The sequence below is a fragment of the Pholcus phalangioides genome, unplaced genomic scaffold, assembly GCF_987345545.1.
Source record: "Pholcus phalangioides strain wild (caught in Gottingen) unplaced genomic scaffold, Ppha-v1.0 ptg000015l_1, whole genome shotgun sequence".
NCBI lineage: Eukaryota > Metazoa > Arthropoda > Arachnida > Araneae > Pholcidae > Pholcus > Pholcus phalangioides.
The window spans coordinates 26,083,760-26,372,117 of record NW_028301608.1 but is presented as its reverse complement, the minus strand read 5'-3'; the positions used below and the strand labels follow the sequence as shown (position 1 = coordinate 26,372,117).

The following is a 288,358-nucleotide window of genomic DNA, read 5'->3' as shown; positions in this document are numbered from 1 at the left end:
GTGCCGTGTAATTCGACTTTAATCCGTCGCAGGATCAATGTAGAATTCGAGACATCTAATCGCAATCAACTTAACTAGTAACTCATACAAGTACAATTCTACATCCAGTGCAGTTCGACAGGCTGCATTTTTGGAAAGATGCACCATCAAAGACTTAAAAGATTTTTCCTTGTTCGATGTCTAGACGAAAATTCAATCAGTTTTTATTATACATTTTATGTACGATGGAGAACATATTTGCATTGTTGAAAATGTCTAGTGGCACGTTCGAATGAAATTTGTCTAGACATTGAAAGTACGATTTTTTATCTTTAAAATTGCATCTTATTGGGATTTGTGTGCTAGCTGTAATCGGTCTTGTTTTAGTTTTTCAACAGGAAAACTTGCTTGTCAGACGCTCACACATCAATCAGCACAACATTTAGAAGAGTGATGAATTCATAAGATGGGGCACTACCTGTCTAGTGACTAATCCCATTTTCTACTCAAGGCTTTTTAAACCAGTGTTTCCCAAAAGCGGCGATGGCATAGTCCTGGGAGGCGGTAGATGCTATGGGTTTAGTATGGGATCCTATGGGTTGACCGAGTTTGAGGGACGATGAGGACAAACAAATTTTCGAAGAAGGAGAGTTTGGAACAAAAATTTTGGGAAACTCTAGTCTAAATATACTTAAGTCTATTTGGTTCAGTGGATAGCACACTAGCATGGAGTCTAAATATACGGTATATATTACCGGAATCACATTAATTAGCCGAAACCCGAATTAGTACTGCCATTTAAGGGCAGGTTTTTTAAAACACCCAGAGCGCTATACTTCAAAATTGGATAAATGAGAATATTTTACAGAAATAATGGAGTTCCTGTATGGAGATACGGGGGAGGGGGCAGCGTCAAAAGCAATGCCGACTGATTCAATTATTTTTCTTTATTGGACTGAACGCAACACATAAAACATACATTTTTTACAATTTATACAATCTGAACTGAGAAAAACACAAAACAATAAACTCCACAAAAAATAACATTACGATGATACAGACACTCTGTGACCCCAAGGAACTGATATTCCCTCCAGTGGGTCAATATAACTTAAATTAGAGAGTTAATTGAATTACGCAGCAGCCTTGTTACAGCACTAATCGGTTAATATTTATATATGTATATATGAATTGACATCATCACATTATCGTGCCCCCGCCATGACTTTCAAGACCCGCTCGGCTTATGCTGAAGATATTTTTATTTTACTTTTGCACTATATGTACACGAATGACTAACACCAGCTATAGCTCTTGAAGATCCGGGTATTCATTTTTTTTATAATTCATTTTTATTTTTAAGTTTTAAGTTTACATTTTTTTAATGCAAGATGTTCTTGCATTTGTGATACTCAAAAACTGCATTAAAAATATTAATGTAAACAATTTTGTTTTCAAATTTTCCCTTTTTTGTGAAGCAATTCACATTTTTTACCCAAGATGATGCAGGATATCTTCGCATACAGTTTTTTTTTCAGAATATTATTTCTAAATTTTATGTCATAAACCACATTTTTCTGGAGGCACTTCCTCCAGGAAGCCATCTTCAAAAACCCCTGAAAGATCAATTTCAAGTGTTGCCCTCTGATGAAAGCCTCTCAAAAAGTTCATATTCACTATATCATGAATATCAATTCAAAACTTCCGAAATCCTTCAAGTCAGGGCTTAATTCCCTGAAGTAAAAAAACAATTCTGCAGTGAGAAAAGAAACCGCCGCATTTGTGACTGATTCATTCAGATGGAAAAGTTAAGCTCCTAGAATGTGTCCAGACTGTTCAGTGTCGTGCACTGAAAGAACGCATGCTCTGAAAAAAATATAGGCTCCTCTTTTTTTTAATGCATTCTCTATTTTAGATCAATATTTCATTTCACTTGAATGGGTTCACAAACTTTCAGAAAGAGAAATAGAGGTATATCTGGAAAATATTATTACATGGTGCTCATGAATCGGTCTCAAATGGTACAATTCCGATTATGATTGGCATGAAAATTCAGCTCAAAACGTGCAAGTGTTATGCAAGTGCGTGCATCCGAACCAACAAAAATGTCCGTTAGCCGAAGCAGCAAAATCAAGGAAAAAGTCTTCGTTAGTCGAAGTATCACTGTACAGGGTGATTTAGAAAAGAAAGAATAAACCGATTTCAAAATTATGTATGCTCATTTCGTTGAAATTAAAAGAACAGAATGGCGAGTAATACGTGGATATATGATAGAGGAAGTATCCAAGTTTTAGATCATAAACAATTAGCAATACTACTGTGACATTTATGAATCTCTTTTGGTTAAGAAGTAAAATAGGACGTCGAGTCAGCGGAAAACTTGCAATGTCATTTCATAACCAACAAGAACTGAAGTGTTGTGATAAAAAAACTGAGATTTTGCCCTAGTATGCAAGAGGTTTTTTTTTATGGGGGGGGGGCATTTTTTGCATCTGACATCCATTATAGCGTGTTTTGCAATAATTTTTATGCTACGGGGTTAAACTAAGTTTCCTACTTCCAAGACTTCGCTTTGGAGTGCGTTCTACTGCTCCAAATGAGGCAGTTTGTACTACATATAATCTTGATAATGCGCTTACCATTTATTTCTTAAATAAAAAATAGTACGCAAATTCGTCGATAGGTGGCACTTGAGAAAGCACATAAAAACATTAAAATGCTCACACACATGAATGTTTTCGACGCAACGTTCTGGAAAATTCGGCAAACGCACAACGTTCAGGTGTGGCAAATATTCTTTGTGATTAAAGCACATTGTTTAAAATAAAGGGGAGGGGCATATTGAGCAGTTTTAGTGCTACATATTAAACATTTATGTGCGTGTAAGCATTTAAAAATTTATACACGTGTGCTTTAGTGCTACCTATCGGCAAAATTTTGCACTATATTTATTTCATAAATGACAAACGCTTCATTTGAATAATTTACAAATGTCTCATTTGAAGCAGTAGAACGCACTCCAATGCTCTCCGAAGTGAGAAACTTATTTCTCGCTAACCCTATACTTTGGCATCATACTTGTGACTAAAGGAAATCACATAATGAACATTTGTACAAAAAAAACTTGGTGACGCTTTGATCAAGTATAGCGGTCACTAAATAATTCGTTATTCCCCAGTAGTTTTTTCATGAAAAAGACCGAAACTTCTCACATATAATTTTCACATCCAAGTTTCACTGCTTTGAGAAAAAAACGCTATCCGATTATCCGTACATACGAATTCGGAAATGTTGCTTGTATAACGATAATGGTAATGAAATGAAAATGAAATAATGAAACCAATAATAATATTATCATTAAATCTCTCCGCTCTTTCGATTGTTTTACTGACCTCTATACAATAAGTTGTTTCCAAATTATTATTTTTAATTATTTTTTTTAATGTTTGTTTTACTCTAATAACTCAAACAAAAATCAGCATATATATATATATATATACGTTACGATAAATTTGATAGACCTGCTACTATGTGTACTTACCAATCATCCTGGTAAGTTCGATAAATTTATGACTTTTACCGACGAATATGTATAACACCTAAGCGTCGTTGGTAAATTTGACAAATGCTTGATATTTATTGCCTTTATCTGTAATTATGTATAATGCCCTAGTGTACTTGGTGAATTCGATAATTATGAAAAAATTTCAAATTAAATTAATACCTGCATTCAATATGAATTATAGTCGTACCCCGATGTAATGATAATAAATTTTACGATCGTATCGCGATAAAATGATGCACTACATGCATGAATTATCATGTATAGTATATCATATACATAGTACGATTTATCATGTTTACCAATGACACAATGACAATGATTATAGTTTTTGTTAATTGCATTTTTCATTGGGTTGCTATATTTTTGAAATATATGACATCCATATTTTTATGGGCAACTTTTTCTCAGCCACCTCGTTGGGCATTTTGACTGTTGTGGCGTTGTATTTGTATTTGTGTATTAGGCATAATCGTTGATAAAAGTGATAATTTAGGTAAATTAAAGCTTACCAAAATGCTCGGCGATTATTCATAATAACCGGTTACTATGTGTAATAACCGGCTTTATCACCGGATTTATCATATTTACCCCAACGTACACACACACATCTTTAAAAAACAATAATCTTCAATCATTTGCATCGATCAAAAATACGATCCAAGAAAAAATTTATTTTATTAATACGAAAATAATTACATCTTTTTTTCCCCAATATTATTTATTTTTCGATGCAATGAATTTAATATTACAATAATTATTTTTCTCTTTAGAATAACAAAAAATAGTTCATTATCTTTCCTGAGCGATACAATTTTTTGTTTCAAGTTTTCTGCCATAATTAACTCTTCACTTGAAAATTCGCTTCTTAATTGTTCGGGAGAACTTACAACACACACAAGGGCGAATAATTTCGAAAGATATACGATGAGAAAAGCTCGTGAATGAATATTTGGACGAAAATGATTGATGAGGAAACACAGAGAGAGAGCTTTTCTTTCTTGTCATCCGTTTATAAATCCTGTGGGCAGCGCCAGGAATTACAACATCAAATTGACGGATCAAGCACTAAGCTCTGATGGATTATGATTTATTAGGAACGAAGATTCTTCTCGTCCAAACAAAGGCGGGCAAAAAATAAATGGGCTCTTTTTTTGATAGATATTATATAAGGTGCTTTTCCATTGTTTTTGTGACTATTATTGTTATTACACGTATAACAAAGTATTCCGTTTAATTTTTGTAAACGGAGCAGTGTGCACTTCTAGTTCCAATGAATATATATTTTTAATATATTTACGTCACGTCAACTGGGATGAATGAAATTTTTTCATTCTACCCGTTGATTAAAAGTTGGAAATAAAATTTTAATGTTTGGTTCATGTGTGTGTGGTTCTCAGATATTATTTATGGAGTTTTTATTCTGATGGGCCGCCACTCTTTTTTTATGAAAAAATAAAAACAGGGTGAGCAAAATCACCCGGCACATAATGAGGTGACTTTGCCCACCACCTGATTTGTGTATATAACAACGCCGTGATTGGAGTTAGGGTAATGTGACCAATACGGGGTGCAAAGAAAATCACTAATGACAGCAAAAGTAAAGCAAAACAATGCAATGAAATTTTAATTTTTTAAATATACGGCTCTTTCTTAGAGCGGCCCGCGAAACATTGCGATAAATTTAAAAAGTACACGTTAAAAGTTAAAATCGGGTGAATTATTTACATTAAAAATGTATGCGTTAATATAAGGATGTAAGCTTTCCTAGAAAAGTAAACTTCCATTTCGAATTTCGTAGAGAACGAAGGAAAATGAAGGAAAGAACGAACGGAACGATGGTTTCACTGCAATATAAATCAACATACACAGAAAACACCTTTACATAGTTAAATGCTCCCCAAACACGTATTATCTTTGAAAAATAAGTTAAATCTTATATTAAAAGAGTTGAAAGAAAATCCGGAATCTCTAAAGGAAAACATACAAGTTAAGACACACACTAAAAGATACAGTTTGAATAGTTCCCTTAGAAATTGTTTGAATCCTCGCTAGAACTACTTATGAATAAAGTCAACCTATTTTCTGTGTATATATATTAGTTCCCATAAGAGAGAATTTCGTGTTTAAAAAAAAAAACTTTTTTCAAGCTGTTGAATAGTTTCAATGCATATTCATGTTACAAAATTGCATCCATTCATACCTTTCAAGTCGGCACTCTGATACAAAATGACAATTAGAAAGTGGGCAAAGTGATCCCAAATTTCCTATGATACCTGGGGTGACATTGCCCACTGAACTGAAAATCTTCCGGTGAGCAGCAAAACCAAAACTCCAATTTGCTTTAGAATCTTTATTATATTTACTACTAATAATAATAACTGATAGAACTTATTTGGTTATCAAAAAAGATGCACAAATGAAAGTTTGGTGTCTCTCTCTGCAATTTTTTCCCATCCCCGTCCTTACAAGATGCCCTAGCTTCAGAGTAGTCTAATTAAAATTATTATGGCTGTAGGCAAATCTGAATGGGCGAATTCCCATTGTATAAACCTCGTATAATAACCTAAAAAAGCAAAGTTTTATTTTGTGACAGATTCCGCTGTATTTGAGACTTATTGGACTGCACTTACTGTCCTGCGGTGTTGAAGCAGTGTAACTAAAAATCTGAATTCGTATTTGTAACCATAAGTTGAGAAACATTTCAAGTGAAAGACACTTCAGTAGCTGGGATAAGTCAAGCCATTCGGTATACCAAGCCATGACGATACCTTCAGGGCAGCGCAGTGCCGCCGTTACACGTTTACCAAAAATCCAATCAATATACAAGGAGCATCAATACTTTATTCATTCGAAGTATGTATGTACAAGGTTTTTTTTTTCATTAATTTATTATATTCACATCGTGGATAATAATCAATTCCTATTCATTTTTGGCGCCGCGACATTCATGAATAGTGATTTATCCAAAACGCCATCAAAATGGAACATTTTTACAACCCACTTTCACCATAAAACGACAGCCACAAGTCGTAAATAACTGGTCGTAACCCGATAACGTCGATAGAAAAAATAATAAGTATGTGAATGTCGCTTTGAAATAATGTAATTAATCCACGATTTATATATTCTACAATATCAATGGAATGCATGAGAGACATCTTATCTTGATCGACTTTCCCGCCCGATCGTAAATGAAGTATATTTACGACTTGACGTGAGAAGTTCATAAAAAGGAGCTTCTTTTTTTCGAATGAAACATTATGACTGCACTGCACGATAAACAAACGCATAACACATTCTGGTACAATGTTAACACAATTTATGAAAGAATTTCATGGTCTCTATGCATGTAATGATTGTTTATAAATAATTACAAAAAATGTTCTTTCAGGGATGAAAAAATGAAAAAAGATCTAAATATCTACTCATATTTGGATTTCCATGATCAGGATTAATAAAAACGATTAAAAATTCAATTTTTCCATGGTGGGTATTGGAAAAATGCTATAAAAAATTCAAGTACACATGCATATTATAAGCTTGATATTCATTTGTTTTAGGAGAATCCTTGATGTCGAAATATACTCTCTAAGAAAACACTAGATTAATCATTTGAAAAATAAAATTAAATTAAAGGGAGTCAGTGAGTGTGACGTACCCCTGACCGTTGAAGTGAATAAACGTTCAACAATAGGAATCAACAGCAGCAAATGGCTCGGCTTCTGATGGCACGTAAGCCTGTTTGATTTGATCAACAGTGGAATTTTACAAGACTCATATGGTTTGTTCAAAAGTAGCCAAGCATAATTTTTCGTGCGTGCAGCCAATAAAATTAGGGAAGCGTGGTTTGATGTAGCAAATTTTAGTGTGCATGCTTGAAGTTTTTCCTGCCTCCAGAAGCTGTCAGTTTCCAACAGATCGCCGATGAGTGAGGAAGTGCAAGTGAGCACCGTGTGTCGCATTTTTGTTTTCCACAAAATGGCTGAAAAATCTACGCTACTGCATTAATTATGATGGATCTGTCAATTGTTACAAAACATTTCGTGATAGAGTCCTTGGTGATGGTTACGACTTGTGGGGTGTACTCGTGATGAATCACGCGACTGGAGTCATAGAAGACGGTCAGCACGATGACTTTTTGAGATTGCACCTCCTGAACACCAAATCGTCAGTCAAAATGGAATAAATGGATCCGATGCTGTGTTTCTCGCTTTCTCTGATCGAAATTCGATGATCATCTTCCATGAATTAATCTCTAAACATATAACCAGTCTCGGAGGAATCTTGTATTAACAAATGAAGAGGATATTTCTACATGCATGTCGCCATCTGGTGGCCCGTGTCATTCACGGGATATTAGTTGATTACTGCTGTAGGCCATGTGCGGAGCGTTCCAACATATATACGCTTCAACGGAGAAGTATTCTGTCTCTTTCCATAGATTAGTTGGTAGAGCACTCGTCAACGAGACACCGGGTTCGGGTCCCCGTGGGAGCAGAGATGAATTTTCTTCCTTGTAATCATCATCTCCAAAAATATAACCAGTCTTTCGACAAATCTTGCATCAATGATCCTGTATCGCCAATGTCCCGCATTGGTCAATAACGATCTCATTTCTGTATGTTGAGGGCCTATCAGAACGTGCTTCACTTTTTATTGGTGCTCGGCGATCTTTGAAGCGGTTGTTCCACGCTTTCATCGGTGTTATCTTCGAAGGTCTGTTGACTCGGGGAGGGAGGGTGCGGGTTCTACTCTTGAATCATCAATCTTCACAAAAAATTTAATGCAATAGCGTTGTTCAATTTTTTGTCTTTCTTTCAAAAAGATACTGCGACGGCGTACACACACTTCCACATTCATCGGCGGTCTGCCAACAACAGGCAGCTTCTGCGGGCAGGAAAACATTCAAACATGCGCACTATAGAATTGATTGCCTACATACATGTATTAAACCACACCTCTCTAGCTGCATTGGTTTTATGCACGAAAAATTATATGGTCGGATACTTTTTTAACAAATATTTTGCACATACCTAATATGGAGATGAACGTGGAAAATTTTCTCTTTTCAATGATATACAATCTATTCATGCAGGGTTTCCTCTAAGTCCTGAGGTGGTCGTCTTATCTCATGAACCGTCCGTCGTAGAGGTGTAGTTTCAATTTATAAAAATTGTTTAAAATATATTCGAAAACACTCTGCATCAGATCTGATACTGGAAATACATATACATGTCGCAAAATAAAAAAAAATTAAATTTTTATGCGGTCTCCTTGTCCTGTAACTTCCAATCAGGAAGTTTCTAAGTGTAATATTCGTTGAGCTATTTTTGAGTGCAAAATAGGAGAAAAATTGGGAAAGGACAGCATAAATGAGGAAAAGGAGCGTTGTCCGTTAGTTTTTGCTGTTCTTTCATAACTTTTCTTCGATTTTTGAACTAAAATACTGTATCTTAGCGAGTACTGAATTTAAAGACATGGAATTTCTTTCAGGGCAAAAACCTTTTTAATTGGAAGTTAGCAAACAGAGGGTACCGTATAAAAATTTAGATTTTTTTGAATTGCTACAATGATACTCGATATAACGATCAATCCCATTAAAACTATATTTTTGTCTTGTATGGAAATGTATATACTGTAATGTTTTGCTGCCTCTCGATATAACAACAATCCTTCTACGATGATTTTTTTAGTCTACAGAATATCTTTATATCGAGGTTTCACTGTACAAATGTAATTCGTTTTATACACTTTGTATCAAAACTGGGCATATCAATTGCCGAGAATCGTAAACATTTTGTCCAGGTATGTATTTTTTTTTTCAACTGCAAGCTCGACGGTAGCACATAAAGTATATGAGACTGGCAAAGCCCGAAATTGGCCAGTTCGCGAATTGGTCGGTCTAGTTGGACTGCAAATGTCTGTATTTCAGACTTTAACCTGGTTTTGGCCGGTCCCTTTTTATCGATCCCTAAGATATCGATATTCCTTCCGATTCTTTTGGTGATTAGAGTTACCTACCGTAATTATAAATGGCCATAATTATATATTACAAAAAATTATATTAATTATGTTATTAATTATACATGAATATTTTTAAATTATATTAATTATGTTATTAATTATGCATGAATATTTTTAAATTATATTAATTATACATGAATATTTTTAAATTATATTAATTATACATGAATATTTTTAAATTATATTAATTATACATGAATATTTTTAAATTATATTAATTATACATGAATATTTTTAAATTATATTAATTATACATGAATATTTTTAAGTTATATTAACTATATTATTATTTATATTATATATACGCCACCGTGGTGATGATCCCGAATTATAGAGATCGATATTTAGGGGCCGACAAAAACCGAGAAATTCTGATATTGTTCAGGTCACCTGGGAAGACCAGTTCACGAACTGGCTGATTTCGGGTTTTTCCAGTAACATATATAAGCTGTACAAAGCAAGGCTTTGTAGAGGCATTTGTTTGCCTTTAGATGGTGAAGGTATGATTTTTCCCCAAAATTCATTTTGTGATATTTTCTTTTTATATTTGAAAATAATTAATTTCAAATTTATTCTAAAACATGTGCATGTCTGTGTTCGTAATGTAATTGTGCACTTGCGGAGAGTCCGTTCTCCAAAATGCAAGGAAAGTCAGTCCTTCGTATTATAGTGATTTTTACTTTTAATGTCACTGCGAATTAATATATAGAGTTTTTTCTTGAGGTGTTGACCCAGAATGATTAGTAAATACAGTGGAATTTCCCTATATAACGGACACACACACTCACTCACTCACACTCTCTCTCTTTCTCTCTCTCTCCCTCCCTCTCCCTCCCTCTCCCTCTCTCTCCCTCTCCCTCTCCGTTATCGGACACTTTTCTGATCCCCGGCTCCGTGGAATAGGGCTTCAATGCATTCCACTCCCCATTAGCGGACACTCTCGATAGCGGACAGCAAAATCAAGCAAACTAATTGTTTCTCCAAACTCTAATTTATTTATGTTTGGTCTTAAACAAAGTATTCATCATATTTAACTGAGATTTTGTTTCCAAGCTCGTGTTGGTAAATATAAGTCGTCACTTGATTACTCAATTAACTGAACATGACTATGAATTAGGTTGATAAATTCGAAAGGTAACGTTGTGTTGGTTTTGTTTGTTGGTGAGTGTCAGGAAAGCAAACATCGTAATACTGACAAAGTTATTATGAATGTTTTTATCATCTTCACAATTACTTTAATTTGATTTAATTTTTGTTGCAAAATACGTGTAGAGCACGTACCTCATGTGTACAGGTAAAAATAATCAATTTGTTTAAAGAAGAGGAAGAAAGTTTATAAAAATGTTTCCATATTTATCAGAATTTCTAACTTTATGTGGGAATTATACATAATCGCCGGTAAAAGTGAGAAATGTATAGTGAAATTTAATCAAAGTTTCTTTATCGAGACGATTGGTAATTATGCATAACCACCTGTGTATCACTTCTACAGTGTAACACATATACATTTTTAAATTGAAATGTATACGAACCGATAGCGCTACAATGCGTCGTATAAATGTGACAGTCGTATAAACGAAGTTCCCCTCCATATCGGACCTCTATTAGCGAGCAAAATCTTTGGACCCATGGGTGTCCGTTATCGAGAGGTTCTACTGCATTAAGTCACCCCTAATTAAATTAATTTAATTTGATCCCACGGGAGGATTACATTATACCGAGATCTGACTAATAACGAGAAGAACTAAATCATGTCACGTAAAGCTTTATTATCATTGCAAAAATGTCAACTAGTGAAATATACTCAAAAAAAGTAAATCAATTCAGAAAGACTACACTTGTGGTAAGTATAGCTTCGTAAATGATGATGAATCCAAGACTGGATTTATTTCGTCTTCGGGAATTTCCCGTTCATTTGCCAGGAAAGAAAAAAGGGCAAAGGCAATCAACTTGGACAGATTCCTTATCTGGTGCGAGCACCTGCATTCGGGACAATTGTCATTGCCATATCTCGAAGCGGAAGTAATATGATTTTGTTCTATTGATTCTATCTGGAGAGGCATTAGTCAGTCCAACGGAAACTTTGACGTTATAAATGAAAGAAAAATTGTCTGTAGCCAAAGACTTATGAGATCATTACTAATAATAACCTTTCTTTGTCTCGTTCAATCCTCTCTATATGACTCTAATCAAAAAAAAAAATACTCGAAAAGAAACAATTTGTTGTACTCCATAAATAAACAATTACGAAATACTCGAAACATGTCAAGTATTTCCCGATGTCGGTCAATATCAGCTTTTTTGCACAGACATGAGTGATGTTATTTTTCTGATAATCAGTAATAAAGTTGCTGTCTATGAAAATTCCGAATTATTTATAAAATAGTTAGAATAGACAAAAATAGATCATGAATATCCGAACACCCCTGAAATTTAGTTGATCTGAGCAGTAACTATGTTGTTCGTGAGGATCTAGTTTCGAACCCCCGTTGACGCGCAGTGATTCTCGGCTGAAGTTTGTTTTCTGCGGTTTTTCTCCCCCCTTCGAGACAGTTTACGGAAAATTCACTGCCGTGCATTGGCGTACGCAAGGGAGGGGGTTCCAACCCTCTCCCTTGAGCTAAGATTATAGTGTTATTTTGCGGGGAAAAAAAGTAACCCCCCTCCCCCAGAAGGAAAAACAATCTGAAAACCCCCCTCGAGAAAATTCTGCGTACGTCTATGCTGCCGTGTATAATTCACCCTAGGAAAATTCACCAAACAACAATTTATTCAGACAGAATATTCACCGAGTAACAATTCACCGTCAACAGTTCGACACGAGTCAGTGAGTGGGCCAGTAAGTTAGTGAGGAATGGCCGAGCTAAAGAGTCAGTAAATGATACCAAAATTAGTGAGTGCCTAGAGATAAAGAAAGTGGTGATCTGGTGACTGGGGGAGTATGTGCCAGAGTGAGTTAATGATGAAATAAACAACTTAGGGAGTAACAGATTGAACGACCCAGTTAGTGAGTAAGCGGGTGACAGAGTGAGCAACCTAGTGAGCAAGTAAGTGACCAGGTTTCGTTCATATTGTGTTCATATTCATTCATATCCAGGTTGGGTTCATATTGTGTCGTTGAACACGAGACTTTCACACCCAGACACGATTTTTTGTGTCGAACCCAGAGGAACAGTCATCTATAAATTTCGACAAATTTCGAAAGCAGGTTGGTGGCATTCCACGTTGAAGGAGACTAACACTTGCTCAAACCAAAATACCGGAAGAAATTACTCAGGGAATAAGAATACATGTGACACAAATCTGGTTCCCATGGACATACAGGAGCACCAGGTAATGGTTCGTGTGCGCCTCCTTCCACACCTACAGGTAGTCTGCCTACCTGCCATCCCATGCGAAGCTAGACCATTTCATCTTGGTACCATTACAGGTTTGCCCATGATAGTCAATGCTATTCATACGGCCAGCTTTTGACTCTCTTTCCATCCCAATAATAAAACACCTCTCGAAATCTACCGGTGTGTGAGGGGAATCAATTCCTTGAGCATCTATTCAAGCCGTGCGGCCTCACCGATATGAATAAGGGATAAAAATGATTGCATAAAAACGTAGAAAAAAATGCTTTGTCTGTAAAATTTCAAACTATGGGTGTAATTGAATGGACTAATTTTCAAAAGAAACTACTAACTGGGAACAACACAAACAATGGATCTGTATCAGTTTATGAAGAAGTGTGTTTAATGACGCCCAGTTTAAGAAGTTCAGGGGTAATATTTGAAAGACTAAATTGCCCGTTTTTCACCATATGAATTTCACCATTTGCCGGTGACAAATCTACAAATTTTCAGGGTCTTGCTACTGGTGCGGCGATACGAAGGTTTTTAACAGCCGGCTGATGCGAAGATGAATTTAGGAAAGACAGAAAATTTCTAGATTCACATTCCTAAGTCATACACTATTATTACTAAGCCACACATGCACCTCGTCCATATTCCTATGGGGAACTTCTAACGAATTGGTACATGTAGGAATGTGTGTGTACGTGTTGGGAAGCAATTTTTTCGTTTTTTTCTGTGTAATGCTTGTTATGTGTAGTGCAACCATCTGACATCAATTTTTCTAATTATGAGTGAAGTGTAATGATTAAATGTGTACCGCTGTAGGCCTGTTGATCTGAGTGGCGAGACTTTTTAAGGGCTAAATTGGCTCGTATTCACGCCTCGAATTTGGAAACCCGTAGGAAAACTACTTCAGCCCACCACCACTGCGGCGGCGGTGGGTTTCGAACCCGCGTCCTGATGATTGAAAGTTATACTGCTGAATCTCAAATAATCATGAGACCCTCCTATGCATCCAAGACCTCTGGGTGAGGACTATGCGTTAAAAAAAGCACGTAGATTCCCCGATTATCTTTTTACAGAATGTCAAAAATCCCTAATTTTCAAGATAATGGAAAGAATATCTTAAATAGTTCATTTCAAGTCCTGCAGATGGCAGAACACTGCCCCCCTGTAAATGTCTTAAGCGTGAAAACGTCCAATTAAAACACACACTCGCATTCGTTTCTTCATGAAATTAAAACTTTTGGAACAGTTCATAACTGTCATTTTCCGATTCGTCAAGATACAATCAGTTGTAAAAAGGATGTTTTTTGGAATTTTTTTTTTTATCCACTAGAAGTGAGGATTCTTGGATTGCAGATTTTCCTTGTTCTTTCTGGGACACCCAAATCCATCTAAACACGGGTTCCATCCGGGAACGGCACGGGACACATGGCCTCCCCAATCTTGCAGTAGGGACCCTATGTATGAGTACAGAGAGGCAGAAGGTGGAGCAGACGCAACAAGAATCGACACCACTAAGGAGATTGACGAGACTATCCATCAAGCGCCCATACAGAGAGATATCCACCTCGTTGGAACAACGAACAGTCTGCAGCCGGCAGCGAATCCGCAGTTGGCAACCAACGAGTAAAGAAAAATGGCAAAAGAAGCAAATACCCACTAAACTGTACCACAGGGGAAATAGGCGCGGTGCCCATCAGTTAGCCCAATATAAGAGGCGACGAGCGCTCACGACATAACAGCAAAAGAAAAAAGGAAAAGAGGCTGAAAGACCGCTAACTGTGCAAGAGCCCAAAGTTAGCCCTAAAATTATTATTTTTCAATTATTTATTGTTATTATTTTCTTATTATTAATTATTTTTTCATGGTTTTCTATTATTATTTCCTCCCTATTTTTTTCTTTTTCGCGCGCGTTCTTCTCTTCCTCTTCCCTTCCTTACCCGGCCGGACCACAAACAGGGATTTTAACGGCACGACCGCGTTCTTAGGTCAGTTCAGTTCAGTTCAGTTCAGTTTAGTTTATTATGGTCCCTAGGCTGGGAACTTTAACGGGTCTTCGGGTCAGTTAACGGGTTAATGTGCCCATCTACTTCGAATTTGTAGTGTGGAAAACAAAAAATGATAGAGAGGGAAAATCATCTCGTGTCTCGTGCTGGAGCACTGTCAGTTCCTTCCCCTTGTGAAGGCCATGTAGAGACCTTATTGAATAGGGAGCTTCTCCACGATAAGATCTGATACAATGATTTATGCCAATAAATATGTTTTTAGAGGTGGTTCCTATGCCATCTTTCATTTTGCCCTGGGGCTATGAGGATTTTGTAGACAGAATTTTTTTTTTTTACCGTAAGTTCTGAATTTCCATCAATCATGCGATTATTTCACTCAGTTATTTTTAAATCAAGTCGAAAATTCCAAAATTTCGATTAGCTTCGGTGGGTATTTTTTCTTCTCATTAGTTTAAAATTGCCTTCAGTGCTGAATTTTCGTGAGTTTCTTGTGTTAATTCACATTCAATTTTGTGTTTAGAATTTTTTTGTATGGATATTTCTCAGCATTACTGCATATCCTGAAATAATAGATGCTGATTCCCCTCGCCCCTACAAAATATATAAAATCGGGGAGAAGGGGGGCTCCTAACAACTGATGTCCCCCGTAATCATTGAGACGCACCTGGCTCCTCATATTATTTTGACATCTGGCCCGTGTCTTGTAAGGGCGGCCCTGAATCAATTTATCTCTTTTTTTCACGCAAGAAAATTTAAAACAAAAACCAACAATTTTTAAACAGCAAAACGATAAAAAACCACAAAAGTCAACTAATGACTGAGACAAAATAATTGAAAGCGCAGTGACACAATGGTCTAAAAAGAGAATCCTGTAAATTAACGCTTGATGAAACAAACGTTCATAAATACAATAAATTAAATAACTGAACATTCCAACACCCATAAAAAAAAATAATGAGTAAAAACTGGTACTTTTACGACCGATATACGAACTTAATCAGTTACAACAAAATAGAGCTATTCTTTTGTGTCAACATTTTCCAAACAAAAAAACACAGAAAAGAGTTTCCATGAATAGAAAAGAATAAAAATATGTGTATGTATATATATGTGAAGTACTACATAAAACATAGAATATTTGTTCTTATCTGTTTTTCCCCCCGCGATTCCAACAATAAAACGAAATGAGCATTCATTTTCCACGAGCAAAACTTCTGCCACTTACAGAAGTTCTGAAAAGTTAAATTAGTTTTGTTAAGTAGCTTTAATTATCAGGAAAACCTCATTTTATGGTCTGCTGGAAAATATTCATCCCACACTAATTATACCATCTTTGTCTCTTTTTTGGACCCGTTTTTTATTTCAAATGGCAAAAAAAAAATATGTCCTGATCTCGAAAAATGTCGAGAGGGTTGCGTGAACCTTTTTTTTTTTTTTTTATGATTATTCAAGTCACAAAACTACGGTTTTTCAAGTAAAATATCATTTCAGTATTTTCATTTTAAAAAACCTCTCGTTTTCATTTTTTAAAGAGAAAAAATACATACGTATAAAAGAATATGTCGATAAATTTTTCTTTCACTGATCCGTTCAAAAGAATTTTATTTGTTCTGCTCAAAGATCGCAAACTGCGTAATTATTGGGTGTAAACACGTTGATGGGCTATCGTTTGTTTTGATTCGGAATTCGTTTAATGGCATTATTGTGTACTGACAAAACCATTGTGATGTTATTTCTTTGAGATTTTACGGTTTTATACATATAAATTATGTCTTTTAAAATGTTTGGTGGGGACTGTGTATTGATAATTTGTGTCGTGAGGTTTGTTTAGTGATAAGACGGGCTGTTCCAAATTGTTTGCACAGCAGATATCTCTTCAACCGTTGACTTTAGTACTTTAGTATGTGCGGATCAAGAGGGGGAGATGGGAGCGATCGTCCCTCCCAAGAGCCGAATAATAGGGGGGATTTGCCTGTCCGTAAAATAAGAGATGACCTGATGCATCTACACACACGGGACCGATACGCATTGGTACACAACGGACCGATATCTTTTCACAGCTCATTTGCAGCTGAAGATGGCTGCTTCCACTCTCCATTCACAGTTCAAGATGCCTACTTTGACTTCATTCGAAGCTGTAGATGCCGGTCTCGGTTCATTCGCAGTGGAAGGTGCCTGCATCCGCTCTATTCGCAGTGGAAGATGCTTGCTTCCGCTCTATTCGCAGTGGAAGATGCCTGCATCCATTTTATAAGGAGCTGAAGACGTCTACTTTTCGCTGTTGAAGATTTCTGCCTCGGCTCATTTGCAGCTAAAGTTGTCTGCCTTGGTTGATTTGGAGCTGAGAATATGTGACTCGGTTCATTCACAGCTGAAGATGTCTGCCTACGCTCAGTGCCTTCTGAACGCATGGGCCCACCCGGGCACGGCCCCGGGGCCTCACAATAATGAGATCAGGTTGAAATTTTTCAGAATTTGCCAGGTAGAGAGCCTCTTGATGGCCGATAGCAGCGCTGCAACAAGCGTTACATAGAAACAAAGTAGGTTCGCAACACATACACGCACATTTCCCAGCATGACACATTTCATCGTCCGCCTGCTAAAACCTTTTGCTTGAGACGAAGCGGTGAGCCATGATCTGGTTAGGGGGGTAGGGCCTCAGAGAAATCACTTTTCCTGGGGGCCCATGATGCTCTTAAAACAGCCCCCTGCCCTCTGCTCTATTCGCAATTGAAGATATCCGCCAGCGCTTCATTCGCAGCTGAAGATGTCCGCCTTCACTCACGTGCGGATGCAGTTGGGACGATGGAAACGATCACCCCTTTCCATGTAGTAGGGCGATGTAGGTGTCCTTCCTTCTCAAGGGCGATGGGAACAATCGCCCTTGAGAAGCCAAATAAAATGTGAAAATTTGGCTGTCCCATAAAGTATGAAACGATGTAGAGTGAAAGACAGTCTCTTTTTTTTCCATTAATTTATGCTAACTCTGTTCTTCAAACTACACAAATTTTTCAAATGGCATGCAGTTGCTTACGATCTCAAAATTTGTGTGAAAGATCGTATACATAAAAAAACAAAGTAATTCACTTTTTACACAATCCCGTGTGCTAAAACTTCCAGCTAATGAAAAGTGAATCCCGCTTGGAAAGACATTCGCAAAAAATGTCATATTTTTAAATGCAATATTTATCGAGATGCATGAAACCATAATGTTTCGGCAACTTATGACTGTGTTAACAAGTTTTCATTGGCTCGATAATTGCTCTCCAGGCAGAGGGTGGGCCCAGAATTCATCGGTTATTATTGGTTTAACTAGAGAACTATAAGCACTCATTAACAGATTATTAGTGGCATATTTAATATTAATTTAACATCAGACGATGATGTATTTGATTACATTTTGAAATTTTTTGATGCAACGCTAAAACTTGGAATATAAATTTGTTTCATTGTTTTTGAGCGATACAAACCCATAAGTACACCCATGGTGAGGGTGCTTACCCTCTATCACTTTCTGATGTGTTCTTTGAAGAAAAAGTAGACTTTTTTCTGGGCTGGCCACGGCCGTTCAAATAAGTGCACGACATAAATCGGTGGCTGTCATTGTGCCAACAGAAACATGGTTGTTATTTATTTGCCCTAATAGCGGGGAACCGATGTCGCCAATAAAACTATATATATTAGTTTCGCGGAAGTACTTCCGCTGATCCCATCAGCAATCATCGCTCACGTGACCACCGATCAAACAAAAAAATATAGGTAGGTAGGTAGGTACTGTGCAAAAGGAAATGAAGATATATATTCCGTCGGGGGGCCATTCGGAACGATACTGTAACCGAAATCTTAACAGTTAGTCATTTCCAAAGTGTACCGATATTTTACCTACTTATAATCTGCTGCACTTACATACCTCCTAGTTGTTGAACGACTTTTCAATTTCTATGAACACGAATCATGTACAGGGATAAGTAAGTATTCTGTCCGTGAAAATTTATGGACTTAAATTACGGGAGTATGGTGTGGATAGCGTTTGCACAAGATGTACGAGGATCGTTGGATAAGTAAAAAACATTGTTTAATTTTTTTTTTTTTTTTGGACAAATTCTATTTTGTTTTTGAATATTGTCTGCTTGAGAAGCTCCCACATATTCCTCCGGTAATTTTTAAATTTATTTATCCCGTCAAAAAATTACGCTTACGCTAAGGCTGGGTGCACACCGGTTAGACTCGTCAATACAAACTAGCTTTAGACAAGCTGTCATTTTTGTTCGCATTGATTTGTATGGCGCAACGTTTCATTTTGTCAGCCTAAGCGGTGTGCTTTGCACCACACAAATCAACATGAACAAAATGACTAAGCTTGTCTGAAGCTTTCTTGTCTAGTCGTGTTTAACCGATGTGCGCCCAGCCTTAGATACGACTAGACTCGACAGAAAACTGAGTATTCAATGACTAAGCTTTAGGCAACCTTCCTCATTGTTGTTTACGTTGATTTGTAAGGCGCAACACACACACCGGTTAGTCAGACAAATTGAAACGTTGCGTCATGCAAATCAATGTGAACAAAAATGACTAAGCTTGTCCCAAGCTGTCTTGTCTTGTCATGTCTAACCGGTGTGCGCTCAGTCTTAGACAACACCGAGCTTTGCGGTTTATTCTTTGGCGTTGTTCCAAGTTCAATGGTATCAGTTATTTTAGAAATGTATAATGAAATGACATGGAGTAAACAATGCATTTTTATCTGAAATAGTTTCAAACTATCCAAATAAGCTGAACTGATATAAGTTTGCAGGGACTCTGCACCATCATTAAAGACCATTTATTTTTGGATAAATGAATTGGAACGGACTGCATGTCCACCGAAGAAGAAGAGCATCATGGGCACCTAGCTTAGGCCACCACCACCCTGAAAATCATTAAAAAAAATCCGTGATACCGTCATGTAAGATCACAGATTGCTTGAGATAACTGATGTTATGGGTATTTTAATTTTTTTATATAATAACGTGATCAACACGTATTCCCAAGAGATCGTTACGATCTGTCCAGGGAATTTGTTAGTATTAGTAGACATCCATGCCCGATCCGGGATGCGAACCCAGACCTGTACAGTCAGAAGCTAGCTCCTTAACCACTGGACTGCCAGGCGACCAGGCGGTATCTCAAGCAACTTCAATCTGTGATGTTGCGTGATGATACCACGGATCTTTTCAATGATTTCCAGGGTGGTGGTGGACTAAAGTAGGTGTCCAGAATGCTATTCTTCTTCGGTACACATGCAGTCCGTTCCAATTCATTTATCCAAAAATAAATTGTCTTTAATGATGGTGCAGAGTTCCTGCAAACTTATATCAGTTCAGTTCTGGTCTGGACAGTTTGAAAATATTTCAGATAAAAAAAAAATGTATTCTTTACTCCATGTCATTGCATTATACATTTCTAAAATAACTGATACCATTGAACTTGGAACAACGGTTAACTAGAACTGGTTAACAGCATCCCCCCCCCATGAAAAATTGGAAATGAAAACGCTTTTTCCAAGATGGGTAATGGCATTTGCCACAATTGATCAAAAATTAACGCAAAAGGCATTTCGAAAGAACATTGTTCAAAATATTGGCTTATAACACTGCAGACTTTCGGCATCGATTTTTGGCTGTGAGTGAAACAAGATTCACCACTATACACTACAGTCCAAATAACAGAGTCACTATACTAGAGTCAAAGCAGTGAATGGCTGAAAGTGGCGACTCAGCACCAAACAAGGCATAGGTTGTCTGAGAGGACATCGTCGCTATAAATAATTACAGGCGTTGTCGTTAAGTGTCGAACTGGTGTGCGCTGGGCGCACAAGACGAGACAGCTTTAGACAAGCTTAGTCATTTTTGTTCTCATTGATTTGTATGACGCAGCATTTCAATTTGTCTGACTGACCTGAACTGCGTTGCGCCATACAAATCAACGTGAATAATAATGAATAAGCCCTTCTAAACCTGCCTCGTCAAGTCTTGCCTAACCGGTGTGCACACAGTTTAACTTGTTATGACAGGTTTTGAAGTGTGATACTTACAATATTGTAATAAATTTTAAAGTGATCGTGTGCTGTTATCTCATTGAGATTGACCTCACTTATCAGAAGCGATCTACGTAAATTAAGTTCCATGCGCACCCTTTAACGTTTTCACTGTTGATCATGGAAACATGCTTTATTATTATTGTCGTAAACAAATACACACACATACTCATTACACAAATACTGGACAATAACAAACGAAAAGGAATACAAAAGAAAAAAAAACACATACACTTATAACGAATATACACTAAGTGGCCCCAAGGGACACTGAGTCCTTCCAGGAAGCCAAAAAGAAATTGTATTACATTGTTTCGGCGCCAAGTACGCAGTATAATTATAGAAAAAGAACATATAAAAAATTTAAGACATGTATATGTATCATAACAGATGCATAACAGTTCAATGTATATGGAAAACAACAGTGTCACTCTAAAAGTTACGGTTACAGTGAGAAAATTTCGAAAATATCAAATGGCAACACCAAGTTTTTTGTATTGGAATGTGATCTCCATTGTGAAAAACCCTAAATAGCGTTCGAACGGCAACTGTAGCATGAAAATCACCGGCGGTAGATAGGCTAAAAGTGAGGACAACCAATAAGGACAGAGAAGCAGCATAAAATAAAGCATTTTATTGTGTTTCACAAATTTTCCACATGACCTTGTGCAGGACTAATCAGGCTGGGATCTCAGCCGAAGAAACGGTGTAATGAATGAAACGAACATTAATGCTCTGGTGCACGGCAAAGTCCTTTTTCCTTGCCTAGCTCCGGGGATTTTCGTGCTACAGGTGCCATTCCAAAGCTAATTAGTGTTTTTCAGTATGGAGATCGCATTCCAATATAAAAAACTTGGTGTTGCCATTTGTAATTGTCGAAATTTTCTCACTGTAACCGTAACTGTTAGAGTGACACTGTTGTTTTCCATATCATTCTTGAGCGCATACCTCAAAATACCTTATGCCAAAATTTCATTCAGTTTCTGTGAATGGTATGATAGTTAGGGGCCCATATGTCGGGATAGTTTTTTTATAATCACCCTGTATATTCTGGGTACAACATTAGTCCATGTTACTGTATAGGTATGAGATTTGTCATCACACATACATGTACCGTAACGAGATATGAGGGGTTGACAACCATAGTAGACCAAGTCCATTTATCTTCATTATGGATAATAGCAATTTGAAGTCTTTGATAGATAATTGATGGATAGATAATTCAGTTCAAGTGATGTAAAGCACTTAAATATGTCATAGTTCAATAAAAACTCATTTTTTTTAGTGTCCTGGTTTTACAAAAAATTTAAGAGAGGTGTTATTATCTATAATAAAGATAAATATGGACTTGGTCTACTATAGTTGTGAACCGCTCATATAGAATGTGTATTCACGTACAATTTCAGGGTCGTGTCGGTAGAAAAGCAAAAATTCTAATTTTTCATTTCAAATATGAATTTTCGTGTTTAAAGACAAATGTCAGAATTATTATATTAAATATTATTTTCAAAAAATCTTACTACAGCAAAGTTTATAATTTCTTCCGAGTTCAGTGTATAAAACAGCACCCCATTCTCAAGAGATTATTAATGGACAATGTGAAAAGAAAATTTCATCATTATTTTGAATAAATATCGACGACTTTTGTCAGTGTAGTTGTACCAATTCTCAGAAATATGAAATATTTCATCCCACGCATTTTCACAAATAACTTATTTATAAAACGGTATATATGTATACATTCCTTGTGTGGGAAACATAATTTACGATAGAAAGTATCATCTTTAAACGTATCAGTCACGGATTCCAGAAAACTATAATTCATCACATGTTATACTGTAACTGTACTAAGAAAAATGAATACCGAACGGGAATTCTCTTCGACAGTATGAAAGTAGTTTCCATATTTATTGAAGATAGTTTCCGTTTGTATGTGTTTTTATTCTTTCCTCGAATCAGAATGATAAACGAATATAGCAACGATATATTCTACCCCGTCTGGTATTCTTAGTACCACGCACTACTTATATAATACGTCCATATACTATCTATAATTCATCTAGTGTTCACGTATAGCTTGGATCATAAAGAGTTTTACGAAACCCCATCAAAGAGGGTTTTACATATTTTTAAAAAGAATTCTACATCAAAGAATGCATGAAGTGTGAGTTTAACCACTATATGTATATACAGTAACGTCTGAATGATGAGAAAATCACAACATTTCGAAACATTCTACCAATAAGTTATTCAGATTTGCGTCGTACTCTTCACGATGTGTAAGCGTTCAAAACGTGCCCTTATTTGGCTGTGGTCCAATTTTCAAATACGCAACCTGAACTTTAAAGATGCATACATAATAATGATACGAACAAGTGAGATTTTGACATTCACTTCCGTTCCTGTCAACCTTTTTATGCTACATTTAAGTTGGTCTAGAGCATCTCTCTATCACTTGGATTACGACCCCACATATTAGTTTCACGTTATTTGGGAATTAGCTGCAAGTTTCATCAATAATTTGAAGTTATCAATGAAAATAAAAAAAAATGTATGTACTGCGTTGAGAAACATCACTTGTGATACCTGTTCAGTGAGAAAATTCCTCGTTTACCACGCCTCTCTGTAACCTCTATCCGCAATCACGAATCAATCCCAAATACATCCAGCATCTCAACGTCTTTCTCATGTAAACGCTCTGCCATGTTGGACCCGAATGAATGCTTTTTGAAAATTCAAGTTCAAAACGTTCGCATCTTTGCCCAGCCCAATATATTTGGTCCCGTGATCGTAAAAGCAGAGAGGGTTAGTTACACAAGTTTCTTTTCCTATACACACATGCTGATTTTCCCACAGTGTAGATAGATAGATGGAACCGCTCACAATCTCGGACTAATGCAAAGCATCTTACTTCCGTTTACCTCAAACGAGGCAGAGTTGTGGGTAAGTAAGAAGTTGGCATGTTGAAGTAAGGGAGATTTGGGAATGGTCTAAATACACAATGTATACAATATATATACATTGTGTATTTAGTATACAATACATACAATTTTTAGTATACAATACATACAATTTTTAGTATACAATACATACAATTTTTAGTATACAATACATACAATTTTTAGTATACAATACATACAATTTTTAGTATACAATACATACAATTTTTAGTATACAATACATACAATTTTTAGTATACAATACATACAATACAATATTTAGTATACATATATATACAATATGTACAGCGCATCCACTGTGACGAGAAACGAAGAAACAAAGCCTCCGTCGACAGTGCTGGGCAGTTTTGTTTCTCTTTCCTTTTACAGAATATGCAATATATACACAGACAGAGGAAACACGTAGAGCCTCCGCTGCGACGGGAATAATCAAACAAAGCCTCCGTTGACAGTGCTAACTAACTAACCGTGTGATGGCTCGGTCCATATCCTACGGGACTTATAACCGAAAAGCCATCACCGGGAAACAAATTTTCAGTATGGTTAATATGTAAAATGAAAAATACATATGCTCGTCCTATACACATTCCACAATTTCCAAACATTCCAGAAACAGTCATACATACAAGCACAGTAAAATAGCAAGCAAATAAAATTGTACATATGTGTATCTCATACACATTCCACAATTTCTAAACATTTCAGAGATAATAATTATACATACATGCAAAATAAAATAGTACGCATATGTGCATTCCATTAACATTCCACAATTTCCAAACATTTCAGAGACAGAAATACAAACAAAAATGTGTACATTAAATAACCCAATCACATATGGCTACCGTTGACACCGACATTCACATTTGAATTACAATTTCACATTTGAATTTATTCCGACAGTGTATTATTCTCACCCGTCCATTTCACCAATTGACTTGTAACAATTTTTTTCCAGAATTTTCGAGGAGGAGGAGCTCGTTACATTTCCTGCACAGACTACTACTATTACTAAACCGTATACGAACCTCGTGCACATTCCTCTGGTGAATTTCTAAAGTATTAATGCATGCCGTGTCATATGAAGAGGTTCAAAACAGATTCGTGTAAGTCACATTTTCAAAAATCCTGACTCCAGAAATAAAATATATAAGTTCTAAACTATTGAAAGAAAAATATGACTAAGTCTCAGCTTCAATATTCTCCTCTGGATTGTGAAATTACAAAATTTTTTACATGGGAACCTGCTACAACACAACTCTAGTAAAATCTTCTTTTTCTCAAAATGAAGATTATAATTGAATTAAACCACTATGAGATTTTAATCCTCTTATACATACGTGGCCCTAACGTATTTATCTTGTTAAAGATATGAATGTTTCGTATTCCATCGGTGCTGCCATCTGTCTTTCATATTTTGAAATGAAACGCTGGACATAGTCTCGATTTCTCTAAGTTCTCGACTGACACACGCTTTTAAAAAAAAGTTTTGAAGAATAAATTTATAATGGAGAAGTTTTTTCTTTTCATTACGTGATATTATTTTCCAAAAAAAATTACTCAAACAATTCGCATGATAATAAATCCTAAAACCGAACAATAAATGAAATCAAACTATAATTAATTAAGCAGTCGAAAATGTCTCACTAACAAAACAATAAAATAACAACTTTAATTTTCTAGAGAAAACATTAATTATATTTAATTAAAATAAATACGTAATTCCATTACAACCATTTTATTTTTCAATGTATGATCATACTTATATTTTGCATCACGCGAGAATTGTAAATCTACTAATACGAGTAATTACCTGAATGAATTGTTTTATACATTAAAATTATTAACCAGTTTACTAATTATCTCAATTTTGTAATCCATTTAATATATTTTGCCAACGTATTATTTTATACTATTTTTAGATGTTTAAGAGATGATTGATGTGCAAGTTGATATTAAAACAATTTTAATGACCTCTTAGCATGTTATTAATTCAATTCACCTCCCTCAAACTCTCCTAATGGATCATCCGGTCTTACTTTGCGTCGCTAAACATAGAAACTGGAAAATTTACCCTTTGGTAACCTTAAGGAAGTTTTAAAGCTGCTACAAGGTAAAGAAGATGCCTCCTCTACCATTCCTAACGTTGCAAAATGTTCCATCCCAGAGAAACAGACAGAATGATACGATTTCGTAAGATATATTAACAATGCAATGCAGACCCTTCGCCGTGAGTAATTCATGAATCTTGCTGAAATGATTAATGATGGGAAAACTCTCTCTCTTTACACTTTCACTACGTGGCACGAACTCGTGGGAAAACGAACTTGAGAGAGAGGATCTCGAAACGTCTTGAGATACAGATTGCTTCCATTCAGTTTATTTTGAAGGCGGAAAACTTGGAATCTGAATCGTGAACTTGTCACAGAGCAACACTTTCTACCGTAATCTGTGCGAATGCAAGTTATGATTCTGAAAAGCATTTATGTATATCAGCAGGTAAATAGGTATACGTTACAGGAATTTCACGTTGAAAGCTCTTTCGTATAGCAACAGCACGGGGAGAAGTATTTTGCATAATATCTTTTGGGGTCTTCTGTCGACACTCCCTTTTATCGCGTCGTTTTGAACACGCAAGTTTTTAGATGTGTCGTGTTTGGTGCGGATGTTGCGTCAAAAACTTTTGGCGAGATTAAATTCTTTGATTCTATTTACTCTATAGGAAAGTCTCAAGGAAAATAAAACCCACGATTGCCTGAAATCAATGTGAAATGTTCCATTGATATTCATGGTTTTATGATAGCAAGTGCGGTATTGATATTTAACATGCGAGATTTGTAGAAGCTTTTAATTTGAGACTGTATGTTCTCCCAAAACAAATAGCTAACCATACACACGCTTCTGTTTGCTTTTCTAATGAAATTTTAAATCCAAACTCATGACTCTGAATGTTTTGGAGGATGAATACGGCACCCCTTTCATGGGAGCAAACAAGTCCTTCCCCTCCCCCCACCATCCTATCTACCAGTGTGATTAAGTACTCAGTCCCGGATAGCCCCAGTATATCAGAATTCAGAATTTAATTCAATTTGGTAGAGCCAATTCAAAAGGTGGAAATATGCAATAGCATTTTGAAGCAAAAAACCAAAAAATTATTGGGACAGCATATATATAAAGACAAGCATACAGGCTATTATATACTTGGGTGAAAACACGCAGCGAATAATTGTACAAAAAAATTAATAATAATAATAAACTACATTTACACAAAGGCGGGATTATTCAGAGCTCTGATAATTCAATTTTCAGATGGATCACATAGAGAAGACGTGTCTGCAGTTAAGCAGTTAAGAAAAAATAAATAAATATGCTTGATTTTGGAGGTATTCGCACTTAGTACTTGGTAAAAATTGGAAATACCATTCCTAAGCAAATAGTTATCCCGAAATAAAGTTCTGTAAGTTGGGCATTCGAAAAATACATGTTCCCAAGTTTCAGTTTCTCAATCTAATAGCTGGAAAACAAAAGCCAATCTCTCTCCATACAGGAAAGTGTTTTTTTGAAGAAGTTGATATTGAAGTTTTTTTTAAAAAAACTGAATATCTTTTTATTCACCTTGCCAAATCAATGAGTTCATACTACTTCCACATGGTAATTTTCTGCACACGCGGGCTAATTAGACAGAGACCTACAATTTATCGCCGATTCCGAACGGCAGCGTTAAAAATTATGCCTTTTTTTCTATGCTTGCCGAGAGGTTGGCGCGCTAAACCCTCGATGTGGGACTCCCTGTGGTAGCAACCATTTTCTGTGTTCATATCGTCGTTTCTGTTACACCCCTGTGTCAGTAAAGTTTCTGACAAGGACAAACCGGGTATCGAACTCGCGATACCCCTAAGCATCCTTTGGTACTTTAGGTGAGTATTTTATCGACCTGGGTTATAGCTCCCTTCAGCTTGTTGCCCATATAGAACCAACAATCATGTTTTGTTAATCGTTCACTGCGTCTACAAACCATAATCTTCATTTTGCATAAGTTAATTTATACGAAGAAGTCCAAACATATTAGGTGTTCAAAATATAAATTTTGTTTTGCAATTTCACGGGGGAATCTGCAAATATAACCAAATCATCAGCAAGCAGTAATGTATGTACGGATGTGTCTTGGGAGTTGGATAGTGGGGATAGACGATTTATTTAGTTGGTCAATAAGTTCAATAACGTACAATGAAAACAAATCTGGACTCAACGTTTGTCCCTGCAAAAGATCTCTTTGAACATCAATGTGATCCGTCCCACAGGTTCCCTTTCTCACAAGCAGCTGGGCTTTATTATAAATATATTTAATTAGATTGACAAAGCAGATACTCAGAGCAAATACTCGGAAGCACATAAACTAAGACATCATGTTTTAATCTACCAAAATCGTTTTCAAAATCTACGTAAATTAAAAATAAACGACCTTTTGAGTTTTTGAAAAGTTTCTTCTGGATCAAATAGTTATGAACGAAAAATTTGATCATTACAACTATATTTTTTACTAAAGCCTGCCTGTTCTTCGGGTAAAATATTTTGTTTGTGTAGCTAATTTATTATAATTGAAGAGAATAACTTCAAAACACAAGAAACTGAAGAAATTGGCCTAAAATTAATAAGCAGGGATGGATCAAATAGGAAGAATTATCACCGTGACCCATTATTTCGGAATAATCGAATTTATCAAGAAATAATGAAAAATTGAAATTTGAAGATCTTTACCAAACAAAGGCATATTTTTCAACAACTCATTTATGATCAAATCGTTACCATTCACCCATGGAGATCCGACCATCGAGTTTGATAACCATATATCACGAGGATCGCCAAGTGAAACAGAACAAACTATGGCAACACGGGGCTCCCGAATCTTGTCCAAGACAAAAAAGAAAAGATTTAACAGGGAAACTCAATAAATTATTTGCCGTTACACCGGGACAAGTGACTTGCCGATTTAATCCAATTTATCAATTTTATACCGATTCATCAATATCGCGTTGGTTTAGTCCAATTTATCGATTTGATACATATTTAATCAAATTTATCAATTTAATACATATTTAATCAAATTCATCAATTTAATACATATTTAATCAAATTCATCAATTTAATACATATTTAATCAAATTCATCGATTTAATACATATTTAATCACATTTATTAATTTTATGCAGATTTAATCAAATTTATCGATTTAATGCCAATCAGTCTGATCCGGTTCATGAACTTTACACCGATTAAATCGAACTTATCCACATCGACGGAATCTAATTTGCCGATTTCACATCGATTTAATTTTATTGTTATCGACGATTTCATATCGATGTGATCCATTACCACTGATTTCACATCAATTTAACCTATTATTATCGATGACTTCACTTGAATTTACCATGTTTATACCGATTTGATCAGGTCCCTCGATTTCATCTGATTTATCAATTAAGTACCGATGTAATCAGATTTCTCGATTCAAAACCTTGCGAATGGAATTTATTGAATCCGATTCATCGATTCTACACTTTTCTGGAATCCGGTTCATCGATTCTACACTTTCCCGGAATCCGATTCATCGATTCTACACTTTCCCTATAACCCGATTTATCGATTCTACACTTCCAAAATCCGATTCCTCGATACTACACTTTTGGAGCCTTACTCACCGATTCTGTGCTTTCAGAATCCGATTCATCGATTCTGCGCTTTTACACATCGATTCTGCGCTTTTAGATATCGATTCTGCGCTTTTAGACATCGATTCCACACTTTTTGAATCCGATTTATTCATTTCCCATCTTTTAAATCGAGAAACTATCCATACTTGATTTAGACAATGTTAGTTAGAGAGTGCACTTTTTTTATTGCTATTGCTAGTTCTTTTTAGTTTTACTTTCGTGTGTACTTGTTTTTTCGTGATAATTGTTCTCATTTGTGATTGCTGTATTTTACTTATATGTGGCATCGATGTTTTGAATAGACATCATTTTTCAGCAATCTCGTTGGACATTTTGCTGTGTATTCGCATTTGTATATGAATAGGATTTACCTATTCAACATCTTCTGAATACGATTAATCGATTTGAAACCAATTTAACCCAATTAATCGATTTGAAAAATTTAACTCGATTGATCGATAGAATATTGATACAATCTATCGATTTTAACTCGGTATGTCTGTTCTCCGCAACCTTTGCTACCGGAGCGATGAACATTTAGATCTCATGAAAAATACCATCTTGACAAATTATTCATGAATTTTCTTCTGCTTTTCTTACTGTCACTTTCTTTTCGAAAGGAATTTTTTTTCATGGACTTCCTAATTGACTGCATGAATAATTAATATTGCCTTTGCAATCTTTTAATGCACCCTTCGAATGTATGCGCCAATTCTAAATGAATGATGGCATGAACTCGGACATACATCTCTTTATAATTATTACCATTAAAGACATCTTTCTCACTAAAGTACGTGCTATCATGAAACTTTTACATAGCTCTGTCGATTAATATGTAAATTACCGGAAAAACGTAATAGTTTAGTGCAAACTAATATAAATTAACTAACTGTGTTTTTATTAAGAAGACAATTTCTTTTCGTGCATCACGTTAGTTTGAGATTATTTGGGGATATAAGAGTCGTAATTTCAATCGTTGGGTTTCTCTTGTATTTCTAAATTTCTAATTATACCACCCTTTTATAATTTATCTGTCAATACACTTTTATAAGAATTATGGTGATAACCGGCTTATATAATCGCTGCACTTGATATATACATAAAATTTGAATATCACGTCAATTATATTGTCTTATAAACATACACTGATGTGCTACTGAATTACGAAGAAAAACCTCGCCACGAGTGATGTCACCCTTGGTTTTGATAGCTTCACTGAGCACGACTCCAACCAGAGAAAAATGAAACATACCTATGATATTTCTTACCTAAACATCTGTTGCAGGCATCAGGTACCCGAACTATGGACATGAACTCGGACATGAACCGCCGGTTTTGCGGGATTCCTGCATCGCGGAGCAATCATCCTTTGCTTAATGCTAGGACACTTGCATTAAATCCTATTTGCTAAGAGGAAAAACTGCGTCCGTTCGAATCAGATGTTGTTTGTGGTCAGGATGAAGCTGAGCGCATCTAAGTCTGGAGCATCGTTCTGATTGGTTATTCTTTTTATTTGCCTGCATTGCGGAAGTTTCCGAACAGTTTCCCAAACGTATGAATAGTCTTCAAGTTCAGGCTACATATATCAGATATTCACATAATGCTTCACTAACAGGACAGTTGCCAACCAGGACATGGGACAGAAGTAGCCTTGCTGGTACATTCCAAGTCATTCGATACGGATGACACATAGTTTGTGTAGAAATGCATTGAAAGATGTTGGTATATAAATACCTAAAATCCCAAAAATGAAAAAATATATATTCTTCAAGCCATTATGTAGCCGACAGGGTCTTATACCATGATATTCATTTTATATAGATATAGAAATATATATTCCCAACTTTTTTTGTAAAATACCTAGTTTTTTCAACAACTCTCACTTGAATTTTTGAAATCAGGAGCTAAGATTATTTTCATGACTTACACTGTGATAATTATCACTGTATCTCTATTTTTGTCATATAAATATATTCATTTCACATATTTGGCAAAGATATACTTTGAATGACTGTTTTTTGAATGAATCACATTTTTACCCATTGTGACTTGCCACTCTCTACTTTCCTACCATTGGTAATTTTTTTCTGTACTTTTTCTGTACCTTTTCGTCAACTTACTTGCCTTTGACAATTTTTTTGTCTGTAATTTACCACTTTACTTTCACTTTGATAATTTTTGGCTGCGATTAGCAGTCATTTTTACTTGGCTGTGACAGTTTTGGCTGCAATTGGCTACTTTACCTGCCCCCGGGCAATTTCCGAACAAAGCAATGTTCGGCATTACCCCAGTCTTCCCTACAACAGACGCGAGCATATACGTATATACAAACATATAAATGTAAAAAACATACACTCTTTGTGACTTCATGGGACTTGAAAATCCTTCCAGCAGTTCTACAAGGTTAGAATTTCAAATATGTTTTAAAAAGCAACAGCTTATATAAAAACTAGACAAGTCATATTGCATATTTGTTTATATATTCACGATCCCACTATACTGTATATAGTTAAATTACTCATTGTGATTATCATAGTTATATATTTAATTTGCCTATTGTGAATATCAGTACAGTGTAATAGCCAACGTATAAACATTACACATATAATTCAAAAACACGCATAACTGAACGTATCCTACATAATTCACACAAATGCGAATACAAAGGCTACAACAGGCAAATTTATCTACGAGGTGGCTGAATAAATTGTGCCCATAAAAAATATGGCTGCCAAATAGAACCAAAATACAACAACCACAAAAGCATATACCTTTATATACATCACCACACACATATACATCCATTAAACACTGTATGATTTTTTTTTTCTGTACTTTTTTTACATCTAATTACAATGCATTTGTCATAATCGTTTTGTAATCACTGTTTTTAACAAATTTAATTTTTCCCCCAATTGTTTGATTTCCAATGTAGGATATATAAGTATAGTACTTTAGGTGCAATGTAGGAGAAGCTATTTGTATACAGCAGCGGTTCTCAACCGGTGCTCCGCGGAGCCGCTTGAGACCACTTGAGGAAAATATAAAAAAAACAGTAAATTTAAAAATATATATATAAATATTGTTAAATAGTAAAAATAAATCAGTAACTGATGAATAATTAAGAAATGGGCCTATACGGGGCTCCGCCATAGAATTTTTTTTACTAAAAAGGGCTCCGCGAGTCAAAAAAGATTGAGAACCACTGGTATACAGCGTTTTATTTGGTTTTGAAAAAATTGTTATAATATTGCACATGCAATTTTTGAGCTAAAACGCGTGAAAAGTTGCAAATATTATTATTTTCCTATCAATGAAAGTATTTGAAGCAAAATGGAAATTATAAAAATAGGACAGAGAGAGATGCAAATATAAAAAGAAGAAAAAAAATATCGAAAGCTGTTATCAGAAGCCACTATTTGGAACCTCACTAATACTTGACTTGGTAGCAGATGTTGCCCAGCGATAACGCCATTCCGGGAGGTTATTTGCATAAATCAAGGAAACGGTATTTGCAGTAAGACTCGCGATTGTTAGCGTCGTATTAAACTGTTATTGCTTCGAGGCTGTTGCTCCGTTCTTAGATTCAGTCGGTTCTCCTGGATATTAAGAAACCGAAATTCGGGAAACCCGGAAAGAATACGTCTTTCATTGAAACGGGGAAAAAAGTCCTGTGGATATTTCTTGTGCATTTCTTTCCTTTATCCTTTCTTACAAGTTTATCTAAGATGTGAAATTTTCTTAAATTTTCATCTATAAAAATATTTTTACTGATGACCGCTTTGTTTTTCTAGTAATTTCCATACAGAAAGTATTAAATTTATTTCAATTTGTTTTTAATCTTGAAAATTTCAAAATGTATATCTATTATGGTAAATGTGGTTGGTAAATCCGGTTACATTATACATAATAAACCGGTTATTATACACGATAGCAAAAAATTTAATAAGTTAATAAAATTTCCCTAAATTTATCATTTTTACCTGCGATTATGCACAGTAATCAAGCATCGAAGGTAAGATTAATATGTACGAAAAAATTATCACTCTTATATCGGTGATTATATATAATACCCATGCGTCGTGTCATTGGTAAGCATGATAAAGCATACTACATGATCTACTATACATGATAATTTATACAGTACTGTATCATTATATCGGGGTAGAACCCGTAAAATTTGCTATCATTGTATCGGGATCTGACTATATTCATCACACATGCTAGACTCATTTGGAATTAATTGTGTTCATATTTCTCATTATTGTCATAAATAATAATTACGAACAGTTTTTGTTGCAGTCTATGATACGTCGGTATTTCATTTTATAGTGCCACGTGTGTGTAAAATTCGAATTTCTTTAAATTAAAAAAATAAACTCCAGGTCAAGATAAGTATTTTAGTGCAAACCGCACCTTTTTATGTCAATTTTGGTTGATTCGTTATTAATTTCTAAAATGTGCCCGTGAATTCCCGTCCACCCTGTATATTCACTTTATTCTGCTGTTCTCCACAATAAATAAGCATTTTCTGACAATCGCGATCATTCATAAATGCCAACATGACAGTTACATATGCCAAGTTTCATCATTCGATTCCGTCTTCTCTCTTTCCCGATGCGTTATTTTTCTTTGAAAAAAAAAAAAATTGTAAAAATTGTTATTTCATATTGACGTTTTTTGAACAGTCATTTTAAGACAGAATTTTCTAAATCTGTAATGCAAGTGGCAACATCATGCGAGTTTCGAAATATTACTCAAAGAAATAGAAGAAAAGAGAAGTGAAAGAATTTAGAAAGTTCTGAAAAAAAAGGAAGACAATGAGGAAATGTATCGCTATGAGATCGTTGAGGTTTGATAGAAATATTGAAAAATTTCCTGCCACCGAATCCATGATGCCAAAAATAAGAATTTCATCAAAGAAAGTGTTTCCCCGACCATGCAGTGCTATTTACTTTCTTTGAAATTTCACCCGAGTGCTCTTCCTATCTCGGCAGATAGTATTTCGAACACTGAATATCTGCGGTAAAACTCGAATGTGGGGATGTGTGTGTCTGTATACACATATATCTGGAATGTTTCAGCGCGGTGGTACATTCGTGTGTACTTATCTCAGACGGAGAACATAAAAAACAGTGATATATTCTTGTAAAATACACACTTACTGCTCTTTCATATCTACAGCTTTCCTTTTATCATTTCGTTTATATGTTCTCCCGACCACCGATCTATCCTTATGGATTCCAATCTGGAAGAACGGGAGATACACCTCAATCAAAGAACGCAACAACTCCATTACAAAATTTATTCTGTGATTTCCCGCAAATAACTTTGTTTTCACGTTAATGTTTTTAATGTAATTTCGGAACTCAATTTTGTTTTGAAATAAATTGGCAATATCCATATCGTCATGTTTTATTCGATTCCTTCAAGAACGTCTTTCATAGATTTAAACAGTCATTGATTTTTGTTCATTCGTTTTGTCTTCGGAGAAAGGCCTGCAGTGCCGATATATCAAGTCTTTCGGAATGTTCCAAAAGTTTAGAGCATATTTAGGAAAAATACGCCAAGAACAGTATGGTTTGGTGGTGCATTGTGATGATTTTCTGCCTCTCGATACAACGATAACCCCAGTATAGATTATATTTATTCTGAAAAATATCATTATATATATAGACTTCACTCTTTACTAGTTCTACAAATTAAAAGAAAAAACCCCGAACATTTAAATTATAATAAAATCGCAGTTTACCATTCTTTACATACCGATCTACACCTTACAACATTGGTGCACAAACTCCGGCCCGCGAAGACGATTATACCGGTCTACCAAAGTTTCTCCGGTAGAATGTTATAAATGCACACAACACGGTAGAATCCTTATGCTGACTATATTTTCTTTATAAAAATACGGAGAAGTCGATATATGTATATGGGATATCACCAATCATCGTAAAAACAAATTGTCAAAAGGAAGTAAAGATGTCAATTACGATAACAAAAACTGTGTAATAACTGTCAAAAAAACCAATTACAGACAGAAAAAATTCTAAGCTAAGTAAATTTGCCAATTACACCCAAAATAAAATTTTCAAAGGGAATTCAATTTGCGATTGCAGCCCGAAATAATTGTCAATTAGAACCAAAAATATTTTCAAAGGTGTGTCACATATCATGAAAAAAATCTCCACTCTAGATTTTTTTTTGAAACCAAGGCCTTGTTGAAATGGGTGGGGAGGACATTTTATGAGTCTTGAAAGAAAAAAATTACGAGAATATCCGTAAAATACGGGTCATATGGTCACTCTATATTTTCAAGTTACTGGCCCGTTAGCGGAAGAATTATATCTACTACCCCCTGGTTAACCGTACATGGACCTCGTACACATTCCTCCACGCAATTTATAACGAATTGGTACGTGCCGGATTGTGTGTTCAGAGTGTATGTGTGGCTCTAACGAATTTATGTTGTCAGAATTGTGCTTATTTTATGTTCTTGATAATGTTGCCATCTGACTTCCGGACCTTGAAATAAAGATGGTAAATGCTTAAATATATCGTCAGCAGTATCGCATATCCGGCCAGCGGATTGAAAATGTTGTACCCCCACAATGCACTGACGGTACTTACAAGTATCAACCAACAATTCGCTTGGTATTTGAAACACATAAATAATATTTTGCAAAAATGCAGACATAAACTGAAATTTGAATCACTAGTCAGTGAAAAAAAAAAATTATTTGCATTTACCTGGAGCGACAAAGTACTTCCAAGTGACGGACCTACACAAGGACTTAGGGATTGCCCCCATGCATTGAAAAAACTACATACGAAATATTTTGCAAGACAAGATGACTCACATGCGGAAATACTGAGGAACATCTCTGATTACTTGCCAGACGCCAAGAAGAAGTATCTCGGACCAACAAATATTCTGCGAATCAATTTTTCAAAAAAAACAATTCTAAGAACTGTTGTACTAAGGAAATATTTGAGGTATACGCAGGTCCTTTTCACTTGTATATCACTGTATATCGTTTACGAACAAAAATTTACCGATTGAATTACGAAAACGCCCGATTAAGGTATACGTGTGATCCACCGCACTATACGGATTAGACACATACATGAATGATAAACAAGAGAGACGCGAAACGCTGGAGATGTTCTGGAGGCGCGTGGAGCTGGACATTCAAAGGTCAAATTCACAAGTACTTACACAGGTTGGAGAGAGAGTCACCAAATCCTGTAAAGGATTAAATACAGACGCCTAAACTGGTTCGGACATGTTTTCCGTCACGGCGGATTGCTACGAGATGTGATGGAAGGCAGGATTGAAGGGAAAAAAGGCTCAGGCAAATTCACAGGATCACCTGGATCTCAACGCTACTACATAAATGCAGAATATACCAATTAAAGAACAAAGCCCAAGACAGAGGAGAGTGGCGACTGCTCAACATGGGGAGCAAACCAGTCTTAGGACTGATGTTCCATTGATGATGATGATGATTACTGTAGATAAAATCATATCAACTTGTACCTTGAATAGTATTAAAGGATTAATATAAAAACATTTATTTTTGTTTGCATGTGTTTATCTGTTATTAAATGCAGGGATTTTTCCATTTGGATCAATTTTTTTTGTGTCTGTGATAGTAATTTTTTTCAAAGGTATTATAGAAACCTGATTACAATAATTTGAACTTTTCTTGAACCTTCATGTTTTTTTGAATATATATTATCAAACAATTTAGTCAATTATATCCTTCCGCAATATGTAACCAGAATTAAAAAAGCGCATAAAGTATTTTTTACCGGCCTAATTGAACTTGTACAATGTATCACAAAAATTAGCAATGTATATAAAGAACAGACAGTCCTGATTACTGTTTTGTATTGTATTAATTTAGCTGCTCAAAGCAGGGAACAACAGCAGCAAAATTGTTATTTAGCGTAGTATTGATTTTGTATCAATGTTTCTTATAAATACTGAATTAGGTGCTATAAAAAATTAATATCGGAGGGGTTAATTTTTAATTGCTCGGGAAGCTGCAATTTAATTTAAGTAACACACTGTGGAATACAACACAAACCGCCAATTATGGGTGAGATGAAAGATTTTTTGAAGGAAAATATGATGTGAATAAAAGTGAACACAATAGTGAACGAGATTAAAGAATTAAAGAAATAGGAAAAATATGGAAGAGAGAAAAACTACTATACAAGTAACATTGACAGTAATTTTTTTTTTTCATCCAATAAGACGATAACTGCTTAATGTAGAATGTCCTGACACACAGTCAACTCTGGTGAATCTAATCATCAAGACTAGGAATTTTATGACCGAAAAACCGACAGAATAGGCTCTATAAAATAATGCATTCGTTTCTTTGAAAAAAACTTAAAGTATGCTGCTAAAATCTGAAAATATGTCCTTATAAATTGGCTGACCATATTTCTACGAGAAAATCATGGGAAATCGCCTATCATTGCCCAAAATAATGCCAATGGCACAAAAAATAAAATTGCCAGTTGTTGCTCATATCGCCGAAAAATTTCCAGTCATTGCCAAAAACGATGACAAAGGAAAATGAAATTCTCAAATATTGTTAACATCGTCGAAAAATTTTCCAATGTTCAGAATGAAGCTTACGAAAGGTAAGCTTAGAGAAAACGATCCTTAATCATTGTCCTGCTGAAATATGCAAAATAACGCTAAAAATTTGGAAATATGCTTTAAATTATGAAAAATGTCTTAAAATGACTGAAAAATCATAAAAACATGCGTTAACATTACTGAAAATCATGAAAAAAATAGTTCTATGACTTAAAAATAGCGAAATATGCAAAGTCATAGAAACCCGAGCCCTACTAATCATATAATAAAGCGAAAAATTGAAATTATAATTTAAAATGAACTATGAACTGGCTCTGATGAGAAAAATGTATTAAATTCATCGTAGGAATTGTCAAAATCGTCACAACATTGAAAAATACATAAAGCACCGGATAAACGACGCACATCATGAGAAAGACGCATTTACAGGATAATAAAAAAAATTGTCCTCTTCTTTTAAGTAGTTTCATGCATATGTATTTTATGCGAACATTTAATATCCCATAAAAACGGACGGATACATACTTTTCAGGGCTTCGTTCTTCAGAGATTTAGCACTAAAAACCCCCCGGATTTACTGTCCATTTTTATGGCAGGAGTTTTGAAGTGTTTTCTATTTACTCGCGCAGCTGTTCAAAGTCTTGAATAATTCTCTCCCCTTTTTCACGAACACAACGCATGTATCCATTACTCAAAATATTTACGTATAAATTTTAAATACACGGGAATGTTTCGGATTCTCCCGCGTATTTTATGCTCATGATTTTTCATATGCCATTCAAAGACGGAATAAAGATGCAAATCGGACGTTTTCCAAAGTTGGAGTTTTCATACCGCGCTACTGGAACGAGAGTTCAGCTCATCCTGACGTCGCATTCGTCGAAGTTTCATGTCATGGAACATGAAAATCCGAAAAGCGTTTCTGCTAAATTCTACGGTTTTTATAAGTATTTTCAATTCTTTATTCTCTCGTGTCATGAAGAACCAGGTTCGAACCTCATTGACGTCACAGCGGCTTTCTTAACGCTTAATTTTTGTTATCACATTGTATTTGTTTTTGTTATCTGGTTGAATATATATATATATATACATATATATTCAACCCTAACACACGGACACTTTTCAGATACCTAGTGCCGTAGAATAGGGGGTTTAATGTATTTCACTCCCCGCTAGCGGACACTAAAATCAGACAAACTCTTTTTTTTCTAAACTATAATTTATTAAATTTCGGTCATAAACCGAAAATTTATCATATTCAAAAAAGATTATGTTTATCCCAAGCTCGTTATTAAATATGATAAATCGGCAATTAATTACTTAACCAACTGAACTATTATCATCCGAGTGGCTATGTTGATTTTCTTTCCTAATACGTGTGAAGACTGATGTTGTGAATATATATGTCAAGACTGACGCGGTTATGAATGTTTCCATCTTCTTCACACTCATTTTGATTTAATTTTTATTGAAAAAACGTAGTGCACGTATCATGTGCGGGTAAAAATAATTAATTCGTGTGACGAAGAGAAGAAAGGTTTTAAATTTTTCCATATTTACCAAACTTTCTAACCTTATATGGGGAAATTAAGCATAACCCCACCACTGCATTTTACATTCTCAGTAACGTATGCATTTCAACATAAAAATAAATAGAAAACAATTTCGACACAAGTTCAACGTCGTATAAATGGGAATCAATCAATCAATCAATCATATATATTGCTGTCCCGCCCCTAGAGGCATACAGCGGACGTATAAATGTGAAAGTCGTATAAACGAAGTTCCACTCTATATCACATCTCCCCATTACCGGACACTCCCCGTTAGCGGACAAAATTTTTAGTCCCATGGATGCCCTTTATCGAGAAGCTCTGTATATATTTTGCATTATATTTACATAATTTCTTTGTTTTTTAAGCAAAAGACTCCATCGATAGCTTTGCTTTTAATTTTCCCCCTAGTTTACTACCATTTATACAGAGGCTCATTATCTTATATATAAATGTGAAAGTATGTATGTATGTATGTATGCTCTTTATACAAATCTACAGTTTTGGACCGATCGTCGCCAGATTTTGCATATATACCAAACAGGTCCGGGATTGAACCGTAGGCTACTTTAAAAGTTTGTCAGAGCTAGGCAAATGCCCGAAATGGGCGAAAAACTGCCGGGCAACAATGGTTTTGGGGCCTCAACAATTACTTTCGGAACGTTTACTTTGGTTACCGTGGTTCCCAACAATGCATTTCAGACGTGTATATGTCTTTACAATGGTTTGTCACATCTTTAACGCTACCATCATTACAGTTTATTCCTTTATAATGGTTTGGCTCTTTTCCAATACTCCCAGTAATTGAAGAAAACCCTGGAAGCGCCAGATATTTTTGCTTGCATGTATACAGGGTGTCCTGTAAGTGCTAATGTGGCCTTTATCTTATCAACCACCCATCGTTGAGGTATAGTTTCAATTTAAAAAGTGCTTAAAAGGAGTTTGAATAATATTCGCTGCAGAAGCTGTACATATGGCGTCACTAACAACAGAGAACAACAACTACGGCGATAAAACTGGGAATAAAAATGTTCAACGCCAACTGATGAACTCAATGCTTGCCTCAAATCATCAGCACTCTACTTCACCAAACACCAACTCTGGCCATATCGTTACATTGCAATTTACTGCCATTAGTGAGATGGGTTGGAAGTGAAGGTTCTGTCTATCGGTGGTCGCCTCGAGTTTGTTAGGACATCAACACTCTGGCACGAAGCTAAAAAATTATCATTATCCACCAACATGCGAGTTCAACTGCAAAATGACTCAGCACTGCTATCATTTTCACATCAGTTGATCAAACTTGGCAATGGAAGAATTCCCGTAGACCCAAGCACTGGACTGATAACGTTCCCAAATGGATTTTGCCAGTTATTATATATATAAACTCAGTTCAAGAACTTGCAGACAAAGTCTTCCCAAACATTCAACAAAATCACCGAAACCATGAGTGGCTTTGTGAGAGTGCGATTCTGGCACCGAAAAATGACAGTGTGAACAAGATCAACGAAAAAATTCTAAAAATTATTCCGGGAGACTCCACATCTTACAAATCGGTTGACACTGTCACAGACTCAGACGCAGACAGTTCTATATCTTGCAGAATTTCTGAACTCTTTGGATATTCCGGGTGTGCCACCTCACAACTTGACCCTCAAAGTCGGAGTACCTATAATGCTTTCTAGAAATTTGGAGACACCGAGACTCTGCAATGGCACCAGACTCTGCGTGAAAAAATTGCACAATTACATCCTTGAAGCAACGATTCTAACTGTATGTGCCAAAGGAGAGAAGACGTCTTCATTCCACGCATCCCAATTATCACTGAAGAAATACCATTCACTTTCAAGCGATTAGTTCCCGATTCTTTTAGCTTTTGCTATGGCAGTCAACAAAGCGCGAGGCCAGTCGTTAGCCTACTTGAGCCCTGCATTTCTCACGGAAAGCTTTTCGTCGCCTGTTCGCGTGTTGGAAATCCCAAAAATTTGTACATCTACACACCAGATGGAAAAACCAAAGATATTGTGTATCCACAAGCGATTGCCTGAAGTTTTTAATTAAAATATTTAGAAATGAAAGAAATTTTTTTTACTTAATGCAGAAATATTTTGATTAAGAAATAATTAATAAGCTATATATATGCAAATTTTTTTCAGGGCGGGCAACGTCACCGGGTATCAGCTAGTCTATCTATATATATAAAATTGATTTTCTGTGTGTGTGTGTGTGTGTGTTCTCTATACAAATCTACAATTTTAGATCGATCGTCGCCAAATTTTGCATATATACCAAATGGGACCCGACTTGAACGATAGGCTACTTTAAAATTTCGTCAGACCAGGGCAAATGCCCCAAATGGGCAAAAAACTGTCCGGCCACAATGGTTTTTGGGCCTCAACAATCACTTTCCGAACGTTTACTTTGATTACCATGATTCCCTAGGAATGCGTTTAAGACGTGTATATGCCTTTACAATGGTTTGTCATTTCTTCAACGCTCTCAGTATATGTATAATATTTATGTCTTTATAATGGTTTGCCACATTTTCAATACTCTCAGTAATGAGGCTTTTTGAATAGACGTCATAATCATCACCATCATCGCTTTGGGGGTCAGGGAAAGGGTGATCCTCATAGAAATCACTATTAAAATTGCCGATTTAACTGCATAAATACGGAAATTTAGTGTGGGGGGGGGGGTTTCCTGCCACATCGATAATTTTAAAAATTAAATTGAATTCTCGATTTTTGAAATATGGAATTCACTTGGAGATACGAAGCCCAGAAAATTAAAAATATGAATAATTTGCCGGATCTACTTTTGAGTTGGATATTCATGCAATAACATTGATTTCAACTTTTTATTTATATCTTCTCAATCATGAAAATTAATGTCTCCGTATTATCTTTTGATATTTATTTGCATAAATTCATATAGTTTAGGATGTTCTTAAAATTAGTTTTGGGCCCCGTAAAGTGCATCGAAAAAATTCCACAGCTTTAATTAAGCATTTTTGGAAGCTCAAACAGGCAGAAATAGATAACTTGAAGTTCAGGGGGAGGGAATCGAAATACCTAACACCCATAAAAAAAAGGGGGGGGGACTATTCATTTCTACGTTTCTTTAAATTTAGATTTATTTCTTTGATGAGTCGCGCAGGACGTCGCCATATTGGTTAACTTAGACACGGTTTGCATGTCCCTCAAAGAAAGAGGGAGATATCGCATGATCCAAAAAGCCTCATTGAAGAAAACCCGGGCAGCGCCGGGTATTATAGCTAGTTTGCGTATATTATAGATCGGCGTACTTTGATTCACATTTTGACTTTTATATTTTTTATATTTAGTATAATATTATATGATTTTTGATGTGCGCGTGGACGTCCCTGACTGTCTCTCGCTGTGGGTTTCTATTCCATCTATGTATGTATTATTTCTTAGCTCTATATAGGGTGTACTGTTAATGTACCGACAAACTCGCAGGGTTGTTAGTAGGCATCAGGAGGAACAAAAATTTCGATGGGACATGGTGTCGCAAACTGCGTTGAGAGGGTGGAAAATCGCACAAAACTGCATGCAGGTTCTGACGTCACGCTGGAACGACAAAAAGTACAATAATAACTACAATAAGATTTATTTGATTAATTATTACAAGAGTCGTTGAATGTGTCGGCCATCGCCAACTGCTCGAACCGTAAATCAGATGGATATCAGCGTATTCCTCGCTCGTGTGGTCAGCCATCACGACACTCATTGAAACAGAACATTACACGTGATTACTAACTAACTAACTTACTTACTAACTAACTGCTACGCGTGCTTACTACAGCGATAGCGCTAATTTGCGTCGTCCGCAGCGCGTGATCCTACCCCAGCGCATGCGTTTCGCGACGTTGCTTATTAATTAATAATGAATATAATAATAATGAATATCTTAATAATGAAATTAATCACTTGTCAAAAAGCGTTCGTTAAAACTAGATTTTCGCTATAACGATATTCAATCACTTCAGATATGGTGAGCAAACCCACGAACGCATTCCGCGATCCACTGACATCCACCTTTCGCCACTGGACTCATAGCCTGCATGCGTTTTTCGCGATTTTCACCCTCTCAACGTGGTTTGCGAGACCTTACTTACTTACTAACCGAAAAACAACACCCAGTATTTTCCGTGTACGTGTTTTGTGTTTTTCTATGATTTTCCTGAGCTATCGGAATATGATGTCTAATTTATTAAATGTATGTCTTGAGGAGTTGTGCGACATTGTACATTTATTTGGATTATGCCATTCTGAAAGGCAACATATATATATACTTAATAAAGATATATTTAATGGGTTTTTTTGCTGTTTTCAATTTTCGTGGCTTGAATGCGAGCCAGTCTACCATTCGAAAAAATCTCTCCGCAGTGATCGGGGAGACTTACATAACATGAAAATTCAAGCATTTACCATTATCACTTCAAAATATAGATACATAAACTACACATTTTTCAAATTTGTCGCAAGGTATCCATCAGGAAAGAATTAAATTTTTCTTCAATTATGTAAGCAGAGCAAAATTAGACCAATCAAAAGCACCAACTGGGGACTAGAATTATTAATACAAAGTCAGTCTCCCCCCCCCCCCACAAGTAAACTCAATCTTCCCTTGTTTTGATTTTCTTGTATACAATGTTGTAATTTTAACATTACGATTTCACAAATCGATCGATTCCTATGAATTTCTTAAAAATACATAAATTTATTTTGTTTCTTATGTAAAGACATAGATCACACACTCTATCACCTTTGTTCTAGAAACTTGTCGGAAACATACCCAGTCACTAAAGCAATTTCGAAAAACTATTTAAATTTTTCACTTTTTATATATATATATTTTATCATACTTTTCATCTCATAAATTGCGTAAATTTCTATACCTTTTGTTTTGTTGGGAACTGGTATCACTTTTTTCTTATATTAATCCAAGTATTTTAGACTTAGAAAACAAACTCAGCTTAATGAGTAGCCATAAACTATACTGCAGGCTAAATATGTGTATAAGGCATTGAAATAAATTCACTCGTATTAATTTATACTAGAATGGCAAAGCTGTTGATATTTAAATATCAAAAAAACAAGAGTTGGAACATAAAAAATTCTGACACTATAAACCATTATTATTCAGAAAAATAAAATTTTCTCCACTACAAGAGACAAACACTCTCTCTCTCTTGCATCTCATTAAACACTTTATCCACATTTATATTAATATTTATGAGGTATTATTTCCAAAATATACACTTTTTTTCTTCAGAAATAAATTTTTGCTTTCGATATTTTCACTCTTTTGTTAGTATATTTCTTTGGTGTTAGTTTTTCTTCAGTTTCTTTTTGTGGTTACTCTCATGTCCTAAAGACCAAGTAATTATTGACACATAATTATATTACTAATATTTGATCTGAAATATCTCTATTACGAAATTCTTCTGGAGTGCATTGAAAATCTTATTTTCATGAATATCATCTATAGTGTTTTATGAGTAGGTTTTATTATCAGAGTCAGAAATATAATTTTTATTCATTTCATTTATTTTTCATTTATTTATTTATTTTTATTTTTTTTTGTTCGTTTTCATGCGAAAATGTACGTGGATTATTCAGCAAATTTAAGTAATAGATAGCTGCTGCCATCTGTTGGTGAGAGGAAGAAACATCCATGTCTATAAATAATTATCTTCATCACGAAATGTGCCATAGATCTTCGCGATGGAGTTATAACTCTTGTTACTTAAAATATGAAAAAATGAAAAAGGAACTTCAAGAAAAGGAATCGAAACTTTTCATGACGCTTAGAATTTATAACTTCATAATTACTTTACGACAAGGACATTTGCGTTAAAAGTAATTTTTGGACTTCTTGGTTATATAATAATTATATGTTAAAAAAAGAGAGAAAAAAAAGTGATTGTAACGATACCCCATATTTTATCTGCACCTACTGCCATCGATGTGTCTTTCTATAACTGTTTGACAATGTAAAACGTAGACACACACAACATAATCAAGAACATTAGTCTTGTTCAAGTATTAATTTTTACATATATATATATACATACATACATATTATATACATATATATATAACCTTTCCCTTCATTAAACCCATTAACTATTTTTATCCGTACATGACGTGCATTACTCATATTTTGCATTAAAAATTAAATTAAAATAAGTGTGAAAGAGATAAAAACAGCATTATCAGCCTTGTAATGTTGGCTTTCTTCACCCGTTTTAACGAACAAAACCAACATAACCATTCGGTTTCACCATCCTGAATCATAATAGCTCAGTTAATTAACTAATTTATTGACGATTTATCATATTTACCAACGCGAGCTTGGGATTAGACATAATCTTAGTTGAATATGATAAATTCTCGTGGTTTATGACCAAAAATTATTAGAGTTTCAGGAAAAAATAAAGTTTCCCTGATTTTACTATCCGCTTTCCAAAGTGTCCGCTAGCAGGGAGTGAAATACACATTAAAGCTCTATTTCATGGAACTGGCGTTCAGAAAGCTGTCCGTTAATGGGGGAGTGTCCATTAGAGGACGAAGGGCTTCACTATATCATGCATTTGGCACTAGGCACACATAATAACATTTGGGTTTTTCAATGCTACGTCAGTGTAATGCGTAATGCAATCGATGCACGATGCTCGTGGACATAGTGCTGGACTCACAAAGTGAAGATTCAAGTTCGGCCACTGTTGACGCACAGTGTTGTTCAGCTGAAGTTAATTTTCTGCGGTTTTTCCAACTGCCAGACGTGAATATACAAGCCGGTGTCTCATTTAAAAAAAAGGCACAACAGCAGGCAAACCTACCGCACGCTACTCACATAACGTGGAAATTCTTGCATTTACCATATTTACTTCAAAATATGGAAGACAGGTGGCAACAGCAGCGAGGACACGAAACAAGCACAATTGTGTCAACATAAATACGTTAGGGCCACACATACACCACATATCCCGACATGTACCAATTCGATAGAATTTCCGTAGATGAATGTGTAGGGTTAAGTATTTGTTGTCTTAAGTGTTGTTATTTACGATGGACTCGGTAAATATCTAAATCTACCTCTTTTCTGAAATATCCACATCCAAGAATCCACCACAAGAAAGCTTTCCATCACGAAATGTATACCTGAGTCACCAAATGTAACCGACTGACAGAAGGATCTGGTCTAGGTGAGTGATCTGGTCTAATCAAGTGAGTGAACTTGTGAATTCTTTAGTCAGCGAGTGACTAATTGGGTGGATGAGTGACCAAGACGGCGAGTAATCTGAGTTGGTCACTGTCTTTGTGTCTGCAATGACTTGAAGCGTCTGCAGTCAAATATGAGATAAACGAAGAACATTAAAGTGATATCAGAATTATAATTAAAATTGACGAACAAACAAATAAAATTATAAAAAATCAATGATTCAAATTAATTGTTTTTTTACTTCCGTGGGAAAAAAAATTATTAATTCTTACTTCGTTGTTTCATATTTGAATTCAAATCATTTCAATTATATTCATCACCTATTCTTTTTTTAAAATTCAATTTGTTTTTAATTTGAAGTGAAAATTAATTTTTAGGTATTTTATTGTACTATTTCAGTCACTCTCCAGTTTTTTTCTCCACCAGAGAGGCTCCGTTAATCCGTGGTAATTGGAATCGAAACTGAGCTCAGGTTAGATGAAACTTCACAAGATTCGTTTGATGTTAATTGTTTTTAATAACGAATCTAATTTTGGTTTAAAAAATAATAATTATCGATAAAGACATACAAAAATTCAATTAAAAATGAACTGAATCTCGAAATATATCAACTTTGATCTACTTAGAGAGAGAAAAAAAAATTGGGAATTTGAATTATTTCCTGATTTGAATTTCTCCATAATTATTTTTTTTATAATAGTAATGATGGCGTATTCAATTAATTTTATAATTCAGATATTCGGAATTTTCACTCTCGGGTATAAATTAATTATATGGATTACACCTTGTATATTCTAAAATATATCGCAGAACTTATGGCGTGTTGAAGTACGTCCTCCCACATTTGTGAATTACCAAATGATGATATCCGAGCAAATAGTCTACATCATTTATATGTATTAGGAAATAGATTACAATTTTATATGTTTGCATTGCACCATTCAGATTAGCACTACCTTTATGTTGTAGGAATTTAATTACCTCAAATTTAATATTGAGTAACGAAAGGACTCGCAGAGAGCGCAAATTCAATGCTTTCAACATAATTACTATCGGTGATGATGTACATTAAATTCATTTCGTTGAGTTTTCACTGGTGAATCTTCATGAGTTACTAATGATTAGCCTGATACAATATATTTACTTAGATGTGAGTAATGGTTTAGAAACGTTGTGTTTCTTAAATTATAAATTTTTAACTATTATATAGGATAGTCATTCAAATCTTTAGATTGCTCAATAGTTATATATAAGTTTTTTTTTAGCTAAATACCACGTTAGATTCTTCCAAAAACCTAACAAATATTTTATGTTCGCTGCGCCGTTGTTAATGCTATATCATTTTGCATCGCCCAGGGGCGTACGCGAGATCAGCGTTTGCGTGGGGGCATACCATTATACAAGGGCTGTATAATGGCTATTAATTATATAAGGGTTATTAATTACTAGCTATAATACCCGGCGTTGCCAGGGTTTTCTTCAATGGGGCTTTTTTGGATCACGTGATATCTCCCTCTTTATTTGAGGGACATACAAACTGTGCCCATATATTAACCAATACGGTGACTTCCTCCGTGACTCATGAAAGAAACAAAACTAGATTTAAAGAAACGTATAATAAATATATATATTTTTCTTTTTTTAAAGGGTGCTAGGTATTTCGATCCCCCCCCCCCTGCCTATCCATCTCTTTATCCATCTCTGCCTGTTTCTGCTTCAAAAAATGCTTAATTAAAGCTGTGGAATTTTTTCGATGTACTTTTTACGGGACTGTAATTAATTTTAAAACATCCTAAACTATATGAATTTATGCAGTTGAATATTAAAAGACAATACGGAGACATTAATTTTCCTGCCTGAGAAGATATAAATAAAAAGTTGAAATCAATGTTATTGCATGAATATCCAACTCAAAAGTAGGTCCGGCTAATTACTTCATATTTAATTTTTTGGACTTCGTATCTCGAAGTGAACTCAATACTTGAAAAATCGAGAATTCAATACAATTTTTAAAATTATTGATGTGACAGAAAACCCCACCAAATTTCCGCATTTCTACATTAAAATCGGCAATTTTAACACTGATTTATATGAGGATCATCCTTTCCCTCACCCTCAAAGCGATGCTGATGATGATTACGACGTCATTCAAAAAACCTCATTACTGGGAGTATTGAAAATGTGGCAAACCATTATAAAGACATAAATACACTGCTGGCCACCCAAATTGCAACACCAAGAAAGACAAGAGATATCGCAAAAATATTTATTTTGTAGATAAAATGTTGACCAAGCATCAAATGATTAAATTTATAGACTTCTGTGAAGTGTGGTTCCTGCCAAAATCAGTAGCCAGAGTAGCCGCCATTGTTGGAGATCACCGCTGCCACACGCCTCGGCATTGATTCAAAGAGACTTTGGATGTGTTCTTGGGGTACAGCAGACCAAGCAGCTTCCACGCGTTGCCAAAGTTGATCTGGTGTGACAGCTGGGGATGTAATCTGGGTCAATCGTTAAGCAACCATGGACCACATGTTTTCTATCGGCGAAAGATCCGGAGAGCGAGCTGGCCAGGGAAGCAATTCAATCTGGCGATTGACGAAGAACCTTTGGACAATGCGTGCCACGTGTGGTCACGCATTATCCTGTTGAAATATGGCTGTGGACAAGCCCTGAAGGTAAGGAAGGACAACTGGCTCCAACACCTCGGAGATGTAGCGCTGGCTTTTTAAAGTACCGGCAATGCGTACTAGAGGAGTGCGAAAGTGATATCCAATACCGCCCCATACCATAATACCCGGTGCAGGACCAGTGTGGCGGTGCATAACGCAGCTGTTCAGCATCCTCTCTCCACGGTGTCTGACCATCGTGGTGTTGCAGACAGAAGCGTGACTCGTCAGTAAAGACAATTTCATTCCATTGTGCCGTCCACATCCTTCTTTCATCGCACCATTGGCGGTGGAGACGTCTGTGGTTCTGCGTCAAGGGTAGACGAAGCAATGGACGTCTTGCGGACAGACCACTCTGCTGTAAACGGCGTCGAATGGTACGCGCAGACACTGGATGATGCGGTACAGACTGAATGTGCTGTGCTATGGTTCGTGATGTGGCTGAGCGATCCGTCACTGCCATACGCACAATACGCCTGTCATCACGTGAAGTGGTGCACTGAGGTGGATGCGATCGAACACGTCGGTCCGTCGTACCCTCCTGCATCCAACGATCACATATTCGCATTACAGTTGCTTGGTTTCGTCCAACACGACTACCGATTTCCCTGAAAGATAATCCACAATCTCGGTAGGCCACTATTCTTCCTCTGTCGAACTCGGATACTTGATCAAAAGATGATCGCTGTTTTCTACGAGGCATAATTGATCGTTTTTTTGAAAAAACCACAAGAAAAACACAATTGCCGTACTTCAAATCGTCGAAATCTCCAAACCTAAAATAGCGCTTTGAAGTGGCGCCACAGGCGCGCGTGATGTGCGTCTGCGCTGAAATTCTAATCATTTGCATATCTCACCTTCGCTAATGCATGTTGTAAATTTCATATTATTTGCATGCTTCCTTCAGGGTGTTGCATTTACGGTGGCCAGCAGTGTATTATACATATACTGAGAGCGTTGAAGAAATGACAAACCATTGTAAAGGCATATACACATCTTAAACGCATTCCTAGGGAATCATGGTAATCAAAGTAAACGTTCGGAAAGTGATTGTTGAGGCCCAAAAACCATTGTTGCCCTACGATTTTTTTTGCCCATTTGGAGAATTTTCCCTGCTCTGACGAAATTTTAAAGTAGCCTATCGTTTAAGTCGGGTCCCATTTAGTATATATGCAAAATTTGGCGACAATCGATCTAAAATTGTAGATTTGTATAGAGAACATACACACACAGACAAACACACAGACAGAAAATCAATTTTATATAAATAGATAGATATAAGGGCTGTATAATGGTTATTAACTATATAAGGGCTGTATAATGGCTATTAATTATATAAAGGCTGTATAATGGTTAGTAATTATATAAGGGCTGTATATAACAAGGACTGTCTCGTAATGCACTGGAATTGGTACCAGCTGACATCAGGTGTGACGTCAAGACAAAAAAAGCGCGGCACACAGCAGCTCCGCGACCCAGCACATTGAGTTTAGGTGGAAAGCGCAACGTCAAAGAGATGAAACAGCCCTTACTATATAGCCCTGATTATAGGTATAATGTATCGCTGTTTTGTGGTTTAATAATTTCCTACCGGAGCACTATTCGTGCACTGGACGCCATGCATCCCTACGCTCGAGACTAAACGAGTTATTGGCACCTATGCATTTCGGAACAAAAATATCGTTCCTAAATTGTTTTTAGAATGTTCTACCGCCTTCAAAGTTGTTACTGTCATTCATTCTGTATATAGAAAATCATTCATTTTCCTAACGATGGGTCCAGTAAAGTTAGAGTCCATAAGAAATTAAAAATAAATATGGTATTTCATAACGGATACAATATTTCACATTTTTAATCACACATCCATGTGGCAGGTACATTTCAATGTATCTGCGAAATATTAACATTCTAGATTGTTTACACACACAAAAAAAAAAATATCACTCAGAAGATTTAATTCTTCTATTACTTTAACAACCAAGGGAAAAGATGGCAGAGAAGAAATGCTTGCTCGAGGAAATCGTACACAAGTCATTTGAAGACATGGAGACTTAATTCCATGATCCCAAGATACGTATCCCGGCAAAAATGGGAAAAAGAATTCCGTTGTTTTTAATGCTCTTCTCTTTTTTTTCCATTTTCGCTTTTTAAATGGTTTCGAAATGCTGAAGCAAGCGCAAAAATTTCTCTTCTCCCGCCATTCCATTTTTATTCAAGTAATTACTAAGCTACGCCACTGCCGCCAGCTTCGTTTTACCCTGTCCCGTTGCTAAAGTTCATTCAAATATATGCATTCATTTTTTTTTTCTCTCTCTCTCTCTCTCTCTCTCTTTCTATTTTCTGTTCTTGCATTTTTCTGTTTTTTCATGCTTTATCTCGATTTTCTTTCCCGTGCTATCCCGTTATTGCAAACCTCTGAGAAAAATCTCTATGTTCCCTTAAAAACAACTTTTGACATCGTCTTGCTATGTGAGGTAGATTTATGGTCCCGCGAACAGTACAAGACAATATTCTGCTCTTTTTTTCTTACTTTTATATACATTATTTCTTGTCCTGCCTTAATCTGTTCTTCCAACAGCAAACATTTCCCCCCTCATTCAGAATTTTCTCTGTCCTTGCTTTACCATTTTCTTTTTCTCCGTTTCGAGTTACTTCTTTCTTCATTTCGAGTCTTTTTCCACCATTTGTTTTTCTTTGTCTTTGAATTTTCTTTTAAAACTAAAAACGACTTGGAAAAAGTCAGTTTTTAAGAGTATTTTCGTTTCTTTTTATGCCGTACTCTCGGCGTATATGCATGTTTACAGTATATCCAACCATCATCCTCTTCTGGAACGCTCGCAATGGGTATGGGCTTTTCCCTCTGCGCGTGCATCTCTTGAAATTAGAATAGACCATGAAAAGTCACGAGAACTCAGCTATGCAAACATATTTTTTGAAAGCACTTTTTTTTTATAATTTAGTACAGCAAAACCTCAATACAACGGCACTCTTCGAACAACAATAGGAAAGATATTGTTGTACAGGGATTATCGTCATAGCGAAAGACGGCATTATCGTCGGACGCCAACAAATCTATGCTGTTGTTGGGATCTCTTCTGAATTTGCGTTGTTAGTACCAAGACAAAATGCATTTATAAGTATTTATTCGCAGCAAAAAATTTCAATTCATTTGTTTTTGAAGATTCAATTACGAGGGTTTTCAAGAGGTTTGCTGATGCGAAGATGAATTTAGGAAAAAAAGAACATCAACTGTCTCTGTTGGGAATCGAACCCACATCCTCTCACTTGCATGGGAGGTGCCTGGCGCACTTGAGACTAGACTACAAATGCAACTAGCATCAATCTTTCCTTAGAGATCGTGTATGCTAATGTACATGGACGGTCGGACCTAACTAAAGAAATAACGCCTACAGCTACGGGTGGGCTCATCAAGCGATAATTCTGACGTCACAGTGCTCGGTTGGATAGACCGGGGTCACGTTTACATACGGCTTATAGTTCACATACCATTTGTCAGGGCACGCCACCAGTGGGGTAAGAGATAATAACTCAGATGATGTGTGAAGGCAGAGCCAAGGCCTTCGTTGCGACAACGAAGACTGAGGAGGATCCGCAGTTGGAACCAACACCTGATGTCGTCTCTTGCGGAACTGTGTCAAGACGAGAGGACTGTTTAGTGATGCGATGCTACATCGATTACGAACGAGAACATAACTAAACTTTTAATAATCATCCAGCCGAGACATATGTTGCTATAACAAGTAAGCTGACATTCGAATGCCATACTGTTGCCATTCCGCGACTCGTTATAATAATAATGATGATAATAAATTAATAACATCTTCAACATCTTCTCCCTTTAGGGGAAAACCATAAGTTTCTTATAATTTGTGAGAGTAAGTCAGCCTGGATGGAATCTTTATCAGGTGACCCGATCTGGTGATGTAGAACCGCACTCGGTGCCGCTTAAGTGCTCTAAAATTGTGCCGCATGCCACTCAAGGGATCTCTAATTGTGCCACGAGTCGTTAAAGTGTTCTGGAACTGTGTCGCAGGTTACTTAAGTGATCTTTGAATGTGAAAGTGATCTTTGGGGCCTATTTCAGTGATCTGAAAATGTGTACGAACCACGTAAATGATCTGGAATTGTGCCACGGGTCATTTAAGCGATTTGTAAATGTGCCGCTTAGGTCATTTTCACAAAATTAGGTTTGAGGGTCAAGCCACATCAGATAACCTTCAGGGCTACATTTAGTCTGCTGGTCAAGGGTTTACCCTATATGGCTAAAAGGGTGGCTCGCAATGGATTTCTTAAAGAGAAATTTGAGTTCTTACCCTTCAAATAGCATTGAAATTAACAGAAATTGATTATAATAACATATATAAAAGGATTTTCTTTCGAAATTTTAATTTTTTTTCCAAAAATATTTTGCAATAAAAAAATTGTTCTTTTCGTCTGCGGGGTAGGTGCACGAGCCCCTTATGGCGCCCCCTCCCTCCCGAGACCGTATCTGATCTCACGAAAATGAATTAGGAGGTAGATGGCAGTGCTGACGAAATTTTGCTGACAAGGGGGGGGGGTGAAAAATGGCAAAAAACTTGCTGACGTAATACTTGAACGGTCCCAAACCACAATTTTTATTGAAAAAATCTAAATTAGAATGAAATGAAAAAGATTTTTTTTTTAGTTTAAAAAAATTCTGTCATATTCCTCTAAAACTTTGGATAAAATTCATCATAAAACACGAACCTTATCCACAATTCCTCGTACCGTGTCGATTCCTAGAATTGTTAATAGCATCTCAAACAAAAAGTACCTTTAGTATTTTTTAATTACAAAATAAATGGTTATAAAGAATTTATTGGAAAGAAATAGTCAAAAGAATTAGGAATGAAAACGTGAAAAAATATTTGAATCACTTCCCCTCGAAACTGTGAATTCTTTTCTTTGTCTTTACCGCATTCATTTAAAAAGTTCAAAGCAAACATTGCAGAAAAGCCAATAGAAGACACAGAAATTTAAAATAATCGCGATCATAAATATTTATATGCGGTTAAGCAAACACCTCGGATCATGAATATATACTGAGAAACGCAAATACAGTAAGGCATATTTTTTTAATCAGTAAAACTCAAAATAGGAAAAATACAGGGTCTTTATAATTGAAGTTCCACTTTGAAATGGCCATAAAAGGAAAACTACTGGACAAAATTTTATCAAACTTGGTAATAGTTTACAGGAGGTCATGGGATTCAATTTTCCGTAATTCAAAAAGTTCAAAAACTCACCACCAGCGGGGAATGGTGCTGTATGTAATATTGTTAAACGAAATAAGTCATGAAGACATCGGTTTAAAATGTTTTTAATCGTTTCTAAAACGTGTTACAAAGCATGTTCAATGTGGCGTCCGCCATTTTCTGAAAGCAAGTTAAATCGCATTACTGCGTTCTCAATAGTAGCTCTTATATATACGCATATATATTAGCATCGAGCACTCTAGGTGCTTCAGGGAGCATCGTGATGCTCGCGAGCAACGGGTTGAAGATGTTTGCTTTATGCCCGATATGGGAGTAATCAAGGGTGCTCATACTCAACCTTTTGGAGAGTGTGGGCCACTTCATTCGTTTTGAAACGTGACGAGTGCCACTTAAGTTATCAAGGAATGTGCCGCAAGTCACTCAGATGATCTGATCATGTGCCGTCAGCCACTTGAGTTATCTGGAAATATGCCTCGAGCCACTCAGATAATCTAAAAATGTGTCACGTGCAACTTCAGTTAAGATATACTAACTCCCCGCCTGGCAAATATAATTCGTCATGCGAAGTTTCCCGGAGAGCATTTATTTTCTCCAGGAGAAAAACAAGTCAACTTTAAATCCTATCCCAGGGAGCACCACTAACTAGTCGCGAGCAGCAATTTAGTTCCCCTGGGGTTTATAATAATTATAATTATTATGTAAATAATGTAATAAGAATGTAAAATAATTATTTTACGTTCTTTCATTAAATGAAAGCATTTATATGTATATACAAATATTTATACCAGAGCCATTCCGATTCACGGTTCTCAAGCAGGTATCCGGAGACGGTAACTTAGTAATAAAATATTTCAATGCCCTATTCACTACACACATCACGCTGTAAGTATACATTCTCAAAATGTAACAAGTTTTACAATGTAACAATTTCCAACAACTTAAGTTTTCTGGAAATGTTCCGCGATTCATCGGTGATCTGGGAATGTGTCGCGCAGAATTCAAGTGATCTGGAAATCTTCTGGAAATGTTCGCCTCTTAAATCATCCATAAAAATGCCGCAGCCCACTTAAGCGAAGTGTAAACGTGTCGCGATCCGCTTTTGTGATGTGTTGGCCGCTTTTAGTGTCCTGTGAGCTACTCAAGTTATGTCGAAGTGTGCCGTTGGCCACCCGAGTGAACTGGTAGTGCACTACGTGCCATTTTAGTGAACTGGAGGTGAAAACATCACTCAAGTGATTTGGAAATGTGCTTGTGTGGGGTCACTTAAATGACCTGGATATGAGCCGTTGGCAGCTCAAATTGTTTGGAAATATGCCGCGAGCCACTGCAGAGATATGATAATCCTGATAATCTATTGTGGACCTGATAATTTATGTGGTTTGTTTATTTGTCACTGATTTAGCCCGCGAGGTCATTGGTTGATCAGATACGCTTTAGATATCTATCGATGCACGCAATTTTTTACTTTAATTGATTCCACTTTAAATAACATCAATAGAACCAAGTAAAAGAGGCATTAGCATTATCGAGCGAGGAGTGGCGTTAATGATCGGCATTATGCTGTCTCCAGTGGTGGTTGTCGCAACGATCCTCAAATGAGAAATGGTTTATATTACAAGCTTTCCATACACGAGTTGGGAATAGTTTCCGGAATAGTTAACGTCCCTGGAATGTCAATAACTGCTCAGGCGATCATTTAATAGTCATGAATATGCCCTACCTACCTTCTCTCGAGTAAGAGCCATACCATCAAGAACCACTTTGTAGTCCGCGGCGAATGCACCATTAGCGTGAATTAACTTCCGTTGGGTTTGGTTGGATGACGTTATGAAATGGACAATGGCGTTTTGACATATCGGTCGCGATGGTAAGAGAAGACGGCCTATTAGGAGACGGTGATATATATGCCTTCAGAATACCACGAAATATCATTCCTTTGTTAAAATACCAAAACTAATTGCATTTATAAGGTGGGGAAAAAGAATTATGTATATTGAGTCGAATCCCGTTATAACGAACTCCAAAATCACTTTGTTGTATCGAAAGTTCGTTATAAAGGGATTCCAAGTTTTTGCATTGTTCGTACGTAAACTTATCTGGGGATTAAAAAAGCGTTCGTTAAAACTAGATTTTCGCTATAACGATATTCGTTAAAACGGGATTCGACTGCATAACATCATATGGTCGCATTTATTTCTAAAGCCACAAGAAACCACAGAGCCTCGTAACTTTTAACCGGCATTTCGTGAGCACCGCGTCGCTACATGAACCCGTCGAAAGTGCTCTCTCCCAATTCCGTTCTCGTGGGTACAAAAGCACCGCAATGAAACATTTTGTTAAAATAACAATCAATGATTAAAGAAAGACTTTTTTCTGGATTTTATTTTATGCCGAGGTGAACTCGAGAAGAAAGGTCTACTAGTCCCCTTCGGGAATCGAACCCAATCCTCTCGCAATCCGGGAAAGCGAGATACACATCGCAAGAAGCATGGCTATCCCTGCCTTATTTACGCTCATTAGCGTGACGCGATGAAGTAGAGGCAGTCCCCCCCCCCCACCAACTTCAGCAAATGGCCGCCAGATAGCGCCAGTAGCGGAAAACCCCCTACTGCCGCCACCTATGGTCCATTTGCTGAAGTTATGGGGGGGGGGGAGAGTAGAGGCAGCTACTAAGCCTCTACTTCACCGCGTCATGCAACAAAGCGTAAATAACGAAAGAATGGTCATGTCTCCTGCGGTATACATGGATATCGCGCTTGCACGGATTGTGAGAGGACTGGGTTTGATTTCCGGTGGAGAGACTAGTAGACTTTTCTTTTCGAGCTCACCTCGTCATAAAACAAAATCTAGTCAAATCGAACGAAAGAATTAAATAAAAAGTCTTTCCTTCATACATTGGGATGAAAAAAATACATTAAAAAAAGTCAAAATGATTTCAATCAAGGATTATCTTTATGTGGGTATAATTTTGAATATCCGTTAGAGTTATCAAACAGGTGCTTCTCTTTTGATGAGGATGAGCATAAGTACTCGTGATTGAGAAAAGGTTGACGACCTTGTTGGTACAGGTTGAAAAATCATCGTCATTATAGACCATCCTGTACAAATAAAGATAACTGAAACCATGAGATATCATTTGATTTGCCCGATAGTGGAAGAACCATTTGAATTAAGAGAGATGACCACATAACAGCAGTTAGCAGTTATGCAGCCATTCTATCCCATCATGCATTCTGAAGAGTTAAAAAAAAAAACACGTCTTCACTGACCACCCATTTTCCGGTCTATGACAATACAGGCAGTTTACTATCATTTTGACTCTGAAAGGGTTAGCCAGTGTCGGAATTGTGTTGTATTTGCGGAGCCTACCAGTTATGCATGTTTGTGAAGAGTATGCACGTTTCCAGGTAGTGTTGCCTTCTACCTACCTTCTGCACAGTTAATAAAACCTGGGATTTTTAATATTCATTTGCGTGTAATTAAATGCTGCAGGTGAGCTGCTCGCTGAAGGTGACATTTTTTTGAGGATGAAGGACACTTGAAGAAGCTTCAGTACAGTGAGCAACATATCCACATCACCATAGACGTACGCAGAATATTTTCTCGAGGAGGGAGTTTTCAATTTTTTTTTTTCCTTCTGAAGGGAAGGCAGGTTTACGTTCTGTCCTGAAAAATAACATTATAATCTCAGCTTGAGGGGGAAGGGGGTTAGTACCCCGAACCCTCCTTTGCGTATGCCAATGTACATCACTGTATTTAATAGTATAACACCTGCGTGTACTGATTTTACATAGGTGCATATCCTAAAATATATCAAATTTTCTGCTACTAATTAAAACTGTTTGTGGCTCATGGAGCATATTATTATCCCGAACTGGAGGTTAAGCTTATTCAGCTGAGCTTGTAGCTCTCCCGCCCCCAGCTCGCATTTGATAGTCTCTCCTGCAGAGAGCAGACAGATCTACAACACGCTACTGACATAACATGAAAAGCATTTCTATCTTTACTTCAAAAACTGGAAGATGGAAGACAGATGCTGCACGAACACGAAACAAGCGCAACTCGACAACATAAATACGTTAGGGCCACACATATACTTAGAACACACTATAATGCGTCCCTAGTCTGTACCACGTGGCAAACGTCATGAAAGGCCGAAAAATTTGTTTGCCACGAAAAAATCATTTTCTTTGTTTCTTATTCATCAGCCAACACCCGTGCTGCCATCTGTTCGGCTTTGACTTAATCGTAGACTCCGCAGTGCTTACCCCCACCCCCTTCCCCCTTCCCAGTGACTTCAGTCTCGATTGATATCGATCGGGGAATCGAAATTTCCTCCAACTGCGAGTTGTAGTTTCACTGATCGTCGTCACTGGTTTAGGGTTTTCTTCTTCTTGCAGCAAAAATGCTCTGGCTTCAGTCTATCTACAAACACCGTTTCGTGTTTGCCTTTCATTAGGAGACCGAAGTATTTGGGCGTCTGCTGCATCATCTGAAACGGGCCATCATAGGTGCACTGGAGCGGAAGCTTTACGGCATCTCTGCGTATAAACACGTGAGTCGATGTCTGTAGTCGATGAATGAAGACCTTCAGTTCATTGTGGTTAGCAGTAGGAACGGACGCAATATTTTACGCATTGTGTTCGCTAGTAGGACTACGAAAATTGGTGGATCCACGGGTTGTTTCGGTACCCGGAACCAAGAACCCCGCGGGCGACCGCAATGTGCTAAAAATGGAGCAGTTCTACACACGTAGCTTTGAGGTCGAGTCGATAGGTTAAACGGAGGCCAAGAAAACCATTGGTAAGGCGTCGACCCATCGGTTAGTGAAGTGGCACTCCAGAGCTGCCTTTAGTGGCCGATGGAAGTTTCCGACTAGGCTGTTGCCTTGAGGATGAAACGATGTCATTCGAAATTTCTATAATTATCCCTAGCAAATGCGCCAGTTCTTGAAATAACTGTGCCTCGCATTGTTGACCTCTGTCTGTGGTGATTCTGCTAGATACGCCGAAGCGGGAAACACAACTTGACACAAAAGATCTTGCAACGGTTTCGGCTACACCCGATTTCGGCTACACACACTTTCCGGATACACCCACCCTTCGGGAACGCTTCGATATCTCTATGAGATGGGAAGCGGGGTGTGTCCAGTCTTCAAAGGTCAAAGTACCGATTCGTTAGAAATTCCGTAGAGGAATGTGTACAAGGTGCATGAACGGTTGAGTATTAGACCTCCCCACTCCACTCCGAACCTCGAAACTAGGAACATTCGCCCGTTGCAACCGTGTAATTACGGCGCTCGATAACAAGAAAGAAACACAATTTTATTTTCATCAAGTCATAAAATAAATTACATACAATGGATTCTCAATGTTGGACTCCAGAAATTCGTAAGAACTCCAGGTACACACAATTGGAAATTCTTGAAAATTTTTGAATTATGTTCACCTTTTCTTGAAACCTGCGCTGATGAATTATGATTACATTCAAAATACACAGTGCATTTAAAAAAAAATGAACGAATGCATTCCAACTTATTTCTAAATTACGAAAAAGAAGTCAACATTTATTAATAAAACGCTTTCAAGCCATTCGTAATTTACTTTATACAGTAACGATAATCACAAAGCCTCACAAGAAAAATGAAATTCTTAAGCTCTCAATGCATATGTTTTCACTCAGCTTCAACCATATAAATATATATTTAAATTTATGCCTAGAGAAAGGTTGTATGTAAAATAGAAGTGTCCAAAAAAAAGGGGCTTTTAAAACGTCACAAGGTGTTAAATTAAAACCATTGCAAGGACGAAACAAAGAAACCGTTTCGCACAAAAGCTAAGTATTAAAAAAAAACCTCAGCTTGTGCGAAAGCTGAATCAATTTTCGCGCTCACACGAGGTTATAATTTACCAATTAGAAGAATGAAATTAATTGCATTTTATATAATATGAAGGACAATAGACTTTTCCTAGAGAGAAAGAGAGAAAAATTTTCAGATAGCGAGGTCTTTTGTTACAGAATTACAAAAGGCAAGGTCCAGTATTCTTTTTTTTTTTTTTGGAATTCTTTTTATTATTATTATTCTAAGACAGTACATATTCAACTTACCCTCTTAATTACTTTCGGAGTTTGTTGAAGAGAAAAATGCTGCATTTTTCACATCCTCCGGGAACTTTAATTGGATGGCTCATTCATCACACAAACTCGCCCTAATTGCAAATCTCTGATGATGCCGATGAAAAATTGCTTCAAAATGCGTAGAAAATTCCTCTTTTTTTTTTCTTTTCCTAACGTCTTAAGACGTTTTATACTGAACGAGTCTTTTGTTCTAGCCCATTCGGTGTCATATTTCATGAAACTCAAAATGATGTAAAGTAAAATCAACACGAGTGCCTACTTCTATTTCGAATATTTTTTGGGGAAATTTTCACAATTTTGGTACTTGAAATCTTAAACGATAAACAGGAAATACTAATTTCAATGACAGTTTCATAATAATTTTTTTTTTCCATTAGGGGAAAAAAGTATCGGGAATATATTTGAGATTGTTGTTGAATGTTTCCTGTTGCTTGCTGATGACAGATGCAGGAGTTTCTTGACTTCTCATAAACTTATCAATTGAAATGAATTTCTGTGTTGTGTCATTAACTTGATTCTTTGATTGTATTTGAATTACAGACAAAATAAAATTGATGGGAACTTATAAATTAATGACATTCCGTCTAACGAGAAATGTTTTCTGTCCTGTTGAGTGTTAAATGGGTTTTTTTTTCTTTAAATGAATAGTATTTACCATTATGTGAAGTTAAGTTTTTCTTGATCAACTTCAATAGAATAGAGTGGAATCGATGACAAAATTTTGATAATTTTGAGGGACGTTCTTAAGGATTTTGTTCTTGTTATTGAGTTTGTTTGAAAATGCCAAATCAAATAATGAGATAAAAACGAGTGATGAGTAGAAAAATTTACGGAGGCTGAATATTTGTGAATTTCAATTACTTTTCATGGTATCGAGTGCATGCTCTTTCATAGTGATAATTAAAAAATGTTTTATTTCATATTGATAATGATAAGAATGATTCGATAGTTCATAACATGTCAGGAATAAAACTCGTTTTTATAGTTGCAAATAAGGAATTTGAGTAACCTGGTATCATTATAACAGTGGAAAGAAACGGTTAAAAAAACAGTGGGGAGAAAAATCAATAATATAGCAAAAACCAAATTTTATAAGTACAGTATATTCATTTAAGGATACAAGAACGTAAATGAGGAAATAAAAGTAATATGACAAGTTTTATGAGAAAAGTCTTAGTTAGGGGCTATTTAAATATTACGTAAGCAGATTTTCAGCCACTTTTGACACCGCCCCTTGTCAACAAAAGTCAGCAAAACACTGACCCCCCCCCCCTTCCCCCACCAGCAAAATTTCGTCAGCAGCTTAGAATATTCCATATTTTCAAAAAGGGGTGGTTGATGACGTAAGCAACCTTCAAACCCCCCTCCCCCCCTTGTCATCAAAAGTCAGTAAATCCGAGACCCCCTCCCCCTCGATGCTGACGTAATACTTGAATGACCCCTTAACGATGTGTTCTTAATTTCGGACCTATGGCTGAGACAAAAATGATGATGAAAGAGCATCGCTCTGCATTTTCTTCATAATTTTAAAATAAATTACCGTATTTTCTGGAGAAAATGCCACAGTATTAAATGTTTAAGATTTTTTAAATTATGGGAATCATTACGCCAAAAGAAAACCTTACAAACTTTTTCTAAAATGTTTCGCAGTGTAAACTCCATTTGAAAAGTCTCACCGCAGAGAGCAGTCAGACTTTGAACACGATACTTACATAACACGAAAATTCAGTAATTTTTCATTTTTACTTCAAAATGTGGAAGGGAGATGGCAGCACCAGTATAACGCGAAAAAACAAATCTAACTCCAACAACATCAATACGTTAGGGCCACACATACATACACACATATGACAAGTTCCTGCATTGCCAATGCGTTAGAATTTCCCGAGGTATGCTTACAAAAATGCATAGGCTGTACGGTATACGGTTAAGTAGTAATAGTAGCAGTACAAGTTCTACGTTCACGCTGTCTCACGGGGTGTTCCCTCTAGCGATCGCATTGTTCAAATAATGCAGCAGTCGCCTGGTTAATAGCGATTACTAGTATTACTACTACTGTACTTAACCTTAAACATACAACTCGTATACATTTCTATTGTGGATGAGGTACGCATTCCTCTGCGGAATTTCTAATATTCCACACACCGGAACGTGTTTTGTGTATGTATATACGTAACTGCAACGTATTTATGCTGGCAGAGTTGTGTTTTTTTTCCATGTTCTTGCTGGTGCTGTCATCTACCTTTCGTATTTTGAAATGAAGATTGTGTATGCCTGAATTTTCATGTTATGAATGTATCATGTTGAAGGTCTGTCTTCTTTCTGAGATAGACTTTTTCCAAATGGCAAAGGTAGTCGAGACTTGTTAAACGCTATCTCGATACGTAGGCTATACTAGGGGCCAAAAAATTTCACGTTTCTGACCAATTTAAGATTTCATCAGGATATCTCTCAAACGTGCGATGGGGGGTTTTTGAACAATTTCAGATTTTATTAGATATTTTTTGTGTGTGTGTGTGTGTCACCTACGGTGATGACGAATTTCTTCTAGACACCTCTTTGAAAGGAATGGCTTACAATATACAAACTAAAAATTAAGAGTATTTTTTTATTTACACACGCACATGAAAGTATGCAAATAAAACAAGACAAAAATAATGCAAATTGAACACACAAAAATAAACTGTACCTATATAGCTTCAAGGGACACTTGTTCTTCGAGGAAGCTACAAGAGATCAATATTTTCCACACTGTATGGGCAATTCCATTTTTATTATCAGTATTTTTTTTATTTCATTTAGTGCCACCTCGACGAAATATAGTATTATTATTATTAATTTTCTATTTCCATGAAAATAAAAAATTAATGAAAGAAATTCAATTATGAATTCATAAGTCAATTGATTTAAATTTACGATTTCAAAAATTTCGCAATAGAAATATGTATTTTGTATATTAAGTGTGATTAAGTATGTATATGTGTTACTGGCAAAGTCCGAAGTGCGGCCAATTCGTGAAGTGGCCAAGAGTTTTGGCCAAACTCCGAATTTCAGAATTGATTCGACTTTTGGCTGGCCAATTCGTGAAGTGGCCTTGCCAAAGTTCGATGTCCTGATGTAAGATGGTCCAGTAGGCAACGAAATCCATTTTTTTTTTTCACCGCCAACGTGATATATATATATATATATTACATGGCTATATAGTAGCTGCATTACATTATCTCCATGTGACGAGAGTGAGAGAAAAAAGAAATTCAAGGAAGAAAACTACAAAAATAATGATATAAACATATATCATATAATATTATCTCTACTGTTCTCATAAACTCTTTCTGACAAATTCTGAAACAAAATAAAAATGATTACCGCATCGTGACAGCGATATGATAGATGGCCATAGCTAACGTGACCATAATTGTCACGAAAAAATACGTGAACTTGGCGATGTATCCCAATCACGTCTTTTGTTATCGAACATAATATGTAAGCTGGGATCTCCGGCCACTTCACGAAGTGGCTGGCCAAAGCCCGAAATTCAGACATTGGCCAAGTCAATTTACAACGAAATTGGCTAATTCGCGATCTGACCGGACACTTTGCGAACTCGCCAATTTCGGGGGCTTTGGCAGTAACATATATGGAACATAGGATTTAGAACTAACGGCAATTTCGAAAGTGGTTTTTTTCAACAGGAAAGGTAAATATTCCAATTAAGACTACATAATTACTAATCTATATATATATGTATAATGACATGTCCTGACTGACTGATTCATAGTCGCCGAGCCGAAACCACTGGAGTTATGAATATGAAATTCGGTCAGTAGTTTCATTTTATAAAGTAAAGACCCACTAAGAAAGGGTTTATACAAAATTCGACCCCTGAGGAGGTCATTAGGGGGTTCAAAGGTGATACAGAGAAATCACGCCGAGCTATATTTATGAAATTTGGTCAGTAGTTTGATTTTGTCACGTAAAAACCGACTCAGAAGGGGTTTTACAAAATTTGACCCCTGGGGGGTCATAGGAGGGTTAAATGGTTACAGAGAAATCACGCCTAACCGAAACCAGAGAAGCTATATTTATGAAATTCGGTCAGTAATTTTATTTAATGACAAAGATTCACTCTTCAGAATTCTACCCTTAAGGGGGTATACCTACCTCACAAGTGGGTTTAAATGCTGTGTAGAGAAATCATGTCGAGTGAAAACCGCCGAAACCATAAATTTGAAATTTGGTCAGTTTGCCACCTGGCAGTCCAGTGGTTAGGGAGCTAGCTTCTGACTGTGCAGGTCTGGGTTCGGGTATGGATGTTTACTAACACACTAATAAATACCATGGACGGATCGTAAAGATCTCTTGGGAATACGTGGTGATCACATTTAAAAAAAAAAAAATCTTACATTTTATGATGCAAGAAAACTCGCTAACAAGAGGTTTCTGAAATTTCACTCCCTAAAGCGGTCTCAAGGAAGAATTTTAGTATTACCACATTCATGCGAGCGAAACCGCGGTAAACAGCTAGTAAAAAATATAGACTATGTACTATCTCATATATGATAGTGGAGCATGAAACTACGAAGACTTTCATGAGCTAAATAGATTTAAAAAAGGTCATTTAAAATGTTTTAGTTAATATCAACTTTATTACTTTGTATATAACAATTGTTAACAACAACAATAATTAATTCGATCACGCAGTTTCAGAATAAGGTTCATCTAACAAAAAGCTGGAGATCATCTTAAAAGCTGGGCCTGGCTTGTCTTCGGGTACCATATGGCCTGAACCCTGGAAAGGAAAAAAAATGAGGGTATAGAATTGGTAATGAATAGATTTACTCATTCTCAATGTATTTAAAATTAAGTAGGTGATTAGTATTAATAAAGTAAGCTATTTGAAATTAATTCGTGTACAAGGTTATTTCAGTATGGACCCTCTAACTTTGATATAACATGACTTTGAAACAGCGATGTCGATAGAAAGTTGAAAGAAGTAGTTCGTTCAATGGGCGGGCGTGAAACATTAAGTACGCCGGTTTTCAAAATTAGTTATTACCTTCACTAGTAGATGACGCTACTTCATTCACGTAGTTACAAAAACTGACGAAAGATGGGGAACTACACTTAACAAGCATTTTTTTTTAATGTGATCAGCACGTATTCCCAAGAGATCTTTACGATCTTCCAGGGAATTTGTTAGTGTTAGTAAACATCCATGTCCGAACCGGGATTCGAACCCAGACCTGCGCAGTCAGAAGCTAGCTCCCTAAATACTGGACTACCAGGCGGAAATTCGCAGGAAAATTTCACGTCAGGTTCACAACACATTCTCACACATTCCAACATGTACCAATTCGTTAGAAATTCCGCAGAGGAATACGAGGCGCATTTGGGGTTTAGCAGCAGCAGTAGATGACGCCACAATCTCGATGTGATGTGCTTTATACCAGAGGGGTAGCCAATATTTTTCCACCACAAGCCGTGCTGCAATCGAGACTTTTTTCGATGTGCGTGCCACCTTACGGTTTTTAATGCAGGGACTGTAATACTCGTTTTCACAGGATACATTCTCTCCGTTTTTGCAAAATATTATTCGACGACTGTCCTCTTATTCTCATAAAAACGTTCAGTTTGTCACTCGTAAGTTCTAAATTGTTTTCATTTTTCAGACATAAATTCGATTATCATACCGATATGCGTACATACAGATTGTCTATGTACGTATATCGGTGGAAGTTCATCTTACCTATAAATAACATGTGGGCGTCGAAACCACAATATGAGGGCTTAAGGTGCTTGACCCTTCCAATAAATATCGTAAGGGGACTTACCCCCCCCCCATAAAGTATCCATGGGGGGGGGGGGTAATTACTATATGGAATGTAATTACTTATGGGGGATACTTTATGGAATTTAATTATTAATTAAATTCATATCCCCCATGCAGACGATCGTGAGTTTCGTACACATGGGACGTCTAGCAACTATGCCCAAAGATGAGAAATCGAACAGGAACGCACTGAGCAGAAAGTCATCATATAGCCCCATTATTTCAAGAGAGTAAACCTATTTATACTATACTAAATATAGGTTTGGCATTCTACATACAAGACCATAATTCATAAGAAAAGGATTGTTTAAAAGTTGGAGAGAATTTCTTGATTTTAAATTAGAATAAAAGTTCTTTAATTTTTGAAAAGCATTTTTGTGCCACTCCTGATACCATTACTGGCTAAAGGACATTATACCACTGAATGCCGTTGCTAGTTGGTGCGAACTACCGAGCACTGAGCTCTCTCCGTCTTGGGTTCTTCTCTACTTAGGTAGAGATATTGATCGGTCAATGGCAAAATGGTTGCTTAAAAATAGCCATCGGTGATTTTTTTTAAATTATATATAACCCTTTATACATAAAACATTCTCACTACTACAAAACAATATCAAAATACTGATTTACATTGTCAACAGTTTTCATGGGTTGAAACATCTTTTATCGCATCAGATTACACATACTTTCAAAAGCAAATCTCAAAGATTGCAAATATAAACAATATCTACAATATTAAACAATTCAATTTCACTCAAGTGACCCACGTCATCACTTGGACCCACGTCACACAAAAGAATTCAGTTCTTTCGCATTGCGGAGTCTCGTTCGTTAATTTTTAAAAGGCGGCAAAATGTTGTAACCTCTATCAGTTTATAAGGAAACAACTGAGATTGTAGGTAGCGAAAAAAGAACCACAGAATCACATGTTAGCAAAATATTATTAATAATTTGCCACATATTGAAATTTTTTAAAAAGTAATTATAACATTTTGTCATCTGAGCACAAATTTCAAGACTAGGGAAGTGTTTATTCCTTTTCTGAAACGTCCCGTATATCCAAAATAGGCGCATTTGAGGAAGATTTTCCCCCACCAAACACTAACAACTTATTAGGCATACAACCCAGGCTATTCCTATTACAAGAAATAAGGTAAACAAAAATATGTCACCCAAAATCAGGCAATGACTAATTTTTACAAGCAAAAACCATTGACAAATTGATACGAACCTTTACAGTCAAAAACACCAAATTTTCATATCTTTTAAGAAATCCAGCTATTTGTCCACCAAATGTCCATTCTTGATAACCTGTCAAGACCTTCGAACAAAAATTGAATGTACATGTATTGTATTTGTTGGATAAATAAGAAAATCTTGGAGACATGCGATGCTGATAAATATCGCGCAAATAAATATTTTTCTTTTCCATTCGCAGAGACACATTTTTACACCTCACTTGATTTTGACAATTTTTATCAGCTACAATTGGTGACTGCTTGTATTTGACAATTTTTTTTAGTGAAAATTGTAGATACCTCGTATATGGATCTCGATTTCCCTCATTTTTATGAAGGGTATATGGTCAACTTAGGTATTTAACTTGTCGTAGGAATTAATAGTTTTCTACCGAAACACCTTTGGTGTGTGCATCCCGGTAAACAGTGTATACACGACCACTTCGAACCTCAAATGTGCGCCGATCTCCCCATTAAAATATCTCACCACAGAGACCAACAGTCCAACAACGGTATAACTATTCAATCATCACACTTCACTCATAGTTAGGAAAAATAGATGGCAGTACTGTAACAAGCATTACGTCAGATTCACTACATTTACACGCACATTCGAACATGTACCGATTCGTTAGACGTTCCGCAGAGGAATATGAATGAAGTGCACATGTGGTTCAGTAGCAGTGTATACAAGATCCATATCCGAAACCTAGCGTGTTCTCAAAGGGGTGAGTGTTGAAAGTCTAGGCAATTTTCGAAGACATCAGAACTCCGCGAAGTCGCTAGACTTCAAGCGCGGACCGTAGCATATTTTTATACGGATAGGTAAGGAAGATTCTGAATTTGTTGAGCAAACTTTATCAATTGATAGATAAGTGTTACCTAGAGCAGTGCCCAGCTAGTCTGCGGACCGGTGCCTATCCATAGGAATTTTTTATGCACTCAATGTTCCTTATGCAAGATAGAAGTGTAGCGAGTTGTGTGGTCTTTGATTTTCGTATACAGGGTGATTAAGAAAGAATTATCTGATTCGAAAATGATTCTACACTCAAAATCGACCATTAGCAAAAATCGTTCAAACAATGTAGACACATTTTTTTTTCTTATATTCACATATATTACTTATCACAAGAGTCCGGTAAATTAGGCACGAAAAACGATAAAAATAGGCAGGATAAAAAGACCCTAAAATTATTTAAAATACTCACTAATAGAAAAAAAAGGAAAAATAACTAAAAGCTGTTATATTAAGGGTCCGAAAACTTTCTAAAAATTGACTGCACCCATTGAATCTGGTTTTTAAAAATGGATTATATAATAATTGGTGTGGAAATAGAAAAAAAGGGATAGAAAATGTATATAGAAGATGTCCATGCCGATGAAAATGATACAAGAAATCTACAATTCGGAAGTGGTCCATAATTACGAGCCGGAAGATACAGTTCGGTACATCGGTACACATAATACAGTCGATGCAGTTTGTAATGTTTACAATATGAATAATATCCCCCCCCATAACATAGTTTTTAAGTGCATTAGATTAATAACTGATCGATTAATCGGTTCGGTTAATCGATCAGTTGTTAATCGCAATTAAAAAGTTTAGTTGAATTCATCGACAAGATCAACTTGATCAAAATTCGATTACAATTTTTGATAAAAGTTTGTAATTTTACTTGATTTATTTGACTAAACCGATTTTATGCCTTAAATTAAGTTCCTGTACATAAAAAATTTCAGTTAATTGACCATATTTAAAAATATTTAAATTAAATTTTCAACCAACTAATCGATTAATCGGGCCAGCCCTAAATTTTTTAAGCAATGTCAGTTTACACTTAAAATATCTCATTTTCAAAGTAATGTTGCTCAGGCAACTCTGACACTGAACCACTCATATAGTATCGGAAACACCAAATTCAGATTACATTTGATATACACTTACTTTAAGTCCTAAATCTTCAGCAAACCATTCGATGCCAAGGAAGTTACAAGCCATATCAACATCGCCATTGTATAGCAGACCTTTAATATCACCACTTCCAATAAGCTGCATCACATGATCTTTCATATGCTCATACTTCTTCTCATAGGAATAGATAACATCTTCACTGAAGAAAAGTTGAACAATATAGAGTTATTAGCCAACAGTAAACTTCAGAAGACCATTCAGCACATCAACAATAATTATTTGATGCGAATCAACAATTTTATTGTTTGAATAATTCTTCTGATAATATAATATTATATTGTGTTCTAATCTGTATTATATGGATTTCATTAATGATTTACGTATTCACCTACAACACACATGCTCAACCGCGGTCCCAATGTGGTCCGTGGCCTCAATCCTAATTCTGTAATAATGAACTAAACAGCAGAGTTCCAGAGCACTTGAGTGTCCCACGACGCATATTCAAATAAGTTACAGTATCTGTAACTATGCAGCAGGACGCCCAAGTTATCTGAAAATGTGTCGCGGGCCACTTAAGTGATGTGGAACTGTGTCGCTCAGTTCGTTATTGCTCAAGCCCACATTGCTCACCATAATAGGGTTAGGGTGAGACGACTCGACATATATGTATATAAATGTGTGTATATGTGTGTATTTCTTTTTCCTCTATTCAAGTTCATGCATTTCATGTCCACAACACACATGCGTACTCATATTGTCGCATTCACGTTGCTCACCGAATAAGGTGCTAAGCGAGATGGCACGGGTGATCCCGAATTGTATACATTCCCCCCCCCCCACATACACACACAATACTTCTATTTTGTATATTTTCATTAAATCCACCGGAGCGAGTGAACTCAACCCAATAAAACTGATGCTGGCAAGTTATCAAACCCATTTGCTCACCAATAAGGTGTTAAGCGAGAGAGATCACTCGCTCCGATGGATATATATATACATATATATATATTATTTCACAATAAGATTCTCATTTCTCTTTCTTTTTGTATCCTGTGTATATACTAATATGGCAAGTGTAAGATAACAGATGAGATGGCATGGGGGGGGGGGGGAGAGCTCAATTGCCTTTAAAACATACCTCCATCCTAATATGTGTACATTGATCTTAACTAAACCCCGAAACTTCTCCAACTCCTAATCCCATCTCGTCTGTAATCACCACAAAATTTGTTAATCGCGACAGTACCCAATTGTCCGGGGAAAATATGTTGTAAAAAAAGTTAGTATGTTTTTTTTTTTTTTTTGACACAAAATAAAGTGTTCCAGAGTCTGCCACGAAGCTGGGCTGGAAGAGATCTCGGCAACGGGATAAGTCCGGTGGCAATGTTCTGGCGTTCATTAATTTATTCAGTTCGTTATTGCACTCCCCAGCTTGACCCAACCCATATGGGTAAAGGGCTTACATCCCGGAAGGGATAGAGCCGGGGTCTTATCTGGTCTGACAGTTCGTTATTGCTCTAGTACTTTGCTGTGGGCACTCGGGTGATGTAAATGCGTGCCATGGGTCACTTAAATTACCTGTAAATGTGTCGCAGGACGCCTACACTAAGTGACCCACGGCACACATATAGATCATTTGAGTGCCCACGTGCTGGAGCAAAAACGAACTGAGCGACACAGATCCACAGCACTTAACTGGCCCACTACACATTTTCAAATAACTTAAGTGACCTGCAGTACAGTTCCAGATCACTCAAGCGGCCAGCGGTACATTCAAAATCACTGACGTGACCTGCAGCACTGTTCACCTGCAGCACCGTAGATCACCCAGATCGCTTAAGTATATAACCCGCGGCACATTTACAGATCACTTGAATGAACCACCCCTTAGTTCCAGATTACTCAAGAAGCTCGCAGCACATTTGCAGATTATTCAAGTGGTCCGCAGCACATTTACAGATCACTCAAACGGCCCGCAGATCATGCATCTACAAATCACTTAAATAACCAGCAGTGCTATTCCAGAACGCGGGCCACTTCATTGAGTGGCCCGCGACACGTTTTCACATAAATGAAGTTGCCAGCACACTTCTTAAGGTTGAGCACCGTTTATCTACGGCATAGTTTCGCAACCTTTTTTGTCCCACATCGCCCCCTTCTTCAGAAAATTTTTTCTCCAATCCCCCCCCCCCCAAACGCAATCTAACCCATAGGATCCTATGTTAAACCCGTAGCTTCTACCGCCTCCGTGAAACATTCCATCGCACCCCAGGGGGCGTTAACGCCCACGTTGGGAATCAATACAGCTACAAAAATTCTGTCCTTTCACCCTTTCATACCCTTGTGCCACAAATGTGGTGGTTGCTTTTTCTCACTAGAGTTTTTCGAGTTAAGTCTTGATTTGAAGGATTGTGTAAGTTGTGAGTTAGAAATATGATGAATATGAATCCGAGGGCAGCACTTGAAGTTGAACTTTCAGGGAATTTTCAAGATGGCGTCCAGAAGAAAAATTGCCTCCGGGAAAAGTGTGATCACATAACATTTAGCAATAAAATTCTGGTAAAAAATTGCATGTAAAGATGATTATATTCCGCATCATCTTGGGTGAAAAAAAATGAACGACATGAAATATTTTTTCACAAAAAAGTGAAATAATTGAAAATTTGAAAAAAAAAATAACGATTTTTGCTGATATTTGTTTTCAATGGGGTTTTTTTGTGCCAAAAATGCAAAAAAATCTTAAAAATTCCAAAAAAATGAATGTTCAGATCTGAAAGGGGGTTCAAATGAAAGTATGAAAGTCAGTACGCGTGCACCAGTTTTCTCCAGAATGAATGAAAAAACAAATACAGGGTGGGCAAAAAGTCCACAGAAACTTTGAAAATGGAGAAAAACCGGAAAAATAACCGAAATAAAAAACGGTTCGCAGGGTTAGCATCGCTAGGTCACGTGAATGTTTCTAAGACAAGGGGAAAAAAACTCAAAAACAGCCGATAGGTGGCACTGACGAACACAATTCAAAGAAAAGGTACGCAAATTACGAACAGAATGCCTCCAAAGCGTTTATTAAAGCAGTATGTGTTCCACATGCCGAACACCACAGGGGATAACACATTGCAGGCGAGTCTCAAATCTAGCAGCGGGTGAGTGTAACAGGTCCACATACACGGTTTACAATGGTGAACTGGTTGTGGATTAGGAGCGCAAGTTCTTATAACCGTCCCGAAGTCGCTCGTACCAGCGCTACCCATCGGATGTTTTTTCCTGTCTTAAAAAAATTCCTGTGACCTTAACGATGCTAACCCTGCAAACCGTTTTTTATTTCGGTTTTTTTCCGGTTTTTATTCATTTTTAAAGTTTCTACAGACTTTTCGCCCACCCTGTGTAACATAAATTTCCGTGAGAACAGGTGACAATGAGCGAGTAAGTGAGGGAGTCAGTGAGTGTGTGAGTCAAGTGCGTAGGTAAATGAGCAAGTTACTGAAGAGATGAACAAGTGAGGAGCGGCTGAGCAGGCGAGCATTTGAGTAAGCAGGTGAGCGAGTAAGCGAGCAGGCGAGCATTTTAGTAAGAAGGTGAGTGAGTGAGTGAACAGGCGAGCATTTGAGTAAACATGTGAGCGAGTAAGTCAGTCATACGTTCATTTCCTCAATTGCTCACTCGATCATTCATACTGTCACTTCCCCCATTCGCTCATCACCCATACGGTTACTCACTAGGTCATTCACGCAAATTCTTTCAGCGAGTACCAGCAAGAGACAGAGCGTGGATCATATTTGGTGCTTTTGATCATCCATACCGTCATTCATACGGTCATTTATACAGTCACTTACTTCCTGAGTCGGTCACTCATGCGGTTATACGCCGCGTTATTCGTTAGCTCATGCAACAACTCATATTTGATCACTCACTCGTTCACACATTCACTCACTTAATGAACTGTTGAATATTCCCAACGGTGATTTTTCCCTTGGTGAATTGTTTGAAGGTGAATTTTCTGTAAACCAATGAATCTCAGGGTTGACAACTTCAGCAAAACTCAAAGAAATAACCATAATTTCAATTTCGTTGAAATAACTAGATATTTAATACTGAATTTAAAAGTAACATTGAAAAAAAGAACTCACCTGCATATGTCCCACTTGTGAACTGAAGGAGGAATGTGAAGGGCATTTCTGACTTCTTCCTGATGAAAATATTTATGTATTCTGGAGTCATCAAGGCATGTAACAACACCGGTTCCTGATTTTCCAAGTCCCTATTTTGAAGAACAAAAAATAGTTGTGATTTTTTTAGTCCCTGTACAACCGATGAACACACTTCTATCAGTTGTGGAACATGTCATCTTGTGATTTCACATGGTATCCGAAAATATGATGGCTATCATGTGGAACATAATTTGTTGCAGTAACAATTGTAAAAGTGTTAAACAATTGTTAAAATTATAAACGTTTGCCTAAATGTGTCTCATTTCTTAATAAAACGCCTTATGGTGGCGACATGTGCAACTAATCCCCCCACTGAAACAAAGTCCCATCATTCCACCAAGAGTCCTCCACAAAATTTCGCCTGTAGGCTACTTTAAAATAGGGTCTTTTAATTATGGACGCCCTGTATTTTATCTATATCCTCCCTCGGGTTCGAACCCGGGACCGTGACAGCAACCTTCACGGTGGTAGACGAGCATCTTACCACCACGCCGCTCGGGCGTATATGTTCAGCCCACCACTGGGTCGCTCACCCACTAGCTCACGACGTTTGGCTTCGGTCGCAATTGGTTCCTATAAATTTTAATATTAAAATGTGTCACTTTAAAAGTGATACACCGGTGGTTACATGCATAATCACCAATCGTTTCGATATATATTGATGGCTTAATTAAATTTCACTACATTTGTCACTTTTACCGGCGATTATGCATAATTCTCAAATAAAGTTGGAAACTGATAAATAAGAAAAAAATTAATAATCTCTCTTCTCTTCATTATAAATCAATTAATTATTTTTACCCGTACATTATTTGCATATTTCAGTCACATCTTTTGCAATAAAAATTAAAATAAGGGTGAAGAAAATAAAAACATCAATTTCAACATTATTAGTTGGTTTTCTTCACAAGTATCAGTAGACAAAACCAACATTACCATAGGAATTCACCCATCCTGGGCCATAGTTATATCAGTTAATTAAATAATTAACCGAAGGTTAATTCTCTGTTTATGACCAAAAATTAACAAATTAGGGTTTGGAAAGAAAAATTACTGTTAGCCTGATTTTACTGTCCGCTAACGGCGGGAGAATATATCCACAGGACCGATGATCAGAAAAATGTCCGTCAACTGGGAATGTCCATTACGGAAGGTTGCACTGTACTAAAATTTTCATTGATACATTTTATGCACAGTCACTAACAAATGGCTGGTTAAAATATTGTATATATGTGTCTATATATATATATATATATAAAATATGTCGCCCTTTAAATTTCACCATTCTGGGTCATAGTCATGTTCAGTTAATTAAGTAATTAACTGACGTTTTATCATATTTACCAACACGAGCGTGGGAACAGAATCTCAGTTAAACATGATAATTTCTTGGTTTATGGCGAAAAATTAATAAATGAGTTTGTGGAAAAAATTAGAATTCTCCCGATTTTACTGTCCGCTATCGAGAGTGTCCGCAAACGGGGATTGAAATACATAAAAGCTCTGTACCAGGAGACGGAGGATCAGAAATATGTCCGTAAATGGGGAATGTCCACTGTAATCGTAATTCTCATTATTCAGGCCGAGTGAACACAGAAATAACTTTTACCCAAGAACGAGAAAAAAGTTTTTCTTTGTTACACATAAAGTGGTAATTATTATTTAGAATTGAAAATGCGTCCGTACATTAGTTAAATGTAAGTGAACTTGCCATTCTATCATCAACATGAGATGAATATTCAAATAAATTCATCGTATCCACAATATCTCTTCCTACGCTTTTTTTATTCCTCAAACTGCTTCTTTCTCCGTTTTCGGAATTGGCACATTCTGCATAAAGATTGTACACATTCAAACCAGACTTGTATATTAAGTTGGTAGTACTCTGCACCTGAAATATGGAAGACCATAGATATAATCAAAGTATTATCAAAAATGGCATAAACAAACAAACAATGTAAGTGCAAAGTAACACACTACATTTTTATCTTGATTTCTCTGAAATTATCTCCAATCTACATATATAAAATAGCATGTCCTGACTGACGGATTCATCATTACCGAGCCGAAATCGCTGAAACTATAATTATGTAATTTTGTCAGTGGGTGCATTCCATGATGTAAAAAGTCAATAAGAAGGGGTTTTTCAAAATTCGATCCCTAAGGATGTCATAATGGGGTTCAAAGGTAACATTGAGCCGAAACCACTGAAACCATAATTATAAAATTTGATCAGTCGTTTTATTTTAAAATATCAAGATAAGATAGGGATTTGCGAAGTTTAACCCCTAAGAAGGTCATAATGGGGTTCAAAGATAATATAGAGCAATCACTCCAAGCCGAAACTGCTGAAGCTACAAATATGAAATTTAGTTAGTAATTTTATTTTATGTTCTAAAGACTCACTAAAGAGGGACTTTTAGAATTTCATCCTCTAAGGAGGTTCAAAGGTTATATGGGGCAATCATGGCAGAGCAGAAACCACCGAAACTATAAATATGAAATTCGGTCAATATTATATTTTACAATGTGGATATCCACTAAGGTGGGATTTATGAAAATCAACCTCGAAAGTAGGAAATCATGAGGCGTTCAAATGTTATATAGGGGGAATCATCGTCTGGTAATATTCAGTTTACCAAATCCACGCGAGCGAAAACACGGCAAACATCTAGTTGAAATATCTATTTTCATCTTCCTGCACTATTCAGTCGCATTACTGTGACCACCAGCTTATATCTGTGTTTCCAAAAGTGGGCAATATCGTCCCCTGAAGGCAATGGAATAGTCTAGGGGTGGTACAAGCTTTGGGATTCACCGACGTCAGTCCGACATGAGTGAATGAATGATCGAGTCGAGTGAGCAAGTTAACGAGTGAGTGAATGAATGAGAGAAACCGGCCTGTCACCAGAGTTAGCTCGCTCTCGCTCACTCACTCATCAGATCACTGAGTCAATCGCTAGATAGCTCATTCTATCACTCACTCACTGAGTCACTCTCTCTCTGTCACTCAATCTCTGGAGCTTGAGTGCTCGGGATCTGTCCTCTCGTCACTTGAGTGATCTGTGCTGCGGGCCACTTATGTGATCTTCAAATTCACCGAGGGCCGCTGGAAGTGCTCTGGAACTGTGCCGTGTTTCGCTCAAGTGATCTGATAATGTGCCATGGCAGCTTGAGTGATCGGGATTTGTGCCACGGGTCACTTAGTGGTGTTACAGTGTTGCCATTTATTTTCCAAAGTGTAAATGAAGTGTGATGATTGAAGATTTGTGCCATTGCAGGCCTGTTGCTCTCTGTGGCGTGACTTTTAACGGGTAGATCGGCTCGCATTCGCGCTTCAATGTTGGGAACCATAGAAAACCAACTTCAGCCGACCCCCACTGGGGCGACGGTGGAGTTTGAACCCGGTTATTCGCGATGCGATTCCGTCATTATGACCGCTCGACCACCACAGTGGTCACGAAGATAGGTTGGAAGAGATTTCAGCAACGGGATAAGTCCGGCGGCACACACAGAGTCCTGGTATTCATTCATTCATAGACAACATCTATGGACGATGTAGTGACAGCATTTACTCCATACTTAGCACAAATACAGTGGATGAGCCGGCTTGGGATTTCCCGAAGCTCTAAATGAAACGCGCGATGATGAGGGACAGAATAAAGAAAGAGCTCAAAAGTATATATATTGCACGGGAAGATGTGTGTGTATGTGTGTGTGTGTGTGTGTGTTAAAAATAAAAATTGCCAAATAATAATCGACTCAACCGAATAATAATTATGATTTTTTTACCTGTACATCACATTCATAACTGCATGGTTCTGAAAAGTTACAATTTTGTCTTGATGGAACGCCTACACAACAAGATGAGGTTACTCTATTCCACTGCCTGCAAATGTTATATGATACGGATTTATGTCAATTACCTCAGATTCATTCGAATTTCTGTTTGGCAGAATAAGAAACGAGAAATCAGATATAATACTCTAATATGTTCGTGTGCATAAAAGTTCTCTTTAGATGGAAAAATCAATGAAAATAATGCATGAGTATGTTGTAATTACTTCTCGATAGTAAATATTCATTTACGCAATGAGTAAACAAACCAAAAATTTATCAATAGAAATTCACCAACTAAAAACAAATCCGTTACCTTTAAATCAGTTTCAATATTATCAAATTTAGAGTTGAAGCAATTTTTATAAATCACAGTTGCATGTTTATAGCACAGAAATTGCTTGTTGAAATAACAGAAGTATTTTTCCTCCAGCATAAATGGCGTAGCCCATTGATGTAATTTATATGCATCTGTAGCATCTGTATGAATAATTTATGCAAATGTCAATAATTACATACATGTCAATTATTGTCATCATCATGCCCTTCCCCCCCCCCCCAGCCATCATCATCGTGCTCTCCCCATTCTTTCAATTCTATCTCCGCCTATGATCAAAGCTCTGCAACTGCTTTATTTTATTGGCAGGACGAGTGTACAGATTGTAGTCATCATCTTCAACTTGACTACTGATGTGTTAAAATATTATCCTTTGTGCTAGAGAATTAAAAAAATCCTAAGGAAAAATCACCATTGCAAACATCAAGTTCATAATTTCTACGCATGAAAAATTATTTAACATTTAATTATATATAACATGTTAGAATTTTCATGTTAGATAATTTCATAAACTATGAAATGGCCACGAAGACTTTCGAGAATAAACTACATAAAATGATTACAACATTGCACACAACTGTTCAACATTTTAAGAAAGCGAGATAACAAATATAGAGTATGGGGATCATACATACTCATCATCTATAAGACCATGTTGATATGCGAAAAATAAAAGAGAGGTGAAAATTTTGGGTCCGTCAAGAAAACCATTGCCAATAGCAAATCCCTGAAAAATAATGAATATACATACAGTGTATATGTGTAATGTATACGCGAACAGCACATCAATTAGGTAAATTTTTGAAAACTATATATTGTATTCAAGGTACTCCAGTGTTTGGTGAAACCGCTAATTGTATTTGTGACTAACCGATGGATAATTCAACAAAATGTTTTGAAAACTAGGATTAATGTTTCAAGCTTATTTTCTCTCTTCAATATCTCCCTTTTTAAATATTATTACGTTTTTTTTTTTAATTCGGTTGATACTGGGTTTCACTTGCTTTGATCAGTGGCACAAGTGGAACCTGTAGCTGATTGTTCTTTTAAATCATTCATAAAATAATGTTTATAAATGAAATTTAAAAAAACGCAAACAGAAGAAAATGTGCTGTGACCATAAAAATCCCAAATATTTTATTATTCTTGATATCCAAAGCTAATTAGCCATCTTAGTATTTAGAAAACTCACAATTAATCCCCCCCCCTCCTCTATTCTTTTAACATAAGGGGACATTATATGAAGCACATATAGTAACAGGCAAATGTGTGAATTTTCCAGATATAAAACTAAGTTAGCGACTAAAATGCGAGGATTTCATCACCTGTATTGATTATTTTAGCTTTAATGGTGGGCCATTGAAATGTGGATTTAGTAGCAATTCCCCCCTCCCCCCCAATTTTGATTGTAGCCGAGTCTTAATTTCGATTAGTTGTCCGACGATCATTCTTTGCTGACTTTTTATTAGTGAGCTTGACAAATTCAATCACCAAAATTTGCTTCAGAGAAATGTTGGTTTTTTTCCTTATATACATTATTTCTATGAAACTTCGTTCTTACTCCATTTCCCGCTCTCTTCTCATTTTTTTAATTAAATATATACTACTACGTTCAAAATCTTCCGACACTTATTTTATTACGGAAGAATGAATACAGATAGAACCTGTTTATTTTTGGTGTTTCCTTCGAAGTAACTACCCTGTGTAATTATGCACTTTTTGCCATTGTTCACGCAAAGACGTATATAAATGCGGATTGCAAGTTTCTTCTTTTTTTTTCCGCTGCAGTTTTTCGGAAACTGAGAATCGTTGCCTCTTAAGCAAATTTTCTATCCGAGGAAAAAGAAGAAAGTCACAAGGAGCAAGATTGGGGAATAAGCTGGTTGTGAAAATATCGGAATGTGGTGTTTTGACTAGTAATCTGACACTAGGAGGGACCTGTGAGTCCTTAAACGTCTGCATGGTTCGGTGAAACACAGATCTTTTGAAAAGCCAAGTCGTGAGTACTCCATCATGACAATGCGCCCGCCTTTCAGGTTCCTCCTGGTGTCAGGATTATTTGTCAAAACATCACATTCCGATAATTTCACAACCAGCTAATTCTCCTGGTCTTGCCTCGTGAGACGTTGTTTCTTGTCATGTTAATGTGGTGAAAAGTCTTGAAAACTTACGTTTTTCTTTATTCCTCGGATAAAGAATTTGCTTAAGGGGCAACGATTCTCAGGTTCCGAAGAAATGCAGACGAAGGTCTTAGAGAATGCGACAGAAATGATTTGCAATCCGCATTTACATCTTTGTATGAACAGTATCAAAAATGCATAATAGCACAGGGTACTTCGAAGAAAACACCAAATAAACAACACGTTCTATCCGTATTCATTCTATAATAAAACAGGTCTTGGAATGTTTTGAATGTAGTAGTAGACCTTTTTTAAATCTATAGTAGTAGCTAGCTCATTCGTGGGCATTATCCTTTTCTTCAGTTTTGTATCGCAATTGATGAAGCCAATGCAAGTAGGTTTATTTGTTTGAAATCAAATACAACTTTTGGTCGGACTTCATGAGCAATTTACTACCGAGTGTGTTGCACCGGAAGTGTGTTTCTGTATCTAACAGTCTCAGTGCGTATTTACAGGGGTTGGACAAAATAATATGAAAACCTGTGAAATGAGACAAAAAATCTTTATTAATTTTTTTTTCACATTTTTTTATTTTTGTTTTTTGTTTTCAAATTATTTAAATTTTAAATTTAGAAAAATTGAAAAATTAAAAAATAATTTAAATTTTAAAATAAATAAAACATTTTATCGTTTTTTTTCACAGGTGTTCATATTATTTTGCCCAACCCCTGTATTAGTGAGATTAGTGATTAGAAAGATGTGCTATTTTTATTTGTACTTATAGCTATAATTTATTAAATCATTCTTCGATAATATACACGGTACAAAACTAAGACCTTTTACACCCTTAAACTTTTGAACTGGTGATCATAGAGTAATATTTCTTATTATTTTAAGCATTTAAATATCGTATGTGTTATTTTAGTACTCAATCTCCGATATGTCATTCATTTTTCAAGTGGGCTGTACAGGGTGCCCTGTAAGTGCTAATTTTATCTGCGGCCTTATTTAAATGCGGCCTTTATCTCATGAACCGTTCGTCGTAGAGGTATGATTTCAATCTTAAAAATGCTCAAAATGAGTTCAAAAATTACCCTATACCAGTTTTGAGAGTTTGTCACAAAATAAAAAAAATTACATTTTTACATGGTCCCCCTGTCCTCTAACTTCCAAGTATAAAGTTGTTGCCCTGTCTTTTCTGAGCCCCAAAGATACATTCCATAGTTTAAATTATGTTTTAATTGCAATATTCACTAAGATATTTGAACTCAAAAACTGCAAAAAAAGTTGAGACAAAACAGTAAAAACTTACTCACAACGCTTCTCTTCACGCACCCATTTATGTTTTCTTTCCCAAGTTTCCTCCGCTTTTTCAATTTGAATATCTGATCAAATATTGCGCTTAAAAACATTGAATTTTTATTGTTGGACTCAGAGGAGAGACAGGGCAACAACTTTCTAATTGGAAGTTAGAGAACACAGAGGGACCGTATAAAGATTCTGATTTTTTTACTTTCTTGCACACTGTAGCTGATACAGGGTAATTTTTGAACACCTTTTGAACATTTTTTGAATTGGAATCATATCTCTACGGCGGATGGTTGATAAGATAGAGGCCACATTAGCACTTCCAGGACACCCTGTATATAATGGTTAATTCACAATTTTCATCATTTATTTAAAAAATATATATGCGCTTAATTTGGTGATTCCTCACTTGATGTTTTGTTTGTTACCTTCGGTGGGTTAGTCATATAGCACACGATTGACTTCAGGCGACCACCGATAGATGTCGTCTTCATTTGCAGCTGAACTCATTAACGCAGTAAATTTCAGTATAGTGATATAGTTGGTGTTGGGTGAAGTACAGTTGAATCCCGTTTTAACGAATACCGTTATATAGAAAATCTCGTTTCAACGAACACTTTTCTAATCCCCCAGATAAGTTTACATAGGAACAACGCAAAACCCTGGAATTCCTTTTTAACGAAATTTCGTTATAACGAAGGGATTTCTCCGGTCTCTTGGAATTCGTTATGACGGGATTCGACTGTAGTATGAACTAATAACGTTCCAGCATATGGCTTACTTTGATGTTAAGTCAACATATTCAAACTACAAGCTATAGCTTTTTTGTAGTGTTCAAATGATTTCATGCTCAAATATTGGCATTGTCTTGATGATTGGTGATGGAATTGAAGGAATGAGGATTATTCATGTTCAATAAAATATACTAAAATTTAATAAAATAAACTTATTTACAAGGCATGATTAGAAGAAATGTGTGCGTGTTGCTATCGCGATGATGGCGAGCGGAAATGCGCGTATGCGTCGGAGTTTTCTTGCCAAACGAGCATAAATTTCGCCAAACATCGGCGGCTTAGCGGCATACTCTATATATGCCTTCACTATTCAAAAAACTACAACCATGTGATGGTACATACGCAATTTACCTGATCCTCAAATAGAATATATCCATGTGTGTGCGTTCTCTAAAAAATTATATTTTTATGAAACATATGTATTACTCACCTTGAGATGTGCTCCAAGCGAACTATTCTGAAGAAGAACGGATAGCATCGGTATGTAAACACCAGCGTAGCTTTCACCAGTTAGGTACAGATCATTTTTCTTGAACTGAGGATATTTCACAAAAAAGTTCTTGAGTGCGAGGAAATTATCGTTTGCCGTAATATCATCGTTCGTCTTATACTCCTTAGAGTCAGAATACGAAAAACCAACACCAGCTGGTGCCTCCAAAAACAGTATATTAGCCACCTGCAATAATGCGCAAAATATCTCATGACAACTATGCAATTCTCTCACGAGACCAACGCGTTTATGAGAGAATGCGTAATTTTTTTTTTATTTTTTTTAGGTCCTTATTAACCAGAAGACATTATTTACAATGCCAAAATTATTTTGAAAAATTTTCTCCTTCAAGCACACTGATATCTCTGTCGTGGCGTAATAAATTATTTAATCTAACTAACCACACATCCAGTGAAAATACACTTCATTTCTAGAGAGAAAATGTAGATTATTATATAAACTGAAATTGCCTTATTCCAAGAGAAATTATTGGGAGATAATGTTTCCCCATCAGGATTTATTTTGAAAGGACCCAGTTCTTGCAGCATGCCTTCCATTGAACTACAACCAGGACCTCCATTCATCCATAAAACCAGAGGATCAGTCTTCGGTTTCTTTTGACTTTCTACAAACCTGAAATAAAGACAACGCATACTGAAATCACCAACAATGTTACCATTCGAGTATTTTGTCAGAAAAACTGAGTATGGGTCAAATGCATACCACAAAATCGGGGAGGAAAGAAGACATTTTTTTCATAGTTTTCATTCTGGTGTTTTTGATGTTGTTGGCAACAAGTAACTACTTGCCAATTGTTTCTTATATAACCATTATGGAATAACTAATTACCATTTTTTTACATGTGATATCAATTGCTAAATTTTATAATTTTACAATTTATATTTTGATTGCCCCACAACAGCTATTTTTTTTCAGTTTTGAGATATTAATCCCACATAAATTGATTTATTTGCCCTTGAAATATGAAAATAGGTTCTTAAATTGCAATTCATCAAAGTTGTTTAATGTTATGTTTGTCTCTTTACACGTACGAGAAAGCTTTTGGCAACAAATTTGGATTATCTCAATTCGACGAATCGGCGATAAATCTGGTAACCTTGTCTTAACTTAACCGCACGTTAGAAAAAACGAAAAAGAAGGGGAAAAATAGAAGAAAAGGGGGAAGTAAAAAAATAAATATGAAAAAAAAAGAAAAAACAGTTAAATAGATAAGTAGATAAGAAAGTATACAGAAGGTTTCCCTTTTTTAACCTCACACTACGGCAGTGATTTTTTTTTTAAAGTGAACGGCGCAGCTCCTATGGGTGTCGCGGTGAACTGGAGATATTGTTCTTTGTGACAATTTAGGCTTTGACGTGGTTCTTTCATACAAGAAAATATCCACAAAACTATTCTGGGGAGCCGCAGGTGAACCGTGAACTGGGTAAGAGAGCCACGGATTTGAGAACCACTGCCCTACGTGTTCGCCGCTGTGGTGGTCGAGTGGTTATAGTGACGGACTCGTGATGCGAGGATCCGGGTTCGAACCCCACAGTGGTGGTCGGCTGAAGTTGGTTTTCTGTGGTTCCCAATTTCAAGGCGCGGATGCGAGTCGATCTCCCCGTTAAAAAGTCTCGCCACAGAGAGCAACAGGCCTACAACGTTACAAATATTCAATCATTACACTTCACTCACAATTTAAAGTATAGATGGCAGCACTGAAATATCATACAGAACACTAGCTACACACTCAGACTGTTAGGTGCACTCACTTTGTTCCAGACTCTGCCACGAAGCTGGGCTGGAAGAGATCTCGGCAACGGGATAAGTCCGGTGGCAGAGACCCTGGCGTTCATTCATTCATTCATGCCCTACGTGTTCTCTTTCGTTCTTACATGTATATAGAAGAAAAAATAATTATGCTCTGGGGAAAAAGAATCACTAACAGGAATATAGAAAAAACGAGAAGGAAAAAAATTCGGTTCATAGGGTTGCAATAAAGCTTCGCGATGGAGAGGAGAGAGGAAAGAAAACACAAAGAACTGAGTATTTATTTTATCTCATTTATGTTTGGATGAAATGTTTCGTCTGTGATCGTAAAGGGATGCATTACCATGCATCAACTGAATGAATACATAGTTCAAAAATTATCTTAAATACGGTAATTTCCTGTCAATATGGAAGAGTTGACCACTCTAGCAGAGACTACACTAGTACGGAAGGGACTAGCTGCCTAACTATTTCGTTTCCTCATAAATTTTCTTGAGATTTTCACTGTTTTTTTTTTATTTAACCAGCAGAATGTTCCCATTATCCGTAGATGGCCAGCGTTGAAGTCTGCTCAATCATCCTGGGATGAACTGAATTGTTTTTCCTTTTTCACGTGAAGTTCTCAAAATGATGTATACACGGCGTATATATATATATTCTAGTTTTCATTATTATAATTATTATTAGTATTATTCCTCAATTTTTAACAGATTTGCTTGTACTATATAGGATGATTGTACATTTTTGAAAAGTGGTAGAGTGCCTGCTGCGTCCAATCACCGTTTTGTCTGTGATTGTGGGTTTGAATGCGAATTCTGTGTTTGTATCATACCTTTTTTCGATTGTATTATACCGTGAAAACTGTACAAGGTGCGTTCCATAAATAATGAGACCATTTTTTTCGAGATGCGACTATACACCACAGTGCCCTATAACCTGCTGGGCTAGGTGGAGCGGGGTGTTAGCTTCATAACGCACCCATTCTCAGTCCGCTCCGAGCTGCCGGAAAGTCAGGATGTGCGTTCTGTGAAGCCCGTTTTGAGCTTATTGTATCACTATGGAGCAACGTTACGCTATCAAATTTTGCGTTAAACTTGGGAAGTCCGCCGCAGAAACGTTTCTATTATTTCAGCAGGCCTTTGGGAGTGATAGCTTGTCCGAATCACAAGTTCACCGATGGCACAAGTCGTTCAAGGAGGGCCGAGAGGATGACGCCGACGAACCCCGCAGTGGACGTCCATTAACCTCCCGAATCGACGAAAATGTGACGCGTCCCGGATCAAAACCATGCTCATTGTCTTCTTTGATGTCAGAGGCATTGTCCACCATGAATTCGTACCTACCGAGGCCACTATGAACGCAGCTTTTTACTTGGAAGTACTCAAAAGGCTGAAAAGGAGGGTCGCGTGCTGCCGGAGTGACATCAAGGACGCATGGAAACTTCATCACGATAACGCGCCAAGCCACAGCACCTTCGTTGTCAACGATTTCCTGGCCAGGACCCATACCCCACGGGGGTATATATATATATATATATATACCATTTTTAGTGTATTTTAAAAAGCCAGGTGATGCATCAGCCCCCCTGACCCCCCCCCCCCCCAAATGACGGGCCCGAGCAGTTCACAACGAAAATAGACGACATTAGTATCGTTTGTCAGCTATTCCAAAGACAATGCCGATGATAATGATATAATTCCATTATGTCAGTACCTACCACGTAATTCAAGGCGCAAACATATTCATGTCAAAATTTGTGGCCTACTCCAATTTTTTTATCCTTATGTTTCTGCTTTAGTGTGATATTATGGGTAATCCAGAACTGTTCATTTAAAATTTACTATAAAGTTCTACGCCATCTTATAGAAGACATAAAAAATTTTGAAAAAACTCACCAGTAATGCAGATATTTCCCAGCACTGGCGTTAAGGTAGCCAGAATATTGTTTGAAGTTAATACGAAACGTTAACCCAGGCAATTTCTTAATCTCATCTTTATTGTCAGCAACACAAGCAACAATGGAAGCCCACATCGCTATAAACATAAAACTTGAAGAATTCATGTCTGAGTTAAGAATTACCTAAAAGAAAGAAAAAAAATGCTTTCACAACAAAGCCAACAACATTTCTTGCCAATCGACGCTCTGCCTTCCGATTTTTTTTTTTCTGCATCTGATGGTCTACATCAGTGATTTCCAAATTCGGCGTTAACGCCCCCTGGGGACGGTACAATGTTCCAGGGCATTGGTAGAAGCTACGAGTATAACATAGGATCCTATGGGAAAAGATTGTGTTGGAAGTCGATGGGAGGAAAAAAATTTCTGAAGAAGGGAGGGGTGGATGGAACAAAAAAGGTTGGGAAACACTGGTCTACATCGAAGATCTACATCTACATCAAGCGGTCGTGACGTCACTGAGGAAGGTCATCTCACCTATAGCAATTGGATGTACTACAAAAAAGGGCAAAGATGGCGCATGCGTCGGCCTGCTATATCCAATGGCTATAGGTGAGCGACGTCATTAGCGTCGCACGGAGGCCTTCTGCTATAGATGATGTTGGCATAGCACAGGTGTTTGAGCACCTGCTAAAATATCTTTATCGAGACAGAGCGATGGAACGTGATCTGGTTATGAGGAGGTTATTACGCTCGTTTTGACGGCGCTGAATACCACGCTCCCGAATACTGATGCTGACATGTACCTTCTATCTTTCGAATCTGTTGCGTCTTTTAATAACCTTTTCGCTAGAATATAATGCACTTTTTTAATTAAAATATAATATTGAAAAAAAGAGTATGAATTTTCACAATGGTTTCAAATGGTTTTTTGCAAAAAACCATTGCCTCCTAAATATGACATAGTGGTCTGTGGGTTCCGACTGACACTAAACTATTGCCGATGGCAACTGCTGAACCTAATGGATGATTTTCAACGTTGTTTTAACACATTTGTTTTAACACGTTGTTAGGCTCACTGAACAAGTTATTTGTGTTAATGTTGTATGATTATTATTTTTGTACTTCATATAGATATATAGATAATGTGAAAAATAATTTTTAGTTAACAAAAATAAGTTTCCAATAATAATGGGGGGGGGGGGGGATTTCACATACAGTTATACTGTACCAAAAAGTAAGAATGTATAGCGTATTCGTGGTAATTTTTAGAAATGCTGTTTTTTTTTACACTTTCAACGCTCAAATTACTTTACGTTATAAAAGCGCATAAGAATTGAGCTGTAAAAACATACCTGGTCTATCGTGTACCGGAAAGAAAATGTAGAAGCTTATTGAGCACAAAGCATGAAAAATACAGATACATCGGCAATTTTCCGAAATCGTTCTAAGGTTCACTAAGATCATAGTGATGAATTTTCTTTCCCCTGAAATTTTTTCAGCTGCTTAGTTTTTCCAACTGTGTCAAAATATTTCATTACAATAGAAAATGCAATTTGAGAAATGTATTATTCATTATGCCAGCTGTTGATTTCTTTGTTCAGTTTCCAGAATTGTGGAGAGTGTGACTATAGTTCGATACACAATAGATTTTACTTTGAAATCCACAGATGTTATTTGAACAGAGGTGTCAGTAGCATAACCATTCATAGAATTTAGATGGGAATTTTCTTTTTTTCTTAATAATTCCCCATTACGTTCCAGTGAAAAAAATAATAATAATTTCAAAGGAATCCTGATCTTGGGAATTTTAACTTGCCACAACCAACAACTGTTCATCCAAGAATAACTCAAGAATCCTATCAGTTAGAGGAACATTTATTTGAGTAAGGAGAAAGATATTTACTGGTTATCATATCGAGGTGAACTCGAAGAAAAAATCATCTGGTCTCGCTCGAGACTCGAACCCAAGCCCTATTTCAAACCGAGTAAGCATGCTACCATCTACACCACTGGAGACACGACTATGTCTTCCTTATTTCATGCATTGTGACGTGAGGCATTAGTAGCTTCCCTTAACTTCAGCAAATGGCCCCTCTAGGTGAGGCAGTAGAGAGAGAGAGAGAGATACCAAAGATACAGATATTTTTCTGTACATTTTATGTGTATTCTGTATATTATCAGGTGTGTGAACTCGGAAAGGAAAATCACCTGGTCCAGTGCTGCAGATAGTAGCATGCTTGCCTTATTTGCAAGAGGGTCTGGGTTCGAGTCCCGCACGAGAACAGATGGTTTTTCTTTCCACGTTCACCTCGATAAAAAATAGGCATTTGCCCAGGGCCCCATATGTTAAGAAGGACCACGAAATTTATAATAGTATATATTTTACTGAATTTTTATAAATTTTATTTGTTAAAATTTTGGAAAATCAAAGAATCTTTTCTAAATCACATCGCACATTTCCAAAGTATGCATTATTAGCAAAATCCTACTAAGCATCAATTTTATTATTATACCAATCAATAATAGACTTTGCACAGCATGTGCAATGCACCTATTGCGTTATTAAGTCCACGACAAAAGTATGTTTCAATGTGTCGCAGTCTTTTGTTTGATTCCTCAATTTCACATTTTGATGACCGTAAAATGATTTATGAAACGATGACAAGGAAGTTTGCATGTTTAACCAACATGAAATCCTCAAATCTTCATGGAGATTCTGTATATTTGCAAATTGCAAAAATTTGTGCATCTGAATCTTGCAAACACCTTTTTCAGATGAACTTTAACAATTTTTATTTTTGGTTCAGGTTTGTGACACAATGCTACAAATTTTAAATAAAGCTCGAGGTTTAGAAGAGAGCAGGGTTGGAAATTTTCTGACGCATATCAGTTTTTGGCGATTTAAACTGTCACGTCATAAACCGTATGCAAAAACCTCAAATATTGCTTTTCAATTTTTAAAATTCCCATTGGAAATACACACGTTAATTGCGTGTAATGTTTAAAGTTAAGCAAAGAACAAATACTTAATATAATATGCTAGAATAATTCTCTACTCCCTACAGAATTATTTTGAACAATATATATATATATACATGTATGTATGTGAACACACATACATACATGTATGTATGTGTGTTCTGGTAAAATATACAAATAAAGCATAGCATAAAAGCTGAAGGAAAAACTATGGAATGATTTGATATTCTTCAATGCAAAATGATTTTGACCTTCCAAAATTCCTTCAACTGCTTCTATATGAGTATAGATATTATGTGCTCTGTATAGATGCTGTGCTTTTTTCATAACAGATAAGTGTTTTAAAACTCTTTTACACCATATATGTAATGCTAATTTCAGTTATTAAATTACCTATATAATCACCTTTATTGTGCATAGCATTAGAATATATCTAGCAATCAAAATACACCAAATTGTAGGACTAAACTGTCCTTCAGTTTGGCAGTGGTGGCTTGTATATGATGCTTAAGAAACTCCTGTAACTTATTCTTAGTGCAAAAGTAAGAATAACCAAGTTTGACTAAGATATGATATATTTCCTAGCATTTACATAGTGCAATGTTTGGTTTTCCGATTGAAGCTGTATCTGAACGTGCAAAGCAATGCTTTGGGTATCATGTCCTACCAGCTCTGCGTTGATTGAAAATACTTTTTAAAACTCTTCATTTTATACAACCAACCTAAGCTATTTTAAGTGAGAATGAATTAGTTTAATTGTGGTATTAACAGATAATGTGAGAAAAATTTTATATGAAACTAGCTGTAACCCGCGCCCGTAAATTTGTTCATCTGAAAATTTTTCTGCAATGATTTCCCCCCATATAACATTTGCACCCCTTTGGGGGTTAAACTTTCAGAAATCCTGTCGTACTGATTCACTGTATTATGAAATATAATACTAACCAAATTTCATATTTATAGCTTCTGCAGTTTGCACCCAACGACGATTGCACCATATAACCTTTGTTAATATGTCCCCCTTAGATTTTAAAGTTTGAAATATCCCTTTTTAGTGAGCATCGACATTACAAACTAAAACTACTGACCAAATTTCATAATTATAGATATTATTCAAAATAAAAAACACTCAATCTACATAAAAGTAAATGTTTTGTTATTTAACGTGTCTATCGGGTTAAAAAGTATTTGACAACATTGACAGTAAGTTTTGACTGTTTTAATTGAGATAGTTTCTGGGATTAAAACTTAACCTGATGCCCTATCACACAGATTTCGAACACAAGTAATCAGTAGTTTAGATGAAATAAATCATAAAATTATATTTTATATGTTCTCTGGACTCTTATGTCGAAAAATTCAAAATTGCAAATTATAATTATTTTTTGTTTTAATTATTGTAATGAATTGTTTGAAAATAAAACATTATAATATGCAAAAAAACAAGTTTTGCATCATGTTATATGAGGCATTCTCCAAAAAAAGTGTACATTCCACTTTTCTGAAATGAAAAATTCAAAGTGAAATCGATCTCAAATTATAGCCAATGACTTGATGTTTAATATTTTATAAATATTTTTTCACTTTTATTTTGCAATAATATTTTATTTTTTGGATTTTATGACGGAAAGTCATGGATTTTGTCCACTTTTCTGTTACGAAAACAAATGTCGCTGTAAAAAAATAAATATTATTATTTCTGCAGTTTTTATGTCTTAAAATAATGAAATAAGCTTATTTCTTACATATATGCTGAAAAAAAAAGTAGTTTTAAAAAAAATTAACTCAAGTAACAGAGTAGACACGTAGCAGAGTGGACAAATTAGTCTTAATTATTTTTTTTTTCATTATAAATTTAAATGGTTGATGAAGACTTTTATTATATTTCGAAGCATTTCTCCATGTATTATCACTTGAAACTGAAATAGATGAAAAAAAAATCTTAATTATTTATGACTAGCTACAATACCCGGCGCTGCCCGGGTTTTCTTCAATGAGGCTTTTTGGATCATGCGATATCTCCCTCTTTCTTTGAGGGACATGCAAACCGTGTCTAAGTTAACCAATATGGCGACGTCCTGCGCGACTCATGAAAGAAATAAACCTAAATTTAAAGAAACGTAGAAATGAATAGTCCCCCCCCCCCCACCCTTTTTTTTTATGGGTGTTAGGTATTTCGATTCCCTCCCCCTGAACTTCAAGTTATCTATTTCTGCCTGTTTGAGCTTCCAAAAATGCTTAATTACAGCTGTGGAATTTTTTCGATGCACTTTACGGGGCCCAAAACTAATTTTAAAAACATCCTAAACTATATAAATTTATGCAAATAAATATCAAAAGGCAATACGGAGACATTAATTTTCATGATTGAGAAGATATAAATAAAAAGTTGAAATCAATGTTATTGCATGGATATCCAACGCAAAAGTAGGTCCGCGGCTAATTATTTCCTATTTAATCTCCTGGGCTTCGTATATCTCTAAGCGACCTCAATATTTCAAAAATCGAGATTTCAATACAATTTTTAAAATTATTGATGTGACAGAAAACCCCACTAAATTTCCGCATTCATAGAATAGAATCGGCAATTATAACACTGATTTCTAGGAGGATCACCCTTTTCCTGACCCTCAAAGCGATGATGGTGATGATTATGACGACTATTCCAAAAGCCTCATTACTGAGAGTATTGAAAATGTGGCAAACCATTATAAAGGCATAAACTATTATACATAACTGGCAGCATTAAAGAAGTGACAAACCATTGTAAAGGCATATGCATGTCTGAAACGCATTGCTAGGGAACCACGGTAACCAAAGTAAACGTTCGGAAAGTGATTGTTGAGGTCCAAAAACCATTGTTGCCCGACAGTTTTTTGCCCATTTGGGGCATTCGCCCTAGGCTGACGAAATTTTAAAGTAGCCTATCGTTCAAGTCGGGTCCCATTTGGTATAAATGCAAAATTTGGCGACGATCGATCTAAAATTGTAGATTTGTATAGAGAACATACACACACACACACACACACAGACAGAAAATCAATTTTATATATATAGATAACTAGCTGATACCCGGCGACGTTGCCCACCCCATAAAAAGTTTATATATGTATAGCTTATTAATTATTTCTTACTCAAAAAAATTTCTGCATCAAGTAAGAAAAAATTATTTTTATTTTTAAATATTTTAATTAAAATCTTCAGGCAATCGCTTGTGGATACACAATATTTTTGTTTGTCCATCTGGTGTGTAGATGCCAAATTTTTGGGATTACCAACACGCGACGTAAAGTTGTCCGTGTGAAAAACCGGGCTCAAGTAGGTTGATACCTGCCATTGCTAATAACTGGCCTTGCGCTTTGTTGATTGTCATGGCAAAAGCTAAATGAATCGGAAACTGTGATCGCTTGAAAGTGAATGGCATTTCTTCAGTGATAATAGGGATAGGTGGAACGAAGACGTCTTCTCTCCTTTGGCACATCCAGTTAGAATCGTCGCTTCAATGATGCAATTGTGCAATTTCTTCACGCAGAGTCTGGTGTCATTGCAGAGTCTCGGTGTGTCCAAATTTCTTAAAAGCATTATAGGTGCTCCGACTTTGATGGCCAAATTGTGTGGTGGCACACCCGGAATATCCAAAGGAGTTCAGAAATTCTGCAGGATACAGAACTAAATGTCTGCGCTGTGTCTGTGACAGTGTCAACCGATTTGTAAGATGTGGAGTCTCCTGGAATAATTTTTAGGATTTTTTCGTTGATCTTGTTCACACTGTCATTTTTCGGTGCCAGAATCGCTCTCAGAAAGCCACTCATGGTTTTGGTCATTTTGCTGAATGCTTGGGAAGACTTTGTCTGCAAGTTCTTGAACTGAGTTTAACAACTGGCAAAATCCATTTGGGAACGTAATCGGTACGGTGCTTGGGTCTACTGGTTGGTCAACTAATGTGAAAATGATAGCAGTGCTAAGTCATTTTGCAGTTGAACTCGCATGTTGGTGGATAATGATAATTTTTTAACTTCGTGCCAGAGTGTTGATGATTTGAGACAAGCATTGAGTTCATCAGTTGGCGTTGAACATTTTTATTCCCAGTTTTGTCAGCGTAGTTGTTGTTCTCTGTTGTTAGCGACGCCATACGTCCAGCTTGTGCAGCGAATATTATTCAAACGCGTTTTACTCATTTTTTAAATTGAAACTATACTTATACGATGGGCGGCTGATGAGATGTATGAGATGGCCGCATTATCACTTACAGGATTAAAGGCCAACCTGTATATAGGCTAGCAGAAATACCCGGCGCTTCCCGGGTTTTCTGGAATTAAATTGGAAAAGTGACAAACCGTTATAAAAGAATAAACTGTTATAATAACAGAATTAAAGGTGTGACAAACCATTGTAAAGGCATATATATACGCCTGAAACGCATTGTTGGAAACCACGGTAACCAAAGTAAACGTTCCGAAAGTGATTGTTGAGGCCCCAAAACCATTGTTGCCACACAGTTTTTTGCCCATTTCGGGCATTCGCCCAGCTCTGACGAACTCTTAAAGTAGCCTACGGCTCAATCCCGGACCTGTTTGGTATATATGCAAAATCTGGCGACGATCGGTCTAAAACTGTAGATTTGTATAAAGAACATACATACATACTTTCACATTTATATATAAGACTGGCTGATACCCGGCGACGTTGCCCGCCCCGTAAAAAATCAATATACGTATAGCTTATTAATTATTTCTTAAACAAAAAAAAATTCTGCATCAAGTAAGAGAAAAATACTTTTATTTTCAAATATTTTAATTAAAAACTTGAAACAATTGCTTGTGGATACACAATATTTTTTGTTTTTCCATCTGGTGTGTAGATGTACAAATTTTTGAGATTACCAAATTGCGAACAGGCGACGTAAAGCTGTCCGTGTGAAATACAGGGCTCAAGTAAGTTGATACCTGCCACTGCTAACGACTGGCCTTGCGCTTTGTTGATTGTCATGGCAAAAGTTAAACGAATCGGGAACTGTGATCGCTTGAAAGTGAATGGCATTTCTTCAGTGATAATTGGGATTTACGTGGAATGAAGACGTCTTCTCTCCTTTGGCACATCCAGTTAGAATCGTCGCTTCAATGATGCAATTGTGCAATTTCTTCACGCAGAGTCTGTTACCATTGCAGAGTATCGGTGTCTCCAAATTTCTCAAAAGCACTATTTATAGGTGCTCCGACTTTGAGGGTCAAGTTGTGTGGTGGCACACCCGGAATATCCAAAGAGTTCAGAAATTCTGCAGGATACAGAACTGTCTGCGCTGTGTCTGTGACAGTGTCAACCGATTTGTAAGATGTGGAGTCTCCCGGAATAATTTTTAGGATTTTTCCGTTGATCTTGTTCACACTGTCATTTTTCGGTGCCAGAATCGCACTCTCACAAAGCCACTCATGGTTTCGGTGATTTTGTTGAATGTTTGGGAAGACTTTGTCTGCAAGTTCTTGAACTGAGTTTAACAACTGGCAAAATCCATTTGGGAACGTTATCAGTCCAGTGCTTGGGTTTACGGGAATTCTTCCATTGCCAAGTTTGAAAAAACTGATGTGAAAATGATAGCAGTGCTGAGTCATTTTGCAGTTGAACTCGCATGTTGGTGGATAATGATAATTTTTTTAGCTTCGTGCCAGAGTGTTGATGTCCTAACAAACTCGAGGCGACCACCGATAGACAGCACCTTCACTTCCAACCCATCTCACTAATGGCAGTAAATTGCAATGTAGCGATATGGCCAGAGTTGGTGTTTGGTGAAGTAGAGTGCTGATGATTTGAGGCAAGCATTGAGTTCATCAGCTGGCGTAGAACATTTTTATTCCCTGTTTTATCGTCGTAGTTGTTGTTCTCTGTTGTTAGTGACGTCAGATGTCCAGCTTCTGCAGCGAATATTATTCAAACTCCTTTTAAGCACTTTTTAAATTGAAACTATACCTCAACGATGGGTGGTTGATGAGATAAAGGCCACATTAGCACTTACAGGACACCCTGTATACATGCAAGCAAAAATATCTGGCGCTTCCAGGGTTTTCTCCAATTACTGGGAGTATTGGAAAAGAGCCAAACCATTATAAAGGAATAAACTGTAATGATGGCAGCGTTAAAGATGTGACAAACCATTGTAAAGACATATATACACGTCGGAAATGCATTGTTGGGAACCACGGTAACCGAAGTAAACGTTCCGAAAGTAATTGTTGAGGCCCCAAAACCATTGTTGCCCGGCAGTTTTTCGCCCATTTCGGGCATTTGCCCAGCTCTGACGAACTTTTAAAGTAGCCTACGGTTCAATCCCGGTCCTGTTTGGTATATATGAAAAATCTGGCGACGATCGGTCTAAAACTGTAGATTTGTATAAAGAGCATACTAGCTGATACCCGGCGACGTTGCCCGCCCCGTAAAAAAATTATATATGTATACCTTAATAATTATTTAACGACTGGCAGCTGGAGTTGAACATTTTTATTCTCAGTTTTGTCACCGTAGTTGTTGTTCTCTGCTATTAGTGACGTCCCATGTCCAGCGAATATTATTCAAACGCCTTTAAGCATTTTCTAAATTGAAACTATACCTATACTATGGGCGGTTGATGAGATAAAGGCCACATTAGCACTTACAGGATACCCTGTATATAGGCTAGCAGAAATACCCGGCGCTCTTCCCGGGTTTTCTTCAATTACTGGGAGGATTGGAAAAGAGTGACAAACCTCTATAAAGGAATGAACTGTTATAATAACAGAATTAAAGGTGTGACAAACCATTGTAAAGGTATATATTCACGTCTGAAACGCATTGTTGGAAACCACGGTAACCAAAGTAAACGTTCCGAAAGTGATTGTTGAGGCCCCAAAACCATTGTTGCCCGACAGTTTTTTGCCCATTTCGGGCATTTGCCCAGCTCTGACGAAGTTTTAAAGTAGCCTACGGTTCAATCCCGGACCTGTTTGGTATATATGCAAAATCTGGCGACGATCGGTCTAAAACTGTAGATTTGTATAAAGAGCATACATACATACATACATACATACATACTTTCACATTTATATATATAGATGACTGACATAACAGAGTGGACATCTGACAGAGAAAAATCTTGTACTAAAGACAACGTGAGCATTAAGTCATTTTACAAAAGTCAAATCCAAAATTGTTGATCAAGCATTAAAAGTGAACCTTTCAATGAGCTCAAAAGTGTTATAAGATTTAATCTTGGTATACAATAAAAATATATTTCCCAAATGACTGTAACAGAGTGCACGTTTTAAAATGGGAAACATTTCGGAACACGAACAAAAAAAAAGTTTTTCATAAGAAAATATCTTTTTTTTTTTAATTTTATTGTCCGTTTTATTTATCTACGGCACACATATGAAATGTGATTCCAATTTTTTTTAGAAAAAAAATTCCATATTTCACCGAATATCTTTGTTTAACACCTTTTTTGAAGCTGGGACAATCGGATTTTGAGGTTTTGCTACAAACAATGATTTTTCAAAAAAAAATTATATAATATTTTAAACAAATTAAGAAATGTCATATGACAGAGAATTAAATGAAGAACTAGAAAAAAAAATGAAAATTACTAACAGAGTGCTCTGAAATTTTGTAAAAAAATTATAAAATCTCGGAGAAACGGTTTGTACACTTTTTTTTGGGAACCTATTGTGTTCAAAACATTATCCAAAAGCATTCATTTACGTTTTTGACGGTTTTAGACAGTTTAAACCAGTTTTTGACGCTTGTCACGTCAGAAACTGGTTTTTAACATCAAAAACCCAAATTTGAGACAGCATTGAATCCTCATTCACAACATCACCAATATCAAACTGTTCTAGAGAAAAATATCATACTTCTTGTTAAAAAGGATAAAATCATCAGTTCTCTCAAGTCTTCTAAAAGGAAAAACTGTCATCAAACTGTCTTTTTTGTGTATTGAAGCTGAGTTTGATGACATTATCAAAGATTTTCCAGCGAAAAAAAAAATTATTGTAGGATAATGGAGACTATTGTATAAGACGTGGCGTTTTTTACATTACACTTCTCATTTAAAATTGTGCACATCCTTTCTCTGATACGTTTACAAACTACATGTACTGTATTTGCTGATGTACGAAATCATTTCGACCGCAGTCTGGGGGAGGGCAATACCCCTTTTGTCCAGGGCCCCATTAATTCATAGTCGGGCCCTACACCTCGGCATAATACCCAGAAAATATCTTCATCATGTAAAAATCGGGCTAAGAAAAGAGCCATCTATTTCTTCGAGTATTCGGTGAAATTTAAAGGCATCTTGCTTTTATAATGTCTCGTTTTTTCATGCAAAATTCTCAGTAATAATAATTTGCTCAGCTGCATTCTGCTGCCAATAGCGTATAGAAAAAAGTGCACTAAATACTTTAGAACAGAGAGAAGATTACATGATATTAATTACAGCACATAATGAATAAAGTTGGAACACGAATATACAGGGTGATTCCATAACAGGACCGTAACTACAGGGAGGGGGGGGGCAACTGCCCCGGGCGGCAGTTTTAGGTGGAAACAAAGAACACTGTTACAAAATCATATAATTTTAAAGGTGTGGGAGCAGAGCAAAATAATGTTTGCCCCGGGCGGCAAAAATCCTAGTCACGGCCCTGTTCCATAATTCCTCTTGCTGCATTTCACTGAGAAACCCGTCGATCGTAGAAACACACTTCCAATTGGAAAAAAAATATCCAAATAACGTGTACCACGCAGATACATCATTCATGTTGCAAGGAGTTGTATAATCATCAAAATATAAAGATTAACTTTTTAAAAATGCAGGAACCCTGTCATCAAAAGTATAATTAGAAAGTTTTTGCCCCGTCTCCCTTGATGTCAACAAAAATTCAATATCCCTAAGTGCAATATTCGCTGAGATATTTAATCAAAAAACTGAAAAAAGTTGGGAAAAAAACAGCGTAAACTACAGACAATGCTCCATTAATAATTTTCTGAAGTTAAGAGATTCTACTAAGGCCCCTTTCACACGGAGCGGATGCGGATGCGGACGCGGGTCCGCATACCCTTTCAAACGAGCACTGAAGATGCGGACGAATCGCCCGCATCTTTAGTTCGAAATTCGTGCATAAAAGCTGTTTTTTCGCAATTTTTGTAATTATTTTTCTCCTTCACCCCTGATTCAGTGCCCATAGGCAGCCTAGAGGCATTCTTTGGTGGTTTTTATCATTGAGCCTAAAGATGCCTCCATTCCGATCCTCACAAGCAGTCGATGGGAGAAAATATCTTAAAATATTTTCAAAAAATTTTGAAAAAAAATCTGTCTTTTCGGAAAAATATGAAAGAAAATTCCAAAAACACATCCAACGTTCGAAAAATCCAATCCAAAAACATTCGATGTTCCAAAAAAAAAAAAAAATTCAGGAGATATCAAAGAATTTGCAAGTATAAAAAAAGGGAGGGGTTGGGACTTTCAAAATGTCTGTGCTTAGAAATATTCACATCACAATTCTGTCTTAGGCCGGGATTACACTATAAAAGTTTTGTAAAAGCTCTTTGATAAAACGTGAAAAATTCAACCATTAAGATCACCGGTTGCATTTGCTTGAATGCAACCGATGCGCCTATTGGTTGAATTTTTCAACTTTTATAAAAGATCTTTTACAAAACTTTATAGTATAATCCCGGCCTCAAGTATGGATTACACTATAAAAATTTTATAATAATTCTTTTAAAAAAGCAACTAATATATTTATCGGTTGCACTTGCAATTTATTAGTTGCTTTTTTCAAGTTTTATAAAATAACTTTCATAAACCTTTTAGAGTGAAATCCCATCCTTAGATTAGTCACTTCTGAAATATAAAATTTCATTTTTTTAAGTTTATAGACTGAATATCGAGTAAAATATACTTGTAGGTATTCGGGGGAAACCACCAAAACTATTCAAGCGCTAGGGTCTTCAAACGTCTTAATCCGGCCCTGAGTGAACACCGTACGTGGATAACGTTGTTTAATAAAAGTATTTTTTTTAAAGTTTAAAAAAGTTAACAGATTAAAAATTAAAAAAAAACAACAAATATTTAAAATAATATTTCAGATATTTATATTTTTAAAGAATTTTAAAAATTTAAAAAGAAAAAAATTATCATTTTTAAATTAAATTTGAAAGTTATTAAAGTATGTAGTCAATTAAATATTCGTAATGAACAAAACGGCTTATAATTTTGGTCCCGTCAGTGGCCGTTGTTGGCAGGTTTTATTGTATAAAATTGTGAAATAGGGACAAAAGGCAGTTGAAGTTGCTATATCTCAATCTCAGAAGGAAACGAAGGGATACACGTATGTAGGTACATTATATTAATGAGCAGGGACCAACATATGGTGTTTTTAAGGGTATTTATGGCAAATAATTAAAAAAATTCCGTGAAAAATCACCTTCAAAAAGTAGCCAAAGATGCGGACGAATTCGCTCCGCATCCGCATCGTCTGAATAGCTCCGAATAAACCTATTGTCAAAACTTCTATGTGCGGATGCGGAGCCCGCACTTAGGTTTTGACACATGCGGACGACGTCCGGACCCGCATGAACATTTCCTAGTTGCGGAGATTTTTCGGCTCGTCTGAAAGGCGCAGTATATTCCAATTGTTAAAACTTCTTCCGGACCCGCATCCGCTCCGTGTGAAAGGGCCCTAATATCTCTACTTCAGCGCCTCGCGCTACAGTGTGTGAAATAAGGAAGTCAGTAGGTTATCTAGGTGATCGTGGCTCTGTCCCGTTAGGGATAACGGCTTGTTGCAGGCAGGTAGAACCCCTATATACACTGTATATGAAGGCGTCTTAGTTGCAGGATCCCGGGAGAGAGAGAAACCCTAATCTCTCTTGGAATCTCTCTTATGGAAACAGCGAAACAGATTCTTTTCCCACTGGACTTCACTTATTTTTAGCGCGGCGGCGAAAAGATACGATTGTCTTCGTCGTTTCTCTAGAGCAGTGGTCGGCAAACCGTGACTCTTTGGCCCCTTGAGTGTGGCTCGTCCCCAAAATACCACGTGCGGGAGCAAAAAAAAATTCCAGATTTGTGCAAAATCATTTTCAGACATGAATTTTGACCATTTTGTTCTCGCTCCCTCCTTTCCCAAGTGAATCATCTTTTTCACTGTTTCTTGCCGAAAAAACAGAGTGAAAGCCTGACATGATGTCTCGTGACACTTCCGCGACCAATCAAAACTCAATTTTGGGTCGAAACTGGGAAGTTCGGGAAAAAGTTGTCGAAAACGAGGCATTTTTCCTAAGGTACTCGGGGTAGATACAGCCTCCTCTCAGAACATGGAGGGTGGGTAGGGGGGATGCAATGTTTTCCATACTAAGGAACGTCATCCTCTACCCTGCCAGATCATAGAAGACGATGCCCCTGGGCCACCACCTCTCATGACGGCTCTCCTGAGGCCTCCTCTCTCCAACCAACATAGGTCAACACTGCTAGAAGCGATCTACCAGGATCCACACATCTGAAGACGACGCTCCTGGACCACCACCTCTCATGATGACTCTCCCGCGACCACTTCTCTCCATCCGCATCCAACATCGGTCAACACTGCTAGAAGCGATCTACCAGGATCCACACATCTGAAGACAACGCTCCTGGACCACCACCTCTCATGACGACTCTCCCGTGGCCACCTCTCTCCATCTGCGTTAAACATCACATCGATCATCGCTGCTGAAGCAATCCAACAGGGGCGACCATCTGAAGACGATGCTTCTGGGGCCTTCACCCTACAGGACGGACCGGATCGCCTTGGGCTTTCATCGACGACGTCCTCCGGCTAACATCTCGTCGGGCAAGTTTATATTGAACGTGTCTTCCGCACATTTCCCAGAGAAGGGAGCCAGATATCCGTAAGACAACAAGTAAAATAATAATAAACTTTACTTGAAATTTATTAAGTTAAGTTAATTTTAGGGAGCGTTGTGGAGTGCAAGACGATGTAGTGTCGAGGATTGAAAAAGGTATGTTGAATATATAGAGAGGATGGACGAAACAAGTATACAAGACGAGTGTGGATGGGAGAGTTGGGAGGGATCGACCTCAGTGAACGTACCTCAATCAGATCGAGGACGTTTTTAGCAAAGGCCAGCTGAGGAGTACCCTAATTAAGTTAATAACAATGTACCTACCTATATAGTTTAGGTTTGAAAAATTTGGCTGTCAAAACAAATTTCAATTGTTGTACTGTTGATATTTGGCTCTGATGACTAATGAGTTTGCCGACCACTGCTCTAGTGTAATTTTAAAAAAAAATCATTTTTTTTCTCTTCTCTTTCAGTAACGAGTTTGATGCCGCTGTGGTGGTCGAGTAGTCGCTAGGACCCGAAACCGATCCTGACCCCCGCTCTGTCCCCATCGGGGATATAAGCTGGTCACCCAGAGTGTTTGGGCCATGGTGGAAGAGCGATGCAACGTCCGGAGCATTAAGCACCGAAAGACCACCAGCGGGTAAGACAAAGTTGAGGTTACATGGGCAGGTGCATACTCACGTAGCCAGCAGACCAAGAAGGGGGCCCACAAATAACTATATAGACACATATACAATTGTATATATATATATATACATGTATGTATATATATATTACATGTATGTATACATGTATATATACATGTATGTATATTATATTATATATATATATATATATTGTACATATATATATACATGTATGTATATATATATTTGTTATTATAATTTCTATATATTTGTTATTATAATTTCTATATATTTGTTATTATAATTTGTGTGTATATATATATATATATATATATAAACTGAAGAGCCAAAAAAACTGGTTCAGGCATGCGTATGCAAATAAAGAGGTATAGAACCAATCAGAGTACGGCGCTGCGGTCGGCAACGCCTATATAACACAACAAGTGTCTGGCATAGTTGTTAGATCGGTTACTGCTGCTACAATGGCAGGTTATCGAGATTTAAGTGAGTTTGAATGTGGTGTTATAGTCGGCGCACGAGAGATGGGACATAGCATCTCTGAGGTAGTGATGAAATTTTGGATTTTCACGTACGATCATTTGACGAGTGTACCGTGAATATCGGGAATCCGGTAAAAAATTGAATCTACGACATCGCTGCGGCCGAAAAAAGATCATGCAAGAACGGGACCAACAACGACTGACGAGAATCATTAAACGTGACAGACGTGCAACCCTTCCGCAAATTGCTGCAGATTTCAATGCTGGGCCATCAACAAGTGTCAGCGTGCGAACCATTCAACGAAATATCATCGATATGGGCTTTCGGAGCCGAAAGCCCACTCGTGTACCTTTGATGACTGCACGACACAAAGCTCGCCTGGGCCCGACAACACCGACATTGGACTGTTGAGGACTGGAAACACGTTGCCTGGTCTGACGAGTCTCGGTTCCAATTGCTCCGAGCTGATGGACGTGTACGGGTATGGAGACAACCTCATTAATCCATGGACCCTACATGTCAACAGGGGACTGTTCAAGCTGGTGGAGGCTCTGTGATGGTATGGGGCGTGAGCAGTTGGCGTGATATGGGACCCCTGATACATCTAGATACGACTCTGACAGGTGGCAGGTACGTAAGCATCCTGTCTGATCACCTGCACCCATTCATGTCCATTGTGCATTCCGACGGACTTGGACAATTTCAGCAGAATAATGCGACACCCCACACGTCCAGAATTGCTATAAAGTGGCTCCAGGAACACTCTTCTGATTTTAGACACTTCCGCTGGCCACCTAAATCCCCAGACATGAACATTATTGAACATATCTGGGATGCCTTACAATGTGCTGTTCAAAAGAGATCTCCACCCCCTCTTACTCCTACGGACTTATGGACAGCCCTGCAGGATTCATGGTGTCAATTACCTCCAGCACTACTTCAGACATTAGTCGGGTCCATGCCACGTCGTGTTGCGGCACTTCTGCGGGCTCACGGGGGCCCTACACGATATTAGGCAGGTGTAAAAGTTTTTTTTGGCTCTTCAGTGTATAATATACTAGCTGATACCCGGCGACGTTGAACGTCCCGTAAAAAATTTATATACGTATAGCTTATTATCTCTTAATCAAAAAAATTTCTGCATCAAGTAAGAAAAAATTACTTTTATTTTTAAATATTTTAATTAAAAACGTCAGGCAATCGCTTGAGGATACGAAATATTTTTTGTTTGTCCATCTGGTGTGTAGATGTACAAATTTTTGGGATTACCAACACGCAACGAACAGCTGTCCGTGAAAAATACAGGGTATCAAGTTGGCTCAATACCTGCCACTGCTAACGACTGGCCTTGCGCTTTATTGATTGTCATGGCAAAAGTTAAACGAATCGGGAACTATAATCGCTTTAAAGTGAATGGCATTTCTTCAGTGATAATTTGGATAGGGGCCATTCAAGTAGACTCTCCCTTCCCCCGTCAGCAGCTTAGAATATTTCATATCTTCAAAAAAGGGTGGTTGATGACGTAAGCAACCTTCAAACCCCCCCCCCCCACATCATCAAAAGTCAGAAAATCCAAAACCTTCTCCCTCGATGCTGACGTAATACTTTAATGACTCCATACGTGGAATGAAGACATCTTCTCCTTTGGCACATCCAGTTAGAATCGGTACTTCGATGATATAATTGTGCAATTTCTTCACGCAGAGTCTGCTGCCATTGCAGAGTCTCTGTGTCTCCAAATTTCTTAAAAGCATTATAGGTGCTCCAACTTTGAGGGTCAAATTGTGTGGTGGTATACCCGGAATATCCAAAGAGTTCAGAAATTCTGCAGAATACAGAACTGTCTGCTCTGTGTCTGTGACAGTGTCAACCGATTTGTAAGATGTGGAGTCTCCCGGAATAATTTTTTGGATTTTTTCGTTGATCTTGTTCACACTGTCATTTTTCGATGCCAGAATCGCTCTCTCATAAAGCCACTCATGGTTTCAGTGATTTTGTTCAATGTTTGGGAAGACTTTGTCTGCAAGTTCTTGAACTGAGTTTAACAACTGGCAAAATCCATTTGGGAACGTAATGAGTCCAGTGCTTCGGTCTCTGAATATTATTCAAACGCCTTTTTAAGCATTTTTTAAATTAAAACTATACCTATAAGATGGACGGTTGATGAGATAAAGGCTAGCCTATATACAGGATGCCCTGTACATAGGCTAGCAGAAATATCCGGCGCTCTTCCCGAGTTTTCTTCAATTACTGGGAGGATTGGAAAAGTTACAAACCATTACAAAGGAATAAACTGTTATAATAACAGAATTAAAAGTGTGACAAACCATTGTAAAGGCATATATACACGTCTGAAACGCATTGTTGGAAACCCCGGTAACCAAAGTAAACGTTCCGAAAGTAATTGTTGAGGCCCCAAAACCATTGTTGCCTGACAGTTTTTTGCCCATTTCGGGCATTCGGTTCAATCCCGGTCATGTTTGGTATATATGCAAAATCTGGCGACGATCGGCCTAAAACTGTAGATTTGTAAAAAGAACAGACAGACATAATTTCACATTTATATATAAGACAGGCGACATTGTCCATTGACAGCAACCGGAATCAAGGAACTTCATTGTCTATCAGAAACCGCGCACAAAGACACTGTGAGACAACCCCAAAATATCTCATCTCATGCCAGAGGATCAGTCTGAGTCTGATGAAGGGTTATCATCAGCTTGTGAGGGAATTGAAACATTCGTACTTTGGCACTGTTTCATGACTGATTGTCTTCGTTTGAAATGACGTATCTAATAAGGAGCTTAATTCTTTCGATTCTGGAGTGTTTTCTCAGTAACTGTAGCTTCCAAGTGGTGTAATTCTGTGGCGTAGTAGAGTCAAAATGAAAGTCCTTGGTATACTCGCATGCCGTAGCATAGTGAAAGACGGTTCCCTCCCTCCACATTTACACATGCTAGAAAACCTACTCTTATGAAAACGATGAATATACGGTAGAAGGGGAAGAGCCATATACTCTGAAAAAAATAAAATAGCCTCTCTAGACCAGCCATAACTATAGAGCATTCAACTTGTGGAAAAATAGAAAAATCTGTTCCTGGTCTTTCGGTCCCTCTTGTGGCTAATAGATCTCAGCTGCTTCATTCCCAGTATTTCCTCCATGCGCTCTGATCCACGAGATATAGATGTCTATTTGTCAGTAATAGGTCTCTAATTTTTCTAGCCATAATGTGGCGTGATAGGAGGTATAGAACCGCATATAACAAAGAAAGTGAATTAGAAAGAATGTTTCTTGCTGGCGCTTACCTGTTATGTAGCTGTGAGCAGCGCAAATAACTCCATCATGAAATACTGTATTTAGATAGTTGAGTTTATTGCTCCAGTTACTTATCTCCAAGTCATCTCGAAAGGTAACCATGGCCGAAGCCACTCCATGCTGTCTTGGAGCCCTCAGTGTAGATCTTACATTTAGCCTGTGGATGTATTTCTTCTTTTAGGTCAATGTGGCATTCCTCCACAGATTGTGAAGGATGCTGGGACCATCCTGTGAATCACAGGCTGTGATTCTCCTTTCCATCTGGGCATAGGAAAGTGTTTCGTCGTTCCCCAACATAACAGGAGTTTTGAGACGGGTCAAGAAGCTGAATTTGGCTTCACATTCTACCAGGAGACTGAGTGGGGGCAACGTGAGGATCCAGGTTCAAACCCCACCGTCGCCACAGTGGCCATGTGAAGTTAGTTTTCTGCGGTTCCCAACTTCAAGGTGCAAATGCGAGCCGATCTCCCCGTTGAAAAGTCTCGCCGCAGAGAGCAACAGGCCTACAACGTTACTATTCATTCATTACACTTCAATCACTACGAGTTTAGAAAACCTCATAGTTAAAAAAAAAAGGTTGCAGATGGCAACACTACACATAACAAAGAAATAAACTTCACAGAAGGTTCACTACACGCGTATACACACATTCCAACGTGTACCAATTCGTTAGAAGTTCCGAAGTGGAATATGGACGAGATGCATGTCTGATTTAGTAGTAGTGAGTGTGATGTGAATAAAACACATCGAAAAGGGAGGGAGTGGGAAAGCGATGGTATTTTGTGGTTTCTTGGAATTTCTGTAATAAAATGTTGGCTCTAAACAAAAGGAGGGAAGGATAAAATATGAACAGTAGAAGGGTAAAAAAGGACGATTGTGGTGAAAGTAGAAAAATAGGATATTTCGGAAAAAAAATAGAAGTAGGAAAAATAGGATCATTACAAGGCGTCTATATTTCTATACCGCCCCCTTCCAATTTCAAATTACATAGTTGTTGCAGTCTCTTCCGAGCAGGAAAAAAAAAAGTTTTTAACTGCAATACTTGCTGAGATATAATTCAAAAATTTGAGAAAAGTTGGGAAAGAATAGCATCAACCATAGAATGATATTGGTCTAAGAGGCGAAGAGTTCAGAGGAAGAACAGCAACTATTTAGTTTTTGGGTGGAACCTTAGCCCCCATCCGTCCCAGGTTTGCCATTTTTTGGATGTGAAAGTCTATGGGAAGTATAGATACCATTCTAATGTTAACTAACAAATAAGCTCATTATGCTTTTATATTTTTCCTTCCATTTGTTAATTTTTTTTAATTCAAAGATCTCGCAAATCCTCGCAGTGGCTAGATAAAAATGTGCACGATTTTAGCCAAAAAAGGGAGGGGATTGACTACCATGATCAGTTAAGAGAAAAAAACTTCATTGTTCTGTCACATAAGTCCTGTTTCAAATAAATGGGACGAGTGGTCATAATATTGGCTTATGGGTTTCTTTTGGATATAGTTATAGATCCGTTATTGTTATCAGAGTATTTATGGGATCACATTCAGTGACATGCACAATATAACCTTATTAAACATTATAAAAAACCATTTTAATAAAGATGTCTGGTCCTCCATGCAGCCTTTTTTTTTTTCAAAATAATGGCTATACACTCCCTAAAAGGGTCTCTGCAGAGTTGAATTGAATTGAAGTGCAAAAGATTGCTCGAGTAAATAATTATTTTTACTTTCTACATCAATGGCTAATTCTTGATTATCTGATGATTTTAGATGAAGAAAATCAATTTAAAATATATGAGTGAATTTCATCAGATTTTCCAAAAAAAAAAAGGGACAGTATAAGGAACAAATTCATTACCATTTTATTGGAATAAATACAAGCTCTCAAAGTTATAATGGAATGGCTACTATAAATGTGTCAAACATTATAAGTAAACATAATTATCCTCGTAAGGGATAATGACTTTAAAAGAATGAAAGCAAACTTTTATGAAACAAAATAAATAGGTAACATAACTGCTCAGAACAACAATAAGTCCAATATATTAATATATCACAGTGCCTTACTAAAAAGGCTTGTTGAACAAAAAGTTTGTGATCATCTTGAAAGCTGGACCTGGCTTGTCATGGGGCACCATGTGGCCTGATCCCTGAAAAGAGAGAGGAGCAAGATTAGCTAAACCATGCAAAATGATTTCAATACCTCATTATCACAAGTGCTGCATTTGAAATGTTACTTGATACATCGAAAAAAAAGGAAGTTCAAAATATTGCATTTTAATGGGAAATTTAAATGTGCACAATACTCGCATATGTGACACCAAGTTCACACACAAGAAGCACTGGTGTGTGAAACAAACTGATGTTGTACAATTTCTTAAGGCATCCGACTATGTTTAAAATGTTACTTTGGGAGGAAATATATTGATTTTTCTTATTTTCATCTTTTATGAAAGACCCCAATTCTTGTGATTCCAAAACATGCCTTGTTTATATGATGTGCAAAACCAAAATTGCACCCATTTTAGAGCTGCATTTTTACATCAACTGATCTGTGAATTTAAACATTTTATGAAGAATACATAGCTGCCAACTTTTGAAAATGAAAATTCGGGAGATTTTCGCGCAAACCCGTATTTTATGCTAAAACCACTACCTAATAAATACAATAGGGATTTTTCCAAATAAAATAGGGATTTTCCAAACATAAAAGTTAAAGTGTAGGGAATAAAATCCCTACTGAAGTCAAATTAAAATAGGGATTTTACACACACCGAAGTTAAACCCTTGGGAATAAAATTCCTACGCAAAAAACAAGTGAAATTGGAGGCCAAAACTTCAATGATGTAAATATAAATATTGTGTTCAGAAACGCTGTGAACAAACATTCTGAGCGAATGACCCCAAAATCATCGGAAGATGAAGGAAAACACCGTCAATTTTTGAAGAACACGGACTTTTTGTGACACTTGCTCGATGCTTTTTTTTAAATTTCACATGAGTGATGATGGCAGTCTTTCCATGCCCGATGTTTATGTCCGTAACACAACTTGTACAAAAAGGAAAAGTAGGCCCTCTTCTGGAACGTTTGATGAAAGGAAATTCATCGGAATAAGTATCTTTAAAATTGATTAAATATGTTTTTGCTTATCATTATTCATGCTTTGTTATATCGCACGTACGTAACTTCAACAAAAGAAATTTTGACCATATACGCGTCACTAGAATCTTCGATTATTATCCAGGACTATTGGCTGCTAAGCCATTTCCCTGCACGGTAAGACAAACAACTTTCTTGTTACCATCAGAGGGTTTGTAAAACTTCCTTAAAAAGGGAATTTCCCCATTTACGACGTGTGACGTCATTTCGAAAGGGAAAAAAAAGAGGCTTCATGCCCCACAAGAAATTCCTTAGGGATTGTTTTCATAAGCGGGGATTTTTTTTAATGAAGTAGAGAATTTTTAGGGACAATTAGGGATTTTTGTGATTTTCGTAAAAATTCGGGAGATTTAAGAACTTTTCGGGAGGTCGAGCGATGAAGCTAAAATTCGGGAGACTTGGCAGCTATGAGAATACTATTTTTGATATTTTACTTCAGTTTGAAACATGATTTCTAAAAATCTCTTGATTATACAAAATTTCAATATGATATTCTGTCATTAACAGAACCCGGAAGTTTAGGCACTAAAAAGAAGGAATTTATCATTTTTGGAAGGAAGAAAAAATAACTAAAAAAAACAAAGGCATTAAGGGTCCAAATACTAGTTGAAATATTGGTTGCACTTAATCCATCTATAGTTTTAATTATAGTGCATAATAACTGTATTTATATCCAAGTTAAATTAATTTCAATCCCAAAATCAAATATCAATAGAACTTCAGGATTAGGCGGATTCCAGGACCATCGTTATCAGATGCGAAGCCAGCGAAAAAAATTATCATTAGGCTCTCTGAAGGTGTGAATAATCCTCATTTACTTGCTGTATTATTCGGAATAATCATCATTTCTATAGTTGAAACATGGCTATCTTGTTCTATTTTCCTAATATATATATACGCTGGACTTCTAGCATAGGAGCTGTGTGGCCGCATCTGCCACACACCCGTGAGGGGGACTCTGGCCAATTTAATCAAAATACTAAATATGTATGTATGTTTAATAAATATCCATGCTTGTTTGCAGTGCATTTATGGTGAAAAATGTATAAAATCAAAACAACATGGGCGTCAGAGCCCTATCTGCTCCTACCCAGTCTTGTGCGAGCCATGACATCAATTAATGAACTTTGGGAAAACTATCAGGCCAATATAACAAAATTACACAATCCATGGAATTGCAGAAATTTACACTATTCAAGGTGATCCAGAATGCCTCAGGGAAACGTTTAGGGTTGATAATACACATCAAGTCAAATAAATTTTGCAATGGAACCTTTGGTCGAGACACCATTATTTAGTTTCATTATTACTACTTTTTCTGGGACTACCTAAAATCATTAGTCTATGAAACACCGGTGGACTTGGCAGAAGAGTTTATTCGCAGGGTTCTTGCTGCTGATTAGATTAACTCATCACCAGGCCACTGCTAGTGGGTGTGACATTCCTTCATTCCCCCAGTGTCAGTTGTGCAACAGTATCCTTGGATATTACTTCGAGTGCTGGCACACCCCTGTTACATTGGTATAATTTATTTCCTCTGATATTCGTGATCTGCAGCTGTTTCTGTACTTAGTTTTCTGACTGAATAAATATATTTTGAGAGACTCAAAGGTTCCATTGCAAAATATATTTGTTTTGATGTATAAGATCACCAGGTGCAGTTCAATGCCTGAAGAAGATACATTATACAAAGGTTTTTTTCTAATGAATGTGTAAGGGTTAATATTTTCTAATAAATATCTCAATCTTTCCTTGAAGCTTGGGTGCACTGAATGGGACCGTACATGAACGGTCAGACCTAACTCAGACCAAAGATCACAATTGAGCTCTTACAATAGAAAAAAACCCTTTGTATGGATAGCGAAGAGTGACATCATCCACGAATAAGACACATTATGTAAAGCATGTGGAGAAACAAAAATTAATTTCCCCCTGCTTTTCTAACATGGGCTGCATTCATCTGAAACAAAATCATTCACGTCCAATACCATCCAGTCAGAGCAAAATTAATGCATGCCAACACCAATCTCTCAGATCACTTATTTGCATCTAAATGGGGCTAGAAGTGGTGGGGGCTTTCTGATGATAATTAATACCGAGTTGGAAAATTTTAAAATAAGCAATTCTTATTGATGCTACAATAATATTTTTTTCAATTTGAATTTAATTTTAGCCTCAACACTTTTTTTTCTTCATTCTTTCAAAAGAGTCTAATGATATCGGTAAATTCACTCTGCAGGATCAACAAAAGCCCTAAAGAAGTTATTGCTGTGGCTACTTTCTGTGTACGATACAAAAGTGAAATGCAATAAACAACTTCACAGGGGCAATGCATGCAACTGCATTTTATTAATCAACGAATCAATTACAATTTTTCAAGGTGAATAAATGCATAAAACCTTAAATGGAAATCCCAAGCTGTTGCTATAAGTAATAAATTAAAGTTTATCAACATTAGAATTCATACATTAAAAAATATTGTCTCCCCAGTCTTTCTTCGATCAATCTATTTCGCTTGGGCCAGTTATGGGCCAGTTCGCTTATCTGCCAGTTATACAATATGCTATCACAGTTTGGGGTGGTGACTAAGAGACTAATGTTAACATGGTTAGAAGCTCTTTTTTTGCAAAAAGTAATCAACAATGTATCTCAAAAAATGTTCATGATCCAGGACTGCAATAATGACTATAGATTTAATACTCAGGAACTTTATCTTTATAAAACAATTTTATTTATCCAGAAAAACCCTGCATGGTTCAAATTAAAGCAAACAGTAAGACAAACAAAGAGAACTGGAATTCAATATGAAGTGATAAAACCAAATAAAACCATAATACAGAAACAGTTTTTATATATCACACTTAGAGAATACAATAGTCTAAATCATGATATAAAATCTGAAAAATGTATTAGAAAATTTGAGGGTATCTATAACTAATGATATCAATCAAATTTCTTGAGTAACAAGTAGAATGCAATCTGCCTTTCTCACTCTTATTTTTTGGATACCTTATATTTGACTGTATTTATGTTTTTTTTGTAATCTGATCAATTTTAAATTTCAGTGAGCATGATAAATTTATGGTTGCAAATTAATGACATCAATTTCTCAAAGTGCAAGCGTAGAGAATACTAATTTTTAATTACTGAAGTCCAGATGCGAGTGCTGTTTCTTACCTGGTTGGTCTGTTGCCAAGTATTATCAATTAATGAACCCTGGACAGATCGTACGATCCCTTGGGTTAATATTGGAATGTAATATGTGTTTGTGTATGTGTCTTCATATGTTAATTAAATTTCAAATTTCAAAAGCACACTTTCTGATGGTACAGACGATGCAGATTTATAAATCATGACAACTATAACATAATTTGATGGCACATGATGGTAATGGTGCTTCTCAATATAACGGTAATCCCTCTATAACAATACGTTTTCTTGGTATGCAGAGTACTATTATATCAAGGTTTTACTGTATTACACAAATTTTGCTTAAAATTTGATATAAAAATGACTTTTTCATAGAAAGTGAGATATAGACCCAAAATTACCATTTTCACAATTTTGAGACATTCTCTATCAAAAAAATGTTATTAAAGTTCAGTAAAACAGAGTACGAAAAGTGCTAAGAAAGCAGTCGGATACCTGAACATTCTGGAATATTACCAATTATGGCATCATGTCTATGAGATCCACTATCAAAAATCGATCATATAAGCAGAAGTACATATATCCATCACGAAAAGGTGACAGAATACATGAATTAAAAAAAACTCCACCAACTATTAATATGGAACTCTTACCTAACTGTGGAGAGATCATAAGAAAATTCAATAATGGATCTCTCGGATCCAGCGCTACCATTGAAGTGTTAACAGAAGAGGGTCATCTTGTCACTATACGGCAGGACCGCAACTAGATGCTTGGTCACCCGGGGCAAGTGCACTTTTTGGCACCTCTTTGTAATGTTGAAGGAGAGGTTTGAGAATTAAATTTGCGCCCCTATCCTGTTCCAGCGCCCGGGGCATGAGACCTGCCCGCTTCTCCCTAGTTGCGCCCTGCAATACGGACTGGTTTTCATTATCTACAGAAGTATGAGAAGCGAATTAAAATAATCGGAACTATTTTTGGACGCTGTTCCCTGCTACAGCAGCACATATCTTCTCTAAAATATCATTTACTAATGAAAATGGTGATAAAAACATATTGAATGACTCAAAAAGACATTTTTTGTCAATACATGAACAGAATAAAGTTAAGAAATTTAAAATAAAAATGATAGGTACATATAAATAATCAGAAAACAAATTATAAAACCAATTGAGAAAAAAACATCTAAGAGAAACAAACCTTTATAGTCATCAATGTAAGATTTCCAAATCTTTTGTAAAAGCCAACTATTTGCCCATCAAATCTCCATGGTCCATAATCTGTGGTAGCCTTCAAGTAAAAATTAAAAAAAAAATCAATATACATATATACTTTTGCTAATGAACTCCTTGCTTACAAATTTTTCAGCTAACCAAGATCTTTTTTTTTTTTTTAAAAGATCTTCAGTGAGATCTTTATCTTCCTGTGATTCTAATTTATTCAATTGCAGAGACAGCCTTTTGTCAATTTTGAGTTTTTTTTTACCTCCTGGTGTTTTAAAAAGCTTTTATATTTTTTGCAGTACCTGGAACTAATTAAATAATTTTTCACGGAAACCTATTGGAAATCATGTTTTGTCTAACAAACTTGATACTGGAATGAATTATCTTTGTTAGACAAGGTGTCACTCTACAGTGAAACCTTCATACCACAGAAGGTCAAAAAACCAATTAAGCATTTTGTGTTAAATACAGGTTTCAGTTTTATAAGCAGGTGCACCCAAAATAGTAATTTACTTCTGTTGTTATGTGAAACTTTAAGAATATGACTACAACCAAATACCAACTGATATGAAGCAGACATGAATATTCTGAATTTTTCTCATTTTCATGTTCATTGTTATAACAGATATAATTTATATTAAAAATTTTTTGTATTTGAGTACTAATAATTCAACTGTATTATGAAGCATTCTCTTAACCCCTTAGCTGGTCAATTTTTTTACCAGCAATTTTCACAAAAATGCCATATTTTTTTACTGCACATAATTACACTATACTAAATAGAATAACAAAATGTGAGAATTTATTTTTTATTTTCATTTTTAATACTTTCACACAATTTCTATTTTATTATTTTGGAGCACAAAAACCCCTAAATGTTTGCTTTTTTAAAAAATACACTCTTTATGTAATGAGCAATGTTTTAGAGATTTTACAAAACTTCTGTCAGAGACTTTACATGTTAACTTTCATGTGCACAGAAGGAATACCAGCGAAATTGAACCGAGAACCCTGAGGAGGTGGATTTTCCACATAAACCTTGGTGAAAATACTGACAGATTTCAAATCTTCATCAGAGCCGAGCACACTACATGAGTCATCTGAAGAATAATCCAAATAATTAGAAGGAAATTCTATATCTGTATCAGAATTCAGTTCATCATCTAACAAGAACGTATTTCTGTTGTTCACTTCATTCATAATTTCCAAAAAATATTACAGCAGTTTCAATTTACAAGCGCTGCATATACTAGAACAGTGTTTCTCAAAATGGGCAATATAGCCCCCTAGTGGGAGATGGAAATGGCCACGGGGTGATACAAGCTACAGGTATAACATAGGATCCTACAGGTTCACTTTAGTTGAGGGGCAAGCAGCGGAAAAAATTTCTGAAAAAGGGGGAGATGGAAGAAAAAGTTTGGGAAACTACGCACTAGAACAAAAATTCCTGCCTCTGTAGAGAAAAATGCTTTTCATTTAATAGTCTTGCACCTGCACATGTATATATATTTTGAGAAAAAGACATATGAAAAGCATTTCAGTGGCATGGACAACTTCCACTATCTGTTGAAAAATATCTATACTAAATAGTCTCTTTACAAGAATTAAAAATATGAGCAAATCAAACAGGAACGAAGAAAATATTGATGCCCAGTACAGGGTATGGGCAAACCGGTTAAGAGGTTAAATAACAATAGATTGAACATTCTCAGTTTACAAAAGTGCAAACTAGTAGTACATAAAATGCAAAATAAAGAATTTGAATGCCTTTTAAAAATATAGACAATAAGATCAACAACGAATGTTTGTAAAATAATGATTCTACTATATATTTTCTGATCACAATTATCAATATATTAATTACTTTTTGGAAATGATCTCGAACAATTTTCTGTGCTAACGCTGTTCTCAAAGACCACTTTTCTGCAATCATTCGACCACTGCCCAATATGCCTAGCAGTTCAATGTTTGTCTGTATACAGGGTAGTCTGGATCTTCACTACCAAACTTCTAGGGGTAATCATACACATCAAAACAAATAAATTTTGCAATGGAACCTTGAGACATGAAATTTATTTATTCAGTCAGAAAACTAAATACAGAAACAGCTGCAGGTCACGAAGCAGATAGAAGAAATAAAGCATACCAATGTAAAAGGGATTTGCTAGAACTTGAAGTAACGTCCAAGGATACTGTTGCACAACTGACAGTGCGGAATGAAGGAATGCCGCACCCACTGGCAGTGACCTGGTGTCGAGTCAATCTAATCAGCAGCAAGAACCTTGGGGACAAGCTCTTCTGTCGAGTCCACTGGTGTTTCATAGACTAATGATTTTAGGTAGCCCCAGAAGTAGTAATAATAAAACTAAATAATAGTGTCTCAACCAAAGTTTCTACTGTAGAAGCTATTTGTTTTGATTTGTATTATCAACCCTAAACATTTTCCTGAAGAGTTCTGGACCATCCTGAATGTTAATAATGATATTTCTGCAATTCCATGGATTGTGTAATTGTAGGACTTTTAATTTTTTGTGCGTGTATGTGGAATGTTTTGTTTTGGAAACTGCTACAATGAAACGCATGGGCTTAGCTGGACACTTCTTGGTGAGTGAGGAAAAGGGGGAGCTAGATTATCTTGCATAGTAATTACTCTCAATTTTGTTCACTTTGTAGGGATATGTCAGAACAATGTTTGACATGGGCATCACATGATGTTGCAAAAATGGTTTTGTTTTCAGGGGTCAGGTGGAACCCACTTTGCAGGCGGAAATTAGTGTGCCCCTGGTGTGAGGGGAATTATTGGTAAAACACTGGGTGAATTTTTCCTGCCCAAAAGCTCACGCATATATAAGCCAACCCTTCCCGATATAGAAACAAATTTTCAAATTCATAAAACTTTGCTTGTACAAGAGCATATAACAAAGTTCAGACAAAATTTCTTAAATAAAAATTAAGGAGTTTTTATGGAGTTTCCAAGCAGTTCTTAAGGAGTCATGGCAAACTTCATAACTTAGAAGTTCTACAGCAAAAAAAAAAAAAGAAAAGAAAAAAGAAACAAAAAAGGGCGGGACACATATGCAAATTAATTTTTAATTTGCCAAACAAATTTTCCCTCTTCTCAAAAATATAGACGTAGAAGTTGTTCAGAAATTACAACTTTTGATTTGTTACCCAGCATTATCAGAATTCATAAAATAATCAATCCACATACAGACAATCCATACCTTTCTGTTGTCACCAAAGTGTTCTAAAACCTTCAAGTTTCGGTCAAAAATATAACTCATAACAGCATCACATAAGTTATAAAAATTCTAAGAGATATTCATTCCCCCTGAATTATTCAAAATAAAAAACCAAAGCTGACAAAGATTTTTTTTCAAAATTATTTATATTTGCAGCAACCCTTTATTAACCTCTCGCTTAAAGTGGATCAACACATACGCAAATTCTTTAAAATTAAGTTTTTCAATTTTTTTGGCATGATTATTGCTGTTTTTCAGTTATATTCATAAAGAAATTGTTTCAAAATGAAAGCAAATTTCAGTTTATTCATGTTTGGCGATTTAGCACTCGTTATTTGGCGAAAATTACAAATTAGCACTCATAATTCGGCGGACTAGCTCTTTTATTCATGAAATGAATTTTTTTTCCCATGAAACATCGGGATTTGCCGCAATGACGATCGACAATAGTAATTTCTGCTGCTTGCAGTGGCGACTTTTTTTTTCTTGAAAACGGAAACCGCGGTCGGTGGTTGAGAAACACTGGACTAGATTTTCGGGGACAAAATAGAGAGCGGGAATTTGCCATGAAAATCCAATACGCATCTAAATTCAATTTCAATCCTCCGAATTTTGTAGAGGACTGAAAATACTCTTTCAACTTCTGCGTAATTTTTTCATAAAGTAAAATACCGCTTAAAAAATAAAAAAAATGTTTTTCTTTTTTAAATTCCCCTTAAAATTTTGGAGAGGAGTGAAATTACTCTCCAAAATTATTTTCTCGGATAATTCAAAGTGCGACTATGGAAGATGGGAGGAAGGGGTGGTGCTGAAGTACGAAGGAATAAAACACGCTCTCTGGAAAGAATCGTTTCGTGGCAGGCGAAAACAAAACTTTTTTTTTGTGCCCTTTTCCAAAAGTCTGGGAATTTTATTCGCTGAGCATTGTACATACCATTAGAGGAGAAATATAAGTATTTCTCTATTTCTCCTCTAAGGTACATACAAGGCAGGTATAAAAGTATTTCGAGGAGTTTCTAAGTACACACAAAAAATTAAAACAAGCGCTATTTGAAGCAGAAAAATACGAAAATACACTATAGGAGCAAGATGTAAATTTTGGCGCAGAGTTCCCACCACTGGTAATAGCATCATTTTCTGGACAGGAATGATAGTTAGCACTTAGCTAACTTCTTTATTTCAATTTTATTGTCAAGTTCGACAGCACAACAATTTTTTTCTCGTTTTTCTCAGCATATCAGGTGTGGCCACTGCAGTCCGACCAATCAAGTGTCCTTATCTCAGCTGCGCTGGTCGTCAGCAGAGCTATTCCCACCCGGTACAGGGTGGCCTTGAATATATAAAAAATATAAAAAAATCTCCCAACCACACATTTTCTTTTTCCTTCTTTTTTTCAAGGAGCTTCTTTCAGCATCAAGTACTACTCATCATCAACCATTCATCAACCTTAGCAGGTAATATTTCAGGGGAAAAGTCGACTTTTTTTAGAAACAGCTGAAAGGATTTTAAGTTTTTAAGGTGCCTTAAAAAGGAAATGAAAATTAAGGAGTTTTTAAGCACCGTACGAACCCTGATATGAGATATGCTTGAAAACAAAAGTTTCATTGTAATAAGTAAAAGCTTTGATGTACAAAATAAAAGTCAAGAAAGTAGTCTTTTGGTTTATTGTTACTTGAGATATATTTTATTTTCACCAAACATCAACTCTGGCAATATCGCTATATTGGAATTTACTGCCATTAATTATGAGATGGGTTGAAAATGAAGGCACTGTCTATCGGTGGTTGCCTCGAATTCGTTAAAAAAAATATTTTATCTAAATCCTCCCCAGGTTCGAACCAGGGACCGTGACAGCAACCTTCACGGTGGTAGATGAGCATCGTACCACCACGCCACTCTGGCTACTTGAGATAGGAGCAAAATGATCCCGCAGGGCCACGCAGAGCCTAGCCGTCTATCTAGTGTTAATAGTTAATGGGGAAACCACAATAAATGTGGATCCAGTTCTTTTATATATAATGTTTGAATACATTTATAGTAAAAATAAATGATAGAGTTCAATTTCCCCACATCATTTATATCCTCATTTGAATTGAAAGAGTATGAATTAATTGGTTTGAAAGTGAAAGGGACTTCAATATGCATTACTGAATACTGTATATACAGGGTGTGCTCTAAGTCCTAATGCAGACTTCATCTCATCAACTGTTCATGGTAAAGTTTCTGACAAGGATGAACTAGGTATCAAACTTACGACACCACTAAACATCCTTTGGCACTTTAGGCAAGTATCCTATCAACCTGGGGCTACTGCGCCTGCGTAACTACAGACTGGTAAAAATGGTAGAAAACTCACTGGCCAGTTTTCAAAGTCTGTTGAACTTCAGAAATTGGTCATAACATGTAGGCAATATCATATTTTTTAGAGTAGTACACACTCTGAGTTGTTCACTAGAAGCAACAACATGCAGGCTACAACAGCCAACATTGAATCAGACGACTAGGGCATCCGACATCGTCCACTGAAAGTGGCCTTACACGCTTCTCAGTTCATCATTACACTCTGTATAGACATGCGTTCATCAATAATAAACTCGAGGAAATATTGAAAAACTAAAACATTGGAGAAACTGATCCAGAGGTCCATTCCTTTATTAAGTGTATACTTAAGGAAGCATCTGACATAAATTTGGAGAAAGCGTTTAGTGCTGTGAATAAATAAATAATATTTAATCAAACCCCCCTTACCATCATAACCCACAAACAGCGATTATCAAATTTCAGCTTCCATGTTCACATGGGAAAGAAGGGGGAGAGATAGGGATGAAAGGAGAATAAGAAATGGAGCAAGTTGCGTGAAAAATGTATATTGAGCCTGTGTAGATAAGGCAAGATGTGCAAAATCCAATTCAATCTGGATTTCGTCGTTGTCTGCTGCTGTTGCTGGAAGTCACTTCCTCAAGATGTTTGCACTCAACAACGTTCTCATACATTCTGCACAATGGGATTAGTCTAGCAAATGCAGAAAACTGTACGTGACTTGTTTATTGCTTTAAGTCACTTCTAGTAGAAAACCAGCCTCGCATCCCTAAAGGGTAATATAACTAAATGAATGTTTTATTCTTTTAGGTTTGTTTCCTTTCAGCATTTTGATTTCACCCTTTAAAATTAAAAGTCATCACAGACTAATGATCAACTAGGCCTGTGTTAATCAAGGAAATGCAGTGAAATTAATGTCACGAGCGGAACGTAATGCAAGTTGAATGAAAATATAGCAATTTCTAAAATCAACTCATAGAATGGCAGTGCATCAGACTGGATACAAAACATAAGCTACATTTACTATTTGCAAAAAAGCAGAAAAAAAAATTAAATTCTTAAAATCAAGCTTTCTATATCTATTGGTAAACAATCTTATCAACTAACCGCAATCATACAGTTACTTACATTCAGTTCTAAATCCTCAACGAACCATTCATTACCAAGAAAGTTACAAGCCATATCAACATCACCATTGTATATCAGACCCTTGAGACCGTCGTTAATAAGCTGCATCACCTGCTCCTTCATATCTTCATACAGCCATTTATATGTAACCTTTACGATTACACTGGAGAAAATTAAGAAATAGAATAACTTGACCAGCAATAAACCTCACAAAACTGTATAACATATCGATCACATTTCAGTTGCAAATAACAAGATTGTAGGTGATGGCCATTGCGTTTTTAATTTCTATTTTTAACTATTTTATAAATAATGTTTTGGTGAGAAAAAAAAATTAAGGGAACTGAGATTTCTTCTGCAGGCCTATATAATAATAAATGATAATGTGATCCTCACGTATTCTCAAGGGATTGGCATGATCCGTCTAGGGAATTTGTTAGTAGACATCAATGCCCAAGCAGGATTCAAACCCAGACCTGCACAGTCAGAGGCAAGCTTCCTAACAACTAGACTACTGAATCCCACATGCACTTCGTCCATATTTCTCTGCAGAATTTCTAATGAATTGGTACATGGTGGAATGTCTATATGTGTAGTGAACCTGACATGAAGTTTGTTTCTGTGTAATGCATGTTGTGCTTCCATTTGTGATAAATTTTTCTAACTATGAGTGAATTGTTATGTTTGAATAATTGTATCATTGTAGACCTGTTTGCTCTAATGTTTGAATAATTGTATCGTCCCTAACCACTAGACTAACAAGCAGCAAAAGTAAAGAAATATACATATTCTTTTCATAAATTTTCAAAAAATAAAATGTTTAATTCCAATTGGTTGGTTTTAACCATACAGTCAAAACTGCCTTTTCATATACATATACATATATACATATTCTTTTCATAAATTTTCAAAAAATAAAATGTTTAATTCCAATTGGTTTGTTTTAACCATACAGTCAAAACTGCCTATGATACAATTATTCAATCATTACACTTCACTCATAGTGAGAAAAATTGATGGCAGATGGAAGCACTACACACACAACAAGCATTAAACAGAAGCAAACTTCACATCAGGTTCACTACACATGCATTCCAACATGTACCAGTTTGTTAGATGTTCCACAGAGGAATATGGATGAGGTGTGTGTAGTTCAGTAGTAGACAGAAATTCCTCAGCCAAACACCCTTAAGGGTAAGAATTTTACAATAATCAAAATCATAGTTAAAGTACACCAAAAAAATTTTAACTACAGTAAACCTTCCTTCTGCAGACACTAGCGGGGCAAAATAATTGTCTATAAAAGAGAGGTGGCCATATCACAGAAGGGGGAAGGGGGTTCCCGATGTAGCTGTAAAAAATACAGTATTCAACAATAACTGAAACAGTTCTTCATTTGAAAATGAATGAAATTATAACAATAAAAGATACTTTATTGTTAAGATACAGCCACTGTGGTGATCGAGTGGTTATAGTGACGGACTCGCGAAGGATCCGGGTTCGAACCCCACAGTGGTGGTCGGCTGAAGTTGGTTTTCTGTGGTTCCCAACTTCAAGGCGCAAATACGAGCCGATCTCCCCGTTAAAAAGTCTCGCCACAGAGAGCAACAGTCCTACAACGATAAATCATTCAATCATAACACTTCACTCATAGTTAGAAAAACTGGTGGCAGATGGCAGCACTACACATAACAAGCATTACAGAGAAACAAAAAACTTCACGTCAGGTTTCACTACACGTACACGCACATTCCCGCATGTACCGATTCGTTGGGGGTTCCGCGGGGGGGGGGGTGCATGTGTGGTGTAGCAGTAGTAGGTAGTGCCTCCTAAAAATGGCTCAGGGATCCATGATGTTCTTAAGTCAGCCACCTCGTTGGGCAATTTGCCTTTTTTCCTTGTGGCGTTGTAGTTGCATTTGTTATTTGTTGTTGTATTAAAGTTATAAAAGTCTATAATTATTACAAAGATGTACACTAAAAATTACAAAATGTATTACACAAAGTTTATGCAATGGATTTACATCTATTGAAAAACTGATCAATCAAGGATTCATAGAATTTGATGGAAAAATTCCAACTCCTTCAAAATCTATTTAAACCCTCTAAGTAGCAATGTTCAGATACCTCCATAAAAGCCTCTTATTTTAGCATTGAAAAGTCCAGATATTTTGTAACATTGATTTCTCAATGGAAAGCTTTTCCCTTTACCCATTAATTTGCACCTGTTGAAAATCAGAAGAAAGCCTACTTCATTAAGAAAGATTAGACATTTAGAAGAGAAGTTTAATGATTTCTAATTTTGGCTTAAAGGATTATGCTGTGAGAATAAAACCAATGTCCTTTCTGTCATTTTGTTTACAGGAAAATGTATTTAATGTGTCCAGTATTTTAGAAATTCTCAAATAGGTTTGACACTGTTTTCTTGCTGATTGGTCAAAATGCATGGGAAAAATACACAAACACTGATATCAATAAAGAGATATCTTTTAGAATGAGAAAATATTTACCCCCCTCCCCAAAAAAAAATTCTGGAAACCTGAAAAGGATAAAGTAAATTTTATAAAATATAGATAGAAGTATAATGTAACATCAAAAAGTAGAACACCTGGTAACCCTATATATTTTAAGACATTGAAGTTATTAGGTGAATAACAATTATAGAACATATGGATTGAAAAATAATTGCATATAGCAAAACTATGTGGATGTGCTACAACCATGAAAATTTTATGCTATACTACATAATGTCCCAAAAAAGTAAAATTATTTGCCCCATGAAGAACCCTGCAGTTATTTTCCAGCCCCTCTCTGATGTCTGGTAAACACATCTCAGTTTGAATACCAAACAAAGAAGCCAATATGTAACATAATACTGTGTCAGATATGTAGTCATTGTGGCCATGTTGATGCCAGTCCTCTCATTTGAAAACACAAAAAGAGTGGGTACTTTGAAATTTCGCAACAAAACAGTTAAATATTCAAAAATAAATTGATTCCTTTTAAATCTTTGATTACATAAATTTAAAAAATCAAGACATCTGGTCACCCTATCCCTACCAAACGTTGCAACGGGGAATTCCAAAGGAATTGGTGTAAGCAAGAACAAACTGTATGTATGTGTGTATAAATGGGACCCTAACATATTTATGTTGTCTGAATTGTGCTTGTTTGGTGTTCTGCTGGTGCTACTACCTCTCTTCTAAATTTTGAAGGGAAGATTGTAGATGCTCAGATTTTTATGTTACGAAATCAAAAGGTGCAAATGCAATTGATGATTGATTTCAGGACGAAGAATATGTAAAATTTACTGTTCACCTTTATGCTTCTGAAAATCAAAACTAACAAGAACATTTTTTATCACATTATGTAAACAACAGCTATCATATTTCATTTGAAAAAAGGAGTGAGTGTTTAATAGGATTTTAAAAAATAAAAAAGACTAACTTGCATGCAGTCCATTTAGGAACTGCAGGAGGAATGTGAAGAGCTAATCTGACTTTATTCTGATTAAAATATTCTTCCATATCTGTGTCATTTAAGCATTGAGTGTCTTTCAATTTCCCCAGTACCTAGTTTGAAAATCAACAAGAAAAGTTTTCGTTGAGTCTCTAATCACTAAAAAATTTTCTGTGCAACAGATTTGTAATAGAATTCCGAAAATTTTGCAAATTCATAAAATGAGAAAAATATTGTTTTTTCAAAATGAGAAAAATATTGTTTTTTCAAAATGAGAAAAATATTGTTTTTTCAAAATGAGAAAAATATTGTTTTTTCAAAATGAGAAAAATATTGTTTTTTCAAAATGAGAAAAATATTGTTTTTTCAAAATGAGAAAAATATTGTTTATTCAAAATAAGAAAAATATTGGTTTTTCAAAATGAGAAAAATACTGTTTTTTCAAAATGAAGAATGCATGTAACAAATTTGTCTTTGAAGTCTAATTTTCTTTATACAGTCCACAGCACTTAATGTGATCAATTTTTAAAAATGTACAATACATTTCATAGATCTCTTCAGAAAGTCTTTTTTTTCTTTTGTCATACATTTGCCTTCACTATAGAGATCCATTTGCAAAAGCAGCTCCACAAAACATGGCCTACGGACTGTTAGACGTAAATGTTTGTCAACAAGGTAGGAAAGAAAGAACGCCTTTAAGCCCCTACATAGACTTGCAGCATGATAATGATAACTTGCAAAGAAAAAAAATTGGTTAAACCTTAGCTTCGAAAAATGCAATAAAAACTCTTGACAGGAAAAAATGTTAACATTACTTGGAGTCCAAATAACTATAAACAAATTATTTCCCATGTTACAATATTGATCCAGTCCGTTCTTTGCAAAAGTGATAATGAAACACGAATGATAATAATATCTATGGTTCTAATAAATAGCATCAACTGTATTTTTTTTAATTGTTTATTGTTTTAATTTTTTACATAAATACAAGATGAAACAAAAAATCAGCCAAGGGGTCTAGAGACCCATACTGGATGATACATTGCAAATTTATAATGAATAATAAGGAGCACAGTTACTTATTAGTAAACAACATCAACAAACTAAAACGGAAAAACGAAATATTAGAAAAACACATACACACGCACACACAAAATGGGGAGGGGGTTTCAAAAAAAAAATCAAATGTCAAAACAAAACTTTCACATAATTTGTAGTATTTTTGGCAACAGCAAGGAGTGCAATTTTATGAAATACACATTGCATGATTTTCAGGTAAGTATATGCAAATAAAAATCAATATAATGTTGCAATGCTTAAGATCAAATAGATTCATAATTTAACTGATTGAGGAGCATAGGCAAATCAAAAGAAACTCTCGATGTCACTGATTGAAAAAAGATATTGCTTCATGTCTTTTGAAAGGTGATAAGTTAGTAATGTTAAGGATAGCAAGTGGTAAAGAGTTGAAAATTTTGGGATGAGGTAAGTAAAATGCTTCTTCAGAAGAGTTTTGTGGATAAGTGGTAGAGAGTATATATTGTTCAATCTATTTGAGAAACGGGAACTGTTCAGAAGTAAAGCAAATTGTCGTTTAAAAATAATTATAGTAGATTTGTAGAAATAAAGCTGATGTATGGGAAGGATTCCAAGACTGTGAAAAAGTTGTTTTGAAGGAGTCAAATAGTCACTTATGATAAGTCTCATTGCTCTTTTTTGGAGTTTCATTATTGGTGTAAGATTTGAAATGAATTCGCCACCCCAGATAGCTAAACCGTATAAAAGAAGGGAATGAAATAATGAGTAATAAAGTGTTAACATGAACGAGTGATCTATATACGGTTTTAAGTAATATAGTTTGTAAATTACATAGCGAAGTTCACTTTGCAAATATTTACATGAGTTTTGAATCTGAGGTTATGATCAATATGAATATCTAGGTATTTAATCGTGGAAACCTGTTCGAGACTCTGGCAGTTACAAGTTGAAATGTTTTGGCAATTATTATTGTGGAATATCAGATTATGGTTGAAGTTTATATTAGTCATAGAACAGAAGTACATAAACTTCGTTTTTGTTACATTTATTTGTAAGTCGTTACTAATAAACCAATTACGAATTATTAATAAGTCGGCGTTTATCGAACTTGCAAGTGAATGGTCATCATCAGTTGAATAAAGCAATACTGTGTCATCTGAAAATGTTATGATTTTACCAGTTAATTCAATGTTGCAAAGGTCATTTTTGAATATCTTAAATAATAATGGTCCCAGAACAGAGCCCTGAGGTACGCCTTTGATTGTTTCTAATGGATTACTAAGATTATATCCAACTTTAACTATTTGAGATCTATGACTAAGATAAGAAGCAATTAATTTATGTGCATTACCTCTGATACCAAAAATATGTAATTTATTGAGTAAGATACGACGGTCGACACTCTCAAATGCTTTTTTTATGTCCAGGAAAATGGCAATAGTCTTTTTAGATGCATCAATTTTTTCTACATTATACTTAGTGAATGTTAAAAGGGCAATCTCTGTGTTTCTGTTTGGAAGAAAATCATATTGATTGATAGAAAAAAAATTTACATGCGAGATGGATGATGTTACTATTATCATAGTAACATCCAAAAACATATACCATATATACTCGTGTATAAGCCGACCCCCCTACTTCAGGACCACCAAAACCGCAAAAATCGAAAACCCGTGCATAAGCCGACCCCAAAAAAATCTGCGCATTTTAGAGAAAAAAAAATCTTATATTTTCATGCAAAATGAATAGTTTGCAGAGATTTTCAATAGAAAATGATTCAAACTTTTTAATCCGTTTCTTCCGAGTCTCCAAGCTCATCGTAATCCATCAGATCATCATAGGGGTGCAGCATCTTCGTTTTTATCTCCATCGGCTCTGTCATCGCCATTGTCACTTTCAAAGAGGATATCATCTTCAGTTCCGTCCATCTCATTGCTGATGCAACACTTTGTGAAGGATCGGAGGAAACAAAATTTCACGCTTCATGTACCCATAAACCAATGTCAGGTTTCTTCATGGCACCACTTTTTGTAGTTTCTTTATCATCGGAACTCATCCATTCGATCCTCAAATAGTTTTTGAGAGGCTTGTTGATGCTCACATCTAAGGCTGTGCAATCGACATTAGCCATCACCACCTAGAGATAAATCTCTATCTCTCTCTATCTCTAGGTGGTGATGTGTTAGCCCACCTGGTATCAAAGCCAATGATGTTTTCGATTTCTTTGCCTCGGCTACGACATTATCCGTTCTGTAGGCTTTGAACATATCCCACACCAATAATGCCGGATTCTAGAACACTGCTACAAAAATGACTTACTGATTGCGGGGGTCGACATTTTCTCATCAAAAACTGACCCGAGTATAAACCGATCCCCCCCACTTGAGGAATGAATTTTTCCACAAAAAAACTAGACTTATACACGAGTATATACGGTACATTCAAATTTCTACTTGGGTTATTTTTGAAAACTTTCTTTTAAACTAGAAGTATTTGTTATTTTTTGCCACTTTCATACAATGGTCAAAGATCATTTTTAAGAATCCATACAGACATGAAAAAATGTGCAGTTTTTAAATTGGAGGTTCGTTAAATCAAGCGTTCACTGTATTATTATTTGCTCTTTCAAGCACAATTAATTACTTCCAAAGACCATGCTAATTGTTCTTCAGCCATAACAGAGAAAAAAATTTGAGAAGCACTGCACTCGTTCCTAAAAAATTATACAAATGTAAGACATGAAAATTCTGCTTCAAATGCCAAGCTTTGAATCCTTCATCTAGAAAATTGTCCAGCTGTCTAATTAGTGCTTTAACCTCTGGGGGAGGGACGTTCCTGCTGTAACAAGGTGCATGGTTAAAATAAGAAAAGTTAATTGAGGTTTGAGTTGTGTTAATCTTGTTATCATACCTCTGTATCAGAAAACTCTCGACAAAGGATGACTCATTTAATGGTAAATGGGCTTCGTCAGCTACCATTTGTATTCAAGGTGTGACCAAATGCAATTGTTCTTTCATTGTTACCCAGAAAACACAATCAGTGATTGCCAATGCAATCTGAAGAATGAACCTCGATGCCAATAAATGTCATTAAAATTTGGAATAAAAAACGCTTGTAAATCAAAAACTAACTTACCATATGAGTTGGTGAATACCTAAATAAATTCATCTTATCAAAAACATCTCTTCCAATTGTCGTTCCATTCATCATGTCACTTCTTAACAGACTCTTGCCTGGAGTACAGTTAGCATAAAGATTGTACAAATTTAAGCTGGAGCCAAATATTAATAGCTTAGCAGCTTCATACTGTAAAAAAGGTGATTACAGACACATTCAAAATACTGTATAACTGAAAATGACACCAACAAGCAAAATACACTTCAATGTTGATGATTGAAACTCAGATTATATGCAATAAAGAATTCCAAAATATACACTGAAAACGCCATTACATCACCAACTACATTGCCGCATGGCAGTCGAGTGGTTAGGGAACTAGCTTCTCATTGTGCAGGTCTGGGTTTGAATCCCAGTTCGGGCATGGATGTTTACTAACACTGACAAATTCCCTTGGGAATATGTGGAGATCACATTAAAAAAAAAATACTCAAAAAGTTGTTAAATATTCAAAAACATGTTTTAAAACTGAGAAAATATGCATTACAAATTAAATATGTAGCTAAAAAGCAGAAAACATTTTTATTGCATATTTTATTATTTCTTTATTTCTTAGTGCATTATTTTTTATATTTTTAGTACAAAAAAAAATTCTCCCGCAAATAATTTCTGCATATTATTCTTCATTTGGGAATTTCTTGTTACTGGCAGCTTCTCAATACTAGAAAAAAAAATCTCAAATAAGAAAATAAGTATAATCCAGTGACAATGTGACAAAACTAGCCAATTTTTCACTAGAGATTTAACATTTGGCTAAAACAAAAACATGTAGCAAGTAAATAAAGTACCCACTCTTGAGCTATGGCAAAGCCTCCTTAGATACTACTCTGACCAGGAGACTTTGGCTATGGCTCCTCCATCATAAAATTTCCTGAGAGTTGAGTTGGTCCACCTAAGGCTACAAACATCTTTAGTAATTCCCTAAATCCACCTCTCTTCCTAAATGTTGCCTATATTTTATTGTTCATGCCAAAAAATTTTAAGACTGGATTGAATGCACCAATATCTTTCATGGCAGGCATGAAAGATATCGGTGCTCAAAACAATGTAAAACAAAAGAATAACTCAAAATAATGGCAGAGCTCCCACTCAAAAACTTAGAAAAAGTAAAGGGGGCGGGGTAGTACCATTGTACTATTTTTTTTTTACACATTCTAAAATTTATTTTTCATAGAACTATTTCAGTATCCTTTAAGATTGACTCAAGCCAAAGCAAAATGACAGAAATGACAGTTACAAAAATTTTTTTGGCCAAAACAGTACTAGCAACCACAGATGCTTTTCTGTCTCTCCTCACAATATCTATACATATATAATTTATTTTCTGTCTGTCTGTGTGTGTATGTTCTCTATACAAATCTACAATTTTAGATCGATCGTCACCAAATTTTACATATATACCAAATGGGACCCGACTTGAACGATAGGCTACTTTAAAATTTTGTCAGAGCAGGGCAAATGCCCCAAATGGGCAAAAACTGTCGGGCAACAATGGTTTTTGGGCCTCAACAATCACTTTCGGAACATTTACGTTGGTTACCGTGGTTCCCTAGCAATGCGTTTCAGACGTGTACATGCCTTTACAATGGTTTGTCACTTTTTCAATAGTCGTCAGAATCATCATCAGCATCACTTTGAGGGACAGGCAAAGGATGATCCCCATAGAAATCAGTGTTAAAATTACCAATTTTACTGCATAAATGCAGAAATGTTGTGGGGGCTTCCTGCCACATCAATAATTTTAATTCTATTGAATTCTGAAGTATTGAGTTCGCTTAGAGATATACGAAGCCCAGGAGATTAAATATGAAGTAATTAGCCAGACCTACTTTTTTGGGTTGGATAAACATGAAATAACATTGATTTCAACTTTTTATTTATATCTTCTCAAGCATGAAAATTAATGTCTCTGTATTGTCTTTTCATATTCATGTAGTTTAGGATGTTTTTTAAAACTAATTATGGGTACGTAAAGTACATTGAAGAAATTTCACAGCTTTAATTAAGCACTTTTTGAAGTAGAAATAGGCAGATGGATAACTTGAAGTTCGGGACGAGGGGGGATCGAAATACCTAGCGACCCTTTAAAAAAGGAAAAATATTCATTTCTACGTCTTTGAATCTAGATTTCTTTATTTCATGATTCGCATAGGAAGTCGCCATATTGGTTAGCTTACATACGGTCTGTATGTCCTTCAAAAAAAAAGGGAGATATCACGTAATCCGCAAAGCCTCATTGAAGAAAACCTGGGTGGCGCCGGGTATTATAGTTAGTATATTATGTATTATTTTTCTTCTTTTTTTGGAATCTTTCATAGCCCATTCTGTCAACTCTCTTTGACAATCCATGCAACAGGAATGTAAGTTTTTTAAGAATGATGCTCTTTCAAGACCACTTGCAAAAGCACAATGCAAAATGTATAAATTACAGTTTCTGATGTAAACAAGTCAAGGTGGACCAGATGGTTTTACTGTGTTGTCCATTCTTTTTTAAATAGTTTGTGTAAATTTTAGTGTTCAATGCCACTGTAATAATTTTTGACAAATGAAGCACTTGCATTTCTAGCTCTTTGCTGAGCATTGTATGTATTGTTTATGCCTCTGCATGCCACAAAAATAAGTAGACCATTGAATGCTATTGGGTAGCATCAGAATCCCCAAACCTAAAATAGGCCTATGTATCCAACTGCTTTGTTATGAAAACTGTAGTTTCAACTATGCACAAAATGTGCACCATAATTTTGAATGATGAATGTTACTGTACACGACAAGGAAAAAAGTCTAAAATACAAAATTATTTTTTCCTATCAAAACAGGTTTTTTTTTATCATAAACAAGCAAATACACACACATACACATTACGCAAATACTGGACAATAACACACAAAAAGGAATACAAAAGAAAAAACGACATACACATATAACAAATATACACTATGTGGCCCAAAGGGACACTAAGTACTTCCAGGAAGCCAAAAAGAAATTGTATTAAATTTTTTCACCGCCATTGTGAGCCGTCAAGTACGCAGTATAATTATAGAGAATAAAACATAAGAAATTTAAGACATGATGCATAACAGTTCAATGTAAAATGACAATCTATATTTAGTGAAATTTAAACAAGATGATGCGAGTATGTTCTGGGTACAACATTAATACACATAAAAATATATAATTTTAAGCAGTAATATGTAAATTAAAAAAAATTGTTAATTTTATATTTATCTAGCTTTTTTATAAACAGTTTCAGAACATGTCATAATTTTGAATGCTTTTTACATATATGTAAATTTCATATTTGTGGTTAGTATTATTAGTAGTTGGTTTTTTTGACTGAAATGAATTCATAAGTTTAGGAGCAGTAAATGAGAAACACTTTTGAAAGATGGTTTTTTTTTTTTTCGGCACTTCAAAATTATGTTTGAATCTCGCTGCTGTTCTATTTGTTTTTCTCTGAAGCCAATTTTTCTTTTTCTTTGCAAAGTTTATCGTTCGGTAAATATATAATTGTCTGATGTCTGGTGTGTGACAGTTAATTTTCCTATCATTTCCAGTATAGGCCTGTGTTAGCATATTTCTTACCTTGTTATATGTGTTACTTAGTTGCATGTTATTACAATGGTATGCTACACCCCACGCACACAAACCATAAGTTATAATTGAGAAAACCCGCGCATAAAAGACATCTCTCAAAAAATCCTCCCCTATCAAATATTTGAGCTTGTATAAAAGAGCTGTGTAAAATAGAGTTTTTTTTGTTATTTTATTGCAATGAATATTCCATTTCAAGTCAACCTGTATCGTTACCCCTAAGTATTCGTATTCATGCTCTCTTTGGATTCTTTGGCAGGTGCAGTTTTTTTGTGCTTGAGAATGACAGATATGAATTTTAATGGGGATTTTCTGTGTCAGAATGCCTCTTGTTTTAGTAATCTGATATTTGGTCTTTTTCACATTCAACTCAAATTTGTTTGCAACCGTCGACTGATTAATACATCTCAGATCATCCTCTGTCTTTGTTTTAAAGTAATGTCGTCATCCTCTATGTACAGAGCTGTGTCATCGGCAAATGAAATTAATTGACAGTTTAGTTTGTTTATAGAAATCGTTTATGTAAATGAGAAATAATGTAGGACCCAAAACAGATCCCTGGGGAACCCTTTTTGAACCTGGAGATAACTACTCATTTTCCGATTTATAACTACTGCTTGTTGTCTGTCAAAGTAATATGTTTCGAACCATTCCAATATTCATCTTCATATACCAGCTCTATGTAACTTTTCTGTTAATAAGGTCAAATCCACATCATCAAATGCTTGTTTTAGGTCTACCATTGAGTTTATAACATCACATTCCTGCTTTCACTTTGATAAGTACTTGCACCAAAATTTGTATTATTTAAATTTCTTTCTATAAATTCTTTGTTGAATTCATTTGCTAAACTTGAGGATGCTGATGAATTGGTAGAACTTGCTTTCCATTATTTTTATTGAGCACAAAATAGTTTAAGCATTTCCATTGTTTTCATTTGTACATTCAACAAATTTAGCCTTTTGATACTCTTGTTTAGCTTTTCGTATTGAAATTTTCAACATTTTATCATAACTTTTGTATTCTATTCCATACAATATTATATTAGGATATTTTCTATATTTTTTATACAATTTTTCTTTGATATTTATCTTTTCTATTAGTTCTTTAGTAATCCATTTACTTTTGTTTCTTTTAGTAATGTTTGATGATGAATTAGTCCACACACACAGATTAGAGTTCAGAGTAATTATGTCTAGGAAACGTTGATATTTTTGTTTGGTTTCATTTTCACAAAAAAACATTTTCAAAAGATAAGTTTGAGATGAAATTTTCAAATCTTTTATAGTTAATTTTTGTCTTAATGTAATCCAAGTCATTTTGAATACATTGCTGGTCTTGAAAATCAATATATCTTAGGATTGGGTAATGATCTGTAATGCGACTTTCAAATACAGTAAATTGTTGTATATAATTCTTCTTTGTTCTGTAAAATACATGATCGATACATGTTCCACCTCCATTTGAATCTCTAGTTACAGATTCCTGCAAAGCATTGAAAGCATTTACAGCCATTATGTCTAGATAATTTGATATTTCGTTAGTATTGTTATCTAATATATTAATATTTATACATATCTCCAGTTACAAGGATCTCTCCCAGTTTTTTTTTAAATAAATATATTAAACTCTTCATTAAACTGAGATATGGTATGTGCATGAGATCTATAAAGCATAAAATATCAATACCAAAATCTGGTAAATTTATATATAGAGCTTCGGTAGTTTCCATTTACCAAGGTTTTTTAACACTGTTAATTGCTTTGTTTATGAACATGACACCACCAGATTTATTGTATGCTCTGTAATCGGAATACATGTAATAATCATTCATGCAATCATAGTTAGTAATATTATAGCTCAGTAATTCGTTTTCTTTAATCCAAATTTCTGTTAGACATAGTATATCAAAACATTCAGGTAATGATCTCAAGAACACTAAAAAATAATCAAAATTAGATCTCAAGCTTTGTATGTTTAGAATCAAGATATTGAAACGTTTATTGGATTTAGAGGGATATTTAAAAAACTTAACTATATCACTTATTTCCAGAAAAGGTTGCTTTTGTCGATGGTCGATTGGGTTGTATTCATTGTCCATCATTACATATTTTTCCAAGGTCTTCCTAATCTCTAATTCTTATGATTCTGATGTTTTCAGACTTCCGGAGGAATATTTTGCCATCCATATGAATATTTGGTCCATGCATATTTGAAATCATAGTTCTTTCTGAATTCTCTCGTCAGGAAAAACAGGAGCTTATTTTCCTGGGAAAGATGTTCGTTGATGTAGATTCCGTTTGATCTAAAGTTCCGATTTATGTTGTTTGCGGTGAGCTGGTGCATCTTTGCTTTTTGGATCCATATCTTTTTTGATGCTTCACTTGTAAACCGAACAATAATTAGTTTCGTTTCATTTTCATTTCTCATTGGCACTCTGGGTAGATTCTCTATTTCAGTACTCTCCCGTACATCTATTTCTTGTTTTATCTTCTCAACGATTTCCAGGACATTTTCTGCAGCAACTTCAGGAACTCCATTGATTTCAATATTATTTTTCCGACTTTTATTTTCCATCTCATTCACTCTGACTTTCAGGTCCTTCATTTCTTTCTTCGGGTTGAGGTTTTATAATTTTAGTTTTTGTCTGTTTGTTTATACATTCAATGTATAATTTCATATCGTCCATTTTTTTCACAAGATCTTCTACACACTGTGAGTTGTAGCTGATTGATTTTGTTATATCAATCATTTCCTTGTTTATTTTGTTTTGCTTTGTCGATAGATTTTGAATTGCCACATGAAAAGTACCTTTCATTTCATGTTGGAGAATCTCCAGTACCTTTTCTATTTTTGCATCTGTACCGGCTGGTGTTTGTTGCACTTCAACTATTTCCTCATCGGTTTTACACTGCAAACACAAATAGGCATCCCTTTTTTCCTTGGTCATTTTTCGGTGAACCATCTCTGTAATTCCCATAGGATATAGCAATTTCGCGCATTTTTTACACTTCATGACCTCATTTTTATCCACAATAACGCTCTTGCACTTTGCACATTCTATCTTTATTTTAAAATCGTTTTTCTAAATGTGATATTTTTAGTTAAAGTTTTTCGCTCATAGATGTCACTACCGCCATTCTTTTTTTATTCTCATTTCTAAGCACGTTTAAACTTCACATAGAACTTTTAACTGTCATTCAAGCTAATTTTAATGTTTTCCTATTGTAATTTTATCATTTTTAGATACTTGGTACTCACATTTATTGAAGTAGATATCCTTTCATGCACTGTCGGTCACTAATTCGCCTAATAAATGAAAATATTGAAGAGCTGTTATACACACGTTGTTTGTCAGCAAGGCTGCATTGCCATCCCACCTTAAAATGACTACTCTATATGTTGAACCCTCAATTGAAAATTAATAAACCAAACGGTTCACAATAGGGTGGGTCACCATTCTATGTAAATTTTTTTTTTTTAATTTCTACAGCATGAAAAGGGTGCCAAATGATGTCTTTAGATCACACAAATTTTTTTAAGAATGGGTTATCATCTTCTGCCTCCGAAAAAGTTTACATAAGTGGTATTTATATTATTGTCATCATATTTCAAATAGTGCAAAAATCATTCTTACTACAGAATTTTGGCAAAGCGTTTTGAGACTTACTAACTGAAATGTCAACCCAGTCCATATTCCAAAGAATTTCTAACAGACAAATCACCACTGGGGTAAAAAAGAGTATGACAGTGGATCAGATATACTCTACTTCTGCCAGTCAATGACATCGAGGTAAGATGATACATCAAATTTTACAATAGGAAGTTGAAACAGTCGGAGTCTATTTTTCTGAATGCGGTGGGTTGCTAGTTCACGGATGTGCGGTTCAGAGTCGGTGCACATTGTGATCAATGAATTTTCAGGGTGTGTGAAGTAAGTGTTTCTTTGAGAATTACGGGATATATTTTGCCTTTCAGTTCTGTGGGCAAATACCTAGTTGCAGCGATGAGCTTGAACAGGTGCTGTGTTCCATCTTTACAGGAAGGGTGAGTTTTCATAGCAAACCAAGTTGGAGCATAAAACTTGATGATATACGTTGCTAGAATTATTAAATTTTCAGAAGGAGATTCCATCAAAACGTACAAACGTAGAATTTGATTAGCACGAGACAGGCACGAGACATTTTGCCTGGTGATTTGTTGATCATTTTGATCATTTTTCTGCATACAAGGGCTAATTTTAGACTGGGACCTACAATCTCCTCCTTGACAGATTCCGAATGGCAGGCTTGTTTTTTATACTCATCAAGAGGTTGGTGAGCCAACCCCTCGATAGAAGACTTCCTGCGGTAGCAATCTTTTTCTGCGGTCATGTCACTGTTATTGTTGTACCACCATGTCAGGAAAGTTTTTTGACAAGGACGAACTGGGTATCGAACTCGCGACACCCCTAAACATTCTTCGGTTTTTAGGCGAGTATCTTATCGACCTGGGCTACCGCACCCCCTGGCTATTTGTTTGCTAAATTCTTAGGCCTTTTGAAACTGCTGAGACTATTCTGTACAAATATGTTTGGTCTGTGCTAATACCTTGAATAGAAAACTTGGATAACTCTGTTGAAATAACTTGAAGCGAAGCACAATTTTTTTTCAAATATTTCTATATCTTTGCCGATTCTCCCAGAAAATGTTTTGGGTCCCAATATGCTGCCGTTAATATGTAGAAACAAGTGTCAGAAGGGTAATTCGTTCATATGCAGTAAACAGATAATCCACCCCAGCGCAGGCGGTGGGGGTGGCGACCATTTGGGGGATGGTCGGGGGAGGGAGGCATTGCATCTTGGCTTTTGAAAATACACTAAAATGGTATATATATAAATTATAAATACATTGAGTACATGTTCTTTGCCCCCCCCCCCAGAAAAAGTTGAAATGACGGCCCTGCAGCAACGGCTTATCTAACCTTTTTTTCAAGCAGACATATGACACCTCCATATTTACCAATTTTTACATTAATTCTACGTCACACTCAACTGCCACCAAAGACTCGATAGATATTTCTGATTCCAGGAAGAAATCAAAGATTGCTTGTTCTAAGTATTCAGATGTGCCAGAAGCTGGTGCTTCGACGATAGTTCCATTATCAATGGAATATATATATGCTCTTCAATAATGCTCTGTCTATACATTTTTCCGTCCTTTTCTGATATAATCAAAGCTTTATCTTTCCGTTCGTCAAAGCAGGTATTTGTAAGACTTTGGTTGCTCGTTGGTCAATTAGGAAGCTTTTCTCTCTGTCAGGTATATTTTGCATTTGGGGCAAATGCACTCTTCTACATTCTTACACTTGCAGGATGAAATAAACGTCAATCAATAATTTACGGCGAAGCTCTTCTAATTGCTTCTTCGGTACTTTAGGGTGTGATTTTAAAAGATTTTTGTATTTCATACATGGTAGGAGCCTTTAACATTGCTTTCACTCGCTTATGTTGGATAGAAGCTCTTAACCACATTTCTTCAATTTTTGTCCCGATAATGTCTTCTAGTTTTTTATACATGGGCTCTTTATCAGTTTCATTATCATGTTTTATCTTATGACGGTTCCACTCATAGAAATTCATAATATCTTTGTAGGTTGGTAATACATTGTAATTTAATGTCACTTGAATCACAAAATAACAGACATTTCCACTTTGAACAAGTATGATCCATGATGAAAATGGCACAAGCGAGCGCAACACAACCTTGCCGTATTTCAGACGGAGTTATACTGGGAAACATGGGCGTCAAAAGAGCACGCGTAGGGTCTTCCTAGACTCTTCCCTACTCAACCTACCCCTCACAATTACAACGTGACAAATTGTCTATGTTTGTAGAAAGTAATGTGATTGGTCAAAATCCTAACTGAAACCTACCTTGAAAAAAAAATCAATATCAATCCGGAGGCGGTTACACTAATCAGAATGTAAAAAAAAATCATGTGTTACTTTGAGACCATTTAGCACCTTCTTATCGTTGTGCCCCTTAAAAAAAGTGAATTTTATTTTTTTGCCCACCCTAATACATAACCCCCCCAAATAATCTTGAAAATGATACAATTTCTGCTTTGGCAGAATCATTAATTGCAATCTACAAAATTTGTAATATTTGGCAATATATTGATGTGATTCCTTCCTTAATTAAAATCATTTTAATGAATTTTGTTGATAGATTTGGTAAAAAATTAGGAAAAGTGGGACAAAAACTAGAAAATAGGACAAAACCTAGAAAGTAGGACAAAACCAAGACAGTAGGACATTTTACCAAAAAGTAGGAAAAGTTGAAAGAGTGGAAGCCCGAGATTAAAATAATTAGTTAAGCTTATAAAGCGAACTTCACTATAAAGAGTGCTTTGAGAAGTGACTGTTAAAATACAGCTAATGCAAAAGGTACAAAAAAAAATTGTACATAGGAAATCGAAAGAATATAAAGTTTTCACTATAAAATCAATAATATTCTCCAAAGGGGGAGGGCACAGTGCTTCTTTCTCTCCCTTCAAGAAACCGACTGAAAGTACGGATTATTATCAGCTATCATCACACATACTCCTTGTAGGATGGACGAACAAAAGTCAAATGTTGTCCCCCCCGCCCCCACTACTCCAAATTCTTTGGCTTTCCCACTATACACAAGAGGTATGTGGCAATTTTTATTTCTCCTATTGACTTAAAGACCATGGTTACTGTCTGGTCTTAGTTGATGATAAATTGCAAGTTAACGTTGAATGGCTGGAAAAATCATGCTTTAAAGAAAAAAATTTGCTACATCATTTTGAGAACACAAAATTATATACAAAAAATATCTTAGAAAATCAACTCCTCTAATACCAAAAAAAAATAATGACTGAAAATTGCTTATAACACAAAGTCTGTTATAACAAAATTTTTCCTTATGATTGTGAGATCTCATTACAATATTTTTATTGAAACTGCAATACAAATAAGTGGTCTTATCAACGTTTCCTCAATATTCTATTGAAATGAATTAAAAATATAAATAATGTATAGTAGAACCCTGCTAATCTGAACTAATTAGAATCAAATGTTCGGATTAGTGAACAGATTGGATTACCAGGGTTTGTCTTTTTAACATGGTTTTTTTTAACTAATAATAGTTAGTATCTTTGCGAGTGGAATAAGAGTTACAGACCAGATAATTAAATTTAACAATGGAAGGGAAATTAAAGTGATTTTCTTCCCTTTCCATTGTCACATTTTTGCTCCAACCAATAGAAGTGGCATTAAAATCCACCAAACTGGTGAAAAAAATGTTGCTTCAACATCATTGAAAATGATAGTCTCTCCAAAAAAAAGGGGAAAAGGTGAAAATTGTCATTTACTGGCCCACAGAAAAATGGGGAACGTGATGGAAACCTTGCTAAAGAAAACTTAGGAAAAATTATGGCCAAGACTTGCTACTTTGACGATAATCAAGAAACAACAAAAGGATCTGACAAAAAATCCTCCACCTTTCTCTTTCAAGAAATTTTTGGTTGCGAGGATGTGGGTGGAATGTTATCATTAGACCTTAACATTCAAATTTTCACAGATGCAGAAATTGTCTCCAAAGTTTCAACTGACAAACACTCATTATCTTAAGTCAATGACTGAACAACTTTGAGTGGTTCTCAAAGTGTGTCTCCTTTCTCTTAGGGATGTCGCTAACCTTTGCCAAGGGCGTAGCAGTGAGCTGTGAACATTGACGATTGCATATTCAGTGCTTTGGTGTACTTAACAAGGCTACAACAATGCAATTATTCAATCATAACCCTTCATTCATAGTTATAAAAATTGATGGCAAATGGCAGTACTACACTTAGCAAGCATTACACAGAAGCAAATTTCACCTTAGGTTCACAGCACATTCCAACACATACCAATTTGTTAAAAGAACCAATTTTTAGAATATGGACGAGGTACATAAGGGGTCATTCAAGTATTACATCAGCATCAAGGAGGTTCCGGATTTGCTGACTTTTGATGACAAGGGGGGGGGGAGGGGGGTTTGAAGGTTGCTTATGTCATCAACCATCCTTTTTGAAGATATGAAATATTCTAAGCTGCTAACGAAATTTTGCTGACAGTGTGGGGGGGGGCGGGAGGTGTCAGTGTTTTGCTGACTTTTGCTGAAGGTGGGGGGGAGGGGAAGAGGGTCAAAAATGGCTAAAAATCTGCTTACGTAATACTTGAATTGCTGTCAAGGTGGAAAAGTCATGGCACACGTTTCCCCCTCTTTTGACATATGACAGTGTTTTTGAAATCGAGAGTTATTCATATCGTATTTATGTGTCATATTTTTGTATCAAATAGTAGATATGTGTCATGTGTTTTGTGTTGTAAGAAAATTAGTTTGTTGTCCTTTTTCAGTTGGGAAAACGAGTAGGTTACACACCTATTTTTTTTGTACACACGGTATGTGTTTTCGAAATTTTTGATTTTCCACACGATCCTGATATCGTAGACTTGACCGATTTTTCTAAATTAATCCCCAGGAAATTTTGCTCCTTGGTGTCAACAGTGAACCGATTTTGAGGCATCTTCGTTGGAAAAATTAAGAGTTTGTAAAAATTTAAATTTGTTCCAGGATAGTAATGCAGGAGATTGCCATTTTTCGAACTTTCGTTTCCGATCACGAAGGTGACGCGAAGAGAATATTTTTTTGTTTGTTTGTTTATTTTTGCAGAGGGAAACACACAAAATTACCGCTCTTCGTGTTTGAAACTTTTTGCAACGTCATCAGAATTTTTCTGGAGGATGAGACATACATGCTGATCTATTTTGTGGAGTCATTAATTAAGTAATTCATTAATAATTTCTTTTTTTTTAAATGGAAACTTACACACGTGCCGTTGATATTTGTTAACGTTGAATTTGAATAATAATTCTGATTGGAAAATATTTAGATAATTCAAGAAAGTGTATTCTATGTGTCATCTTGAATTTAAAATCATGTGTTAATTAATTGTTTTAATTTTCTTTGTCATATGACGGAATTCTTCCTGTATCATTAATTATGCGTCAAAGTATGTCATGTGACCTATCATTGGAACGCGGAATTAATTTCCCATCTAATGGTAAAATTTGATTTGTATTTTTTTAATGATGTGTGTATGTAATTAAGCGTTTTCCTTTTTGTATAACATTTAGTGCATTGTCCTTGGGATCAGAAGAGTCGCCCGCCCCGTAGGAAGAAAGTTTCGTTCAGGGCGTTATTTTGTCCGGATTTTAGACTTGCCCTTTCACCTTAATTGGTCAAAATTGATGTCATAAAAATTTACGCCACGAATCAAAGTGTGCGCATTTTCGAAGCCACGCCCACTTTTCATTTTACTTATACCCTCGAAACGTCGGTGGGTTGGTCATTCTTTAGTCAGTTTTGGTTAGTCGTTGGTCAGTCTTGGTTCAGTCTTCCGTGTTTTCTCTCGTCGAGAAAAACGCGGTTAATTTGATGTTTGTAATGTGAAATCGTTCTCGCGAGATGTTGCTTTCGCTACCGCAGTAGTTTCTCCATTTTTGTTGCCGAGGCAATCCTGAAGCCTGTCACCATGTCCAGAGCAGAGCCTGTTATGCCAGCTGAGAAGGATCCGGAGAGTTTTGTCCTATCTTGGATAGGCTGCCTGTTTCCCGATGTCCCTAGAACTTGATTCGAGATCCAAGAACTGTGGCAGGAACACTGACCCCTGGGTGGCAGAACGTCGAGTCACTCGGAATTTGTGAGTATGTCAGGTATTTTCCTCTTTGTTCTCTCTCTCTCATTCACCATTTATTTTGAGTTCATGGCGGTGATCCGAAAATTTGTAAAGTTTTTGTTAATATCATGATTTCATTGAGGTTAGATCAAACTCCCCCCCCCCCCCGTTGAATTATTCAGTTAAGTAGAAATTTCTTTAATGTGTCTTAATTCTAATGATCGCTATGGCAATGCACCCTTTCGTGTTTATTTTAATATGTTTGTTTCGCTGTTCAAAGTAAAGGTTTGTTAAATGTTGATGTTGGATAAGCATTTATTTTCTGCAATAAGAGACTTTTGAATTTGCTCAATGTCAATTTTGAAGTATTTTAAATGATGCTGCTGTATTGTCAAAATATCTCATTGAGGAAGAAAAGTAATTAAAATTTAATTATCTTAACTATTATAAATGTGTATGTGTGACTTGTAGTAATTTGATTCTTTTTACTTGTTTTCATGTGGTAAATGTTAATTAAGATGGAACACTAGCACTCCCCGTAGATAAGGGTTATTTTGTGGTCAAGGTAACCACGCTCTGTATGCCCTATTCGAATCACTGGCCTAAGTGTTGAAAGATATTCATATAAGGAGAAAAATGATCATAGGTCTCATAAATATTATTGTAAAGCTAAAATATCTCTTTTGCACCATAACAGATTGGTGCCGTGTTAAAATTAAGAAAATAAACCATAACATTGCCCCTAAGTGGTTTAGTAGTAGTGCTTTAGGGTGTTCCTTAGAGAATGCAGGGCGTTGTGGATAAACATTGTTATAGCAAAGAAGCAACAAATGGCAAAAGAGTGAAAACCTCTGGGTTAGATTATGATGCTGTGATAGCTTTTGAAACTGCCGTTTCATACGTGGAGCCACATCATAATGCAACTCCCTGCAGAAATCATATTTATGAGAGGATGACTACGAGCTGCATTGTCCGCTAGGTATATGTCATTTCTTCAAATGCAAACAAGATTTTTCAAGGAAACTGAGGTGTTATAATGTATATTCATTGTCCTTATATAAAATGTAATTTTTTTACAGTGCAGAATTCATGGAGCTTTTTTTTTTTTCCATTGTTGATTCTCCAACTTTTTTGCACACACACCTCATCTTTTTTTTTTTTAAAGAGGCGTTTCAATTAAGAGAGTTTTCAGATTAACTGGGTTCCAGTGTATAATGTTTCCTCATGGTATAATTTTCATAAAATTACAAAAACGAGCACATGACCTCTTTATGCACAAGACTTCAGTAACAGATCTGCATCTGCAGAGTCAATGGAAGTGATACTTCTGAAAAACTGATACTATTACTAACATATCATAGATAAAGGGTAAAAGTAAGTAGAGCAGGTGTTCTATTCTTCCCCTCCTCTCTCCCACACAGCCACCATTTCCTTGATATGCGCTATTTTTTATTTCTTGAACTGTAGCGACAGAAAAAATAAATAATGATGAGATAAAGGATTAGAAATTTCTGTTCATAGGGCTACTAATGGAACATCTCTAAAGAATACTGAGAGGGACCTCAAATGTATTTCTTCCATCCCTTCTAGGTGAAGTTGCCTCACCCCTGTATAGGAAGAGGTTAGTCAAACAAGGAAAAATTTATAATTTTTTTTACCAGACGTTGACATTCCTTATCAGGCGATTTGTAAAAATGGCAGGTCTCTTTTGATGGAATGCCTTGACAGCAGGCTTTGGTCAACGCTTTCCACTGCCTGAAAATATTTCACAAAAAATACATTCTACAGTTGATGTTCATTATATCAACCCTCATTGTTTCAGCAGAAATACAGTATATTGGATAATCGTTATATTGAAAGGAAAACTATATAGGAGAGATGTTATATGAAAAAAACTGGGAATTATCTCGAGATAGGTCATTATAATGGAATGGTTGCATTGATGTGGAGTCGTTATAATGAGTGTTGACCTTATAATGATGAATTATTATGAATGCTAAGAATCATCATTTCAATCAGTTTTGCTCAACATGGCGTTAAATGAATTAGCACAATGAAGATCAACAAAGCAAATGCTGGTTGTCACTGTCCTCCAAAAACAGTGGTTTCCAAAGATTGTGTTGAAATTTACAAGGGCTTCACCAATCTGATCCTGTGAGCAATGATATATTCATTTGAGCCTGAATAGTGATTAATAGGAATCTTAGAAACTGTACCTAACGATTTGTAAAACTGTTTCTATCACAAGAGCATCACAGATTTATAGCAATGAAAGTGATGAAGCAGCAAGCTAATGATAGCTAGTGAAAAAAGATCTGCTGGTACACATATGAACACCACACAAGAGATCCACGGGTGCCAAAATTGTGCAATGTTTTGCATGTGATATCATTTTGGGGAAAAAGACAGAAGCAACAGACATTTTCTTAGATTTTTTTTACCAAACATTAAGGGAAAGTGGAAATTTTTTCTAATTTGCCGTAAAAATCGCATAGACTAAAATATTAGGATTAGAAAGATGATACTACAAATACAACGCCACAACAGGCAAAATGCCCAACGAGGTGGCTGAAAAAAAGATGCCCATAACAAATATGGATGTCATATTTCAAAAATACAGCATCCCAATTAAACACACAATCACAAAAATTATAAACAATATATACACATGGGTAAAATATTAGACAATGCCCATAAAGAATACTTATGTTTGTCTGGTTCTAAGTATGGATAGCTTCTCGATTTACCCCAACATGTTTATCGTATTTCTTTTTAAACATGTCAATTGTGTTACAATTTACTACCTCTGGGGGTAAGCATTTATTAACAACCCTATTAGAGAAACTGCGACACCATAACCTCGCATTGTCCCTTACCAATCGATACTGGTGTCCCTTGTAAAAGCAGTCGATTGGCGGTGTACTACAAGTTCACATTCCATCCTATCCATCCCGTTCAAAATTTTGAACACTTCGATCATATCTTCTCGACACCTGCGTTCATCCAATGTAAACATATTCAAAAAATGAAGTCTCTCTTCAGAACTCAAGCCCCTTACTCAAAGCCTTAGTGAAGTGATCATAGATGCAAAGGAGGTTAGTCACACATGACTTCCCCTTCCTGAACTCATGCTGATTATCCGACAATACATTATTCTCATCTATCCACTTCACAAACTGCCTTTTGATAATAATTTCCCAAAATTTTCGAGAGGGAGCTCGTCAAACTCACTGGACGATAATTCGACGCAGTGTCTCTACTACCCTTCTTAAATATCGGAAGAACATTAGCAAGTTTCCAATCCCTTGGGACGATACCCTCAACAACACTACTCCTGTATATCTGTGCGACTGGCCCCAACAATTCATTAGTACATTCCCTGAGGGTCCTGGTGTTTTGCTTGCACATACATCTTTTAGAAGATTTAGGACCTCCACGTCTTCCACTTGAATATCGTTGAGGATTTTATTACCCCATGCAACACCAGTACATTGAATATCATTATCCCTATTAAAAGCAGACACGAAAAAGTCATTGAAAGCATTACACATGCCTACATTACTCTCTACCCTAGACCCTCCTATCGAGAGGGGGCCAACAACTGTACCCTTACATCCATTATTGACGTATCGAAAAAATGATTTTGGGTCAGAGCCAATGTTATCTGTCAACCTAGATTCAACTTCCTTTTTACTATCCCTTATCGCTTTCTTCAACAGTCTTCTTTTATCAGTAAACAATGATAGGTCACCTCGTCCACTTTTATACTATCTGAATGCTCTTTTCTTTTCAAGATAAAGGTTACACACGCTTAAATGGGACTAAAAATTATGGTAAGACTAAAAAATTATCAAAAATCAGGAACATTGCTTATCTAATAGAGAGCATTTATAAATTACTTTGCAACGTATGTACCCCAAGCAGGGTACTTCAACACAGCTAACAGTCCAACAAATGGACTTCAACACAGCTAACTTTCTTTCTTTCTCTCGTTCTTTGAACTTTTTCCTTTTGGTACATAAGGCTTTTATGGTGACTTTTAAGCATATGGCATTACTGTTAACAAGCTTTATATATATATATATATATATATATATATATATATATATATATATATATATATATATATATATATATATATATACACACACACTGAAGAGCCAAAAAAACTGGTACACCTGCCTAATATCGTGTAGGGCCCCCGCGAGCCAGCAGAAGTGTCGCAACACGACGTGGCATGGACTCGACTAATGTCTGAAGTAGTGCTGGAGGTAATTGCTGGAGGGACAGAGCCTGGGCCGTGACTGGTTTGTCGGAGGTAATTGACACCATGAATCTTGCAGGGCTGTCCATAAATCCGTAGGAGTAAGAGGGGGTGGAGATCTCTTCTGAACAGCACGTTGCAAGGCATCCCAGATATGTTCAATAATGTTCATGTCTGGGGATTTAGGTGGCCAACGGAAGTGTCTAAAGTCAGAAGAGTGTTCCTGGAGCCACTTTGTAGCACTTCTGGACGTGTGGGGTGTCGCATTGTCCAAGTCCGTCGGAATGTACAATGGACATGAATGGGTGCAGCTGATCAGACAGGATGCTTACGTACCTGTCACCTGTCAGAGTCGTATCTAGACATATCAGGGGTCCCATATCACGCCAACTGCACACGCCCCATACCATCACAGAGCCTCCACTAGCTTGAACAGTCCCCTGTTCACATGTAGGGTCCATGGATTAATGAGGTTGTCTCCATACCCGCACACGTCCATCAGCTTGAAGCAATTGGAACCGAGACGCGTCAGACCAGGCAACGTGTTTCCAGTCCTCAACAGTCCAATGTCGGTGTTGTCGGGCCCAGGCAAGGCGTAAAGCTTTGTGACGTGCAGTCATCAAGGGTACACGAGTGGGCCTTCGGCTCCGAAAGCCCATATCGATGATGTTTCGTTGAATGGTTCGCACGCTGACACTTGCTGATGGCCCAGCATTGAAATCTGCAGCAATTTGCGGAAGGGTTACACGTCTGTCACGTTTAATGATTCTCGTCAGTCGTCGTTGGTGGCGTTCTTGCATGATCTTTTTCCGGCCGCCACGATGTCGTAGATTTAATTTTTTCCTGGATTCCCAATATTCACGGTACACTCGTGAAATGGTCGTACGTGAAAATCCAAATTTCATCACTACCTCAGAGATGCTATGTCTCATCTCTCGTGCGCCGACTATAACACCACATTCAAACTCACTTAAATCTCGATAACCTGCCATTGTAGCAGCAGTAACCGATCTAACAACTATGCCAGACACTTGTGTTATATAGGCGTTGCCAAACGCAGCGCCATACTCTGATTGGTTCCATATCTCTTTATTTTCTTGTACCAGATTTTTTGGCTCTTCAGTTTATATATATATATATATATATATAAAGGGAACCATAAAATTAATCTATTCCACTCTCTAAAACTTTTTCATAGTGACGGGTTAACCGAAATTTGCGACGAGTAAACGAGGGTTTAATAACATTGTCGTCTATGAAAGCTAGACGAGCCTGTAGAAAAACGGTGACTTAACCGGAGTGACGACTTATTAGGGTGATGACTTAACAAGGTTTTACTGTATATATAATTGATTTTCTGTGTGTGTATGTTCTCTATAGAAATCTACAATTTATGATCGATCATCACCAAGTTCTGTATATATACCAAATGGGACCCAACTTGAATGATGGGCTACTTTAAAAGTTTGTCAGAGCAGGGCAAATGCCCGAAATGGGCGGAAAAACTGTCGGGCAACAATGTTTTTTGGGCCTCAACAATCGCTTTCGGAATGTTTACTTTGGTTACCGTGGTTCCCTAGCAATGCATCTCAGACATGCATATGTCTTTACAATGGTTTTTGTCATTTCTTGAAATGCTTCCAGTGTGTATGTATAACAGTTTATGCCTTTATAATGGTTTGCCACTTTTTCAATCTCCCCCTCTCAGTAAATGAGAGCTTTTTCGAATAGACGTCAGAATCATCATCAGCATCACTTTGAGGGTCAGTCAAAGGATGATCCTATAGAAGGAAGGATCCTATGGGGGAAGGATTAGCAATGTTTGCAATGTTAGCAATTGTATTTGTATTTATTTGTTTGAGACGTTTTTCATCATCGAAAGTTGCCCTTGCGGGTGATTCTGTGGATGGGAACGAATCAGGTAGGAGCGAATATTAGTAAGTCTCTGTCAGAGTACCAGGATTTACTATTATCTGCTAGGGAGGGGGCAGGGTTTCAGATGTGGCAGTGATTCCAGTGAGTTAGAGGTTCCGCAGAGGAATATGGACGAGGTGCATGTCTGGTTTAGCAGTAGTAGTGTTGCCAAGGGGTAGTAGGGGGTATAGGAGTAGGATCCACCAATTCAATTTAGGCCTGAAGGATATTTGCATGGAGACAGGACACTTGGGGTCACGTTCTTGGAGCTTCCCGCATTTAAGATAGGTGGCTCCGTTGGGATGGGATCCATCTAAATAGGAGGGGGTTCTGGGAGGTTTACGATAGGCTTAGGTCAGGTTTTAAATTAATAACCATTTCCTTATAACATTCTATTATTCAATGTTTCATTCATATTTTAATGTATGGTCTCTCAGTTCGGGGAGGAGATTATCTAACTAATATTAAGACTATTACTTGTCTCCAAAAAAAAAGCTATCAGATGCATCACTAATGATTATGTTACCCCTCTATTTGATCAATTTCATCGATTTAGAATTCTCCCAGTGCGTTACCTCTACTTTTATAAATTCTTATTAATAATAAAAAAACACCAATACTCCTTACCTCTTAACATATCCCGTACTTCTGCTCATCTAAATGCCATCTACTCACTGCCATTAGTTCATAAAAATATTCTTAAAAAGCACTTTTGCTTTCTGATCCCAAAATTCTATGATAATCTACCCAGAGAAATCACTGACACTACTGCATTTACTTCCTTTAAAAAACGCCTCAAACTTTACCTGCTCGAACTCATTATTGAGTCATCACATTGAGTCCCATTTCTGATTACATCCTCTAACATTATGCTTAATTAAATCATATCTTTAAATCGCCTCCCATAATCCTGTACAAATTCATGTGTTGGCTCCATATTTATTATGTATATCGTTAATATGTTATTCATATTTTTTTTCTTTTGTGTATTTTGGATTAATATTAAGAACTCGTGTTGATATTATTCATATGTAATTTCTAGCACCTCCGCCGTTGCATGAGAATATCCTTTATTATTTATATTGCAATTTTTAACATTTATTTTTTATTAATTATACTATTTTTATCTGTAACTACTATATTTTTTATATTTTTTCCCCATCATATATCTGAAAATAATATCACTGTATTATATTTTTTAAACCTATTCATTGTAACAACCAGTATGGGACATTTGTCTCCTTGGTTGCCAATAATATTATATAACATGTATTCACACAAATTGTAAAATAAATTTGAAATTGAAATTTTTTTACTTCCAGACCACATGGTCAGGAATACGGGTTAGTTAATGATAATCACAACAGTGCTGACAGGGAATTACCCACCTCTGACTTGGATGACTTCTCGATTGAAACTAAATTCCCGGGCAAATTAAAATGTGTACTAATTCTTGCCAGGAGCTTCTAAGATCAACTCAAGGTAAGGCAAATGACAGAAATAATGGTTACAAATCAATTTTTGGCCAAAACAGTGTACTAGCAACTACAGATAATTCTTTTCTGTCTCTCCTCGCGATATATATATATATTACATTCTTTTTCTTTTTTGGAATCTTCCACAGTCTGTCAACTCTCTTTGACAATCCATACAGCAGACATTTAAGGTTCTTAAGAATGACGCTCTTTCAAGACCACTTCCAAAAGCACAACGCAAAATGTGTAAATTACGAGGTCTGATGTAAATCAAATCAAGGTGGACCAGATGGTTTTACTGTGTTGTCCATTCTTTTTTAAATAGTTTGTTTAAATTTTAGTGTTCAGTGCCAGTGTAATTGTTATTGACAAATGAAGCACTTTTATTTCTAGCTCTTTGCTGAGCATTGTAAATACTGTTGTCTCTGCATGCCCTAAAAATACATATCATTTAATGCTATTGGGTGCATTAGAATCACCAAGCCTAGAATAGGCCTATGTACCCAATTGCTTTATTATCCAAACTGTTGTTTCACCTACACCAGGGGTAGAAAATGAAATTTTGATTTTTGTAGCAGGAAAAATTATTTTCGTAAAAGCAAAAATGTTGTTTTTGTAGCAGCATTTATCAATTTTGTAGAATTTTAAAATTTTGGCAGTAAATAAAATACACAGTTTTTTATATACATACATGGTGTGTTTTTAAGTAAGTACAGTTTTGAAATAAAAAGAAAACAAGTTGTGTGACTTTCCATAATAATTTTTTTTTACATGAAAGCCTGTACCTTAATCTATTTTTAAACATAATTTCCACCAATAATAAAGCATTTATCGTATCATACAACCAGCTTTTGAATCCCATCCTCATAGAAGTCTGCCCCTGATTAGACAATCACTGCAACACGGCCATTTTGACATCATCATGGCGCTGACCACCCAGATGCTTCTTCAAATGCAGGATCATGTGGTAGTTACTGGGTGCTAGATCGGGACTGTAGGGAGGATGATCAAGTTGATCCCAGCGAAATGAGGTGATGAGATCTTTAGTTCGATTAGCCATGTGTGAGTGGGCATAGTCATGAAGCAAAACGATCCCCCTTACTCAACATGCCACGCCTTTTGTTTTTGATTGCACAACTTTCAATAATTTAAGCGTTTGGCCACAATTTCATAGAGAACACTTTTGGAAATTAGAGGAAACTCATTAGATAATGACAAAATCGAAAATCCTCTGTTCTCTCTCAATTTTTCATCAACTTTCTACACCAAATCTTCAGTAATGACAGAAGGTCGCCCACTTCGTTCCTCATCATGAACGTATGTGCGGCTATCTTTAAAAGTTCTAACTCATTTCTGTATCATTCCATCGCTCATAATGTTTTCTCCATACACTTCACTGATCTCACGATGACTTTCAGCTGCTTTCATGCCTTTAGCACTAAGAAAACGAATCACAGCGCATATTTCACAGTCAGCATTCTTAATCTTCGAAGGCATTTTAAATATTCACAAACAAACTTAAACATGGTCGAATGTTTCCGTAATGGCGTCTGTGATCTGCCAACAGATGTACGTACACAGAGCGTGCGAATGTGCGGAATGCTGACCGCAGAACGTGATGTGTCGGAGGAGGCAATTTTTGCTAGTCATTACTGTCCCATAAAATGCGGGACATATTCATTCTACCATATTATCAGACTCGGTGTATGGTGATCACCCCCATCGCCTCCCCCCCCCCTCTTGGTAGGATATTAAGGGACGAAGAAGTCTGAAAAGCTTTCTTCCTAAAATGGAGTTACCACCATTTAACTTGTAAACAAGCATAAAAACATTAAAAAACGTCACACATTTATGCAGGGTACTCGTCACAAAGGATCTATCTTCTTCATACTTATTTTACGCGAATGCCTCCTGCACATGTAAAAGGAAGATAAGATTCCTTTTCTTTTTTTTTTTTCTTTCTCTCTGACTGTTCGTAATCTGTTGTATATTTTCTTATATACTTGAAAAGCCGATTTTTCGCCTTTTGCATATTCTGAGTCAATGTTTTTTTTTAATAAGAGAAACAAACATTTTTGTTAATCAAAAGTTGAATAATTTTGAGACCGTGTGAGTATTTCAATTTTAAATTTCCCCCCCCCCCCTTTTCTCTCCGCTGTTTCCGATGCTTTAAAAAAAAAAATACTTGTGTTGTAAAATATTGTAATTGAGAGAAACTTTGAAATAATGTTATATGCTTGAAATTATTCTGCCATCGAGAAAGTGTTGAATTTGAATTTTTTTAAAGGTCGGATAAAGGTCGGTTGTTGACGGCCCCGGGCATAAAAAAATTAGACCCCTTAAATTAGGAAAAAAAGTTTAAAGTAGGGGTCAGAGGCGTGCTCGGTGTGCCCACCGTTAAATCCGCCTCTATTTACGGCTCGCATGCATGTTAACTGAGTTTTTATCAGCCTGATGACCAATTTTCAACTGATTTGGAAACCCTTGTGTTAAACTAAACGTTGAATTTCAGGATTCTGTGATCTTTTCATAAACAGTTCTCCTTTCGATAATACCTGGGGCTACGGTTTCTTGCTGAGATTTGAATCCAGTTAGAAAAATAGTACGAATTTTATTTCTAGACAGACCGCGATTTTCAGTCGGATGATTTTTTTTATTGTAATTAAATTCAAAATACTTGCGAGCTTCTTTAACCTTGGCCACCTACAAGAGTATTCTCCAAAGCGTATTAATAATACGCTTAATACGTATTAATAGTACGCATCTTTAATACGCGCACTTTGGTATCCTCCCGCTCTGCACGTAAGTTAGTTTCTGCACGGGCTCTCTTAAATCATTTCAGATATTAAAAAAAATTAACAAAAGTAACGACAGAACAAACAACAAATGTAACTTGCTCGATGCTCCAAGAAAGGAATTCGGCCCTTAGGACTGAAACTTTTTAAAACAAATAAAATAAAGGATCAATTTTAAAATAAGATGAAAATGAAAAAACGATCGAACACGCGTGGGGAAATAAGAGTGAATGGTAGTAGGGGGGGGGGAATTCTTTGTTATAAGTACGCCTTTTACGCTATTTTTTTTCGACTGGCTTTTCCATAAAATGACTCTTTAACCAAGGAGCTTTCTTTCCAAGCGCCTTGAAATCAAGTTATGATGACGTCACGCGGTATGCTTCCGGGAAGATAAGACGCCTTCATGTATAGGGGTTCTACCACTACCTCCTATAACTACAGCTATAGATGGCGTTGGTTCTACGGGAAGGGAGCTAACAATCGTAGTTCCATGAAGGGAGGGAGAAAATTAGCGACCTTGAACCTTTAAAGTTCTTCCTTGAAGAAAAGAAAAACACCGACAGCAGAAAAGCGCGCGAGACCAAGTTTTTTTTGCTAAAAAAAGTGGAAAAAGTGACCTGGGCCTGAAAATACGTAATAAAAGTGACTAGTTTCTAAAAAAGTGACTTTTAGAGAAAAAAGTGACCCGTGCCGAGCCCTGGAAACATCACAAAAAAATGAAGTAATTGAACAAATAACTACAACTTACTCAAGAAATGTTAAATATGCTGTCCATCATGTTCTGGCTATGAAGTGAAAGCACAAAAATGCTAGTTCAACAGCAGATCAAGAGTATGCCATGGTCATGATGTGGATGCACTTGTAATTCGCCTTTATTAAACTTAACGCGCTTCCATGTTAATATTCTTAAGGAACTTCTAATGTATAGGGGACGTGCTGGAGCTTGCAATACGACCACTGTTCATAACATTTTGAGGTACTTCCCACAGCCAGAAGTTACAAGGGTTAAGGTTGGGTGAACTGGCTGCCAGCCAGGTGTAATGTCATCCTGTTATTGTCAAAATAGTTCTTCAGCAGCTGCTTTGCTGGTATTACAATGTACATCTTGATAAAAGTTGTTCTATCCACACACTGATGCTGTTGAATCGCCGAAATAATATGTTTGCACAAAACAGATTATACTGCTGGCCAAGTACAAATAATCTACTTGCACATTTTGCATTGCTTGCACTTTTTTTTCTTTTGCCAAAGAAATTTCCATTGCTTCAGGAGTATCCATGAAAATTTTCGTCATTCTAATCAGTTTTTTATCGTACAGTTTTGGAATCAAAACTTAATTATAATCACCCTGTATATAGCTGATTATTTTTCATAAATCTGTTACTACAATACAGTAGAACCTTGATTAACTGGGCTTAACCGTGAAAGTATAAAAAAAATAACTGAATATTAAGACAGTGATATACAGTGTGAGATGTACTTCTTATGGGGAAAGAAAATGAAAATGTCTGAGGTAATGTAACTACTAGTATACTGGTCTTTGTGTCTCTTAGGGGCAGCTGGTGTCTTTATTGGATTATAAGACCACCTGCCCCAGCATGATGGTGTCAATACTGTTGCTGCTTCTTTGTGAAGGAAAAAAAGCAAAGCAAAAAAAACCCCTGTGAAATAATACCCCACTACATTTAGACGTGATGCAATCCTTATTAATGAATTTGCTAAAGATAGAGCATCAGAATATAGCCAACAGTTAGAAAATACGGTAGGAATGAGAAATTCTGGCTTCTGTATATCACTTTAAATAGCTAAGATATTTTATATAAAAACATATTATACATTCAGGCCACCTTTATGACACTTTTTGGAAAAAAACCCACTGATACCATTTGAAGATATACCATCAGAATGTCTCCAATAATATAAAATGTGGTAAGAATGAAAAATTTTGGCTAGTAATGAACCAATATGATATTTTTCAAGGAAAAAAATTATATTCGGGCCACTTTTATTTGATTTTTTTAAAAAAACCACACTGGTTTTTTTTTAAAAAAACCACTTGGTTTAAACCAAACAACCCTGACTGTGGCAGTGATAATGTGGATTAGGAAAATTTAGAAAACCACTAAAAGCATTAAGTAGTAATACTAATGCTTCATATATATCGGATAATAGTCATAATTGGATAATAGTTGGATAGTCATAATTGGATAATAGTTTAATAGTCATTATATTGGATAACTCATAACATGGAATGAATAGAGAAACATTTCGGACTCATCATACTAATGGTTACAATGAAACAGTCTTGATAAAACATGGTTGTTATAGCGAGTGCAGACTGCATTTATATTTTTTGGACACAAAAGCATGTTAATACCTACCTTGAAATTTTTTCCAAGTGGACTATTGCGAACAAGAACGGATAGCACTGGCACATAAATACCAGCATAGCTTTCTCCAGTTATGTAGAAATCATTTTTCTTGAACTGAGGATATTTCACAAAAAAGCTTGCAAGAGCAAGATAATTATCTTTTGCTGTAATATCATCATTATTCGTCTTGTAGTCTCCAGAGTCGGAATATGAAAAACCAACACCTGCTGGTGTCTCCAAAAACAAAACATTAGCTACCTGCAATATCACAAAATATTTCATGATTTATTATTTATAAATCTAAGCAGAAATTTTTCAATGTCACAAATTTTTCTAGGCCAAGAATGAATATATGTGAACATTTCGGGACGAAATCCCCCCTCGAAAATCCTAAAGATACTTAAACAAGTTTGAACCAGAGATTTTTCCTTTTTTCCTTATTGAGAACGTAAATAATGTTTCCCTAATTAACCAAGAGTGTTGGACGTGCTTTGAATCTGTGGGTGCTCATCTTGATTTTTATGTCAGAAATTTTGATTTCTGAATCAATTCTAGGGGTGCTCCGACCCATGCACAAAATCACAATGAGTGCAATCACCACAGAACCCCCAGGGACCAGGCTTTGATGGCACTGCAACTAAACATCATAAAATTATTGTTAGAGCACTTTCCTACAAGTACTTCTATTTTCTTTTAATAAATTATAGAATTGCACATTTCCTTTTTTCTTTGCTCTCTCTCTCCAAGGCCTGCCCTTTCTTCTTTTCTAAGGTAAATGCCTTTACTGGAAGTTTACATGCCAGTGTGTTACCTTTTTCAGTAGGCAACTGCTGTCAACTTAAACACATTTCCTCTTTTGTCTCGTTCTCCGAAGATTTCAGAGACACATAAGTCCATTTGAGCAATTAGAAAATTACATCTCTATGAAAGTGCTTGTATTCTAGATGTGTCACACTTCTTGACAGGAACTTTTAAGGTAAGAAGGTCTGACTCTCTTCTGCTGGATCGATCCGATTTTCTTTGAAATTCAAAGAATTAGTCGAATCCTATTATAACAAATTCTAAGAGACAGGAGAAATCACTTTGTTGTAATGAAATTCCGTTATAAAGGAATTCCAGGTTTATGCATAGTTCCTATGTAAGTTTACCATGCAGGGCTGCAAATAGGGGGGGGGGGGTAGCAGGCGGATCTTGCACCCCGGGCGCTGGACCAGAGGAAGCGCAAATTTTATTCTCGAACCTCTCCTTCAACATTACAAGGGGGTGCCAAAATGTGCATTTGCCCCAGGTGACCAAGCATCTAGTTGCGGCCCTGTTACCAGGGGTTTAGAAAAGTGTTCCTTGAAAAAGATTTTTGCTACTGTAGTATTCGTTAAATAAGTATTCGATTGTATACCCAATTTTTCCTGCCATGGGGTGCTCCCAAGGGAGGCGAGTTGTGTTTTTGTATTTTGAAGTGGCTTTTGGTTATGTTATCTAATTGGTCTTTTGTTTGTCTCAATTTTTATTATAATTTCATGTTGAGTGTCTTACAAGATAATTTATAAACTGAAGAGCCAAAAAAATTGGTACAGGCATGTGTATGCAAATAAAGAGATATGGAACCAATCAGAGTACGGCGCTGCGTTCAGCAACGCCTATATAACACAACAAGTGTCTGGCATAGTTGTTAGATCGGTTACTGCTGCTACAATGGCAGGTTATTGAGATTTAAGTGAGTTTGAATGTGGTGTTATAGTCGGTGCACGAGAGATGAGACATAGCATCTCTGAGATAGCGATGAAATTTGGATTTTCACGTACGACCATTTCACGAGTGTACCGTGAATATTGGGAATCCGGTAAAAAATTAAATCTACGACATCGTGGCGGCCGGAAAAAGATCATGCAAGAACGCCACCAACGACGACTGACGAGAATCATTAAACGTGAGAGACATGTAACCCTTCCGCAAATTGCTGCAGATTTCGATGCTGGGCCATCAACAAGTGTCAGCGTGCGAACCATTCAACGAAACATCATCGATATGGGCTTTCGGAGCCGAAGGCCCACTCGTGTACCCTTGATGACTGCACGACACAAAGCTTTACGCCTTGCCTGGGCCAGACAACACCGACACTGGACTGTTGAGGACTGGAAACATGTTGCCTGGTCTGAAGAGTCTCGGTTCCAATTGCTTCAAGCTGATGGACGTGTACGGGTATGGAGACAACCTCATGAATCCATGGACCCTACATGTCAACAGGGGACTGTTCAAGCTGATGGAGGCTCTGTGATGGTATGGGGCGTGATAAGGGACCCCTTATACGTCTAGATACGACTCTGACAGGTGACAGGTAAGTAAGCATCCTGTCTAATCACCTGCACCCATTCATGTCCGTTGTGCATTCCGACGGACTTGGACAATTTCAGCAGGACAATGCAACACTCCACACGTCCAGAATTGCTACAAAGTGGCTCCAGGAACACTCTTCTGACTTTAGACACTTCTGCTGGCCACCTAAATCCCCAGACATGAACATTATTGAACATATCTGGGATGCCTTGCAACGTGCTGTTCAGAAGAGATCTCCACCCCCTCTTACTCCTACGGATTTATGGACAGCCCTGCAAGATTCATGGTGTCAATTACCTCCAGCACTACCTCAGACATTAGTTGAATCCATGCCACGTCGTGTTGCGGCACTTCTGCGGGCTCGCGTGGGCCCTGATATTAGGCAGGTGAACCAGTTTTTTTGGCTCTTCAGTGTATATTAATGGGAAACACATTTTAAAAATGATTTGATCTAAGAGTTAAATTAATAATTTTTTTAAAAAATATTTTTCACTGCTTAATAGTTGAATAAAGTATGGAAGCAGCACACAATGCAAGAGTCAGAATGTATTTAATGAGCATGTCATACTTCTTTCAATTAAATATGTCTGTGATCCAGTATCACAACAAAATTGTATAAAACAGATTTTTAATTTACAGATACTAGAGAAATGATGAGTAACAACGACTGATTCACAAAATGTCATAAGTCAGTGATTTTAGCCACAATTAATGTTACATTCTCTGAATTCAAGCTAATTTTATACTCAAAATGTTTAAATGGAGTACCATCTTACTAGTTTAAGTCCTTTAATTCGATCACAAGATGACACATCTTGCCCTGTCTATGTTGCACTGAACAACTACTGCAGTGTCAGGAGCAGCTTAAGCAAAGGGACAAGGTACAAAGGGCAGCAGCTTGGGCTTTAGTAGGATGCAAATTTCTAAAAGAAAAATTTACTTGACGTCATGCTTTTAAACCATAATCAGATGACAAAATTTTTTAGAAAACATGAGGGAACAGACAGGAGCTCAAGTTCAGAAACATCAACATACTCTACTATAACAAGGGGAAAACGTGAATTTTGGTGTCATCAAATTAAGGCAAAAGAAGAATTTCGGAGTACCAGAAACACGTTTGAAATGAATTTATTAACCCTTTCAGAGGCAATCTCAAGATATCTCCCCAAACTTGATCTGCTTTATTTCAGCCACCCTGAAATATGTCGGCTTCTAAAAATGTGAAGTTGTCTTTACATTAAAGAAGGTTCTCCACACCCCCCCCCCCCCCCCCACAATCAACTCAACTGACAGTGGATGGAGTCAGCTCTTGTCTTGTTCAAGGTTAGATAAGAAAAGGAGCGAGATAAAAAGACTATGCGCATGCGTGCGTTCCCCCTCCCTTCCTTGAGTACTGTAAAGAAAAAAAATTACCTTCCTAGAAAGTCACTTGTCATGGCAGGTGTTTTTATATCATAATGAGGGAAATAAAAGCAATGAGTGGATTAAATTTTCTTTTTTTGGAAAATGTTAATTTCCCCCATAACAAAAAATTAAAATTTCAATGCAGGGGAGGGAAAGCAATTATCAGCTTGCAATGAGAAAAAAAAATTGACAACAAGTGGCAATCTGTGAAGGTTTCAAAATTTTGAATATGGCAGTTAGAATGCAGATCAGGAAAATTTTAAAAACTAATTAAAGAGTAACAAAGCATTGCCTCGTCATATGTCATCTTTACAGGATATGTGTGAGTAATGATGGCTCACCAATGAAAGTTGTTCTGTGAAATTGAGTTATCTGGTATAATTTACAACAGCACAAAATGATTCTTGTGCAATAAAGCATCATTAAAAAACCTGGAACAATTTCTTCAAAAGCCGGGACAATAGTCAAGCACATTTGGCTTGGTAAACAATGATGCAGGAGTGGAAAATGGACATTTTATTTTTGTAGCAGGAAAAATTGTTTTCGTAGCAACAAAAATTTTGTTTTTGTAGCAACAAAAATTTTGTTTTTGTAGCAGCATTTATCAGTTTTTCAGCACTTCAAAATTTTGGCAGTAAATAAAATACACAGTTTTTATATACATATAAGCGGTAGCATATGCAGGATTACTTCTTACTTCAAAAAAGTGTTATCTCAGCTCAAAAGAAGGGGAGTCCCCCCTCCCCACCACCACAAAATACATAGACATTTCCCACAGAAGAAATATTTTTTTTTTATTTTTAAATCACAAAAAAATTTCAAGAGACTTCTTGATAATTATATTTTTACTTTCTCTACAATATCAACAAATGAAAGGCTAACATGGTATTACAGATTTTAGAAATAATTTGAAAATTGAGTGTTTATAGATTTAGCTCATAGACCTGGTAATCGCTAATTTAAAAAAATCACTAATCACTAAATCACTCAATTACCCCTGGTATGCAGAATATGTGACAAAAATGGTCACTAACTGCGAGGGATGCTAGCTTGTTACCTTATTATTTTTATTATCAGAGTGTCTACCACATACCCAAAGAAAAATTTTGCAATTTTTTTTTACCTCTGCTTGTCTGCCTAAATAAGCTTTGCTGGAATCTTACATCAAATACCTGTCAAACAAACCAACCACGACCATGGTCTAGACAAAGTAATTTTAATTAATGCGCAACTGGAAACCATTTCCCATTGAACACTAAACACGCCAGTGAATGGCATAAAAGAAAATGGCACATCAAGAGACTGAAGAGTAGAAAATGAATGATAGAAAATTTGGAAGCAAAATGAGAGACTAAAAATCTGTTAAAGATGCTGGAAAATAGCACATGGAGCAATCACAAATCAGCTAAACATAAGGAGTGAAAACAGATGTACTCGGATTGAATTTTTTGTGAAAATAAATTGAAGGAGTAGACTTTTTTTCCGCAAAAAAAATAGCTGGAAACACTGATTGAAGGTTTTTTGTTCTGTGGATGAGAGCCAATTCGAGTAATTTGACCCCATTCTTATCACTGGCTGCAGTTTGTCGACCACTGGTCTAGACGAGTGATTCCCAACGTCGGCGATAGAAGCTACAGGTATAACATAGAATCCTATGGGTTAGATTGCATTGGGAGGAGATGGGAGAAAAACATTTCTGAGGTCCCATCGCCCCCTTCTTCAAAAATGTTTTTCTCCCATTGCCTCCCAACGCAACCTACCCATAGAATCCTATGCTATACCAGTAATTCCTACCAGCCCCTGAAGTCCAGACTACACCCGGGCTCTGTCCCTTGAGGGATATAAGCCCTTTACCCTATTGGGTTGGGTCTCGCTGGAGACCTACCAGCCCCTGGAACATTCCATCACCCCCCCCCCCAGGGGACATTAACGCCTACCTTAGAAATCACCGGTCTAGACAAAATAATTCTGATTAATGCACATCTGGAAACCATTTTCCATTGAACACTAGACATGATGGTGAATGTTGTAAAAGGAAATGACATATCAAGAGAATGAATAGTAGAATATGAATAATAGAAAATTTGGAAGCAAAATGAGAGACTGAAAATCGGTTAAAGATGCTGGAAAATAAAGTACATGGAGCAATCAAAAATCAGTTAAAGATAAGGAGTGAAAACAGATATAGTCGGATTGAATTTTTTGTGAAAATAAATTGAAGGAGTCAACTTTTTTTTGGCAAAAAATAGCTGGAAAGAACGATTGAAGGTTTTTTGTTCTGTGGATAAACAGCAATTTGCATAGTTTGACCCCATTTCATACATTGTTGGAAGCCTAGGCACAGAATCCTGTGGCAGAGGGGGGGGGGATGCCTAAAGCTAATTCCAAATTCTATTTGTAGCCCAAAGAAATAGAATTGCAGGGCGGAAAAATGTCATGGAAAAGTCAGCTTTTATCATGACATAACTTCAAAATTTCTTAAGGGAAATTTTTTTTTGTTTCAAGGTGGTGTGAATTTAAGAATTTTGGCATTTTTGTAGCAGAATGTAGCAAACGAGGGAAAATTGTCAAAATTGTAGCACAATGTAGCAGACAACTGAAATTGTAGCAGTTTGTAGTAATTGTAGCAGATTTTCCACTCCTGAATAACCTGCAGCTTTCTTTTAAAAAACAAGGTTAATTAACACGATTCAGTAGGCAAAAGCCCTGTTAAGCAAAAGCCTTCCCAGGCAGGGTTCATACAAAAATTTCAAAATAAAAAGTAATGAGTTTTTAAGGAATCATGGGCCCCCCCCCCCCAGGGGCGTAGCCAGAAATTTTGTTCGGGGGGGGGGGACCCAGTGACAGAACAATGGATTTGGCCATCTTTTTCCCCTTTTTCGGTCATTTTCTCACATTTCGGGGGGGGGGGACCAGACCCCCAAGTCCCCTGAAAAAAAAAATTGCACAACTAGACTAAAAACAAAAGAAGCCTGCATGTGGATTGATTTTCATTTAAATGTCTTTTTTTAATTTCTATTTCAATGGTTCCAAGATTTCAACTTTCAGAATTAAAAGTACAAGTAGCAAGCATTGGCGTACACAAAGGGGGAATTTTCGGGTTCTAACCCCCCTCCCCCCACAAAGCCGAGATTACAGTGTTATTTTATAGGAAAAAAACTTACCCCCCCCCCTCTCCCAGAAAATTCTGCATAAGCCCATGGTAGCAAGTAATTGTTTGAGAACACAAATTCAAACAGTAACAGAGCATGATGATCAGGATTAGATATTGAGAAGTGTATTAAGAAAAAAAGTAAGAGTGGTGGTGGTGGTGATGGTAGTAGTAAAATTATTTAAAGAAATCTGAAGTGATGTACTGAGTTTGAAATAAATTGTTTTTATCTTGCTTCAGCCATGGCCACTTCTGCAAGAGAGAGAGAGAGATAACAGATGTTAACCAAATAAGAGTTAAATTACTGTAAACTGTTTAAGAAAATATGCTCATAAGCTACAAAATAACTAACTTCATTTTTCATTCAAATCTTTTCATTTAGAAATACATTGGTTTTTTTTCCAAAAAAGCCACAAGATGTATTTTTTAGGAAACTCATCCAGTTTTTTCTACAAGTCATGGCAGCTTCACGTGATCTGCATTTGTGAATGAGTAAAAAATTTTTGATTAAAAATTAAATATCAGGGAAGTTTATGAATACAACTATACTGGGGAGGGGGGTGGCAAAGCCTTCCTGCACCTTCCAGCGGCAACAACCTTTTTCTCTTCACATCATATCTTGTTCATTTCATCCTACTTCGTCAGAGTGATATGAAAAGTGGCATGTGAAAGCACCTGCTTACTGAGGAATTTTACAATCTTAAAGCAAAAAAAAAACCAATGAGATTCATCAAGCACCCTTCCAAAATGGGTCAACTTCCACCATGAGGGTCCTTAGCCTGAAGCCCTGTTGTACCCCCCTCCCCCCCCCCATGACGACTACAATAAATTTTAATTCATATTACCTACGATTAAATTCCAAGGGCCCCCAACTAAGGAAGCCAATATGCAGATTTCTTATGGACCCAATACATGGATTTATAGCAAACTTTTACTGCTAAAACTACAAAAACTGAGATTCATCCAGGGCCCCTGAAATAAAACCTGCCAACTTCGTCATCTGGAACCTGACCTGGAGCCATATCAACTCCCCCGCCCCCTGTGAGGGTCACGAAAATTTTTCACTAGTATTAATTTCACAACAAATAAATTTCAGGGCCACCTGACTGGATTTATCTCAGGCTTCCGTTGTTGCAAATTTTACAATGTCATATAACAAAAAAACATTGAAATTCATCCACTTCCCCCCTCCAGAAATGATTGGATTGTAAACAGCCCTCCCACACACACAACCATACCTGCCAATCTCTGAAAGAAAAAAAACCTACTCTATTCATAAAAAGCGTAACATAGCCCATTTTCAAACTCATAGGAAAAAAAATTGACCCCATACTAAAAATTGATTAGAGAGTTATATACGTATATACTCCTGCAAAAGCCAAGTTTTTTTGTGGAAAAATTTGTTCCCCAAGTGGGGGGGGGGGGTCAGCTTATACTCGGGTTAGTTTTTGATGAGAAAATATCGACCTCCGCAATCAGTAGTCATTTTTGTAGCAGTGTTTGAGAAACCAGCATTATTGGTATGTGATATGTTCAAACCCCACAGATAATGTCAAAAAAACTGATAATGTCAAAGCCAAGGCAAAGAAATCGAAAACATCATTAGTTGTTGGTAGCTAACGTTGAATGTACAGCCTTCAGATGTAAGCATCAACAAGCCTCTCAAAAACTATTTGAGGAATATGTGGATCGATTGAATGAGTTCCGATGATAAAGAAACTACAAAAAGTGGTGCCTTGAAGAAACCTGACATTGGTTTAGTGTGCCAATGGGTACATGAGGTGTGGTCTGTTTCCACTGAAATTATCATCCAATCCTTCAAAAAGTGTTGCATCGGCAATGTGATGGACGGAACTGAAGATGATATCCTCTTTGAAAGTGGCAATGGTGATGAAAGCCCAGATGAAGCAAAGATGCGTCACCCCCTATGATGATCTGATGGATTACCATGAGCTTGGAGACTTAGAAGAATTGGATTAAAAAGTTTAAATCATTTTTATTGTAAATTTCTGTACGCTATTATTCATTTTGCATGAAAATATAAGAATTTTTTTTCTCTTTAATGCACTGATTTTTTGGGGTCAGCTGATACATTGGTTTTCAATTTATTGCAGTTTTGGTGGTCCTGAAGTGGGGGAGGGGGGGGGGTCGGCTTATATATGAGTCGACTCATACTAACGTATATATACACGAGTATATACGGGAATTAAAATTAGAAAAGTAATTGCTGCAAGAAAAAAGGTAGTATGGATTAATTTTAAACAATAAAACAAAAAAATTGTTTGCTTGTGTCTATCTTTTGTTCTACTGCAACGTTTCATCTAAAATGAAATATGATTTCATTCACTGGTGCACAGTTCCCCGATCATGTGAAAAACATAAAAATTCTAATTCCAAAATTAGATGGATGCTAAAGAGTTGAAAATCAACTGATATTCATAACTCAAAATTGGAGATTCTAGTCATCTGAATGATCAATATTAATAAAACTATATCAAGAGCAATATTATTTTTTGTCAAAAATTTCCCAAAATCCAAAGTAATTTTATAAATTTCAGACATAAAAAAATTGACGATACTCAAATATCACAAAATAATTGTCTATTATTGTAAATCGATCAAAAATGTGTGAATTATGAACTCAATTTTTGGCACAAGTTCATTTAGAAAATTCGGCCTTAATTAAAAAAAAATAAAATGCTGTAAAATTCATGGAAGCATGAAGGGTTAGGATGGCATGCAAATTTCGAAAAAATATTGATCCATCAAACAGATGCTAAAGGATTGTGCACCACTCAGTATACTGCATAATATAGGCAGTTCGAGACATCGTTTCACCGCACAGCCTCACCAGTAAAAAACGTCCCAGCAGTGTGCAACTTTTTCTCACCGCTGGGAGTGGGGGAATTTTCAGCTATGATTCCGCGGAGTGATGTTGTTCAGCGGACCATCCATTTCAATGCTGACTAGTTTGCAACATAGGCAAGAAAATGTCAATAATAGCAATTTGGTAAAAAATTGTTTTAGAAGCAAAAGCGCATAATCGTATTAATTAGAGCTAAAATCGTACACGACAAAATTGTAATGGTTGGCAGGTATGCACAACCATTGGATGGTCTAATCCCATCCCCTGCTTTCACATTTCCTATTAAAAAGGAAAAGGGGTTTTTTTTTCTTCTTCTCTTTTCTCTCTTTTTATCTTCTCTCTCTCTCTCTCTCTCTTGGGGGAAGTTCCTCTTATTTTTCTAGCAAATGATATTCATCACTATGGGGAATGCCTATTCTAAGAAAGATAATCTCTTCAGAGAAAAAAATAAGGACTTTTTCAGGAGTGGCTGCAAAAAGTAAGGAGTTATAAGGGCCCATCCAGAGGGAAATGAAAACTTAGGACTTTTTAAGGAGTTTGTAAGGATGCACGAACCCTGCTAGGGTCATCTATAGGAGCAGCAGCACATATGAGCCTTTGCAACCAGGCAACAGCTAAGTTCAAGCTGTCTTCGAACTGAGTCAGCATGAAAAATTAAAATTTAGACCTACCTGTATCATAACGAAGTAGTTTAGGGGTGACTACTACTTAACCATACATGCACCTCGTATATATACATTCCTATATGGGTTTTCTAACACGCCAGAATGTGTGTTCTGAGTGAATGTACAGCCTTAATGTATTTATGTTGTCAGAATTGTGCTTGGAAAACGTTCTTCCTGGTGCTGCTGCTATCTGTCGTCCACATTTTGAAGTAAAGATGAAAATTCAAAAACTTTTCATGTTATGTCAGTACCTATTGTAGGTCTGCCTGCCTTCTCCGCAGAAAAACTTTTTTTAATGACAAGCTTGCTTGCATTCATGCCTGAAAGTTAGAAAACTGCAGAAAACCAACTTCAGCCCACCCCCATTGAGCATCAATAGGGTTCAAACCTAGATCCTCACGATGAGAGTCCAGCACGATGCCTATATGGCCACGCGTTAGTTGTTAGATCATGGAAATAGATATCATTTCTAGATAAAAAAAACCATGCATTTTGAAATAACTACCTTATTCCATGAGAAAGGATTGAGCCACAACGTTTTCCCATCAGGATTTATCCTGAAAGGACCCAATTCTTTCAGCATACCATAAAAAGAACTGCATCCAGGACCTCCATTCATCCATAAAACCAGAGGATCTGTCTCTGGTGTCTTTTGACTTTCTACAAACCTAGAAAATTCAAATATAAATACAAAAAAAGGTCACAGTAAAACACACTACCAGACAAAGTCAGTTTAAATAAAAGGAAAAAATAGCTGTAACAAAACAAATGTGGTTTTCATAAATTGCCAATGCATACTCATGACTATTACTACAAAATTTACATAAACAAGACACTGCTTTTGATACTGAAAATTTGTGACAATTACCTTATTCCAGTTCATGCATAGTTTTTTTGAGAAAAACAGTAATAAATTGTAGACTTTTCCTAGACTTGATGAATTTCCCCCCCCCCCAATAATTTTGAATGACACGTCACTACGAAATCAGAAAATCTCCTGTAATCCTTAGGCTCAGATTCAGCAATCACATATACAAAAATTTAGGTGACAATACTGATTTCCTAGTTGTTGTGGCAACCTAGCACCTGATATTTTTTAAACCCTGCTTTATTCAACTGACCAGATTCAATTGATTTCGAAACATTGATGGCAGATTGGGTGCAGTACTACACATAACAAGCATCACACAGAAACAAAGTTCGTGTCAGGTTCACAACACGTTCACACACATTCCAACATGCACCAATTTGTTAGAATTCTGCAGACAAATGTGGACAAGTTTCACGTATGGTTAAGTAGTTGTAGTAGCAGGAGTCCCCGGCTTTGACACTAGCAAAGACAATTGAATAAGACAGGGTTTAAAAAATACCAGGAGTTAGGTCAACATTTGATTTACCAATTTTTAATAATTGTCACAAAAACCTCAGTCATGACAAAACTTTCAACACTTTGCAACAGATGGCTCCACAATTCACATCCAAAGACCACTCGGACGCAGCAAATACAAAGGCAAACTCTTCGGATGACCAGATGTAAACATCACCCCTCCATGGCTCATTCGTGTGAATTCTGACCACGAGGTCCTGTGTAACATGACGTCCTCCGGATCATGTTTTGCTTAATTAATGTCAAGAGAGTACGTACCTTAGAGTTCTTAATCTGTTGGTGCCTCCCGGGAGAGATGTCATCTAGTCTCATTGGAGGTTGTGTTCCTTGTATGTTTTAAGTTTTACGTTAACATAAGTATTTCGTTTGCCGGCGGATGGCCGCGGACCTCCGTTGGTAAACTTTCTCGATTGTCGTTGGTCGTGTTGGGTGAACCTGGCTAGTTCGCCTGACATGTTGCCAAACGGTAATTTAATGTTTATACTAATATTTCGAAACTATATGTAAATTATGCCGATGTTCTTTTTGCTGTGACGTAATATTTTTCATGATGTGACAGAGTATTTCCGTGGTCCAAGTGGACCAAGATACTTGTTTCCCGACTAGTGTGTATATATACAGGCTGTGGATATTGAACGTTCACATTACATCGCATCACATCTCGTTGCATTTCTCTTCACCTCACTCGTTTAACGAGTTCGGTGTTCCGATGTTATAGCACAGTGGTGCTAATCTTCTAGTCAGGTCTAATGTAACGTGACTTCATCTTGCAACGTCCCTTATGGGAGTTGCTTGCCCGGTTCGAAATATCCAGTAATAAGGTGGCAAACGACAAGTGGAAAAGGATTGCAAATAAACTTTCGCATAAAATATTATTTATTAAATTGAATATAAAGTTAGTCAATTTTAACAATAGATTAGTACAACATGGAGCCCTCTATTTGACATTAACAGAAATATACTGGCTCACCAATTGATGATCATCAACAGTCAAACTTTTATGCTGATCAGACATCCGATGTTGTTAGTCACTTCGACGTAGTTTTTCCCCGCAAGTATCAGTGAAGGTCTCTCGGTTGAGAGCCGGATCGTTTCGATTAGCACCAGGAGGCCTCTCGGTTGAGGGCCGGACCACCTTGATCAGCTCCGGGAGGCCTCTCGGTTGAGGGCCGGACCATCTTGATCAGCTCCAGGGGGCCTCTCGGTTGAGGGCCAGACCACTTTGATCAGCTCCAGGGGGGCCTCTCGGTTGAGGGTAGGACCACTTTGATCAGCTCCTGGGGGGCCTCTCAGTTGAGGGCCAGACCACTTTGATCAGCAATGAAGAATTTTGACTGTGAAGATTAACTAATGTTTTCGATTCCGGACCTGCCGGGAAACAAATTCAAATACTGTAAACTATTTCATTTTAACTAATTATCAGCTTATTTTCCCAGCCTAAGGCCAATGGATACGGTAGCAAGACGGTGAACCGTCCTACTAGAGGGCTTCAGTTGAAAAGAACAAACAAAGGATGAACGCAATGTGAGAGACAAAGAGGGAGGAATTTATACTCCTATTTCACAAGAATTTTGGGACCACATGTCCTCGCAAGGCCTTTTCGCCTCAACAAAAATATCGGATTTACATATTCATGGGTCACTATATTATAAACATTACAATTGAATTATTACATTGGAATCTGGCAACATGACACAATCCGGAGAGCTGATCAGGCTTTCCCGATTATGTAAACAATACCAACAAGACAATAAGAAATGAAATGTTCCGACGGAGATCTGCAGCCCCCCGCTGAAAACAAGTGAGTACAACACTATATTTTCCGTACAACGAGACTTGTAACAACTTCCCCGGGAGGTTCTTTAATAAAATTAAAAATATTTAACCGAGCAAACCCTTAAGCCTAGCCCAAACTATACATAATCTGGACCAGACCCCTCCACAAAAATAGAGACATCGTCATCATGAGGGAAATTAATTTATGTGGGACATCAGTAGCCCGACCTCTGGCCCGTTCTCGTTCGACAGCCGAAAGACCCCACCCGCCGACTGCCGAACTAAGCGAACATTCTGGCCCTTACCGGTTTGCCAGCGGGTCCTCGGGTGGTTTCCGGTAACTGAGAGGTCCCTGGGGTCTAAAATAAGAAGGAACTTCCCACATAACGACAAGATCACCATTAACGTAGAGGGATCGGATCCCGATACGTTACAATCTAACCTTAGGCTTGGAATCGTATCCTATCATGATTATCTAATTTTGCATTTGTGTCTCGGCAGGTCCGAACTTTTAATAGTAGCTTTACATATGAGCAATGGCTTGGTTCTTCTAACGCTAACCGGGTGACGTCGGAAAGGTCTCTACCCAGAGTTCCCGGTCTAGTTGGTATCGCCAACTATGTGAAATAGACGTGTCGACAACGGCTGTTCTCAACATCTGCCTCATCACTGCACGATTCCCGAGCTCCTGCAGCTCTAGCTCTTCGGCACCTGCTGGATTGACATCCGACGATCGTCTCTTCTACAGATTCACATCTGTTGCTTCGCCAGACTCTTGGTTCCGATGTTGTACTAATTCAAGACAGTGCACTTTGAAATGGGAAACACGGCTCCCAGCTGGCTTCACCCATCTCGGGGCCAGTGAGAATCGGCCTGTGACGGGTCTCGTCTCAGCGGACGTCCACTTCAAAACCAGACTTAGTGTCTCACCTATAACCACATGCCGAAGTTCCGGACCTTCCCCAGATAAGTGCAATATATGAAAAAGTCTCTGTGATACGTTTATATTTTTAATTGAACGTTAAACTAAATTTTTAATATCGTTGGAAAATTTCTGAATTAATATTGTAACTGTGTTTAGCTTTAATAATTGAATAAATGTCTTGATTTGAATTCTGTTGTCGTTTTATTTCCTTGTGCTGTCAAAAAACTTGAGGATAAAAATAGAATTCGGGAAGTAACGTTAAAACTTTACACCTGATGACAGCTCTCCACTGAAGAGCCGAAACGCGTCAACCATTCGACCAATTGAATTTATTTGTCTTGAAAACGTGGCAATTTTTGTATAAATTTTAATATTTATTTGAATAATAAATTGCAGAATTAAAATTCAATATTATAATCATTTGAAATTACCAACAATTTTATTTTTAATTAAACTGACCAATTTTATTTATAATTGTGTGATGAATCTCAAGAAAATTAATATTCGCCGCAGAATATTCGTTATTTGGCAAAACCAAAAGCCCAAGATTCGGTATTCACACAAATCATTATTCATCCCATCCCTAGATAGCAACCATGAGCCCCTGAGAAAAGATTTTCTGGGCACGTCACAGTATTAGACGTGAGTTAACAGCCACCCATATTCAAAATATCTTTTCATGTATCAGTCATAATTTTGTTTTGCATACATCTTGTTTACACGAGTCTTCCTATTCATCTGAACTAATTCAGTGGGCCTATGCCCATTCGTTAAGATATTCTGCTCTAGGAATGTCTTCAAAAATGTTCTCTGATGGAGCTAAATTCCCAGTCTTTTAGAAAGGGCCCCATAAATTTGATTTTTTTTAATGTTTAAAGAAAAAATGAGTTCAACTTACGATTTCATCATCTCTTTTTCCTCACTGTTGAAACTTCAATGCAAACAATTTATTTTACGCTTTTCTGACACTCTGAGTGAATTTTGACCATAGGTTTGCATTATAAATAATTTTTGGATGTGATGGATATTGTTACCCCATCCAATTTTTTTCTAAACAGGTTATGAACACGCTCTATATCTGTAAAGTATCAGGAACTTCAAAGAATAAATCACCTTCAAACCTTATAAAAGGGAAAAAATGGGCTCACCAATAATGAAGATACTTTCCAGTAGTGGCGTTAAGATAACCAGAATATTGTCTAAAATTGATACGAGATCGCATTCCAGGCAAGTTCCTAATTTCATCAGGATTGGCTGCAGCAAAACTACCAAAGGTTACGAATATTGCAAACACCACAAAACTTGGATAATTCATGATGAGATCAAAGTAGGTCTGACCTAAAAGAAAATAAAATCTATGAACAAACAACAAACACAGGTAAATAGAAATTTGTAATACTTCATAATAGTGGCACTGATTCCCTCCTCCCCACTCCAGTTTACAAGCACCAGCAAATACTTGTGATTTGGCTATAGGCTTTGATGAATGGCACTGTACTACTACTTGACCACACATGCACCTCGAACACATTAAATGCATAATTTGAATGAATTGGCACATGTTGGAACGTGTAGCACAGGGTTGGCAGGTTTTTGATACATGGCAGTTTTTGACTGTATATTTTGACCAATATTTTTTAGGTTTTGACAGTTTTTGACATGACAGTTTAGACTGTTAAGTCTAAACTGTCATTATTACTAAATATGACAGTCTAAACTGTCAAAATCTGTCTGAATCATGTCAAAAACTGTCAAAACCTCAAAAATATTGGTATAAATAGTAATATAAAAATTCCCATTGGAAACACACACGATAATTGCATGTAATGTTTAAAAAAGTGACTGTTATACAAAGAATAAATATTTAATATGATTGTAAAATAATTTTCTAATCTCTACAGAATTATTTTGTACAAAAATATATATGGTTTTTTTCCTTATAAAATATACAATATGAATAAAGCATAGCATAAACACTGAAGGGAAACTATGGAAGGATTTGACATTCTTCAATTCAAGATGATTCTTGACCGTCCAAAATTTCTTTAAGTGCTTATATGTGTGTTTTGATATAAACCATCTGCTGTACTCTTTTTATGACAGTTAGGCCTAAGTGTTTGAAAAAACTTTATTACATCAGATAATGTTGTGTGTGATTTCTGTTATTATTAAATTACCTAGATATAATCACTGATACTTAAAACGATACTCTTATTGTGCATAACATTGAAATATATATAGAGATCAAAATACTAAATTGTAGGACTAAAATATCATTTAATTTGGGCAATGCTAACTTGTACATGATGCTTAAGAAACTCCTGTTACTTATCCTTAGTCAAACTTAGTTATTCTTACTTTTGCACCATGATATGGTATATTTACTAGCACTTATAATGAAATGGTTTTCCAATTGAAGCTGTATTCAAACGTGCAAAGCCAATGCTTTGGGTATCAAGTCTTGTCAGCTGTTGTTTTGTTGATAATACTCTTTAAAACACTGTGAATTTATACGTCCTGAGCTAAGAAATTTTTAGAGGAAAATAAATGAGTGTAGTTAGTGTATTAACAGATGCTGCGTGAAAAGTTTTATATGGAATAAAATTTTGGGCAGATCAGAAAATTTAGAATATCAAATTATTTTTTTTTCTCAGTGATTATAATTCCGAATATAAAACTCTTTAATCTACATAAAAGTAAGTGTTATGTTATTTAACATATTTATCAGGTTAAAAAAACTATTTGACAACATTAACATTGAAGGACCGGACGCACCCCGCTTCCCATCTCAAGGAGATATCAAAGCGTTCCCGAAAGATGGGTGCATCCGGAATTTTATTAAATATGTATATGTATTTATATATATATATATATATATATATTTGTATAACAGAATAACAAGTCCAATTACAGGAGTATAAATCAACGGAATAATTATGATAAATCATGATCTAAAAATCGAAATCTAAATTGATATTATAGCGTCCTTGGCACGTCCGGACTCGATAATCAAATTCCATTGGTGGCGGTCCGTCTGCGTTCGTTAGATGTCACTAGTCGTGTAGGCCGTACAACGACGAATCGATGTCATATTTGCATCACATGTCCTGGTCCAAGTGTCCAAGTCAGCCAATGTTCGGACACCTAGATGTTTTAGCTCATTCTAGGCACACATTCCTGTTCCATAAGCATCCTACGTCTTAATTCTCCTGGGCAATTAGGAGATTTTCATCATTCCCGAAGCTACATCGGCTAGCTAGCTGGATTATGGGTGGCATTGATTCACCACGTTAGCATGTTAAGTGTTTATAGTTTCTCCAATAAAGTTCGCCGTTCAACGACGTATCAGTTTCGTGAATTTCCAGTACCCCTACGTGGCCGCGAGTTGTAGACTCTCCCTGGTATCAGCTTTACTGGTCTGGAAGGCTGAAATTCATCCTGCTTCTTCCGTAGTCCACCCTTCTTGTCATGCAGCAAATATAGGTTACGGTCTAAAAATTGAATCAAATTTTTAATGCGCGAGGAGTTCATAGGACTTTTTAGTATTCTTCTTTTGAATGCCGTCATCTGACTTTGTGACATCTGACCAAAATGAAACGCTGATGTGTGTGGACATTGGCAGACGTAATGCCATAGCGAGCCTGTAGCACCACACTTACAAGCATTGTGAGATGATCGTCCAAAGCGCTGCAAGTATGTCGGAAATGGGCCATGCTCAGTTAAAAGGATTGTTTTTGTTCGCGGCCATACACACTTGCGCAAAGCCACTCGACTTTGTATCTTGTAGGCATCTTTCGTTGAGTTCTTGTTCCATTCAACTTGCCAAAGATGAAGCATTCTGTCTTTCAAGATATTGCGGGCATGACTCCTCGGCCAAGGTAGAACAACCAAGTCTTTCAATGTTGTCGCTTCCTTGGCAAGTTGATCCGCTTTTTCATTTCCAGCAATACCTACGTGCACTTTAACCCAGACTAACCTTATGTTGTCGTGAGCGCGTAGGATAAGACGAATACTTCGTACGTCAGGGTTAGGTGAACGAGGATCTTGTATGGCTAGGAGGCCAGATGCGCTATCTGTCAAGATTGTTACTGGACAAAGCATCTCTTCTGCGCATTTAACAGCATTGAGTATCGCAAAAATCTCGGCTTGGAATACGCTATTCTCTTTAGCTAACCTCCAACTCTATTGCTCCTCTATTGAACCATCTTCCGCTAGTACCACATATGTGCAGCCAGTAGCTGTTTCTGTTTTAGAGCCATCAGTGAATATTTTCTTAGAGCCCAAGGAATCTATATTATCAATACCAAATGGCATTATTTGAGATTTGGTGAGATCTCTGCTTAGGTGAAACAGCCATTGCTTATGTCGCTGCTCAAATTGGTTTGACGAAATTCTCTGCTCGTCCAATATTATGTCCTTTTCAAGATGTAGCAGTCTGGTCTTAAGAGCCTCGTACTCTATGTAAATACTCAAAGCTGGGTTGCCTGTAGCCACATACAGAACTTCGTTCACGGTTGTAACGTATGCTCCTGTAACATATGGAAGAAAGGGACGCTGTGCAATATCCAGAGCTCTCTTTTGTTTTTGAGTTGGGTGCTGATACCAAGTGGCACCTTAGACACAAGGGCGCCTCCCCTTCTAATAGGTTTACGTCAATTTGAGCACTCATCTTTTCTTGGTCTAGTGTATCAAGCTGTGACCCCGTACAAGTAAATGGCTTGTACATTCTTTGCCGGCTGTTCTATGATCTGTTCTCAGTTGTGAACCGTGGGCCAAGTTCATCAGAGTGCAATCTATGCACCTATTTTTTGGTTTGTTTATTTCTCTAGATGACTGGGTATGTGTTCTTCCAAATCTTGAATAATAGCATGATGTCTTTCTTGCATTATTGCGTCTGTCTTCACCATCATCACACCTAGCCGTCCCCAGTATGTGATTCCTGTTGATACCTATACTTCCCTTGCATGTGGGATAATCCCCCCTTGCTATTTCCTTGGGAACAGTCCCTTTCGCATGTGTATGATGACTCGGTGATGACCATCTTTCTCTCTCTGAGAGTTCGTAGCCTGATCTAATCCCAGCTCTTCCGTAACTATTGCCTCTGGAAGCAATTATCTTGTACTGCTGGTATGTTACACCACCATTGTTTATTTGATCCATTGAAGGATGACACTTCTCTGTTATTTCTTCTACCGCAAAATGGTCTTTTTGCCTGAACCCTGACATGCCTGTAGTTTTTCACTCCATCATATTGATGCTGACGTTCACTTTTCTGCTTGTGGTCGTCTTGCCAATCAATGATCATACGTATTGGCTGTAGTGACCATTTATCTACGATGTGGTTGGCTACCGCTGCTATTCTAAAATTTTTCTCTATTCAAGAGTACCATACATCCTTTCGAGTGATGTTTGTAGATTAATTTATGGAATTTTGTGATCTGTTAGAACCACTCATCACTTTATAACCATATCTCTTCTTTTTTAAGGGCTTATCACCTACTACCTGTGACCACGATTGCTGAGTACCTTGCAGTTCTTGGGCATTACGATTGTAATTTGCCTTGTCATTTTCTACCTTGTGTTTTAGCCTTATCGAGGTGTCACTGGACTTTGTTAACAGAGGCCACGTGTCGAGAGTTGTAAAATCCGTCAGCTTTATTGAGATATAATCATTGTCTTTTTTACTGCTGCTGTCTTCCGATGTTGACGAATGCCGTTTATTTTTTCTGCATACCTCCTTCCAGTTTTCACCTTCCAGGTTACTATGAGCTGACTGCGAAACGTCTTGTTGCTTTTGCTGATCTTCATTCCAACTGTCCTCCTCATAGAATGATAGATTTGAAATTTGCGATGATCTTATTGCAGAAATGTTTAAATTAGCATGGCCATCCGGCAATATCACAGAATGTGCGTTTTCATCCTCACATAGGTTATAACTAGTGATTTCAGAGGACTGTCCATCTTTTGGGTTGTCCATTTTGTTTTTATTCTGAAGATTATCCTCAGTTATCATTTGTTCATCTACTTCGCATGCTTGCCCCATCGTGGTTCGTTCATACCAATCCAGCCGCTCATCTTCATCATTTCCAGTTGTGAGGGTACACTTGTGATTCCCAAGTTGAGTAGCTGTTTTCTGTAGTTTTGGCGATCAATCTTCCACTCGAGATTCTACATCAGCTGCAACGTCACTTCTTTCGTCAGTGGGTAGATCAGAAAAGTCTAATAGAGATTTACGACCCGATGAAACTATTGGGTTGAAACATATCTTCCGATTCTTTTTGCTCATGTTGACATTTACAGAATTTTCTCTATCCACCGACGCCTGAAGTTTCTTCCTAGATATCTGAACCTTTGCTATATCCGTTTTTTCTGTTTGTGATCCCCTGTTGACGTAGGTTCTCTTTGTTTCGTTCCGCACCTCTGTTACCTCTCGGTCGGTTGTAGTTTGTGTATTATCCACTGTAGGAAGTTGTAATTAGCGAAGCTTCTCGTGTAGCAGTCTGTGGATGACAGTCCGTCATCACATTTTGTCAAGCCTTTACCAATCGTCGCTTGGCAAGAAGGTAGTTGTTTAATAGCTAATGGCTTCGCTATTTCTTCAACAAGCAGCTGGAGTTGTTGAAGAACTATTTCTTGTTCATAAAGAGGAACTCTGTAGCGATTCCTCCCTCGTACGCTCTTGTGTGTCACGCTAATTAACGCCCATAAGTCTCTGTTCATGTCTAGATGTCATGTATAATGTCATCAATTGTTCTTGTTAGAAGACGTTGTAGTTTCTTTCTTTCACTCATTGGGATTCGACTACGTGATTTGCCATTACCGTTTTTCTTTGTATCTGTCGACATTGTCCATATAGTCTTAGCAGCCTCAAACAAGTAGGGTCCACCTTGTTGTTTACTACCAGTTTCCCCTTATTCTGTGCCTGACACAGAAGATGGCTGCTTCATTACTTCATTTTCTGCTTCAGTATCCTCTAAAATCAGAGATCCTTTTGATCTTGAATCTGTAGATCTTAATACGGAAAGGAATTCCCCTTTCTCCACACTAGGTTAGGCTAAATTCATGGTTCGGAGAAAGTTCCTGTTCAGTATAGTCTTATACAGTGATGCTGAATTTTTTGTCCTTTTTTGAAAAGATGTCTGTTGGGGGGGGGGGGAAATTTAATTGAGTTTGCAGTGATACGTCCAGAGCCTCCATCAAGATCGCTCTAGCCCTGAACCCATCATCTCTATTTCCGTTCGTTGAGTCAACATTCCTGTTTATTTGACCATCACTCAGCACATGACGCAACCGGTTGAATTTCATTGCAGAGTCCGGCTTAATCAAGGATTGCTCTGTTTCTTGAAAAATTGTCTCTTCATACAAAAAAATCTGGAATCTGTGACACAGAATTAGAATCTAGAATCTATATAGCATATATTGTAATCTTGTAATCTTCGGACGATTATTTTTCCTGGCCATCATTGTAAAAGAATGTCGTTGTGAAATTTTTACGATAATATTATTGAATCTGGAATCGAATCGAAATGACAAAGTTTATCTATTCTCCCAAAAATTACAATCAGTTGACCAGACAGCAATGCTAGAGTTGTTTGGTGCGGGAATCGTGATCATCAACATACAAGGTGGTCGCCGCCATCTTCCATGCACACGAACAATTCAGCTGCTGGGCGAAGTCTTCTTAACTTCGGTTCTACTCGACCGATTTAGACGAAATAAAGACCGGAACAACCTATATGACATACTGTACATTCGGTTATATCAATAAAATTAAAACAAGACTATATTCGCATTGAAAAAACGCATTGAATAAGAACGACTCCGGTCAGAGATGTTTACCGATACATGCCTTTGTATCGGACCCCCTGACAACATTAACAATAAGTTTTTGACTGTTTTAATACTGATTCAATTTCTGAAGTGCCCTATCATACATATTTTCAATATAAGCGGCTCTATTCCGTTTAACAAATTGAACACAGGTAATCAGTAGCTTAGATGAAATAAACCACAAAATAATATTTTATATGTTCTAGACCAGCGGTTCTCAACCTTTTTGACTCGCTGAGCCCTTTTTCAGTATATAATTTCTATGGAGCCCTATTTGACTTGAGGAGCCCTTTTTTGTACATAATTTTTATGGCAGAACCTTGTAGGACTCTTTTATTTACTTATCTATCAAATTTACTAATTCATTTTATTTCCCTCTAGTCGCCGCAGAGCACCGGTTGAGAACCGCTGTTCTAGACCATAGTTTCCCAACCTTTATTCTCCCATCACACCTCAATCTATCTAACCCATAGGGTCCTATGTTATACCTGTAGCTTCTACCGCCCCCCTTTCCATTGCCCCCTTGGGGGACGCTCACATTGGGAATCACAGTTCTACTCTTATGTTGAAAATTCAAAATTGTTCATTAACATTAGAAAGATGGACAGGGATCTTTATGACCCTGCACGCTGTTTAAGCTTGCATGTCTCTGTAATACTACTGTAATCGTCACAACTGATTTCAAAGAAGGTTATAATCCTTCTGAAAGTCTTTTTTTTTTTGCATTTGACTTTCCGTGTGACCTTTCTTTTCTCCTTATTCTTATTTGCAAGTGTCCGTCAGCAATGTAATTTTTGGCTTTTGTCAAGCATTCAGAAAAAGACACCAGAAATTAGTTGCCTATAATAACAAAACTAAATGTGGAGTCCACATCGTGTATTAAATGGTGCGATTATACAAGACCAAGACTGGAAGACGTCGCTGGCCAATGCATGTATTTTCTAACATTTTGGATATGTAAGCAATAAATGCTTGGATTTTGTACAAACAAGCGACAGGAAAAAAGATCACTCGGATAACTTATATATTGCAGTTATGTGAAGAACTCTGTGCTGAGTATTTCAACTTGAAAACTACAATTCAAAATGAGATAATATGCAAACCACCTATTGATGGAGACAAAAAAATGACAGAAATGCCAAGTGAGAAGGAACTGCATACTCAATAAAACACTTCAATCTTGTACGCAATGCAAAACACCAGTGTGCTGCAAATGTGCATCAATAGAGGTGATTTGTACAGAATGTTTGAGTGCTAGATAAAAAAAAATTATATCAACAGGTCAGTGGTTTCACCCTTTGTTTTTTGTGTTTTAACTCTGTTTATGTTTTAAAAATGGTAGGCCTATACTGTGATTTGAAACATTAAGGTATCCGAAAATTTCAAAAAAACTATGAGGGGTCATTTTGACCCCATCCCGTCTTTCTAAGTATACTTTCGTGATCCATCTTTATAGTGTTAATTGTTAATTAATATTCTGTTTTAATTATTATAATTAGTTAATGTTTAAAAATAAAACATTGTAATATGAAATAAGTAAGTTTTTCATTATGTCATACACCTATTGTGTTCGAAGCATTATCCAAAAGCATTCATTTAGGTTTTTGACGGTTTAAACCAGTTTATGATGCTTGTCATGACCTTTGTCAAAAACTCAACCCTGGTGTAGCATGAATGTATCCATATGCATGGCTCCCTATCGCAGTGTTTCCTTAAAGCGTTCGTCTCGAGGCTCAGTAAGGGTGTCACAAAATTGTGTCAGAGATGTCACATTGCGATGGAGACATTGACTTGTGTGCCTATTTATGCTTCGAAGTGGTTTTTTTATAGCCAAGTGGTTCTTTTAAGTCAAAGTATCTACTATTCTGGGGAGCTACAGATCAATCATGAATTGAGCAAGAGAGCCGCAGGTGACAAAAGTTTGAGAAGCAATGCTCTAATGCAAGTACGGATCCTGTGTGATGTGATGGGAGGGACAACTTATTGCATAGGTTTGATGGACAAATTTTCCTACATTATTTTACTCTTGGAAGAGGTGATAACTTCCCCTCTCGATACACACCTGAGCGAAGGCAGATATATTCACCTGGTGAATGAAATGAAGGCAGACATCTTCAGCCACGAATTGAGCAGAGGCAGGCATCTTCAGCTACTAATAGAGCTGAGGGAGACATCCATGAATGGAATGGGTACAGGCAATTTCAGCAGTGAATGGAATGAATGAATAATTTTAACATTGTAGGCCTGTTACTCTCTGCCGAGACTTTTTAACCGCATAGAGCAACAGGCCTACAATATTATAATCATTTATTCATTACACTTTACTCACTATGAGTTGAGAAAAAACTCATAGTTCAAAAAAATTGATTGCAGATGGCAGCACTACACATAACAAGCATTACACAGAAACAAGCTTCACGGAAGGTTCACTAAACATAGACACACATTCCAACATGTACCAATTTGCTAGAAATTCTGCAGAGGAATATGGATGCAGTGCATGTGTGGTTTAGTAGTAGTGAATGGAATGGACACAGATATCCTCAGCTGCAAAGGCAGACATCTTCAGCTGCAAAAATAACGGAGGCAGGCATGTATTCAGGGTGATATGTCAGGAGAAGCTACACAATTGTAAAGACTTGCTGGATCGTCCTGTGCTTTACAGGCCACAAATTGTCCCACATCATTCTACTTTTGGAATGCCCTTTGGATCTGTGCCTGCCCTAACAAATTTCTATTGTAAGTTATATTTCTTCTGTGTCAATTTTTTAAATCAAAACTCGCTCTATTTAATCAATCGGAAAATATTAGGGGAATGCGTTTTAAAACTTACTTAGTGTCGGAAAATTCACAGCATCAATATTTCACAAGGGTTTCAGTTACACAATCGAACACGAACGAGGAAAGCTTCGAAATGTTCCTCTGGAGCATATATGAACGGCTCGAACCACACGAAAATCGTTGTGTTGCCAAAAATTTTCCACACAAATTTATTTATTTCATTTTTGAAATCTAACTCTTGTTATTCTTTTACTCATTCCGTAGTATACATAATCACATTCATATCCATGGTGACACTGAGCTATAAGTAAAGTTTAAAGAAGTTTACTTATATCTCAGTGCATGGTGATGATGATTGACTAATTTCAGTTATCATGACCATACATTCTGTATTGCTCGGGACATTGCCACCCAGTCAACCCTAGGTTCATGAATTTAATTCGTTCCTGGAGTCCATTCGCAAATCGAATTGCTCGCAAACCGAAATAATTTTTCTCATGGAAATAGGGTTGCTAGTTTTGAGATCGGAGAAAGGCAGAAAATTGCACGCTTACCCTTGATAGCGTCTTATATTCATATTTCAATGACAGATGGCGTCACTGCACTATCTAAAAAGAACGGGCACCGCAGTAATTTCCCAACTAAAACAAAACTACTGAAAAACGCAAAAACCCAAAAAAGGGGATAAGTATCGATCCCTTTTCCTTCGCTTATAACGAACTGTCCCTGCCGTCAGTTTTATTGCTTTGTGACGTTTGCCAGGAGCATGACGAGATTTTCTTTGGCCAAGAACCTTGGCTTTTCTACATTACTGCCATTCCTGAAAGTTTCCGAACCTTTTAAAAACTTCTTTCTTTTGGAAACCTCTTCCCCTTTTCAGAATCATCACCACTCAGGATGATCACCAAAACCACCAAATTTTGAATATTTCAACAAAAATAAAAAAAAATCAGGAATATTTTCCCCTTCTTTCATAACAGGGGGGGGGGGGGGGCTCGGGTAAACCCCTTAATCGGAGAACCGTAAAATTATGTGGCCTTTGTGAATTGCTCGAACTTACAGGTGTGAAAAATGAGGCATTCGCCCAAGTTACAGCTGCAATTAATCATAGCACCTGATTTGAGGTCTCCGAGCGCGCCTATGCACCGTAGTGTCGCCTTCGGTTGTAAACATATGCAAGAGGCATAGGTGAATGCGCATGCGTCCTATGTCCAAGTTTAGGAACACATCTCGTAACCCTACTTCAACACTTTCACTCCAATATTGAGTATACAAATGATAAATAATATTGTTACATTCGAACAGGGCCATCATTTAGGGGGGAGGGGGGTCAAACCCTAGCTTTTGAAAATACACTAAAAATGGTATATATATATATATATACACACACACATACATTGAGTACATGTTCTTCCCCCCCCCCCCCGGAAAAAGTTGAAATTACAGCCCTGAATTGGAACCCTTCCTCTGTTTTGTGTAAAATATAAAAAATACTAAATATCAGCCTTCTTAAAAATTCGGCTGAGCTGAATAAGAATATATATTTCGGTGGTATTGAAAAACAACCACAATGGTATACAATGGATCCGTTTTTGTCAGATAGGGAGCCACGTTCATTCTTTTCCCCTGCGCAGACCTGTTGTTTCTCTGCGCACAGAATTTCGATATCTGCACTGAATAACAATGTAGTGTTCTGTAGCGCGTCTCTCAGTTGAGAACCTTGACGTAACAATATGGTATAAGGCTTGAGAGCATAAGAAGAAGAAAAGCCTCAGGAGACCGGAGGTTGCAAAAACAAAATTGGACATTCGAAAATAAACAGGAAAAGAGAGGGTGTGAAAAAGCGATCGAGTAGGATCGTCGTCTCATGTTAACGTTCTTATTTTATTTTTTTTTTATTATTAAATTTCTGTTTATGCTTGTCATCATGAGTGCTCACTATTCAAAGAACATAAGGTCACTACATTGGCGCAGTCGGAAAGGATAGTGAGCAATAGATCGGACAATATTTAACGGAAAAACTTTCGTCGTGAGAAGGCGACGCGAAGAGAACTTTTGTCGTGAGGAGACGATACGAAGAGCACTTGAAGAGTGTTGGAAGAACGAAGGAAAAGTGCGGTGAGTGTTTTTTTCATAAGAAAATTCGCTGGTTTTCTTTTCTTTGAGAGAATCATGGCTTTCTTAGCCAGAGGCAAAAAAGAGGACTTACAGCAAGTCGCTGCGGAAATGGGGCTTGAAAATGTTATGCAGATGAAAGTATTTCAACTCAAATCCGCAATAATGGAGGCAGAATGCTATGACAAAGAGTTCATCGAACAGTTTTTGAACACCGTAATTGAGGAGAGAAAACAGACAGAGATGGAAGCAAGTGAGGAGAGAAAACGGAAAGAGATGGAAGCAAGTGAGGAGAGAAAACGGAAAGAGATGGAAGCAAGTGAGGAGAGAAAACGGAAAGAGATGGAAGCAAGTGAGGAGAGAAAACGGAAAGAGATGGAAGCAAGTGAGGAGAGAAAACGGAAAGAGATGGAAGCAAGTGAGGAGAGAAAACGGATGGAAGCTAGTGAGGAGAGACGAATGGAGTTCGAACTCAGAAAAATGCAACTAGAAAATGAAAGGATTCGCATCAGCGCGGCAGGTGAATCCCCGATTAACTCAATGGCAAGGCCAAGGCTAGAGCTACAGAACATTTTACAAAAGTTCGATCCGAAGAGCAACGAGATTAGCCTCTACCTGGTGCTGTTTGAAAGGCAAGCGAAAAGAGCCGAAATAAAAAGGGAACTTTGGGTTTCATATCTGATTGGACTATTACCTTATGATGTGGCGCAAGTCATTGCTAGAGAAAATGAAGAGACAACAGATGACTATGACCAAGTCAAATCCATTTTACTTAAGAGATATAAGCTTACTCCCGAGAGGTTTCGACAGATGTTCACGAAGCACAGTAAACGATCGGAAGCAACGTGGTGTGATTTTGCATATGAACTCAGAAACTTCTTCACTGAATGGATCAGAGGCCTAGAGATTACCACGGTTGAAGAACTGTCTGATTTGATTATTACGGATCAGATAAAACGCAAAGTACCGTCAGAGATTCGAGATCATTTTATTGACGAGTGGTCTCAATTCAAGCGACCCGACATCCTTGCTAATAAGTTGGATGACTATGAGAACGTCAGGGCAGACATCGGCGGGGATAAGAAAGCTTTTTACGGAGAAGAAAAGTCATTGTTACAGCAACAACACTTCAGTTATAGAGAGGGACGAGGAACATCGACAAGAACAGCATATCAACCACCAACTCGGAAATATCATAGCAATAAGGACTGGAACAAAACCGAAAACACAATTATCAGAAAAACCCCAAAGGAGTGTTACATCTGTGGACAGAACAATTTCGCTCGAGATTGTGACCGAAGATATAAGGCTAACACAAAAGAGAAATCGGAAGATAATGTGTTGATCGCAGAAATTCGACCGGAATTATTTAATTCTAGTGAATCGAGTCTGGATTTGAACCCTTTACGTTATGCTGATATTTGCGTAGATGATAGAAAAATCAGAAGCTTAGTGGATTCTGGTTGTCAAATTCCAGTGATTCATTCTGACTGTATACAGGAACCAATAACTAAGAAAGGGAAAATCATCTTAGCGAGTGCATTTGGAGAAAGAATTGAAGCATCCCTTGTGAATATCAGTGCTTCGTTGGAAATAGGAAATAACGAAGATTTTTGTAAACCTGTTGAAATTCTCGCTGCAGTAACAGATAAAATTAGAGAACAATGCATTATTCCACCAAACGTACATGGACTACTTTGCGAGGCCGCAGACACCGAAGAAGGGCGATTGTCCTTCCCCACTAAAAGGGAAAAGCACAAGCCTCCTGCGACGGAACAAAGTCAAGAGGGCGTGAGTGCGAATATTGAAAAGGAGGACAAGATGTCATCTCTGCCCGAGGACAAATACAAAAGGCAGACTGAGCTGGTGGATGACCTGACTGAGCATTTCGACACCACCAAAATCTGCGAATTCAAACGCAAAAAAGTTGGTAAGACTCACCATCTCAATACAACCAAGAGCCGAAGCAAATCGGAGAGTACTCTACAAATGGAACTGGATCTAAGAAGAATCATAGCGGAAGGTCGTGACTGTAACGAAATGGCATACTTGTGGACATCTTGGAGAGATGTCACCGGTAAACCTGTCAGAAAACATTTCTGGGAAATCGAGAAGCCCAGCAACGAAACCGCGAAGCTCAGTGACTTTGAAGACACCATATCCATGTGGCGGGATAGTTACGAGTGTGACATACTCGAAGACGCTATATCTAAGCTGTGGAATCAGGTGAAGCCGCCGTACAAGCAACTCCACGCTTATGTCCAGTGCAAGTCCAGGAACTGTTATGGTAGCGACAAGATTCAAGAATGCGGACCCGTACCGGCGCATATTTTAGGGGACATGTGGACCCATCAATGGAGTAGCATTATGGACCACATGAAGCTATTTACCGAGAAGCCATCGGTGGATGTCGCTGTGGCACTAAAAGTGAAGAATATGACGGTGCTGAAAGTGAAGACGGCTGAAGAGTTTTTCACTTCGTTGAGATTGAAGCCGATGACGAAGATCTTCTGGAAGATGTTTATATTCAACAGATCCAAAGGCAAAAAGATGGTTTGCCACGCGTTTGTCCACGAATTGTCCAATGGATTGGACTTCTGGATCAAAATGTTCGCACACAGAACCGAGGATGATTTCATCACTATTCACCATGAGATGGGACACATTCAGTTTTTCATGCAGTACGAGCATCTGCCACACGTTTTCCGGGGCGGAACGAATCCTGGTTTCCACGAGGACATCCTCGTCCTGCTGTTGATAAAGGGCTTCGACATGAAACACGAGGGTTTAATCACGTTGATGTCCGACGTAATGCGGTCGTTTCTGAACATCGACGTGAACGTGCTGATTCATGCCAATCGGTCCGACGAGTTGACGTCCGAGAAGTTCTGTGAGTGTGCCATACATTGCAGGAACGCGGCGACTGGAAAAGTGCTCAAGAAACTCCTCCAGACCAAAGCCGCTTGTAAGTTAAGCGTACCCACTCAATGTTAAAGAAAGGCCGCGGAATTGATGGCAGCGCCATCTGAAGTTTGATGGGTCAAACTTGCCGATTGATCACGTGGCTCCCACGCTTCTCTTCCCCCTTCCCTTGATCGCGTTATTCCGATTTCAACTTTGATTTATTTTTCAGTCTATTGCTACGGAACCTAAAAATCTTAATTCCCACTAAAGCGGACATTTTTTACTTCTTTATAGGAGACGTACTTGTGCATAAAAATATAAATCACTCAGTAACAATAACAATGTTATCGACACTTCAACAGCTAAATCTATACTTGTGAACACCCGTCTTCGTGTTCATTTTACACCCATCAAATGCACACGGACTTATTCAATAAATATAATTTTAGTTGGCCCGTTTTTATAATTTTAAAGATGAACAATTTGCCAAAATAACCACGAGCAATCGCTAACCAACCTAACCGAGAGTCTTCACATGAGTAAGTAAACAAAATGGCACCGTGATGGGGAAATGCATTATGGGAAATGACTTTCCCACCCGATGCTAGCAGCCAATCACAGGCCAGCAGGTACCCATCTAAACAGAGAGGGCGCTGATGCCGTTTGGCTACCAGTTTAACGATAGGACTGTTTACGCTTACTCTTAATGCAGCTTTGCTCCAGACGGATTTCTTCCGAATCTCGGTAATACGCGACGTGGAGATCATCGAAATGATAACGACCAGGGTATCTAGAGAGTTGGTTGATGCTGGACCGTTGCTGAGATACTTCGAGCCACGCTGTTGAAATTCGTCAAAGAACAGAACAAACAAGAGAATTCAGTTTGTGTTTATAGGTAAACCCAATCTTGCGTGGGGGGTGTAGTGTTCTGTAGCGCGTCTCTCAGTTGAGAACCTTGACGTAACAATATGGTATAAGGCTTGAGAGCATAAGAAGAAGAAAAGCCTCAGGAGACCGGAGGTTGCAAAAACAAAATTGGACATTCGAAAATAAACAGGGAAAGAGAGGGTGTGAAAAAGCGATCGAGTAGGATCGTCGTCTCATGTTAACGTTCTTATTTTATTTTTTTTTATTATTAAATTTCTGTTTATGCTTGTCATCATGAGTGCTCACTATTCAAAGAACATAAGGTCACTACAAACAAAATAAAATGCTCATAGGGAATTTTCATCTGCTCAACAATAAACTCGGTGTACGCAGGGATGCAAGGGAGTACTCACTAATTCTCAGACTCTAAATGTCCATATCAACTTATTCACCATTAAAAAAATTGCCTTTATTTGTTACTTTTGCACAGTAACAAAGTTAAATTTTATCAGCAAAAAAAAAAAATTGCCTTCTAGAAAATATTGAAAATAAATAGGCTATACAGTAAGTACACAAGTACAGTATGTGTTATATTACATGTGAGAAACATCAATGAACGGGAACACCTTCTGTGACACCTATCAAATAAACCTGTTATTATTCTTCGATAGAAATTGTGGTGACCTTTTTCTGCCTAAAGTTCTGCATCGAAAAGTCAATGTGGTATGATGTTGCTAGGTACTTTTTGAACAATAATATTAGTAGCATTGTCAAGTTTGCTTCAAAATTTTAACAGTTGCTGTTTATGTACAGTAAACATTAATAAAATAAGCAAAATTTCTACCAATTTTTCATGTATATTCTGCGCATTATACTAACGTTAGTTTACCGTACGCAAGCAACAGCTGTTTACATTTTGAAGCGAAGAATGCGGCGATTCACTTAATATTATTGTTCGAAAAATACTTGGCAATATCATTGACTTTTTCGATGCAGCACATTAATCAGAAACTGGTCACTAATTTCGATCGAAGTATTGTAAGTTATATTTGATTGGTGCCAGAATGTGTGCTAGTTCATCGATGTTTGTCACATGCAATGTAATACATACTGTACTTACTGTATACTTATTTGCAATATTTTCTAAAAGACACCTTTTTTGCTGATAAAATTTTACTCTTACCCTTCATTGATTATAGGCAGGGCCGTCTTAAGAGCATCATGGGTCCCCACTCCGGTCCAAGTGATTTTTCTCAGACCTCACCTGGAAAATTCTCGAAAAATTCAACTACAGTAAAACCCCGTTAAGTCGTCACCCTAATAAGTCGTCACTCCGGTTAAGTCGTCATTTTTCTTCAGGTCCTTCCACCTCTCATAGACAACAATGTTATTAAACCCTCGTTTACTCGTCGCTAATTTCGGTTAACTCGTCACTATGAAAAAATTTGGGAAAGTGGAACAGACTATTTTTATGGCTCCCATTAAAAAAAGAGCTTGTTAACAGCATTGCCATATGTGCTTAAAAGTCACCATAAAATCCTATTTACCCAAACGGAACAGTTTAAGTACCGAAAGTTACGCTGGAGAAGTTCATTTGCCGACTAAGGTTTTTGGAACGTTGGGGACTGTTCAAGCTAGATCTCATTTCTGCATGGGCTCTACTGGAGAAACCGCGAGACACCCAGGCTCTGTCGCAAGAAGCAACGTAAGCACTTCGGCCCCTGGGGGGGGGGGGGGAGAAGGACCAGTTCATCTCCGGCAAACCCGAAATTTATTGATACGTCAAGGATTACACATAGTGCAAGGAAATCAAAAATTATGTAAATCGAAGAATCAAATTATATAATCATATGAAGTCAAAGTGCAACGGGCACGGATAATAAATAATCATAAACCATAGAAAGCATGGGCTCTACTAATTTAGGGCTTGAAATTTAAACAAAATATCTTTGTTGAAAAAAGTAGACATTCTTTCCCAAGTTGAGGTCTTCTGCTTACTTTTCCCTGCCCAGGGCCCCTTCACCAAGTCAAAAGTGTTCGAGATTACTTTGTAGTTGTATCATGAACTACTGATGAAGAATTAAAATACTAAAATATATATATTAAATTTGATGTCTCTGTAAAATTAATGTGTAATAGAGAGTTCTATTATGAAGAAAAGCTACTTAAAGCTACTTATAGCTTTAGACTAATAGTTGCTCTGTTGGTCTAAATCAGGGGCGTCGGAAGTATTTCCAACCCGTGGGTGCTCACATAGATGTACGCAAGGGTGGGGGGGGGGGTCCCCCATATTTAAAAAAATATATATATATTGAATTTTTTTTTATTTCTGTTATATTTCTATAGAAATACTGTGTAACAGTGGTTCTCAACCAGTGCTCCGTGTGCACTTCCCAGAGGCTCCGCGGTTGCTCCAGGCCAATAAAATAAATCTGTGAATCTGATAAATATAAATAAATAAAAGGAGGCTTGTGTGCGAGGCTCGCCATGGAAATAATATACTAAAGAGAGCTCTGAGACAAAAGGTTAGAACCACGGCTGCATTGGCGTACACGAAGGGGGACCTTCCCAAGCCGATAATATAGTTTCATTTTGCAGGAAAAAACGTAAACCCTATCGAGAAGAAAAAAATTGAAAACCCCTCCCTCGAGAAAATTCTGCGTACGCCTATGCACGGCTGTATATTACGGGCAGGGTGGGGTGAGCCAAGAGACAAAGTTTTCATCTATGCGAAACATTCGTTCAGCGTCCGAAAATTCGCAAATGTGTTTCCAGCTAGATGAAATGTATAATTGATCATTTTTGTTCAACCACGTACATTTTCTGCACACGAGGAATAATTAGACCGGGATCTGCAATTCATTGCCGATTCCGGACGGCAGATCTTTTTTTATACTCACCGAGAAGCTGGTGCGCTAGCCTCTCGGTGTGGGATTCCCTGCGGTAGCAAACGTTTTTTGTGGTCATGTCGCCGTTTCTGTTGTTCCCCAGTGTCATTAAAGTTTCTGACAAGAACGAATCGGGTGGTTATTCCCCCCCCCCCCCGAACGAAATTTCTGGCTACGCCCCTGCAAAGAACGTTCACAAACTCATGTGGTCATGCGCGAGGCTACTTTTAGAGTGAGTATCTAAAAAATTGTCGCCTTGCCATGGGAAGGGGATGGGGCTAACCGGGCTCCAGCCCTGGGAGAGCTCCTATGCATTTTTGTCTTTTTCACACTGTAAATTTATTTTAGAGCTGCTCGTGTAAAAACCCTTGGACTCATCAAAAATCTCAGCCTGGAGGCCCGGCTTCAGGATGTGGGCTAGAATTTTTAAGGGCATCTTTCAAATATATTTATCGCATGAAAAGTCGTTAAAAATAATTAGACCTCTGTCTGACCTTTCGGCCCCCAACGGGGAGGAATGTTTATACAAATACAACGCCACAACAGGCAAATTGCCCAACGAGGTGGCTGCATCAAAGATCCCCGAGCCCCTACCTACTACTCTACACCCCCCCCCCCCGCGGAACCCCCCAACGAATCGATACATGCGGGAATGTGCGTGTACGTGTAGTGCAACCTGACGTAAAGTTTTGTTTTTTCTGTGTAATGCTTGTTATGTGTAGTGCTGTCATCTGCCCCCAGTTTTACTAACTATGAGTGAAGTGTTATGGTTGAATGATTTACCGTTGTAGGACTGTTGCTCTCTGTGGCGAGACTTTTTAACGGGGAGATCGGCTCGCATTTGCGCCTTGAAGTTGGGAACCACAGAAAACCAACTTCAGCCGACCACCACTGTGGGGTTCGAACCCGGATCCTCGCATCACGAGTCCGGCACTGTAACCACTCGACCACCACAGCGGCCATTTAAAACGTACATTTAAAACGTTCAAGAAACTTCACTTGATTGGAATGTATACACTGTGTATGTCTCCTCTTTAATTGTACTAGAAGAAAAATCTTAGGAGTCGGTATTGTTAAGAAAACTGCTGTGCAGTGGCTACATCTCGTCATCATAGATTTTCGCTCACGTCAAAATTTTATCACTTATCCTTTTGTTTACGCATTGCTTCCTGGCTTGATCTTTTTTTCTTGAATTTTAGGAACGTCAAATACCCCTATGCACTCCAGCGACATTCCTAAAATTCTGTGATATGTGAATTGATAATTACAGTCCTTTATCGCGTTGAATATACTTCTATTAGGGGCAGCTCGCCATAAAGGCACGAAGGAATCCCCTCCCCCCTTACCTAGAGTCATCATTTTAATGCCCTGAAACGTCTGAATGATAATTTAACGTATTCGAGTGGGGATGACATAAAACGTAACAAAAAAAAAAAAACTGAAAACACGGAAAAAAAAATTGAAAACGCAAAAAAAATTAATGTTTTACTGCAGCGTATGTGTGAGAATAGTGAATCATTCATTTGTTTACGCAACACAAAATTGTATCCTGCATTCAATTTGTGTTCCACGAAAATATGAAAAATACTATACATAATATTTAGATCATAGTTTCCTAACCTCTTTTGTCCCATCGCCCCCTTCTTCAGAAATTTTTTTCTTCCATTGCCCCCCCCCCCAACGCAATCTAATCCGTAGGATCCTATGTTATACTTGTAGCTTCTATTGCCCCCCCCCCGGAACATTCCATCGCCCCCAAGGGGGTGTTGACGCCCACGTTGGGAATTACTGATTTAGATGACTAAAAATAGACTAAATTTTGTGCTTCAAGTTTTATGTGGATATAAATGTGATGTCGCAATAAATTTTTATTACAAATTATCTAACAAATTAATTAGAACAAGTTCGTTATTAAAGAAACTAATTAAAAAAATCATATTTTTGAAAATTGACCACCTGTGCCTAAAAATGAATATTTGATTTCCTAAAAAAAATTCTTGGCAGGAGCCGCCACTGAATTCTACTTCAAAAATACTGTTCATATAATGGCACCCTGCCCCTCCCTGACCGATCGCACGGCACACCTCTTCAGGCAAACGAAAAGGCTAATTATGATAAATAAGGCTTGCATGATAAATTTTCTCCTAATGCGTAAGGTGCAGTAGAGAGAGTTATGTGTTAGAGTTTATGACGTGGTGCTTGTTCCAAGGAATAGGAAATTTAGTTTTTAATTTTGCAGTATTTACATTTGGAGGAGGTAGGAGGTGCGAAAAATCCAGGTCTGGGATTCAGTGAAAGAAGCTAACCTGGAGCGAGGTAGACCAAGATATGGGGTCCCAGCATTAAGGGCGCAGACCTGCCAACTCTCCCGATTAAGGCGGGAGACTCCGGATTTTTCATCCTTCCTCCCGCTCTCCGGATTTGTTAAAATTTCTCCGGATTTTGGCAGAAAATTAGATTTTACGCGAGCTTTCACGTTGCCGTGGCGTCAATGATTACCGTCGTCGTTCGGGAAAACACCCATAGAGGACAGCCGTGGTCATTTCCATCGAGCAGCCTTAAAAAAGTCTCTGCGACCGCATTTAAGCAACTGGCAAAGACGCGACTTCGTTTTCGTAGCGTTTATCGGCAATCATTTATCAGGGGCATGACCTTGGTTGAAGAAATTCCTGTATAATCGTTATTGTATTCCATTAACAGCCGTGCGGTAAACACGTTTTTTCGTCGGCGGCGTTGTAATTTAAGTTTTTTTTTAAATTGTTTCTTCCGATTAAACGTGGTGCTTTCCATTGGCCCCCACAACCAGAACCCAGGCTCCCTAGACTGAGATCTTTTTTTTTCTACATAGTGAATATATAGTGTATATATGACATCCATATTTTTATGGGCATCTTTTTCTCAGCCACCTCGTTGGGCATTTTGCCTGTTGTGGTGTTGTATTTGTATTAAAAAACGAATATAACACGATTTGTCCCGGACGCAAATCGCAATATCCAATATTTCGCAAATGCACCGCTATTCCGCGATTACACGATTTTTCGTAATTTTTTTCACTCAGCCAATCACGTTGCTTCAGGATTTACGGTAATTTGCGTAACTCTACGATATCTTTATTTTCGTATCTGATCCCGGAAACAGTGGTGCAAACAAAAAAGGTAGACATTTCCACTGATCAGTGATGGTAACTCGTGGGAAATTTCCCATATTCGTTTGAAAAATTGGCCAAAATTAGTCCACATGGGAAATTTCTTGGTGCTTGTGGGAAATTTTGAGAGGTCATGAAACAAAAGAATTTTTGTTGAAAAAAATATATAAATGCAGAATAATGCTTTTCTAGTATAAAATAATTGATTACTTATTTCCACCAATAGATGGCAGCACAAATTTCGGAATGTGTGGGAAAAATTTAGTCGAATGGGAAATTTTCGAGTGAAATTTTGCTTGACGAGGTTACCATCAGTGGCACTGATGTTCCGCGAGGCATTTAAAATGTGCAATCGCACTATTTTCGATGTTATAAAAACGATTTTATTTTTTTTAAACCAACAAATTTATGCATTGAAAGCAAACTTAAATATTCAAACAGTTAAAGGAGGATAACGATTTCAAATTTCTGAGAATGTGATAGAAAATCCTTTAAAAAAAATTTTAGTAAAAATTTTCTCTAATTTATCAATGCATTTTTCGATAGTAAATCGACTAAAAATAAACCGTACATGTTAATAATCGCAAACAACTATGAAAGTTTCGGAGACCGTACTTACAGATGGACTTTGGTCGAGGGGGTGCAGAGAAGAGGTACGCGTGCTCTTGACGGCTTAAGACTTATTAAGCTATGAAGGAAGTGTTCCTTTTTGAAAATGTCTACATTGGAAGAGAGCAAACGTCGGGAGAGAGGGCATATGATTGAAGAGATGGCCAAATCAATCAACTGCTTCGACAAGTGGGCATCAGTATCAATCGGTAAGGGACAATTCTAGGTTGTGGTGTTGCAGGGAGTTTTTCCTCTCTAATAGGATTGTGAGTAAATGGAATAGCTTATCCCCGGTGGTCGTGATTTCTAACACGACTGACGCTTTGAAAAGAAATACGGTAAACATATTGGGATAAATCAAGAAGCTGTGTCCGTACTTAGAGGAGAGAACCATAATTTTTTTTATGTGAACAGTATATTCACATTTTACCATAATTATGGGTTTTTTATTGCTCTTATTGGGTGGTTGCTGTAATTTTTATATAGTTCAGATATACATTCGACATCACATATTTTTCATGTGCATCTTTTTTCAGCCACCTCGTTGGACATTTTGTCTGTTGTGGCTTTTGTATTTGTATAAATTTTTAAACATCTATTTAAATATCAGAACTTCAGAAGAGTAAAGATATGCTGTAACACCGCGAGACGCAGACGGTGTTACAGTTTCTGGCGCCTCGACGGTCTTTCAAAATAATAGAGCCGCCGACATGAAAGGAACCGGCGAGTTCCGAGAAGCAATTCTTCTGAGGAACCGCTGGTACCATCGGGCCTATATAAGGTGAAGCGCTGCTAAAAACGGGGTCTAAATCAAAATCAAAAAAATTATTAGCGCCCCGATTTTCGTAGGGGGCGGTCACGTTTTTTCAACGCTCCGCGTTTTTCTCAGGAGCTCTCCCTTTTCAGGTACCTACTCATGGCAAAGTCTAAGAGGAAGCCCAGGCAAGTCGCATCAAAGGCAGCGCCCGCTCCCGAAAAGAAATACAGCTGTTACCTTCATCACGATGCATTTCAGAAGCATTCATTTGCGTGGACAGCTTTCTTCGTGGAAGTAGTCACATCCCGGCGAGAATGGAAACTTCGGTTTCGAGAGGAGTTAGCTAACGACCCGCATTTTCAATGCCAGGCCGTGGGTTTACTCGTTTCATGCCAAAGATACCAAATCCTGGACCAGCAAGGAGGTCTGCTGCGAATTGGAAAGGCAATTTATTGAAATTGTCTCCGACCATCTTAATCAGAAGTACGAGAAAGACGTCTTGGTCAGGCTTATGGACCTTGGCGGGCACTTCTTGTCTTCTCTACGAAGACGACGCTAAGAATCAAATCCTTACGGGCACGGTTCTGCCGGCACATGGACGGAGATACGAGGGGCGTCACCCAGCGTCAAATGTGGAGTCGACTAATCTAATGTATACAGGGCCGGGCTTAGGAATTTTTGCGGCCCCTCCAAAAAAATTTTATGCAGTCTCTCTCTTCGACTAATAAACTTTTCGAGTTACGAACATGAATCTTGAAGAGGGGGAAAAATCCGTTCAAGAAGGACTCATTTTTTTATTATTTCAGAAACGCGTTGGTAGTTGGGATCATAATCAAACGAGCCCGAATTAGTTAGGCACTAAAAGAGGCATTTATAATTTAAGGGGTGTTAAGGGTCCAAAAACTAACTGAAAGATTGGTTGCACTTAATTTGTCCACCGTTTTAATTGTGGTTTATAATAACTGCATTATTATCCAGGTTATATAAATTGATTTCGAATCCAAAATAAAGTATTTGAGATCCCTCAGATCACTTCCAGGGCCACCATTTACCAGACACGGAGCCCGAAGAGAAAACGATCTGTAGGGCTCCGAGTTGTGAATAATTCTCTTTTATCTGATGTATTATTTGGAATAATCACTATTGTTTCTATATTTGAAACATAACTACCTTGTTGTATTATAGTAAAAAAAAATACTTTTTTTTACATTCCCACATATGCGGGATTCCTCCAAGTGCGGAGTCCTGTGTCGCCGCAGCTGTCGCACACCCTAGACGGAAGGGTGACGTCAATTTAATGGAATACCAAAAAATATGTATGTAAAATAAATAGCCATGGATTTTTGCAGTGAATTTGTGGTGTAAAAACAAAATCGAAACAGCATTTGGGTCCACGGAGCTGTCTTCTTCTACTCCGCCTTGGGTGAGTCATGACGTTAACTGTTGACCTCTGGGACTAGTCATCGATCAGCTATACATATACAATATAGTCCAATGCCTGGGCAATTATTTAATCCCGTCTGTCGGGATTATGACCCACACCCGTTTCACGGGCCCCAAAGAAGAAAAAAATTGTTATCGGGTCCCCCCGGCTGGAGTCCTGTCAGTCCCACCCGTGTGGAGTCCATGGTTGATAGTCATGGTGTTTCAGATGGATGTAGCCCATGCTAGAAAAGCAGAGGAAAATTAGAATTTTTGTTGTTTTGTTGTTTTTGTATTAATGGTTATATTATATCTATGCGACTGACCCCATAGTCATTTTTCTTATTGGTGATTACATTGCCTTTGTCGGTGCTCATCTTGTGGGCATTATGAAAACTTCATCGAATAGTCATTCATAAGCACTGTACATTTCTACCCTTGATCTGCGCCCAACTCCCTTCACTGTGAGAAATAGAAATCCTACCAAAAGCGAAAAGTGGGGCTTATACGGTGAAAATTAAATATTAATTTAATTGAATTATTAATTAATTAAATATTTCAGGTTCTCTTATGGAGATACTGTAATGGTAAATGTTGGTGACTCTCGAAGGGGGGTGGGGAGAAACTCTCGAGCCCATGGGGCAGATAGAAATTTACCGTTAAAGATAGACTCACTGTAATTTGGGGAATATATGCTCGGCATTGAAATATCCTGCCAACCAATCAAAAAGCAATCAAATTTTTATGTTAATGTTACTTAAATAGGCGAAAAATTGAGGAAAAAAAAATTCTATGCATTTTGTTTGAAATTGAATTTTTTTGGTCACTCTTTTAGTAAATTTCTTCATGGCCCCCTCATCAGCAGCCATGGCTCCCCTTTTGTGATATTTTCCTCCATGGCCCCCCTGGAATATCCTGGGGCCCCTGGTTGAGAACCACTGCTTTAGAGGAATTTGTTTCCTTGGCTTTCATAAATACTTGTGCAAAATATAATAATAATTACAGATTATTTGTCTCTAAAATGTTAATTAAGTAAAACTTATGCAAAAAACTTCAATATGCTTAATTGATTTGAGTTGCTTAGTATTATTTTTAAAATTCAACTTCATTCTTTTTGTTATGTAGAACGTAAATAAGTATTTTTTTCCCTAGACTGAGATTACGCTACAACGATTTTTTTTTGAGCATGTTAAAAATTGGAAATTCCTTTATAACGAAGTGATTTCTTTGGTCTCCTGGAGTTCATTATAACAGGATACGACTGTATAACTTATTTAAAAGTAGGCAAACACATTGTCTTATCAGAGAATGAACTATCGGGGCTGCAGGAAGAAGGAAAAATATCAGGGAAACCCCGCTGCAAGCAATGTAGTCTACATCCTAAATTTTCTGACCTTTGTGCTCTTTTGTTTCTATGCATGAACTCTCTATTCATGAAACAAAATATCTCTTATGTTGGTACTGTACTAGGTGATAATCAAATTGAGAAAAAAAATCAGAGAGAAACGCCTTACCTTTTTTTCGGAAGTTCAGTAGTAAAAATTGTCAAAATTTATAATTTACACTTTATATATCCGTCTTCTGGAATATATGAGAGAATGATTCAGGTGGTAGTGTTTATGACTGAAACTAAGAAGTTCTCAAGCCTCCCTAGAGAAACATCATGACACTTCAAACGTTCCCAGGAAAGCATGCAATGAACACTCAGGAGGACAGTTGAAGTTGCCTCGCTCCGGGGTAGTCATCATCTAGAGATGTCCATGCTACAGACCTCTAATGAGAGGGGAGGTTTTCAAGGAGAAAAAGTTACTAGATTTCTTTTGTGGTGCTCCTTTTCGCTTGCTGCCCTAAGCATTTTTTTTCTTGGTTAATTCTGTTATTCTTTAATGGTAGAAAGAAAGGCCAGGACTTTTTTTCAGGGGTAAAGAATGTGACCACCTGCATCCACTTTTCCTCTTTGAAATAAGCCAAATAATAAGCCATGCCTGATAACACTAAAAATGATGTCACTGTATAGGGGCTTTAAACTGAAAGCCCCCTTTCACACAATCAATAATAGTTTAATGGAAAAAAAATTAAATTTTAATCAAAAATTTCCAAAACATCTGCTGAAAAAGAAAAGGGTTTTGTTTGGAAATTTTGCGGCCCGGTGCGATCGCACCCCCCTAAGTTCGGCCCTGAATGTATATATGAAATGACATCATCATCATCGTGCCCCCCCCAGACTTCCAAGTCTATCTCCGCCTATGGAGCACGTTCAGTGGAAACACCATGTCTGAAACCAAATTGGTGGTAATTTGATCCAATTAACTTTGTCTAACTCAAATACAATTCGTTGTGAAATTATATTTTCAAACATTTTTCCTACAGTCAACAGATGTATAGGCCTATATCACTCAGGTAGGCTTGGATTTTTATCTTTTTTCAAAAACAGTAATACTTTACTGTTTTTGAAGTGTGTAGGAAACAGCAGAAGTCGGAAGCATCGATTGTACATTACATACAAAAATTCAAGGAACATCCTGTTGATTCTTTTGATCAGGCTATTGTTGATCATGTCTATTCCAGGCGCTTTTTTGTCATTTAGGTGACTAATGACTCTCTTTTGATTTTGCTTGCAGTAATTTCAGGTTCAACAAAACAACTACGCTCGCAGTCAGCTGTCTGGGAAGACTGATCTATTTCATTCCCTTCATCAGGGAAAATGTCTGAAAGTAATTGTGCTTGCACGCGTTGATTGTCATTGTCTGGGTTATATGAGAATATTTAAGCCATAATTTTTTTTGCCTTATCGCTGCCTTGAAGACCTTGCCAAATGGATTAGTAGAAGCCTCACAAAATTGTTTCCACACTTGGTATTTGGTCTTTTTGATAAGCTTATTATGCAGGGCCCTTCTTCGATGGAAAATTTCTTCCAATACACCTCTATTCTGAACGTAGAATTTTCGCTTGCTAGACCGTATAGCTTTTCTTGACACCTCCAGTTCTTTGTTCCACCAGGGTGCAGCTTCTTTGGTGGTGGTGGTTATTTTGAGCCATCTGTTGCCTATTGATATTAGGGCCGCAACTAGGGGGAGCAGGCGGGTCTCGTGCCCCGGGCGCTAGACCCGAGGGGGCGCAAATTTACTTATGAAACCTCTCCTTCAACATTACAAGGGGGGCGTCAAAATGTGCGCTTGCCCCGGGTAACCAAGCATCTAGTTGCGGCCCTGGATATTAAATTAAACAAGTTCGAAATAGAGTTGTCTAGGTCTTCTCTATTTCTCGCTTGATGTCACTAATCCCAGTTTTGCCTCGACTGAAGCTCTCTTGGGGAGGGGGGTGTAGAGAGAGATGGTACAGTAAATTTTTCTCTGGATGTGAAAGTCTTGGAAGAGAGAGAGTATAGGTGCCATTCTTATATAACTAAAACGAATAAGCTCATTATGATTTTATATTTTTCTCTTTTATTTGGCAATTTTTTGAATTCAAAGATCTTACAACTCCTTGCAATGGCTGAATAAAAAAATTGCACAATTTTAGCCAAAAAAAGTGGGGAGGGTTGACTACCGTGACTGAATTTTTTGCAATCAGTTAAGAAAAAAAGAAAAACTTTATTGTTCTGTTACATACGTAGTTTTGAATAAATAGGATGAATAGTCATAATATTGGCTTCTGGGTTTCTCTTCGATATAGTTATTGATCCGTTGTTATCAGAAACTGTAAGTACGAATGTGATTGCATAAAGTGGCTTGCACAGTATAACTCTATTAAACATTATAAAAACCATTTTAATAAAGATGTCTGTCCTCCTGCAGACATAAATGTCTTTTTAATTTCTCTTCTTCTAAATAATTGGTAGACATCCTAAGAGGGTGTCTGCAGAGTTAATGGAATTGAGGTGCAAAAGTTTTTGCTTGAGTAAATAATTACTTTTACTTTCTACATCAATGGCTAATTCTTGATTATCTGATGATTTTAGATGAAAAAAATCAATTTGAAATATGAGTGAATTTCATCAGCTTTCCCAAAAAAAAAAACCATATAAGGAACAAATTCAGTAACATTTTATTGGAATAAATACAAGCTCTCAAAGTTATAATGGAATGGCTACTATAAACGTGTCAAACATTATAAGCAATCATAATTATCCTCGTAAGGGATAATGCCTTTAAAAGAATGAAAGCAAATTTTTATGAAACAAAATAACAAAATAAATAGGTAACAACTGCTCAGAACAACAGTAAGTCCAATATATATCACAGTGTCTTACAAAAAGGGCTTATTGAACAAAAAGTTTGTGATCATCTTCAAAGCTGGACCTGGCTTGTCCTCGGGCACCATATGGCCGGCTCCCTGATGAGAGAGATTAGGTAAACCAATTTTAATTATTTCAATACCTCATTATCAAGTGCTGCATTCAAAATGTTACTTGATAAATAAAAAAAAATGGAAGTACAAAATATTATATTTTGATGGGGAAATTAAATGTGCACCATACTCCAATATGTGACCACCAAGTACAAGAAGCACTGGTGTGTGAAACAAGTAAATAAACTGATATTGTAGAATTTCTTAAGGCATCCAAGTATGTTTAAAATGTTATTTTATGAGAAAATACTGATTTTTTTATCATCATTTATGAAAGACCCTGATTCTTGTGATTATAAACATGCCTTGTTTATATGACGCGTAAAAACAAAATTGCGCCTATTTTAGAGCTGCATTTTTACATCAACTGATCTATGAATAAAAAATTTTAATACATTTTATGAAGAATACTATTTTTGACATTTTAATTCATTATGAAACATGATTTCTAAAAATCTCTTGATTATACAAAATTTCAATGTGATATTCTGTCATTAATAGAACCTGGAAGTTAAGGCACTAAAAATGCCTAAAATAGGCACTAAAAAGAAAGAATTTATCATTTTTGGAAGGAAGAAAAAATCACTAAAACACCAAAGGTATTAAAGATCCAAAAACTATTTGTAATATTGGTTGCACTTAATCCATCTATTGTTTTAATTATAGTTCATGATAAATGCATTTACATCAAAGTTCAATTAATTTCAAGCCCAAAATAAAATATCAGTAGACCCTCAGAACTACGCCAATTCTAGTACCATCATTATCAGATGCAGGCGACGAAAATTATCCTTGAGCTCCCTCAAGGTGCAAATAATCCTCGTTTACTTGCTGCATTTTTTTTTATTTAGAATAATCATTATCATATCTATAGTTGAAACATGGAAATCTTGCTCCATTTTCCTCATATATATAAGGGGTGATCAAATGAAAAGGTACGAAACGACACGGTGGGTACAAATGTAGACTTTATTCAAAATATACACCATAGGCCTGAGCACAATGATCCCACTGATGAACAAGCCGCAGGATTCCTTGTTCCCAGAATTCCTGTGGCCGTAACGAGACCCAGTCCTTCACAGCGTCCTTGAGTATGTCGTCCGAGTTGAAGCGCTTCCCTTTCAGGTGTTTCTTCAGTGGACCAAACACATGGAAATCGCAGGGCGACATGTCCGGACTGTAGGGCGGATGGTCCAACGGCTCCCACTTGAACTTGGCCAGTTCCATGTGTGTGACTTTGGAGACGTGTGGACGCGCGTTATCATGGAGCAGAACCACACCCTTCGTGAGCAGCCCCGGTCTTTTGTTCTTGATGGACCTGCGTAGGCGTCGGAGTGTCTCACAGTACACATCAGAGTTAATGGTTTTTCTGTGCTTGAGGAATTCCACAAGTAGCGGACCTTGAACGTCGAAAAAGACGGTGAGCAACACCTTGCCTGCTGATGGCACGGCTTTGAACTTTTTAGGGGGAGGTGACGACGCATGCTTCCACTGCATGCTGTCCCACTTTGTCTCTGGCTCGTAGTGATCGCATCAGGTCTCATCACCTGTGACGATCCGCTCCATGAAAGCGGGGTCTTCCTGATACCGAAACAGATGTTGCAGTGCTAGCCCCATACGCAGTTCCTTAGCTGGTCGGTGAGCTGCTTCGGAACCCAAGCAGCACACACCTTCCGATATCGCAACCTGTCGTGAACAATTGTCCACACGGTTCCATAGCTGACATCCACCTTCACCGCCAACATTCGCAATGTGACACGCCAATCACTTCTCACTAGGTCGTCCACCTTGTCGATGAGATCGCTCGTGATGACAGTGTTTGCCTGGCCTGGTCTCGGGTCATCACCCACACTCTCACGGCCTGCACGAAAACGGGCACTCCATTTTCTGACAGACTTGTCAGAGACACATTTCTCCCCGTAAACTGTCACCATCTAGCGATGAATAGCTGCCGGTTTCTCACCTTCCGCTGTCAGAAATCGGATAACACCTTGCTGCTCCTCAATCGTCGAATTTTGCAACACAAACGCCATCTTGTCCTCATACAGACTGCCGCATCATTTGGATGCCGCTTTTGATAAGAGCCTCTGCTCTCTCCTGCGCATGCGGGCGGGCGCACAAGCTCCGATCCCAGTCAGAGACTCCAATCGCATCCCGAGATGTCTCGCTACGTTCTCCCACGGCGGAATATGCAATATTTAACTGTTACGTTTTTACGTCATTTCCTACCTTTTCATTTGATCACCACCAACTATATTTACGTTGTATATTACCATATATCCTAATGCAGGCAGGGCCGTCTTAAGAGTATCATGGGCCAAGTGGTTTTCTAGGGCCCTACCTGGTAAATCCTAGAAAATTTCAACCGGATATCATTTTTGTAAGGCCCCTCTTCTCTTGAGGCCTGGTTAGGCCCATGCGTTGCACACACCTCTAAAGGCAGTTCTGGCCAATTTAATAGAAATACTAAATATGCATGTATGTTTAATAAATATCCTTGGTTGTTTGCAATGGTGCCCAGTCTTGTGTCAGCCATGGCATCAATTTGAACTTTGAGACAATCATTGGTCCAATATAGCAAAATTATATAATCCATGGAATTGTGGAAATTTACACTGTTCAGGGTAGTCCAGAACTCCTCAGGGAAATGTTTAGGGTTGATCATACACATCAAGACAAATAAATTTTGCAATGGAACCTTTGATCGAGACACCAGTATTTAGTTTTATTACTACTACTTCTTTTGGGGTACCTAAAATCATTAGTCTATGAAACACTGGTGGACTTGGCAAAAAAGCTTGTTCCCAGGGTTCTTGCTGCTGATTAGATTAACTCGACACCAGGCCACTGGTGACATTCCTTCATTCCCCCAGTGTCAGTTATACAACTGTATCCTTTGACGTTAATTTGAGTGCTAGCAGATCCCTTTTACATTGGTATGTTTTATTTTCTCTGATATCCGTGACCTCCAGCTGTTTCTGTATCTCTGAGGAATATGGACAAGGTGCATGTCTGGTTTAATAGTAGTAGCTGTTTCTGTACTTAGTTTTAGGACTGAATACATTAATTTTGTCTCAAGGTTCCATTGCAAAATTCATTTGTTTTGATGTATAAGATCAGCAGGTGCAGTTCAATGCCTGAACAAGACACATTATACAAAGGTTTTTCTCTATTTTAAGAGCTGGCTGATGCGAAGATATATTTTGGAAAGAGAGAAAATCCAGAAAAGCCCCTGCAGGGAATCGAAGCCCCATTCCTTTCACTTTCCGAGTGAACGCACTAGACTACAGAGGCAATGAATATCTCAATCTTTCCTTGAAGCTTGTGTGCACTGAATGGGACCGTACATGAACAGTCAGACCTAACTCAGACCAAAGATCACAATTGAGCTCTTACAATATAAAAACCTTTTGTATGGATAGCAAAGAGTGACATCATCCTCGGATAAGACACATTATGGGAAGCACGTGGAGAAACAAAAATTTTTAATTTTCCTCTGCTTTTCTAACATGGGCTGCGTTCATCTGAAACAAAATCACTCACATTATACATGCCAACACCAAGCTCTCAGATCACTTATTTGCATCTAAATGGGGCTAGAAAGGGGGGGGGGGTCCGATGATAATTAATACAGCGAGTTGGAAAATTTCAAAAATAGCAATTCTTTTGATATTTTCAAAATATGCATTACAGATGGATATTTGAGCAAATATTTATAAATATTTCAGATTATGACCTCTGAAATTCACTAACAAACACAAAACTGTTAAAATACTCATTTCCGGCCAAAAATTTCAAAAAAAAAAACAAAAAAACATCCTTACCAAAAAAGTTCGAAAATAGAAAAAAAAAAGGCATTTGGCCTGAACTTCCGGGCTCTAGTCATTACTGAGGTTATGAACGAAAATCTAATGTCTATGACAGTTATTTGTCTAATTACTGTGTTTTATACAAGATATGGTAAATGAAATTTCAATAAATTCTCGTGTACATAAACAGATTTGGGTGTAACTTATGAGCATATCATGCAATACTTCAAATTTTATTTGATAATCTGCATCATCACCAGCTGAATGTAACATGAAAATAACAAAACATTCATTCACAGAATTTTTTGCAATCATGTTTCGAATACAGTGAAACCCCCACTACAACGATACTGGATATACAAGATATACAGAAGACTGGATGTTGTGAAGATATTTATTAATTGAGATGTTAATTTTTTATTAACAAGTGGAGAGCGACATTAATGTCAGATACTGGATATAACGATAAATCCCTTTATAACAATATTTTAAGATTTTGAAAAAATGCTACAGTAATATTTTTTCAATTTGAGTTTAATTTTAGCTTCAACACTTGTCTTTTCCTTCACTCTTTCGAAAGATATCGATAAATTCACTTAGTGTTTTAAAAAAGAATATTGGTAAATTGACTCCGCAGGATCAACAAAAGCCCTAAAAGCAGTTATTGCTGTCGCTACTTTCTGTGTACGACACAAAAGTGAAATGCAATAAACAACTTCACAGGGGCAATGCATACAACTGCATTTTATTAATCAATGCATCAATTACAATTTTTCAAGGTGAATAAATGCATAAAAGCACACTTTCTGATGGTACTAACGATGCCAATTTATAAATGACGACAACTATAACATAAATTTGATGGCACATGATGGTAATGGTGCTTCTCAATGTAACGGTAATTCCTCTATAAAAATATGTTTTCTTGGTCTGCCGAGTATTATTATATCAAGGTTTTACTGTATTACACAAATTTTGCTTAAAATTTGATATAAAGATGACTTTTTCATAGAAAGTGAGATACAGATGCAAAATTACCATTTTCACCATTTTGAGACACTTTCTATCAATAAAATGTTCAGTACTATTCCATAGAAAAGTGCTAAGAAAGCTAGTCAGATACCTTAACATTCCAATAATGGCGTTTCTGGAATATTATCAATTATGGCATCATGTCTACGAGATCCACTATCAAAAATCGATCATATAAGAGAAGTGCATATCGTATCCATCAGGAAAAGGTGATAGAATACATGAAGTACAAAAAAAACCTCCACCAACTATTAATATGGAACTTGTAGGGACTCCACCATACCTAAACTATGGAGCAATCATAAGAAAATTCAAGCATGGATCTCTTGGATCCAGCGCGACCATCAGAGTGTTAACAGAAGAGGGTCATCTCATTACTATACGGACTGGTTTTCAATGTCTACAGAAGTATGAGAAGCGAGTTAAAATAATTGGAACTATTTTTGGACACTGTTCCCTGCCACAGCAGCATATCTTCTCTAAAATATCATTTACAAATGAAAATGTTCATGAAAGCATTATTGAATGGTTCAAAAAGAAATTATCAATATGTGAACAGAAAAAAGTTAAAAAATCGAAAATAAAAATGATAGGTACATAGAAATAAAGAATCAGAAAACAAATTATAAAACCAATTGAGAGAAAAACATCTAAGAGAAACAAACCTTTATAGTCACCAATGTAAGATTTCCAAATCTTTTGGAAAAGCCAACTATTTGCCCATCAAGTCTCCATGGTCTATAATCTGTGGAAGCCTAGAAGTAAAACAAAATTTAAAAAAAAAATCAATATACATCGATACTTTTACTAATGAACCCCTTGCTTATGAATTTTCCAGCTAACCAAGATTTTTTCCATGATTTTTCTGTGCTTTAGTTAACAAATAAAGATTCAACTGGCAATCACTTTCATTGATAGAGCATGAATTGTTTCAGTGCGAGATTCTTAGCATCAAACTGAACAGTCTGGACTTTGTAAGATCTTATCTGCATGTATCAGACATGTGTTTCCCAAATGGATGGAGACACCTACAAACCCCATTGTGTCATGTCATCACCAGCTTTAGTTAGTTTTGAACATATTGTAAAAAAAAAAAATCTTCAGTACTTTATTTGCTTGTGATTCTAATTCATTTAATTGCAAAGCTGTTCAGCCTTTTGTCAATTTTTGAGGGTTTTTTTTTTTACCTCCTTGGTGTTTTAAAAAGCTTTTAAATTTTTAGCAGTACTTGGAACTAATAAAATGATTTTTCATAGAAACCTATTAGAAATCATGTTTTGTCTAACAAACTTGATACTGGAATGAATTATCTTTGTTAGCCAAAGTGTCACTCTACAGTGAAACCTTCATACCATAGATCAAAAACCAATTAAATATTTTCTGCTAACGGCAGGTTTCTGTTTTATAAGCAGGTGCACACAAAATCGTAATTTACTTCTGTTGTTATGTGAAACTTTGAGAATATGACTACAAACAAATACCAACTGGTATGAGGCAGACATGAATATTCTGAATTTTTCTCATTTCCATGTTCATTGTTATACAGTAATAGGTATAATTTATATTAAAAACTTTTGTATTTGTGTGCTAATCATTCAACTTTATTACAAAGCATTCTCTTAACACTTTGGCTGGTGAATTTTTTTACCAGAAATTTTCACAAAAAAGTCATATTTTTTCACTGGACATAATTACACTATACTAAATAGAATAACAAAATGTGAGAATTTATTTTTAATTTTTTTAATACAAATACAACGCCACAACAGGCAAAATGCCCAACGAGGTGGATGAAAAAAAGATGCCCATAAAAATATGGATGTCATATATTTCAAAAATACAGCAACCCAATTAAAAATGCAATTAATAAAAACTATAAACAATATATACACGTGATAAAATATTATGCAATGCCCATAAAGAATACTTAAGGTTGTCTTATTCTAAGTATGGATAGCTTCTTCATTTACCCAAACATGTTTATCGCATTTCTTTTTAAACGTGTCAATTGTGTTACAATTTACTACCTCCGCGGGTAAGCTATTCCATTTATTAACAACCTTATTAGAGAAAAAAATTCCCTGCGACATCATAACCTTGCATTGTCCCTCACCAATCGATACTGGTGTCCCTTTGTAAAAGCAGTTGATTGGCGGTGTAATAAAAGTTCATGGTCCATCCTATCCATCCCATTGAAATTTTTGAACACTTCAATCATGTTTCCTCGACACCTGCGTTCATCCAATGTAAACATATTCAAAAAATGAAGTCTCTCTTCATAGCTCAAGCCCCGTTTGCCAATAAGGACACGCGTAGCTCTTCTCTGCACCCCTTCAACCAAGTCTATGTCCCTCTGTAGGTATGGTCTCCAAAACCTTACAGCATACTCCAGTCCAGGACGAACTAAGCCTTGAAAAAGCAGAAGAATGACTTTAGGAGAACACGAAGAGACCTTTTTGAAAATGAGACCAAGCATTCTATTTACTTTTTTGACCACTGCTGAACAATGTTCAGAAAACCTAAGCCGCTCGTCAATGAGAATTCCCAAATCGGTGACCCTAGTTGCATCCGGGATAGTCACACCATTCAATTCGTAAGAAAACCGTGGGTTGTTCGAACCAAAGTGAGTGACCATGCATTTATCAATGCTAAACGTCATGCTCCATTCATTTGCCCATGCTGCTTTGATTCCCGATTACCCCCATTAGCTTCACATCATCTGCGAATTTGCTAGTAATCCCATCGATACCCTGATCGAGTTTATCGATAAAAAGTGAAAAAAGTATGGGGCCAAGGACACTTCCTTGAGGAACTCCACTTGTGATGCCTGTCCAACCAGAGAATTCCTCGTTCACCATAACTCGTTGCGACCTATCTCTTAACCACGATTCTATCCAATTCAGCAAGTTGCCCACAATTCCAATCTTGTGTAAACGCTTCAAGAGTTTACCATGTTGGCCCCGATCGAATGCCTTCTGGAAATCAAGGTAAACAACATCTACATTTTTGCTCTTACCCAAAGCCTTAGTCACGTGATCATAGAAGTAAAGAAGGTTAGTTACACATGACTTCCCCTTCCTGAACCCATGCTGATTCTCCGACAGCATGGGTACTTTCACACAATTTTTATTTTATTACTTTGGAGCACAAAAACTCCTAAATGTTTGCTTTTTGAAAAATACACTATGTAATGAGGAATGTTTTAGAGATTTTACAAAACTTCTGTCAGAGACTTTACATGTGAACTTGCATGTGCACAGACGAAATACCAGTGAAATTGAACCGAGGACACTGAGGAGGTGGATTTTTCACATAAACCTTGGTGAAAATACTGACCGATTTCAAATCTTCATCAGAGCCAAACACATTACACGAGTCATCTGAAGAATCCAAATAATTAGAAGACAGTTCTATATCTGTATCACAGAATTCAGTTCATCATCTAACAAGAACGTAGCCGCTGTGGTGGTCGAGTGGTCATAGTGACGGACTCGCACCGCGGAGCTTGAACCCTACCGTCACCACAGTGGTGGTCGGCTGAAGTTGGTTTTCTGTGGTTCCCTACTTCAAGGCGCAAATGCGAGCTGATCTCCCCGTTAAAGAGTCTCGCCACAGAGAGCAACAGTCCTACAAACAGTATAAATATTCTGTCATTACACTTCACTCACTTCACTTCTGAGGTATAGATGACAGCACCAAAAATCATACACAACACTAGATATGTCACGGTGGGAAAAGTAGGACACTCCCCCCCCCCCTTTGACAAAGAAGCCTGACATACTTTCAACCCAGAATTGTCATGTCGAATAAGTGAAATTTGCTAAATGTAAATGTAATTGTGTTTGTCGCGTGGAAAATATTTGAGCTTCTGTCTTTATTTTAATGTGGAAGGCTGAGTTGAATCTCGTGGTTGTCTAGTTCCTTCCCTCTTGTGTTATCATTCCGTCTGATATTCATAAAATACCCGAGATCTGAACCACTGATCGTTTGTATAGAGTGGACACACACTCTTTATGCATCACACTGTATGTGTTTATCGGAAAATCCAAATTATTGAATGCTTTGCTTTGACATCTCAATCTTTTGAACTCAATAACAAATTCCTTGAATTTTTCTGAGTCTTCCTGTAAAATTTTGGGAAATTCCGAGTTAAATTGAACGAGAAAATGTGTGTTCTTTTGAAAAATATATTCTTTCTTTTGTGAGAGAGACACACCTAATGATCCACTGATAATCAAAGATATTATCGCCATCTTGATGGGTCAGTTTTCTTGTTCCCACATGAACGCGTTCCGTATGTGTAAAAGGAAGATAAGATTCCTTTTCTTTTTCTTTCTCTCTCACTGTTTGTAATCTGTTGTATATTTTTTTTTATACTTGAAAAGCCGATTTTTCGCCTTTTGCATATTCTGAGATGATGTTTTTTTTTTTAAATAAGGGAAACAAACATTTTTGTTAACCAAGAGTTAAATAATTTTGAGACCGTGTGAGTATTTCAATTTTAAAATTTAATTTTTTTTTTCCCCTTTTCCTCTCCACTGTTTCTGATGCTTTGAAAAAAAAAAAACTTGTGTTGTAAAATAATGTGAGGGAGAGAAACCTTTTGAGATAATGTTATATATGCTTGAAATTATTCTCTGTCATCGAGAAAGTGTTGAATTTTTCTAAGAATTTCCTTTGTCTTGGATTTAAATTTTTTGGCATGTCGCGAAACAAGAATATTTATATATGATGTCGCATATCGTTGGAAAGCTAATTTTTTCCCCCCACACAATGATGTTAATGTTTTTTGATTTTGATGAATATTTGTGCATTTAATCCGGAAATCTTATATTGAAAATTATTGTTGTCATTATAAACTTTGCTGAAAGCCGTTCATTTTCTTAAATCGACCCCGTATTGAGAGATGTTTTTCTTTTGGTTTCATGTTTGTGTTCGCGCCTCGTGATACAATTGGATAAAATTTTGGATGATGCAGTTTGCGCGACGAATTAGAGGGTGCGTTTTCTCAAGCCCCGCCCATCACTCAATTTACATATTATCACTGAAAAACTTTGGAGGCGTGCAGTTCATCGGGACCAGTTGCGTGAGAAAGAGCGGTCCCGCCGTTGAAAAATTCCCCCCCCCCCGTAACTTTAAGATCCCCCGAAACCCAAGTCAAGTCACTCAAACCCCTATTTAATTTGGAACTGCCAAAAAGACGTAACATTTTACTTGAAAATGTAAGCTCAAGAAAAACAGGTATAAAAAAAAAAACCAGTATGAAGCATCGTCTCGTCATATCAGTTGCTCCCAACTGATCCAGGAGGAAGGTTCACCGGCTGTTACACCTTCGTACTAAATGCAAGGAACCCAGGAGCAACAAGTAGTCATATAAGATGAAGCCCAGCAGCAGACTCTTGCAGTCCAGTCTAAGGATGGTAATTCGACCATGCTACCCCGAGTGGTAGTACAGATGGAGAACTTTGGTGCTCCGACATCGTAAAGTATGTGCACGGACCGTCGCTTCAGCAGATACAGAGGACATTAATCGTTCAAGTGGCCAAGCAGATTCGCCCGTCAAAGGATGACTTATGAGAAAATTAACTGTCCGTACTGAGTGTTCAAGTTAAAGGGAACTGTTCATCGAAATCTGGTTATCAAGAATGAAGTGACCTTAATATGGGAGATAGTGAGTAAATTTTCTCTTTCAAATTTTGTTGAGTGGTTGGGCAAAAACCAAACTGCAGCGATATTTAGTTTTTTTTGTTTTGCACCCAAATAATTTTTAATTTTTCGATAAGTAAAGTAAGGTACTTCAGCATCATTGTTTTGTTTTGGTATTTTGTTTTTGGTTATATGAATTAAGAATTAAAGAACCTAATGTGCATTTAGACCTCTGTGTGTTGACATATTATTCTTTTCGTTCTTTGTGACTTAATTGTTAGAGTTGTAGTGCTGTATTTCATAATTATTTCAGGAGAATTACTCACCGACACACAAAGGGTTATTGCGGCCGTGGTAACAACGCAAAATTGTACTTCCAACTAATATGATCACCAGGTCAAAAATTTTCTTTCTTGGAGTACTGTCAACTTATATAGTACACAACAATATTTTGCGCCACAACATAATTGGTATCGTGAAACAACTTCAACTAGAACATTGGTGCAGTGAGCAACTCTTTCAAATAAAGTTGACCGGTCAGGAAAAATCAAACTATAGCGATATTAAGTAGTTTTTTTTTTGTGTTTTGCTCGACCGTCACATTTAGATACGCACTCAGACTGTTAGGTACACATACTTACACTTCCGGCACAACTCACTAGGTAGTAAATTGCCCATGGCGATAGACCTGAGTTGTGCTTGCTAGAAAAAAAAAAACAAGAACGTATTTCCGTTGTTCACTTCATTCATTATTTCCAAAATATATTACAAAAGTTTCAATTTACAAGCGCTGCATATACTAGAACAGTGTTTTCAAAAGTGGCAATATAGCCCCCTAGTGGGAGATGGAATAGGCCACGGGGGCAATCGAAGCTACAGGTATAACATAGGATCCTATGGGATCACTTTAACTGAGGGCTGATGAGACAAAAAGTTTGGGAAACTATGCACTAAAACAAAAATTCCTGCCTCCGTAGAGAAAAATGCTTTTCATTCAAAAGTCTTGCCGCTGCATATATATTTTGAGAAAAACCCATATGAAGAGCATTTCAGTGACATGGACAACTTCCACCATCTGTAGAAAAATATCTATACTAAATAGTCTCTTGGTCGGCCGAAGTTGGTTTTCTGTGGTTCCCAACTTCAAGGTGCAAATGCGAGCCGATCTCCCGTTAAAAAGTCTCGCCACAGAGAGCAACAGTCCTACAACGATAAATCATTCAATCATAACACTTCACCCATAGTTAGAAAAACTGGTGGCAGATGGCAGTACTACACATAACAAGCATTACAGAGAAACAAAAAACTTCACGTCAGGTTTCACTACACGTACACGCACATTCCCGCATGTACCGATTCATTGGGGGTTCCGAGGGGGGGGTGTGGGCGGGGTGCATGTGTGGTGTAGCAGTAGTAGGTAGGGCCTCCAAAAAATGGCTCGGGGATCCATGATGTTCTTAAGTCAGCCACCTCGTTGGGCAATTTGCCTGTTGTGGCGTTGTATTTGTATTGTATTGTATTTACGAGAATCAAAAATATGGGCAAATCAAAAAGAAACGAAGAAAATATTGATGCCTGTACAGGGTATGGGCAAACCGATAAAAAGATTAAATAGCAATAGAATGAACATTTTCTCAGTTTACAAAAGTGCAAACTAGCAGCAAGTAAAATGCAAAATAAAAAATTTGAATGCCTTTCAAAAATATAGACAATGAGATCAACAACGAATGTTTGTAAAACAATGATTCTACTATATATTTTCTGATCACAATTATCAATATATTAATTACTTTTTGAAATGATCTGGAACAGTTTCCTGCACTAACACTGTTCTCACAGAGCACTATTCTGCAACCAATGCCCAATATGCCTAGCAGTTCAATGCCGTCTCTATACAGGGTGATCTGGAGCTACACTACCAAACTTCTAGAAATAATCTTACACATCAAAACAAATAAATTTTGCAATGGAACCTTGAGACGAAGGTGCATGGGGCGGGGAGAAGGAAGGGCTATATTATCTTGCATAGTAATTACTATCAATTTTGTTCACTTCGTAGGGAAATGTCAGAACATTGTTTGACGTGGGCATCACATGATGCTGCAAAAATGGTTTTGTTTTCAGGGGTCAGGTGGAACCCACTTTGTAGGCAGAAGCAGAAATTTGTGTGCCCCTGAAGTGAGGGGAATCATTGGTAAAACTCTGGTTGAATTTACCCCCCCCCCCAAAAACTCATACATATATATACCAACGCTTCCCTTCCCAGTATAGAAACAAATTTTCAAATTAATAAAACTTGGCTTGTACAAAAGCATATGTTATATGCTTGAAAACAAAAGTTTCACTGTAATGAATAAAAGCTTTGATGCACAAAATAATTCTGAAAAAGCCAAGAAATTAGTCTTTTGGTTTATTGTTACTGGAGATATATTTTATTTTCACGAAACACCAACTCTGGCCATACTATCGGTAGTCACCTCGAATTCGTTAGGGAAAATATCTTATCTATATCTTCCTCGGGTTCGAACCCGGGGCTGTGACAGCAACATTCATGGTGGTAGACGAGCATCGTACCACCACACCACTCGGGCTACTTGAGATATAGAAGCAAAATGATCACGCAGGGCCATGCAAAGCTTAGCCATCTATCAAGTGTTAACAGTTAATGGGAAACCACAATAAATGTGGATCCAGTTCTTTTAATGTCTGAAAACATTTATAATTAAAATAAATGGCACAGTTGAATTTCCCCACATCATTTAAATCCTTATTTAAATCGAAAGAGTATGAAGTCATTGGTATGAAAATGAAAGGGACTTCAATATGCATTCTTGTATACTGTATATACAGGGTGTGCTGTAAGTCCTAATGCAGCCTTCATCTCATCAACTGTTCACGGCAAAGGTAAAGTTCCAATATAAAAATGCTCACAAAATGTGTTCAGAAATCACCCTTTACCAGTTGTGAGAGTAAAAGTACAGCGTCTCACAAAATAAAAAATTAAAAACCCAATTAGAAAGTTATTGTCCTGTCTCTCCTGAAACCAACAAAAAATTTTCCTGTTCTTAAGTGCAATGTTTGCCAAGATGTTTGAAATCGAAAATTGAAGAAGAGTTGGGAAAGAATTGCATAAATGAAGGAAAGAAGCATTCTTCATTAGTTTTTCTCGTTTTTTCCCAACTTGTCAGAGAGATAATTGAATTGAAAAGGCTCAAAAGTATTATACATAGAAACATGAAATTTGTTTGTTGGACTCCGAAGAGACAGGGCAACAACTTTTCAACTGGAAGTTGTAGGACAGGGTGTCTGTATACAAAAATGCGGATTTTTTTATTTATTTATTGCCATACTGTATTTTCACTTTCAAAACAGGTTGGATTTTTGAACCTGTTATGAGCATTTTTCAAATAAGTACCATACGTGTATGACCAAGAGTTGATGAGATAAAGGCTGCATTATACGACTTACAGGGCATCTTGTATATCATAACTGCAGATTTAACTTTGATCTAGTTTTTGTAACACTACAGCCATTTTCTATGCAGGTTGGCTAATTAGATCGGGACTTACAGTTTATTGGCAATTCTGAACAGCAGCTTTTTTTTTTCATTCTCACTGAGAGAGTGGATAACCCCTCAGTGTGGAACTTCCCACGGTAGCAATATTTTTCTGCAGTCATGACACTGTCTCTGTTATACCCATGTTTCAAGAGAGCTTCTGACAAGGATGAACCTGGTATCAAACTTGCGACACTTCTAAACATCCTTTGGCACTTTAGGCAAGTATCCTATCATGGGGCTACCGCGCCGGCATAACTACAGACTGGTCAAATGGTAGAAAAATCACTGGCCAGTTTGCAAAGTGTCTTGACCTTCAAAAATGGGCCATAACGTGTAGGCAATATCATATTTCTTAGAATAGTACACTCTGAGCTGTTCACTAGGAGCAACAACATGCAGGCTACAACAACCAACATTGAGTCAGAAGTCCAGGGCATCCGAAATCCTCCACTGAAAAAGTGACCTTACACTCTCTCAGTTCATCATTGCACTCCGTATAGACATGTGTTCTTTAATAATTAACTCGAGGAAATATTGAAAAACTAAAACATTGGAGAAACTGATCCAGAGGGCCATTCCTTAAGTGTATACTTAAGACTTAAGGAAGCATCTGACACAAATTTAGAGAAAGCGATTAGTGCTGTGAATAAATGAATAATAATATTTAATCAAACCCCTTACCATCATAACCCACAAACAGCGATAATCAAATTTCAGTTTCCATGTTCCCATGGGAGGGGGGGGGGGAAAAAGATAGGGATGAAAGGAGAAAAAGAAATATGAAGCAAGTTGCATAAAAAAAACTTATATTGAGCCTGTGTAGATAAGGCAAGATGTGTAAAGTCCAATTCAATTTGGATTTTGTCGTGGTCTGCTGCTGTTGCTGGAAGTCACTTCCTCAAGATGTTTGCACTCAACAACATTCTCATACATTATGCGCAATGGGATTAGTCTAGCAAATACGGAAAATTGTACGTAACTTGTTTCTTGCTTTAAGTCGCTTCTAGTAGAAAACCAGCCTTGCATCCCCAAAGGGTAATATAACTAAATGAATGTTTCATTGTTTTAAGTTTGTTTCCTTTCAGCATTTTGATTTTGCCCTTTAAAATTAAAAGTCATCACAGACTAGTGATCAACTAGGCCTATGTTGATCATCAAGGAAATGCAGTGAAATTAATGTCACGAGACGAATGTAATTGGAAGGTAAATGAAAATATAACAAATTCTAAAATCAACTCATAGAATGGCAGTGCATCAGACTGGATACATAACATAAGCTTCAGTTACTTTTTGCAAAAAAGCAAAAAAAAAAATTATATATATATATAATATTAATTAATTTAATTATTAATTATATTATTAAAATTAATAAAAATTAAATTAAAGATCATATTAGGTCTGCATTGATTATCAAGAAAAAGGATTGAAATTAATGGCATGAGCCCCTCACCAAAACAATTATTGGCATTAACCAAAACTTTTTGAATCAAACACAATCAATAACAGTGGTTAATGTTTGACAGTATGCGAAAGTTGTTTGAGATAATATTAACAAAAGAAAAACGGTACAAGAATACTAAATGTAAGCGAAAGTTAAACGGGAATGTAACAATATCTAAAATCAACTCGTAGAATGGCAGTGCATCAAACTGTATACAAAACATAAGCTGCATTCATTTTTACAAAAAGCAAAAAAAAAAAAAAGATTTTAATTCTTGATTAAAATCAAGCTTTCTATATCTATTGGTAAACAACAACAATCTTATCAACCAACCGTAATCATACAGTTACTTACATTCAGTCCTAAATCCTCAACGAACCATTCATTACCAAGAAAGTTACAACCCATATCAACATCACCATTGTATATCAGACCCTTGAGACCACCATCGTTAATAAGCAGCATCACTTGGTCCTTCATATTGTCATACAGCCATTTATATGTATTATGTACGATTATACTGAAGAAAATTAAGAAATAGAATAACTTGATCAGCAATAAACCTCACAAAACTATAACATATCAATCACATTTCAGTTGCAAATAACAAGATTGTAGGTGATGGCCATTGCGTTTTTAATTTCGATTTGTAACTCTTTTATTAATAATGTTTTGGCAAGAAAAAAAAATTCAGGATACTGAGATTTCTTCTGCAGGCCTGTATAATAATAAATGATAATGTGATCCTCACATATTCTCAAGGGATCAGCATGATCCATCTAGGGAATTTAAGTAGACATCAATGCCCAAGCAGGATTCGAACCCAGACCTGCACAGTCAGAGGCAACCACTAGACTACTGAATCCCACATGTACTTCGTCCATATTCCTCTGCAGAATTTCTAATGAATTGGTACATGATGGAATGCGTATATGTGTAGTGAACCTGACACGAAGTTTGTTTCTGTGTAATGCATGTTGTGTGTAGTGCTTCCATTTGTGATAAATTTTTCTAATTGAGTGAATTGTAATGTTTGAATAATTGTATCATCGTAAGCCTGTTTGCTCTAATTTTTGAATACTTGTATCGTCCCTAACCACTATACTGACAAGTGGCAAAAGTAAAGAAATATGCATATTCTTTTCATAAATTTTCAAAAAAAAAATATTTAACTCCAATTGGTTTGTTTTAACCATACAGTAAAAACTGCCTATGATATAATTACATAGCTGCCAACTTTTAAAAATGAAAATTCGGGAGATTTTCGCGCGAACCCGTATTTTATGCTTAAACCACTCCCTAATAAATACAATAGGGATTTTTCCAAATAAAATAGGGATTTTCCAAACATAAAAGTTAAAGCGTAGGGAATAAAATTCCTACTCAAAAAACAAGTGAAATTGGAGGCCAAAACTTCAATGATGTAGAACTTCAATGATGTAAAAATAAATATTGTGTTCAATCAGAAATGCTGTGAACAAACATTCTGAGCGAATGACCCCAAAATCATCGGAAGATGAAGGAAAACACAGTCAATTTTTGAAGAACACTGACTTTTTGTGACACTTGCTTGATGTTTTTTTTTCACTTCACGAGTGATGATGGTAGTCTTTCCATGCCCGATGTTTATGTCCGTAACACAACTTGTACAAAAAGGAAAAGTCGGCCCTCTTCTGGAACGTTTGATGAAAGGAAATTCATCGGAATAAGTATCTTTAAAATTGATTAAATATGTTTTTGCTTATCATTATTCATGCTTTGTTATATCGCACGTACGTAACTTGAACAAAAGAAATTTTGACCACATGTGCATCACCATAATCTTCAATTATTATCCAGGACTATTGGCTGCTAAGTCATTTCCCTGCACGATAAGAGAAACAACTTTCTTGTTACCATCAGAGGGTTTGTAAAACTTCCTTAAAAAGGGAATTTCCCTATTTATGACGTGTGACGTCATTTCGAAAGGGGAAAAAAAGGGCTTCATGCCCCACAAGAAATTCCTTAGGGATTGTTTTCATAAGCGGGATTTTTTTTAATGAAGTAGGTAATTTTTAGGGACAATTAGGGATTTTTGTGATTTTCGTAAAAATTCGGGAGATTTAAGAACTTTTCGGGAGGTCGAGCGTTGAAGCTAAAATTCGGGAGATTCCCGAAAAATTTGGGAGTCTTGGCAGCTATGTAATTAGTCAATCATTACACTTCACTTATAGTGAGAAAAATTGATAGCCAGCACTACACGCACAAGCATTACACAGAAACAAACTTCACGTCAGGTTCACTACATGTACACACACATTCCAACATGTACCATTTCGTTACAAGTTCCGCAGAGGAATATGGACGAGGTATGTGTGGTTCAGTAGTAGCCAAAAATGCCTCAACCAAACACCCATAAGGGTGAGAATTTTACAATAATCAAAAAACCATAGTTAAAGCACACCAAAAAAATTTTAACTACAGTAAACCCTCCTCCTGCAGACACCAGTGGGGCAAAAAAAAATTGCCTATAAAAGAGAGGTGGCCATATCACAGGGAGGGGGGTTCCCTGATGAAAAAAATAAAAAATACAGTATTCAACAATAACTGAAACAGTTCTTTATTTGAAAATGAATGAAATTATAACAATAAAAGATACTTTTAAAATTATAAAAGTCAATAATTATTACACAGATGCACACTAAAAATTACAAAATGTATTACACAAAGTTTATGTAATGGATTTGCATCTATGAAAAAACTGATCAATCTAGGATTCACGCCTTCAAAAAATGTATTTCAGCCCTTTAAGTAGCAATGTTCAGATATTTCCGTCCATAAAAGCTTCTTATTTTAGTATTGACAAGCCCAGATATTTTGTAACATTGATTTCTCAATGGAAAGCTTTTCCCTTTCGAAAGCTAACCCATTAGTTTGCACCTGTTGAAAATCGGAAGTAAGCCTACTTCATTAAAAAAGATAAGGCATTTAGAGGAGAAGTTTAGTGATTTCTAACTGCCGCTTAAAGGATTAAGCTACGAGAATAAAACCCAATGTCCTTTCTGTCATTGTGTTTACAGGAAAATGTATTTAATGTGTCCAGTATTTTAGAAATTCTCAAATAGGTTTGACACTGTTTTCTTGCTGATTGGTCAAAATGTGTGGGAAAAATACACAAACACTAATGTCAATAGAGATATGTTTTAGATTGAGAAAAAATTAACCCCCCCCCCCCCAAAAAAAAACCCACGAAAATTTTATGCTATACTACATAATGTCCCAAAAAAGTAAAATTATTTGTCCCGTGGAGAATCCTGCAGTTATTTTCCAACTGCTCTCTGATTTCTGGTAAAAGCATCTCAGTTTGAATACCAAACAAAAAAGCCAATCTGTAACATATACTGTGTAAGATATGTAGTCATTGTGGCCGTGTTGATGGTAGTCCTCTCATTACAAAACACAAAAAGTGAGGGTACTTTGAAATTTCGCAACAAAACAGTTAAATATTCAAAAAATAATTTGATTCCCTTTAAATCTTTGATTACGTAAATTTAAAAAATCAGGACATCTGGTCACCCTATCCCCAGACGTTGCAATGGGGAATTCCAAAGGAATTGGTGTATGCAAGGTGTATTGGTGCAATTGGTGTATAAATGGGACCCTAACATATTTATGTTGTCGGAATTGTGCTTGTTTGGTGTTCTGCTGGTGCTGCTACCTCTCTTCTGAATTTTGAAGGGAAGATTGTAGATGCTCAGATTTTCATGTTACGAAAGCAAAAGGTGCAAATGCAATTGATGAGTGATTTCAGGACAAAGAATATGTTAAATTTACTGTTCACCTTTATGCTTCTGAAAATCAAAACTAACAAGAACATTTTTTATCACATTATGTAAACAACAGCTATCATCAAGGAAACAGTTATTTTCCGGATATTATGCTGAGGTGAGCTCGGAAAGAAAAGTCATCACGTCTCCGCCGGGACTCGAACCCAGGCCCTCTTGCATACCGGGCAAGCATGCTACCATCTACACCACTGGAGACACATGAATCTGCCTTCCTAATTTCACGCACTGTGTCGTGAGGCGCTGAAGTAGAGGCATTAGTAGCCTCTCTTAACTTCAGGAAATGGCCCCCGGGTGGGACGGTTTAGAGAGATTTAGATGGCTTTTTTCTCAGCCAGAGATATCAAGGAAACAGTTATTTTCCGGATATTATGCTGAGGTGAGCTCGGAAAGAAAAGTCATCACGTCTCCGCCGGGACTCGAACCCAGGCCCTCTTGCATACCGAAAATAACTGTTTCCTTGATATCTCTGGCTGAGAAAAAAGCCATCTAAATCTCTCTAAACCGTCCCACCCGGGGGCCATTTCCTGAAGTTAAGAGAGGCTACTAATGCCTCTACTTCAGCGCCTCACGACACAGTGCGTGAAATTAGGAAGGCAGATTCATGTGTCTCCAGTGGTGTAGATGGTAGCATGCTTGCCCGGTATGCAAGAGGGCCTGGGTTCGAGTCCCGGTGGAGACGTGATGACTTTTCTTTCCGAGCTCACCTCAGCATAATATCCGGAAAATAACTGTTTCCTTGATATCTCTGGCTGAGAAAAAAGCCATCTAAATCTCTCTAAACAGCTATCATATTTCATTTTAAAAAAAGAGTGAGTGTTTAATAGGATTTTAAAAAAGAAAAAAGACTAACTTGCATGCAGTCCATTTAGGAACTGCAGGAGGAATGTGAAGAGCTAATCTGACTTTATTCTGATTAAAATATTCTTCCATATCTGTGTCATTTAAGCATTCACTGTCTTTCAATTTCCCCAGTCCCTAGTTTGAAAATCAACAAGAAAAGTTTTCGTTGAGTCTCTAATCACTAAAAAATTTTCTGTGCAACAGATTTGTAATAGAATTCCCAAAATATTGCAAATTCATAAAATGAAAAATATTGTTTCTTCAAAATGAAGAATGCATATAACAAATTTGTCTTTGAAGTCTAATTTTCTTTATACAGTCCACGGCACTTAATGTGATCAATTTTTAAAAATGTACAATACGTTTCATAGATCCCTTCAGAGAGTCTTTTTTTTTTTCTTTTGTCACACATTTGCCTTCACTATAGAGATCCAATTGCAAAAGCAGCTCTGCAAAACATGGCCTATGGACTGTTAGACGTAAATGTTTGTCAACAAGGTAGGAAAGAAAGAATGCCTTTAAGCCCCTACATAGACTTGCAGTATGATAATGATAACTTACAAAGAAAAAAAAATTAGTTAAACCTTAGCTTCGAAACATACAATAAAAACTTTTGACAGGAAAAAAATGTTAACATTACTTGAAGTCCAGATAACTATAAACAAATTATTTCCCATGTCACAATATTGATCCACTCCATTCTTTGCAAAAGTGATAATGATACACGAATGATGATAATAATATCTATGGTTCTAATAAGTAGCATCAACTGTATTATCATAGTAACATCCAAAAACATATACATTCAAATTTCTACTTGGGTTATTTTTGAAAACTTTTTTTTTAAACTGGAAGTATTTGTTATTTTCTTGCCACTTTCATACAATGGTCAAATATCATTTTTAAGAACCCATACGGACACGAAAAAATGTGAGTTTGTAAATTGGAGGTTCGTAAAATCAAGCGTTCACTGTATTATTTTCTCTTTCAAGTACAATTAATTACTTCCAAAGACTATGCTAATTGTTCTTCAGCCATAACACAGAAAAAAATTTGAGAAGCACTGCACTCGTTCCTAAAAAATTATACAAATGTAAGACATGAAAATTCTGCTTCAAAGCTTTGAATCCTTCATCTAGAAAACTGAAAATTGTCCAGCTGTCTAATTAGTGCTTTAACCCCTGGGGGAGGGAACTTCCTGCTGTAACAAGGTGCATGGTTAAAACAAGAAAAGTTAATTGAGGTTTAAGTTGTGTTAATCTTGTAATCATACCTCTGTATCAGAAAATTCTCTACAAAGGACGACTCATTTAATGGTAAGTGGGCTTCATCAGCTACCATTTTCATTCAAGGTGTGACCAAAAGCAATTGCTCTTTCATTATTACCCAGAAAACAAAATCAGTGATTGCGAATGCAATCTGAAGAATGAATCTTGATGAGCAATAAATGTCATTAAAATTTGGAATAAAAAACGCTTGTAAATTAAAAACTAACTTACCATATGAGTTGGTGAATACCTCAATAAATTCATCTTATCGACAACATCTCTTTTAATTGTCGTTTCATTCATCATGTTGCTTCTTAGACTCTTGCCTGGAGTACAGTTCGCATAAAGATTGTACAAATTTAAGCTAGAGTTATATATCACTTGCTTAGCATCGTGATACTGTAAAAAAAGGTTATCACAGAGACATTCAAAACACAGAATTATTGAAAATGACACCATCAAGCAAAATACACAACAATGCTGATAATTGAAACTCAGATTATATGCAATAAATAATTTCAAAACATACACTGAAAAAATACTCAAAAACTTGTTAAATATTCAAAAACATATTTTAAACTGAGAAAATATGCATTACAAATTAAATATGCAGCTAAAAAGCAGAAAATATTTTTTATTGCATATTTTATTATTTCTTGGTGCATTATTTTTATGTTTTTAGTCCAAAAAGAAATTCTCCCGCAAATAATTTCTACATATTATTCTTCATTTGGGAATTTCTTGTTACCAGCAGCTTCTCAATAATAGAAAAAAAAATCTCAAATGTGTGAGAAATTAAGTATAATCCAGTGACAATGTGACAAAACTAGCCAATTTTTCACCAGAGATTTAACATTTGGCTAAAACAAAAACATGTAGCAAGTAAAGTACCCACTCCTGAGCTATGGCAAAGCCTCCTTAGATACTACTCTGACCAGGAGGCTTTGGCTACGGCTCCTCTATCATAAAATTTCCTGAGAGTTGAGTTGGTCCGCTAAGGCTACAAACATCCCTAAATCCACCTCTCTTCCTAAATGTTGCTTATATTTTATTGTTCATGCCAAACAATTTTAAGACTGGATTGAATGCACTAATATCTTTCATGGCAGGCATGAAAGATATTAGTGCTCAAAACTATATAACAAAACAATAACTCAAATATAACAAAATAATGGCAGGGCTCCCACTCAAAAACTTGGAAAAAAGTTAGGGGATAGTACCTTTGTACTAGTTGTATTTTTTTTACACATTCTAATTTTTTTTTTCATAGAACTATTTCAGTATCGTAAGACTGACTTCAGCCAAAGCAAAATGACAGAAATGACAGTTACAAAAAAACATTTCTACTAGCAACCACAGATAATTATTTTCTGTCTCTCCTCGCAATATATATTACATTCTTTTTTTTTTTTTGGAATCTTCCATAGTCCAGTCTGTCAACTCTCTTCAACAATCCACATAGCAGACATGTAAGACTTTTAAGAATGACGCTCTTTCAAGACCACTTCCAAAAGCCCAATGAAGAATGTGTAAATTACGAGGTCTGATGTAAATAAGTCAAGGTGGACCAGATGGTTTTACTGTGTTGTCCATTCTTTTTTAAATAGTTTGTTTAAATTTTAGTGTTCAATGCCAGTGTAATAATTTTTGACAAATGAAGCACTTTCATTTCTAGCTCTTTGCTGAGCATTATAAATATTTTTTATGCCTCTGCATGCCCCAAAAATATAAAAGATCATTGAATGCTACTGGGTAAGAAATGGTATTGAATGGGTATTGAAATACTGGGTAGCATCAAAATCTCCAAACCTAAAATAGGCCTATGTATCCAACTGCTTTGTTATGCAAACTGTAGTTTCAACTACGCACAAAATGTGCACCATAATTTTGAATGATGAACGTTAGTTACTGTACAAGAGGCAATGAAGTCTAAAATACAAAATTATTTTTTCCTATCAAAGCAGAAGTTATAATGACTACTCTATATGTTGAACTCTCAACTGAAAATTATTAAACCAAATGGTGAACATACACAACCACCACCACCCCCCCCCCACCACAAATAATCTTAAAATTGATACAATTTCTGCTTTGGCAGAATCATTAATTGCAATCCACAAAATTTGTAATATTTGGCAATATATTGATGATTCCCTCCTTAATTAAAATCATTTTAATGAATTTTGTTGATAGATTTGGTAAAAAATTAGGAAAAGTGAGACAAAAACTAGAAAGTGTAGCAAAAAACTAGAAAGTGTAGCAAAAAACTAGAAAGTGTAGCAAAAAACCGAGAAAGTAGGACATTTTACCAAAAAGTAGGAAAAGTAGAACGAGTGGGAGCCCTGAGATTAAAATAATTAGTTCAGCTTATAAAGCGAATTTCACTATAGTGATTTGAGAAGTGACTGTCAAAAAAAAGCTAATGCGAGAGGTACAAAAAAAAATTGTACATAGGAAATCGAAAGAATATAAAATTTTCATTATAAAATCAATAATATTCTCCAAAGGAGTGCAGAGTGCTTCTTTCTCTCCCTCCAAGAAACCAACTAAAAGTACAGATTATTATCAGTTATCACACATACTCCTTGTAGGATCGACAAACAAAAGTCAAACGTTGTCCCCCCCCCACCACACTACTCCAAATTCTTTGGCTTTCCCAGTATACGCAAGACGTATGTGGCAATTTTTATTTCTCCTATTGACTTAGAGACCATGGTTACTGTCTGGTCTTAGTTGATCATAAATTGCAATTTAACGTTGAATGGATGGAAAAATCATGCTTTAAAGAAAAAAATTTGCTAAATCATTCTGAGAACACAAAATTATATACAAAAAATATCTTAAAAAATCAACTCCTCTAATACCAAAAAAAAATTAATGACTGGAGTCCCATTCATTCACTAATATTAGAAATGATCAGAAGATGGTTATAGTGCAGATAAAAGAAATTTTCTTGAATTTATTACCTGACAGGACAAAAATTTGAAAATTGCTTAGAACACAAAGTCTGTTATAACAAAATTTTTCCTTATGATTGTGAGATCTTATTACAATACTTTTACTGAAACTGCAATACAAATAAACAGTCTTATCAAGGTTTCCTCAATTTTTGATTGAAATGAATTAAAAATATAAATAATGTATGGTAGAACCCTCCTAATCTGAACTAATTAGAACCAGGGCCTGTTCAGATTAGCGAACAGATTGGATTACCAGGGGTTGTCTTTTTAACATGGGTTTTTAAAAAAATAATAGTTAGTATCTTTGCGAGTGGAATAAGAGTTACAGACCAGATAATAAAATTTAACAATTGAAGGGAAATTAAAGTGATTTTCTTCCCTTTCCATTGTCACATCTTTGCTCCAGCCAATAGAACAAGGGGCGTTAAAATCCACCAAACTGGTGAAAAAAAATGTTGCTTCAACATCATTGAAAATGATAGTCTCTCTTAAATCTCTAAAAAAAAGGGGGGGGGGGAAAGGTGAAATTGTCATTTACTGGACTACAGAAAAATGAGGAAACGTGACCGAAACCTTACTAAAGAAAACTTAGGAAAAATTATGGCCAAGACTTGCTACTTCGATGATAATAAAGAAACAACAAAGAAATCTGACAAAATCCTCCACCTTTTAAAAGAAATTCTTGGTTTCGAGGATGTGGGTGGATCATTAGACCTTGACATTCAAATTTTCATAGATGCAGAAATTGTCTCCAAAGTTTGAACTAGCAAACGACTCATTATCTTGACATCAATGACTGAACAACTTTGAGTGGTTCTCAAAGTGTGTCTTCCTTCTCCTAGGGACATCGCTAACCTTCGCCAAGAGCATAGCAGTGAGCTGTGAACATTGATGATTGCTTATTCAGTGGTTTGGAGTACTTAACAAGGCTACAAGGGTGCAATTATTCAATCATTAGCCTTCACTTATAGTTAGAAAAATAGATGGCAGATGACACTACTACACATAGCAAGCATTACACAGAAACAAATTTCACTTCAGGTTCACAACACGTTCACACACTTACCAATTTGTTAAAAGAACCAATTTTTAGAATATGGATGAGGTACATGTGTGGTTTAGTAGTAGTAGTGCTTTAGGGTGGTCCTTGGAGAATACAGGGAATTGTGGATAAACATTGTTATAGCAAGGAAGCAACATATGGCAAAATTTTATGATGATGTGATAGCTTTTGAAACTGTTTTCATACGTGGAGCCGAATGATAAAGCAACTCCCTGCAGAAATCATTTTTGAGAGGATGACTATGAGCTGCATCGTCCGCTAGGTATATGTCACTTCTTCAAATGAAAACAAGATTTTTCAAGGAAACTATGTGAGGTGTTATAATATATTCATTGTCCTTATACAAAATGTAATGTTTTACAGTGCAGAATTTATGGCGCTTTTTTTTCTGTTGTTGATTCTCAACTTTTTGCACACACAAGTCATCATCTTTTTTTTTTTAAAGAGGCGTTTCAATTAAGAGAGTTTTCAGATTAACTGGGTTCCAGTGTACAATGTTTCATCATGGTAATTTTCATAATGGTAAAATTAAACAAATGATTATGAATTTAATGGTGAATTTAATTAAATTTCATGGTAAAATTACAAAAATGAGCACTTGACCTCTTTATGCACAAGACTTCAGTAACAGATCTGCATCTGCAGAGTCAATGGAAGTGATACTTCTGAAAAACTGATACTATTACTAACATATCATAGATAAAGGGTAAAAGTAAGTAGAGCAGGTGTTCTATTCTTCCCCTCCTCTCTCCCACACAGCCACCATTTCCTTGATATGCGCTATTTTTTATTTCTTGAACTGTAGCGACAGAAAAAATAAATAATGATGAGATAAAGGATTAGAAATTTCTGTTCATAGGGCTACTAATGGAACATCTCTAAAGAATACTGAGAGGGACCTCAAATGTATTTCTTCCATCCCTTCTAGGTGAAGTTGCCTCACCCCTGTATAGGAAGAGGTTAGTCAAACAAGGAAAAATTTATAATTTTTTTTACCAGACGTTGACATTCCTTATCAGGCGATTTGTAAAAATGGCAGGTCTCTTTTGATGGAATGCCTTGACAGCAGGCTTTGGTCAACGCTTTCCACTGCCTGAAAATATTTCACAAAAAATACATTCTACAGTTGATGTTCATTATATCAACCCTCATTGTTTCAGCAGAAATACAGTATATTGGATAATCGTTATATTGAAAGGAAAACTATATAGGAGAGATGTTATATGAAAAAAACTGGGAATTATCTCGAGATAGGTCATTATAATGGAATGGTTGCATTGATGTGGAGTCGTTATAATGAGTGTTGACCTTATAATGATGAATTATTATGAATGCTAAGAATCATCATTTCAATCAGTTTTGCTCAACACAAGGTTGAATGAATTAGCACAATGAAGATCAAAAAGCAAATGCTGGTTGTCACTGTCTTCCAAAAACAGTAGTTTTCAAAGATTGTGTTGAAATTTTCAAGGACTTCACCAATCTTTGATCCTGTGAACAATAATATATTCATTTTGGCCTGAATAGTGATTAATAGGAATCTTGGAGACTGTACCTAACGTTTTGTAAAACTGTTTCTACCACAAGAGCATCACAGATTTATAGTAATAAAAGTGATGAAGCAGCTGTTGGGGGATAATATCATTTTCCCCTCTTACTGTGTGTGTGTGTATTCATGTTCTTTCCCCATATACGCAACTTTTCCCTTTTTTGAGGACTTTCTTTTTTTCCCTTCACTTCACCACTGCTGTATGATAGTTATTCTTTTTGCTTGTATTAAATGTCGTTCGTGTGACTAGACGTGTGTTTCGTCTCTCTCTCTCGTCAGCGTCTCTTTCCCTTCCACACTCTGCCCGCCCACAGCAGCAAGCTAATGTTAGCTAATGAAAAAAGATGTACTGGTACATATAGGAACACCACACAAGAGATCCACAGGTGCCAAAATTGTGCAATGTTTTGCATGTGATATCATTTTGGGGAAAAAGACCGGCAACAGACATTTTTTGGAATTTTTTTTACCTAACATTAAGGGAAAGTGGGAAATTTTTAATTTGCAGTAAAAATCGCGTAGACATCTATATTAGGACTAGAAAGATGATACTATAAATGGGAGTACAAATTATGGTAAGACTAAAAAATTATCAAAAATTAAGAACATTGCCTATCTAATGCGGAGCATTTATAAATACTTTGTAATTTATGGAGAAAAAACATATTAAGGAGCAGGAGCATTTCAAATTTAAAATTTTAAGTAACAATCAAGAGATAAGTCAAAGAATATGAGTATCATACGTAAGATCCATGAGACCATGATGATATGAAAAAAACATTTGAGCGTTGTAGAGGTTTTGTCCATCTAGATAACCATTACCAACAGCAAATCCCTAAAAAGAGTATGCTATTTTATAAACTAAACAAACTTCATCAATACATTTCAATGAAGGCATTTGCACTTGTAAAAAAATAACATTTTTTTATTTATTTTTATGCAAAAAACAAAACTGTTTTGGAACTTTTCACACACAGACACTCCTTGTGATAGCATTTTTATGAATGAAAAATTTTAAACTGGTTATTTCTAACCACCAATCAGCCCCACATTGATATCCCCGATTTGGCACGCACCGTGAACAAAATTTTGGGTTGTTCCTTGATCACAAAGTTTTTTTTTTTTGGAAAAACAAGTGGCATTTTACGGGGGGCGGGGAGATTGGCTATATCTACTGTGCTGATTATAGTATGGATAAGTATGATTTATAAAACCATGAAAAGGGTTAACACGTCTAAAAATTGTGATGTGTTTTTTGGCAAAATTCTTCTGCCATGTTTCATACATATGTAGGTCAATCTCACAAAATAGGACAAAAAATGGAAAAAAAGTTATCAAAAAAAAAAATTCAATCAAAAATCCCAAAAAATTCTTAGGGACAATTTTTCCTACTAATAAGTGGGATACAGTCAGCAATGAAGTTTATTTAAAATTTTGTCATGAAAAAAAAAAATTAATTCAACCATGCTAAAAGGTAGGCAAACCTGACAGGCATTTCATCTGTTTCAGCAATAACTTGACATTTATGCTAGAAGCTGGCAACATATTGCATATACAAGATATACGGAAGACTGGATGTTGTGAAGATATTTATTATTTGAGATGTTAATTTTTTAAGGAAGGAAAAAACTCATCTCTGCCTCTACCGGGAGACGAACCCGGGTCCCTCGATTGCCGGACGAGTGCTCTGACCACTAAGCTACAGAGGAGATAGAGATTTTCCTTCGCTAGAGCGTATATATGCCGAACGGAACCGTGCAATGGACGGTGAAACCGATCAGCTAATAGCTCATGGACGACGAGCCACCAGAGGGCTATATATATGACATGAATGTCGCTCTCCACTTGTTAATACAAGATATACGGAAGACTGGATGTTGTGAAGATATTTATTATTTGAGATGTTAATTTTTTAAGGAAGGAAAAAACTCATCTCCCGGTAGAGGCAGAGATGAGTTTTTTCCTTCCTTAAAAAATTAACATCTCAAATAATAAATATCTTCACAACATCCAGTCTTCCGTATATCTTGTATTAACAAGTGGAGAGCGACATTCATGTCATATATTGCATATACTTTGGTACTTTATTTTCTACTCTGACAAGCACTGATACTCCGAATAATTTTTTGATCAATTGCATTTTTATTTCTTTTTTTGTTTCTTGTCACAATTTCGTGAGAATCACCCACGTATGTATTACAGTGCATCCTGTTTAATCCATATATATATATATATAACTATATATATAAAATTGATTTTCTGCATATCTGTCTGTGTGTGTATGTTCTCTATACAAATCTACAATTTTAAATCGATCGTCACCAGATTTTGCATATATACCAAATGGGACCCGACTTGAACGATGGGCTACTTTAAAATTTCGTCAGAGCAGGGCAAAAAAACTATCGGGCAACAATGGTTTTTGGGCCTCAACAATCTCTTTCCAAACGTTTACTTTGGTTACTGTGGTTCCCTAGCAATGAGTTTAAGACGTGTATATGCCTTTACAATGGTTTGTCATTTCTTCAACACTGTCAGTATAAGTATAATATTTATGCCTTTATAATGGTTTGCCACATTTTCAATACTCCCAGTAATGAAGTTTTTTGAATGACGTCATAATCATCATCAGCATCGCTTTCACAGTCAGGAAAATGGTGATCCTCATAGAAATCAGTGTTAACATTGCCGATTTTAATGTAGAAATGCGGAAATTTGGTGGGGTTTTCTGTCACATCAATAATTTAAAAAATTGTATTAAATACTCGATTTTTGAAATATTGAATTCGCTTAAAGATATACGAAGCCCAGGAGATTAAATATGAAGTAATTATAGCTGGACCTACTTTTGAGTTGGATATCCAGGCAATGACATTGACTTCAACTTTTTATTTACATCTTCTCAAGTATGAAAATTAATGTCTCCGTATTGTCTTTTGATATTCAACTGCATAAATTCATGTAGTTTAGTAAATTTTAAAATTAATTATGGGCCCGTAAAAAGTAAATCGAAAAAATTCCACAGCTTTAATTAAGCATTTTTTGAAGCAGAAACAGGCACTTTAAAAAAAGAAAAATATATATATTCATTTCTACGTTTCTTTAAATCTAGATTTATTTCTTTCATGAGTCGCGCAGGAAGTCACCATATTGGTGAACTTAGAAACGGTTTGCATGTCCCTCAAAGAAAGGGGAAGATATCACGTGATCCAAAAAAGCCTCATTGAAGAAAACCTGGTCAACGCCGGGTAGTATAGCTAGTAATATATATAATTGATTTTGTGTGTCTGTCCGTCTCTCTGTGTGTGTTCTCTATAAAAATCTACAATTTTTGATCGATCATCACTAAATTTTGTATATGTACCAAATGGGACCCAACTTGAATGATGGGCTAGTTTATAAGTTTGTCAGAGCAGGGCAAATGCCCGAAATGGGCAAAAAACTATCAGGAGGAGGGAAAGGGTAAAAAATGGCTGAAAATCTGCTTACGTAATACTTGAATGGCCCCTTTCGTGCTTGACCGAAATCAGAGAGAGTATTAATTCTTACAGAAAATTTTGTATATAATTTTTTTAAGTCCTACCAAATCACTTAATAGTCGAAGAGTGTTATAAAACAAAGATTGATGTACACCGAGTGCCATCAAGTACTCAAAATTAGAGACTGTCTTTGAACACACAAATTACATTTATGTATGACCATTAGTTAACCACTCACACACATATATATATAGCACACTGACCACAAATTATTGTATGTTAATCCAGAATTCGAGCACATGCTGCTCTACATTGTTTTTTGTTAATGAAGTATATGTAGTTATGTAATTTTTTTGTTGGTTTACTCCATGTTATAACACGCTCTCTGAGTGGGTGGGTCTCCCCGTCCCTGTCGTGGCAGGCATACACATGCAACACATGCTCTTTTGTTCATAACTTGTTATAATTTTGTTTTCCTGTCAGTTGCACATGCATCAGCACAATCAATGTTGTCCCTCCTACATTTCACTGTGATCTTCTTCCTGTTGTTTCCCTCGCACGTGATTTTTGTTACACAAAAATCTTTGGGGAGGATGGGGGGAATGTTGTGAAGAAACACAACTTTTCTATGGTTGGAGAACTAGGGAACAGTGTGTAGGGATTTTCGGGTTTCGAGCGCTGTTGTCTTCCTGTATTGTGAAGTCACAGAACTTTTCCGCCAACAAATCTGCATGCCATCGCCAAGAGGCTGTTTTGGCGTAAAGAAAAACCTGTTCTGAAGAACGAGCAAAACAAGAGAAAAGATACAAGTTTTTCCTTCTTCTGATTCCTACAGCGATCAAGACTTTATTTTGAAGCACACTCAAAACAGACAACCTTCCAGGACGGAAGCCACATTCCAACTCTCTTCTCTTGGAAGATAGATATTTTCTCTTCTCACCTTCTTTAACAACTTATAAACAAACAAAACGTATTATGTGCTGTAAGGCTATGGAGAGTAAGTAAAAATGTCCATACTGGAAAAATAGATTCATTACACAATGATTTAAAATATACAGGGTGATTATAACTAAAGTATTTATTTAAAAACACTGTAAAAAAAAAAAAGCATTGCCAGAATGACAAAAATTTACATGAATATTCCTGAAGCAATGGAATTTTATACGGCAAAGGGGAAAATATACTTAAAAATGTAAATTTAACGACACTGTACTCATCAAACATGTGGGAAATTTGCTCACAGAATGGACAAGATAGCCAAGAGCAAAATGATAACTTAATTAACATTGCACGATTTAATAGTTAATGGAAACATCACAAAAATGAAGTAATTGAACAAATAACTAAAACTTAAGAAATGTCAAATATGTTGTCCATCGTGTTCTGGCTATGAAGTGAAAGCACAAAAATGCTGGTTCAACAACAGATCAAGAGTATGCCATGGTCATGATGTGGATGCACTTGCAATTCACTTTTATTAAACCTAACACGCCCCCACATTAATATTCCTGAGGAACTTCTAACGTATAGGGGACGCGCTAGAGCTTGCAATTCACCAAAGTTTGCAATCCGACCACTGTTCATAACATTTTGAGGTACTCCCCACAGCCGGAAGTTGCAAGGGTTAAGGTTAGGTGAACTGGCCAGGTGTCATGTCATCCTGTTATTGTCACAATAGTTCTTCAGCAGCTATTTTGCTGGTATTACAATGTGCATCTTGATGAAAGTTGTTCTATCCACACACTGATGCTGTTGAAGTGCCGAAATGATGTTGTTGCACAAAATAGATTACACTGCTGGCCAAGTACAGCATAATCTACTTGCACATTTTGTATTGCTTGCACTTTTTTTCTTTTGCCAAAGAAATTTCCACTGCTTCCGGAGTATCCATGAAAATTTTCGTCATTCTGATCAGTACTTATTATATAGTTTTGGAATCGAAACTTTAATTGTAATTACCCTGTACATAGCTGATTATTTTTCATAAATCTGTTACTACTATACAGTAGAACCTTGATTAAATGAGCTTAACAGTGAAAGTATAAAAAAAAACCTATTGTATATTAAGACTAGGTGATATACAGTGCGAGATGTGCTACTTCTTATGGGAAAGAAAATGAAAATTTTCAAGACATTTATGTCTGAGGAAATGTAACTACTAGGGTATACTGGTCTTTGTGTCCCTTAGGGGCAGCTGGTGTCTTTATTGGATTATTGGTTATAGTGACGGACTCGCGATGCGAGGATCCGGGTTCGAACCCCACAGTGGTGGTCGGCTGAAGTTGGTTTTCTGTGGTTCCCAACTTCAAGGCGCAAATGCGAGCCGATCTCCCCGTTAAAAAGTCTCGCCACAGAGAGCAACAGTCCTACAACGATAAATCATTCAATCATAACACTTCACTCATGGTTGGAAAAACTGGTGGCAGATGGCAGCACTACACATAACAAGCATTACAGAGAAACAAAAAAAAATTTCACGTCTGGTTTCACTACACGTACACGAACATTCCCACATGTACCGATTCGTTGGGGGTTCCGCGGGGGGGGGGTGTGTGGGCGGGTTGCATGTGTGGTGCAGCAGTAGTAGGTAGGGCCTCCAAAAAATGGCTCGGGGATCCATGATGCTCTTAAGTCAGCCACCTCGTTGGGCAATTTGCCTGTGTGGCGTTGTATTTGTATTTGTATAAGACCACCTGCCCTCTAGCATGATGGTGTCAATACTGTTGCTGCTTCTTTGTGAAGGAAAAAAAGCAAAGCAAAAAAAACCCCTGTGAAATAATACCCCACTACATTTAGACGTGATGCAATCCTTATTAATGAATTTGCTAAAGATAGAGCATCAGAATATAGCCAACAGTTAGAAAATACGGTAGGAATGAGAAATTCTGGCTTCTGTATATCACTTTAAATAGCTAAGATATTTTATATAAAAACATATTATACATTCAGGCCACCTTTATGACACTTTTTGGAAAAAAACCCACTGATACCATTTGAAGATACAAAAATCAGAATGTCTCCAATAATATAAAATGTGCTAAGAATGAAAAATTTTGGCTATTAATGAACCAATATGGTATTTTTCAGGAAAAAAAATTATATTTAAGCCACTTTTGATTTTTTTTAAAAACCACTTGGTTAAACCAAACAACCCTGACTGTGGCAGTTATAATGTGGATCAGGAAAATTTAGAAAACCACTAAAAGCATTAAATAATAATAAGTCATTATATTGGATAACTAATAACATGGAATGAATAGAGAAACGTTTTGGACTCATTGTACCAATGGTTACAATGAAACAGTCACAATAACACATGGTTGTTATAACGAGTGCAGACTGCATTTATATTTTTTGGACACAAAAGCATGTTAATACCCACCTTGAAATTTTTTCCAAGTGGACTATTGCGAACAAGAACAGATAGCACTGGCACATAAACACCAGCATAGCTTTCTCCAGTTATGTAGAAATCATTTTTCTTGAACTGAGGATATTTCACAAAAAAGCTTGCAAGAGCAAGATAATTATCTTTTGCTGTAATATCATCATTATTCGTCTTGTAATCTCCAGAGTCGGAATATGAAAAACCAACACCTGCTGGTGTCTCCAAAAACAAAACATTAGCTACCTGCAATACCACAAAATATTTCATGACTTATTATCTATAAATCTAAGCAGAAATTTTCAATGTCATGTCACAAATTTTTCTAAAGCAAGAATGAATATATGTGAACATTTCGGGACGAAATCCCCCCTCGAAAATCCTAAAGATACTTAAACAAGTTTGAACCAGAGATTTTTCCCTTTTTCCTTATTGAGAATGTAAATAATGTTTCCATAATTAAGTCAGTGATTTTAGCCATCCAATTAATGTTACATTCTTTGAATTCAAGCTAATTTTATACTCAAAATGTATCAAAATATTTAAATGGAGTACCATCTTACTAGTTTAAGTCCTTTAACTCGATCACAAGATGACACATCTTGCCCTGTCTATGTTGCACTGAACAACTACTCCAGTGTCAGGAGCAGCTTAAGCAAGGGAACAAGCTAAAAAGGGCAGTAGCTTGGGCTTTAGTAGGATGCAAATTTCTAGAAGGAAAAATTTACTTGACGTTATGCTTTTAAGCCATAGTCAGATGACAAAAATTTTCAGAAAACTTGAGGGAACAGACAGGACCTCAAATTCAGAAACATCAACGTACTCTACTATAACAAGGGGAAAATGTGAATTTTGGTGTCATCAAATTAAGGCAAAAGAAGAGTTTTGGAGTACCAGAAACACGTTTGAAATGAATTTATCAACTCTTTCAGATGTAATTTCAAGATATCTCCCCAAACTTGATCTGCTTTATATCAGCCACCTTGAAACATGTCGGCTTTTAAAAATGTGAAGTTGTCTTTACAGTAAAACAGGTTCTCCACTTCCCTCCCCCCCTCCCAATCAACTCAACTGCCAGTGGATGGAGTCAGCACTTGTTTAAGGTTAGATAAGAAAAAGAGTGAGATAAAGAGGCAGTGCATGTGTGCGTTCTCTCCCTCACTTCTCTCTTTCCTTGGGTACTGTAAAGAAAGAAAATTATCTTCCTATAGTCACTTGTCAAGGTAGGTGTTTTTATATCATAACAAGGGAAATAAAAGCAATGAGTGGATTAAATTTTCTTTTTGGGGAAAATATTAATTTCCCCTCATAACAAAAAATTAAAATTTCAATGCCGGGGAGAGAAAGCAATTATCAGCTTGCAATGAGAAAAAAAAAATTTGACAACAGGTGACAATCCATGGAGGTTTTGCAATTTTGAATATGGAAGTTATAATGCGCAGATCAGGAAAATTTTAAAAACCACCGAAAGAGTAACAAAACATTGCCTGTCATGTTTACAGGATATGTGTGAGTAATGATGGCTCACCAATGAAAGTTGTTTTGTGACTTGAGTTATCTGGCATAATTAAGAATGGCACAAAATAATTCTTGTGCAAAAAAGCATTAAAAAAACTGGAACAATTTCTTCAAAAGCCGGGACAATAGTCAAGCACATTCGGCTTGGTATACAATAATGCAGGAGTGGAAAATAGAAATTTTATTTTCGTAGCAGCATTTATCAGGTAAAAAATTGTATTTTTAGAATCAAAATAGAGTATAATCATATTAATTAGCTAAAATTGTAATAAATACGGCAAAATCATAATGGTCGTTGGATGTTCTAATCCCATTCCCTGCTTTCACATTTCCTATTAAAAAGGAGGAGGGTTTTTTTTTCCTTCTCTTTTCTCCCTCTTTATCTTCAGAAAAATATTCCTCTTATTTTTCTAGCCAATGCTATTCATCAGCATGGGGGAAATGCCTATTCTAAGAAAGATCATCCCTTCAGAGAAAAAAAAAGACTATACAGGAGTGGCTGAAAAAAGTAAGGAGTTATAAGGGCCCTTCCAGGGGGAAATGAAAAGTTAGGACTTTTTAAGGAGTTTGTAAGGATGTACAAACCCTGCCAGGATCGTCTATAGGAGCAGCAGCACATTGTGAGCCTTTGCGACCAGGCAACAGGTAAGTTCAAGCTGTCCTCGAACTGAGTCAGCATGAAAAATTAAAATTTAGACCTACCTGTATCATAACGAAGTAGTTTAGGGGCGACCACTACTTAACCATACCTCATCTCGTATACATTCCTATATAGAATTTCTAACAAATTGGTACATGATAGAATGTGTGTTCTGAATGAATGTACAGCTTTAATGTATTTATGTTGTCAGAATTGTGCTAGCAAAGAATTCTTCCTGGTGCTGCTATCTGTTTTCCACATTTTGAAGTAAAAATGGCAATTTTTTTAATTTTCATGTTATATCAGTACCTATTGTAGGTCTGCCTGACTTCTCCGCAGAAATTTTTTTTTAAAACAACAGGTCTGCTTGCATTCATGCCTCAAAGTTAGAAAACTACAGAAAACCAACTTCAGCAAACCCCCACTGAGCATCAATAGGGTTCAAACCTAGATCCTCATGATGAGAGTCAAGCACGATGCCTATACGACCATGTAGTAGAGGTGAGATCATGGAAATAGATATTATTTCCACATAAAAAATCATGCATTTCGAAATAACTACCTTATTCCAAGAGAAAGGATTGAGCCACAACGTTTTCCCATCAGGATTTATCCTGAAAGGACCCAATTCTTTCAGCATGCCGTCCATAGAACTGCATCCAGGACCTCCATTCATCCATAAAACCAGAGGATCTGTCTTCGGTGTCTTTTGACTTTCTACAAACCTAGAAAATTCAAATGTAAATACAAAAAAGGTCACAAAAAAGCAAACTACCAAAGTCAGCTTAAATAAAATGAAAAAAAAAATTGCTGTAACGAAACAAATGTAATTTTCATAAATCACCAATGCATACCGATGACTATTATTACAAAATTTACATAAACAGGATGCTGCTTTTGCTACTGAAAATTTGTGAAAATTACCTTATTCCAGGCCATGCATATGTAGTTTTTTCCTCGAGAAAACCCAGAAAGAAATAGTGACTTTTCCTAGACTTGATGAACTCCCCCCCCCCCCCCCCGCCTCCCGTTCATGTTGTGTTTCATCACTACGAAATCAGAAAATCTTGTGTAAACCTTAGGCTCAAATTCAGCAATACATATAGGAATATTTAGGCGACAATACTGATTTCCTAGTTGCTGTGGCAACCTAGCACCTGATATTTTTTAAACCCTGCTTTATTCAACTGACCAGTGGCGGATCCAGGGGGGGGCGATGGGGGCGATCTCCCCCCCCAAGAGCCTTTAAACAATAGGTGAAGGGGCGATCGCCCCTCCCAAGAGCCTTCAAGCAAACATAACTCCAGTTACCTCACTTTTTTTCTTTATTAATCCTTAATTTTTTTAATTAATTTCCTTTTTTTCTCAAAGTTCCTTTCCCTAAAATTTGTTCCCCAAGTTTCACCTTGAGATTTCTTCTGCTGGTAAGGTCGAAAAAATAAAGAAGTCATAGCCGGAGGAGGGTCAATTGTATTCCCACCAAGGTTCTACAGGGATTCCATACGATTCGGCTGTCACGCTGCCTTTTCGCTTTCCCCCTAGCGTCTAAGGGCTCGTGTAGAGAGGCAAAAAAATGTACACCCTTCAGTTTTCTTGGTAACGCGCAGTAAAGCACAAGCCATCCAATAAGATGAATCATCGTTTTCTAGCCTTTGTTATCTCTTTTTTTTTAAATTCAGTCCTGAAACCCGCAAGCTTGACGTGGATCAAAAAATGACCATGTCTTCGAAAAAAACTGTTTTCAGTAAGCAAAAATTTTTAAATTTTAAAATAAATGGATATTAAGAAAATTAATTCTATTACTTTTTGTAGCACATCTGGGGTTTTCCCAGAGAATGAAGCTGCATTCGCTTACGGATTCACTGATAATGACATTAACGGGGGGTTCCCCCACAGGGTGAGGCTAACAGGGCTCAGGACGATTCTTATCATTTTTTGATTTTCACTCTACAAATTCACTATAGTGGGGCCTAAAAGTATGAAAAATCTCAGCAAAGCCGCCCCCCCCTCCTCGAAAACGTAGCTCAAAAGACCTGCGCCAGAAGGTGAGCATTTGAACACACATAGCTTCTCTATAATATCTATGAAAATATAGGCCTCTGCCCCATCTAATAATTAAAGCCTTTGTAATTTGAAATAAGTACCTGGATTAAACATTATAAGTGGATCGCGCGTATAATGCTTTTCCAAAAACCGCCAGAAAATCGTTTTAAGCGGAAAAACGCTTTAAACGGGAAATATTAATATTTCCCGTTTAAAGCGTCTCTATGGTCTGAGCATTAGTTGAAGATGGAACCACGAAAATGAATCGCACTAAGCGGGAAAAGGTTCTAAGAGCAGTGCCGCAACCAGATGCTTGGTCAGCATCTTGGTGTCCCTTGTAATGTTAAAGGGCAGGTAAAATGTTGAAATTCACGCCCCCCCACCCTCCGGTCCAGCGCCCGGGGCACCAAACCTACCTCCTCTTCCCATGTTTCGGCCTTGAGGAACGTTATAAGTGGAATCCACTATATAAAATTGATTGTGTGGAGTCGGATGTTCTGCGGGAATTAAATTTAACCACCATCTTTTCAGACAAAAAATCTGAAAATTAATATTGTGCACTTGATAATCATAATTAAATAATAATGAAAATCATTTCAATTTGCATGAAAGTAAGCTTTTGCTATTTAACGTATCTGTGGCGAAAAACTGTTTTTGAATAGGTTTTTGACAACCATATAGTCTGCACAAAATTGAATAAGAAATTTATTATTTTAAATCGCGCAATATTAGAATTTCATTAGGAAGTTTTTTTACTCTTAAATTTTTCTTAATTATGCAGACAAATTAGTACCCACATATTTTATTGAAATATGCGTCAATTATTTCTTGTTATCGAAAACAGTCTATACTTGTTTCAATAACTTTTCAATGCTATATTTTCATATTTAAAAACATTTTCATATTTTATCTTGACGTCCTATTCGAATAAGCAAGATTTACCATTTAGTATTTCGTGTATTTGTGTTTCCAAGATTTTATATTTCCTGATTAGTAATTCTCTGAAACTCCTGCTAAGGTGGTTCCAAATTAAAGTTTTCATCCTTTATGAGTTGTTTATTTGAAACCGAACCAGAGATTCAGGTTAGGAGATTGAGAGTAATTTTGATGTTCAGTCAGAAGCGCATTTACGGTTTTGCCGATTTGAAGGCTATTCAAATTTCACCGCCCTTCCACTCTACTCTAATTTTCTCGACTACTCTATCCACGAATTTTCCATCCCATGTTATAGCCCTTCCCCCACTCGTGTATTAAAGTCACTCTTTTAAAGGTCCGTCCCACGAGAGTTTGCTAGGTGACGCTGGATAAGATAATTAAAGTTAAAGATAATAAAAGTCTTTGTCAGGATCCGCGGTCGTCTCGGGCCTCGGGGAAGCAATAATTTTTAAGGCTTTCAATACAAAGGCAGAGGAACGAGCGTCTTCCTTTGTGAATGACCGAACAAGTACGGTTTACTTCACGCCCGCTGTTATTTTTGCGGTTTATGTCCGACAAAGACTTTTATTAACTTTAATTATCTTACCCAGCGTCCCCTAGCAAACTCTCGTGGGACGGACCTTTTAGTCATTTACATGTTTGCACCCTGTTTGGTCACACACGTGTTTGATGCTGGTTTTGGTAATTGTTTCGTTACTTACACGCGCTCTAGACAATACCGTCTTAACGTATTCCCCGCGGGCGGGGGCCTCAAATGCAGAGGGACCTCTGGTTTAAAATTTTAAAAGTAAACGTGTCTCGCCAGGTAGGGGGCTCAGAAAAATTACTTTTTCCGAGGGCCCAGTATACGCTTCTGACGGCTGACTCTAGGGCACTCACTGAACTGGTCCCTCACTCTTTATGTCACTCATTTGATCATTCATTACTCCCGCTCTAAGTCACGCTTTTGCTCATTCACGTGCTTGCAAACTCTCTAGGTCACTCACTGACACGGTCACTTGCTGTCTGGGAAGAGGTGGGTTTATTTGACCGTTATAAAAATTTCACCGCCCTTCTCCCATTTTGCTAATTTTCTTGGCCACTCAATCCTCAAATTTGCCGACCTTCTGAACTTGCCGCCCTGGGCTATAGCCCATTTAGTTCTGTAAATAGGACATTGTCTTCAGTAACGGGGCATGAGGATGGTTAAAATCAGTGTTGCAAAAAAAAAAAAAATTGAGGGGAAAAACTGAAAAATTACCAGCAAAAAAAAAAAAAAAGGCTGATGGAATTCAATTTTTCTAGAACTAATAGAGATATGAATTATTAGTACAGTAGACTCTCGCTAATCTGGCACATATCACACCAGGGTGTACTGGGTTAACGAAATCGCCGAATTACTGCAGATTGATTGAAAAAGTCCATTTAAATAACAAACTTCTGCTCATAAACATGTGCGCACTATGTTTTCCTCTTCTATGCTCGGAGAAAACCGGCCTAAAAACACCGGATTACTGGAGGGATTATTGAAAGTCTGACTCTATACGTAGTAGGATGGGAAACTTTATTTGAAGACAAAAATGGGTTTCAGACGCAAAATATTTTCATAAATCGGGTGTACAAAGCTGGAAATTTGTAATTTTTTAAATTTTATCGTCTCGTTTGAAAATTATAAGTGATAAATGAGGAAGTTAAAGGTATTATTTGTAAATACAGACATGTCATAAATGGGTGTTTTATTGTGTGTAGTACTTATTTTCATTTTAAGAAAGGATACAAGTTTGGTGTGCTATAAAATTGTTCACAGAAAGAAAAATTAACTGTCTAGAACGTAACTGAAAGAAGACTGCTTAATGTTCTTAACATCAATCGCCAAGTCCTCGAAGCGTATACGTGAACACGAAAAGTTGCTGGAGTGAGTGTAGCTCGGCTTTGGATGCTTGAGTTTCCAGCAGCGGTTCCGAACCTTTTCAGTGCATACGCCAAGCAGATCATGAGTAAATACTAAACAAGGTATTGAGCGAAACAAGAGGGACCACCTTAGGGACCCCATGGATGGAAACAAAGTCCCTTTGGTCGGGTCCAGTGCCGAGTGGGGAGTACTGAGCTGATATGAATTAGTACGAGATAAGCAGAGCCAGTTGAGGGCCCCACATGGATCTGCCGGCAAATAGATAGAATTCTCTATCGAACGAGACAGACCACAGAGGGCTCACATCACTGATGTAAACAAAGCTCATTTGGCCGATCCCATCACCGGCTTTCAAAATCTGAACAGGGAAAACATCTACCCTGTGCTGTACTGAAACCGAAACTGCCTTATCACGGACCCTACATATGAGAGGACAAAAGCTGCGCCGCATAGGTTCAGCTTTTTATCTGAAGCCATGAAGTCATTTAAAGTTTGAGCGGTCACAAGAATTTTTCGCAAGCTCAGTGCGACTCGTTACGGGTAAGGGTGCTGTCGGTGTGCGCGTAGTAGCCTACCTATTTATTTGATAACTACTTTGTTGTTGTGCGTAAAGTTCATGCTCCCAAGGGTGGGGCTGACAGGGCCGGGGACGATTCTCATCATTTTTTTTGTTTTTTTAAGCTATAAATTAACTATAAAAGGGCCCGTGAAAAGTCTGGTCTGGGGGCCCACTAGAGGCTTTAGCCTAGGGGCCCGCTCTAGGATGTGGAGGCCATGGTCAGGACTTTAGATAATTTTTTTTTCCTTCAAATGTTCAAGGATCGTCTCTCTTAAACGAGGTTTCTTGTATCCGAGTTAGCTTAGAATTCATTTCCTCTGGTTGACCGAGATCCTTATTTTATTCATATTAATTTGCCTAATTGTTATCATAACGTCACAAAGAGAAACGTTTAATACTTTCACAGTGATCAAAAAAATTAAATTTAAACGGAAAGTATCTCTCTACTTTGACTTGAAAAGCTGGAAAAAAGCATTTATCGAATACATTCGGATGAATTTTTATTTGTGCGCATTGTTTTGTCCGGTTAACTGTGAGCCTTAATTTTTATCAAGCGAAGGAGGAAGAAATAGTATTATAGGAACATTTTAAAATACCAATTCTTCATACGCTTTTGATATTCTGCTCTCTTTTCATCTGCAAAGTTTTTATTTATTTGTACAATTGCTCATGATACTGTTAATAAAAAAACATTTTTAACTGGTAATGTGCATCAGAATTCCTTACAATGTTTATAAATATAACACACATTATTCAGTCTGCACCTCAAACTTTTTTTTCGTACGGTATTTTTTGCGAGGGTAGCCGGCACAAACGTTCAAATTTATTATCAAAAACAGCTTATTCATTAATTGTAACACCAGTTGCTGCAAGCAAGTTTTTAAATAAGTATGCTGCATATTGAAAAAATATAATTTTTATAAATATAAATTTTAATTTAGATTTAATTTTTAACTGCCTTCAATTTTTAATTAATTTTTATTTTCAATTAAAATGTAATCGTAATTAATTTTAATGTTAATGTTAATTAATTTTTTAAATGAAAATTAATTGAAAGTTTTAAATAATTTTAATTTTTAATTAATTTTTTATTAGTTTTTTTATTTTAAGTACGTTTGGCACCTGCGGACACTAGTTTGGGTCTCACCGATCGACATCTTCATTGTGAAAAATCGCCCCCCCCAACACATCACCCTGGATCCGCGCCTGCAACTGACCAGATTCAATTGATTCAGAAAAATTGATGGCAGGTTTGGTGCATTACTACACATAACAAGCATCACACAGAAACAAAGTTCATGTCAGGTTCACAACATGTTCACACACATTCCAACATACACCAATTCATTAGAATTCCGCACACAAAAGTGGACAAGTTTCATGTATGGCTAAGTAGTTGTGGTAGCGGGAGTCTACGGCAAAGTCAAATACCAGGAGTTAGGTCGCCATATCAATACAATACAACGCCACAAAAGGCAAATTGCCCAACGAGGTGGCTGACTTAAGAACATCATGGATCCCCGAGTCATTTTTTGGAGGCCCTACCTACTACTGCTACACCACACATTTACCAGTTTACCAGTTACACCCAATTACCAGTTTTTTAATATTTATTTGAATGATAAATTGAAATTCAATATTAATCATTTGAAAAATTACAAACAATTTAATTTTTAATTAAAAACAACTTTATTTATAATTGTGTGATGAATCTCAAGAAAATTGATATTCGCAGCAGAATATTCATTATTTGGCCAAACCAAAAGCCCAAGATTCGGTATTCAACCATGAGCCCTTGAGAAAAGAGATTTTCTGGGCACGTCACAGTATTACGGTACGTCCATAGTGCACCGCTTCCCGCTTCTCGATTTATTGCTTAAACCGCGGCAGTTGTAGAAGGCGAGATGATCCCGCGCGATTCTAGCCAGTGGTGGTTATAGTGCACCGCTCGCGGGAGCGTCTGCCTGCATGAGCAGTTGGCATCATGGAGCTATCACGTGGGGATCTATTGTGTGTGTTTTTGTTGACAACAAAAAATATTTATCATAAAATTTAAATATGAAAGAATGACGAATGTACATGAAATGAATAGGACTCGCCTTGAAGCTGCAATGGGTTTAGTGTAATCGCTAATTATAGTTAATTAATTAATTGATAATAAATCAGCGATTTCGCTTTTAGTGCCACTATAAATTTTCGATTAGAAAACCGAAAATTAATTGTTACAAAATTCCGTTTGATTTAGTTTATCGTTAATTAGTTAATTAACTAATTAGTTAATTAACTAATTATCGATCATGATTATTATAATAGTTAATTAACTATTATCGCCAAAACTAAATCAAACAGAATTTTGTAACGATTAATTTTAGTTTTTCTAATCGAAAATTAGTTAATTAATTCGTTAATTAACGATAAAACGAAATCTAACGGTATTTTGATTAATTAACGATATCGTTTTTATTATGTCAACTATAAGTAATTAACGATTAGTATTAACAATAATTAGGCATCATGAAAACTCTGTTGGATTTAGTATGATCATTAATGATCCTTAATTAATTAACGATTAATTAACTATTTTGCTTATTATGTCATAACTAATTAACGATTAGTATTAGCAACAATTATCCATCACAAAAACTCCGTTGGATTCAGTATAATCGTTAATTAACCTTAATTAATGATTAATCAACGATATCGCTTTTATTATGTTATATCAAGTTAACGATTAGTATTAATAATTATTCGTCATAAAAACTGTTGGATTCAGTATGACCATTAATGATCCTTAATTAATAACCGATTTCGCTTATATTATGCCATAACTAGTTAACGATTAGTATTAACAATAATTAATCGTCACAAAAACTCCAATTGGATTTAGTGTAATTTAAAATTTTCCTTAATTACTTAATGATTTCGTTTTTATTATGTCATAATTAATCAATAATTAGTAATAACGATAATTGTCATTACAAAAACTGTCGATTTACTATTCCACTATAAAACGAACTACTCAAGTTTTAGAGGAAAGTATCCGTTTTAAACTGCAAGCGGTGAGCCGGTCAAGCGAGAAAAAGAAATAATAATTCATTCCGGTTAAAGAGGGTAAAAGCAGTTTGAGCCGGTAAAAGCAGGTAGGCGGGCGCACTATGGCCGCCCCAATGACTTTTCACGATCTTTTTTCAGCCGCGATGAAGCGAGTAGCGAGAAGCGGTTCACTATGGACGTACCCTTAGACATGAGTTACCAGCCACCCATATTAAAATATCTTTTATGTATCAGTCATAATTTTGTTTTGCATACATCTTGTTTACATGAGGCTCCCTATCCATCTGAACTAATTCAGTGGGCCTATGCCCATTCGTTAAGATAGTTCTGCACTAGGAACGTCTTCAAAAAAGTTCTCTGATGGGGCCAAATTACCAGTATTTTAGAGGGGGCCCCATAAATTTGATTTTTTTTTAAATGTATAGAGCAAAAATGAGTTAATCTCTAGGCCTAATCCCTATCACATCTCTTGTGGGGAAGCCGCATGCATGTAAATAAAAATTAGAGAAGGCCGCAAAACTGTTCTTGCACCGGGCCTCTAGATGACCAAGCATGTTGACCCTGACCATAGGTTTCCTATGTGAATACTGTTAGTACCGATGGGAACTGTCACACCACCATTATTTTTTTCTAAACAGTTATGAACATTCTTTACTTCTATAAAAGTGTATGACCCTCCTTGAATAAATCACCTTAAAACCTTACAGACGAGACGGGGGGGGGGGGGGGACTGACTCACCAATCATGAAGCCTGGAAACCCTAGTGGAAACATTCCAGAACTGTTCTGAAAATTTAATGATATGCTCAACTGTTAAGCAGAAAGTACATGTAAAGAGGTTGGCTAGCTTGGATAAAGAAGAGCTTGATATTTTGTCATGAATACCAATTGATCAATGTTTGCGATCAGTAACTGTTAACAAGAATTTTTGGATACTAAATATGCAAGTTTCTACTATTATGTGATAATACATATTACTTTTTGTGGGGGTGAAGAATTTTAGAGTGTTCCTTTTGTTATTTCAATAACTTGGGTATTAGGAATCTAAGAGTTTATCGGGAATGAACTCTTGATCAATATGACACCATGAATCTACCAGAGAGTGCAGCAGTCTTTCTTGCCCCAAATATGAACTGCACAATGACACTTTTCGATGTTAATTTGTGAATCTCCATTGAGACCTTCACCAATCTATACAGGGAAGGGGGGGGGGTCGTTCAACTTTTCATCATCTCTTTTTTTCCTCACTGTTGAAAGTTCAATGCAAACAATTTATTTTACGCTTTTCTGACACAGAGTGAATTTTGACCATAGGTTTGCATTATAAATAATTGTTGGATGTGATGGATATTGTTACCCCATCCAATTTTTTTCTAAACAGGTTATGAACACGCTCTATATCTGTAAAGTATCAGGAACTTTCTAGAATAAATCACCTTTAAACCTTATAAAAGGGAAAAAATGGGCTCACCAATAATGAAGATGCTTTCCAGTAGTGGCGTTAAGGTAACCAGAATATTGTCTAAAATTGATACGAGATCGCATTCCAGGCAAGTTCCTAATTTCATCAGGATTGGCTGCAGCAAAACTACCAAAGGTTACGAATATTGCAAACACCACAAAACTTGGATAATTCATGATGAGATCAAAGTAGGTCTGACCTAGAAGAAAATAAAATCTATGAACAAACAACAAACACAGGTAAATAGAAATTTGTAATACTTTGTAATAGTGGCACCGATTACCTCCTCCTCACTCCAGTTTACAAGCACCAGCAAATACTTGTGATTTGGCTATAGGCTTTGATGAATGGCACTGTACTACTACTTGACCGCACATGCACCTCAAACACATTAAATGCATAATTGAATGAATTGGCACATGTTGGAACGTGCCCCAAAGCAGAATGTTTAACACTGCTCTGCAACGAGCTCTCAGCTGACTGGAAATGTTCTGCGGTAAAAATCCCAATACATGTAATCAGGGCCGCAACTAGATGCTTGGTCACCCGGGGCAAGCACACATTTTGACGCCCCCCTTGTAATGTTGACTCTTCCCTTATGCTTAGTAGCCAGTTCCCATTTTATATTTAAGCCAGTACTATTATCCTGTTTCTCATCGCGTTGTGTAACTTCCTACTGGAATTAAGGTCTCCTTCCATAGTGAAGAGCAACCCCAAATCCCCGTAGTAACCCAGGTTTAAACATATTCTAAACTAATTAGAAGTTATTGAGAGACTTGAAAATAATTACGTATACTCCCATTTAAATTTACATTGAATTTATTTACATTATTATGATGATTCATTACAGATTACACAGGTACATGCACATTAACAATTAACTTTTTCAGTGATGTGGAGGCACTTATTCTAAAAACATGACAATACATATTGAGCATCACTTACCCCTTTAAAGATCCTAGACCACAATTTCTTCGACGTCATCCTTCTGTCCTAAGTTTCTAACTCCCTCTCCCTCTGATCTAACACTCAAAACCCTCTTACTCTGCGGAATTTCTCTCTCTCTCTGTTAAAATCTCTTTATATTTTGATTGATAATTTCAACTCCACCTTTTTGCGCTATTTCAAGACTTTCCATTCGCTCATCTTGAAATTCTCTTTTCCCGTCTGAACCACTTTTTAGTATTAAACATAATTTCATTGGCCCATCTCCTTCTCTGGGAAATTCTCACATTCCCATAACCTTTGACCCTACCATTTAATTTAGATCCGCTCCACGTCCATAGAAACCGTCTAGACGCACATTCCTTCGTAAATCAATGCATTTGACCAGCGACAAAGATTAGCCTTATCTTATTTTTCATAAGATTTCCAGTGCCACGGTCTTCAGCTTGACACGAATATTATTTTACCCACCTAACGTTCTCAACTAGGGTCCCGTTTTATTACATTTCCTTTATTATCTCCGACTACATACAACTGCATTCCAAAATATAGCTTTTCCCATAAATTCAACAGTCTGTCTCCTAGGATTAAACTTTCCCATCTCATGCGATTCACTATTACCCAAAATTTTGCCTCCTGACCTACATTCTTATACTATCGTAGGTTTCTTTTACCTTCACTGTAACTTCTTACTTTTCTTTCTTTTCTGCTCGTTTTCCCATGGATCACTACTGCTATTATATAATATCCATAAACTATTTCGATTTTCCCTAACTACCATCAATTAACTCATCTCGTTAAGATTAACTATCTTTAATTAACTCATCAAGTTAACAGTAATGTTGGGGAGGTTTCAAAATGAAATTTGCCCCTCCCTCCTGGGTCCAGCGCCCGGGCTAAAAGACCCGCCTGATCTCCTGATCTCCCCTAGTTTTGGCCCTGCATGTAATGGTGTATTTTTACACTTTTTCTTAAAATTCTTCCAAAATTGTTCTGCAGTAGCGCTAATTGTTCTGCAGTAGCGCTAATTGTTCTGCAACGTACGTCGCAGATTTTGGCAATTTCTGCTTTGGGGGGGGGAGCGTGTATCACAGGGTAGGCAGGTTTTTGATACATGACAGTTTTTGACTGTTTAAAAGTCTAAACTGTCAAAAAACTTTGTCAAAAACTGTCTAAACCTCAAATATATAGCTTTTGAATATAAAAATTCCCATTGGAAACACACACGATAATTGCATGTAATGTTTAAAGTGACTATGTTATACAAAGAATAAGTATTTAATATGATTGTAAAATAATTTTCTACTCTCTACAGAATTATTTTGAACAATATATATGGTTTTTTCCTTATAAAATATACAATTGGAATAAAGCATAGCTTAACACTGAAGGGAAACTATGGAAGGATTTGACATTCTCTGATTCAAGATGATTCTTGATCTTCCAAAATTTCTTGAACTGCTTATATATGTGCTTTGATATAAACCATCTGCTTAACTCTTTTTACAACAGATAAGTATTTAAAAAAGTTTATTACATCATAGATGTCATGTTGATTTCTGTTATTAAATTATCTAGATAGATATAATCACTGATACTTAAAACTATACTCTCATTATGCATAATATTGAAATATATCTAAAGATCAAAATACTAAATTCTATGACTAAAATGCCATTTAATTTGGCAATGCTAGCTTGTACATGATGCTTAAGAAACTCCTGTTACTTATCCTTAGTCAAACTTAGTTAGTATTACTTTTGCACTCTGATATGGTATATTTACTAGCACTTATAATGAAATGGTTTTCCAATTGAAGCTGTATTCAAACGTGCAAAAAAAAGTGCTTTGGGTATCAAGTCCTGTCAGCTCTGCTTTGGTTGAAAATTCTCTTTAAAACACTGTGAATTTATATGCCCTGAGGTAAGAAATTTTAGGGGGAAAATAAATGAGTTTAGTTAGTGTATTAACAGGTGCTGCGTTAAAATTTTTATATGGAATAAAATTTTGAGCAGATCAGAAAATTTAAAATATCAAAATTTTTTTTTTTCTCAGTGAATATAATTCTGAATATAAAACCCTTTAATCTACATAAAAGTAAGTGTTTTGTTATTTAACATATTTATCAGGTTAAAAAACTATTTGACAACATTGACAACAAGTTTTTGACTGTTTTAATACTGATTTAGTTTTTGAAGTGCCCTATCATACATATTTTCAATATAAGCAGCTCTATTCCGTTTAACAAATTAAACACAGGTAATCAGTAACGTAGATGAAATGAACCACGAAATTATATTTTATATGTTCTAGACCAGTGTTTCTTAACTTTTTTTTGCCCGTGGCCCCCTTTGAACCATTTTTTTTTCTCGTGGCCCCCCTGTCTTACCCTGAGTCTTCAACTCTCATCTAGAAGCAAGATCCTTTATACGTATTGAAATAATTTTTTCATTGAATTTATACTGAACGAAAATTTTGCAAAGAAAATTGGCATCCAGACCACTGGCCTGAAATTTATCGATCTCCCCGCTAGTCCGAGTTCCATCAGAACCGTCTCAACATCACGCAGCCCCCGCCCCCCTCAGGCAAAGTGATACTATGTTAGTCCCATATATAGCTGGAAATAAACAGCCTTTACATTTCCTACTTATTTTCAAAATTTATTGTACTATACAAATATCATATTGTCCCTACTTTACTTATGGGCATCCCTACTTTATATGGGAGTGGGACAGTCAGAGCTGGAGCCTGGGGCCTAATATGGTTTTCATCATTTTTTGTTTTTCACACTATAATTCAATATAGAGAAGGGGGGTCTGTGAAAAATCTAGCCAGGGACCTGCGAAAAACTTCATCCTAGGGAACTTGTTGCAAAATGTAGGCGGTGAGGCCGGGTAGGTTCATGCCCTAAGACGGCCCTGGTTTTATGGGTGGTTTTGTTGGATTCTGTAAGTGTATAGTCACTAATATAAAAGCTTTATTTCTTCACACCTTAATTTTTCTTCTCAGCTCTCTGAAGCCCTCCAAACCACCTGTCATGGCCCCTTTTTTCTTCCATGGTCCCCTTGAGGTATCCTAGTACCACTAGGGGGGGGCCATATGGCCCCCGGTTGAGAACCACTGTTCTAGACCATAGTTTCCAAACCTTTATCCTCCCATCAAAACAACCTTTATTCTCCCATTACACCCCAATCAATCTAACCCGTAGGATCCTATGTTATACCTGTAGCTTCTACCGCCCCCCCCCTTTCCATTGCCCCCTTGGGGGACGCTCACATTGGGAAATCACTGATACACAAATACAATGCCACAACAGGCAAAATGCCCAACGAAGTCGCTGAGAATTCAAAATTGTTAATATTTTGTTTTAATTATTGTAATTAGTTAAGGTTTAAAAATAAAACATTGTAATATGAAAAAAAATAAGTTTTTCATCATGTTATATACCTATTGTGCGCAAAGCATTATCCAAAAACATTCATTTCGGTTTTTGATGGTTTCATGGCTCCCTATCGCAGTGTTCCCTCAAAGTGTACGTCTCGAGGCTCAGTAAGGGTGCCATGAAATTATGTCAGAGATGTAACATTGCACTGGAGACATTGACTTGTGTGCCTATTTATGCTTCGAAGTCGTTCTTTTATAGTCAAGTGGTTCTTTTAAGTCAAAATATCAACTACTCTGAGGAGCTACAGATCAATCATGAATTGAGCAAGAGAGCCGCAGGTGACAAAAGTTTGACAACCAATGCTCTAATGCAAGCACGGATCCAGTGTGATGTGTTGGGAGGGACAACTTATTGCATAAGTTTGTTGGACAGAAATTTTTCTACATTATTTTACTCTTGGAAGGGGCGATAACTCCCCTCTGGATACACACCTGAGCGAAGGCAGATATCCTCAGCCACAAATTGAGTAGAGGCAGGCATCTTCAGCTATGAATAGAGCTAAGGTAGACATCCATGAATGGAATGGGTGCAGGCAATCTCAGCAGTGAATGAATAATTTTAACATTATAGGCTGATTACTCTCTGCGGCGAGACTTTTTAACCGCATAGAGCAACAGGCCTACAATATTACAATTATTCATTTATTACACTTTACTCACTATGAGTTGAGAAAAAACTCATAGTTAATAAAAATTGATTGCAGATGGCAGCATTACACATAACAAGTATTACACAGAAACAAACTTCACGGAAGGTTGAATAAACATACACACATTCCAACATGTACCAACTCGCTAGAAATTCTGCAAAGGAATATGGACAAGGTGCATGTGTGGTTTAGCAGTAGTGAATGGAATGGACACAGATATCCTCAGCTGCAAATGAAGCAAAGGCAGGGGTGTATTCAGGGCGATGTGTCAGGAGAAGCGACAATTGTAAAGACTTGCTGGATCGTCCTGTGCTTCACAGGCCACAAATTGTCCCACATTATTCTGTTTTTGGGATGGGCAATCAGGCCCCTCTCTGGATCTGTGCCTGCCCTAACACTATGGCCCGGGTTGGCTTATGTGTTAAGACAGCACTGAGTGAATCACATTTACACCTTAAAATTGGAAAAGTCACAACAAACCAACCTCAGGCTATCCGCACAGTGCTGCCAACAGGGTTCAAACCTGAATCCTTTTAATGAGCGTTTAGCATGATGCCTCCACAACCGCACAACAGGTTACTAAAGTGACCTGGGCCGTATTTACAGATCCCTAGAGCAGGGCCGTAACTAGAAGGGCCGGGGGAAACTGTCCCAAGCAGCAAAATTTAAGAGGTGGCAATTTTAGGTGGAAACAAACAACAGCAATACAAAATTATTTAAAGTTGTGGGGGGGGGGGGTGACAAAAATCCTAGTTACGGCACTGCGATCTGAAGAGCACTTCTACATCACTCAAGTGGTCCGTGGCGCATTCCCAGGTATTGCTTAAGTGAACCGGGCACATTTACAGACCACATTTGTGGCCTACAACACGTTTTCGAACCAGTGAAATGACCCGCACACTCAAAAAGGTTGAGCACCCTTGCTGTATAGCTGTTCCCCATATTGTTGTTGAAGCCGTCCTAATATTCCAAAGGCATAGAGAACGTTAATTTTTATTGAATGTTTGAATTATTTAAATCAAACTCGCTCTCTTTAAACAATTATATTAATTGGAAAATATTAAGGGAATGCGTTTTAAAACTTACTTAGTGTCGGAAAATTCACAGCATCAATATTTCACAAGGGTTTCAGTTACACAATCGAACACGAACGAGGAAAGCTTCGAAATGTTCCTCTGGAGCATATATGAACGGCTCGAACCACACGAAAATCGTTGTGTTGCCAAAATCTTTTTCCACACAAATTTATTTATTTCATTTTTGAAATCTAACTCTTGTTATTCTTTTACTCTTAAGTAATTATTTTCCTCTTTCCGTAGTATACATAATCACATTCATATCCAACTAGCGGCTAAAAATCCGACATTCCCTAGTGAACTCGACCAATCACAGAGGAGCGGGAATGAGTTACAGTTACAGTTACAGTTGAATTAAGCAGGGCTATCGGCTGCAGAGACCATTCCCTGGCTGGGAGAGAGAAATGTGAGGTAGGTAATAAAATAAAGAAAATTGAAAATTCAAAACAGCAACAGTAGTAGATTACTACAAAAACAAAAAGAATGGAAATGGGATGATATGAAAAAGAAAATCTTCAGATCTAGGGGACGATGCTAGATCACTTTTGTGAGTTATGAGATGTAGTCCCAGGATGAGTGTGTGTTTAGGTTGGAAAGGACCTCAAAACCAGAAAGAAATGTTAAATAAATCTTTTACTTAACGAAATGAATTTTTCGAAATGACCAATCGATATACGGAGGTTGGACGCCATGCAGGTAGGCCAAGATTTAATGGGAGGAGAGGACGCAAAAAAGGATGGAATGCGATGACGCATGAAGCGGGAGCAGTTGAAAAGAAAATGGGTCGCGGTTTCCGGAAGTTGGCAGTGTGAACAGAGAGGGCTGTTAACTTTTTTGATGAAAAACAAGTAAGCATTAAGAGGCGCTCTATCACAGATTAACTTGTAAAAGAGGCGTTCAAATTTTGAATTAGAGAAGAGATGAGAAATCTGATTACAACAGTTGAAGAAAAATTGAAAGTCAGGAATAGTGGAATTAAGCGAATCAGATGTATATTGACGAAATGAGAGTCGTAACATAGATCGTAGGTCCTCTGGATAAAGAGCCGGCGTGACGTAAGGACTGGGAGAGGAGGAAAGCGAACGAACGTAGCTGTCAATAGACTCGTTCAAATCTATCCCAGAATGTGCAGGGACCCAAATTAAAGAGATATGGCAGGTATAAGAACAAACCATTAGAAGTTGGGAATAAAGGAGGTGGATGACTGTGGGAGAGTGACTGGAGAATTCATTAATCGCATGAAGAACTGATTTAGCATCCGAAAAAAGGACCACGGGTTGGCCCCTGGTGGGGATAAATGATCTCAAGCCCATAGTGATAGCTAGAGCTTCTCCTGTAAATATAGAGGAGTGAGAGTGAATCCACCATGCTCTCATACTATTCGTAGAGGGACAAAAAGCACCGCAGACAACATTAGAATTTTTAGACGCATCAGTAGCGATGATGATCGTTGAACGGTCTAAAGATTTCAAGAAATTTTGAAAGAGGATGTTGATTATATTCTTATGTCTATGTTGTTGAAAATCCAGGTCATCAGTGACAACCGAAATTTTGTTCGAAATCCAAGGATAGAAAGAGTAGATTGGTCTGAGAGTTTGGGAGAACGAGAAATTAAGGAAACTGAAAAATTGGGAAAGTCTGATTTTCAGTTTGGGAGCAATATGTGAAAAAATTGAATTGAAGTTATCAGCACAGCCTTGAGTAGGAGAAGCAGCAGCCTGAATACATGCAATTCCATTTCTAAGAAGAAGAATTTCCTCCAGAGTGGGGAGTGCTAAAATGGTACGCATCTTGAGTATTCTAGTAGAAAGTGGTAGGCCCAAGGTAGCTCTCATTGCAGAATGATACATAGTATCCAATTTCGAACGGTTAGTTTTAGCTGCATTTAACCATACTATGGAACCATATCCTAAAAGAGCTGAAATGATGTTAATGAAAATAGGTTTCACAATAGAACAAGGAATATTTCTGGAAAAATGATGAAGAGAACGACAAATATTGAGAGTGAAAGTGCAACGAGATCTGAGATGATTAATTTGTTTTTTCCAGATTAAAGAACGGTCTAAATAAATACCTAGGACTTTAAGGTAGGGATCAAACGGGATACTATTTCCATTGATTTGGAAATTCGGAACATATGAAGTGGGATTCCGAGATAAAATCGTAAAACGAGATTTCGAAAGCGAGATGGACAGACCACTGTCCTCCGCCCACCTAAGGATACAATTAATTGCAGACATCATACGAGCTTCCATATAGGCTTCACAGTTAGATTTATACATGATGAAAATATCATCTGCATACACAAAAAGTTTAATGTCGGGCGGTAAGTAGGTGACAATATCAAGAGTGAAGAGAGAAAATAAGATAGGAGACAATGTTGAGCCCTGTAATAATCCTGAACAAGGTGAAAACTTATTGGATGGGCAACCACGCCAGTGAATGAAATGATCCCGTCCACCCAAATAATTAGATAACCAAAGTAAAAAGCGACCATTCAAACCCATTCTCGCCAGTTTATGTAACAAAAAAGAGTGTTGGGTTGAATCATATGCTTTATTGATATCAAAAGCAAGAAGATAACAGGTCTTAGATTGGCGGAAGGCATCTGAGGTATAAGAAACAATATCTCTGAGACAGGCCTCGGCAGAGGTTTTTGGACGGAAGCCGTAGAAACAGTGCGGAAAAATTTTGAACCGTAGGCAAATCCAATTAAGACGAAACAGAATAATGCGTTCGAAAATTTTGTTTATGGAATTGATCAATGTGATAGGGCGAAAAGAACTCGGATGCGATGGGGATTTGCCAGGTTTTTGAATAAAAATAATTTTACCCTCTTTGAAAGAGTATGGAATTATGGCAGAAGTCCAAATCCTATTGAAGGCGGGCAAAAATTCCAAGCCTTTAGCAGGGAGATATTTAAAAGCGTGAAGAGGAATGTGATCAGGACCAGGTGCAGTAGATTTTCCGGAACTTATGGCTCTGCGAAGTTCCTGAAAAGAGAAATCCGCATCTAGACATTGTTGAAAACAATGGTGGGGACCAGTGAATTGATTCGGAGGAGGGAGGGAAATGTTTGGAAAATGAAAATTTTTTAGAATTGAAATCTGGTCCTCTGGACCCGTGAAGTCTCTGTGAGCAATGGAAAAAACTAGTCGGGAAGTATCAAAAGATTTCGAAGCCACATACCGGTTTCGCCTCAAAATAGAATAAACAGCTGAAGGGGGAGAATGGGGCTTAACTTCAAAAGCCAGAAGTTTAAGACGAAGAGTACGCAGATGACGACGAAATTTAGCAGCACTCTGTTTGTACAAGATCCAGTTTGAATTAGATGGCGAAGAACGGAACTTTCGAAAGTTACGTTTTTTTTCAATGAGAAGAGATCGACCATCCCTATCCATTTTGATACGAGGGAATTTTTTACGAGGTTTAAGCGAAGTGTGCTTTGAAATAGAAGAGCGTAAAAAAGTATACAAGTCGTCAAAATTATCGGACGATGGGATATTTTCCAAGTCCGAGATAATTGAAGGCCAATGGGAATGACGAACCATTGATGAAGTATTACAGTTTATCGGAATAGAAAGCTTGATTGGAAGGTGGTCACTGTTCAGAAGACTGTCAGTCGGAGACCAGGTTAGAGTCCGATGAACATTTGGGGAGCTGAAACAAAAATCTAAAAATGAGTTGGTATTGGCACTATAGTAAGTAGGGCAGGTAGGAATGGTGAAGCAAATATTATTTTGAAGATACCAGTTGTGAAGGGCAATACCAGCTGAAGAATTTACATTGCCACAAAAGTTCACATTTTTAGAATTAAAGTCACCCAACATAATATAATCGCAAGTCATCAAAGATATCACGTGGTTCAAAGGATCAATGTCAAAAGGGCCATCAGGACGGTAAATATTTGCAAGGCATAATGGATGATTATTTATAAAAATTTTAACACAGAGAATTTCAAAAGATACATCATTAGTGTCCCAAATGAGTTGAGATGAAAAATCAGACCTGATAGCTGTAATTAAACCACCACCGGAAGAATATGTTCTATCAGAACGGTATATATGGAAACCCGGAATAAAAAAGGATTGGTAATTAGAATTGAGCCAACTTTCCTGGATGCAAATGATGTCAAATTGATGAATAATATTACGAAATAAATTAAATTTGGAACGAATGCCACGACAGTTCCACTGCAAAATATTTAATCTTTGACTTAAAGACATGAAAAATAAAAATAAAGGCAGGACCAGCTTGGAATTCTGACAACAAAAGGCAATAAAAAAATATGAATAAGATAAAAATAATTAGGTATTACCTTTAGGAGGATGAAAACCCCCTAGAGCTCCGCCTGTCAGAAGACTCGAGGAATAGGAAGAGGATGGATCATTTTTTTTTCTCGACATCGTTCTGTCGTCCACCGTGGGACGGAGAGTCAATAACAGTCTTGATGACATCAGGCATAAGAGCGGACAAACAGTTCGAGGCTGTTTCTTGTAGTTGAATCGACATTTCATTCAGCTTCTTTGATCTTTGTGATCTCACTCTGGATTAAACTGTGAATTTCTAATTTCAAAGATGCCAAGTCAACAGGAATCGTGGACATACTAGCTTTACTAGCATATGATTGAGGATGGTTAGGACGACACGCAACCCTGGCCTCTTGAAGAGTGACATGATTATTTGCCTTAAATTCGAGCACTTTACATTCAAAGATATACGACACACATGATTTGTCCATTGGATCATGATCACCAGCACAGTTGACACATGATCTAGGATTTGAACAATCTGAGGAGCTATGAGCACCCCCACAGGATCGACAGACTGGACCAGAGGCCCGACAATGGACTTGTCGATGATTCAGTTTGAAGCACCTGGAGCATTGAAATGGCCGGTCAATGAAAAGGTTCGGTCTATGTATGGTGAACCATATTTTGAGAACTGAAGGTAAATTCACTCCCAAAATAGTAGCAAGCACTGACGTGGACGCTTCACCATTTCTTGCAAATCTTCTTAGACTCAAAAGGGTGATGTTATTTTCGCGAATTTCCTCGGCCAAGTCCGCAAGAGTTTCAGAGGTAGGAATATTCCGCAGGAGGAATTTCGAGGTAATGTTATCGGTAAGCAAAATAGCTTTGACTGGAATATCTAGGATCCTAGGTATCGATAAGGCTTCGGTCGCCGCTTTTTGTGAAGAGGTCGCAATTATGAGTTTATTACCACGAGTGAAACGGACGTCTAAGATCTGGGAGGTGTCTGAAAAATAATTTAATAAGCTTTTTTTCAAGTCCCTCGGTCGAGATCTCGGAATAGCTTGAGCACCCGACAGCTTGACAGTGAAGCATTTAATTTCATTACACGCACAGGCTAATAAGTCTACATCACTAATATTTGAAGACCACGTGTTGACAGGCAGAGCCCTATTAGGGTTCGCAAAACCATTAGAGGGAGCATCATTATTAATTTCCATGTCGATATTGTTATCACTCAAGTTAGCTATAAGAGAGTTGGAACTACATACCAAATCCGCCGTCTCGACGATAAAACGAGGATTAAATAAATAACCAAAAAAAACAACGAAAAAATTACCGTGACGAACAATATGAAGAAAGGGAAGGAGGGGAAAGAAAATTACAGAAAGGAAAGATTATCCTTTTTCTAACACAAACGCAAAAAACAAACTAGCGCTACAAAAGTCGACGCGGAAACCGGATTACGAAGAAGCAGCCGATCACCCCGTCCGACTCAACCCTTCGTGAAACTTCCGGGAATGAGTTACTCTCGAACCGTAAATTTAGCGGCGTAAACACTGTAAGAGAAGTGTAAACAACAGATTGAAACCTTCCGAGCCGGAGAAAAGTTAAAATAGTTCCAGAAGGAAGTGGTTGGGCCGTAACTATAGACCGTTCAAGTATTACTTAAGCAAAATTTTATGGGTTTTTACCCCTCCCCAACCCCACTTGTCAGCAAAATGAAGTAAACTGGACCAAAACCTTCTAGATTAGTACCGTTATTAACCAAGGGGGCTTCGGCTGCCCTCCCCATTCTCGAGAGATACGCGGGTGGGGGATATAATGATATATTATATAATGGGTGACCCCAAGTGACCTCCAAGAGATAAAAATTGAATTTAAATTCAAATAATTTTAATGAAATATCGTATAAAAATATCTGTACTGTTTTCATTAATTTCTGTAAATTTAAAATGTTTTTTGAAAGCTTGTGATGAGAGGAAATATTTTACCCTGTACCCCCCCCCCTCCTTAAAGGTAGGTCCTGTGTAAGGCCCCGGGCCCTCTTTACTTCTCTTGTTGATCTGAAGCAACCTAGTAGAATAGATCGGGATTTCAGGACATTGCACTGCTGAGGTGAGCACCTCTACCAATCAACAAAACAACCATCAATTGCCATTGTGCTTTATAATATTTTACTAACATTTTTTGCCAGCAAAACTAAAAAAATAACTTTTTGATCCCTTAATAGTGCATGTACATTTTGAATGCTCAGAAGAGCATCGATCAAGTTGGTTTCAAAACCCCTTTCATCTAAACCAGTGTTTCTTAACCTTTTTCAGCTCATGGCCCCCCCCCCCCATGGATCACACTTTTTCTCGTGGCCCCCTGTCCTATCCAGGGCCCCCCTCTACCCTCATCCAAGAGTGAGATACTCTCTATTTTTTATTATGAATGAAATTTTAATAAATCAGATCAATCTCTGGAATCCTGGCTAGGCACGGATTCAAATGGTGGATTATCATCTCTCCCAGGAGTCAAATTATATTGTAAAAAACGGTCTGTGTGAAATACGGGACGATTCAATGAACATGCACGATAAATCGACCCTACCAACACATCAACCGTTGTTCTGGCGGCCCTCCATACTTAGCTTTAAGTAACATCTTACATATGAAAATCATAGTAGCAGATCCCATATAGTGCAGTCCCCCTCCTTCCATTATAGACATGAAGATCCGGGTCATGCCCACATAGACCCAAGGGTTAAGACGCCCCCTTCTATGGACGAATCTGATGGATTCTGCAAGTAGTAATATTTTTCAACTATGTTTCACTTTTAAAGCTTTTCTCTTCACAGCTCTCTATGACTTCCTTCACCACCTGTCATGTATCACCTTTCTTTTGATTTTCTCCCGTGGCCCCCCTAGAATATCCCAAGACCGCAAGGGGGCCATAAGGCCCCAGGTTGAGAACCACTGATCTAAACAATAATCTTCAATGCATGGTTTGCTGAGCTGTTTACTAATATGTGTAGCATATCTAAGTGCCCTGTGAGTTTCATTTCATTAAAATGTCAAATGTGGTCAAAATCTGGTCCAAGTACTGATGCATCATTTTCCAAATCACATATCAATGCTTTGATTAAAAGGATGAAAAATGATTCTATTAAAAATCTATATCAGTGCGATGAATGCTCAATTAACAGGAAATTTTTGATAATTATGTCTTTAGTAGTATGAGATACTGTATTAAATTTGGTTGGAAATGAGGACAGGGCTGCAACTGGGGGGAAGACAGGCGGGTCTGGTGCCCTGGGTGCTGAACCAGAAGGGGTGCTAAATTCACTCTTTAACTCCTTCCTCTACATGCAAGGGACGCCAAAATTCCAGCTTGCCCTGGGTGGCAAAGTATCTAGTTGCAGCTCTGAATGAGGATACAGTATTGTATGAAGAAATTCGCTCCAGAATCACTTTTGTTTGTTGAAACACAATTTCCCATAAGTTTCTATGGAATATTATTTGATTTATTCCAGGTATGGCTCAAAATTTAAAATACCAAGTTTGTTTTTTAAAATACCAAGGAATGTTATAAAGACGATAAAAACTGACCAAATGCTAAAATGAATAGCTTTGATAGCTATAAATGAGGAATTTATAGGAGTATAAGATACAGATCTTTTTATTTTAAACTATGCACACAAACACCAGCTTTATTCTGCTTAAGCCAGTGTTAACACAGTCGAGTGTGTAGGTGTCCCCCATCCATTTGTGTTTTGGTACATCTGGAGAACAGATTACACAAAAGGGGATGTGAGTAAATCAATGCTCTAGTGACATTCTGACAATGATTAGCTTAAATTCATCTCATGATGCAGCTGATTTATGTCATTGCTTGCATTTGTATCAAAGAAAATGTTCATTAATCACATCTGTTAGCCAAGGCAGAAAAACTATGAAAAAAAAATTGTTAGCCAAGGTACTGTAGTTATATATCCTCGATAAACTGATATATTCAATTTTCTTCAAACCCGATTTGAAGAAAGCCATGCCAATATGTTCTCATCCAAATGCTTAGATAATCTTCATTCCAATCCCTTCCTTCCTTGCTATTAAAAGCAAATATAAAACCCTATTTTTCCCTATTGGTGCTTACGTAGTATTTGAACGGTTGTGAGAATAATAGAAATGTACAAATTATACACAGTGAGAGGGAAAAAAGTTTTTGAACATAAAATTTTTTATTAAGTCATATGTTATTGAATGACGTTTAACATAAATAAACAAAGTTGCACACACTATGTCATAGTCCCAAAGGCAATTAGAAATAAACATGATTTTATATATTCTGAAATTTAAATTTTTTTTTTAAATTGCTGCTTGTATTTCCATAGATTGAAAATGCTATTTTTCATAGTATTCTGTAATACTGTGCAGATGTACGTGGTGTTTTGAATTTTTATACATTATAGAATAAGTAATTTCCTGATATAGCAGAGAGGATCAGACCATCAAAATCAATATGAGATCAGACATTCTATAACATTGAAGATAAACATATATATGACATTGAAGATAAACATATATATGACATTGAAGATAAACATATATATGACATTGAAGATAAACATATATATATGACATTGAAGATAAACATATATATACAGTAGATAAACAGATATAAACTGTAGAATAAACAATTATTCTAACAGCCGATCCGATAAGGCCATCAATAAGACATTACAGACATGATTTTACAATATTAAAAATAAACATGATCATGAATTAAATTTTTAATATTATAGACCGTGTTGCTCTGCCCAAAGAGACTTTTTTTACCCTTTCAGTGGCAATCCTGAGATGTCTTGTCAAACCTGATCTGCTTTATTTCTGTCACCCCGAAATATTTTGTCTCCTATTAAAATACAGTGAAACTGTTTTTACAATAAAATTTTTTCCATTCCCCTCCAACCAATTAACTGTTAGTGGGCAGAGTTAGCTATTGTTCTAGGTTAAGAAGAAGCGAGAGAAATATATGCTCAATATATAAATAATACAAAAAGGGTTCTCTTCATAGAAAGCCACACGCATAATGGCAAGGTTTTGCAATTCCAAATGCTGATCAGGAAAATTTCAAAAACCACTTAAAGTGTTAAATGGGAGTTTGGTTTAGATTTGCACCTTAAAATTGAAAAACCAACTTGAGCTGACCATCCCAAACAGTGGGGCTAAAACAACTTTTAATAACTTACCACTAATCATGAGCTAATCCCAAAATATTGGTCTGAGGATGTGTTGTATCCACAGTGTGTACCAAGTCAAGAAAAACCTTAAGGGTTGTGGAAATGATTAGTTTTCTAAATTCAAAAGTCATAAGCTTGTCACAAAAGTTCAGCGATACAAGCGGAAATTGTAGTAAACCACTTTGAAAGTGCTCAAATGTTAATGAATTTAGACAGCTTTATTATTTTTTTTTTTGGTTCCTTTTTTTTTCCACATTGAATAAATCATGGAAACGGCATGCGCGAAGAGACTTAGACATTGTAAATTCTATTTTATTTCATCCCAAAGATTTCTTTAATTCTATTGATTCATATTTAAAAGGGGTTTACAGAAATTAAACATATAGTTACTTACAGGAAAGCATAGGTGCACATAGAATTTTCTCAAGGAGAGGATTTTCAGATTTTTTATCCTTCTTTGCAGGAAAGTATACTTACTGTAGAAAATATAATTACAAGAAAATGTACTTAATATGCAGGAAAAATAAGAACAGAAAGGTACATGTAATGTAGGAAAAGTAATTACAGGAAAATACACAATGTAGGAAAAATTACAGGAAAATGTACTTTTAATGTAGGAAAAATAAAAAAAATATAGGTAATGTAGGAAAAATAATAACAGGAAAATGTATTTAATGCAGGAAAAATAATAACAGGAAAATGTATTTAATGCAGGAAAAATAAAAACAGAATTATACACAATGTAGGAAAAATAATTATAAAAGAAAAATCAATTAACTTCAAATACATGAACCCAGACCAACAGGAAATTGATGAAAAAAAAAAAGAACTACGTAGAAAATATTGATGGAAAAAAATAAAGATGAGAGCCAGAAAAAAATGAGAAAAGAGCGCAGAATATTACAAAATTACGGAGAACGCGCTTCCGCATTGTAAGTTCCGAACAGTTTCCGAAGTCACGACAGATTTCCGAAGTATTTTACACGAAGTAACGACCGGTTTGAGAGTAACTCACTCCCGCTCCTCTGTGATTGGCCAAGTTCACCAGGGAATGTCGGATTTTTAGCCGCTAGTCATATCCATGATGACACCGATCTATAAGTAAAGTTTACAGTTACAGTTGAATTAAGCAGGGCTATCGGCTGCAGTGACCATTCCCTGGCTGGGGGAGAGTAATGTGAGGTAGGTAATAAAATAAAAAAATAGAAAATTCAAAACAACAGCAGTAGTAGCTTACTACAAAAACAAAAAGAATGGAAATGGGATGATATGGAAAAGAAAATATTCAGATCTAGGGGACGATGCTAGATCACTTTTGTGAGTTAGGAGATGAGTGTGTGTGTTTAGATTGGAAAGGACCTGAAAACCAGAAAGAAATGTCAAATAAATCTTTTACTTAACGAAATGAAATTTTCGAAATGACAAATCGGTACACGGAAGTTGGACGCCATGAAGGTGGGCCAACATTTAATGGGAAGAGAGGACGCAAAAAAAAGGATGAAATGCGACGACGCATGAAGCGGGAGCAGTTGAAAAGAAAATGGATCGCAGTTTCCGGAAGCTGACAGTGTGAACAGAGAGGGTTGTTAACTTTTTTTGTTGAAAAACAAGTAAGCATTAAGAGGCGCTCTATCACAGATTAACTTGTGAAAAAGGCGTTCAAATTTTGAATTAGAGACGAGATGAGAAATCTGATTAGAGAACAGTTCCCAAGTAGTCGCCTGACGTCAAATATGACGTGAAAATTTGGTCATTTTCTCTGAATGACGTCAATCAAAAAAAAAATCACGCCATTTCAAAGTCATTTAATGACCACGAACAATAAAGGTCAGGAAATAACGTGATTCTTGATGACCTTAATGAAATATCAGGTCATTTCATGACCTTATTAGCCATGAAGGTCATGAAATGACGTGATTTTTTATGGCGTAAACGATTTTGCGTCATAAAAATCAGGAATTTCTTTCCAACTGAAAAATTCTGTTCCGGATGAAAATATCAAAATTATCCAAAATGTTTGTTAATGAACCTTCAGAGGGTGTTTCAAAATTACCCTAGGCCTATTCGTTACTGGTTGTAACAAGATAAATGAAGTACTTTTAATTGCGATTTTGTTTTGAATGGAAATGCAAAATTTTTCAATGAGTAATTGTTCATATAAATTTATCAACGTACGTTATATAAATTATAATTGCATTCATATCATGTTTTTTACGGATGATCAGCAGATGTGTGAAATCTTTCAAAAATTCAAAAGATGCAACGAATTCATTGAGCTAAAAAAAATGAATTTTTTAAAAACTTTTTTTTCCGATAATTATAAATAACGGAAATAATTATATTTATAATTATATTACTATATTTTTCATGGATAAAAAAATAAAATAAAACGAAAAAATAACTGCCATCGGCTAAACTCAGCAAGAGATTAAACGGTAATTGTAATATAACTAATCAATACTTTTAAAGTCCTCATTAAATAACACCAGCTGATTACCGCTACGATAGCGCGATCGGTAAAGGCATGGCGTGAGATACATGGGGACAATCCGAGAATGAACCAGGTTCGACTCCGACCTGCCCCAGAAAGTGGTAACTCCCCCCCCCCCCCGTCTCTCCGAATAGCGCCATCTATCTTCTGAAAGTCTAATTATTTGCAAATGGGCATTTTTTGTCGTCATTTTTGACGTTTCCAAAATGGACATAATGACCATTTTATCACGTCATGTTTGAGACATTTTATGACTTCCAAAAAACGTTTTTATTGACGTCAGGCGACAACTTGGGTTGAAGAAAATTTGAAAGTCAGGAATAGTGGAATTAAGCGAATCAGATGTATATTGACGAAATGAGAGTCGTAACATAGATCGTAGATCCTCTGGATAAAGAGCAGATGTGACATAAGAACTGGGTGAGGAAAGCGAACGAACATAGCTGTCAATAGACTCATTCAAATCCATCTCAGAATGTGCAGGGACCCAAATTAATGAGATATGGCAGGTATAAGAACAAACCATTAGAAGTTGGGAATAAAGGAGATGAATGACTGTGGGAGAGTGACTGGAGAATTCATTAACCACATGAAGAACTGGTTTAGCATCCGAAAAAAGGACCATGGGTTGGCCCCTGGTGGGGATAAATGATCTCAGACCCATAGTGATAGCTAGAGCTTCTCCTGTAAATATAGAGGAGTAAGAGTGAATCCGCCATGCTCTCATACTATTCGTGGAGGGACAAAAAGCACCACAGACAACATTAGAATTTTTAGACGCATCAGTAGCGATGATGATCGTTGAACGGTCTAAAGATTTCAAGAAATTTTGGAAGAGGATTTTGATTATATTATTATGTCTATTTTGTTGAAAATCCAGGTCATCAGTGACAACCGAAATTTTGTTGGAAATCCAAGGATAGAAAGAGTAGATTGGTCTGAGAGTTTGGGATAATGAGAAATTAAGAGAACTGAAAAATTGGGAAAGTCTGATTTTCAGTTTGGGAGCAATATGCGAAAAAATTGAATTGAAGTTATCAGCACAGCCTTGAGTAGGAGAAGCAGCAGCCTGAATACATGCAATACCATTTCTAAGAAGAAGAATTTCCTCCTGAGTGGGGAGTGCTGAAATGGTACGCATCTTGAGTATTCTAGTAGAAAGTGGTAGACCCAGCTCTACCACTGCAGCTAAAGTGGTAGGTAAAGCTCTCATTGCAGAATGATACATATTATCCAATTTCGAAAGGTTAGTTTTAACTGCATTTAACCATACTATGGAACCATATCCCAAAAGAACTGTACTGATGTTAATGAAAATAGGTTTCACAATGGAACAAGGAATATTTCTGGAAAAATGATGAAGAGAACGACAAATATTGAGAGTGAAAGTGCAACGTGATCTCAGATGATTAATTTGTTTTCTCCAGATTAAAGAACAGTCTAAATAAATACCTAGTACTTTAAGGTAGGGGTCAAACGGGATACGGTTTCAATTGATTTGGAAATTAGGAACATAGGGAACAAAGTGGGATTCCGAGATAAAATCGTAAAACGAGATTTCGAAAGCGAGATGACGCACGCGACACCGTAGAGGAAGGGCGTGCATTTTTGTGCTCCTTACTTGGTAGCTCGCGTGAATTCCTGCTCTCTTTCTAGGACGATGAAAAATCAAATCCTGAAATGCTGTTACTTCCACACCGTGGTGATCCAGAATTTCAAATCAAAGGTGATTACCCTAGGAAAGATGCTAGACAAGTATGCCAACCAAAGAGACGAGGAAAACAAGCACGCCCAGATCGACTTCAAGGATGCTGCTGCCTTTACCCTTATTCTCATGAACCTGATAGGAAAGGATAGCAAAAATATCCTGGATCTCCCTCAAACCAAGCGGTCCTGCAAGGACGATTTTCTTTTCAGATCTACGAGGACCTCAGGGGAATGACGGAGATAAAGAAGGTTCGGCAGGCCAGAATGGACTTGATCGAGAAGTGGTACAAGCTAACAGTAAATCTCCGGGATCGTGAAGTATGCAAGGTGGTGCGGAGAAGGTCCAAGGCGGCGAAGGAAAAGGGCTCGGAGCCCTCCAGAGAGGAGACGAGACCCCTCTTCACACCGGTGCCGTTCCCCCCATCGGGAAATTCATCGATCATCGAGGCGGACGTAACTAGCCAGGCGGAGACTCAGACTCCTCCCCCAGAAAAGGAAGAGCCAATAGAACAGCTTCCCGTTCAGAGAACCAGACCCCTGCAGAGAAAGATACCGCCCATACACATCTCAACCTATGGGAAATGGAGGACGATCTCACGGCAGCTGGAGAACATCTGTACCGTTCACTTCAAGGCGGAGTTCAAGAATGGGAAGGTCTCGGTCTTCCCAGCCGTCTACGATGAACACCGCGTAATCACCAGATTTTGCGCTGAACAAAAACTCGAATTTCATTCGTTCACCCTGGACGATGAAATGACCGAAACCTATGTCATTAAGGGCCTAGACCCGAACTCCTCAACAGAGGACATTCTATCTTCCCTACAGGACCTAGGTTTCCAGCCGACGAAAGCAGTGCAGATATGCCGCAAGAGTGACGGAAAGAAACTGCCCATCTGGAGGGTGGACCTGCCGCGAGCTCCGGAGTCTGCCAAGCTACTGGGACTGAAAACACTAGAATGCCTACGCGTCCGTGTGGAAAGATACAGATCAAGAGTGGCCCAGAAATACATCATGTGCTTCCGGTGTCAATCCTGGGGGCATCACTCATCGGGATGCCGAGCCCCGAAAAGATGCGTCAAATGCATCAAAAATCATGCATCCAGAGACTGCAAAAGCGTGCGCATCAGCCCCAGTGTACGAACTGCCTCCAATTCCATACGGCAAACTATCGGAATTGCCGCTTCTCTCCTTATTTTAGGGCAAAGAAATCCCAGGAAGCAGCTGAAGCCCAGGTACAGACGACCCGAGAGCCAAGAAGGAGCTCGCGTAAAATCTCGATCCAAACCGGGAAAACTGTTATATAGGTTTTTCTATAGAGAACACGACACCAATATGTTATGGTGTTCTCCCCAAAAGATATATTTTACCATAACAATTTTATTTATGAACTATGATCATTTTTCCCCTTATATGAATATCTTTCAACACTTAGGCCAGTGATTCGAATAGGGCATACAGAGCGTGGTTACCTTGACCACAAAAATAACCCTTATCAACGGGGAGTGCTACTGTTCCATCTTAATTAACATTTACCACATGAAAAACAAGCAAAAAGAACCAAATTACTACAAGTCACACATACACATTTATAATAGTTAAGATAATTAAATTTTAATTACTTTTCTTCCTCAATGAGATATTTTAACAATACAGCAGCTTCATTTAAAATACTTCAAAACTGACATTGAGCAAATTCAAAAGTCTCTAATAGCAGAAAATAAATGCTTTTCCAACATCAACATTTAACAAACCTTTACTTTAAACAGCGAAACAAACATATTAAAATAAACACAAATGGGTGCATTGCCATAGCGATCATTAGCATTAAGACACATTAAAGAAATTTCTACTTAACTGAATAATTCAACGGGGGGGGGGAGTTTGATCTAACCTCAAAGAAATCATGATATTAACAAAAACTTTACAAATTTCCGGATCACCGCCATGAACTCAAAATAAATGGTGAATGAGAGAGAGAAACAAAGAGGAAATACCTCACATACTCACAAATTCCGAGTGACTCGACGTTCTGCCACCCAGGGGTCAGTGTTCCTGCCACAGTTCTTGGATCTCGAATCAGGTTCTAGGGGCATCGGGAAACAGGCGGTCTATCCAAGATAGGACAAAACTCTCCGGATCCTTCTCCGCTGGCACAACAGGCTCTGCTCTGGACATGGTGACAGGCTTCAGGATTGTATCGGCAACAAAATGAAGAAACTACTGCGGTAGCAAACTGCAACATCTCACGAGAACGATTTCACATTACTAACATCAAATTTACCGCGTTTTTCTCGACGAGAGAAAACACGGAAGACTGAACCAAGACTGACCAACGACTAACAAAAACTGACCAACCCACCGACGTTTCGAGGGTATAAGTAAAATGAAAAGTGGGCGTGGCTTCGAAAATGCGCACACTTTGATTCGCGGCGTAAATTTTTACGACATTTATTTTGACCAATTAAGGTGAAAGGGCAAGTCTAAAATCCAGACAAAATAACGCCCTGAACGAAACTTTCTTCCTACGGGGAGTCTCTTCTGATCCCAAGGACAATGCACTAAATGTTATACAAAATGGAAAACGCTTAATTACGTACACACATCATTAAAAAAATACAAATTAAATTTTACCATTAGATGGGAAATTAATTCCGCGTTCCAATGATAGGTCACATGACATACTTCGACGCATAATTAATGATACAGGAAGAATTTCGTCATATGACAAAGAAAATTTAAAAAAAATTAATTAACACATGATTTTAAATTCAAGATGACACATAGAATACACTTTCTTGAAATATCTAAATATTTTCCAATCAGAATTATTATTCAAATTCAACGTTAACAAATATCAACGGCACGTGTGTAAGTTTCCATTTCAAAAAAAAGAAATTATTAATGAATTACTTAATTAATGATTCCACAAAATAGATCAGCATGTATGTCTCATCCTCTAGAAAATTTCTGATGACGTTGCAAAAAGTTTCAAACACGAAAAGCGGTAATTTTGTGTGTTTCCCTCTGCAAAAATAAACAAACAAACAAAAAAAAAAAAAATATTCTCTCCGCGTCACCTTCGAGATCGGAAACGAAAGTTCGAAAAATGGCCATCTCCTGCATTAGTATCCTGGAACAAATTTAAATTTTTACAACAAAGATGCCTCAAAATCGGTTCACTGTTGACACCAAGGAGCAAAATAATTCCAGGGGATTAATTTAGAATAATCGGTCAAGATATCAGGATCGTGTGGAAAATCAAAAATTTCGAAAACACATACCGTGTGTACAAAAAAAAAAATGTGTGTAACCTACTCGTTTTCCCAACTGAAAAAAAAAAAGGACAACAAACTTATTTTCTTACAACACAAAACACATGACACAAAATTATGACACAAAAACATGACACATAAATATGATATGAATAACTCTCGATTACAAAAAACACTATGTCATATGTCAAAAGAGGGGGAAAAGTGTGCCATGACTTTTCCACCTTGACATATTACCGACGGATCTGGAAAAAAAATTTTCACACAGGGAAAATTTTTGAAGACGGAACATCCACAAAGAAAAACAGGTGTCAGGGTAAAAAGCTGAGGATATGTCACTGTTTATGCCAAAAAGAAAATGAATGAAAGAGTGACTGAGTGAGTTGTTTGGCAATACCAAGTGTGGTTTTAGTAGAAAAGAACAAGTGCAAACGCTATACCATTCCATGACTAAATTCTGAGACGAGGAAAAAGAATATTGTCCACGCAGACGAATAAAATCAAAGTGTGTCACCTGAGCAAGTCCATCAAAGTACCTCATGTTGATTCTCCTTCACAAAAAAATGCAAAAATACTACTTCCAATTCACCGATGTCTTCCAGGCGAGGACTCTGCACACGAACTATGAAAACGTAGAAGAAATGAACGTACAAATACTTCAATCATCAATATGCAACAGTGATCTGGTGTTTCACAGATACGACAAATAAGATCTGGTGTTTCACAGATACCACAAATAAGATCTGGTGTTTCACAGATACCACAAATAAGATCTGGTGTTTCACAGATACCACAAATAAGATCTGGTGTTTCACAGATACCACAAATAAGATCTGGTGTTTCACAGATACCACAAATAAGATCTGGTGTTTCACAGATACCACAAATAAACAAATTTCAAATCTACAAACCGACTTCTTCTGAGATTCTTTTGATTGTCCACAATCATCTACATTATCACATCCATGGTTAACACTGATTTGCTATCAGAATTTTTTTCTTCGCTTTTGGTTTCCTCCCTTTTTTTTTTTCTGGAATACTCAAGTAACAACACATGATTAGTATTCAAAAGGTGACATTTTTCTGCACATATGGACATTTGTTATGCATAAGAAAATATATATTCTTTAAAACATGTTACATAAATGAAAAATACATCCAAGCATGTGAGATTTCCCGTCTCTCTCTCATTCTGGCGGTCTGGTAAACAAATGCAACTTGTTACAGAGACATATGAAATAGTGAATGAAAAAAAAATTTAATGTGGTCTCGAGAGGGGGGTGCTGTGACGTGGCAAAGATGTAGAAATCGATTATGGATTGAAAACCAGGATTTCGATGAGTTGCAATAGCCCGACCTCTGGCTCCCAATCCTCGCTCCACAGTCAAAGACCCTACCTTCAACTGTAGAACTCAAAACGAACAAGCCGAATTTGCCCAAACAAACTGGCCCGAACCGGATCGCCAGGGGTTTACCTCGGGTGGTTTCCGGTAATCACAACCCTAGGGTCTAAAGAAACTTGCGAAGTTAAAAGTGAGAAAACAGGGTATAAGGGATTCCTGTTCACCATGGTCACAACACCAGCCTACGTCATAAGACAAATCTTTCAAAAAAATATATATAGCGACAAACATTTTCATGACATATATACTGAATACTTGAGACATGTATCATCTTACAATATTTCTTTGTCTAGAGACACCAATTCTCATGATCTACACATGTTCAATGAACGTCTGAATTTTCCGAAAGTTTGCACTGGAGAGTGAGAAATTTGGGCTAGTTTGACAAATCCTTTCTCTTTTGTGTATCCCAATGTAGGATTCGAATTTGCACAGACTGTGTGTGTGTGTGGTTACAGTCTAATTTTTGAAAGAAAAAAAAATATTTGGCAGCTCAATCACTTTTCCCAAAGAAGACACAGCAGTTACATATCATCAATGTATGAAAGAAAAGAAAACTTGAATATGTATGTTCACATATTTATCCTGAGCACATTCACAATTAGTTTTGATTGTAAACACAGAAAACAAAAAAAAATAATGAGTAATTCTTACATCACACATTTTATAGCATGAACGTGACAGTTCTACAAAACACCAAACCTTTTATATGTCAAATAATTATTACAGAATATACTTTCAGAAACAACAAGTACTCAAAGAAAATTATAACGTTAAAACAAATATATATACATATACAGCTGAAATATAATAATGTAACTAGTTCCGAAACCTTGCAGGTCGAACAATACTGGGACGAAGGTTATGAAATTGGTTATGTCTTCGAACAATAGGTACATTACGTCTGGAAACAACAGGCACATTACATGACTTGAACAAAGGAATGTCACTAAATGACAACAAAGAAGGAGTATTACTCATGTACTGTGTCTCTTCGTTCGACTCTGGCTTTTGGGAATTACTGGACTGATTTTCATCTACGTTAGACTCCAAAGAAAGAGGTGGAGATTTTGTATGTGGTCTTGACAATCTGTCCACATGGACAACCTGGGTATCCTGCTCATTATTGACTTTCTGGATACGAAAACTCACTGGTGACAGCTTATCTACTACTTTGTACGGTCCTGTGTTTTTCTTGAAAAATTTCTTCGAAAGGTGAGGTGGCACTTTAGGAGTGAAAAGGTATACGTGGTCTCCAACCTGTATATTTTTGTCAACTGCTTTCACTGAACGATTCGACTCCTGGATTTCTGCTGCAACACGAAGATTCTTTTTAACCACTTCAAAGGATTTTGAAAAACTCGATACATGAAATACCTGGACAAGTGGACGTTTTCTGTCAACTACCAAAAGATTAGACGACACACGAGGTTTGACAACAATAGGAATGAATATCTCCGAGTGTGGAGGAATTTTGGCTTGTTTGGTTGACCTACCATATGCTATTCTATGTGTAGCTGACCATTCGTGTTTAGAGTCTGGGAATGTCAGTATCATACCATTTGAAGAAAACGTGAAGTGAGCCTTGTGCTTAGTCAAGAAGTCAACTCCTAAGAGAGCTTCATATAACTGTGACGAACTAGCAGGAATAACAAAAAATGTCTGCTCTACTGTTTTGTCCAAAATTTGGAAAGAGAGAGTGATAGTGTCTTGAATTTTAAGTGTCTCTCCGGATACACCCTTAATGACAACAGGCGTTATATGTGTGTACTTATGAGTCAATTGATTGTTTCGACACCAAACATGAGAAATCAGAGTGAGCGAAGCATCTGAATCAACGAGACATGGGAGTTTATGACCATCCACTGTGACATCAACAACTGGTAGTGATTTGTCCGACTCAGAACAGTCTACAGTCTCTTCATTTGTCTGCACATTGTCTTGAAAAGTGACCCTTCTTGGAGAAGAGGAGCGTGCATTGTTTTCATTTGTGGTTTTTGGTGATGTAGGCCTAGTTTCATGTTGTTGTAACTGTGTATTCTCATTACGTGTGAAGTGTGAGCTTGTGACAGGACGACTCTGGTTAGGACGTGAAAATTGTGGACGATGAAATGACTGGTTACGAGAAGAGTGTCCACGTGAGTAAGTGTTAGACTGACGAGAGGACTGGTCTCTCAACCTTTTGCGGCATTCTCTAACAACATGGCCACGATATCCACAATAAAAGCATGTAACTGGATGCTTACGAGTGTCACTGTAAGGTACATTTTGTGACTGGAAGTTTTGTGGTTGAGCACTTTGAGTAGACGAATGAAAATTTGGTGAACGTGAACGAGTAGTTGGCACACTAGCCTGAGTTGAAAGTGACAATTCTTTCAATGACTTTTCAAGTGACTGTACCTTGTCCATAAGTGACACTAGCATGTCTGAATCCACACTGTGTGACACTGAGGGAGTCACGTGCGACTGCACCTGTGGAAGAGATGGTTGAGGTGTGGTTTGTGAAGCTGTGGCAGCCCAAGCTGTGAGATCAGTCATGTTAGTCACCGACTCAATTCGGTGAGCGATCTGCACTGCAGCTTGAAATGTGGTGGGACCTTGTGTCGCCATCAACTGTCTAAGTGTGGGTTTGACACCATGAGTAAATCTAGAAAGGAGGAGTGAATTCCTCAAGGTCGTGACAGATTCATCCTCACCTTCAGTGACTGGCACTGCTTTACGAGAAAGAGCTTCCAATCTGTCTGCAAAGTCTTTCACTTTTTCATCATCCTGTTGGACTGAACTGGTGAGCTGTGCTAATGTGTGTTCAGGAGTGACATGAGCATCGAAACGCTCAATTAAGTACTCTCTCAATTGATCGTAGGTAAGCTGAGATACTCTGTACTCATTTTCTCGCAAGTGTGAGGCCACCTTGCCTGCACACTTCTGCAGTACAAGTTGTTTTTTCTGTGGGGCATTCCAACCTGCCAATGCAGCAGCACTGTCAATGCAACGAAACAGTTCACGAGCTGAGGGTTCAGCTGTGCCAGAAAATATGGGCAAATTATTATAAGCACCCATGAGAATAGGCCACAGAGCTTGTGTATCTTGTGCTTGTGCCATGGTCAATGTATGTGTGTCACTCAAAAGAAATCAATGAGATGTAGAAGAGAAAAAAAAAAAAATGAAAGAGGTCACTCCTAAATGATTCGATCAACAATACCTTGTATCATGTATTTCAACGGTTACAACAAAATGACAAATGCTCCAACTCCCAAAATATATATACACATATATATTATATACTTTCAAATGAACTTTTTTTTTGAGTGTGACTTGCTTGACACATTGACAAACTTGATGCATTTCAACAAACAAACAAAAGAGAAACCTTGTTAGCTTACAGTGTGTTGCACTGAGCACTCCAATTCGAGTGGGAACGGCACCAATCTGTTATTGAGATCATTAGAATTAAGGGACATTAAGGAAATTTCTACTTAACTGAATAATTCAACGGGGGGGAGTTTGATCTAACCTCAAAGAAATCATGATATTAACAAAAACTTTACAAATTTCCGGATCACCGCCATGAACTCAAAATAAATGGTGAATGAGAGAGAGAAACAAAGAGGAAATACCTCACATACTCACAAATTCCGAGTGACTCGACGTTCTGCCACCCAGGGGTCAGTGTTCCTGCCACAGTTCTTGGATCTCGAATCAGGTTCTAGGGGCATCGGGAAACAGGCGGTCTATCCAAGATAGGACAAAACTCTCCGGATCCTTCTCCGCTGGCACAACAGGCTCTGCTCTGGACATGGTGACAGGCTTCAGGATTGCCTCGGCAACAAAATGAAGAAACTACTGCGGTAGCAAACTGCAACATCTCACGAGAACGATTTCACATTACTAACATCAAATTTACCGCGTTTTTCTCGACGAGAGAAAACACGGAAGACTGAACCAAGACTGACCAACGACTAACAAAAACTGACCAACCCACCGACGTTTCGAGGGTATAAGTAAAATGAAAAGTGGGCGTGGCTTCGAAAATGCGCACACTTTGATTCGCGGCGTAAATTTTTACGACATTTATTTTGACCAATTAAGGTGAAAGGGCAAGTCTAAAATCCAGACAAAATAACGCCCTGAACGAAACTTTCTTCCTACGGGGAGTCTCTTCTGATCCCAAGGACAATGCACTAAATGTTATACAAAATGGAAAACGCTTAATTACGTACACACATCATTAAAAAAATACAAATTAAATTTTACCATTAGATGGGAAATTAATTCCGCGTTCCAATGATAGGTCACATGACATACTTCGACGCATAATTAATGATACAGGAAGAATTTCGTCATATGACAAAGAAAATTTAAAAAAAATTAATTAACACATGATTTTAAATTCAAGATGACACATAGAATACACTTTCTTGAAATATCTAAATATTTTCCAATCAGAATTATTATTCAAATTCAACGTTAACAAATATCAACGGCACGTGTGTAAGTTTCCATTTCAAAAAAAAGAAATTATTAATGAATTACTTAATTAATGATTCCACAAAATAGATCAGCATGTATGTCTCATCCTCTAGAAAATTTCTGATGACGTTGCAAAAAGTTTCAAACACGAAAAGCGGTAATTTTGTGTGTTTCCCTCTGCAAAAATAAACAAACAAAAAAAAAAAAAAAATATTCTCTCCGCGTCACCTTCGAGATCGGAAACGAAAGTTCAAAAAATGGCCATCTCCTGCATTAGTATCCTGGAACAAATTTAAATTTTTACAACAAAGATGCCTCAAAATCGGTTCACTGTTGACACCAAGGAGCAAAATAATTCCAGGGGATTAATTTAGAATAATCGGTCAAGATATCAGGATCGTGTGGAAAATCAAAAATTTCGAAAACACATACCGTGTGTACAAAAAAAAAATGTGTGTAACCTACTCGTTTTCCCAACTGAAAAAAAAAAAGGACAACAAACTTATTTTCTTACAACACAAAACACATGACACAAAATTATGACACAAAAACATGACACATAAATATGATATGAATAACTCTCGATTACAAAAAACACTATGTCATATGTCAAAAGAGGGGGGAAAAGTGTGCCATGACTTTTCCACCTTGACAAAACACAGGCGCCGTCGTCCCACGACGTCCAAGCAGCGTCATTGCCAGATTTCTCTCCCGACACCATCATTGACGACAACCAGACGGATCAGCTCGATGACGTCACCATTGCCTTACAGAATGCACTCCTGCAGATGGTCCAACGACGAACTAACCTCGAACAAGCCATGAATCGATTCCAGACAAATATCGATAGAGCCGTATCGATGGTCAAATCATCGCTCGCATCATCGATGACAAAATAATCGTTCCTGCCACTCAAGTCTCCGCCCGACCAGCAAGATTTCCCTCTTCTTTCGCTTTGTCCTCCTTTTATTTGTTATTTTTGCTTTTATTTTTCTCTCCTAAAAAACCTTGAAAATACCAAAAAAATATATAAAGAAAAATCTCTCTATCTCTCTCTTCTTCATTTTTCACCTCTGGACTGTCGAATCTTTCCCTATCTTAGGTATCCAGATGACGTCAACCAAAAGCTGACCAATCCTGTTGAAGAAGCTCTGAGCCAATGGCACAACACCAACTGGACTTGGAAAATTTTCTCTTTTCAGCTTTATCAGTTCAGGTGCAGACAGCCTATCCCCAGGACGTGGTGGCATTTTCCTAGATAACTGACCTTTTCCCCAAAATACTCCAACGAAAGGCTTCATTTTTCCCGAAGTTGACATTTCCCCGGATTTGACGCTTTTTCTACACAGACACCTTACACACACTTTAAACGTCAGACATGCAATACACAAACATTAGGCCTCCCCATAGCCCCGCTAACTAAGTACGGTAGAGCGGTGTACGTGCCGTGGGACCGTCGAAAATTGTTCTATTCAGGTCAGGTCGAAAGCGAGATGGACAGACCACTGTCCTCCGCCCACCTAACAATACAATTAATTGCAGACATCATACGAGCTTCCATATAGGCTTCACAGTTAGATTTATACATGATGAAAATATCATCTGCATACACAAAAAGTTTAATGTCGGGCGGTAAGTAGGTGACAATATCAAGAGTGAAGAGAGAAAATAAGATAGGAGACAATGTTGAGCCCTGTAATAATCCTGAACAAGGTGAAAACTTATTGGATGGGCAACCACGCCAGTGAATGAAATGATCCCGTCCACCCAAATAATTAGATAACCAAAGTAAAAAGCGACCATTCAAACCCATTCTCGCCAGTTTATGTAACAAAAAAGAGTGTTGGGTTGAATCATATGCTTTATTGATATCAAAAGCAAGAAGATAACAGGTCTTAGATTGGCGGAAGGCATCTGAGGTATAAGAAACAATATCTCTGAGACAGGCCTCGGCAGAGGTTTTTGGACGGAAGCCGTAGAAACAGTGCGGAAAAATTTTGAACCGTAGGCAAATCCAATTAAGACGAAACAGAATAATGCGTTCGAAAATTTTGTTTATGGAATTGATCAATGTGATAGGGCGAAAAGAACTCGGATGCGAGAGGGGTTTTTACCCTCTTCGAAAGAGTCTGGAATTGTGGCAGTACTATTTCAATAACTAACAACAATCCTATTGAAGGTGGGCAAAAATTCCGAACCTTTAGCAGGGAGATATTTAAAAGCGTGAAGAGGAATGTGACCAGGACCAGGTGCAGTAGATTTTCCGGATCTTATGGCTCTGCGAAGTTCCTGAAAAGAGAAATCCGCATCTAGACATTGTTGGAAACGATGGTGGGGGACCAGTGAATTGATTCGGAGGAGGGAGGGAAATGTTTGGAAAATGAAAATTTTTTGGAATTGAAATCTGGTCCTCTGGACCTGTGAGCAATTGAAAAAACTAGACGAGAAGAAACAAAAGATTTCGAAGCCACATACTGGTTTCGCCTCAAAATAGAATATACAGCTGAAGGAGGAGAATGGGGCTTAACTTCAAAAGCCAGAAGTTTCAGATGAAGAGTACGCAGATGACGACGAAATTTATCAGCACTCTGTTAGTACAATATCCAGTTTGAATTAGATGGGGAAGAACGGGACTTTCGAAAGTTACATTTTTTTTCAATGAGAAGAGATCGACCATCCCTATCCATTTTGATACGATGGAATTTTTTACGAGGTTTAAGCGAAGTGTGCTTTGAAATAGAAGAGCGCAAAAAAGGATATAAGTCGTCAAAATTATCGGACGATGGGATATTTTTCAAGTCCGAGATAATTGAAGGCCAGTGGGAATAGCGAACCATTGATGTAGTATTACAGTTGATCAGAATACAAAGCTTGATTGGAAGGTGGTCACTGTTCAGAAGACTGTCAGTCGGAGACCAGGTTAAGGTCCGAGGAAGAACATTTGGGGAGCTGAAACAAAAATTTAAAAATGAGTTGGTATTGGCACTATAATAAGTAGGGCAGGTGGGAATGGTGAAGCAAATATTATTTTGAAGATACCAGTTGTAAAGGGCAATAGCAGCTGAAGAATTTAAATTGCCACAAAAGTTCACATTTTTAGAATTAAAGTCACCCAACATAATATAATCACAAGTCATCAAAGACATCACGTGGTTCAAAGGATCAATGTCAAAAGGGCCATCAGGACGATAAATATTTGCAAGGCATAATGGATGGTTATTTATAAAAATTTTAACACAAAGAATTTCGAAAGATACATCCTTGGTAGCCCAAATGAGTCGAGATGAAAAATCAGACCTGATAGTTGTAATTAACCCACCACCAGAAGAATATGTTCTATCAGAACGGTATATATGGAAACCCGGAATAAAAAAAAATTGGTAATTAGAATTGAGCCAACTTTCCTGGATACAAATTATGTCAAATTGATGAATAATATTACGAAATAAATTAAATTTGGAACGAATGCCACGACAGTTCCACTGCAAAATATTTAATCTTTGACTAAAAGACATGAAAAATAAAAATAAAGGCAGGACCAACTTGGAATTCTGACAACAAAAAGGCAATAAAAAAAGTGGCATGCATATGAATAAGATAAAAATAATTAGGTATTACCTTTAGGAGGATGAAAACCCCCTAGAGCTCCGCCTGTCAGAAGACTCGAGGAATAGGAAGAGGATGGATCATTTTTTTTTCTCGACATCGTTCTGTCGTCCACCGTGGGACGGAGAGTCAATAACAGTCTTGATGACATCAGGCATAAGAGCGGACAAACAGTTCGAGGCTGTTTCTTGTAGTTGAATCGACATTTCATTCAGCTTCTTTGATCTTTGTGATCTCACTCTGGATTAAGCTGTGAATTTCTAATTTCAAAGATGCCAAGTCAAGAGGAATCGTGGACATACTAGCTTTACTAGCATATGATTGAGGATGGTTAGGACGACACGCAGCCCTGGCCTCTCGAAGAGTGACATGATTACTTGCCTTAAATTCAAGCACTTTACATTCAAGGATATATGACACATGATTTGTCCATCGGATCATGATCACCAGTACAGTTGACACATGATTTAGGATTTGAACAATCTGAGGAGCTATGAGCACCCCCACAGGATCGACAGACTGGACCAGAGCCCCGACAATGGAGACTTGTCGATGATTCAATTTGAAGCACCTGGAACATTAAAATGGACGGTCAATGAAAAGTTTCGGTCTATGTATGGTGAACCATATTTTGAGAACTGTAGGTAGATTCACTCCCAAAATAGTAGCAAGCACTGACGTGGACGCTTCACCATTTCTTGCAAATCTTCTTAGACTCAAAAGGGTGATGTTATTTTTGCGAATTTCCTCGGCCAAGTCCGCAAGAGTTTCAGAGGTAGGAATATTCCGCAGGAGGAATTTCGAGGTAATGGTATCAGTAAGCAAAATAGCTTTGACTGGAATATCTAGGATCCTAGGTATCGATAAGGCTTCGGTCGCCGCTTTTTGTGAAGAGGTCGTGATTATGAGTTCATTGCTACGAGTAAAATGGACGTCTAAGATCTTGGAGGTGTCCGAAAAATAATTTAATAAGCTTTTTTTTAAATCCCTCGGACGAAATCTCGGAATAGCTTGAGCACTCGACAGCTTGACTGAGAAGCATTTGATTTCATTACTCGCACAGGCTAATAAGTCTACATCACTAATATCTGAAGCCCACGTGTTGACAGGCAGAGCCCTATTAGGGTTCGCAAAACCATTAGAGGGAGCACCGTTATTAATTTGCATCGTTAATTATCGTTGTTAACTCGGTGTACAGGAATACAAGGGAGTACTCACTAACTCTCAGACTCTAAATGTCCATATTAACTTATTCACCATTAAAAAAAAATTGCCTTTTATTATTGCTACTTTTGCCCAGAACCAATAAACGGTAAAAAGTAAAATTTTATCAGCAAAAAAAGTTGCCCTCTAGAAAATATTGAAAATAAATAGGCTATACAGTAAGTACACAAGTACAGTATGTGTTATATTACATGTGAGAAACATCAATGAGCGGGAATACCTTCTGTGACACCTATCAAATAAACCTGTTATTGTTAAACCTTCGATTGAAATTGTGGTGACCTGTTTCTGCCTAAAGTTCTGCATCGAAAAATCAATGTGGTATGATGTTGCTGGGTATTTTTTGAACAATAATATTAATAGCATTGTCAAGTTTATTTCAAAATTTCAAGAGTTGATGTTTATGTACAGTAAACTGTTATTGATAAAATGCGCATAATTTCGTTTCTGTTAATTATAATCACAATACACGAGACGATTTCATGTATATTCTGCGCATTATACTAACGTTAGTTTACCCTACGCAAGCAACAGCTGTTTAAATTTTGAAGCAAAAAATGCGGCGATTCACTTAATATTATTGTTTGAAAAATACTTAGCAATACATTACATTGACTTATTCGATGCAGCACATTAATCACAAACTGGTCACTAGTTTCGATCGAAGTATTAAGTTATAATTGATAGGTGGCAGAATGTGTGCTAGTTCATTGATGTTTCTCACATGCAATATAATACATAATGTACTTACTGTATACTTATTTGCAATATTTTCTAAAAGGCACCTGTTTTGCTGATGAAATTTTACTATTACCCAACATTGGTTATAGACAGGGCCGTCTTAAGAGCATCATGGGTCCCCACCCCAGGCTAAGTGTTTTTTCTCAGGCCCTACCTGGAAAATTCTCGAAAAATTCAACTACTTCTTGTTTTTCTGAGACATTCTCTGGAGGCCCATGGGGCTGTGCCCGGGTGGGCTCATGCGTTTAGACGGCACTGGTTATAGACGAAAATAAAAACGAAAGGCAAAATTTTTTCGTGGTGAATAATTCATACAAAGTATGGACACATTTGAGGTCTAAGATTGAGATTGCTTGTGCTCTCCGTGTGTGTGTAGAGGTTTTTGTTGGTGCACAGAAAAAAAAGTCCTAGAGATCGTCTCGGTGCTTTCCATTGGCCCCACAACCAGAACCCAGGCTCCCTAGACTGAGATCTTTTTTTCCTATATAGTGTAAAAAACAAATACAACACGATTTGTGCTAGAGCCCTATCAGGCCTACCCATGTTGGGGGTCATGGTGCTCACTTGAACCATTGAGGCTGGATGCTTGATTTCGTACTCAGGAGAAATTCACCGACAGCTCAGATGAACACTTCGTGATTCAATGATTCGCATCATCACTATTTCAGTTTCAGTCAGAGATATTGTACGAGTGGTCTTCATCTGGTGATGGTTACAATCAAATCTCTGCATTAGTGAATATGTCTTCCAATTTCCTGTCAAGGCTCCCATCTATTGCCAACATATCGACTTTAGGGCCATCTTAAGAGCATCATGGGCAGTGTCGTTCAGGTGCTATTTGGTTGAAATTCACAGCCTACCAGTTTACATAACTTCTCTTGAGAATCATACTGCCGGATCTTAAATTATCGCGAGCCGCTCCTATGTATCCGAGGCCCATGTGTTAAAAAATAGTGCAGAGAGCCCTCACTTATCACTCTAGAAAATAAAGAAACATTTTATTTCAAAGATAAAAGGAGAAAATTTTTCTTAGAATAGTTTATTTGAGAATTCTTGCAAAACATTACCATGAGTGGCAACAGCCACGGAATGAAGCGCACACACGTTTCTTAGTAGCTCTGATTTTTTTTGTTTTTTTCGTTTAAGTACTTGTTTGGTTCTGAAACTATTGTTGATTTTTCGATTTAACTAGGCCATGAATACGTATTTTAAACTTCATTAATATTAAACTACAAAAAGGGTAAATGTAATTATGAGAAACAAGGAGAGTTAAATTATAAGCAATATTTATTTTTTTTTTTTTTGAATTTGTGTATGGTGATGTACAGCTATTGAAATCGACGAAACTGCATTGATTTGACGACGATATGGATATATACTGCAAGATTTGTAAGGGACAAATTTTCGACCTCGTGGAAGTTTTCAGGTGCTGTGAGTGTGAAAATCTATACCACCCGATGTGTGTTGGCGTCTCTGAAGCGAACTTCAGAAAAAGGAAGGACAAACAAAACTGGAATTGTGAATCATGCAAAGAGTCATTGGGAAATCAAGAACAAAAAATTCTGGAGATGATCAGATCCGAGATGAAAAAAATGACATCCGAGATCACAAAGAAACTAACATCCGAATGTAAAGAACTTAAAGCTGAGATTTCCGAGCTAAAAAAATCATTGGAATTTAACGACAATGCAATAAGGGATTTGAAAACCGAATTGGAGGAGATGAAGGATGAGCTGAAGGAAATAAAAAATGTCAACTACAGACTGCAAAAGGAAAATCAATCGTTGACACAAAAAGTTGAGAATGCTTACACAATGCTGGATGACATGGAATTACGATCGAAGTCATCGAACATCGAAATACAGGGAATGCCAGAAGACAAGGGGGAGAACCTCCAAAATTTAGTTACTAAAATCGGGTCCCTACTAGAGGTATATCACTGTGAAGAAATCGTTAAGATGCATCGTGTAAATTCGGTCAACAAGAATAAAGCTCGTCCTGTCATTGTGAAATTTCGTGACTCTTCGATCAGAGATAAATGGATTCAAGCCGCGAAAATTCGTAAGGGTTTGTTGGCTAGTGAACTAGACGATAAGTACCCTTCGACTACGCTGTTTGTGAACGAACATCTTACAAAAAACTTAAAGAATCTGTTTTATGAAGTGAGACAATTTAAAAAAGCCAATTCATACAACTACGCTTGGATTAGGAATGGGAAAATACTATTGCGAAAAGGTGACGGTGATAGAGTACATCACATTAGAAATATCAAAGATCTGGACAAAATAAACATTAAAAGCAGTGAATCATCAAGTGAATGAATACGAGGTAGGTCCGACGTCACCTTATCTTGACTCAATTGATATTATAAATGAATTTTCAAATGAAAGTAAAATTAATATTATACATGTAAATGTCAGAAGTATGCGTGAAAATTTCAATCAATTGATGATATATTTAAAAAAAATAAATTACTCATTCGACTATATCTTATTAAGTGAAATTTGGATAAAAAATGATGAAATAGATTTATATCAAATACCCGGGTATTATATTATTTGTGAGACAAGAACTAGGAATAAATCCGGAGGAGTAATAGCATACATAAAAAATGTTCATGCTGCACAAAAAATCGATTTGCATATGACTACAGCAGAAATAACTTGTTCATATGATTCTAATCTCGAGTTGTGTATAATACTGATTTATAGAGCACATGATTTCCAACCAATGCAATTCGTAATCGAATTTGAATCCATTATTAGCAATATAAAATATCAAAATGTAATTTGTATGGGAGATTTCAATATTGATATCTTAAAAATAAACTATGAATCGGAGGAATTAACAGGCATGATGGCGAAAAATGGATTTTTGTCTTATACTAATACGCCTACCCGATCAACATCGTGCATCGATCATATATATATAAGAAATGCAAAATTAAACTGGCAGTATGAAACTGCAATAGCCAAAATTCATATAACTGATCACTGGCCATTACTTTTAAATGGTTATAATGCTGAAAAAACAAAAATTACAAAATCTGAAACTCATGAGCAGAACAACATTGATAGGGTTGATTATGTAAGCTTTGAGACCTGCATAAAAAATTATAAAGTGAATGAAAATGTTTTCTCGGAGAAAAATGTGAATATATTATACGAAATATTTATTGATATCATCTACAAACACCGTTGTTTCTGGATGAAAAGTATTAAAAATAATAAAAATGGAAAGAAAAATGAATGGATAACGGTTGAACTAAAAAAAATGAATGATATTAAAGAGAAATTATATAAAAAATTCAAGCGAAACGCACATAATCAAGAAGCCAGGTTAGAATACAAAAATTATGAAAAAATGCTGAAAAAAAAGATTAGATATACCAAAGAGGAATATTTTTACAATAAATTTAATGCTTGTGGAAACGATACAAAAAAGCAATGGAAAATCATTAACAACCTAATAAATAAAAATGAGAAAATAATAAAGATACCCACTGATGAAGATCTCGGTATTGTGGTAGAAAAAATGAATGACTATTTTATTAATGTAGTCAGCAATGAATCAAATGAGACATACTGATAACGATAATTGTCCAATTCAAATGTCTTATAACCAAATTAATTCTATGGTTTTTACTCCAGTGGAAGAAAAATATGTTAAATACATAGTTACGAAATCAAATAATAACAAAGCAATTGGATACGATGGCATTAATGCTAGAATGCTAAAAATAGTCTGTAAACATCATCTGCGGTTCATAACATATATAATCAATACTTCAATTACTGAAGGTACTTTTATTGAAAAACTTAAATATGCCATTGTTAGACCAATTCACAAAACTGGAAATATTAATAATTATAATAATTATCGCCCAATATCGATACTTCCAATTATGTCTAAAGTCATAGAACGGGTTATGAAAATGAAAATTATGGATTTCCTCAACTCTAACTCTTACTTTGCAAAAAACCAATTTGGATTTCTTGAAAATAAAAATACAGAAATGGCAGTTCTAAAACTCACTGAATACATTTACAAGAATGTCAATAACAATAAAAAAACCCTTGCTGTTTTTTTGGATTTACGTAAAGCATTTGACAGCGTTGACCATAAAATACTTCTGGACAAAATTAATAAGGCTGGTATAAGAGGAAAAATACACGACTGGTTTAAAAGCTACTTAACGAACAGAAAACAGGCAATTAAAATTAAAAATGAAATAGGATCTTTTAAGCAAATAGTAAGCGGTGTCCCACAAGGATCGGTACTCGGAGCGATACTCTTTTTGATTTATGTAAATGATATACAACACCTACAAATGAATGGAAATATTATTAGTTATGCAGATGACACAGTGCTCTTCATTTCCGATAATGATAACCTAAACCTTAAATATAAAGCGGAAAATGATATGACAATAATTTCACAATGGCTAAAATATAATAAATTGACCCTTAATTTAAATAAAACTAAATTGACCCTTAATTTAAATAAAACTAAATTTATGCATTTTCAATTATATAATAACAGAAATATAGAACCAATAACAATACAATATCATGTAGGTCATTGCTCACGCAATGAGTGTCGCTGTACTGAAATTAAGGAGTCCGATGAAATAAACTATCTTGGAATCGTTTTTAATAAAAACCTTAAATGGAAAACTCAAGCGGTGACAGTAAGCAATAAACTAAAATACATCAATACCAGGATTTACTGCTTGAAAAATATTATATCCCCTAAATTTCTTCGTACTATTTACTTCGCATGGATTTTACCAGTCATACAATATGGTATATCGGTATGGGGCGGTGATTATGACTCAAATATAAATATAATAAGAAACACTCTGAGAAAAGTTGTGAATAATGTATCTGAAAAAATAAATATAATCCAAGACTGTCACAATGATTATAGATTTAACATCAATAAACTCTATCTTTACAAAATATTATTCTTTATTCAGAAAAATCCCGATTGGTTCAGAATTAAACACCAGCAGAGACAAACAAGACAACACGGAATTCAATACGCCATAATTAAACCAAACAAAACCATAATACAAAAACAATTCATATACATAGCACCTAAAGAATATAATAGATTGAATAACGAAATAAAGACGGAAAAATCACTGCACAAATTCAGAAAACTACTCATAAACAAAATCAACACAATTGAATATTAATCCCATATACATGCATCTTTTTTTCTCTCTTTACGAATGTAATGTGAAGACAATATTATATTTTAATTATATACACCATTGGTCTGTTGTCAACCCCAATATATACTACACTATCAATATGCCCTGGACGGATTATGTAATCCCTTGGGCTAATATATAAATGGTAATATATATATGTTTTTTTTTTGTTGTTTTTTTTTTGTATATTGCGTCTGTATTATATGTTGTAATATGTGTGTGTGTAATAAATTTCAATTTCTTGTAAATTTCTTAAAAGCGAAAATGTCCTATTAAAAAAAAACACCACCACCCAGGGCCGCAACTAGATACTTTGTCATCCGGAGCAAGCAGGCATTTTGGCACCCCTTGTAATGAAGAAGCAGTTAAAGGGTAAATTCGGTGCCCTTTTCTGATTCAGCGCCCGGGGCATCAGACCCGCTTGCTCCCCTTAGTTGCGGCCCTACCACCAACCAGTTCTTTACAAAATTCTAATTTTTGTCAGACTGTTCACGCCCCCCCCCTCCAGTTATGAATTTCTATAATGAAAAACAAAAAATGATATCCTTGAACGGGCAGAGCCCGGGTCTTGTCTGACAGACCTTATCGTGGAAGCCCCTATTCAACTGAAGTCCCTGCACCGCCCCTACGGGGGATAAGGGTCTATCCTTTCCGGGATAGCAAGCCCGGGTCTTGTCTGGTCTGACAGATCTCATCGTGGAAGCCCTAATTCAACTAAGGTCCCGGTATCGCTCCTACAAGGGGTGGGGCTGACAGAGCCCCAAGATGATCTGGCACAATGATTGATGACAATAAATATGTGTATTAAGAGGTGCCAACGAAGCTGTCTTTCATTTTGCCCTGGGGCTATGTTGACAGCAATAGGGACATTTTTTGGATAAAATATTCAAAAAACTTCCGAGTTCATGCCGTAAAAAAGCCTCATTATCACCAAGGGTTGCGCAGAACAGCTTTATAACTATCACGGGTTCACGAGATGCTTTACATTAGAAATCCCCGATGTAGATCGAAATAGTCAACTTATGCTGCCATTTAGAAACATTGGATTGGTTTAGAAACAGAAGGTGATAGCCACGTGTTTCATCAAACCATCAGGGGTTATAGTTATGATCTGTACCATAGGCCCCCCATCCTGGAACAGAGCACCTAGGCTGGGATCTTCGGTGGGCCACAGGACAGACTTTTTATGCCCCCCCCCTCCCCCAATGGTGAATTCGTGGCATGAAAAGACAAGAAAGGACGAGAATCGTCGCGGATCTCAGGGCTAGAACCCCATTAGCCTCACCGTTGTGGGGAGAAATGAGCGAGACATTCAAGTTTTCACTAACTTTGACCATCCGAATAAAAATGTCCCGTTCTTCAAATGGATCGGAATAATCCAAGAAATTTTATTTATTTATTTATAAACTCTCACAACAGGCAGATGCCCAATTACAGTGGAGTGAAGAAAAGAGTAAAATAACAAACATAAACAGCACGTTGCAATACAGAAAGGCACAGAATAATATAAATAATAACAGCACAAATAACGCAAATAAATATAATACAAATAATACCATATGTGTGTATAAAAAAAAATAAAAATAAAAATGTCAAAAAAGCACAAAAGAACTTCCACACCTGAGGAAGCGGAAAAGAGGAGAATCTTCCAACACGTTTGTTCGGTATGGTGGGACATACAATAGATTTCGGTTGCGAAGATTTAGGCTATTACAGTGAAAACTGATTTGCGCTAAAATGTCTGGTACATCCAAGTCGAAGTGCAGAATTTTCACAAAAAAGGTGATCAATGCATTCTGACGGCGGACTTCGAGTGATTCATAGTGAAAAGTAGATCTGAGTATGTCTGTAGGAATTCGAATATCAAAAATTTGAAACTTCTTGAAGTAAACAAAGCGCAAAAGCCTATTTTGTGTGCGTTCAATCCTCGTGTTATTGTACAAGTAATATGGATTCCAGATTATGGAACAATATACTAGAACTGATCTTACGTAAGAATTGTAAAGTCGCAGCAAGGTTTCTGCATTTTGAAAAAATTTGCTGTTGCGGATTATGAAACCGACATTCCTTGATGCTTTTGAAACAATGTTATTAATATGCTGGTTGAAATTGAGAGTCTTATCAAAAGTGACACCTAAGTCCTTCATGTACTCTACTCTTTCGAGTGTTTGACCATCAATATTGAAATTATACAGGATGGAACCATGCTTCTTACTGAAAGACAGACATTTGCACTTGGCAATATTCAGATTTAACTTATTAGTGTTACACCATGAACTGAGTTGTTCGACAGAATTTTGTAGCGTCACAGCGTCATCTCTATTATTTACGACTTGGAAGATTTTAACATCATCAGCATAAATCAAGAAATTAGAATCCACGTGATTTTCCAAATCATTGATGAACAAAATAAAAAGCAAAAGGCCCAAAATGGACCCCTGAGGAACGCCAGTAAGACAAGGATAACGGGAAGATTTAGTACCATTAAAACTTGCTTGTTGGTATCGACCTATGAGGTAGGATTCGAACCAGTTAACAAGGTGACCTGAAAAACCCCCAAGCCCTGATTTTTGAAAGAAGGATAGTGTGGTTAACGCTATCAAACGCTTTGGAAAAGTCAGCGTAGATTACGTCCAGTTGCGTGTTTCTGTCAATAGCGTGAGAGATAGCCTGAGATATTACAACAAGATTCATACAAGCAGATCGTTTAGGCACGAAACCATGCTGATTTGCAAAGATCCAGGATCGGACATGGGTATAAATTCTCTTATGTACAACAAGTTCAAACACTTTGCAAAGGGCACTCGTTTTGATTATAGGTCGATAATTTAATACATCAGCATTATTACCCTTTTTAAAAATAGGCGTAAGTGCAATTTTTCCAAAGTGAAGGAAAGAGACCCGAATTAACTGAAAGATTAAAAATGGTAGCGAGTGGAGTGGAGTTGTTCCTTATCACCGAAAATGGAATGATCCTCTTGTGTCGGTCGGTGGGCGGTTTGTGCTAAGTATAGAACAACGTATGCATGTTTCTGGAGGTAAAGAAAAATAATTGGCAGAGGGATGATGAAGGGGGGTATGAGCTGCAAAGTTTCATCTATGGCACTCCGATATACGAGTGAAGGTTCAAGGAAAAATGATGTGTGCATTTTCTCAAAAACCTGCCTTGGATTTGTTTTGGCTGACCCCTGCATTGTCGCGGATCTCAGGGCTAGAACCCTATTAGCCTCACCGTTGTGGGGGCCATGAGCGAGACATTCAAGTTTTCACTAACTTTGACCATCCGAATAAAAATGTCTGTTCTTCAAATGGATCTTGTTGGTATCGACCTATGAGGTAGGATTTGAACCAGTTAGCAAGGTGACCTGAAAAATCCCCCCCAATCCTTGATTTTTATTTTATGACAATATTAAATTAATACTGCTGAAATTGTTCACCTACTCGAACCTTCAATTAATTTATTAATAACCTGTATTTATAGGTCTCATGCCTTCACTGTTTCAGATTTTCTCCAGGAGTTTGAAATTTTATTGGGTAATATAAAAAACCATGATGTAATTATTATTGGTGATATTAACATAAACATATCGGATCAAATTAATACTAATCATTATGAATATCTCGATCTTCTGTCAAGCAATGGTTTTTTACCTATGATATCTCAAATCACCAGACCTTCCTCTAAGTCATGCATTGATCACATTTTTATTAGAAATTCTTCACGGCTTTTGTTTTCTGAATCTGTAGTCTGGGAAACGGATTTGACCGATCATTACCTGATTCTATGTAAATTATCATACTCCAATATTAATTCTGGTCCGGTACAAAAATTCAATGTTTAAATTAGTATTTTTATTAGATAGAACATTTGAAATTGTGACAAATATATTGATAGTGAAGACTTATAAAAACCTAGAATTAGGGGCATGAAGTGTTTAAATTTTTTTTCTCAGTATGCACATTCAATTACTTTATTTCTGTTCTCAGTAGAGCCAATTTTGGAGGCGCTGACATTTTCAATAAAAGTAAAAATCTGAAAAATTCTGCACAAATGCCATTGATGATGCACAAATGCCAAATGACTGTGAAAAGAAATGATTTCTCTTTGTTTGGCTAATTAAAAATTTTCGGATGCAATATAGTAATAAAAAATCCCTCCTTTTTGGTGTGCGCCCTTCAATCCTGTATGTACGGGGGACTTCAGACATTCAAAAGTACCCCTTTCTAGTGTTTTACTCATTTTGGCAGCTTTGTGTAGAAGCAGTGCAATATTTTCACA

General features: G+C 36.8%; 3 protein-coding genes and 1 non-coding gene across 5 annotated transcripts; 1 reads left to right on the top strand and 3 right to left on the bottom strand.

Annotated features, from left to right (window-relative positions):
- Positions 1 to 65,844: 65,844 nt before the first annotated feature.
- LOC149075749 (lysosomal protective protein-like) lies at positions 65,845 to 87,072 on the bottom strand. The gene is made up of 10 exons (XM_089242137.1): positions 86,894 to 87,072; positions 83,699 to 83,861; positions 83,169 to 83,414; positions 79,152 to 79,243; positions 78,135 to 78,231; positions 76,054 to 76,233; positions 74,262 to 74,392; positions 70,162 to 70,327; positions 68,210 to 68,299; positions 65,845 to 65,940 (listed from the first exon to the last, which is right to left on the bottom strand). Exons 1-10 carry the CDS (start codon positions 87,058 to 87,060, stop codon positions 65,845 to 65,847), a joined length of 1,428 nt encoding a protein of 475 aa, XP_089098263.1. The 5' UTR covers positions 87,061 to 87,072.
- A 20,964-nt stretch (positions 87,073 to 108,036) lies between these two features.
- Positions 108,037 to 244,531, bottom strand: LOC149075746 (lysosomal protective protein-like). 2 transcript variants are annotated; one of them, XM_089243256.1, is made up of 10 exons: positions 244,365 to 244,531; positions 234,974 to 235,136; positions 232,251 to 232,499; positions 226,133 to 226,224; positions 224,837 to 224,933; positions 220,049 to 220,216; positions 218,560 to 218,684; positions 120,410 to 120,572; positions 113,698 to 113,787; positions 108,037 to 108,337 (listed from the first exon to the last, which is right to left on the bottom strand). In XM_089243256.1, exons 1-10 carry the CDS (start codon positions 244,529 to 244,531, stop codon positions 108,254 to 108,256), a joined length of 1,398 nt encoding a protein of 465 aa, XP_089099382.1. In that variant the 3' UTR covers positions 108,037 to 108,253. The 2 variants fall into 2 exon arrangements, with proteins under 2 accessions (XP_089099382.1, XP_089099381.1); XM_089243255.1 differs by lacking the exons at positions 108,037 to 108,337; positions 113,698 to 113,787; positions 120,410 to 120,572 and adding exons at positions 198,047 to 198,380; positions 203,902 to 203,991; positions 214,237 to 214,402.
- Positions 150,400 to 179,527, bottom strand: LOC149075748 (lysosomal protective protein-like). The gene is made up of 5 exons (XM_089245360.1): positions 179,391 to 179,527; positions 169,876 to 170,065; positions 165,145 to 165,307; positions 154,229 to 154,477; positions 150,400 to 150,537 (listed from the first exon to the last, which is right to left on the bottom strand). The coding sequence occupies exons 2-5, from the start codon at positions 170,040 to 170,042 to the stop codon at positions 150,400 to 150,402; spliced, it is 717 nt and encodes a 238-aa protein (XP_089101486.1). The 5' UTR covers positions 170,043 to 170,065; positions 179,391 to 179,527.
- Positions 218,315 to 218,388, top strand: TRNAT-GGU (transfer RNA threonine (anticodon GGU)). The gene has a single exon. It is a non-coding gene; the product is annotated as a tRNA-Thr (tRNA).
- Positions 244,532 to 288,358: the final 43,827 nt, after the last annotated feature.

Bases quoted from the DNA above. Each gene is read 5' to 3' on its own strand.
- LOC149075749 (XM_089242137.1), bottom strand. From the start codon at position 87,060: ATGAATTCTTCAAGTTTTATGTTTATAGCGATGTGGGCTTCCATTGTT. The intron at 83,415-83,698 runs GCAATTTCAGTT...GCATTATTGCAG, and splicing joins ATAATTTCTCTTGGAATAAG to GTGGCTAATATACTGTTTTT. The intron at 65,941-68,209 runs GTTCGTATCAAT...TTTCCTTTCCAG, and splicing joins TGGTGTTTTTGACTGTAAAG to GGTTCAGGCCATATGGTACC.
- LOC149075748 (XM_089245360.1), bottom strand. From the start codon at position 170,042: ATGAATTATCCAAGTTTTGTGGTGTTTGCAATATTCGTAACCTTTGGT. The intron at 165,308-169,875 runs GTGAGCCCATTT...TGAATTTTCTAG, and splicing joins GGAAAGTATCTTCATTATTG to GTTTGTAGAAAGTCAAAAGA. The intron at 154,478-165,144 runs GTAGTTATTTCA...GTGATATTGCAG, and splicing joins ATCCTTTCTCATGGAATAAG to GTAGCTAATGTTTTGTTTTT.
- LOC149075746 (XM_089243255.1), bottom strand. From the start codon at position 244,531: ATGAATTATCCAAGTTTTGTGGTGTTTGCAATATTCGTAACCTTTGGT. The intron at 218,685-220,048 runs GTAAGTTAGTTT...TTTTCAAACTAG, and splicing joins GGTATTCACCAACTCATATG to GGACTGGGGAAATTGAAAGA. The intron at 203,992-214,236 runs GTAAGTAACTGT...TTTTACTTCTAG, and splicing joins TTGAGGATTTAGGACTGAAT to GCTTCCACAGATTATAGACC.